Genomic DNA, 288,358 nt, shown 5'->3' on the forward strand with positions numbered 1-288,358 from the left:
ATAGTAACACAGTAAATGACAGTAAACACATATCTCCCTCTTGGCATGGCTAAAAAGAAACCATGATATGTTCCTTTCATAAACTGATGATGAGGAGACCAATTCATTGTGCCTCCTCTGTATGCTAATGTAATGATGAAGGTGAGGGTAGTCTTCCTGTATAGCAAGGGCATCTGTATTGAGATTCTATAACCTTTATAGCTGAAAGCATGACATATTTCCTTTGGCTGACAGCTGTTCCTGCGATGCTGCCAAGTAATCCCACAAATCTAGATGCAGGACAATCTTAGACAGGTGTGCTATGTCTTCAATTTAGGATGACCCATTTAAAATACCCAAATAAGGGACAAAGGGATGATTTGGCGTGACAGTGTAGCCTACATTAATACTTTTTTTGGGGCAGCACATCCTCAGTTTAATCACCTTATGCAGTACCAGTCAAAAGTTTGGACACACCTACTCATTCAAGGGTTTTTCTTTATTTTTACTATTTTCTACATTGTAGAATAATAGTGAGGACATCAAAACTATGAAATAACACATATGGAATCATGTAGTAACCAAAAAAGTGTTAAACAAATCAAAATATATTTTATTTAAGAATCTTCAAAGTAGCCACCCCTTGCCTTGAAGACAGCTTTGCACACTCTTGGAATTCTCTCAACCAGCTTCACCTGGAAGGCTTTTCCAACAGTCTGAAAGGAGTTCCCACATATGCTGAGCACTTGTTGGCTGCTTTTCCTTCACTCTGCGGTCCAACTCATCCCAAACCATCTCAAATGGGATGAGGTCGGGTGATTGTGGAGGCAAGGTCATCTGATGCAGCACTCCATCACTCTCCTTCTCCTTACACAGCCTGGAGGTGTGTTGGGTAATTGTCCTGTTGAAAAACAAATGATAGTCCCACTAAGCGCAAACCAGATGGGATGGCGTATCGCTACAGAATGCTGTGGTAGCTATGCTGGTTAAGTGTGCCTTGAATTCTAAATAAATCACTGACAGTGTCACCAGCAAAGCACCCCCACACCATCACACCTCCTCCTCCATGCTTCACGGTGGGACCCACACATGCGGAGATCATCCGTTCACCTACTCTGCGTCTCACAAAGACATGGCGGTTGGAACCAAAAATCTCAAATTTGGACTCATCAGACCAAGGGACAGATTTCCACCGGTCTAATGTCCATTGCTCGTGTTTCTTGGCCCAAGCAAGTCTCTTCTTATTATTGGTGTCCTTTAGTAGTGGTTTCTTTGCAGCAATTTGACCATGAAGGCCTGATTCACACAGTCTCCTCTGAACAGTTGATGTTGATATGTGTCTGTTACTTGAACTCTGTGAAGCATTTATTTGGGCTGCAATTTCTGAGGCTGGTAACTCTAATGAACGTATCCTCTGCAGCAGAGGTCTTCCTTTCCTGTGGCGGTCCTCATGAGAGCCAGTTTCATCATAGCGCTTGATGGTTTTTGAGACTACACTTGAAGAAACGTTCAAAATTCTTGACATTTTCCGGATTGACTGACCTCCATGTCTTAAAGTAATGATGGACTGTCATTTCTCTTTGCTTATTTGAGCTGTTCTTGCCATAATATGGACTTGGTCTTTTACCAAATAGGAATATCTTCTGTATACCAACCCTACCTTGTCACAACACAACTGATTGGCTCAAACGCATTAAGGAGGAAAGAAATTCCACAAATTAACTTTTAACAAGGCACACCTGTTCATTGAAATGCATTCCAGGTGATTACCTCATGAAGCTGGTTGAGAGAATGCCAAGAGTGCGCAAAGCTGTCATCCAGGCAAAGGGTGGCTACTTTGAAGAATCTCAAATATAACATATAGTTTGATTTGTTTAACACTTATTTGGTTACTAAATTATTCCATATGTGTTATTTCATAGTTTTGATGTCTTCACTATTATTCTACAATGTAGAAAATAGTAAAAATAATAAAAAATCCTTGAATGAGTAGGTGTGTCCAAACTTTTGACTGGTACTGTGTATATTTTTCAGTCTAATATGGCTATTTATTTACTTTTGTAGCTCTTCGTCAGAAGCATGTTTTTTTAACTGTCCTCTCCAAATTTAGCTGGAGTTTTGTGATTGGTCAACGATATGATATTGGCCTACATCTCGCCTTGCGCTCCACAGAATATCAGATCTCAACAACAATTGGAGAAGTGTTTAACATCATCAGTACCACATCCTTATGATATACAGTGGGGAGAACAAGTATTTGATACACTGCCGATTCTGCAGGTTTTCCTACTTACAAAGCATGTAGAGGTCTGTAATTTTTATCATAGGTACACTTCAACTGTGAGAGACGGAATCTAAAACAAACATCCAGAAAATCACATTGTATGATTTTTAAGTAATTAATTTGCATTTTATTGCATGACATAAGTATTTGATACATCAGAAAAGCAGAAATTAATATTTTGTACAGAAACCTTTGTTTGCAATTACAGAGATCATACGTTTCCTGTAGGTCTTGACCAGGTTTGCACACACTGCAGCAGGGATTTTGGCCCACTCCTCCATACAGACCTTCTCCAGATCCTTCAGGTTTCGGGGCTGTCGCTGGGCAATACTGACTTTCAGCTCCCTCCAAAGATTTTCAATTGGGTTCAGGTCTGGAGACTGGCTAGGCCACTCCAGGACCTTGAGATGCTTCTTACGGAGCCACTCCTTAGTTGCCCTGGCTGTGTGTTTCGGGTCGTTGTCATGCTGGAAGACCCAGCCACGATCCAACTTCAATGCTCTTACTGAGGAAGGAGGTTGTTGGCCAAGATCTCACGATACATGGCCCCATCCATCCTCCCCTCAATACAGTGCAGTCGTCCTGTCCCCTTTGCAGAAAAGCATCCCCAAAAGAATGATGTTTCCACCTCCATGCTTCACGGTTGGGATGGTGTTCTTGGGGTTGTACTCATCCTTCTTCTTCCTCCAAACACGGCGAGTGGAGTTTAGACCAGAAAGCTCTATTTTTGTCTCATCAGACCACATGACCTTCTCCCATTCCTCCTCTGGATCATCCAGATGGTCATTGGCAAACTTCAGACGGGCCTGGACATGTGCTGGCTTGAGCAGGGGGACCTTGCGTGCGCTGCAGGATTTTAATCCATGACGGTGTAGTGTGTTACTAATGGTTTTCTTTGAGACTGCGCTCCCAGCTCTCTTCAGGTCATTGACCAGGTCCTGCCGTGTAGTTCTGGGCTGATCCCTCACCTTCCTCATGATCATTGATGCCCTACGAGGTGAGATCTTGCATTGAGCCCCAAACCGAGGGTGATTGACCGTCATCTTGAACTTCTTCCATTTTCTAATAATTGTGCCAGCAGTTGTTGCCTTCTCACCAAGCTGCTTGCCTATTGTCCTGTAGCCCATCCCAACCTTGTGCAGGTCTACAATTTTATCCCTGATGTCCTTACACAGCTCTCTGGTCTTGGCCATTGTGGAGAGGTTGGAGTCTGTTTGATTGAGTGTGTGGACAGGTGTCTTTATACAGGTAACAAGTTCAAACAGGTGCAGTTAATACAGGTAATGAGTGGAGAACTATGGGCTTCTTAAAGAAAAACTAACAGGTCTGTGAGAGCCGGAATTCTTACTGGTTGGTAGGTGATCAAATACTTATGTCATGTAATAAAATGCAAATTAATTACTTAAAAATAATACAATGTGATTTTCTGGATTTTTGTTTTAGATTCCGTCTCTCACAGTTGAAGTGTACCTATGATAAAAATTACAGACCTCTACATGCTTTGTAAGTAGGAAACCCTGCAAAATCGGCAGTGTATCAAATACTTGTTCTCCCCACTGTATATCTTGTCAAACGAGCAACGTGACTGCAAACAGATATCTGTATATAATGTCTCCGCCCTAACAATGGGAGTCGTTGTCCCAAAGTCCAAAAAGCTTAGGTCCAAAATAAGCCCATAGAAACGCATTGGGTTTATTTTGGACACATTTTGGCGAGTGAAACCTCTCGCTTCGCCTCTTCCTCTCTGCTGAATGCCTAACAAATACGGAACAAATCTACCTTTTTTGTAAATTATTGGTGTTCGAATCTTTTTATATAATGCGGGACATGATTTTTTGGTTGCGGGACGTGGGACAAAGAGCCAAAATGCGGGACTGTTCCGCACAAACCGGGACATGTGGTCACCCTACTTTCATTGTCATATGAGGGTCTGGCTGGCTAGCAGAGTTGGCTAACTGTGTTGGCTAGCAGAGTTGGCTAGCTATGACATTTAGCTTTCCTGTCCCCGCTTCAATCTGGTAGGTGATGAGTAGTTGCTAAACCAGTGCACACTTTGAACACACACACACACACTCTCCAAATGTAGGAGATACATTTCTGTTAGAGAGAGGTGTATGTGCGTGTGTGTGAAAGAGAGATAGAGGGGGAAAGCGAGAGAGCGAGAGAAAGTGTGAAATACCCTCGGGAGAACATTATGTAGTCCCAGTCACCCATTAACGTTTATTTACACCAAACAAGCATTTTTTAGGAGAGTTGTGACCACATTAGGAGCATCATGTTACCTGATCTGCACTGAGGAAATGTGCTGGCGGGAGAATGCCTAACACAGTGAAGAGAGCTGCCTTCCATCCGAAACACATCTCCTGCCTGGAAAGGTGAATGGGAAATGTCCATCCCTAGTCAAATGGTTAGGAGTTGTTTCCTGACAATGTGACCTAGGCAGGAAAAATTCTGGGTCCTAGTTATTCTTCGCCAGGGACAACTCCTGAACCTATAGCCAGAGAAGGTAGTATTGAACACCTCTCTATACCTACATCTGCCCAGGGAGGAAACCTTACCCCACCTCAGCCTGTGTCAGTCCAGGTGAAGGATGGACCAGTCTCTGAAGAGAGGATCTGGAGAGGAGAGGTAGGTTTGAGTCTCAGGCTGTTCAGTACTAAGGGGATGAAGGCCAAGCCTGTTGGATAAATGACTGAGATGTTTTTAAGAGTAGTCTGCATCAGAGACTTCCTGGATATGGTTGGCTATTAGCTAACAAATTCTCAGAGGCCAACTAGATCGTGTCTATATCATCATGTGAAATCAGCAAGTCAATAAGGATACGATTACAGAGGAGGGTTTAATCCAAAGCACAGGCTTCTGTTTCTTGAACATTGCACGCAACTTGAACAGGTGAGGATATTTACAGAGATGTAAACAGTCAGTACCGACAACACTGAGAGAGAACAGTGTGACACACACACGCATTACAGCAGACACACACACACAGGTGTAGACAACATGCACACACGCATGTGCACGGGCGCACACACACACACACACACACACACACACACACACACACAGCGAAGTAGCAGTATAAACACAGATTGGCCAGTCTGAAAACACAGAGTACAACAAGCCCCTTTGGTCAGCTACTTCAGACTAGTGTCAACATGTTAATTACAAGTTAACATTCATAGTTCAAATCAAAAATAGAACACATACTGTAAGAACAGTACAGGCAAATATAAGTAGACCTACAAGGGGCTTTTTTGACCAACGACATTATTTGATCTGTCAGTGATAGACTGGTACACACTCCTGATTTAGACTTTTTTGTTGTTGTGAAGACAGTCAGTCAATGGCATGGGAAAGGAATGAGGCCAATCTTGTTTCTCTTGGTAACATTGATCATAATAACCTGTACATAAATTGATCATATTTCACTGGATTCATGTGAATTCCTTTTCATTTCATTATAAACCCAACACATAATTCAAAGCCAGTTAAAAAGCAGCTCAAAAGTATGACAAATGTCACATGCAAGACAATCAAAGCAAGATGAAAATGAAACAAACAATTCTCAAAAAACAAGTGCAAATGCTGCAACATCTTTAATGCTTTCGCCTTATTTCCCATCTCCATCAAGAATAAACAAAATGGAGGGGAAAAAAACAGAAAATGGAGGGGAAAAAAAACAGAAAATGGCGGGGAAAATCATTTACTGCACATTGTGGTGTCAAGAGGCATGCCTGATAAAAACGAAGAGAAGACATGTGCCATCAGAGGTTCCTGCACAGCAGGAGGTAACACTGAGTGGAAGACCCAAGGCATGTCTAGTAAACTGCCCTCTTCCCTCTCTCTTTATTTTAACCTTCCCCTCCCTTTGACTCTCCTCCACCCCAGGTGCAAAAGGTAATTGCTTTGACTACAGGAAAGATGTACAGTATCTCTCTACCTCCCTTTCCTCTGCCCCTACCCTGTCTCATTCACTCTCTCCTACTCCCTCCCTCTGTAGTGCTGTCTGGCACAGCGGCCGATTCCATCCACATCAACAGTGCGTTGTCAGGCCGTGAACCTGTCAACACTTCCTGCTGCACCACATTAACAGCCACCGTTGATCCCAGACCTGTCACAAGGGCAGAGCCCATGTAGCCAAACAGCTCAGAGGAGCTACTCACTCTGATCCCAGACCTGTCACAGGCCAGAGCCCATGTAGCCAAGAAGGTTAGAGGAGCTATTCACTCAGAGGCCAGGCATCAGCTATAAAATCAGCCCAACTCCCATACAATGAAGAGCGAGGCATATAGGATACATTAGACTACTGCATGTCTAATACAAACCTATTGTATCATTATTTTACACAAATAAAGATTAGCACACATTCCTTTTGTACAACCACTGTTTTCTTCAAGTGATCCCTACCAGCTTCTCTAAATATCTATTCTGAATCATTTCATCTGAAATGTTATCCCAATTTGCCTATTCATATTGTTTCGGATAGTATGTAGAAATCCCTCATATCACAACATCATACAGTATCAGGAACAATGTAGTCAATAGATCAGTAACTCAGGGCAGTTAACAGTTGAACTGCGGTAGCAGCAGCTCATCAATTTTTTGACATGGACAGTCATCAGGCCATTTCCATAAATAATCCCAAATGAAGCAAATTCAATTGGAAAATAATTGGATAAGAAATGAAGCAACATTGTTGATCCACAAATGTTAATTCCAGATAAATTTGCCAAAAACAAAGCAAATTTGATCTTTGATCAAGAGCTACTGTAGAATGTTCCCTGTATACTACTTCAATGCAGTGAATAACCAGATAGATCTTAGCCAGTAGGAAGCAAGGGCTTAGCACAGATAAAGTCCACAGTAGGTTTGATAATAGTAACATTGCAGTCCCTAATATCAAATATTCACCATGTTACACATACAGTCTAGTATAATTACAGTGACAACGAGTTATGTAGCTAAAGTACTTAAAGTATGTTGCAAAATACATACAAAGTATTTTGAGGCTGTCTGCACTCTTTTCATAAAATGTCAATGCAGGAGAAATGGCACTAGCTTTCACCGTACGGGAGATTGGATCTGGTATTCAAAACGGCAGCCCTTCTTTCTGCATCTGTGGTGAGTGACATCAGCTTCTAAAATAAGGTGTCAAACCCTCGCAAAGTCACAGTCTAAGGTCGTTGTGGGAGATCCAAGACGTGCGCCAGGTTACACAGAGCGAGCAGAATTACATCGTTAGCCTGGTTAAACCAGACTGAGCTCTGTCCTTACCATTGTCGTTCAACCAGGCTATAACATTGTAACAATCTACAGCCCAACGGCTCAAACGCGGACAGCCTGTCACCCATAGAGAAGGTCGCCACCCTGTGGATGGAGGATTGTATTACTTCTAAAAGGGAAAATAAACTAGTGGTCACTGAGGCACTTGATTGTAACCGTATACGCATAGCAACAAAATACGACGCAGCGCCATTAAAATCAGGTCAGCATGCCTTGGATCACACAGAGAAGGCAGTAACATTCAGGATCAGACCCAAAAACAAGGCTACAATTTCAGTCAGCCCCTCGAACTTCTCACTCCCCACGCATAGAAAAAGGATGCACAATTTAGCATGCACAGTTAGCATGTCACCGTTATTATACACCTTGTGATACAGAGACAAACTAGCTGTTGTACTGTGACCTCCACATATAGACTAATGCATGCGCATAGACTCGTATAGAGTCCTCTACAACGCTACTGTGACAAGATTGCCACGTGATTTCAGTGTGGTCCTATTAGAAGACAAACTGAGAAAAGCTAATCGGTTTAACCAAATCAAAAGAAAACATGAATAAATACTTCATATTACAGTGATGGCGACAGGAGTAGAAATTAGCAAACAAGAATGAGGTAGAGACATGGACTAGCCACTTGAGAAACTCAAAGTGGTATGAGAGAAAAGGAAAGAGAGAGAAAGAGAGAGGAAGACAAACAGACACAATCAGAGAGACAAACAGACAGAGAGAGACCAGTCTCTTGCTGATCTTAGTTGATCTCATTCCTGCAGATTAAAGTGAGCAGGACGTAGAGTGAATTGGTCATCTGGCTAGCTGGCCTCTCTTTCCCCTCACATCCGAATACGGTGTCGGGGGTCCGCGAGCGGGGGCTCGGAGTCGTCCATGGGCAGGACCAGGCGGGTGCCCCTCATCACCAGCTCGTGGTCACCGTACGTTAGCTCGCGGTCCAGGTCGTCAGCGGAGATGACGGCGGAGGTGGTGCCCGCGGGCCCGGCGCTGGTGTGGGCGCCGCTGGCGTCCGTGCTCACCGTGATGTCACCGTAGGTTAGGCTGATATCCCCGTCCGTCAGGATGAGGTCCGAGTCGTCGTCCTTCAGCTGGCACTCGTTCTGGTGGCAGGAAAGAGAAGGAGAGAAAGGAACATTTAGGAATAGGTCTTCACTAGTTCTAACTGATCAAATACTCCTGTTATAACTGAACTAATGCTTTAGCTTTTATGAAATCAGCAACTCTTCATTTGAGTCCATTAATTGATCCATGATCCATTGTGATACTCATTAAGACTAAGAAGAAAACAGTACCTCACTACATGTCATCACTATTACCATAATCACCCTAACAGGGTCATGTGGTTAATAGGGACACATGGTTTGTGGGGACTGACCTCATAGGCCTGTGGGCTGGTGAGACATCTGGCCAGTGGTCCACAGCAGGCAGGCATGGTGACGGTGAGTGGGGGGCCACTATGTGTCAGGATGGGCTTCAGGTAGCTGGAGAGGGGTTTGAGTCAAGGCCTCAACTGTGTCACAGATAATCAAAACAAACTGCTCAAATACATAATGGAGATTTACTATAGGTCAACCATCCTCCTCTTCCTCAATACATCAGCCTCCAATGCTGTAGGCTAGTATGTTATTGCAGCAATTGTACATACATACAGTGCATTCGGAAAGTATTCAGACCCCTTGACTTTTCCCACATTTTGTTACGTTACAGCCTTATTCTAAAATTGATTAAACAGTTTTTTCCCCTCATCAATCTACACACAATACCCCATAATGACATAGCAAAAACAGGTTTTTAGAATTTTTTGTAAATGTATTAAAAATAGAAAACGGAAATATCAAATTTACATAAGTATTCAGACCCTTTACTCAGTACTTTGTTGAAGCACCTTTGACAGCGATTACAGCCTCAAGTCTTCTTGGGTATGATGCTACAAGCTTGGCACACCTGTATTTGGGGAGTTTCTCCCATTCTTCTCTGCAGATCCTCTCAAGTTCTGTCAAGTTGGATGGGGAGCGTCGCTGCACAGCTATTTTCAGGTCTCTCCAGAGATGTTCAATCGGGTTCAAGTCCGGGCTCTGGCTGGGCCACTCAAGGACATTCAGAAACTTGTCCCGAAGCCACTCCTGCGTTGTCTTGGCTGTGTGCTTAGGGTCGTTGTCCTGTTTGAAGGTGAATCTTTGCCCCAGTCTGAGGTCCTGAGCGCTCTGGAGCAGGTTTTCATCAAGGATCTCTCTGTACTTTGCTCCGTTCTAGTCTCCCAGTTCCTGCCGCTGAAAAACATCCCCACAGCATGATGCTGCCACCACCATGCTTCAACGTAAGGATGGTGCCAGATTTCCTCCAGATGTAACGCTTGGCATTCAGGCCAAAGAGTTCAATCTTGGTTTCATCAGAACAGAGAATCTTGGTTATCATGGTCTGAGAGTCCTTTAGGTGCTTTTTGGCAAACTCCAAGCGGGCTGTCATGTGCCTTTTACTGAGGAGTGGCTTCCATCTGGCCACTCTACCATAAAGGCCTGATTGGTGGAGTGCTGCAGAGATGGTTGTCCTTCTGGAAGGTTCTCCCATCTCCACAGAGAAACTCTGCCGATTGCTCAGTTTGGCCGGGCGGCCAGCTCTAGGAAGAGTCTTGGTGGTTCTAAAATTCTTCCATTTAAGAATGATGGAGGCCACTGTGTTTTTGGGGACCTTCAATGCTGCAGAAATGTTTTGGTACCCTTCCCCAGATCTGTGCCTCGACACAATCCTGTCTCGGAGCTCTATGGACAATTCCTTCGACCTCATGGCTTGGTTTTTGTTCTGACATGCACTGTCAACTGTGGGACCTTATATAGACAGGTGTGTGCCTTTCCAATCATGTCCAATCAATTGAATTTACCACAGGTGGACTCCAATCAAGTTGTAGAAACAGCTCAAGGATGATTAGTGGAAACAGGATGCACCCGAACTCAATTTTGAGTGTCATAGCAAAGGGTCTGAATACTTATGTAAATAAGGTATCTGTTCTTTATTTTTAATACATTTGCTAAAATGTCTAAAAACCTGTTTTCGCTTTGTCATTATGGGGTATTGTGTGTAGATTGATGAGGGGAAAAATAATTTAATCAATTTTAGAATAAGGCTGTAACATAACAAAAAGTGGGAAAAGTCAAGGGGTCTGAATACTTTCCGAATGCACTGTATACATGATCATTTTGGTTATGCAGGACAAATCATGGTTTTCTACTTTATGCGTTAATATACTGGATAGAGAACATAAAAGCTTTCTCTGTGAAATGAATCTGTCACTGGAGCGCCATCTGCTGTGTGCTGATGGGAGTGACACCAAAGGATACTTGTGGTCAAAGTTGTACCAGATCCTAAAGAGCCAGGCACTCTCGTGTTTGGTGCTCCTCCGCTCTGATCCCTCTGTAATGCTCACCTGAGGAGACAGAGTCACAGAAAATACAGATACAGAGATCCACTCAAAACACCAGCACTACATTAAATCAGATGATTACAGCATTCAAGTCAAATAACTCAATTTTCATAGGCTTAATACTCACTGAGTTATCTGCGTCCGAATCTACACCCACACTGTTAGAAATGCAGAAACACATACATTAGTCTACCAGATCACAGTGGTCACAGACCATCATATTGAAACTGGACAGCCAACTTTATGTGCTGTGTGTATCCTAAATTAGAATAGACATCAGAACAACAAAAGGTTCAGTTTTAAGGCAATTTTTTTGGGGGGGGGCATACACCAACAATCCCAAACTTTGACTTTCGACCCCCACGGTGGACCTACCGTATGTGCTGGCAGGAAAGCATCTGGGTGGTGCCGCCTCCACAGACCCATACAGTGAAGAAGACGATGAGGAGGGTGGTTGTGAACATCATCTGACGGGCGTACGTAGCCGTGTCCCGGATGGAGAGGGCAAAAGTCATCGCCCCACGCAACCCTAGGGAGGACAAGGAGGGGTTATTTAAGCAATAAGGCACAAGGGGTTGTGGTATATGGCCAATATACCACAGCTAAGGGCTGTTCTTATGCACGACGCATCGCAGTGCCTGGATACAGCCCTTAGCCGTGGTATATTGGCCATATACCACAAACCCCAGAGGTGCCTTATTGCTATTATAAACTGGTTACCAACGTAATTAGAGCAGTAAAAATAAATGTTTTGTCATACCATTGGTATACGGTCTGATATACCACGGCTGTCAGCCAATCAGCATTCAGGGCTCGACCCACCCAGTTTATTATATGCTGTAAGTGTGTGCGCAAGCGACAAGCAGTGTGTGTGTGTGTCTCAACAAGTCATATCACTTAAAATAGCTTTTTGTTAGATAATGTCGCTGGTGTGGGAACTCTGTAAACATTTCCAATAAAAGTCATCACATGACAATCAGTTAGTACAGTTACATAGTGGTCAATTCAACAACAAGTTCTGGTATGACTTGTGTTTCTATATCTATAATATTTAATAATGATATATATAATCAATATAGCGTCTTGCTCTACCAACAGAGTTTCAGAAGACTAAGGATGTAATGTCAGAACAGTGACTCCTAAATCACTGGACACAAGAAATCAGACTCATAAATCAACATTTTAAAACTCTTGGCCAAAAAGTGGGAGGATATCCCAGCCTCTGCACTTTTTTAAAATTTCCCCAAAAATGTTTTAAACTAATAATAAATTAATTAATTGTGGCTGATATTTCATCATTTGAAACCCAGAAATTGGATAGAAAGTGATATATTATCATCACCTTTTCTCTTCAAGTATATACAAGGTTATTTAATCTAGTGATTAAAAAAGGAAAAGGAAAAATGGTGGCGCCAGATCTCCGCCTGTCCACATAGGCTGTGTTTACACAGGCAGCCCAATTCCAATCTTTTCTTTTCACTAATTGGTCTTTTGATGAATTAGAACAGCTCTTTTGCCAATAATTGGGCAAAAGATCAGAATTGGGCTGCCTGTGTAAATGCAGTACCTGCAAACATCATCATGTGTTGGAAGTTGGAGCTGATCTTGTTCCTGCGTCCAAGGTTGAGCAGGAAGGACAGGGGGTAGATGTTGGCTGCTCTGCCCAGGAACACTGCCAGCTGGGAGGGATTGTTGTCAAGGAGAGGTCCATAGAGGGTAAAGAAACCTAGCAGTCTCCTGAAAAAACATTTCAGTCTAGTGCCTTCCCAGCATTACAAACAACATTCTGTACATAGATGCCCGGTAATGTTACTTCCTTAATGCTACTTACTCTAAGCTGTTATGACTGCAGTGGTTAAATAACAGTTAAACAATGCCCAGTTTGTCATTACTTATGCCATTCCCACCCAGTCTTACAGTTTAACCCCTTTACACTACTCTACTCTTAGACTAGGGTTGTCATCACCTCATTGTATTAAGACTGAGGATACAAAAGCACCCACGATGAAGGTGGGGTTGAAGATGTGGTTCTGGAAGGTGAACAGGGCCAGACCCATGTAGGAGAAGATGAAATTCTCCGCCAGGAAGTTCAGCAGCTCAAACAACTACAGGACAACACAAAAACAACCTTTCAGGGACCATGATGGAATGTCAATATTTAGCAGATGACATTGCTGTCCAGAGTAGCTTGCAGTAAATAAATGCAGTGGTAAACGTTGTCCTCACCTGTTTGGTCCTGTCCTGGGATTCAGGGGACAGGTTGTTGAAGGTGTAGTGAGCCTGAGTGATTCCACAGAACAGCACTGCCACCACACCTGCAAACACCAGACACACCCACATCATGATTAACCATAATAAGCTGGGTCATGAAAAATACCCTGTGGGGGTGGGACCATGACCTATATGTAGCGGTGCAGTAAGATGAGGGTTACCTGTGAAGCCACAGGCCTCAGCCATTAAGAAGGTGCTCCAGGACATGAGGAAGAAGAGAGCCGTCTCCAGTAGCTGGAAGTCCCTCAGCTTAGTGAACTTAGTGACGTGAGGAGAACAGTCAAGGAGAAAATACATCATGAAACTACCACACTACACAACTCACCAACACTGACAGAACAGCTTAGACGCTAAAGCATTGAGGTCAACATATAGCAACTAGCAAGTTACAATAACAAAAGCATTTTGACATTTTAGTCATTTAGCAGACACTCTTATCCAGAGTGACTTACAAAAGCAATTAGTGCCTTGCTCAAGGGCACATCGATAGATATTTCCCCTAGTCGGCTCTGGGATTCAAACTAGCGACCTTTGTTACTGGCCCAACGCTCTTAACCGATAGGCTAAGAATCTACTTCATACATTCTAATACAAGAACAAAAGCATTTCCATCTGTTTGTAACCTTGCTGTTGTTGTAATATAAATATCTAGACACGCAAATCACACAAAGGAAGTGCATCATTGAGTAAAGGATATGAGTGCTGTCATGACCCCGGTGGCCACTCCTAGGGCGAAGGATCCACTGAAGACCCCCAGGAACACCCCGAAGGACTTCAACATGGCCATCACCTCAAAGGTGTGACTGTTGTCCCCCTCCGGCTGGTACGACACGATGGACCTGGTACACACACACACACACACACAGTCACACACTGTCAATCCCAGAAAAGGTGCAAAATAATAGAGTAGCTCAAGCGGTCTATGTGGATGGATGAAGTGTTACGAGGGTGGAAATGGAAATGAAATACCGGTATGTACTGTATCATTTCTGGGGCCGAGAAATGAATGTGAACCATAGATCATTAGTACAGTTAGACCTAGAGAGCTGGTTTACAATGTTCTTCCATCCTGAGAAGGTTGAACGTCGTGAAAAGTCCCAATTGATATCAGAACTAAGGTATGGTGTACCAGGTATATTCCTACAGACCAGGGGAGGCCTTTATCCGATGACTCTGATGATCCTAATGACCCAAGACCACTGTATAGTACTAACATTTACATGCCCGGTCTGTTTGAAGTGCAGATGACTCTCTTGGCAAATATATTGTGGCTCGCTGTGTCAATATCTACAATGACTATCGTAGTTTCATATGGAAACCATTAAGAAATTATCCTACAGTATGTGCACATCAGTGGTGGCTGGTGGGAGGAGCTATAGGAGGACAGGCTCATTGTAATGGCTGGAATGGAATGCTTGAAACGGAATATGGTTTCCATATGTTTGATACCGTTCCATTTATTCCATTCCAGCCATTACAATGAGCCCGTCCTCCTATAGCTCCTTCCACCAGCCTGCACTGGTGCACATATTTGTGTATAGACATCTGTTAGTAAGTACGGTACTGTATGTGAAGTGATACCATTCTCTTAGTAGCAATGTTCTACACTGGAGGGTTCTATGGGAGTTCTATCTCCCCAGTCTTCAGGTACAGTGAGGGAAAAAAGTATTTGATCCCCTGCTGATTTTGTACGTTTGCCCATTGACAAAGACATGATCAGTCTATAATTTTAAATGGTTGGTTTATTTGAACAGTGAGAGACAGAATAACAAAAATCTAGAAAAAAACGCATGTCAAAAATTTTATAAATTGATTAGCATTTTAATGAGGGAAATAAGTATTTGACCCCTCTGCAAAACATGACTTAGTACTTGGTGGCAAAACCCTTGTTGGCAATAACAGAGGTCAGATGTTTCTTGTAGTTGGCCACCAGGTTTGAACACATCTCAGGAGGGATTTTGTCCCACTCCTCTTTGCAGATCTTCTCCATGTAATTAAGGTTTCGAGGGTGACGTTTGGCAACTCGAACCTTCAGCTCCCTCCACAGATTTTCTATGGGATTAAGGTCTGGAGACTGGCTAGGCCACTCCAGGAACTTAATGTGCTTTTTCTTGAGCCACTCCTTTGTTGCCTTGGCCGTGTGTTTTGGGTCATTGTCATGCTGGAATACCCATACACGACCCATTTTCAATGCCCTGGCTGAGGGAAGGAGGTTCTCACCCAAGATTTGATGGTAGATGGCCCTGTCCATCGTCCCTTTGATGCGGTGAAGTTGTCCTGTCCCCTTAGCAGAAAAACACCCCCAAAGCATAATGTTTCCACCTCCATGTTTGACGGTGGGGATGGTGTTCTTGGGGTCATAGGCAGCATTTCTCCTCTTCCAAACACGGCGAGTTGAGTTGATGCCAAAGACCTTGATTTTGGTCTCATCTGACCACAACACTTTCACCCAGTTCTCCTCTGAATCATTCAGATGTTCATTGGCAAACTTCAGACGGGCCTGTATATGTGCTTTCTTGAGCAGGGGGACCTTGCGGGCACTGCAGGATTTCAGTCCTTCACGGCGTAGTGTGCTACCAATTGTTTTCTTGGTGACTATGGTCCCAGCTGCCTTGAGATCATTGACAAGATCCTCACGTGTAGTTCTGGGCTGATTCCTCACGATCATTGCAACTCCACAAGGTGAGATCTTGCATGGAGCCCCAGGCCGAGGGAGATTGACAGTTCTTTTGTGTTTCTTCCATTTGCAAATAATTGCACCAACTGTTGTCACCTTCTTACCACACTGCTTGGCGATGGTCTTGTAGCCCATTCCAGCCTTGTGTAGGTCTACAATCTTGTCCCTGACATCCTTGGAGAGCTCTTTGGTCTTGGCCATGGTGGAGAGTTTGGAATCTGATTGATTGATTGCTTCTGTGGACAGGTATCTTTTATACAGGTAACAAGCTGAGATTAGCACTCCCTTTAAGAGTGTGCTCCTAATCTCAGCTCGTTACCTGTATAAAAGACACCTGGGAGCCAGAAATCTTTCTGATTGAGAGGGGGTCAAATACTTAATTCCCTCATTAAAATGCAAATCAATTTTTTTACATTGTTGACATGCGTTTTTCTGGATTTTTTTGTTGTTATTCTGTCTCTCACTGTTCAAATAAACCTACCATTAAAATAATAGACTGATCATTTCTTTGTCAGTGGGCAAACGTACAAAATCAGCAGGGGATCAAATACTTTTTTCCCTCACTGTATCTCTCAGTAATGACTGTGGCAGAAATACTTCAACAGCTTTCCATTCAAGGCAGACTGGGGGGACTATTAGGCCTAGCTGTTTTAACTCAGAAATATGGGGAACCACTTGTGAAAGATTAGCTGAAGCTTGGAATTAATGATTCTAGATAACATGGTTAAATCCAAATTCCAATCAATCCAAATTCTTTATACAATTCTGGCTCATGCGAAAGCAAAATAAATCCATGTAAAAATTATCAAATAAGAGGGTTGTTACTGTTCTTACTATTTCTTTAAATTGAACAATTCTCTATGCATTACATCACTATAAGGGCATTAGTACATGGCTGAGAGAAAAGCAGTGAGTGAGAGAGCAGTTTGACCGAGAAGACATAGAGAGGAGGGGTATAGGGTTAGAGTCGAGCAGCAGGACCATGCAAATTGGGGATCTAATAAACTCCTGTCTCCCAAACAGCAAATCACCAGGATTCTACACCACAAGAACTGGCTTACATTTTGAATTGAGGCCTCAAGAGTTGACCTAATGCATACCTCAAGATCTACAAAACAGATGCCATGAAATATGGACTCAGTACTCTAACTTGTAGGTTATGCAAACATCTGACACACTTTTGATGTTGGAGTGAACTCTCCGTTTAAGGGTTGTACTTGTGCTGCATATCTGCTACCTGGGGTGTAATGGCTGGTCATTTGCCGTGCATGTTCTGACGATGCAAAAAAGAAGCCACTGCAAAAGCACTCTGAGCTAGCACACCCGTTCAGGGGAGTGTCTCGTGTCGCCGCCACGCCCTCTACCCACTGATTGGCTGATTGATTGGCTCCAGGGGCGTGCTGCACCCCCGCGCTGAGCCGACCATAATACATTAGAATTCTGAAAATAATCAGAGTTCCCGGCAGAGGGAAGGTACTGGTTAGGGTTACCAAAGGGTCAGTCTCACACATTCCACAGCATTAATAATAGTTATTGGTTTAGTACAACCAGGTCACAAACAGGACAATCAATACCAAATAACATTTGGTTGAGGGTGTGTGGGGTGTGTGTGCATGTCCATGTGCTTGTGTGTGTGTGACTAGGACAAACCTCCCTCTTATCCAGCCCAAAATATCTAAAACAGTTCCAAAGCACAGCTGTTTGAAGATGAGGTTTGTCAGCCAAAGCTTCACAACAATGGATCACAAAGACAAAAAAAGACCAAACTTCACAATGTGAGTGTGTACAGACAGACAGACGGTAGATAGGTGTCAGGTTAAGACGGAGGACTCACGAGGACAGCACCACGGCCACGGCGTCGTTGAGAACGCTCTCTCCAAACAGCAGAGCGTACAGATCCACGTCCACCTGCAGCTCGTTGAAGATGGCCAGCACCGTCACTGCAGGACATGAGACACAGTAAAGAAAAGGCTTCCACATGCTTCAGTTCGGCTGCATACTCCCTTAAAAGACCACCTGAAAAACTTGAAAAAAGCAGCAATAGTACTATTTGTCCATTTTGAGACGCCGTAGCCTAAGATAACTCAAGGAATCTGTCATTCATTTTACGTTTTTGCTCAGGAGATCTTAGTCGCGCATTTTTACATTTAAGATGTTTGGTGCAGTATTTCTCAATGAAAAAATGTGCCTGAAAACAAGTCGTCTCTCGTTGAATGACAACAAAGACTTTATTGAAGAATCACTACTGTTGACCAATCACAGACAAAGGTGCGTAGACTTCGGCTACCGACTTCGACTTGCCTACAGAATTTATTTTGTGTGCCTTTACACTGTTTTCAGAATGACATGCAGATGGACCAGCAAGACCGCATTCGAGAATGTTACCACGTCAACATAAAGTTGTCCTCTTAACATTCTACTAGAATGAACCAGCAAATAGAGCCCTATAGGTTAGAAATTGTTGGTGCTGTGTGCAGTCACTACATTTTGTACAACGTCAGCATATGCTATATTTCTCAACTGCAAGACAACTCACAGTACTCCAAATACCTAGTGGAAGTGCATGTTTTTGCAGCTTGTGAATCAGGAAAACCCCCTTTGAACAGAAATATGACTAAGCATATTCCTACTGAAGCAAGCAGTTGAACCATTACCGCGTGGTCCATTACTATGAGTGTACTAAAGAGGTGACTGATATGAACAGAGTCTGTACCGGGGTCAGTAGCAGAGACAATGGCTCCAAACAACAGACAGTCAGTGAAGAAGAAGTCCCCGTCAAGCTGTCCCACCTGCTTCATCAGCGTGACACAGCCGTACATCAGCAACCTGCACAGAGGTACAGATCACATTACTTCAGTTCAGCATTTCTCTGACCGGTCACACAAAGGACTAAAGGTGTATGAACACACAAAGATGTAAAGCATACATAATACAGTATATCTGGGTATAAACTTGCAGGTTGGCATTTGTTGTCATGAATCTTGCCCTGGAGGCAGCTCTGCAGATTTGTCACTAGCTGGCACAGCCACAAAGTCATAAAATCGGATTTTAAACCTAACCCTAACCTTAGCTCCAACTTTAACCATACTGCTAACCCTAATGCCTAACCTTAAATTAAGATCAAAAAGCTATTTTTTGTTTTCATGAATTTTGACTTTGCAGCTGGCCCATCTAGCGGAAATTGCTCAGTTCAGCCTCTAGGGCAAGAGTCATGACAATAAAAGTCCACCTGCTATAAACTCACCCAATGATGAAACATGATATGACTGTTCCCAGAAAGGCGTAGGCCAGGATGGACCCCATGTTCCTGAAGAAGTGCCTCTGGGAGATAGAGTTATGTTAAGGATTAGGCCTAAATATTACCCAAGAACAAATCAACACTGTGATATAACTACTGTTTAAACTTTCAAACAACTAACTACATGCCTTACCCTCTTCAGACTGTAGCCGGCATGGAAGATGATGGGGGGCAGGAGGATGTTGAAGAACACCTCGGGGTCAAAGGTCACCTGTGAGAAAAGAGGAAAAACTCAGAGGGGTTGTTTTACATCACTGTACAGTGTCCCACTGACTATAATAAAATGTGCTATTTTTTAGTTATAACCTAATTATAACTACCTGTAACAATAACTAACTAGGGTCCAAAATCCCATTTCAATTTCAATCATTGTGTTGGATGAAAATAGCACTAGTTGTTATTTTTGTTAAATCTAAATGTCCTACAGTTGGGCTTAGTTCTGATCAAGCATCCTCTGTGTTGGGTGGTTAAAAACCAAAGTTTAATGGTATCATGGAGTTTTCTTTTCTCTGATCAGGTGACACAGCATTGGCATAGAAGTGGTTCACACAAAGGGGTACTAGGACCCCCGGGGGTACTTGGCCTATCCACAGGGGCAAATTAAGAAGACTCATGAGACCATAGGCCTACTGGTAAAATCCACATAAGGGGGTAATCCGGGCAGCGTAAAAATCTATTGGTGGTACAGTAACCAAAAAAGGTTGGGAACCACTGGCACATAGCCGCGGGAAGTAGGGGTCCTGCAGCACCCCCTGAAAAATCATAATAAAAAAAGAGACATATACATTTTAGAACACCTACTCATTCTAGGTTGTTTCTTTATTTTTACTATTTTCTACATTGTAGAATAATAGTGAAGACATCAAAACTATGAAATAACACATGGAATCATGTAATAACCCAAAAAATTGTTCAACAAATCAAAATATATTTTATATTTGAGATTCTTCAAAATAGCCGCCCTTTGCCTTGATGACAGCTTTGCACACTCTTGGCATTCTCTCATCCATTTCAATAAACAGGCGTGCCTTAAAAGTTAATTTGTGGAATTTAATGCGTTTGAGCCAATCAGTTGTGTTGTGACAAGGTAGGGTTGGTATACAGAAGATAGCCCTATTTGGTAAAAGACAAAGTCCATATTATGGCAAGAACAGCTCGAATAAGCAAAGAGAAACGACAGTCCGTCATTACTTTAAGACATGAAGTCAGTCAATACGGAAAATGTTGCCCCCCCACCGGCCCCACCTCCCTATGAGGAAGAAGGGGCTGGAGGAGGAAGGGAAGATGAAGGTGAGGAAGAGCCAGAGGTAGAGGAGTACAGGACAAGGGCAGAGAAAGTCAGACAGGAGAGAAAAGAGAGAAAAGAGAGAGAGAGAGAAGTCCATCCCCCAGCTTTGAGCGTGAGGAAGAGGAAGATAAGGCGTGACTAGTCCTTGAGGGAGAAATAGTAGACTCTAGTGGGGGGAAGACTAAGGAACCCTTTGATCCAAATTGTGAGGTGTTTGAATTGGCTACTATTGACTTAGCACTTCAACAGGAACAGAAACCTTATTTGACATTGACAGTAATGGGTAAGAAAATGAAATTCCTTTGTGATACGGGAGCCTGCAGGACAGCAACCTGTGCAACAGACAAGCCAGATGGAGTCAGGATTGATGGGGAGAAAATCATAGTGCGATCTGCCTCTGGTCATCAATTTATTGAAAGGTTATCAGCCCCAATAACCCTAAAACATGACCAATCAGGAGGAGAGGCAACCATACCCATCCTGATATCTAAGCTGTGTCGGGTAAATTTACTAGGACATGATGTAATGACTAAATTGAATGTGGCTGTCATTTCCGCTGAGAGGGGAATGAAAGTACACATAGTCAGAGACAATATGGTGGTCTGTGGGGAAGGGGAGCCATGTTATTGGTATAGGCAAGAATTGTTAAGGGGGGGAATAACTGATATTCCCCGAACCTTGATGGAACTTGCTGATGATGTAGTACCAGGCCCCACTAAAATGTCCCCCGATGACCTACACTGTACTCTCTGGTATAACAAACACCCAGGTCCAGATGCAATATATGAGGAAGCATTATTTAAAACCACAGAAAGGACTATAGCCTTGAAATGGTTTCACTATGACAACACCCACGCAGTAGTGGAGGTGGAACTAGGGCCCCAAAGTCAGAGACTGTTCAGGGAAATATGGAGCCCACATGTGTCCCTAGCAAAGGAGCCAGCAGAGGACTGGAAAGACATGGGCCAGTGGGTATCCAAGGGTAAGAGGATCACTGATTGGGTCAATATTGTGACATCCACAGATAGTACATTTAGATGAGAATAGCAGATGCTGAGGAGAGGAATACCTGTTGACAGAACAACAGGAGTCTGACTTAAAAGAAGTTCCAGAGCATTTGTGGTCCCGGGGTCCAGCATACGTAGGATTAATAAAAGGGGTAATTCCAGTACAGGTGATACCCAAATCTAATCATAGGCCGTATCAGAAGCAATACCCTATGAAACCAGAAGCAATAAAAGGTTTGCAGTTTACCAAGAGCAGATTGTGAGGGACCTTGAGGGAGGGCCAATTCTCGGGGAGATAGTGAGGCCAGAAACAAAGGTGCAGTGTCCTGGAAATCAGTCTTTTTTTTTTTTTTTTTCAGTTCTGCTGGGAGTACATTGGATGATGGGGTTTTGTGTTGAATTAGAGACAGTGAGACTATTAGTCAATACCTAGGAGAGAAGAGAGGTTACGGTAGCAAAGACAGACAAGAAGGAAATGGTAATAGTGGAGACAGGAGTGAGTGGAAGTGTTACAATTGTGACAAAACGGACATTTTGCTAGAGAATGTGAGGAACCGTGTAGTTACTGTGCAAGGAAAGGGCACCAGTTAAGAAACTGTAGGCAGAAGGGGAAGAGAGAAATCAGGAGTCCTCATGACCTGGCTGTTTGGTTGTTGTTTTTTAATTGGGGTTTTCAAATAAAAAACAACACACCTAGTATGATGTTTATAAAGCCTTGTTGTTTCAATTTTGGGGGTTTTCAGCAGGTCAAGGGTGATAGGTCTTAGAGGAGCACACAGTGAATTTTATGGAGTTTTTAGGTTTTGGCTGAGTTTGGGGTATATATGATTTCTTATGAGAATGAATATCATGAGGATTAATGAACACTTGGGATAAGTAACATTTATTAAATATTTAGAATAATGGTAATGTTTGGTATACTATGGGATGGAATTTCAATTGCCTCTGAACTCTGTTTTAACTTTCTGGTGTTAATTAATCATCCACACTGGTAAATTCTAAAGGCATGAGAGGAGGACTTTAAGATAGTTTATTTTACCAATAAATAAAAATAAGGGATGGCAATTGGATGATTTTTTACCAATATTACCTAAGTGATTGTTAGGTAGGTGATAATATTGACACATGGGCAGTGACATGTGTCAAAAGGAGGGATGGATGGTAGAACAGATTAGACAACACTTTATTGCACATGGGATTACTAATTATAAAAAAAATAAAAATAATAACAAAAAAAACTTTTGTTCAAGATGTGTTATCTGTGCTCAAAATAATCACCAGGGCAGACAAAGGGCACCTCAGGGTGAGTATCCTCCGGCTAAGTACCCTTTCCAGCAATTGGACATTGATTTTATAGAGTTATCACGGAGTGAAGGGAAGAAATTTAGAGTAACCCCAGATAAAGATGGGTTATCCCCCTTTGAGAAAGTGTTTGGAAGACCTTACAGAATGCCACAGTTGGCAGGACCAGACAGGCAGACATAGAACTAGAGAGCACCCTAGCAGAACACGTGAGAAGGTAGTTTATTAACCACACCTGTATGTCAGAGGTTTTGTGCCCCACAGGTGAACTAAAGGAGAAGGTGACCCACTCTATCTAACCAGGAGACTGGGTGTGGATCCAGTCCCTAAAGAAGAAAAACTGGAAGCAGCCCCGTTGGGAAGGTCTATATCAGGTCCTGTTGGTGACGGCCTTCGCTGTAAGAATCACCGAAAGATCCACCTTGGTGCATGTCACTCAATGCAAAAAGGTAAACCCAGTTACACCTGACGAACAAACACAGAGTTAGGAGAAAGAACCGATCACCACTAGGGCTCGGGGGTTGGCTCCTTAACGAAGATTCCCTTACCCTGTCTGATCATCCCTGTGTGAGTTCGATAGAAGGTAAAGCAATGGGTTGGCCTCTGGCGTCTGACATGTTCTCAGGGCGAGGTGGGGGATTCACAGGTCTCCTGACGGTAGGTAGCTGTCTGATTGTGGGGGCCATATTCCTAGCACACTCAGACCCTCCTGATCAGCCAGAAGTAGTAGTTAACCTAACAACAAGTTGATAAAATAATACCTTAACACAGTCTATGAAGGCATAGGAGACAACTAGACGTAGGGAAAGGGGAAGTACTAGGGACTGTAGGGAAGGACATCACCATATGTATGTCACCATGTATATCCTGGGACTATGTAGTTGCTCATATCAAGCGGGGGGGATATGTCAATCTCCATACACAGTTTAAGGACAGGTGTAGTATTGTGAAAGTAGGGAATTACCAGAAATGGCAGTGCGACCCATATAAGGGTAGGTACTGTCTGAAAGTCTGAATTACGCTAAAACAGGTTACAGACCTGAACAAGTGAGATATCCTCTTCAACTGGGGCACCCTATAGAGTAAACCTCTCGGAGGGAGGTAGTCAGACCGGGGCTGTGGTGAAGGAGTCTTGTAGTAACTTGCACTATCTATATCCCCCGATAACAAAGTCACCCCGACCTAGGTTGCCTCCGTTTGAAGTCTCAGGGGATTCTTATTGTTTTTCTATGACTAGTAAGATAGGATACAGGGTTGGGCATCTTAGCTCCTGCTCCCACACAGAGAATGTCACAACTAAAGAGACCATGACTAATCTCTCCTCTTTGTTGCAGCCAGAGGATTTTAGGAACCAAAACCAGGCCCGTGCTGACATCTGATGGTTGTGTGGTGATAACAGATTGTGAACTCACCTACATACGCAAACAATCAAACGTGTCAGAGACTGGTGAGTTGTCACGTAGAAAGTGGGACCTCCTCCCGGGATCCTTTGATGAAAGGATATATATTGATGGGATAGGAGTACCTCGAGGGGTTCCAGAAGAATTCAAAGCTAGGAATCAAATCGCAGCTGGGTTTGAATCAACTATTTTCTGGTGGTCAACAATTAATAAAAGCGTAGGTTGGATAAATTATATGTACTATAACCAGCAAAGATTTATAAACCACACTCGTGATGCAATAAAGGGATTAGCTGAGCAGACAGCGGCAACTAGCTTAATGACATGGCAGAATAGAATAGCTTTAGATATGCTTTTGGCTGAGCGGGGCGGAGTTTGTGTTCTGTTTGGATCTATGTGCTGTACTTTCATCCCCAACAATACAGCACCGGACGGGTCCGTTCAGGGACTCACCACGCTGGCAAACGAACTGGCTGAGAACTCTGGTATTAATAGCTCCATAAACGGTTGGTTTGATAACATATTTGGTAAATGGAAAACTATTGTTGTAACTATTCTGGGTGAAGTTATAGCTTCTATGGGTATACACTTGTTCTTTGTGGATGTTGTCTTGTTTCCTGTGTCTGAGGGTTGGTGAGAAAAGGAGATGGAGAAGGTGGTTTCCCAACAGATGGTGAGATACGGCCCAATCCCGGACTCCGACCTAAGGAATTAAGGATATGACCTACCAGGCTTGGTGGAGGACGACGACGATCCAGATAATTTGAGACTGGATGTTTTCCTAGAACTATAAATCTCTAGTTTAAAAGTTATTGTAATGATCTTTTGTGTATTAATGTCTCATTTTAAGTATGATGTACTAGTTACCATTGCTAAAAAGTAACGTTATGCTTTTAATCATGGGGTAACCCTGATGAACCTGTAATGTTTTTATATGCAAACCAACTTATATACTTCAATTAATGTGTTTCATTTCTATAACAACATATATTTTGTATGTGTGTAATATTTAGTCAAAGGGTGGAATTGATAGATTAATTATTAATGACTAATTATTACACCCTGAAACTGTGTATAATGTGTTAGAAATGTGTGAGTGTAGGACCAGTAAAGGCTATGGCATTGAGCCACTATTTAGCAATGTGAGTAAGAGTTAGGCCAGACAACAAAGACAACTGAGAAACTAAGATAAAGAGGCCTCCCAATTTAGGGAGGGGAGAAACTGTTATGAAAACATGGTGCAGAATATTGTGAGAACGGCAATAACTGAGTAAAGCAGGGAGTAGGATATGTGTGTGTGTGTATGTATGTGTGTATGCATGTGTGTATATGTGTGTGTGTGTGAACTGAAGGTCAGTAGAGCAGTTTTAGAGTGGAAAACTACAGCCCGCCTACAGAGGGAAGGGATTTATTTTTGTATGACGTATGAGTATAAAAGATGGACTCTGAAATTGTAATGGCAGAATTCTCAATGAATAAATATCTCTGACTATGCAGACCGGGACTCTGGCAATTACTTAAATCCCAAAAGACTTACAACCTTTTGGGAGACGCACAGAGACACTAAAATAGTTTGTTAAATAATTCACATAACAAGGGGACTGTGTGAATCAGGCCTTCATGGTTGAATTGCTGCAAAGACACCACTACTTAAGGACACCAATAAGAAGAAGAGACCTGCTTGGGCCAAGAAACACGAGCAATGGACATTAGACCGGTGGAAATGTGTCCTTTGGTCTGGAGTCCAAATTGGAGATTGTTGGTTCCAACCACCTTGTCTTTGTGAGACGCGGTGTGGGTTAACGGATGATCTCCGCATGTGTAGTTCCCACCGTGAAGCATGGAGGAGGAGGTGTTATGTGTGGGGTTGCTTTGCTGGTGACACGGTCTATTGATTTATTTAGAATTCAAGGCACACTTAACCAGCATTGCTACCACAGCATTCTGCAGCGATACGCCATCCCATCTGGTTTGGGCTTAGTGGGACTATCATTTGTTTTTCAACAGAACAATGACCCAACACACCTCCAGGCTGGGTAAGGGCTATTTTACCAAAAAGGAGAGTGATGGAGTGCTGCATCAGATGACCTGCCCTCCACAATCCCCCAACCTCAACCCAATTGAGATGGTTTGGGATGAGTCGGATGGTAGAGTGAAGGAAAAGCAGCCAACAAGTGCTCAGCATGTGGGAACTCATTCAAGACTGTTGGAAAAGCATTCCAAGTGAAGTTGGTTGAGAGAATGCCAAGAGTGTGCAAAGCTGTCAAGGCAAAGGGTGGCTATTTGAAGAATCTCAAATATATTTTGATTTGTTTAACACTTTTTTGGTTACTACATGATTCCATGTGTTATTTCATAGTTTTGATGTCTTCACTATTATTCTACATATATAAAAAAATGTATTCACAAAAGTAGTTGCATTGAACATATACAGTGGGGGAAAAAAGTATTTAGTCAGCCACCAATTGTGCAAGTTCTCCCACTTAAAAAGATGAGAGAGGCCTGTAATTTTCATCATAGGTACACGTCAACTATGACAGACAAATTGAGAAAAAAATAATCCAGAAAATCACATTGTAGGATTTTTAATGAATTTATTTGCAAATTATGGTGGAAAATAAGTATTTGGTCACCTACAAACAAGCAAGATTTCTGGCTCTCACAGACCTGTAACTTCTTCTTTAAGAGGCTCCTCTGTCCTCCACTCGTTACCTGTATTAATGGCACCTGTTTGAACTTGTTATCAGTATAAAAGACACCTGTCCACAACCTCAAACAGTCACACTCCAAACTCCACTATGGCCAAGACCAAAGAACTGTCAAAGGACACCAGAAACAAAATGGTAGACCTGCACCAGGCTGGGAAGACTGAATCTGCAATAGGTAAGCAGCTTGGTTTGAAGAAAACAACTGTGGGAGCAATTATTAGGAAATGGAAGACATACAAGACCACTGATAATCTCCCTCGATGTGGGGCTCCACGCAAGATCTCACCCCGTGGGGTCAAAATGATCACAAGAACGGTGAGCAAAAATCCCAGAACCACACGGGGGGACCTAGTGAATGACCTGCAGAGAGCTGGGACCAAAGTAACAAAGCCTACCATCAGTAACACACTACGCTGCCAGGGACTCAAATCCTGCAGTGCAAAACGTGTCCCCCCTGCTTAAGCCAGTACATGTCCAGGCCCGTCTGAAGTTTGCTAGAGTGCATTTGGATGATCCAGAAGAGGATTGGGAGAATGTCATATGGTCAGATGAAACCAAAATAGAACTTTTTGGTAAAAACTCAACTCGTCGTGTTTGGAGGACAAAGAATGCTGAGTTGCATCCAAAGAACACCATACCTACTGTGAAGCATGGGGGTGGAAACATCATGCTTTGGGGCTGTTTTTCTGCAAAGGGACCAGGACGACTGATCCGTGTAAAGGAAAGAATGAATGGGGCCATGTATCGTGAGATTTTGAGTGAAAACCTCCTTCCATCAGCAAGGGCATTGAAGATGAAACGTGGCTGGGTCTTTCAGCATGACAATGATCCCAAACACACCACCCGGGCAACGAAGGAGTGGCTTCGTAAGAAGCATTTCAAGGTCCTGGAGTGGCCTAGCCAGTCTCCAGATCTCAACCCCATAGAAAATCTTTGGAGGGAGTTGAAAGTCTGTGTTGCCCAGCGACAGCCCCAAAACATCACTGCTCTAGAGGAGATCTGCATGGAGGAATGGGCCAAAATACCAGCAACAGTGTGTGAAAACCTTGTGAAGACTTACAGAAAACGTTTGACCTGTGTCATTGCCAACAAAGGGTATATAACAACGTATTGAGAAACTTTTGTAGGTGACCAAATACTTATTTTCCACCATAATTTGCAAATAAATTCATTAAAAATCCTACAATGTGATTTTCTGGATATTTTTTTCTCATTTTGTCTGTCATAGTTGACGTGTACCTATGATGAAAATTACAGGCCTCTCTCATCTTTTTAAGTGGGAGAACTTGCACAATTGGTGGCTGACTAAATACTTTTTTCCCCACTGTAGTAGTTGCATTGAGCTGAATAATAGTGCTCTGTAGGCTACCTCAGGACACGACTGATTACCTATGTTATGCACCGAGTTAGACAGTGTGCATATGTGTCTGTGTATTAGACAGTGATTATGTGTGGAAAATACCTAGGGAAGGATAGAAAGGAAATCTGTAAAGAAAGACAACCAATATGTCTGAGCTGTACAAACACTCCCAAACAGCAGTTTAGATTTGAAAGACCATGTTCAGACAATAACCATGACATATGTGGAAACATCAACTTATGGTCAGTCAAGCCATAATTTCACGTTTCACGTTAATAATGACCACGTGTTTGGGACTCTACCTTGCGAAGCATCTCGTTGTCTTGTACATCACTGATCTCAGAGGCGCTTATCTCGCCCTTCAGCGTGTACTCGTAGAACTTGCCGCTGACGTTGACGAGCAGTGTAGGCGGGCTGGCATTGACATGGCAACTGAGGGTGACGTTACTAATGTCACGGGGTACGTGGATACCATAGCGCAGGACCACCCCAACTAGCACACCTGGAGGGAGAAAGAGGGAACTAGGGTTAACAAATACCGAATTGCATCTATCAGTTGTACTCTCTGCCCTTCATGCCGGAACAGCACCATGTGCATTGTAAATAAATAACCAGGTAACATTCCACTGAACAATGCAAGGTGACCGCTATGGTGCTTCATGAAGTGCATGAAGTGTTCAGAGCAACTAAAGTAAAATACTGTGAAGCAAGTTGGACCTTCCTGTGTATGTGACACTGAACGGTATGGGTTTAGTGCCTGCACACAGCAGCATAACTGATAAGGCATGAATATTATTTCCCAACACCAACAACAGAGATCTTACTTAGAGATATGGTAATTGTAGGCCTCATATATGCCTGAGCCTTATGTTGTCTCTACAGCATCCCTATACGAATGACAACAATGTTACCAGATTTCCAGTAAATGTTAATACACATACAGTGCGTGACCTGTAGCTACATAAACAGTATGACGTAGCCTCTATGCAACCAAGAGACTTTTGACATTGTGTTGGACTAGTCAGACACTTTCGGGAGTCCAACATTATTGCTGTAGTCTCTTGGTTGCATCGAAGCTAAGTATGACGATGAGTAATGACGACATCATGCAGTCTCCTGACATGGGGGCCCTCTCACCCATACTCACCATAGATCATGGCCAGTCCCGTTTCATGCAAAAACCTGAAACGACGGTGCTTGAATAACCATATGGTTAAAATCGTGAGGGTTAGGAGCATGATGAAAATCAGCAGGTCGGCACTGTCTTGTCTGTGGTTATCCTCAACCTTCCTCTCTGTTACCATGTTCTCCATGGCACTATCCTCTGCCCTGCAAACACAGATGCAGAACGACAAACAGGCTAGAACGGTCAGGGCTAACGTCTTCGACATCTTCCGAGTAGCGTTGACCCTGAATCTATTGTAACCCATGTTGACAATTCAATCTTCAAGAAAGTACGTCGTCGTTATTCGTGGTTTCTAGAAAGATATTTCATGCAAGCTAGCTAAACGGAGACAGCAACAGTAGATGGATGATTCCGGAAGGAAAAGCGTTTGTTTTTATTTCAAAGTAAAAGTCCTTTAGGATTTTGGTATGATAAAAATGTATGATGATAATGCTGCTTATTGTATGTGCCCATATAACCGTATTGGTGACTAATGTGGCAAACTATATATAGATTTGGGAACGAACTCAATATACTTTAAAACGACTAAAACCAAATCTAACGTTAACATGGAACAAGACAACTCAGAACTCGGACATTTCCGATTTGGAAACTCCTTGTAGAAAGATGTGCAGCGTTCACGTCTTGACGGACATTCGGAAATTTCCGACTTGCTTACTTGTTTACGTCATTTAGCAGACGCTCTTATCCAGAGCGACTTACAAATTGGTGCATTCAACTTATACTTGTTATAGAAATATGATACCCGAGTTTCCCACTTGTATCAGAAATACGCTAATAAATTACGTTCATTTTAATTCGAATGTCACAGTTACCGACATGACGTGAACGCGGCATTCAGCTCGGACTTTCCCACTTGGAAAGTACCGAATCAACCAATAGGATGCTCTACGCAAATTCTAATCTTGAACGCACCATGAAGCTTCGTTCCAGCACAATAGGCCCTTTTCACGTGACGTCAGACAACTTCCGTTCTGCCGCGATGCAGGTTATGTTTACATCCGGTGTCGCTTAGGAACGCTTAGCTAGTAGCACATCATTATGGAGTTCACCCAGTCCCTTTCACATCTGCCACCAATACGACTTAACGACGTAGAACGACTTGCTGACAAGTGGTCCCTTACTTCAAGATCGAAGCTTGATAAAGGCTACAAGTTCTTCGTTGAAGGTTACCTGTTTGATTATGAAGGTACGTGTTTATCTTTATTTAGCTTAAATTAGCCCTATGCTAGCGAAGGTTATGAGCTGACGAGTTTCTGTTTTGCAGCCTCTTTTTAATATTACTGCTGTTTGTATCGACCGTAAGATAAGAGTCAGTAATGTATTAATGGCTAATGCTGCGCCCCCTTTCTCCCAATCACTGTATTGAAACAGTCTCAAGTGTAGTTAACGGTGAGGTGACAGTGAGAGGGCGATGTTACAGGTCCATGAAGAAAAATGAGGAGGCTCATCGGCTTCAGGTTTCTCAGATAAACAGTTCTCTAACATTATGATAAGATAGGTTAAGATAGATAAGTTTTCTTTTTGTTGTGTTTTGCTGCGGTTGCAGATTTAATAAGAATGATTCCACAAAGTTCCACTGTGGATCAGTTTGTTTCTCAGTCTGAGCTCTGATTTTGTATCATTAAACTTAATACACAACGAAATTCTTACAAACCGATGTGGGTTGTTGACGGCAATAAAGACTGGGAAAGATTCTGTGATAACTCAAAATGTTCAAATTTTCGATAAGTGTTGGCACTACTTGTCAAAGGTTTCAGAACAGCCAATTTTTCTTAATTAAAAAAAGAAATTGGGTTTTGAAAATTGTGTACAGTAGTTTATAATGAAACGCAGAAAAAATGTTTTGTAAGTACAGCACTAATTGTTATGTCTCTATGAACAGGTTACACTAGACTCTGCAGAGGTTCCTGTGGTACTCAATCACATGTCATGTTCCTGCTCTGCTGGGAAAGCACTATGTAATCACATAGTAGCACTTCTTTTTCAAAGTGCTCACTATGTTACCATGGGCTTTAAGACAGTGCCATTGCCTCTGTCATGCACCAGCGCACTGCAGACCTGGCACCGGCCTAGGACACAGGTCAGACATTATTTGTTACACTGATGCAGAACTTTGCAGTTTGTATTGACTTTTGACAATGTATTGTTCATCATTATTATATCACAGGGAATTGTACCAGAGGCCACCAATGATATGGCGGTGTGTAAACCAGCGGCTAAGAAAAAAACAAGTGTCAGAGCTGGTGTGAAGTGCACACTGTACCGAGCCTATGATGGTGAGTCTGAATGAGCCCCCGCCTGTACTAGAGCACAAAGACTTTAGTGCATTTCTAAAATAATACAAACATAAAAGTGATTATTATTTGTTACTTTTTATATAGACTTTCAGTGGATATTTTTTTATTTGTATTAGAAGCATGTACGAGACTGGATGAGTGTGGTTGTCTTTTTAGTGAAAAAGATAAGGTGGCATTTAATGAAATCTAAACTTGACATATCTCACTTTTATGCCAGGGCCTATTCCGGATCCTCACGTCATGGCCAGTGCTGAGAAACTGAAAGACATCCGTCCACAACCAGGGATTTGCAAATTGCTGCACGGGCTTGAGGGCCTTAATTTGGTGGACTCTAAATTTGGCCCTGTGCCATTTGGGTCTGTGCTTTCTTACCAGTGCCCTCTAGAATTAAGTAGAGATATTATTAAACACCCTGGTGCCAGTGAGTTTCCTCAGTTGCCTATTGAAGGTTACAACTTTAAATTTCCCATTGATTTTGAGCCCAACTACATACAACAATGTCATTTGGACAGCCTGATTGTGTCAGAGGAGATGTCTGCTGCTATTGAAGCAGAAACAAGAATGCAGTCAGAATGCCAGCTGTGGAGCCAGGTACGCAAACCCCGACTGACAGCCAGCAGATTCCGTGAAATATGCCATGTTCGTGGGGGAGTTGTCTGCCAAGGCTTTGGCAACCCGCATTCTGAGAGGAACTCCTCAGACAGCTGCTATGAGAAGAGGGTTGGATCTGGAACCTGAGATACTGAGGCAATATTCTGATTTTTGTGATGTCTCTCTGAAACAATGCGGGGTCATCATCCACCCTGATTCACCTCACCTTGCAGCCAGCCCGGATGCTAAAGTCTTCTGCCCAACAGAAGCACCACCATTTGGTCTTGCTGAGGTTAAGAGTTGCGATGTTGAAAATGTTACCCAAGTTAAACACCTGATCACAGTTAAAGGCCAGGCCTGCCTTAAGAAGAGCCACAAATACTACTATCAGGTTCAAGGCCAACTCGCCTTAAGCGGACTTCAGTGGTGTGACTTCATTACAGATACCCGCACTGACTTCACAGTTGAGAGAATCTTTAGGGATGAGGAGATTATCCACTCAATGCGACAGAAGCTTGATAATTTCTATTATAACATCTACATGGATGTCTTCTTAAGTTATAAAACATAAGGCAGAATTTTATGTGTAAATAGTGTTAAGGTAAATGTGGAAGGTGAACCTTTGACATTTTTTTTCTTTAACTGCAAATTAACTTGTCATATACTGTATATCTCCTATGTACTGAAACACACATTTTGAAAAGGATTGTGATGTAAATGTCGACATGTTTTTCTTTAACTGCAAATGAACTTAATTGTGTTATATACTGTATATCTATGTATTGAAATACAAATCTTGAAAAGGATTGCGATGTTGTAAATGCTCTTACCAAAATCAAAAGGATTGGAAGCAGTTGCTTGCAAACATATATTTAATAGTTCCATCAGTGCCATGACACATAAGCACATAACATGGTTAATAGTTGGATATTTTTACAATATATCACATTAGGTTCATTAATAGCTATGAAAAAGTTATTACCCTTAACAAAAACATACAGTATAACATTAGATCAATTAAATTACCAACAAAGTTAATTCATATTTACATTTTTTTGTACATACAATACAGTAATATAAAAGTACTTCTATTTACAGCCCATCTAGCTTACTCAGGGAAATATACAACTTCCAGTTGACAAAAACATCAGACTGGTTTGTCTCCTTTAATGTCAAGAGGTCCCTGATAGTTCGACATGAGGCAGCAGATGGCCCACAGCTGATTCACTGAACCCACTGTGGAAAGAGGAACAAGCCCATCCCAGATATGGTACTCCTTCACCCTCCGTATGGCCCTCTCGACTAAAATCCTCAGCCGGGCGATGGCCTGGGTCTTAAGAGTGTCCTCCTGCTGAGCTGAGGAGATTTTTTTAACATTCAGCTTTGACCAGGAATCAATATTTATCTAGCTATCATGCACAACAGTATTTGAATAGGTGAGTTACTATACATTCATGAATAAACTAACTGCCTAACAAAGGGTTAGATAGCTAGCTAAGTAAACTTGTTACATTACAGCCAGGCAGCAATGTAACGCTACCTTTTAACGTTATCGGTATCTGGTACTAAGTTGTTGTTAGCTAACGTTAGCCCACTTTTAAGTAACTAAGGCAGTGAACAATTATGAATTAACAATAACGTTAGCAAGTTATGCATATACGTAAACATTATTACTCTTAACTTTACTAATTTAACTTAAACGTACCTTTTGGAATTTCTTCAAGTAGCTAGCTTGCTAGTTAGTGGTCAACAGTTGTATTTTCGTTGAGAAGTCTCAGGTTACGGCGAACGGAAGTGAAGTTAACCTGCTACGCGGAAAGGCGGAAGTTAGATGACGTCATCGTGAAAATGGCCTATTAGCTGCACCTATCTTTTCCTTCCTTTGCAAAAAATAAATACATTACATTTTAGAGTCTACATAGGTTTCCACAAGTTAGGTGCTGGTTATTGCTTTTATCATATAATTTTGTAAAGATTCTACCACTTATATATTTCTGATTCGCTAAAGTACGTATGAAAGGGGCTAGGGGTCGGTTTGGAATGCTACCGTCCTGCTCCCATGCCATCCAGTAGGTGGCGGAATGCGACGTTTGAATTTTAGGTAAGACCTAATTAAAGAAGAGTTTTCCGGTTTGCTGTGTTGTTTTTAGCTGTGTGCATCGACAAGGCTATTTATTTTTCATGTCAAAGTAGTCACCATGCAGAACAAAAAGTTTTGTTGACATGGAATATTAGTACGTTCATCTTCGGTGAAGCTACGTATTGTTACTAGAAATTCTCAGACAGCTAACATAACAGAAACTAGCCAGCTAACAATACTGAAAAAAAATATAAACGCAACAATTTCAAAGATTTTACTGAGTTACAGTTCATAATAAGGAAATTAGTCAATTGAAATAAATTCGTTAGGCCCTAATCAATGGATTACATTCTCTGGCAACAGCTCTGGGAGACATTCCTGGTGTCAGCATGCCAATTGCACACTCCCTCAAAATGTGAGACATCTGTGACATTGTGTTGTTGGACAAAATGGCACATATTAGTGGCCTTTTGTCCCCAGCGCAAGGTGCACCTGTGTTCTTTTTATGCCACACCTGTCAGGAGGATGGATTATCTTGGCAAAGGATAAATGCTCACTAACAGGGATGTAAACAGTATGAAAAATGTATGCACTCACTAACTGTAAGTCACTCTGGATAAGAGTGTCTGCTAAATGACTAAAATGTAAACATTTGTGCACAAAATTTGAGATGAATAAGCTTTGTGTGTATGAAACATTTCTGGGATGTTTTATTTCAGCCCATGAAACATGGGACCAACACTTTACATGTTGCGTTTATATTTTTGTTCAGTATAGGTAGCTAACCTACCATTAAAGTTGAATATTCTTCTTATTATTATGCACTGATTTGCAGTGGGGAAAGGTCAGTTCGGGGGGGGAAAAACAAAGATGACGCACCACATGAGCTGGAGAGTCAATTTGTCCTGCGGCTGCCCACGGTAAGGAAAAGGATGGAATGGTTGTGAATAGATGGAGTACAGCAGTGGTTCCCAACTCTGGTCCTCCAGTACCCCCAACAGTACACATTTTTCTTGTAGCCCCGGACAAGCACACCTGATTCAACTTGTCAACTAATCATCAGGCCCTCAATGAGTTGATTCAGGTATGTTTGTCCTGGGTTACAACAAAAATGTGTGCTGTTGGGGGTACTACAGGATAGGAGTGACTTTTCGTAAGCGGTTAGGAGAGCATTTTAGCTAACCCTTTTCCTAACCTTAACCTAATGCTCCTAACCTGCTACATTTAATTATCCTAACCTGGGTAATGGCTAGAAGGGATCTAGCCCTTGATCATGACTCTGTTTCATTCCATTATGCATAAGTCATTGGACGAAGGCGTCTTCTGTAGGGGGGGTGGTTGTTAAGATCCCTGACGCTCAGTCTGAACATTAACATGCATCGCTTGTGGTACGGACCATATCTTTCATATCAACAATAAATCATTTGATAGAGTTGGTGTTCCCACTGGGCCATATCTCCATGTTACAGCTCCTGTTTATGGAAACAGACTGAAGACAAGAGGCGACCACCTGTGGTAATTAGCTATCTAGCTTGCTCCGAACACCTGTGTGTAAGCGTAACTCGGGAAGTGTAGCGGAAGTGTAGTTTTGTCGGATGGAGGCACACATAGCTGTATGACCTGTGCAAAACTGCTACAATAAGTGACTGTGAGCCAGGCCTAATCGCCCAACATCAGTGCCCGACCTCACTAATGCTATTGTGGCTGAATGGTGGCAAGTCCCCGCAACAATGTTCCAACATCTAGTGGAAAGCCTTCCCATAAAAGTGGATGCTGTTATAGCAGCAAAGGGGGGACCAACTCCATATTAATGCCCATGACTTTGGAATGAGATGTGTCCACATACTTTTGGTCATGTAGTGTATCTTTTTTATTTGAAGGAATCTTTAATGCTGAAGAAAGATAAGGGCCATATGTTTCGAAAGCCATAGCGCAAGCGATGATTATTGAAGTTTCTAAATGTCAAAACGCAGCGTCGGGATTGTAGTTGACATGAGGCAGTCGTGGGCGAAGCTAATGGCTGAGAACTGTAAAGGTGGAATGCTGCTACGCGGGATCCAGCTTTTGTCAAATTAACGTTTTAGCTAACCTAACCCTTTTAGCTAACCTAACCCTTTTAGCTAACCTAACCTGTTTAGCTAACCTAACCCTTTTCCTAACCTAACCCTTTTAGCTAACCTAACCCATTTAGCTAACCTAACCCTTGACATGTATGTCTTTCTTATTTGCATTATCTCTGTCAAAGGAATATGCCTCAATGGTGAGACGGATTGCCCAGTCTAGCAGCATGAACCTCAAAGACAGACTCCCCATAGAACTGCACGGTAGGTCAAGCTCTATTCAACTCATTTATGGTCTAATATGTATTGAGCCTTCATGTGTTGGTAGTTCAAGTGTACCTTGTTGTCCTAACTGTTCACTCACACTATTACCACACTTTAATGTAGAAAGTTAGGCTTTGTAATTTGCATAATTCAAACAAGGATAATATAAAGTGGCCTCATTAATCATGCTGATGAAGCCATTTGAAACGAAAGTAGGAAGAACCTTGTTTAACCCTAAAGCTTATTTAATCATTTTGGTCCATATGAAGTTATTCAATTCAATCTCCCAGCATCACATCAGAGAATGTCCATTCCTTACCAGGCATGTAGGACATAGAGCATATGCATCTATAGTATAATAGTGGATCTGTACTTCTGGTGGATCTGCCCTGCATCCTGGAGTCTCTGAAAACAGTCCTTCTAGAAGACTGCTGACGTCTGTCAGGTAGGACAGGAAGGAGGCTCTCATACAAGCGCCATATAAGAGTAGGATGGTGTATAAGGTGTCCCAGACCAGTTGTCAACTGCTGCAGTGTCTGCTCTAGGATTCAGACTGCCCTGTTCTACTATGTATTGTTAATGACCTCGCATAGTATCGTTTTTTGTAGACTTTTCAAGCATTCTAAAAGGTAGATTTTTCATTGCTCTTTGGTTTATAATGAATTGATATTCATTGACCCTGTTCTGTGTGCGGCAGATGCTGGTGTGCACTTTGGATGGAGACCTCTACCCTCCCCTGGAGGAGCCCACCGGTACTGTAGACCCCAAGAAGAAGAAGGTCAAAGACAAGGACAAAAGGTTTGTGTGGAACCACGGCAGTAAGTAGGCCTATATCGCCTCTGTATTGAACATTTGCTGAGTGTAGCACTTTGTAGCCCGGCTGCCGAGACTTAACGTCAAGCCTCAGCAGGTCTGGAAGTTTACTTTTTGATTGAGCTGTTAACTTTAAATCATAATGTTTTGGTCTCCAGTCACCTGCCCTCTAAAGAACACAAGGAAGAGAAGATTCAAGAAGATGGTACTGACATTTGTTTCCCCTTAAGCGCTCTCTCCCTTCATCTCGTGAATATTTTCTTATGATGATGCCTGGATCTCGTCCCAGGCCCTTTATTCAAACAACATAAAAAAAGCAACAGCAGCGGAAGTAAAAACTACGATTTACATATACACTGAACAAAAATATAAACACAACATGCAACAATTTCAAAGATTTTACTGAGTTACAGTTCATATAAGCAAATCAGTCAAATGAAATAAAACATTAGGCCTAATCGATGGATTTCACATGACTGGGAATACAGATATGCATCTGTTGGTCACAGATACCTTAAAAAAAAAAGTAGGGACGTGGATCGGAAAACCAGTCAGTATCTGGTGTGACCACCATTTGCCTCATGCAGCGCTACACGTCTCCTTCGCGTAGAGTTGATCAGGCTGTTGTTTGTGGCCTGTGGAATGTTGTCCCACTCCTCTTCAATGGCTGTGCGAAGTTGATGGATATTGGTGGGAACTGGAACACGCTGTTGATCCAGAGCATCCCAAACATGCTTAATGGGTGACATGTCTGGTGAGTATGAAGACCATGGAAGAACTGGGACATTTTCAGCTTCCAGGAATTGTGTACAGATCCTTACGACATGGGTCTGTGCATTATCATGCTGAAACGTGAGGTGATGGCAGCGGATGAATGGCACGACAAGGGGCCTTTAAGGTCTCGTCACGGTATCTCTGTGCATTCAAATTGCGATCGATAAAATGCAATTGTGTTTATCCATAGCTTATTTTACATTTACATTTTAGTCATTTAGCAGACGCTCTTATCCAGAGCGACTTACAGTTAGTGAGTGCATACATAACCCCACTGCCACCATGGGGCATTCTGTTCACAACGTTGACATCAGCAACCTGCCTTCCCACATGACGACATACATGTGGTCTGCGGTTGTGAGGCCGGTTGGACCTACTGCCAAATACTCTAAAAAGACGTTGGAGGTGGCTTATGGTAGGCTTGGCCCCAGTGATGTACTGGGCCGTTTGCACTACCCTCTGTAGTGCCTTGCGTTCGGAGGCCAAGCAGTTGCCATACCAGGCAGTGAAGCAACCAGTCAGCATGCTCACGATGGTGCAGCTGTATAACTTTTTGAGGATCTGAGGACCTTTTTGTTCAGTGTAAATAAAGGCCTATCTTCATTTGCCCCAAAGATATGCATGAAAGCAATCTAACTCCGCTTTGATCGAAGTGACAGAGAGCGAGTGAGAGAAAGGATTCCTACTTTGTCTTTTGAATAAATCTTTAAGGTGCAGGGCCATATCGATTTGGCACGCTATTCTATTCGAAATGTGTTTGCTGGCACGTGGCCAGCCGTTCGCTCTGAGTGCAGTGTGTGTGTGCAGTAGTGTTGTGTGCCGAGGCGGTGTGCAGTAGTCTGGAGGCCAGAAGTAAGTGTAACCTGATTTCCTCTGCAGTACATAGAGTCTCCCGGCGTGGAGAAGGTAAAGAGATTGCTACGCACCGACGCAGAGGCCGTTAGTGTCCGTATCCTTTTAGCTCACGCACTGGGGCAAACACACAGAATGACTTTGACACGTGCCTAAGACATACATTGTAAATTAAACACAACATAGCCTGTAGCTGTTGAGAGACCGGCGGGAGCCTACTTTCTGCTCGGCTGGGCCTCACCTGAACTGACTCCTGCTAATGTCTTAATGTCACCTGCACCAACACCTTCTCCTATTAGCACTGTAATGAAACGATAAAGCAGCAGGACAGAATAAGAGCACAGAACAGGGTACAGAAGGGGTAGGCAATCTTGTTCCTGGAATGCCGCAGGATTTGGTTCCAACTAGGCACCACACCTGAACAACTGAGCTAATTGATCAGTTCAGTGGTCATCTAAATTCAAGACACCTAGTCTTCCAGGTTGGTTACATCAAAAACATGAAATGCCTGCGGCACTCCAGGACCAGGGTTGCCTACCCCTGGGGTACAGCATCAACATCAGAGTGCAGCTCCCTGAGTGTTGATTTAAGTGGACACTGGTACTTTCATATATCATTGTAGGCCCATAGTGAAGCCAGTATGTTTGTAACATGACATAACTTAATGAAAGCAGTGAGGTAGTGTTTGGTGTACAACGTTTCCCTAACCTGGTGTTCAGGCTGGGAGGTGATAGCCGAGGATGAGACCAAGGAGGCAGAAAACAAAGGCTCTCTGGTCAACCTGGACTCATCACCTGGGACATCAGATGGGGCATGGCTTCTCTGGTAAGCACCATGGAAGTGGGCAAAACAAGCTCCTCTCACATAATAATACTTTAATATGGTCATATAGCAGATGCTTTGGTTCCATACAGAGTGGCTCATTATCCAGTTAATAAGAGTTTATTCAAGCAATTGCAAGGGAGATCACACTCAGGATCATCCAGAGAGGAACTCAAAGGTTACAGATTCACAGTCATTATATACTTCTACACAAAGAGCTGCTTGCCTCTCCTAAGGGGAGGCAAGGTTACACGAGAGATAGCGGGACATGGCTCCACTTCTTTAAAGCATTGTACAAACAAGAACAGGTTCTAATCAGTTCTCATGGCCTACGCGACTAAGTTAAACAACAGTGTTTTTCCACTCTAGTACATACAGTAAGTATAGTACTCAAGCATTTACATAGCATTAGACTGTAACAGAACCATTTTGCCCCAACACCCATACAGAAGTTGGAACAAACAGTATGTCACATAACCTTACACTGCCCCACTCCCAGCGCAGTACAGTAGGCCATAGTGGGTCCATAACTGTCCTACAGGGAAGACTGTGTGTTTTGTTGGTGGAGAGTAGTAACAGTAAGAACACTGAAAACAGAAAAATATATTTTCTTAACCAGATATTTGTATTTATTTGACAATGTATGTTTGGTTCCTTCCAGCCAAACGTGACGAGCTGAGGGAGATCTTCAACGACATCAGCAGCAGCAGTGACGAGGACGAGGGGGGCCTTCGCCGTGAGGATGAGGACCTGAACATCATGGACATGGAGGAAGACTTGGTTAGACAGCTCCAAGACAAACTCAATGAGTCATCAGACGGAGGCCGTGACGAGGCAGACCGGAACAACCTGATAGGTGAAATGAAAGAGGGAGAGGGGATGGGGAGAGAGTGGAGTGTATGGAGGGGAGGGGAGGGGGTAGATTGCAGTCATACATATTCAGAGGTTGGCATACTGTCTCCATGTTGGCAACTAAATGTTCCTTGGCAATAACATTTTCAATCTATTCTAACTGGAGAGTGATTGTCTTGTAATTGGTATCAACGTGGCGCCTATAAGAATGATCTGTCTACGTTATTGGAATAGCAGCCAATGTGAGAAGAGGATGGGGGGGGCTGATATGTGGGTGTAATATCAGAACAGAAGCACCGCCTAAGGACGGACAGACAAGATCGGACATCAAATCACATTAACCACTCTTTATGTCCCCTTGTCAAAACGGAGGACGGCAATACCCAACCCTACACAAATGAGCTTAAGTTAGAATAAAGCTGAGTTTTCTGGGACAGACAGACGTCTCTATCCCTTCATCTCCAGTTATCTCCCCACTCAGAAGACTGACAGGTGCTCTCTCTCTTCCTGCAGCCTGGTTCGGTCACAGCTGGGCTAGCTCTCTCGCTCTGACAGCTCGGTGCACATTCACTGGCTCACATGGAGCTATCCGTCACACAGCTAATGCTGCATCCCAGTCCTGCAGCTTTCCGTTAATCTGTTGTTAGGCTGCCTCTTTTAATGGGCCAAAGTCTGGCTGTGACTGTCCACACGCATGCCTGTGAACCTAGTGCCTTTAATGAGGAGCCCATGAAATCTGTACTACGTTTTTTTAAATCAATACTCTCACGGCTCGTGTCTGACGGTGTTTAATGAACGGCAACTAAGACTGTGGCTTTTAATGTGTACAGTGGGGGAAAAAATTATTTAGTCAGCCACCAATTGTGCAAGTTCTCCCACTTAAAAAGATGAGAGAGGCCTGTAATTTTCATCATAGGTACACGTCAACTATGACAGACAAATTGAGAATTTTTTTTCTCCAGAAAATCACATTGTAGGATTTTTTATGAATTTATTTGTAAATTATGGTGGAAAATAAGTATTTGGTCACCTACAAACAAGCAAGATTTCTGGCTCTCACAGACCTGTAACTTCTTCTTTAAGAGGCTCCTCTGTCCTCCACTCGTTACCTGTATTAATGGCACCTGTTTGAACTTGTTATCAGTATAAAAGACACCTGTCCACAACCTCAAACAGTCACACTCCAAACTCCACTATGGCCAAGACCAAAGAGCTGTCAAAGAAACCAGAAACAGAATTGTAGACCTGCACCAGGCTGGGAAGACTGAATCTGCAATAGGTAAGCAGCTTGGTTTGAAGAAATCAACTGTGGGAGCAATTATTAGGAAATGGAAGACATACAAGACCACTGATAATCTCCCTCGATCTGGGGCTCCACGCAAGATCTCACCCCGTGGGGTCAAAATGATCACAAGAACGGTGAGCAAAAATCCCAGAACCACACGGGGGGACCTAGTGAATGACCTGCAGAGAGCTGGGACCAAAGTAACAAAGCCTACCATAAGTAACACACTACGCTGCCAGGGACTCAAATCCTGCAGTGCCAGACGTGTCCCCCTGCTTAAGCCAGTACATGTCCAGGCCCGTCTGAAGTTTGCTAGAGTGCATTTGGATGATCCAGAAGAGGATTGGGAGAATGTCATATGGTCAGATGAAACCAAAATATAACTTTTTGGTAAAAACTCAACTCGTCGTGTTTGGAGGACAAAGAATGCTGAGTTGCATCCAAAGAACACCATACCTACTGTGAAGCATGGGGGTGGAAACATCATGCTTTGGGGCTGTTTTTCTGCAAAGGGACCAGGACGACTGATCCGTGTAAAGGAAAGAATGAATGGGGCCATGTATCGTGAGATTTTGAGTGAAAACCTCCTTCCATCAGCAAGGGCATTGAAGATGAAACGTGGCTGGGTCTTTCAGCATGACAATGATCCCAAACACACCGCCCGGGCAACGAAGGAGTGGCTTCGTAAGAAGCATTTCAAGGTCCTGGAGTGGCCTAGCCAGTCTCCAGATCTCAACCCCATAGAAAATCTTTGGAGGGAGTTGAAAGTCCGTGTTGCCCAGCGACAGCCCCAAAACATAACTGCTCTAGAGGAGATCTGCATGGAGGAATGGGCCAAAATATCAGCAACAGTGTGTGAACCTTGTGAAGACCTACAGAAAACGTTTGACCTGTGTCATTGCCAACAAAGTGTATATAACAACGTATTGAGAAACTTTTGTTATTGACCAAATACTTATTTTCCACCATAATTTGCAAATAAATTCATTAAAAATCCTACAATGTGATTTTCTGGAAAAATATTTATAATTTTGTCTGTCATAGTTGACGTGTACCTATGATGAAAATTACAGGCCTCTCTCATCTTTTTAAGTGGGAGAACTTGCACAATTGGTGGCTGACTAAATACTTTTTTCCCCCACTGTATGTGGTTTTGATTGAATTCAATGGATTCCACATAACGTGTTTTCAGGCCATCTCCCTACTAATGAGAGCCCATGTGGGCCTCAGTCACTCAGCCTGGTCCTGGTGTTGGATTCACTTTCAATTGGCCTATTGCTGCCTTAAAGGGGCCATCTGCGATTGATACATTCCTTTTTGTACTTTTAAATTAAGGATATACAGTGCCTTCGGAAAGTATTCAGACCCCTTGACCTTTTCCACATTTTGTTACATTACAGCCTTATTCTAAAATGGATTAAATAAATAAAAATCCTCACCAATCTACACACAATACCCCATAATGACAAAGCGAAAACAGGTTTTTAGAATTTTTGCAAATGTATTAAAAATGAAAAACAAAAATACCTAATTTACATAAGTATTCAGACCCTTTGCTATGAGACTCGAAATTGAGCTCAGGTGCATCCTGTTTCCATTGTTCATCCTTGAAATGTTTCTACAACTTGATTGGAGTCCACCTGTGGTAAATTCAATTGATTGGACATGATTTGGAAAGGCACACAACTGTCTATATAAGGTCCCACAGTTGACAGTGCATGTCAGAGCAAAAACCAAGCCATGAGGTCGAAGGAATTGTCCGTAGAGCTCCGAGACAGGATTGTGTCAAGGCACAGATCTGAGGAAGGGTACCAAAAATGTATTGAAGGTCCTCAAGAATACAGTGGCCTCCATCATTCTTAAATGAAAGTTTGGAACCATCAAGACTCTTCCTAGAGCTGGCCGCCCGGCAAAACTGAGCAATCGGGGGAGAAGGGCCTTTGTCAGGGAAGTGACCAAGAACCCGATGGTCACTCTGACAGAGCTCCAGAGTTCCTCTGTGGAGATGGGAGAACCTTCCAGAAGGAAAACCATCTCTGCAGCATTCCACAAATCAGGCCTTTATGGTAGACTGTCCAGACGGAAGCCACTTCTCAGTAAAAGGCACATGACAGCCCACTTGGAGTTTGCCAAAAGGCACCTAAAGACTCAAAGACCATGGGAAACAAGATTCTCTGGTCTGATGAAACCAAGATTGAACTCTTTGGCCTGAATGCCAAGCGCCACATCTGGAGGAAACCTGGCACCATCACTACGGTGAAGCATGGTGGTGGCAGCATCATGCTGTGGGGATGTTTTTCAGCGGCAGGGACTGGGAGACTAGTCAGGATCGAGGCAAAGATGAACGGAGCAAAGTACAGTGAGATCCTTGATGAAAACCTGCTCCATAGCGCTCAGGACCTCAGACTGGGGCAAAGATTCACCTTCAAACAGGACAACGACCCTAAGCACACAGGCAAGACAACGCAGGAGTGGCTTCGGGACAAGTCTCTGTATGTCCTTGAGTCGCTCAGCCAGAGCCCGGACTTGAACCCTATCAAACATATCTGGAGAGACCTGAAAATAGCTGTGCAGCAACGCTCCCCATCCAACCTGACAGAACTTGAAAGGATCTGCAGAGAAGAATGGGAGAAACTCACCAAATGCAGATGTGCCAAGCTTGTAGCATCATACCCAAGAAGACTCAATGCTATAATTGCTGCCAAAGGTGCTTCAACAAAGTACTGAGTAAAGGGTCTGAATAATATAATAATATAATATGCCATTTAGCAGACGCTTTTATCCAAAGCAACTTAGTCATGCGTGCATACATTTTTTTTTTTTGTGTATGGGTGGTCCCGGGGATCGAACCCACTACCTTGGCATTACAAATGCCGTGCTCTACTAGCTGAGCTACAGAGGACCATGAATACCTATGTAAATGTAATATTTCCGTAAATAAATTAGCAACAATTTCCAAAAACCTGTTTTTGCTTTGTCATTATGGGGTATTGTGTGTAGATTGATGAGGGAAACAAACAAATTAATCAATTTTAGTATAAGGCTGTAACATAACAAAATGTGAAAGAAGTCAAGGGGTCTGAATACTTTCCGAAGGCACTATATATATATATATATATATATATATATATATATATATATATATATATATATATATATATATATATATATATATCCCATTGATTCTTTAAGAATATCACTTATTAGAATATCACTTAGTTCAACTGTCGTACCCCACTGGAACCCAAAATATAAGCTTGTTTTACTCCAACGTTTGTAAACAAAGTAAATGTAAACTAACACTAAAACATGGTTAAAACTAACATTTTGATATCATGGATGGTCAGTCTTTGCATCCATAGCTCTATGAATTAGAGAGTGGTTACATTTCTCCAGCCCCATCCCTCAGCTTTTCACCGAAACGGAGAACACTTTGTTATTGTTTCTACTGCTGATTCCTGGAGGCAAACTACCTGATTGCCGCAGGTTTTGATGGAAGAAGGAAGTGTGTCCTTTGTGTGTTCTGATTAGTGCAAATCAGAGGCCCTTGTTGGTTAATTCAATTTCAGTTGGCATGTAGCAAATGGCCGTGTCTTGGTGCTGCTTTGTGTGGAAGAGTCAGTGGGTTGAATCTCCATACAAGTTGCCTCCTTTTAATGTTTCCTTTCCCTGCTTCATACACATCTTAAAGACGATCAAAAGAGGATCCAGCTTATTGCTTTCACTCAATGTAGATTTTAAGAGTGGAGACGAGGAATACACTCGATTCCATTGAGATATTGAGTAGCCTGTGTGTTCGTGAGGAAACCTACGCAGTAAATGGTTCCTCTGTGTCTCTCCTCCCGTAGTGATGGAGTACCAGGTGCAGGTAGACTGTGTGAAGGCCAAGCTGAAGAAGACGCGCGCCCGCGTGAAACAACAGGAGGACCTCATCATGAAGGTGGAGAACCAGGCACTGAAGGTGAGCTATAGACACAACTTTTAGCAGAGTGAGACGACCACAGACTGATTCATATAGGCCTTCAAAAATAAGTCTTAGTAGAAGACTCTTTCACTCAAACACACACACTGACACACACGCACACACATACAAACACACTGAGGCAACCTCGGAGGGAGAAGTATTTATGTGGAATATAACCATTCTAAACTACTGCGTGTAAAACTTCAGACCGCAGGGCAACTCGAAGATGTAATTTTTTTAGAAGGCATAAATATTACATTTCTGCCATCAGCCGTTTGTGCGTTCCTCGTGAAAAAAAAGGTATCAAAATTCATACATTTATTCCGCCAACTGCTCTTCGGGGCAGATTTAGAACGTGTGAGACACGGGCAGACTCGAGGCTTGTTTTACCATGTCGTTTCAGCTCTCTGCTCGGCTGGCTGAGTTCTCTATCTTTCACCATTATTATCCCAGCCACAGGAAAAGGTCACGGGCATCTGACTGGCATTCCAAATGGCCTTTCTGTCAGGTGAAAGATACGCTCACTACGAGCAATGGCACGACGGCAGGCTCCAATTTCAAACATCAAAACAAGCTAAGCGAACTGTCTAATGCTGAGTCAGACTAAACTCCGCTCTTATTTAGCAGAACCGCTTTCAGGCTCTGCTCAGTGAAATCATTCATCAGGAGGAGAGCGAGATGGAGCAGGTAAGGTTGGCTGAGCAAGACGGGAAGGTGCATTTAAAACCACATCAGTTTTATGCTCTTGTTGGTTATGATTGATAATGATTTTATTTGGTATTAAGCAGTATTTTCTATAAAGGAATGTAAAGGGGAAAGTATACTGTTGCTACATTACAGTGCAACTAAGACGTTTGAATTGAATAGACAAACAAGCACACTAAAACACGTTTTTTATACGAAGCATTTTATTGAATTACCATTGTCTTCATCTAGCAACTGAACATCCTTACAGATCCAATGACGAGGGTTTTCTTTATTTCCAACATCCAAGTCAATTCTTTGACTCAATCGATCTTAATTAGAATTGTCAAGAGCTCTTAACACCAATCCAAGTATCTGTATTCAAGTCTTGTCTCTGTCTTCACATCAGCTTGTTTTGCTGTTTGGATTGACAAATGAATGGTATAGGAATAATGTTGGAAGATGTGCTAATCATCATCCACTTAGCCTACTAATTACACCCGGGCATTAGGCATCAATCAACCCTCCCAATCTCTGCTCCAACAGCTGGCCTTCTTGCTTCAGGAGCAGCTGGACTCACTGATCGAGATGTGACCCAAGTGACCACCAGGGGGCAGCCAAGTGTCAAATGGGTACTGTGAGACTGACTGGGGAAGAGAGAAGAAGCATCTGCCACCATTGAAAGAGCTCTTCTCCTTGACATACAGTGTCCTTCCATTATATATTTTCCCTTTCGCCTCCAGACATCATGGACTTGTTGGAGGATTCAGTGTTTTCTGTTTTTGTATTATTGTTATTTTATTTCTGCTATCTTAAAGTGTTAATAGGTTTATAGAATGATGGTTGGTAGATCTCTATGAATTAAACCCTTTGTTAAACCATTGAATCGTGTGTCTGTGTTTGACATTTCCTAGTGACAGATCAACACTGTCTCACCTCATTTGACCTAGCAATGGAAACCACTGAGTCTGACCATACCAATTACAGAGGCAGAGTAGTTTGTCATCAACCCCTGTTGACTAGACAATGGTCTCCCACATTCTCTAGGATTACCCTCCTACCTTCTAGAAAGATTTTCTTCCACAGTGATCCCGCTCTGCCTCGCCCTCACATGTTCCCCTGGTCACCCGCCTCTTCAATTTACAGGGGATTATTCTGAGGATTTGGGGGGCAGGGGATGGATTAGCATGCCCAGATTAAAGTGGCCATCTTCAAACCCTGGTAATCCAGCCATCTGTCAGAGAGCAGGAGGACTGCACCGGGCTGCCTCAGAACGCCAACACACTCCCTCCTCCCTAGGCTAATTAGGGAGAGCAGGAGAGAGGAGAAAGAACCACACTGCTGCTTCTTCCCCAAAGCCTGCAGTGTTGCCCCAGGGTTTAAAACACACCTTTACCTACCCACAGTTTAGAGAAAAGGAAGTTTGGTCCCCAAAATGGAGGAGATGTACCTGCTGAACTACCCAGGGGTCAAGAAGAAGATTCTGTCTGGAGGGAATGGCCCAATGCCCCACTTTCCACCGGGGACCAAGGTAAGACATAACACCCTCAGACATGACAGTGTGCGTCTGTGATGGCATCCTATTCCTTCTATAGGGCAATACTTTTGACCAGGGCCTGCGTAGTGCTGTGGTCAAAAGTAGTGTCCTATATAGGGAAAAGGTTGCCATTTCAGAAACTGCTGAACTCTAGATATGCCTAGGGTTTAATGTGTGGAGGAAATTATGTAATGTATAATTAGCATTGTGTAGTAATGAATACTTCACAGAATTATGTATATTTTTAGAGAGTTGTATTTCGCTGCCCACCTCGATTAGAATAATTCATGCGAGGGGGTAAAATATTCTGTATCTGGGTGTAACACACAATGTGAACATTTGGTCAACACAATTGCTACAAGGCGTATTGGCATCTGTGGGGTTTAAACAGTCACGGATCAGTGTGTTCGTGCACAGGCTTTGTGGTACTGATCTATGGCTGATGACGTCCCCTAACTACACACACACACACACACACACACACACACACCATCTCATCATGTCCAGCCATATGGCCCCAGGCCTGGAGTCCAATGATGACTAACATTTTCCTGGACAATGAAAACCTGAATATCTGTCCCGTTCGCCAGCTGTGTTCTGTGTTGTTCCCATTCTGTCGGGAGCCTCCTACTCGCTGTCACACAGTTCAAACAAATGACTCCCGTTAAAGAGAGCAAAGGAAGGTTGGGGCCATAGCATTCAAAACACACAGAGTTGAGCAGAGGATCAGCCAGAATCCAGACACACACAAACACAGTCCAAATGACACTATGTATGTGTAGGTGCAAGTGCGTACATATGTGTGTGTGTTGACGATGGAAAGCTCTGGAACATATGACCACAGTTATCCCTCCCCTCTCTCCTCCTCTCCATCCAAGCTGGTGTTCCACTTCCAGACGCTGTTGGACAACTTTGAGCGCACAGTGATTGATGACAGTCGTAAAGCCAAAGCCAAGGTGCCAATGGAGATCTTTGTGGGGAAGATGTTCAAGATGGAGGTGTGGGAGACGCTGCTGACCTCCATGAGGATAGGAGAGGTGGCCGAGTTCTGGTGCGATGCCGTTGTGAGTCCAGGGACCATTTAAATACACACAAATAAACACACACAGACGCCTTCACCTCCCTATGCGAAACAGAGGCCACAGTCAGGAGATCCAGGGACCCCAAATTGTCTGGTAATTAGTGTTCACTGGGATGGCGGAGGAAGCTTTGCTCTCCTCATACTTATGCAGATGAACCAACCTCTGTGGCCTCCTACATACACTATTAAAAACTAAAACAGATACATCTTTTTGGCCGCAACAATTTCTCTATTTCTCTCTCCTTCTGGGAAAAGCAAAGAGTAGGAAACATTTGCAAGTCAAATGGGGGTTGTGATTCGTTAGTTTAGGGCCGCTGGTTCAGCAACCAGCAGGGCGGAGGTGAAAAAGTACCTCCAGAGTCTATTTTAGTCACATTGATGTTGTGCGTGTTTGTTTCTCAAATTGACTCTGTGTCACAACAGAGTTATTGTTTGTGTGTGTGTGTGTGTGTGTGTGTGTGCAGCCTAGTCTCATAGACTAGACATAACATAGTAAATGTAAATCCGGGACACTCAAATTAGTATGATACTGTATGTTACGTTTGGTATGGTTATATAAGATAGAAGGTTACTTAAAGCAAAAACGAAGAAGGGTGGTTGGTCGGGGTGGGCGTTTAACACGAACGTCTAGCAACCCAAAGGTTGAGTGTATGAATCTCATCACGGACAACTTTAGCATTTTAGCTAATTAGCAACTTTGCAACTACTTACTACTTTTTAGCTACTTTGCATGTTCGCTAACCCTTCCCCTAACCTTAACCCTTTTAGCTAACCCTTCTCCTAACACTAACCTTAACCCTTTTAGCTAACCCTTCCCCTAACCTTAACCCTTTAACCTAACTCCTAACCGTAACCTTAACCCCTAGAACAGGGCTCTCCAACACTGTTTCTGGAGAGCTGCCCTCCTGTAGGTTTCACTCCAACCCTAATCTAGCACACCTGATTCTAATAATTAGCTGGTTGATAAACTGAATCAGGTTAGTTACAACTGGGGTTGGAGCGAAAACCTACAGGAGGGTAACTCTCCAGGAACAGGGTTAGCGACCTAGCTAACGTTAGCCAAAACAAATTGCAATTCGTAACATATTGTCCTAATTGCAATTCGTAACATGCCATACGAAATGGATGATGGACATCCACAAATTAACACATACCATACGAAACGTAACATATCATACTAAATGGAGTGTCTCGGATTTACGTACAGAATAATATGAAATGCTCTGAGACCACGTTGGTTTGTGTTTCTGACACTATTTGAGTTACAGTGGTGTCTTTTCTCATCTCAGCACACAGGCTTGTACCCCATCGTGTCCAAAGGGATGAGGCTGATTGCCCAGGGCAAGGACCCCCTGGAGGGCCAGAGGCACACGTGTGGAATGGGGAACATGTTCCACTACAACACTACTGGCTGGCCTGAGCTGGATGAACTGATGAGGACACCTCAGGCACTGATCTTCATCATGGAGCTCATTCAGGTAACAAGCTATTACATTATCATCATTACTTTTGTTATTAACCCTTCATTTACTTGGTGAATTGACAGTGACATTTACATTAAAGACCTGGGGAGGAGTTGCAGGAAGAGGAGAGGGGTTAAATGCGTTACACACAACACACATTAAGTTAGCACAGATGGAATACCAAGCGCCAGTGGTTATACACCTACTCCATTAGAAGTACACACCCCTCAGTTTATGAAAACATCTCTCAATGTGAACAGCAACACACCTCTGCCACTCACACACATCTGTCCAAAGAAACACATCTCGGCGCCCACAAACAAACCTCCAGACAATAATTTCCACCCGTTACATTACAAGCCGACTCCAAACACAGCCTTCTCTCTCTGTCTCCAACAAACAACAGCTCATCCTACCTCAACCACTCAGTTCACAAACAAAACGGCTTATGTAACCAGCCACTAACCACCAGGGGGGCTAGCGGAGTTAAAGGCAACACATTCAATCCTCAGCCAAGTGGAGCCGGGTTGTGTTCAGTAGGTACCAAACAGAAGACAACGGGGAGGGACTAACAGGTCTTGTCCAATTTCCATTGCAAAAGATTTTGTTACCATGTGCCTGAATGAACCAGACCCTGAATTACTTTTTCCATTTGTTCTGCCTGTCGCCCCTGATCTCCCCAGGTGGGAGACCCCTTCTCGTACAAGCGGGAGTCGTGGATAATGGACAAGGATGAGAAGATGAAGGAAGTGCCCTCGCTCCACCTGCAGGGCAATGCGCTGGTCAGACAGGGATGCTTCAGAGAGGCTGCCAAGAAGTACCAGGAAGCTGTGGTGCTACTCCGGATCGTACTGTCCAAGGTGAGAGGAGGGAGGGGAGGGAGGGATAGAAAATAACAGGAGAGGTTATGACATGAAGAGTGAAAGAAAGGGGTATGGAGGGAGGGGAGGGATTGGATTGGAAAAGATAAGTGTAGGGAGCGAAGGAGGATATGATGGGAATGAAATAAAAAGAGATGGAGCGGAAAAGGAGGCAGAGCATCCATGACATACAATATGAGGAGGGAGGGAGGGATAATATCAACATGATAAAGAAACATGTTACAGACACTAATTTAACCCTTTCCCAACCTGTAGGAGATGCCAGGTGATGAGGACTACATAGCTGTGGACAGGCTCATCACCCCCCTAGTGTTGAACTACTGCCAGTGCATGTTGGAGCTGGAGGAGTACTATGAGGTTCTGGAGCATACCAGTGACCTGATACACAAACACAAAGGTAACACATACAGATACACAGACACGCACGTGTGACTCTGCCTTATATATGAGAGAGAGAGAGAGAGAGACTGCCAAGTGCCTTCCTCTCATCTCCTCTCCTTTCTGTCCTTCCCTCTCCTACTCTCTTCTCCCCTCCTTTTCCCCTTCTCCATCTCTCACTCTCTCCCCAGCCTCTTTCATTTTACATTTACATTTTAGTCATTTAGCAGACGCTCTTATCCAGAGCGACTTACAGTTAGTGAGTGCATACATTTTCATACTGGCCCCCCGTGGGAAACGAACCCACAACCCTGGCGTTGCAAGCGCCATGCTCTACCAACTGAGCTACAGGGGAGTCATGTAATTGTTACCTTGTCGTCTTTATCACTTCCAATCTGCCATTCAACCTTTCATGAGCATCCCCTCCATCCCTCCTTCCCTCCATCTGGGAGACATCTTCTTTCTGAGGGGCACTCTGAGTCGGTGAAGGCTCTCCGTGGCGCACTGGCTCTGTTATTGCTAGAGGCTATGAAAAAATCTATTTAAATATTGGCAGAATGAAAGATTTAGAGGGGAGTGGGGATGAAATAGAGAGGAGAGGAGAGGAAAGCCATCAATGGGGATCTAAACCAGGCCCTCCAGCCCACTCCTCTCCACTCCTCAGAGAGACAGGATTAGGTGGTGTGTGTGTTCTGAGACAGGGGGCCTGAGACAGGGGACCTCTCTTTTTTATGTATCTATTATTCTTTCTCTTAGACTCCCTCTGTCTCTCTCTCTCACTCACACCCTAAGTGGGTATCTTTTCTCTCTCTGACGTGTTCTCCGCTGATAAGAAATACAGTAATTGGCGATGTCATATTCAAGCATGCACAGCCCTAGATGAGTAAAAATGGCTATCTTAGCTACTGCATATTGGTTAGTGACACTACACTAGCGCATCCATTCTAATGAAGCCTTACTTTCGAAGATGGTAGTGAATATTGATGAATATCTCTCTCTCTCTCTCTGTCTCGCCACCCTTTCCATCTCCCTCCCTCCCGCTCTCCTACAGACTGTGTAAAGGCCTACTACAAGAGGGCCAAGGCCCATGCTGCAGTGTGGAACGAGAAGGAGGCCAAGAGAGACTTCAACATGGTGGCCAATCTGGACATCACTCTGGCCCCTCTGGTGCACAAAGAGCTGAGGTTCCTCGCTGATAGACTGAAGGAGAAATACTGGGAGGAGAAGGAGAAATACTGGAACTGCCTGGAGCAAGAGGAGAAACAGGGGAAGAAAGAGGAAGATGAGGAGGAGGAAGATGATGAGGGGGAAGAGGGCAAGAAAGGGATGAAGGAAGAGAAAGAGGATGGTGAGAGCACAGAGACCAAGGTGAAAGATGAGGAGGAAAGCAAAGATAACTCGGCCTCTTCCAAAGAGGAAGTGAAACATGACAAGCAGGATGAGACAGGATGGAAAAAGGCTATAGAGAAGGATGGAACAACCATTACTGCTACAGTGAAGGATAAGGCTAAAGTGAAGGATAGAACCGCCAATCAGGCTACAATGAAGGATGAAACAGCCAGTAGGAGGACAGAGAGCACCCCGGAAACCCAGCCAGAGACCAATCAGAGTGCTCTGTCCGTGATAGAGGGGATGGATTGGCAGCAGAAGTTACGACACATCATGTTCCTGGAAAAGGAGGGTAACTTCCTGCTTACAGAGCAGAAATACAGCGAGGCCACAAGAAAGTTCAAGGAGGCTCTGGAGTATGTGGACTTCATTCAGAACAAGGTTTGTGTCCATTAATTTGCAGCTTCATTCAATGGTGTGTTATTTTGTTCAGTGGTCAGTTCATTCAATGGTGTGTTCATTCAGTGATGTGTTCTTTCAATAGTGGAATGTTCATTCATTCAAATCAAATCAAGTTTTATTTGTCACATGCGCCGAATACAACAGGTGTGGACCTTACCGTTAAATGCTTACTTACAAGCCCTTAACCAACAATGCAGTTCAAGAAATATAGTTAAGAAAATATTTACTAAATAAACTAAAGTAAAAAATAAACTAAAAAGTAACACAATAAAATAACAATAACGTGGCTATATACAGGGGGTACAGGTACCAAGTCAATGTGCGGGGGTACAGGTTAGTTGAGGTAATATGTACATGTAGGTAGGGGTAAAGTGACTATGCATAGATAATAAACAGCGAGTAGCAGCAGTGTAAAAACAAGGAGGGGGGGTTAATGTAAATAGTCCGGGTGGCCATTTGATTAATTGTTCAGCAGTCTTATGGCTTGGGGGTAGAAGCTGTTAAGAAGCCTTTTGGACCTAGACTTGGTGCTCCAGTACCGCTTGCCGTGCGGTAGCAGAGAGAACAGTCTATGACTTGGGTGACTGGAGTCTTTGACAATTTTTTGGGCCTTTCTCTGACACCGCCTAAATATAGGTCCTGGATAGCAGGAAGCTTGGCCCCAGTGATGTACTGGGCTGTACGCACTACCCTCTGTAGCGCCTTACGGTCATTGGTGTGTTCATTCGGTGTTAGGTCTTCATTCAGTGTGAAACAACCAATTCATCTAGCAGTCACTGCTGTTGAACATCAGAGAACTTATAATACAGAGATAAAATAATTAGTTATTAGAATGACAGGCTGAAAAATAAAATAAAATGTTGTTATGAAATAGTTAAGAATGATGACGACAATGCATTAAGGCAATATGACATTTGTTGGGTAATGTTTGTGTTTTGGATAATCTTTTGAACATACAACTGCCAACTTTGGAATGTTGGTCATTGTTTGAACAGTGTGCAAGCGCCTCAAGAAGACTCCTCAATGATACATGTTACATAAGAGCCATTGGTTCTTGGCATCTCACAGGCTCAATTCATTTTACATTGCTGCCACTCCACTGAAGTGAGAAGAGCAAGGCTATAGGATTGAAGGTACACTGGCAGAACAGAACAGGAACAGGAAGAGGAGAGCTAAAAATAACAGAGAGACCCTTGGAGATTTTTTGAGTGACAGCGCTCACCCAAGCATCTCTTTCTCTAACTCTGTCGTTCCCCTCCATCTCACTTTCCTCTGTGTATCTCTCTTTGTCTCTTCCTATTCCTCTCTCTCCCCTCCCTCTACCGCCCTCTATCTCTCCCCCTTCGTCTCTTTCTCCCTCTCTCTGTCTCCCCCTCCCTTCCCCTATCTCTCACTTCCTCTTTCCCCTTCTCTCTCTCTATCTCCCTTACTGTCCCTTTCTCCACTCCCTCTTGCTACCCCCCCTCTCTTTCTCTCTCCTTCTCCCTCCATCTCCCTGTGCAGATGGTGTGCTATAAAGAGAGGAGGGAGGACTGGGACTCTCTGGAGAAGGTGCGTGTGCCGATCACGCTCAACCTCAGCCAGTGTCTGCTCGAGCTCAGGGACTACCAGGAAGTGGTGGCGCTCAACACCAAGCTGCTCAAGAAACACAGAGGTACTTTCTCACACACACACTACCTTTCTTTCTTTCGGTCTGCCTTTCTCTTCCTTTGTCTCTGTCTCTTTGTTTCTTACCTCTCCCTACCTCTGTCTCGGTCTCCCTCTCTCTTCCCCCGTACCTCTGTCTCCTTGTTGTCTTTTTTTCTCTCATTCACTTCCCCCTCACCCCTTTTATACATTTTTATCCCACTCTCTATCTCCCTCTTTCTCTCTCTTCCCTACTTCTCTTATTCTCATGGCTGAGAAGCAGCTGCCATTGCCCTCGAGAACCCAAGGCATTAACAAGGCATTCTGCCTTATCCCAAGGGTTCTCAGAGCACCGCTTACAGGTGGGACCATGTAATGCAATCCAGACGCTCTGTTTTAAGTTTAGAAACGTCAATAATCATTGCTTGCGATACGATTTTCGAAACATATGGAACTTATCTTTCATATCAGTGAGAAAGAATCTTTCAAATAAAAAAGATACACTTACCCCAGCTAGCACATCTGATTCATTGGAAGTTGTGGGAACATATGTTTTTGGTTTCACATTGGTTGTGGGAACGAAGCCATACGTTTCCTGACCTGTAAAACTGACCGTTTTCTAAACGTTCTGAGAACAGAAGTGACCATTTCGCCTGTTCTGGGAACGTTTACTTTTAGTTTGCAGGGAGGTTCTGAGAATGTTTTCTCTGGTTCCTTGAAAGTTTTCCAGGGAGGTTTTATTAACGCTCTGAGAACAGAAATTATAGGTTATTTGGAGGTTTTTGAATAACTTCCTTAACTTTCACTGAATGTTTCAATAAGCATGCCATGTTTTTTTATGCATACAAAACTGTTCATTTTAGTCTATTAAAACAGACCCCATTTCAATGGAATCAAGCACTCATTAAGATCAGGTGTGGCCAATTAGTGGGCACACCTGAACATACTTAACAAGATAGAGGATGGAGAGAGTTTTGTTGATGCTGAGAATGGAATGTATATGTTTTTAAATAACATTCTTAGAATATTCTCTGAACGTTACAACAATTTTATTTTGGTTTTTATGGAACGTTTTCTTAACGTTCTCGGAACAATGAAAACATTACTTTAAATAGAACCATGAGGAAACCTGTAGGAAACGTTATGCTGAAATTCTCACAGAAGAACGTTGTTTCTTAACATTCTGGAACAATTTGAGAACATGACTATAAATAGAACCATGAGGAAACGTTATGCTGAAGTACTGAAATTCCCACAGAAGAACGTTGTTTCTTAACGTTCTCTGAACTATTTGAGAACATTCACAATGTCAAACCAGTTGGATAACGTTTCTAGAACATTATCAAAATTGAAATTAAACCATGTTTGAACTTTTAGGAAATGTTCTGTTAAAGTAATGAAATACCAAGAAAATAACTATCCTGCACCATTCCCAGAAAGTTGTGGGAAGGTTGTATGCAAAATAACCATAGGATAACCACGCTCTCAGTTGGAGAACTCTAAGAAATATATGGTTCTCAGAACGTTATGTGCTAGCTGGGCTCTGTTTGGAGTTTAACGCTCTACATCTGTAGTAAAACTGCTTGGACTTGAGCAGACCTTGCCATTGTGTTGCTCCCCGACTTGATTTTTCAATCTTTCTCTCTCCCTTTTTTCTGGAAGTTGCCAAACCCACTTGCATCATTCTCCATTATTGTGTTTCTTCCTTGGTACTGTACTCTTAACACAACAGTCAGGAGTGAAATTAATTGTTTTCTGTTTTCATGACTTGCCCTCATGGGTTGAGGATCAAACATTCCTGCTAGCCAAGGTTTGAACTCCCCCTTTCCTGGGGGCCAGTTTTATGACTTAACAGCCGGTCATAAATAGTTTGCAGAAGAGGACTCCTTTTGGTCTCTAGTATGGGAAGAAAGAATGTCCCTGTGAGACAAAGGAAGTCTTCCTGCCAAGACTCCAACATCCAAAAATGGATAATGAAACAATATTCCTACTTAAAAGAATGTGGGAAATGGTCAGTGGGGATCTAAAGAATAATCATGTCATATTGTTTATTATTTTGTGATGTCATTAAGGATGGTATCAAGTAATAACTGTAACTCGGAAAGTGTACATATTCTATCTGTCAAGTTTACATCTAAATGTTGTATAAAATATTTGATTAAATATTAGCGTATTTTGGTGAAGATAGGAATGTGATTTTAGTCTTCTAATGAGATAATAGCTTTTCATATAAACTATGCACAGTGACTAGCCACGCCCCAAGTGACATCAGAGATCGTGTAAACATGACGGAACGCCCCTTTTACCCCAAGTGCATAAAAAGCCTTGTGACGAAATTCACCTCAGACCAGCAGACGTGAAGCGTGAGCTAAACGTTACAAAATGGTTTAAAACTACAACTCCATTACCAAAGGAAGACCAGCAGACGTGAAGCGTGAGCCAAACATTGCAAATGGTTGAATTTCTACCAGACCAGTAAGCCCCACGGCTTAAAATGTTTGACACTCTACAAGACCAAGAAGCGTGAAGCTGAAGCTACACGTTACAAAATGGTTAGACTAGAAAGACCAGAAAATGTGAGACGTTAGTCCACACGTTTGAAATGGAGAAACTATGAAACTCTCAACCTCTACACGAGGTGAAGAAGAAGACAATGCACTAGACCTTATCATCTCAGTCTGCAGCTGGCATGTATAGTCATCTAGAGAACTTTCACTAAAGACACGAGTTGGAAAGGACAATCCCTCTCCGACAACCGCTGGTACATCTGAAGTATCCATTCTAACCACCACTACAACCAGAAACTCTACCAAGGACATTGAGATCTCTGGTGGGCAAACCAGAGTCCTACATCATCAACTCAACTATCGAGGACAGCAACACATAAATACATGTTACATTTCTAATCCGAATGAGCGTTATTAGGGTGCATAAGTATTATGATTACCAGAGGTGGGACAAAGTCATTGTTATGCAAGTCACAAGTAAGTCTCAAGTCTTTGCCCTCGAGTCCCGAGTCAAGTCGAGTCAAAGATGAGGCAAGTCCCAAGTCGAGTCAAAAGTCAAAGCCATCAAGTCTCAAGTCGAGTCCAAAGTCCTACATTTTAGTTTCGAGTCATTTCAAGTCCTCTTAGCAAGCCTTTGCAAGTCATTACAAGTCCTCGTAGCAAGTCTTCTCGAGTCATAAGGCGCAAGTCCAAGTCAAGTCACGAGTCATTGATGTTAAAGTCCAAGTCGAGTTGCAAGTCTTTGTACATTTTGTCGAGTCGAGTCTGAAGTCATCAAATTCATGACTCGAGTCTGACTCGAGTCCAAGTCACATGACTCGAGTCCACACCTCTGATGATTACTGTGAGCATAGTCTCCAAAGTAACCACAATAGTTTGAATCTCTGTCTCTCCCTTCCACTCTGACTCTCCTTCTACCCAAGCATTTATGCTAATGTTAGTCCAGTCCACTAGGGACCTGTTTTCATTGTATTACGTTAGTAATCAATAACCTATGTGTGTGTTTGTATTGTATTGTGTTATTATTTATTTATTTAGTTAGTTAGTAAATAAATAATTAAGCCATGTATTTAGATTGTAGGTAGGTATTGTAGTTAGGTATTGTAGGTAGTTTATCTAGGTAGTTATTGTAGGTAATTCTTGTAGGTAAGTATTGTATTCGGCTGAGCCCGGTGAAGCACGAGGCTAGCTAACCCACTACCTGGATCAATAAAGCTAGCTAGCTAGCGGGTAGCTACTGGTAACTATTAGCAACTGTGGATAGTTGTTTCCAATGTTATTTCACGCTTAAGAGTACCTGTAATTATGCCAGCTAGCTACCTACCATTCAGCTGTTTTTCTAACCTCATTATCTGAAGCGTTAACGTTAGGTAGTTAGTAGCTACTGTACTCGAAATGTAGCTAGCTTGTTGCTACCTGGATAGCTAACTAAACAATAGCTGGAACGACCTTGCTGTAATGTTTGGAGACGCTTTCTCTCCGTTGGGACAGACGCGAACTGGCTGAATCGATTCAGTGGCTAGCTTTGCACTTAACTGGCTAACAGTAGCTACTAAGGGTAAGTTATAACCTACATTTATTTTAGTTTTGTTTTTACATACTGGTAACCAGAGTCGTTCAAGGGAATTTGGGACATGGGTGACTAGTTAAGGTTAGCTTGGCTCTCTCTGTGTGTTTCGTGCCATGGGAGGAGGGGTTGGTTCGTTGGCAGAGAGCAATGGCTAGCTAGTATGCTAACTATTCTAGCTAACTAACTGGATGAATAAGTTGACGACATACTCACTCAAATTGTGAGTATGTAGGTTATAACTTACCCTTAGTATGTAGGTTATAACTTACCCCCCCCCCCCAATTGTAAAGTGGTTATCCCACTGGCTATAGGGTGAACGCACCAATTTGTGAGTCGCTCTGGCTAAGAGCGTCTGCTAAATGACGTTAATGTGCCCTTGAGCAAGGCACTTAACCCTAATTGCTCCTGTAAGTCGCTCTGGATAAGAGCGTCTGCTAAATGACTAAAATGTAAATGTAAATGTAAACTGTCAAAACTAACCCAAAACTTTACACAACGTTAGACACGGACACGACTGATCTGTTTGGCGTGTTAACACACTGTTGGTTTGTTGTAACCGAGTATTGGTGCTAAACCGTGTTATTGGAGGCTGGCATGCTAGTTGGCTATGGCTTCATAGGATTCGGTGCCCTTGGCGGTTTTCACGGAAGAATACTGTACCAAGTTAGCTAGCTGAATAAACTAAGTTAGAGTCTATTCCTAGAAAACATTGAACCGCTGTAGTTTCCAACAATTATAATTTCTAAAGTGGAAGTTGGGAGAGTTATATTTAAGTGTTTCAGTGAAACGTAAGTGAGGGAGGCCCCACTCTCTCGCTTTCCCAGATGTTTAGTTCATTTCATTCCGATCTCCTTTGCATTATTGTAGCCTTTTTCTGTAGCCTGTCAACTATGTGTCTGTCTATCCCTGTTCTCTCCTCTCTGCACAGGCCATACAAATGCTTCCCACCGCGTGGCTGCTGCCACTCTAATCTGGTGGTCCCTGCGCGCACGACCCACGTGGAGTTCCAGGTCTCCGGCAGCCTCTGGAACTGCCGTTCTGTGGCCAACAAGGCAGAGTTAATCTCAGCCTATGTTACCCTCCAGTCCCTCGACTTCTTGGCGCTGACGGAAACATGGATTACCACAGAAAACACTGCTACTCCTACTGCTCTTTCCTCGTCTGACCATGTGTTCTCACATACCCCGAGGGCATCTGGTCAGCGCGGCGGTGGCACAGAAATCCTCATCTCTCCCAAGTGGACATTCTCTCTTTTTCCCCTGACCCATCTGTCTATCTCCTCATTTGAATTCCATGCTGTCACAGTCACTAGCCCATTCAAGCTTAACATCCTTGTCATTTATCGCCCTCACAGTTCATCAATGAGCTTGACGCCTTGATAAGTTCCTTTCCTGAGGATGGCTCACCCCTCACAGTTCTGGGTGACTTTAACCTCCCTACGTCTGCCTTTGACTCATTTCTCTCTGCCTCCTTCTTTCCACTCCTTTCCTCTTTTGACCTCACCCTCTCACTGTCCCCCCCTACTCACAAGGCAGGCAATACGCTTGACCTCATCTTTACTAGATGCTGTTCTTCTACTAATCTCACTGCAACTCCCCTCCAAGTCTCCGACCACTACTTTGTATCCTTTTCTCTCTCGCTCTCCTCCAACACTACTCACTCTGCCCCTACTCAGATGGTAATGTGCCGTCGCAACCTTCGCTCTCTCTCTCCCGCTACTCTCTCCTTTTCCATCCTATCATCTCTTCCCTCTGCTAAATCCTTCTCCCTCCGATCTCCTGATTCTTCCTCCTCAACCTTCCTCTCCTCCCTTTCTGCATTTTAGACTCTCTATGTCCCCTATCCTCCCGGCCGGCTCAGTCCTCCCCTCCTGCTCCGTGGCTTGACGACTCATTGCGAGCTCACAGAAGAGGGCTCCGGGCAGCCGAGCGGAAATGGAGGAAAACTAGACTCCCTGCAGACCTGTCATCTTTTCACTCCCTCCTCTCTACATTCTCTTCCTCTGTTTCCGCTGCTAAAGCCACTTTCTACCACTCTACATTTCAAGCCTCTGCCTCTAACCATAGGAAGCTCTTTGCCACCTTCTCCTCCCTGCTGAATCCCCCTCCTCCTCCCTCTCTGTGGATGACTTCGTCAACCATTTTGAAAAGAAGGTTGACGACATCCGATCCTCATTTATTAAGTCAAATGACACTGCTGGTCCTGCTCACACTGCCCTACCCTATGCTTTGACTTCTTTCTCCCCTCTCTCTCCAGATGAAATGTTGCGACTTGTGACGGCCGGCTGCCCAACAACCTTCCCGCTTGACCCTATCCCCTCCTCTCTTCTCCAGACCATTTCCGGAGACCTTCTCCCTTACCTCACCTCGCTCATCAACTCATCCTTGACCGCTGGCCATGTCCCTTCTGTCTTCAAGAGAGCGAGAGTTGCACCCCTCCTCAAAAAACCTACACTCGATCCCTCCGATGTCAACAACTACAGACCAGTATCCCTTCTTTCTTTTCTCTCCAAAACTCTTGAGCGTGCCGTCTCTAGCCAACTCTCCTGCTATCTCTCTCAGAATGACCTTCTTGATCCAAACCAGTCAGGTTTCAAGACTGGTCATTCAACTGAGACTGCTCTTCTCTGTGTCATGGAGGCTCTCCGCACTGCTAAAGCTAACTCTCTCTCCTCTGCTCTTATCCTTCTAGACCTATCCGCTGCCTTTGATACTGTGAACCATCAGATCCTCCTCTCCACCCTCTCCGAGTTGGGCATCTCCGGCGCTGCTCACTCTTGGATTGCGTCCTACCTGACAGGTCGCTCCTACCAGGTGGCATGGCGAGAATCTGTCTCCGCACCACGTGCTCTCACCACTGGTGTCCCCCAGGGCTCAGTTCTAGGCCCTCTCCTATTCTCTCTATACACCAAGTCACTTGGCTCTGTCATATCCTCACATGGTCTCTCCTATCATTGCTACAGAGACGACACACAATTCATTTTCTCCTTTCCCCCTTCTGATAACCAGGTGGTGAATCGCATGTCTGGCAGACATATCAGGAAGGACTGCCCGTTCCATGATCTCGCCATCACGGTTGACAACTCCATTGTGTCCTCCTCCCAGAGTGCAAAGAACCTTGGCGTGACCCTGGACAACACCCTGTTGTTCTCCGCTAACAACAAAGCGGTGACCCGATCCTGCAGGTTCATGCTCTACAACATTCACAGAGTATGACCCTACCTTACACAAAAAGCGGCACAGGTCCTAATCCAGGACTTGTCATCTCCCGTCTGGATTACTGCAACTCGCTGTTGGCTGGGCTCCCTGCCTGTGCCATTAAACCCCTACAATTTATCCAGAACGCTGCAGCCCGTCTGGTGTTCAACCTTCCCAAGTTCTCTCATGTCACCCCGCTCCTCCGTACACTCCACTGGCTTCCAGTTGAGGCTCGCATCTACTACAAGACCATGGTGCTTGCCTACGGAGCTGTGAGGGGAATTGCACCTCCTTACCTTCAGGCTCTGATCAGACCATACACCCAAACAAGGGCACTACGTTCATCCACCTCTGGCCTGCTAGCTCCCCTACCTCTACGGAAGCACAGTTCCCGCTCAGCCCAGTCAAAGCTATTCGCTGCTCTGGCACTCCAATGGTGGAACAAGCTCCCCCACAACGCCAGGACAGCGGAGTCACTGACCACCTTCCGGAGACACTTGAAACCCTACCTCTTTAAGGAATACCTGGAATAGTATAAAAGTAATCCTTCTTCCCCCACCCCCCATAACATTTTTAAAAAATGGTTGTCCCACTGGCGATCACAAGGTGAATGCACCAATTTGTAAGTCTCTCTGGATAAGAGCGTCTGCTAAATTATGTAAATGTAAATTTGTGTATTGCTGATTTATCAATAAGGTTAGGGTTCTTGCAGGTTCAAGGATTATGCGACGTTCAGAATGAGACTGATGAGAGGTAATTATTTAATAACTGACTTATCGATATATTTAATATATCTTCTAAGAGTTTAATTCGGAAGATGGTAACTCGTTAAACAACTTCTTCCGTGCCGCCCCAAATTCCTAATGAGTTAATTGTTACATGATTAATTTAATCGAGTGACAATTAAACATAGTTAGGTGATTCGATAAATAACAGTCATACATTAAAGTAAAGTCACGTCACGACAGCGGAGTAGATGTGATATGCATGGGTTTACTGATCGTAGTCTTTTACTTAACAATGAGTCGTCAAATTCTCTCTTTTCTCTCACTTCCTTTGTATTTTTTTTGTTCTCTCCATTTCTCGCTTACCCACTTTCTTGGTCTGTCTCCTCTTCTCTCGCTCACTGTCTAACTGCACATATTTTACTGTCTCTGTCTCCCTCTCCCTCTCCCTGTCTCTTCTAATCTCCCTCTATCTCTAATTCTCTCTTAACTCATTTCTCTCTTCCTTCTCCCTGCTTCTTCTCCTCTCTCAATGTCCGTCCTTACTTCTTTGTAATGTTTCTCTCTTCCATCTCTTTCCCGCTACAAATATCTTCCTCTACTGTACCCACTTTCTCTCCCTCCTATACCTCCCTTTCTGTGTAGATAACTTCAAGGCGGTGTACCAGCGGGCCAGGGCGCACTCGGCTCTCTGCAACGAGGAGGAGGCCAGGAATGACTTCCAGAAGGTGGAGCGTCTGGAGCCCAGGTTCAAGCCCATCGTCAATCAGGAGATGAAGAGGCTAGGCGAGAACCTCCGGAACAAACACATCAGCGACAAGAAGAACTACTGGGAAGCTACAGAGGAAAAGTGGGGCCTCAAGGGCACCAAGACCAAGGCCAGGAAAGTAAAGAAAACAGTGAAGTTTCAAGAGGAGAAAAAAGGAGAGGAGGGGAGCGTTCAGAAAGAAGGGGAGACTGTAAAAGAGGGAGGTAGTGATGGAGTGAGAGAGGAGAAGAAGCCAGAGGGAAAAGGAGAGGAGGGGAGTGCGAAGAAAGCAGCCATTGCTGAGAAAGAGGGAGGTAGTAGGGGAGTGGAGAAGGCTAGTGGGAATAGAAGAGAGAGTGTAGAGGTAGAGAGAGATGGACAGGCGGGGGTAGTTAACAGAGCAGGAGATAAAGAGACAGATATGGCACAGACCAATGCAGGAAGAGATAATGTAGCTACAGAGAGATCAGGGAAGGATACGGCTGTGGAAAGGGGCAAATGTCACTCAACTGCCGCCCAGGAAGTAACCAAGGGAAGCACAGGGAACAAAGGCACCAATGAGAGTACAAGAAGCAGAGCCATTCAATCCCAATCAACCAATAGGAGTCCATTAGCCACTGCAGACCTCCCTAACCTACAGGCCACTGAGGTACTTTCGGAGGTAGCTGAGGAGAGAGTCAGGTTAGACACACAGATGGATAGACCTAACAAAGGAGAGGCAGAGGAAAGCAAAATGGATGAAGGGAGTAAAACAGAGGGAAAGCGTTCTGACGAACAGCCGTGTCCATCGGAGGGGGCGATCCACACCAAATCTGGGGTCTCGACTGGAAATATCAATCAGTCTTTCAAGTCCAAGTCCAAGCGTAAACACAAGAAAAAGAAATAAAGGATACAGGATACACTGGCATTGATATGAGCATTAAGTATCATGTGATGATTCTCATAATTCAATTCAGGATCATCGCTTGAGGCATACACACAACACAAGCCGACGTTGTGTATAACAAATACAAATTTTATTTATCCTTTGTACACAAAGAGTAGAAAGCAGCCAGTAACCCACTCGTTATTTAAAAGCATTTCTTTCACAAAGGTTTTATACAGATTAAAAACCGGCCGGGAGGACAGCAATAGGGAGGAATGTTAGTACAGTACATAAACAAATAAACAATTAAATAAATGACACATAAACAAAGTCATAAACAAAAATAGACTTCAGATCGACATTCAAATAGAAATGATGAGTCTGTGTTTTGCGGTGGCGGGGGCATCTACCTGTGTGTTAGCATAGGCTAGTGTATGTTGTCATAGCTCTGATTCCCATAAGAGTTCAGATGATTCATGGCCCTGCCATGTTACAGAACGCTAACAACCCTCACTGTGTCTCGTAACGATGCCAGAGTGCACGGAACTCAAACATGGAAGGTCTCGCCGCTTACATGTTGGGAACAATGAGCGTGCTCGTTAACGGGTTGACCCCACTATATATAGCAGGGGGCACCCCTCGTTGGCCATGTTCCCGAAACTGTCTCTGCCTCGCTCTGTCTCTGGAGATGAGCGCTTCTCTTCAATCCCACCAAAGATGGTGGGACTGGTTTCCCGCATGCGGTCGCCCTTCTGGTAGAGCTCCACAGTAGTTCTATCTTAGAACATTAGATGCCTCAGAAAGGGATAATCACATGACTACAGAGAGACGTGGTGTGGGCAATCTAATTTAGTGTTAACACTCCCTCAGAGAAAAGCCTTTTGATGGGCTGGTCTTCAAAGGGCTACAACAGAGGGCCACTACAAAGACAGTATTGGCTTCTGGGAGTTTGAGTAAGAGGGGTACAGTGAAAAGCTACAGTTCTGCTGCATTACAAACAGACCATAGGAATATATATGCTTCTGTCTGTCTGACAAACTGCCGGCTACAGTGGTATAATCATTAATTCCACCTAGCCTCTCCTACTTCACTATTGTCTGAAACACACAACACATTTATATAGGTCTACAGGAGTTATGGGTAGTACCTTTTGGTTTCTAGGCCTAATCTCTTCCCCCAGTTATAGTTCAATAGATGCATTATTTCAGAGAGAGAGATGCTGCATATATTCAGAGCCTCAAGTACTCTATGTTCAGGGGGATCATCAATGTGTAATGAGATGTGTGTTTAACATTAAAGAGTTTCCAAAGAGTTAACATTCTTCGCGTTGGGTGTTTTTCTTCACTCGAGCACTTCTTAGTTCCTGGATCCTGACATGTTAAGAAAGGATGCCGGTGCATGTCAGCGCTTGGCAAAGGTAGAACAGATGTCAATGATAATGACTATCTACTGTATGCCAGCTAAACACTAAACAGTGGCAGGCCTCATTCAGCGGGGGTGGTTAAGGGAGGGGGGGTATGGAAATGAGGCGCTCTCTCTTCCCAATATGGTTATTAGCATTTCCATTATGAACGGCGCCCCACCTTGCCGACTCACAATCTGCAGCGCCGTGTCCTTGGGGACAGTTCCCTAGCAACGGCATCAAAACAAACAGACAGGCGCAGCAGCGCTCAACGATGTCAAATGTGAACACTGGCGCCTGGAGGAGATAAAGTCTAACGAATACCGGGATGGGATTCAAACAAATCTTGTTCTTGGCAATAAGGTCAGAACATTCTCTGAATTAATCTAAACTATTCGCATCATGCCTCCCTGCGAGTGTGGGTGTAATAACTTGATGGTTATGGAAGTGGTATGCTACATAAAAAACCCAGAGCATCTTTCCTCTTTTCCAGGAAATCGCTCGCATCCTGTCTGTCTCTTTCTGGAGATTTGCTGTGGCAAGCACATCAAAGTGGATCGCTCCTTTCCGCTCAGCCCAGGAGTGCTAAATGAACTATTTTCTTCGTCTTTCCTCGTCTCTCAGATCTCCACCCCCTCCGAGCCTCCCTTCCACCTCTCTTCCACCTTCCATCCATCCTCCCTCCATGCCGCCAAAACCCTATTTGACCCCAGCCTTTTCTAACTAGTCTCTCAGGTGCTAGGCCACTCTAGCGCTGTGAATTCCCACTGTCTTCCCTTTCCTTACTCATAAAGCCTCTCTAAATCCACCAATACAATGCAAAATGCCACAGAACCCAGACCCCGAAACAGAATCTCACCTTGTATGACATCCACATCCACCCACTGATGCAATCTTGTCCTCCGATTGTGAAAACGCTGAGTGAACACACTGAGCCAGTCCTTTCACATCTGGCCACAAGCATAAAAAGAGAAAAGAAGAGCGGGAAAGCGGGAGCCAGGGCCAACTCCATTCAATAATGTTTCAGGCAGCAGCATGAAAACACACTTATTCGTCCATGACGGGCTCTGTTTGGGTTTAAGGCAAATAGACTGTGCTCTGTCTGGAGTGTCACATGATCCTGGTGTGATGGTAGCCCAACCCCACATCAGACTATCTCCTACTATCCTAGGCATGTGTGTACCCCTGAAATGTTTATATAAGCAATATGGTGAACTTTCCACCCAGCAGAGGGAAAAGTGAAGTTATTAGCATATTGCTTATCTGATCATTTCAGATGAAGTGCCATGTGGAAGGGGCTAAGATTTGATTTGGAATTGGGCTGCTGTGTGGAGGTGGTGGTACCCCTCCCTAGCCCCCCTAGTGTCCTGGGAGGGGGGGGGGGGCAGTCTAGCAGCTCTAGAGCCTGGGGCACCCTGCCTCCCCTTCTGTGCACACAGGGGGAGTGAGGAGCCAGAGTCCACAGTGGAGGGCCCGGCGTTTAACGCTAGACGCTTTCTCAGCTAAACACACTGCGCCGCGATTCAAATTGTCCTCGACTCGAGACCCTCTTCCTGAACACTACGAGGCAAAATCACGGCCTCTCTCTCTCCACTGTTTGTGGATGTGGGTGTATCTGTTTTTTGTATGCCTGTGTGATATGAATGTGTGTATGTGTGTTAGTACAGAATGAGCGTTCATCTGAAACAATGTGTACATGTGTCTGCGTGCTGCGTGTGATGGAAGCAGTGAAACTCACTGTGCACAGAAGCAGCGCTGCCTGGCCTGGCGGGCACTTTGGCTGTCTTAAATAAATCCTGGGTTTTTCACTGATGATGTGTCAGTTCCACAGTGTCAATAAGCTTGCTGTGGGTCCCGCTGGCTCCCCGGCAATCTGCGCTGTTCTGCTCTGGGTACGCCTGCCACAGCCCCCCGAGCACTGCTGCATGAAATGCAGCCAGCCTGGCCCAAATCGAGTCAACGCTGGTGCGCATGAACACCCCGTAAAAAAATAGAAGTTTGAAACGCATTGGGGAAAAAAGGAAAACAAACATACATACCGAGATACGCAAACAGTTACTGGCACTCGGACGGGACAAAACATGTGGAAAATTCCTTTTGCATTGTGTAAAAGTCATTTTCGTGGAACGTCCTTGTGCTGTACAGATATAAAGCTTCACACCTTCGGGCGACTACAAAGACGCTGGTTAGCACAGTGTCTTGGCTGGGCTGCTAGCGTTAGCCATAGCAAACACAGTTTCTGCCTGGCTGGGCTGCTAACATTAGCTGTTAGCTTCCTTAGCTGGTTAACACAGTGTCTGGCTGCACCGCTAACATTATCCATTAGCCTTAGCTTGTTAGCATAGTGCGTGGCTGGGCCTGGACATTGGCATTAGCCATTAGCCTTTGGCTCCCACAGGGGTGATGGAGAGGGGTCAGCTCTCTGTGAGCTGCTGTATGGGTCAAGGGCCTGGTGCACTCTCTGTCCCTCTGACGGCAGCTATATGGGGCACGGGCCATCAGGAATCCCATTAGGCATCACTCTGCACTCCAGGCCCCGCCCTGGGTTAGATGAGTGATGTGGCTCCTGGAAGAGGAGAGAGGGAAAAAAAAGTATCCATTAAGGGTGAATATCATGTGTTTTAGAACACATGCAGAATAGCCAAATCTGTACTAACAGATGAGGGCTTGGCTGTGGACACACTGGATTGACCCTTACTCTGGTTGCCTTGAGGCCCAATATGTATTAAAGGCAATGAATCAGGCACCTACAGTGGGGAAAAAAAGTATTTAGTCAGCCACCAATTGTGCAAGTTCTCCCACTTAAAAAGATGAGAGAGGCCTGTAATTTTCATCATAGGTACACGTCAACTATGACAGTCAAAATGAGATTTTTTTTCTCCAGAAAATCACATTGTAGGATTTTTAATGAATTTATTTGCAAATTATGGTGGAAAATAAGTATTTGGTCAATAACAAAAGTTTCTCAATACTTTGTTATATACCCTTTCTTGGCAATGACACAGGTCAAACGTTTTCTGTAAGTCTTCACAAGGTTTTCACACACTGTTGCTGGTATTTTGGCCCATTCCTCCATGCAGATCTCCTCTAGAGCAGTGATGTTTTGGGGCTGTCGCTGGGCAACACAGACTTTCAACTCCCTCCAAAGATTTTCTATGGGGTTGAGATCTGGAGACTGGCTAGGCCACTCCAGGACCTTGAAATGCTTCTTACGAAGCCACTCCTTCGTTGCCCGGGCGGTGTGTTTGGGATCATTGTCATGCTGAAAGACCCAGCCACGTTTCATCTTCAATGCCCTTGCTGATGGAAGGAGGTTTTCACTCAAAATCTCACGATACATGGCCCCATTCATTCTTTCCTTTACACGGATCAGTCGTCCTGGTCCCTTTGCAGAAAAACAGCCCCAAAGCATGATGTTTCCACACCCATGCTTCACAGTAGGTATGGTGTTCTTTGGATGCAAGTCAGCATTCTTTGTCCTCCAAACACGACGAGTTGAGTTTTTAACAAAAAGTTATATTTTGGTTTCATCTGACCATATGACATTCTCCCAATCCTCTTCTGGATCATCCAAATGCACTCTAGCAAACTACTGATGGTAGGCTTTGTTACTTTGGTCCCAGCTCTCTGCAGGTCATTCACTAGGTCCCCCCGTGTGGTTCTGGGATTTTTGCTCACCGTTCTTGTGATAATTTTGACCCCACGGGGTGAGATCTTGCATGGAGCCCCAGATCGAGGAAGATTATCAGTGGTCTTGTGTGTCTTCCATTTCCTAATAATTGCTCCCACAGTTGATTTCTTCAAACCAAGCTGCTTACCTATTGCAGATTCAGTCTTCCCAGCCTGGTGCAGGTCTACAATTTTGTTTCTGGTGTCCTTTGACAGCTCTTTGGTCTTGGCCATAGTGGAGTTTGGAGTGTGACTGTTTGAGGTTGTGGACAGGTGTCTTTTATACTGATAACAAGTTCAAACAGGTGCCATTAATACAGGTAACGAGTGGAGGACAGAGGAGCCTCTTAAAGAAGAAGTTACAGGTCTGTGAGAGCCAGAAATCTTGCTTGTTTGTAGGTGACCAAATACTTATTTTCCACCATAATTTGCAAATAAATTCATTAAAAATCCTACAATGTGATTTTCTGGAAAGAAAATTCTCAATTTGTCTGTCATAGTTGACGTGTACCTATGATGAAAATTACAGGCCTCTCTCATCTTTTTAAGTGGGAGAACTTGCACAATTGGTGGCTGACTAAATACTTTCTTTCCCCACTGTATATTGTATTTCCCCACTGAGATAAGAACTTGTGTAGCTTATCTTTCTAGACACTCCTCAGACATTCCTTATCTTGTTTCCGCCTCTGTTCAAGGTCATTTTGTATCACTGTCTTCATAGTTAAATTAAAAGTTGTATCAGTCTCATATTATAATTATTTTAAACATTTCGGCAGACGCTCTTATCCAGAGCGACTTACAGTAGTGAATTCATACATTTTCATACTTTTTGCGTACTGAACCAAACCCACAACCCTGGCGTTGCAAGCGCCATGCTCTACCAACTGAGGCATGTATACAGTACATCATTCAGAATGACTATATAACCCTGAGACTCAGAGGAATAATTTTCCTTTGAGCCATTATTCTAGACATCTTAGCAATAGTATGAGGAGCCTGTTAGGACATTAAAAACATTTTCTGACCTTGATGTCCGCCGTCTGATTTGTCTCCTTTTACACCAAAATAACCCCCCCACTCAGTGTTTTCATCAGGTTAATGTTTCTGTTTGGTCAGAGGCTCACCAGGTTCTGAAGGGAAGACATTTCTCAGCTGCTCTATGACCTCCTGCAGCTGCTGCACTGTGTCCTGTTCCTCATCTCCATCTCCTGTCACATACAGAGAGATTTTACATTTTAGTCATTTAGCAGACGCTCTTATCCAGAGCGACTTACATGAGCAATTAGGGTTAAGTGCCTAGCTCAAGGGCACATCGACAGATTTTTCACCTAGTCGGCTCGGGGATTAGAACCAGCGACCTTTCGGTTACTGGCACAACGCTCTTAACCACTAAGCTACCTGCCGCCCCAGAGATGAGCGACAACGGAACACTCAATCATTCCATTCTGTCTGAACTAATGTTGTTGTGGCCCACAGAATGAACAAAACAATGTTTTTTCAGTCAATAATCCAGTAGGAATTTCTTGGAACTTGCACCCCACCAGTGGGACCTGACCTACTATTTGGGAATATTTGTCTTAGTAGCTCACCCGTTGCATCTGTGTCTGTGGTCTCTCTACTGGGTCCGTCCCCTTGACGGCCTCCCCCTGACACCGGAGACGACAGGGACGAAGGTTCCGATCCGTTGGCCTCCGAGTCATCTTTGGGCTGGTGGAAAATAAATAGTGTCATCAATCCCAACAGAATTCCCATTTTGACAGCTACTTCAGAAAACCACAACCGTTTCTTGGAATGTGTTGGGGTTGAAGGATACAGTAAACGTGCTGTAGATGCACTAAATAAGTCAAAGTGTTCCAGTGAAACTGAAGGCTGCGTTGGCTGGGGATTCAGACCTAGTTCTACGATGAACAAAGGAAGACAGAGGTTGACACTGAGAGTTGACTACCCACCCCCACTCCACCACTTCCCATGTTCCATCACTTCATATTGGAACTATAAACTGACTCATATAAAGAGCTTATGTGCATGATTATTTCTTAAGAAGAGATTGAAAGACTGGCATTATATGGTCGGGAGGTTCATAGAAGTGGACAGAAAGTTAAAATCTACAACTTTAGAATGTTTGGTATTCTGTCCCTCTGTTCCTATTCCCCTATTCCCACTAAATCAGTCTCTCTTTCAATCTCCGCTCTCTATTACCAATTTCCAAGTCTTTTCACATGAGGAAATGTCTTTCTGTCACTCTCTCTTTCTCTCTCTCCCCTAGTGAAGCAGTACAAATTAGCTTTCAGTCCTTCCTCTCCCCCTCTCTCTTCCCCATTCGCACATTCATATACTTCTACAGCAGTGTCATATATTCTCTCAATCCATCCATTATCTTTGTTATTCCTCTTTCTCTCTTCCTTTTAGCTTCAGTCCCGTATCATTCTGCTTCTTAATCCCTCTTGAGTCTATCCCCCTCTCGCTTTCTCTCTTTACCATAGGTATTTCCCTCTGTCTCTCATGGTATCTATCCCCCTCCCTTCCTGTCTCTGTACCTGCAGTTTAAGTCATTAGTCTTTTTCTATTTACTAAAGTTGTCCCTCCCTCCCCTCTTTTCCAACCCATCTGTTTCTTTCTTTCCCTCCTCTTTCTTACCACTTTCCATTTGTTTCTCCTTCCTCCCTCCCTACCTGCAGCAGTAACTCTCGTAGCCTCTGCAACTGGGACTCCAGCTGTTTGTTGTGGTCCTCCAGAATCTGCATTCGTGTCTCTAGGCGAGTCTTGTGCTGCCGGAGGGCCCTCGCCTCGGCCAGGAGTTCCTCGTCCTGCTGGCCCCCCGTGGGCGATCCCAGACCCTCCTCGCCCCCCTCTGTCAGTTGGGGCGCCGCCGCTGCCTCCTCATGCCTCCACTTCAGCCGCCGCCACTCCCCCTGCAGCACCCTGGGAATAGGAGAGAGGACAGAGACATCAGCAGACAGCATTTTAAAGAGCTGGGAGTTTCACTGACACACACACTGGCCACAATAAGCTTTGATAGTAAATGCTGTGAGATGTCTGCTAAAGCACCATAGTCCATACAGTGGGGGAAAAAAGTATTTAGTCAGCCACCAATTGTGCATGTTCTCCCACTTAAAAAGAAAGAGAGAGGCCTGTAATTTTCATCATAGGTACACGTCAACTATGATAGACAAAATGATAATGTTTTTCTCCAGAAAATCACATTGTAGGATTTTTTATGAATTTATTTGCAAATTATGGTGGGAAATAAGTATTTGGTCAATAACAAAAGTTTCTCAATACTTTGTTATATACCCTTTGTTGGCAAAGACACAGGTCAAACGTTTTCTGTAAGTCTTCACAAGGTTTTCACACACTGTTGCTGGTATTTTGGCCCATTCCTCCATGCAGATCTCCTCTAGAGCAGTGATGTTTTGGGGCTGTCACTGGGCAACACGGACTTTCAACTCCCTCCAAAGATTTTCTATGGGGTTGAGATCTGTAGACTGGCTAGGCCACTCCAGGACCTTGAAATGCTTCTTACGAAGCCACTCCTTCGTTGCCCGGGCGGTGTGTTTGGGATCATTGTCATGCTGAAAGACCCAGCCACATTTCATCTTCAATGCCCTTGCTGATGGAAGGAGGTTTTCACTCAAAATCTCACGATACATGGCCCCATTCATTCTTTCCTTTACCAGGATCAGTCGTCCTGGTCCCTTTGCAGAAAAACAGCCTCAAAGCATGATGTTTCCACCCCCATGCTTCACAGTAGGTATGGTGTTCTTTGGATGCAACTCAGCATTCTTTGTCCTCCAAACACGACGAGTTGAGTTTTTACCAAAAAGTTCTATTTTGGTTTCATCTGACTATATGACATTCTCCCAATCCTCTTCTGGATCATCCAAATGCACTCTAGCTAACTTCAGACGGGCCTGGACATGTACTGGCTTAAGCAGGGGGACACGTCTGGCACTGCAGGATTTGAGTCCCTGGCGGCGTAGTGTGTTACTGATGGTAGGCTTTGTTACTTTGGTCCCAGCTCTCTGCAGGTCATTCACTAGGTCCCCCCGTGTGGTTCTGGGATTTTTGCTCACCGTTCTTGTGATCATTTTGACCCCACGGGGTGAGATCTTGCGTGGAGCCCCAGATCGAGGGAGATTATCAGTGGTCTTGTATGTCTTCCATTTCCTAATAATTGTTCCCACAGTTGATTTCTTCAAACCAAGCTGCTTACCTATTGCAGATTCAGTCTTCCCAGCCTGGTGCAGGTCTACAATTTTGTTTCTGGTTTCTTTGACAGCTCTTTGGTCTTGGCCATAGTGGAGTTTGGAGTGTGACTGTTTGAGGTTGTGGACAGGTGTCTTTTATACTGATAACAAGTTCAAACAGGTGCCATTAATACAGGTAACGAGTGGAGGACAAAGGAGCCTCTTAAAGAAGAAGTTACAGGTCTGTGAGAGCCAGAAATCTTGCTTGTTTGTAGGTGACCAAATACTTATTTTCCACCATAATTTGCAAATAAATTCATTAAAAATCCTACAATGTGATTTTCTGGATTTTCTTTTCTCAATTTGTCTGTCATAGTTGACGTGTACCTATGATGAAAATTACAGGCCTCTCTCATCTTTTTAAGTGGGAGAACTTGCACAATTGGTGGCTGACTAAATACTTTTTTTCCCCACTGTATGTGTGTGTGCGCTTGTGTGTGTGTGCGTGTGTGTGTTGGCCCAAAGGTCAGGGACATGCAGAAAAGACAAAAGATAATAATTCAGATGAATCATACCTATGAAGGTTGCCTCTGGTATCAAATTAAGTGAATGGGAAAAGGCCATATTCGATCTAATTTTGACTCTGTTTACATAATACGTAATATAATACACTTATCATAATTTGGTTGTAATCCAGAGAGGTTAGAAAACATATCTAGATCCTCTATGAGGCTGTGGAGGGATCCACATTTTGGATTTAAAAGAAAACATGAATCATCAGCGTACAATTACACCTTTGTTTTTAAGCCCTGGATTTCTAGCCCCTTGATATTATTGTTGGATCTGATTTTAATAGCTAACATTTCGATGGCCATAAAAAATAGATATGCCAATAGTGGAAAACCTTGTTTTACTCCTCTTGATAGTTTAATACTTTCTGAGAAGTAACCATTGTTTACTATTTTAGACCTAGGGTTACTATACATAACTTTAACCCATTGTATAAGAGATTCTCCACAAATGAAATATTCCAGGCATTTATATATAAATTCCAGTCATACTTTGTCAAAAGGCTTTTCAAAGTCAGATATGAATACCAGGCCTGGTTTCCCAGATTTTTCGGTGTTCTATTGTTTCCAGTAATTGTCTTACATTATCTCCAATGTATCATCCATGTATAAAAAAAACTGTCTGATAATAATAATATCCGACAATACCTTTTTACAACACTGAAGTGTAAGGGGCTTCCAAATTTTTTAATGGACTGGATCTTTATATTTACCACTTGGGTCCTGTTTCAGTAATAATGAAATCAGACCTTCTGATAATCAACCTTCTGATAATCAACCATTTTTATAGGAGTGGTTAAAACATGCTAATACCGGTCCTCTGAGTACATCAAAAAAGTTTTGGTATACCTCAACTGGTATGCCATCAAGCCCTGGAGTTTTCCTGGACTTAAAGGCTTTAATTGCATCAAGAAGTTTCTCCTCTGTAATTTGGCCTTCACATGAGTCTTTCTGTACAGCTGTTAATTATACATTATTCATAGAAAAAAAATCCATACAATTAACTTCGGTTAGTGGAGATGGAGGAGACTGAAACGAAAACATATGCTTAAAGTACTTTGCTTCCTCTTTAAAAATGTTTTGGGGTGAATCATGGGTGACTCCATCATTTGTAACAAGTTTAAGTAAATCATTTTAGGTAGCATTTCTATGTTGAAGATTAAAAAATAATTTGGTGCTTTTTTCCTCATATTCCATCCAGTTCACTTTATTTTTATAATATATTACACTTGCTCTTTCTTGAATAAGTTCCTCCATTTCTTTTTGTTTTTCCTCTAACGTATTCTTTGCCTCTATGGTACAGTTTTTATTGCTATCTATCTGTACTGTTAGTCCTTCTATTTCCTTTGTTAATATGGACTCTTTTGACCTGAATTGCTTTTGTTTTAGAGATGAGTATTTAATTGCATGGCCTCTAAAGGCACATTTAAAAGTATCCCATACAATAAGGGGATCTGTTGTACCTATGTTATGTCAGAAAAAGTCAGTTATAAATTCTTCTGTCCTAGTTAAAAAAAAGTTATCATCCAATAGGCTTTGATTAAATTTGCAATATACTCGCCCACGTGGAAATTCTGTATGAGTAATGTACATGCCAATTCTTTGACGGTCCGACCGCATTCTGTCCCCTATCAACACTTTTAAAACTTTTGGTGCCAGCGAGAATGACATAAGAAAGTAGTCAAGACGACTAGCTTGATTGAGCCTCCACCATGACTTTTTCCACATTTTGTTAGGTTACAGCTTTATTTTCCCCCTCATCAATCTACACACAATACCCCATAATGACAAAGCAAAAACAGGATTTTATAAATTTTCGCTAATTTGTTACAAATACAAAACTGATCTCCTCAAGCTCTGTCAGGTTGGATGGGGAGCGTTGCTGCACAGCTATTTTCAGGTCTCTCCAGAGATGTTCGATCGGGTTCAAGTCCGGGCTCTGGCTAGGCCACTCAAGGACATTCAGAGACTTGTCCCGAAGCAACTCCTGCATTGGCTTGGCTGTGTGCTTAAGGTCGTTGTCCTGTTGGAAAGTGAACCTTCACCCCAGTCTGAGGTCCTGAGCATTCTGGAGCAGGTTTTCATCAAGGATCTCTCTTTACTTTGCTCCGTTCATCTTTCCCTCGATCCTGACTAGTCTCCCAGTCACTGCCGCTGAAAAACATCCCCACAGCATGATGCTGCCACCACCATGCTTCACCGTAGGGATGGTGCCAGGTTTCCTCCAGACGTGACGCTTGGCATTCAGGCCAAAGAGTTCAATCTTGGTTTCATCAGACCAGAGAATCTTGTTTCTCATGGTCTGAGAATCTTTAGGTGCCTTTTGGCAAACTCCAAGCGGGCTGTCATGTGCCTTTTACTGAGGAGTGGCTTCCGTCTTGCCACTCTACCATAAAGGCCTGATTGGTGGAGTGCTGCAGAGATGGTTGTCCTTCTGGAAGGTTCTCCCATCTCCACAGAGGAAGTCTAGAGCTCTGTCAGACTGACCATCGGGTTCTTGGTCACCTCCCTGACAAAGGCCTTTCTCCCCCGATTGCTCAGTTTGGCCGGGTGGCCAGCTCTAGGAAGAGTCTTGCTGGTTCCAAACTTCTTCCATTTAAGAATGATGGAGGCCACTGTGTTCTTGGGGACCTTCAATGCTGCAGAAATGTTTTGGTACCCTTTCCCAGATCTGTGCCTTGACACAATCCTGTCTCAGAGCTCTACGGATAATTCCATCGACCTCATGGCTTGGTTTTTGCTCTGACATGCACTTTCAACTGTGGGACCTCATATAGACAGTTGTGTGCCTTTCCAAATCATGTCCAATCAATTGAATTTACCACAGGTGGACTCCAATCAAGTTGTAGAAACATTTCAAGGATGAACAATGGAAGCAGGATGCACCTGAGCTCAATTTCGAGTCTCATAGCAAAGGGTCTGAATAAATATGTAAATTAGTTTTTTTTATTTTTTATTTTTTTATACATTGTCCGTCTGCTAAATGGCATATTATTATTATGATTATTATTTGCTTAAATGTAAAAAAAACATTATGAGGTATTATGTGAAGGCTACTTGCAGTAGGCCTATAAAACAGATAATGATTTCTCCTGTATGGGTCGCTCAGGTGGGTGTCTAGGGGACCGTTCGGACAATAAATAAATATACTATTTTTATTATTTATTTTCAAATGTATATCCCATATCTGCACAAAATTGTTTTTATCCCTACCATGTTGATTCCTACCTTTCAGGATTTTGAGTACTTTTGTGTTCCAGTTCCTTGTATTCGAAGATGTATTAATTCAATAATTATCCTTTCTTCTAATGCTGTATTTTATCTATTTATAAATACTATAAATAGAAAGTCAAATACTAATTATTTTACAACATTTCCTATCTTGAATGGTATAGTGTATTTGTAGTTTATTTCTTTATCAATTGTTGTATTTTATTGTTTTCTCTATGGGAACTTTGTAATATTTAGAATAGCCATGGAATAGTCTTGGAACAATTGGTTATCAATGTACAGTTTATTGACTATGAGAGCTACACGTTTCCTTTTTAATCTATTAACCTTGATGAGTGGGTACAGAACTTTGAGCCATTCTGCAATTTCCTTCGGGAACTGGTCATTCATGCCAGCGAGTCTTTTACCCAGGCTTTTAACTATTATTTTATCTTAAAGAATGCACATTTTGCAACGATTGGGCGCTCATATCTCTGTCCGAAACGGTGTACACGTTCGAGTTTGATTTTGTAGACAGTATCGCCTGGGATCTGTAGCACTGTAACAAATCATTAATTCCCCACACTTTCGGGATCTTCACCCTCTTTTTCTTTGATACCAGTAAGTACCAGATTTTCTCTCATAGACCTAGTCTGTATTTCAAGTAAGGATTCTCTCAGAAACATGTTCTCCTTTTTAAGTTCTTTCACGTCCATTTTATTTAATCGTATTGACTGTACCTTTTAGCTTGATTGTTTCTTTCTACATTGTCACAGCTTTTTCGTCACTCATCTCGAGGCTGGCCTTCAACTCCTTTATGTCTTTACTGACTAGTTCAAGTCTGCCCAGTTTATCATTTATCGACTTTAGCAAGTCAATTTCTACACTTACCATTCCCGGTGGTGAAAAGCATAAATCGTCTGTGTCTGTCGAGGAGTCTCGTTTTCTTTTGGGGATTGGTTCTCCAAGCTTACTCTCCGACATGTTTGGGTGTTGATTGTATTGGTGATATTGGTCGATACATTTCTCTAGTCTTATAATTTGTTTTGTGTTGTTATCCAGATTGAAGGTTATTTCCAGAGAGTATGTGGAGTGAAGTGCTAATATTTAGTAAAACTTACAGATATTAAATATTACATTTTATCTTGAGGCATTCTGCACCGCTGTATTCAGTCCGCCATGACACCTCTCCCCTACATTTGAACTTTTATTTAAGGACTTAAGGGTTTACTTAGTGACACACAATATACAACAATCAAATGTAATGTGTTCCAAAGCCCTTTATTTCCCATCACACTAATGTATCATACAATAGTATACTCTATTCACTAGTCACCCTATCATAGGGTCAATAGATCTTGTTTTTATCTGACACCTTTGATTTGTTTATTTCATTTGTTTATTTCATTTGACTCCCAGCAGTGTTCTGTTTGTGTTGTGATTATGTGGATGCTTTGAGGACATGAAAGAGCCGGGTCTTTTATGGGCCACTGCTTTAACAGGTGCACTTTGTAGTCTGTGTGTGGTGTGTTTATGACTTGGGAAGGCATTGTAACCTATGATCATAATAACATAGTGGTTTTAACTAGGTCTCTTAATGTTGTCTGGCGGCACTCACCTCATCCACTACCAATGTGTAGTTCTCAAATTTGGTGCCAGAAGCATAAGATGATTGATTATGATGGCCATGGTAAGGTTGTAAGACCTAACAGCTCTAAGTCCTAAAGGTTCTATGTCCTAAAGGTTATAGGTCCTAAAGGTTATAGGTCCTAAAGGTGCTAATAAGCCCTAAAGGTTCTAAGACCAAACGTTTCTACGACCGAAATGAGGCCAAAAGGTTGTAAGGCCGAAAGGTTCCAATTCTAAAGATTATAAGACCAAGGGTTCTAAAACCTAAAGGTTCTATTTTCTCACCGGTTCTCATTCTCCAGGCGGGCCAGCGTTCTCTGCAGCTCGTCCTTGTCCTGGCAGTCCAGGTGGGCCAGCAGCATCTGCTGTCCACTGGGGGAGTCCTGGTCCAGGGCGCCGGGGCTGGAGTGACGCAGGAGGTACTGATCTTCATCCCTGAGTCCCCCACATAACACATCACAGGAGACACTCAGCACACTGAGCCGCAGCAAGACAGCACAGGACAGGACAGGACAGGACAGCACAGAGCAGCACCGAGCCATTGACACACTGGTACAGAGCAGACAGACAGCACAGCCACAGAGCAGGACAGACAGCAAATCAGTAGCAAAGCGCCAAAGACACATTGGTATTGAGGAGCAGTACTGACACACTGACAGCAAAAGACACACAGGCAGCAACAGACACACGGACAGAATAGACGCACATCAGCACAAGCACACTGGCAGTCTTAAGAAATTCAAGACAGTCTTAAGAAATTCTACAAAAAAGTAGTGGCATAGACAAAGGTATGCAGCAATAAAGGACAATAATGAAGCCAGAGCACTGCCAGACATACAGCAGTACTGGGCAGCAAGCTAACAGAGTGACATAAGAAAGAGGGGACTCAGCAGTAGAGACAGAATAGTAGCCCTACTGATAAGAACAAAGCACCCAAAATAGTCTTCCAACAGCACAGAGACACACAGAGCTAAGAGCTCGCAGGCAGCAGCACACTGAACAACTATACAAACAGTCACATTAAACTAGCAGCCTCACACACCATGACATTACCCTCTCTATTTAGCAAATACACACGTGCACATACAGACATACACACGCAGACATGAACACACCCACACATATACACAGAAATGAATACACACACACTGACTTGAACAAAGAAACACAGATGAACACACACACACACGTAAATACAAACACTCTCTCTCTTTCTCTAGACATGAAAAACACACACAGTAAACCCTTTGATCAAGGCCACTACCTTTGTGGGAATTTTCATTTTTTTATAGCAGTAAGTGAGTGCTCATCATGAAAACACACACACACACACACATGCCTCACCCCCAAAACACTCTTTCTCTCTCAGCCAAAGCCTTTGATCAGGGCCAACACCTCAGCGACCAGGCCCTTTCATGAATTGAGTTGGTTTATAGCATTCCTTAGTGAGGGGTTCACCTGATTACCTCTCTCGCCCCCTTCTCCCCCCACCCTCCAGTTTTTGTTTCAGCCAGCCTCTGGCTCTTATCATGTTCTGTGGTATTTCAATGGGCCTCCCTCACTCCCTCCCTCCTCCTCCCTCCCACCATTCTTCCCTTCCTCTGGTCTCCTGTGCAGCAGCCCTTTCTATTTACTCCCACTGCCACAGTCTTTAATCACAAAGACTTTTATATGATGAAGGGGGAGTATGCATTGCCATGGGTCATTTTCATTAACTTGCTGATTTCTTTATGTGATTGCCCAGCCTCCCCTGAATGCGTGTGCACACACTCAGGGGCATACACACAGGTACACACATGCCGATACACTCCCTCTCTCACACACACACACTCATTCATAAACACACACACACATTACATATTTCAGAGCAGGGCCTTGGCTGTAATGAAAGGGTTCAGTGTGTGGGGGAGGTAGCAGTGTACTCACAGACTCTCATCAGGCGACAGACTATCCGTGAAGAAGGAACAATTCTGGTTCTCCATCTCCGCCAACCTGGACCACAAGAAAACACACACACACACACGCACAGAGCGAGAGAGAGCGAGAGAGAGAGAGAGAGAGAGAGAGAGATGAAAGGTAGGTACTCTGTAGTAAAAGACGTCAAGAGCAAAAACAACAGATTGATCTTATCTTAGAAAGAGGAGAGGTTTTCCTTCCAAGAAGAGCTATTCAGTACAGTAGCGCAGTATTTCAACACCATGGACAGCTACCACACTGCTCTTCTCCTTCAACCCTGTTACAATGTGGTTGACGATTGGCAGTGCAGCACCTTTGATAGGGACTGTACATTTTTCAGCACCATGGACAGCTACGACACTGCTACAAACTGTTATCCCCCTCCTCCCGTTTTACCAGGCAATTGAATAGGGAGAAGTTTGCTTTTAGCGACACTTCACTCTCTCAGCAGTGGGAATGGCCTTCTGAGGGCGCTGCCAGGAGGGCTGTGTTGGAACCATCAGACACATACAGACTCCGCCAGAGATACTAATGAAATGTGCTAAGTGCCTCATGCTACTCCAGCTCCCCAAACACACACACACACAGACACACACACAAACAAACCACCACCACCACCAAAACTCATCTACTAATGGACGAATGGAGGGATGAGAATGGAGGGATGAGAATGGAGGGATGAGAATGGAGTGATGAAGAGCTTGTCAGAGGGATCTATATTACATCCTTATGCCCCTCCCACCAAGAAAGAGAGCGTACAGGGCATCCACACTCACTGTGGCCAGACCTGGCCTCTATGGCTGACAGCCCTTTATTCAATCAGTCAGGTCATTAATTCGAGGGTTGTTATAGGACCAGAAGGCAGGGTAGAGAGGAGAGTGACCCGCACCCCAGTTAGGGACTACGGCAGGGGGGATGGAGACGCTCACTAACCCCCAAGGGGACTGGAGGGTGAAAGGGGGGCATGGTGGGGTCACATGGTTATAAATGTGTGAGTGTGTGTGTGTGAATCTGTATGTGAGTTGTGAGAGTGAAACTGTGAGAATGAGGCTGTGTGTCTATATGTATACATGTGTGTATTCTGTGTGAGAGCTGTAGACTTGGCCCTTGTCCTCAGGACAGTCCTGAAGATGAGGGAATTTGTGAGTGAGTCCCTCCCTCCCTTGCCCCGTCCATCTCTCCCTCAATCCCTCCCTCTCTCCATCCCTCTCTCAGAACTGGAGTCTGTACTGATGATGAAAGGAGAGCACTCCACTGGCACCTCGGTGCACGTGTGTGATGCGCCAGCAAATCTGGCCCTTAAGAGACAACCAAAACATCAAATACCCACAGTCCTCCTCTGGGACACCATATTTTTACCCTGGATTAACATGAACACCCCCTCATTTGACTGAATGGAGAGACAAACACTATTCTGTGAGGACAGCCTCAGGGACCTTTAATAAAGCTGTATGGCAGTTCTGACATCCAGGTTTTGATATTAATGAGATTTTTCATTACTTTGTGACGGGACAATGATAGAGGGGAGGGGGGTGAATAAATATATATATATATATATAGTCCCTCATTTGATGTATTTTTGAAGAGTGAGGGGAGAGAGGGCTAGAAAGAATACGAGAGAGAGAGCGGAAGAGAGAGAGAGAGTGCGAGAGAGAGAGCGAACGCAAAAGAGAGAGAGAGAGAGAAAGAGAGAGAGAACATTAATGAGTCTAATTGGCAGAAGACTAATACAGTGCATTCGGAAAGTATTCAGACCCCTTGAAATTTTCCACATTTTGTTACGTTACAGCCTTATTCTAAAATTGATTAAATAGTTTTTTCCCCCTCATCAATAGCCCATAATGACAAAGCAAAAAAAGGTTTTTAGAGATTTTAGCAAATGTATTACAAAAAAACCCCCGGAAATATCACATTTACATAAGTATTCAGACACTTTGCTCAGCACTTTGTTGAAGCACCTTTGGCAGCGATTACAGCCTCGAGTCTTCTTGGGTATGACGCTACAAGCTTGGCACACCTGTATTTGGGGAGTTTCTCCCATTCTTCACTGCAGATCCTCTCAAGCTCTGTCAGATTGGATGGGGAACGTCGCTGCACAGCTATCTTCAGATCTCTCCAGAGATATTCGATTGGGTTCAAGTCCGGGCTCTGGCTGGGCCACTCAAGGACATTCAGAGACTTGTCCCGAAGCTCCTGGTACCCTTACCCAGATCTGTGCCTCGACACAATCCTGTCTCGGAGCTCTACGGACAATTCCTTCGACCTCATTGCTTGGTTTTTGCACTGTTAACTGTGGGACCTTATATAGACAGGTGTGTGCCTTTCCAAATCATGTCCAATTGAATTTACCACAGGTGGACTCCAAACAAGTTGTAGAAACATCTCAAGGATGATCAATGGAAACAGGATGCACCTGAGCTCAATTTCGAATCCCATAGCAAAGGGTCTGAATACTTATCAAAGCAAAAGGTGGCTATTTGAAGAATCTCAAATATAAAATATATTTTGATTTGTTTAACACATTTTTGGTTACTACATTAATCCATATGTGTTATTTCATAGTTTTGATGTCTTCACTATTATTCTACAATGTAGAAAATGGTAAAAAATAAAGAAAAACCCTTGAATGAGTAGGTGTTCTAAAACTTTTGACCGGTAGTGTATGTAAATAAGGTATTTCTGCTACAATGCAGTAGTAGCTTTGGGACAAGTCTCTGAATGTGATATTTCCGTTATTTTCTTTAAATAAATTTGGTACAATTTCTAAAAACCTGTTTTCGGTTTGTCATTATGGGCTATTGTGTGTAGATTGATGAGGATTCTTTTTACTGAATACATTGTAGAATAAGGCTGTAACGTAACGAAATGTGGAAAAAATCAAGGGGTCTGAATACTTTCTGAATAAACTGTAAATGTGAGAGGACTGTGGAACAGAAGCATATCATTTCAGTCAATGGAAATAATGGATATGATTGACTGGGAGATAAGAAAGAGAGTGAATACAATGACTAAACACACACACACACAAACATATACAGTGGCTTTTGAAAGTATTCACCCCCCTTGACATTTTTCCTATTTTGTTGCCTTACAACCTGGAATTAAAATAGATTTTTGGTGGGTTTGTATCATTTCATTTACACAACATGCCTACCACTTTGAAGATGCACAATTTTTTATGTGTGAAACAAACAAGAAATAAGACAGAAAAACAGAAAACTTGAGCGTGCAAAACTATTCACCCCACCAAGCTCCTTCAAGTTGGTTGGGTTCCGCTGGTGTACAGCAATCTTTAAGTCATACCATAGATTCTCTATTGAATTGAGGTCTGGGCTTTGACTAGGCCATTCCAAGACATTTAAATGTTTCCCCTTAAACCACTCAAGTGTTGCTTTAGCAGTATGCTTAGGGTCATTGTCCTGCTGGAAGGTGAACCTCCGTCCCAGTCTCAAATCTCTGGAAGACTGAAACAGGTTTCCCTCAAGAATTTCCCTGTATTTAGCACCATCCATCATTTCCCAGTCCCTGCCGATGAAAAACATCCCAACAGCATGATGCTGCCACCACCATGCTTCACTGTGGGGATGGTGTTCTCGGGGTGATGAGAGGTGTTGGGTTTGCGCCAGACATAGCATTTTCCTTGATGGCCAAAAAGCTCAATTTTAGTCTCATCTGACCAGAGTACCTTCTTCCATATGTTTGGGGAGTCTCCCACATGGCTTTTGGCAAACACCAAACGTGTTTGCTTATTTTGTTCTTTAAGCAATGGCTTTTTTCTGGCCACTCTTCCGTAAAGCCCAGCTCTGTGGAGTGTACAGCTTAAAGTGGTCCTATGGACAGATACTCCAATCGCCACTGTGGAGCTTTGCTGCTCCTTCAGGGTTATCTTTGGTCTCTTTGTTGCCTCTCTGATTAATGCCCTCCTTGCCTGGTCCGTGAGTTTTGGTGGGCGGCCCTCTCTTGGCAGGTTTGTTGTGGTGCCATATTCTTTCAATTTTTTTATAATGGATTTAATGGTGGTCCGTGGGATGTTCACATTTGTTGATATTTTTTTATAACCCAACCCTGATCTGTACTTCTCCACAACTTTGTCCCTGACCTGTTTGGAGAGCTCCTTGGTCTTCATGGTGCCGCTTGCTTGGTGGTGCCCCTTGCTTAGTAGTGTTGCAGACTCTGGGGCCTTTCAGAACAGGTGTACAGTGGGGGGAAAAAGTATTTAGTCAGCCACCAATTGTGCAAGTTCTCCCACTTAAAAAGATGAGAGAGGCCTGTAATTTTCATCATAGGTACACGTCAACTATGACAGACAAAATGAGAAAAGAAAATCCAGAAAATCACATTATAGGATTTTTTATGAATTTATTTGCAAATTATGGTGGAAAATAAGTATTTGGTCAATAACAAAAGTTTCTCAATACTTTGTTATATACCCTTTGTTGGCAATGACACAGGTCAAACGTTTTCTGTAAGTCTTCACAAGGTTTTCACACACTGTTGCTGGTATTTTGGCCCATTCCTCCATGCAGATCTCCTCTAGAGCAGTGACATTTTGGGGCTGTCGCTGGGCAACACGGACTTTCAACTCCCTCCAAAGATTTTCTATGGGGTTGAGATCTGGAGACTGGCTAGGCCACTCCAGGACCTTGAAATGGTTCTTACGAAGCCACTCCTTCGTTGCCCGGGCGGTGTGTTTGGGATCATTGTCATGCTGAAAGACCCAGCCACATTTCATCATCAATGCCTTTGCTGATGGAAGGAGGTTTTCACTCAAAATCTCACAATACATGGCCCCATTCATTCTTTCCTTTACACGGATCAGTCGTCCTTGTCCCTTTGCAGAAAAACAGCCCCAAAGCATGATGTTTCCACCCCCATGCTTCACAGTAGGTATGGTGTTCTTTGGATGCAACTCAGCATTCTTTGTCCTCCAAACACGACGAGTTGAGTTTTTACCAAAAAGTTATATTTTGGTTTCATCTGACCATATGACATTCTCCCAATCCTCTTCTGGATCATCCAAATGCACTCTAGCTAACTTCAGACGGGCCTGGACATGTACTGGCTTAAGCAGGGGGACACGTCTGGCACTGCAGGATTTGAGTCCCTGGCGGCGTAGTGTGTTACTGATGGTAGGCTTTGTTACTTTGGTCCCAGCTCTCTGCAGGTCATTCACTAGGTCCCCCCGTGTGGTTCTGGGATTTTTGCTCACCATTCTTGTGATCATTTTGACCCCATGGGGTGAGATCTTGCATGGAGCCCCAGATCGAGGGAGATTATCAGTGGTCTTGTATGTCTTCCATTTCCTAATAATTGCTCCCACAGTTGATTTCTTCAAACCAAGCTGCTTACCTATTGCAGATTCAGTCTTCCCAGCCTGGTGCAGGTCTACAATTTTGTTTCTGGTGTCCTTTGACAGCTCTTTGGTCTTGGCCATAGTGGAGTTTGGAGTGTGACTGTTTGAGGTTGTGGACAGGTGTCTTTTATACTGATAACAAGTTCAAACAGGTGCCATTAATACAGGTAACGAGTGGAGGACAGAGGAGCCTCTTAAAGAAGAAGTTACAGGTCTGTGAGAGCCAGAAATATTGCTTGTTTGTAGGTGACCAAATACTTATTTTCCACCATAATTTGCAAATTAATTAATAAAAAATCCTACAATGTGATTTTCAGGATTTTTTTTTCTCAATTTGTCTGTCATAGTTGACGTGTACCTATGATGAAAATTACAGGCCTCTCTCATCTTTTTAAGTGGGAGAACTTGCACAATTGGTGGCTGTATATATACTGAGATCATGTGACAGATCATGTGACACTTAGATTGCACACAGGTGGACTTTATTTAACTAATTATGTGACTTCTGAAGGTAATTGGTTGCACCAGATATTATTTAGGGGCCTCATAGCAAAGGGGGTGAATACATATGCACACACCACTTTTCCATTATTTATATTTTTAGAATTTTTTGAAACAAGTTATTTTTTTCATTTCACTTCACCAATTTGGACTATTTTGTGTATGTCCATTACATGAAATCCAAATATAAATCCATTTAAATTACAGGTTGTAATGCAACAGAATAGGAAAAACGCCAAGGGGGATGAATACTTTTGCAAGGCACTGTACTGTACTGTACACACAGAGTGCAGTGATCTATGCCCTGCTCCGCTCTGCTATCGGCATGACTGCCCTGGGTGAGGGACTGCTCTGCCATGCCCTGGCTGTGCCCTCTCTGTAACCCTGTCAGACAGACGCTGATCTGCCCTGGCATCCACCAGGTGCCCAATGGACCCAGTGCCCTGTCACATTGCTATACCATGCCACCAGGCATCCACAGCCAGGTGACCCCTGCTCACCCCAGACCAAACATACTGCACCCTTCTCAGTGTGTGTGTGTGTGTGTGTGTGTGTGTGTGTGTGTGTGTGTGTGTGTGTGTGTGTGTGTGTGTGTGTGTGTGTGTGTGTGTGTGTGTGAGAGAAAGAGAAAAAGAGAGAGAGAGAAAGGATACCCGTTGGGCACAACAGTCTCCACTCAAGTCAAAGCTCAGACCAAGATGCAGCCAGATCGATATTTTCATCAGATTGTGGAGAGAGAACTGGGGACGGTGAGGAGAATGGAAGGAGGGAAGGAGACAGATGGTTCTGTACTGGAGTGAGCAGAGGAGTTAAGCAATGGGGTAGGGTAGGACGTGAGTATTTATTTTGGACTGCGGTGTGTGTGTGTGTGTGTATGTGTGTATAACACCCTACCTGCTAGCGAAGTGCTCAATTCTGCTGTGTGTGTCTGCATGGGGTAGCTTGGGAGAGGAGCACGGCCTGGTAAAACACAGAAAACCATCATCAATACCTCTAGTACTGGTACTTTCTGGTGTGTGTGTGTGTGTGTGTGTGTCTACTTCTTAAACACGTATTGAATCCCCCTCATGTACAACCAACCGCACCAAAACAGAAGTGCCCTTTTCCCCTCAACATCATAGAATATTGCAAACAAAGCTTACATCGTAATATTATTGGAAAATGTATTACTGAATGGCTGTCATATATAAGCAGTCTCCCTCTCTCTGTCAAATCATTTCCCGTCTTCTCTGTGCCAGTCTGTCTCTACAGGGTTATGACTCACGTCTCAGAGCTCTCGGCCTCCAGCACCGACTGGACAGGCAGGTAGCCCCGCTGAGGGTGCTTGCTGAAGTATTGCTTCGACCGGAACTTGTTCTTCAGCGTCTTGGCAAAGTCCCGCATCTTCTCTCCTGAGGTGGTCTGCCACATGATTTAGATGAGGGGACCGGAATGGAGGAGAGGACAGGGGGATGGGGGGGGGGAGAGGAGAGGAGAAGGGAATGGTAGTGGGAGGACAAGAAGACAAAGTGCACAACTTTAGAATTCTCTATACTACACATGCACACACACACACACACACACACACACACACACATGCACAAAGAGAAAGAGAGAGAGAGCGAGAGAGAGACTTGTCTTGAAGCAAACTGCTGCTAGTCCAGTTGTCTTTCCCCTCTATCTCCCTCTGACCTCACTGGACTACAGTCTCACAGTCTGCTACCCACCTCGACTCCATCATAGAACCCAGCACCATAGGTAAAAAACTCCAGCCTAGCTCCACTTAAACCTTCCCCTGTTTGAAATACTGCCCTGGGAGAAATCATTTGGCACATAGCTCCCTGCCATATCCCACAGCCCTGCAGTGATTGGAGCTGAAGTAGTGAGCTAGTGTGATGTCCACTTTGTGCACTCTCTTAAAGGGGCCATCTGTGATTGCTAAATCCATATTTGGATTTTTTAATTCATGAAATATACCCATTGATTCTTGAGGAATCTAACTTAAAAATGCCTCGTGGGCTTAGTTTAACTGTCGTACCCCATCAGAACACGAAATATAAGCTTGTTTTACTCCATTGTTTGTAAACAATGTAATACTTAACAAACACTGTAGGGGAGAGTGGGGTGTGTTGAGCCCTTTTTTACATTCATCATTACTACATCAAGAGAAATATAGGATTCTTTCTATCAAAGATATCTACATATATTTCAGGATGTTGTGTATCCCTGGAAATAATCAGAATTCATGTAAACATGTGTCCTGTGACAGTGGGTGATGGTGCTGGTAGGTCAAAGTTGAATTCATGGAATGGGGGTGTGGTATATTGTATATATTTAATGTATGCCTATATTCAGATATAGAGCTCTCTGTTCAATATCACTTACCCTTCCATTTCTTGACCAGTTCTCTGGGACAGGGATGTTGTTTCGATGTGCCAATTCTTAGGCAAGTTCTCTGCATTTGAGGCTACTAAGCCCATGAAACTGGTCCACAAGATTCTTGATAGCTCAGACTCCATGTCATCAGATAAGACCTTGTGTGCCTCTGCTACTCTATAATAGCCTCTCGCACAGGTACATGTTCATTTTCTTTATTGTCAATGTACCTCTTCAGTGTCATTCAAAATATTATTTCCATCCCTTGCTGCTGACTTCTTCCCTTCTCTCACTTCATTGGCTGCTCTCTCAAGAACCTCAAGGGGGGCTAGACCCCTGCTTGTTTTACATTTGTATACACAGGGCATGATGATATCTGCTCTGTAACAATACAAATTCACTATCTTGAGTTCATATGCATGACACAAATACTATTCATATTATGCATAGTGGCCATTGGCTCACCTTACCCCAAGGCAAAACTTTTGACTATATTAGCCCACACAGCTACAAGGATGCACTTTCATGCTAGGTTTAAGACCTCATATTGTAGCTTAAGAGACCCCAGCTAATGTATAAAACAATCTTAAAACGATCTACTTTGGTTTAGATACAAGCCTCATGAAACCTATAACACAATAAATTAATTTGACTTTGTGAAATTCTTTTTAAATTTTTCCTAACTTGCTTACCACTTTTTCCATGTGGTTTCTTCCTTCAGACTCCATAAAAGCTTCTTTAAGCTTTTTGAAATCATTCATTACCAGAACATTTTTTTGTCAGAATATTAAAAAGAAGAAAATTATTAGATTAAATTAATTAGTCATATCCTTGTTTTGAATGTGACCTGATAAACTGAATAAAACGCTTGAATATGAAACTGACACATACACAGAAAAGGTTACCTTCAGGTTTCTGCTTAGTTTTTGCTGCTATTAGGAAGTAAGAGATATAAAAGAAGGGTCTGAGTCCATTTGGATGAAATTCCTCAGTCCCTATAACACACACACACACACATCAACCAATCTATTATGTAAAACCATTCCAGTCAGTACAATTATGAGTTTGTTTGAGACCCTGCTTCTTGGCATCCCAGCACACTCCCTCTGTCCAACACCCTTACAGCAGAGCTATGGAGCAAGCAGGCAGGCCTATACTGGTGCACTCTGAAATGAGTTCTTGGAAAACCGTATACAGTACATGTAGCTAAGTAGCCAAACCCTGATCTATTGATTGGTGTGAATGTTCTGGCAGTGAGAACATCGGTGGTGTGCTGTTGGCCACCGTCAGCCCCGGCTAACCTCTTCCTAAATATTTGGTCACATGATACATTTTGTGTGTGTGGTTTCCTAGAAACAAGGGGTGGCTCAACTAACCCCTTGGCTCAACATACCCCACTCTCCCCTATAGCCTCAAACCATGGTTAAAACTATAATTTTTATATCATGGATGGTCAGTCCTTGCACCAATAGCTCTGTCTATGGATTTGAGAGTGGTTACATTTCCCCAACCCCATCCCTCAGCTTTTTATTTTATTTTATTTTTTTATGGGGGTAGATCAGCTTAATATTGCAGATAGATTGTAACTTCTATCAATGTAATTGTCTGCATCACTTCCAATCCCCCATGTTTTTTTATATATATACTCCCCTTTATTACTTTTCAACCCCGCCATCCTTTCCCTACTTGGGGTACATTAGTGAACAACAATGCCCAGGCCTCTACTTCCAGCCTATACTTACTATCTACACCTTATGGACACAGTCAATTTTACAATAATTAAATTTTTTTTTTTTTTTTTTTTTCTCCTGAACTTCTACTCTCAACCTCTCCGGTCATTTTCATGATGTCCATCTGGTTTGCTTCTATATGCCATATCTTTCTAACTGTGCTCTTTCCCAAAAGCTCCCAACATACAACCTATATACTTATTATGGACTCAGCTTTTTACCAAAACAGTGGAGGGGTGTCGCTTTGTTATTGTTTGAACTGCAGATCGCCCCTTTAAGATGGTAGTGTAGAGCGTAGTGTGGGCTGTGTCTGAAATGGCACCCTATTCCCTGTATAGTGCACTACTATGTAGTACTATGGGCACCCTATTCCCTACATAGTGCACTACTTTTTTATTTTAATAGGGTGCCATTCGTGAGGCAGCCTGGGTGTAGCACTCCTTCTTACTGGGGTATAGTACTCCATGATGGGGTAGTGGAGCTTCTTTCCCTTGGTGGTGCGTCCTGTGAGGAAGCACGTCTGGCAGATGTCCACATTGAATTGTTTAAGACTGCGGTACCTGTCAGGATAGATCAGCAGAACGGATGATCATGTCACAGTCAGTACATTAGAGAGGCCCTAGTAATAGCTCTATTCTCAACCCAGATGTTGTTTTTGTGTGCGTGTGCATACATCCACCTTTTTTCATATTTGATAGAGGTACAATAGACCAACCTGAATCCCTTGATGGGGCACTGTTTACAGATGTAACACTTGGCCTGGTGCTTGGCTGACTCGGACACAGCCACACGCTGCAGAACAGCCAGCCACACTACAGACTGGGGCTCCAGACTCATCCACTCCAGGAAGTGCGATACCTCGATGGCTAGCTTCCCTGGGGCCTACGGGAGGAAGAACATGGGAAACATTATACCAGAGTAACTTATGTTTGTTTTTTCTCCTGTTTGTTTGTCTGTAAAATGCTATTATCTAGTACAGGTATGCAGTACAATTTACTTACCACTTCATCAAATTGCCTGTATTTACTGTAGGCTACTTATTACAAGGTAATGGCATATTGACTTAAAGTTACCCTGGAAGAACTCGTATATAAACTGCTGCAGAAAGCACAAACAGAGAAAGAGGAAGTTGATAGCGGCCAGTGAGCGTGGTGACTTTGTCAGAGGACCTGTTGCGGTTCTAACGTTCCAAAGCCATTCCGGCATTCCAGAGACGAGCAGAAAAATAGGATGAAAGGGAGTCAGGCTAATAAAGGAGAGACTTGCCAAGCGCAGAAAATCCGTAACGTGTAAAATTCTCATTAAGTGTGCATCAGAATGCATTAAAATATTGATTTCCCTGGAGTCTCGTCCCAACTCAACCAAAGCAGCGTAATTAATGTGTGAATGTGTGTGTGTGTGTGTGTGTCTGTGTGTCATGGCCGAGGAGGAGTGCTAGAGTGAGAGTTCTCCAGGGGAATGAGGCTCCTCTCCTCACTGCTCTTTTCTCTGCCCTGCTCACCTCTCCTCGACTCTCCTCTCCTCTCTGCTCTATGTTTCAGTAGCCAGCTCTGATTGTGGGAGGATGAATATTTCAGCATATTGAGCCCACTGAGTACACTGAACACTGCAAAGTATACATTGATTAAAATAATAATCAAATCAAAGCATATATAGATTATTCTGGCCACATCAAAACTTAGCTAACACACTGACTACACAAAGCAACAACACACAGAAAACACACAACTCACACACTGCATCACCTCACAGAGCACAACAGGCTGGTCTCTCTATACACACAGACCACCGAGCGCCAAAGCACAGCATGCCTACAGTAGTGAAACTCCCTCCCTCTCTCTGATCCTCCCATCCTCCATGTAGAGCCAAACCAATCTGCCCCGCTGTCATCAATGACTCCAATACACCTCTCCGCCCTCCGCCCACAGGAGGTGCCAGCGCGTCATCCCCTCACTTTGACTTCATTACCATGCCAATGTGATAAATTGTCTATTTGGGCACTACACTGATCATTCAGGCTGCTCATAAAAGCATTGGCATAGAGCAAATAGTGATATGAAGGGGTTTAAATCACCCCTAGTTGATATCAGAAGTATGGATGGGAATAGAGTGAGATTTATTTAAGGATTGGCTGTAAAAAAAGGGAAGAATTAAGGGTTTTAGGATGGTTTTAAAAAGGCCACCTCCCAAAAACCTGGTCCCCGCTCATCCCAAATCTATAATTCGTTTCTCTCCTGAGCTAAATGCCACGAGGCGGGATTCCAAAAAGCTGAACCCCCCATGTATGAGAGTGGAAATGACAATGCCCTCAGCAGCAGCAGTGGAATGGGAAGAAAGAGTTGTTTACAGTTCTTGCATGTCTCCATCTCGCAACAGCAAAACTAACAAATTTGTTACACCCCATAGATTCCATATGGTTCCACCTACACAAGTCTTTTGAACCAAGTTCCACCTACACAAGTATTTTGAACCAGATACATTTCTCTAAAATTCTTAAAGGGCGACTGCACTAAGAAATGCTAGCGGCCAAGACTGAAGCCAAACGAGTTGTCTTGGGGTGTGGTTTGATGTGGATATGTTCACATATCGTACCCTGGCAGGCACTGTTGTTTGTCCCTCCTGAGTCACCGTAGCAACAACATAGCCACTTCCTCATAATTGTCACTTCCTTAAAATAGTCAGAATTAATTAAGATAAATTAAGAAATCTGTAACTAACCCATAAGAGTCTAAGCCATGTCTGAGCCAGGGGAAGGGGGGGAGTCATATTATATGAGGATTTTTATATTATGCTAATTAGATTTCCGCGGGGGCGCGGACATCGACTCTAGGGGGTTAACCTCTACGGGATCAGTGTCCCGTATATGGGATGGTTGAGCTAACGTGCGCTAATGTGATTAGCATGACTATTGTAAGTAACAGCAAACTTTCCAGGACACAGCCATGTCTTATATGGACAGAAAGCTAAAATTCTTGTTAATCTAACTGCACTGTCCAATGTACAGTAGCTATTACAGTGAAAAAATACCATGCTATTGTTTGAGGAGAGTGCACAGCAACAAAAAACGTATCACGGCAACTGGTTTGATACATTCACCTCTGAAGGTAAATAATGTACTTACATTCAGTAATCTTGCTCTGATTTGTCATCCTAAGGGTCCCAGAGATAAAATGTAGCATAGTTTGTTTGATAAAATCAATTTTTATATTCAAATGTAGGAACTGGGTTCTACAGTTTGAACCCCTGCTGTCTCTGGCTCCACACCCACCCCGCCCGGCCATCTAGATGTGTGAAAGTTAGTGTATAAGCTAATGATCCATCATGTATGACATTCCTGGGAGTGTGTAAACTTACATTTTGTATTACCATATCATTTTTGTATGGTCTCTATAGTTATGTACTTGAAAATGTATCAATTTACCAATTCGGCACATTTGGGCAGACTTGATACAAAATAGTCCAGTATTGCAATGCTTCACTGGATCAATCTGAAACTTTGCACACAAACTGATGCCATCTAGTGGCTAAATTCTAAATTGTGCCTAAACTGCAATATTATATTGTGGCCTTTCTCTTGCATTTCAAAGATGGAACAAAATGTTTTATAGAAAACACATTTTTTTGTTTGTATTATCTTTTACCAGATCTAATGTGTTATATTCTCCTACATCAATTTCACATTACCACAAGCTTCAAAGTGTTTCCTTTCAAATGGTATCAAGAATATGCATAACCTTGCTTCAGGCCTTGAGCTACAGGCAGTTAGATTTGGGCATGCCATTTTAGGCGAAAATTGAAAAAAAGGGTCTGATCCTTAAGGGGTTAATTTAGACACGTTTTTGCCGAGGAAGTCTTAGTCGCACAATTCTACATCTACTGTAGCTAAGGTGTTTGGTGCAGTATTTTTCAAGTAAAAAAATGTGCATAAAAACTAGATAGTGCATCGCTCAGGACTGATTTCTGAGAACAATAACATGTCTACAACTTCATCATCTGCAAGCTGTCAAACTATCGTAAATAATGCACAAGCTACACACTGCTAGCTAGCTAAGTTCCAACTGTGTTTGTCAATGAATCTAGCAAGTAGTAGCTAGCAGGCACATTGAGCAGCCAGGCCTCAATCAGCTTATCAAGTGACTGGTGAGTGGCGACGTGTGTGCTTCGGTGCTGTTTGGCAGAGTAGGGGTCTGTCTGGCAGTGTTTCATAGGGAATCGCAGGGGAACACAAGATGCTCAGGAAAGGTTTTTGGAATATTGACAAGTTGCAGTTGGGATACAAGTGCGCTCTGATCGTCTCAATTGTCATTTTGCCCCAAAAAGTGGTGGATTCAAGTGATTGACACTATCAAACACATCAGCAAGTGGCCACTCCATAAAGGGCTTAGGGCCAGTGGCGACCCGTCATTCAGTGCTAGCAAAAATATGTCACATATCAGTTCGCAAACAACATAAAAAAATATATATTCTTGAGTTAATAAAGCCGCATACCAACATGGTCTCTTTCTTGAGTAAGGCAGCTCCAAAATGCAGGTGTTTCAGCCTAGCTCAGTGCTTTCTGTGGTGGAAGGGCAGTCAGCGAAAATACAGAGTGTAGGCGTTGGTAATCTTCTCTAGTTGCGCTGTGATTGGCTCAGTGTTCTGTCACTCATGGAGACACTACGTCACCGCCGAATCTACACGGAGGCAGTATAAGCCTCCTTGGGTGCTGCCATAGATGTACAGTACATTAGAAGTGCCCATCCAAGAAGGCTCAAGGTCATTGGCCACAGATAAAATGACGTCAAATCACATTATACATACCGTAGCTTTGATTGGACTGATAATGTCAACATCATACTTTCAAAATCTTACAAGCAGTCATCATCATTACATTTGAGTCATTTAGCAGACGCTCTTATCCAGAGCGACTTACAGGAGCAATTAGGGTTAAGTGCCTTTCTCAAGGGCACATCGACAGATTTTTCACCTAGTCTGGGATTAGAACCAGCGACCTTTCGGTTACTGGCCCAACGTTCTTAACCACTAAACTACCTGCCGCCCTACGAATCATGAGTCACGTTGACAATCTACTGGCAAATCCTTTTCAATCCTTGTCATATGAAGATAAATTATAGATAAAACATATCTGTGCTCATTGGCCATTGGCCATAAACATTACACAACAAGTCGGAAATCGCAAATTCAACAATGAGTGGTTTGGAAGGAATCAAAGGATAACTGCAGCGTCCCAAAGCAATCACTGCTTCCTCTGCCTGCTATTCGGTAGAGACGGTGTGTGGTCCAAGTCTGGGTTTAAGGATTTAAAACATCTGTCTGAAAGGGTCTCTTTTCCAAGCTTAAAAGGATAAACATTTACACGCAACACCATGGGGCAGAAAAGGTTGAATACATTGGCCATGCTGTCAATCCAGCATGATTTCTGCCGCGTTCAAAACAACTGGAAACTCGGAACTGGGAAATCGCAGACTTCAGTACGTTCAAGACAACTGGGAACTCTTTCTAGAGCTCCGACCTGAAGAGCACTGATGTCATGATTCAACCTTGTTTTTTTCAGAGTTCCCAGTTGTATTGAAAGCACCATAAATCCAGAGAATGCCAGACTTTGATGACAAAGTTTGCCCACAAGAAGGACCGCCGCGCGATGTTCAAGTGAGTACAGCACAACAACGGTCCAAAAATACTGTATGTCTTGTATACTGCTGCATAAATGATGCAATATTTCTGCCAGGGAGATATGTATTCAGTAGCTAAGAAAGTAATACTAAGTGTATGTGGTGTAGTATGCTGTTAGTAGCCCATGTGTCTTACCTTAAGAATTTGGTCTCTCTCCCCCTCAGAACTTAACCTACTGTTCTGACTTGGTGGCGCACATTACATTTTCGTCATTTAGCAGACGCTCTTATCCAGAGCGACTTACAGTTAGTGCATACATTATTATTTTCATACTGGCCCCCCGTGGGAATCGAACCCACAACCCTGGCGTTGCAAACGCCATGCTCTATCAACTGAGCTACCTCCCTGCCTGCCATTCCCTCCCCTACCCTGGGCCAATTGTGCGCCGCCCCATTGGTCTCCCGGTTGCGGCCGGCTACAGCAGAGCCTGGATTCAAACCAGGATGGCACAGCTAGCACTGCGATGCAGTGCCTTAGACCACTGGGCCACTCGAGAGGCCTATGGCCTGTTTTAGAGAAATGTCATCATTGAATATCGTAAGCTTTCATTGTCTGTTTATATGTCCCCTTTATTTATCCTACGGTTCTGACTTGGTGTACTGGGAGAATACTGTAAGAACGGCCCATGTTCTGAATTCTGTCACTGTACATTTCAAAAGTACTGAACAAATAGTTATGTCGACTACTTTGTCATTTATGTCTTAATCGAAATTACGGCTTGCCTCTTATCCGCTCATCGTTCCCTTATGCCATAGTTTGTACATCTCAATTGTTATATTTCTTATATAGGCCTATATCATTAGTATCTTATTCATCATTGTAGGCAACAGTTTGTGGAAGGCCCTTTCCTGTTTCAGCATGACAATGCCCCCATGCACAAAGCGAGGTCCATACAGAAATGGTTTGTCGAAATAGGTGTGGAAGAACTTGACTGGCCTGCACAGAGCCCTGACCTCAACCCCATCGAACACATTTGGGATGAATTGGAACGCCGTCTGCAAGCCAGGCCTAATCGCCCAACATCAGTGCCGGACCTCACTAATGCTTGTGGCTGAATGGAAGCAAGTCCCCACAGCAATGTTCCAACATCTGGTGGAAAGCCTTCCCAGAAGAGTGGAGGCTGTTATAGCAGCAAAGGGGGGACCAACTCCATATTAATGCCCATGATTTTGGAATGAGATGTTCAGCACATGTCCACATACTTTTGGTCATGTAATGTATCTAATTGTGCTCTTTCCCCTGAAGGAATTAATTAAAATGTATGGAATTGAACTAAATGGAATTGAGGTAATTCATAGCCTGTGTTACCATAGTATCCTTAACCAGTGTATGGTGAGGTTATAAGGAGTGTGTGTGTGCATGCGTGCCTGCGTGTTTGTATTTGCGCGCGTGTGTCAGTCTGTGTGTGTGGTCTCACCATGCGGAAGCAGCTGCGTACACTGGGCTCCACATTGCTCCCTCCGAAGGCGGCCACCTCTCCCAGCTGTCGCGGGATCTGGATGGCTTCATAGAGCAGCATACTGAGGTGACGCTGGTCTGTCAGACCCCCTGGACCAGACACCTGCCTGAACAGGTCTGATAAAACATAGAGGGTTAATAAAACGTGTGTGTGTTTGTGAGTTCGTACACAAGATTGTTTATGCATTGTATCTGTATACCTGTGTGAATGTGTGGATGTGAATCTATTCACTTCTATATGTGTGGATGTGAATCTATTCACTTCTATATGCGTGGATGGGAATCTATTCACTTCTATAAGTGTGGATGGGAATCTATTCACTTCTATATGCGTGGATGTGAATCTATTCACTTCTATATGTGTGGATGGGAATCTATTCACTTCTATATGTGAAGATGTGTTCCAGATTATGTTTACCAGAGCTGGGGTCAATTCGATTTTGAAGGCAGTCAATTTAGGAAGTGATTTTAATTTAAAATTCAAAAATGGAAAAAGAGAGAGAGAGAGAGAGAGAGAGAGAGAGAGAGCGAGAGAGAGAGAGAGAGAGAGAGAGAGAGAGATAGAGAGAGAGAGAGAGAGAGAGAGAGAGAGATAGAGAGGAAGGGCAGCCGTGCTGATCTAATTGCAGACAAAAGGGCTGCATTAGCGCTTGCTACCTCGTCAGGCTCTGAAAGTGGCCTTCATCTGCGAGTCATGATTCCGCCTGTCACTGTGGAGATGGATACTGACAGGTGTTTGAAGGTGCTGCACAATGCCAGTATAAATAGCACCAGCCCCAGCCAGAACCCTGACAGCCAGCCTGCCTGCCTGTCCCCTGCACATGGCTCAGACTCTGGGGGGAGCAGAAGACAAGCACACACACACGCAAGCAAGCACAAAATCACACACACACACACACACACACTGTCTGCCACACCACCACGTTCACTCACTCACTGCCACCAGATGCGCCCCCTTGTTTACTAGCATAATCAGGGGTCATCTCTCCCCTGAGCTGAGGAGAAAAAATGTGTGATCAATCACTGGGACAAATTGGCATGGCTGGCATCACTGCCCCCAACCCCCACCACCACCACCACCACACCCCCTCTACCCTCACAATCCTCCAGGATCAGGCCTTCTGTGCTTCGTCTGCCATAAAAAAAGACTCAAAATCTGTTGCCATTCAATTTTTACAAGCTGTCACAGATGGTGTGCCAACTGACAGTGGGCCTGCCCTGACCCGCTGGGGCTGTCTAAAATCTCATACCGATGAGCTCATTCTCTCTCATCTCCCCCTTCTCTACATATTTACAAGGCTGTGTCGTAAAATCCGGTTAAGATGCTGTAAAATGGTTTTACTTTCCCTGAGCTGGGCACCAGTGAAATATTAGCGCATAATTGAACATCGAAAAGGGAAGCCAGAGGGGCCAGAGCCCAGAGAGAGAGAGAGCTGAGTGGTGTGTGTGTGTGTTCTCTCTACCATAGTGTATTCATCTCTGCCTAAAAGCCCGATGTACTTTGTAGAAATAAAGAGAGAGAGAGCCTTTCTCCATGATTGTGCAGCAGAGTAATTCTCTCCATTAGGCTAAGTGGTTGTCTTTATGTAATGCTTGCAATCAGGATGGTTTTGTTTTGGCCCTTTGTTAGGGGGCTGCAGGGCTGTGGTGTCTATATGAGAGGGTCTCATACTTACATTTATACTTCTCCTGAACATCCGCATTGCACAGGCTCACCAGTCCCGTCTTGAAGGAGAGGACACGCATCTTCCCATTGCGACCACTAGGGATAAAGCAGGGCAGGAGAAAGAAAGAAAGAAAGAAAGAAAGAAAGAAAGAAAGAAAGAAAGAAAGAAAGAAAGAAAGAAAGAAAGAAAGAAAGAAAGAAAGAAAGAAAGAAAGAAAGAAAGAAAGAAAGAAAGAAAGAAAGAAAGAAAGAAAGAAAGAAAGAAAGAAAGAAAGAAAGAAAGAAAGAAAGAAAGAAAGAAAGAAAGAAAAAAAAATAATAAAAAAATAAAGAGAGAGCTATATAAGCACACACTCAGGGGCACATGAAAAGTAGAATATGCCAGAACAAACACATTTACATAAGCAAACAGACACATAAACTAAGCCTTTACACTGCGAAAACAAGGGGATTAGAGGCAGGAACATATCCATAAACAGTGTTCTCTGGCCAATGGCAAGGCCACAGAGTTGGGTTGGGACTGGGAGAGCTGTGTCCTGACTTAAATGGGTCACATTATATATGTGTGTCTGGGAGGCACAGGGACACTGGCACTAGAGTCAGAGAGAGGGGAAGGACAGGGCTGCTGTTACTGGCTTTAGTAGGGAGCTTTGCTGCTTTTCTTTTCTCTGCCTTGACAGCAGAGTCAGGAGGGGATTACAGTCATTTAAAGAACATTAGAGGCAGTGGGAGTCAATGACAGTCGGATAGTTACATAGAAGCACTACCTTTAATGTGTGACAAAATAGGAGTCAGGAGACTGCAGAGTCCATTAGAGGCAGTGGGAGTACATTAGAGGTAGTGGGAGTACATTAGAGGCAGTGGGAGTACATTAGAGGCAGTGCGAGTCTATGTGAGAATATAAGAGATGTTAAAGTCACTGGGGGAACATTAGAGTCTGTGTGAGAACATTAGTCAGTGTGAGAACATTAGTCAGTGTGAGAACAATAGTCAGTGTGAGAACATTAGAGTCTGTGTGAGAACATTAGAGTCTGTGTGAGAACATTAGTCAGTGTGAGAACATTAGAGTCTGTGTGAGAACATTAGAGTCTGTGTGAGAACATTAGAGTCTGTGTGAGAACATTAGTCAGTGTGAGAACAGAGTCAGAGGCTGAACAGAGGCAGAGTTAGTGGGAGGGCAGTACTGCTATTAGAGTGGATGTGGAGCTTAGCAGCAGATCAGAGTCAGTAGGAGAACATTAGAGTCACAGAGAACATTACTGCCATTCCCTGTCATTATAGTCACTGTTACAGTGTGCCCAGGAGACCAAGGGGGAGGCAGGGGGAGACCTAGGAGGAGGCAGGGGGAGACGTAGGGGGAGGCAGGGGGAGACCGAGTGGTGCAGAACATTAGTCATGTTCTCACACTGACTAATGTTCTCACACAGCTGTGCCACTAGAGATCCTGGTTCGAATCCAGGCTCTGTCGTAGCCGGCCGCGACCGGGAGACCCTTGGGGTGGCGCACAATTGGCCCAGCGTCGTCCAGGGTAGGGGAGGGAATGGCCGGCAGGGATGTAGCTCAGTTGGTAGAGCATGGCGTTTGCAACGCCAGGGTTGTGGGTTCGATTCCCACGGGGGGCCAGTATGAAAAATTGTATGCACTAACTGTAAGTCGCTCTGGATAAGAGCGTCTGCTAAATGACTAAAATGTAAATGAAGCAGGGGGAGACCTAGGGGGAAGCAGGGGCAGACCTAGGGGGAAGCAGGGGCAGACCTAGGGAGAGGCAAGGGGAGACGCAGGGGGAGACCTGGGGAGACCTAGGGAGAGGCAGGGGGAGACCTAGGGAGAGGCAAGGGGAGACCTAGGGAGAGGCAGGGGCAGACCTAGGGAGAGGCAGGGGGAGACCTACACACACATTTATCCTGACTCAAAATCACTCCAACCGACCCACTCTCCAAAAATAACCAGAGAAAAGAGAGGGAAAAAATCTGCTTTTCTCTTTAGTAATACTGAGAACACAACACTCCCTAACAGTCTGTGGGGAGACCTCATGATGATTACAGCTCACACTTCACACACACACACACACACACACACACATACAGATCCCACTGCATGCTCAGCTCATTCGCATTCACAGCCGGCGTTTATCGGAAAACAAAAAAGCAATTACAGGGAATGCATGTAAAGGGTAAAATGCTGATTTCCACTCATTAGCAGCAGGTAGTTAAGGGCCATAAAACAAATGTATAGAGTTTAGAAAAAAAATTGGCTGTTTATTCCCCCCTCTTTTTTTTATGTTCACCGGGAATTGTGCCTCTCAGATTGTCTGCGGAGGGCTTGGCAGTTGGCAGAGAGAGACGGGGTCGGGGCAATCAGAATCAAACAGTGAAGGCTTTCTGCTGGGTCTCAATGGCCCTGATTGGACACCTGCCCGCTTGATTGAGCTACAGCCTCTCTGTGATCCTACTCACGACACAGCCTCCCAGGCACAGAGCCTACTTCACCAATGAGACGCCACTCTGAGAGGGCTCTCGGCCAATCATAGCATTGGACTAGCAGAGAGTGATGGACCTTGATCGTGGGAAGACGGTGAATTTGGCCAAGGATATGTGAGAGATTATATTGGCAGTAATGTTAACTGCAGGGGTTTCGAGTGACACACATAGAACAGTGCTGCATATGAAACCGATGACAAACACAGAGTTATTTGGTTAATTAGAACATAATAGCTCAAAGTGGCACGTACAAGTAGCTAACAACACAAGTGGAATGAACAGTCACTAATTAGATGAAGATTAAACTGTATATCTGAACACAAATTAATGCTTAACTCAAGGTCATGAAAAAGGTTCTTGACTGAAACTGTCTAAATAACCTTTGTGAAAGTAGACGTGTTGTATGCAGACGTAATCTTAATCTTACTGGCCAATTAGTGTTTATTTTATATTTCCAACCACTTAAAGGTAATATAAGACCAAGTGAAGTAATGTGGTATCAAGTACCTGTCAGACATTGATGCACTGAGCAGCCAGTTACAACACATGACCTGGCCTGGTTGATGTCATGTAAGGTTCAGGGTCAAGGGTCAAGGTTAAAGGTCAGTGGTAAGTAGTACCTGTCATAGACATTGAGCAGCCAGTTGAGACACATGTCCACACAGAGAGGGATGTTGACCACGATGGCCCTCCTCTCCTCCTCCAGTCTCTCGTACAGGCCGGTCAGGGCATGGATCATCTCCACCACATCCATCACATGTTCCCCATGCTGCAGATCCTGCTCCCTGAACACGTCCACCACACTCACCAGCGTCAGCAGGTCCACTGGATGGGTGCACACACACACACACACACACACACACACACACACACACACACACACACAGACGGACCACCAGGGACAGGAGCGTGAAGGAGAGAACACTTATTCACCTTTTCTCCCACTTAAACCCTGACAGATTATGGGAGCGTCAAACCAAATGTGATTTTGCTCCTCTAAACTAATTTGAATGGCCATCCCAGGCTGGGTAGAGGACTGGAGATATAAGGGTTGGGAAAGGAGAGGACATGGCTGGAGTGGGTTAGGGTTGGGAAAGGAGAGGACATGGCTGGAGTGGGTTAGGGTTGGGAAAGGAGAGGACATGGCTGGAGTGGGTTAGGGTTGGGAAAGGAGAGGACATGGCTGGAGTGGGTTAGGGTTGGGAAAGGAGAGGACATGGCTGGAGTGGGTTAGGGTTGGGAAAGGAGAGGACATGGCTGGAGTGGGTTAGGGTTGGGAAAGGAGAGGACATGGCTGGAGTGGGTTAGGGTTGGGAAAGGAGAGGACATGGCTGGAGTGGGTTAGGGTTGGGAAAGGAGAGGACATGGCTGGAGTGGGTTAGGGTTGGGAAAGGAGAGGACATGGCTGGAGTGGGTTAGGGTTGGGAAAGGAGAGGACATGGGTGGAGTGGGTTAGGGTTGGGAAAGGAGAGGACATGGCTGGAGTGGGTTAGGGTTGGAAGAGGAGAGGAGACACTAGAATACATTTTCGATGTGCTTTTATAGAGCCTTCCTCAATCATCCATACCGAGAGAGAGTGAGGGAGGGAGAGAGAGACAGAGACAGAGAGAGAGACGGAGAAACTCAGTAGTTACTATGGTAGCCTGGCAATTAATTATCCTAACGACACGGACTAGCAGACCAGCACACGATGAGGCAGGCTAGAGAGAGAAAAATAGAGAGAGGGAGAGAGGAAGAGAGAGCAATAGGAGGGTGAACGGATGACCATGGCGAAGCGTGGCCTCAGGGCTGACTCAGGGTCAGGTGGAGCCAGGGAAGGAGGGAGGGAGGGATGGAGGAGAGGAGGAGAGGGGGGAGGTCTGGAAAGTGGAAGATAAAGCCACTACGCTTGGTCCTGGAGGGTACACACACACATTTATGCCTCACTCATCCACATGGCCTTGGCTAATTACCTTAACTGGGCCAATTAATGAGTTTAATTAGCATGCATGGCAATGATTTAGACCTAATGAAGGAGAGAAGGGGATCTGGTTGGATGAGGAGTTGTAGCTAGCAAGTTAGCGCTAGGCTAATCAATGACTTTGATTGGTAGTGGTGACCTTGGTGGCAGATATACCCCAGGACTTAAGGAAGGGAATGGCCAACTCCTGATTTCACTAATCATGGTCTAAAATGAAATTACTTTTCTGGTTGAATTAGGTGTGTTATAGCTGGGCTGGAACAAAAGCCTGCACACACTGCTCTGGAGCTCCAGCTTCCCACCCAAGTTACGGAATATAAGAGTTGAATGAAACACAATACGTACATCTCAGAGCCTTCTGCACCCGCCGCAGCTTCATGGCCGTCCGGTACGCTGAGAACTTGATGTTGTTCAGATCAGCTAATGAGGGAGGGAGGGAGAGAGAGAAAAAAATGAAAAAGAGATGATCAGAGGGCAAGGACAAAAGAGAAAACAAACCCCCTCTCTACTACCTTTTACTCTCCCTCTCACTCTCTCCCCCTCTCTCTCCCTCTCTCCTTCTCCCTCTCTCTCTCTCCCTCTCCCCCCTCTCTACTACCTTCTACTCTGCCTCTCACTCTCCCCCTCTCTCCCTCCCTCTCTCTCCCTCTCCTACTCTCTTTCCCTCTCTCCCTCCAGATGAGACAGACCACCCTCGTCTGCCCTCATTCTCCCTGCATTTATCAGCCCATCAGTGAGTCATTAGCAGGGGCCATGTTGCTACATAATGCCGCTCCCTCCATCCCTGATAGTATCTCTACGTGTGTGTGTGGACAATCCCCTTGTCAGATCCCATTAATAAAAGGAACCCGATGCCATTTAAATCACAATTAATTTAAATGCAGGAAATAGCTAATCACAGAGCCGGCCAATCGGTCCTGCAGGTTAAGTAGACCAGTGTCGTCCATCTCGGGGGTGTCTGAAATATGGGGCCTTAATGAGGTACGGGGTGACGGTGGCGAAGGCCCTGCGGAGGTGGCCGGTAAGGGCCTAAGTGGAAAAAGCTCAGAGAGGGAACTCTTTAATTGTCTCTGTCTTACCCAGTGCCTGGTACAGCTCCGTCATTTTTGGATGATCCCAGCACGTCGTCTGGCCCTGATGGCTGAGGGAGAGGAGGAAGGGAGAGGGGGAGAGGGGGAGAGGGGGAGAGGGGGAGAGGGGAGAGCAAAGGAGGACAAATTTACAGGAGGAAAGAGTCAAGTAGTTAAAGAAGAGAAAAAAGAAACAGAGCAAAGAGAAAGAATAAAACATTTAGAGAGAGGGAGGGGGAAAGAGCAGAGGAGAGTGTAGAGAGGAGGAGGAATAGAGAGACAGGTAGAGAAATAGAGGAGAGAGCAGAGAAGGACCGTGTAACAAGGGAGAAAGTAGACAGAGTTGTTTCCAACTATGAGTTTATGAACCTGTAAAGCTCAGACACGTAGCAACAACAAGGCAGTAGGACCAATGTTCCACTACGATCACTCCTCACCCTTCACTGTGTACCAGCTGCTACTACTGCTTCACCCTACTGCTCTGACGGAGCTACGGCAACCGTGTAAGTGGCTTCACACAGAGAGCTGCTACTGTCTCTAGACTTCATTAAACAGACAACCTATCCTAGCACTCAACCCCAATCCCTGCCAGCAACTGCTAAAAGGGGCAGCGCAGGAAAAGGAAAATATATCAGGGGGAAAAAGATAGGCAATAAATAAATGACGAGCACAGTTAAATAAATGAGCAAGCCCCGAGCAGAAAGTTTGCCAGGACCCCGGGGCCACTTCACTCCAACGCTCGTTATTACCTGTGTGAGACTGTTGGATCGATTAGGTGCCCGACAGAGGGCCCGTCAGATATTCCCCTCCAGTGGCACAGTTACACAGCCCATAACTAATTATCAGGCAGCAGGGGGAGCTACGGGGGGGCAAACGGGGGCAGCAGAGGGGCCAAACAGGGCCCATTCACCCATTTGTAAAAGAGATACGCTGATTAAACACACTTACACGCACAGGACACACACACACACACACTGTACACACACACACACACACACACACACACACACACACACACACACACACACACACACACACACACACACACACACACACCGACAACACCCCACACACCTCAGAGCTGAAAGCTAAACACAGCCCAACCAGGGAGGATGGAGTATTGATGAAGTAAATAAGTGGTTAGGGAAGGGGCTTAGCTCGATACTGTTCTCCTAGGGATACCTTAGTATGAATGTGTTCTCTCCAGGTAACTCAATACTGCCATCTCAAGCAAAGTGAATGTCTTTTTTCAACAACCTTTTTTCCCTCACACACTTTTAGACTGTCTGCACTCATGTCCCCCAGTTGGACTTTATGTACTACACACACACACACACACCCTCTCCCCCCTCACACACACCCAGTTGGACTTACTTGATGTAGTAGGGTACTTTGTTTGGAGAGATGGCGCGTTCCCAGGGTATTTGCACTGAACCTGTAAGTGAGGGGAAAATCAATTGCTAAGGCACATCAAGCATGAAAAGCCATTTGCACATAACCACTGACCATGGTCACATCCCGAATGGCACCATATTCCCTATTTAGTGCATTTAGTGGACTACTTTTGACCAGGGCCCTATGGGTATAGTGCACTAAATAAGGAATAGGGTGCCATTTAGGACATGAACCACGTCAATCCAGACCATCTGTGAACATTCAGGCACCACAGAGGGGGAGCTGCATCACATAATAGGTGTGCTAAAGCTGAATGAAGGGAAAAGCAGCCTTTTGTGTCCAGTCTAAAAGAGGATTAGGTTGTTTGCAAAGGCTAATGGAATATGGGTGATGGAGGAGGCATATTGACAAGACCCGTTCAACGTAGCATTTTAGCAGTAAGCTACAGGGGCTAAGCTACCTGGGACTGGAATAGGCTAGACTGGAAAGGCTGGGAGGTGAAGGGAGACACGCACACAAGGACTCTGTCACAATGAACACAGTGAGACAGCAAAACACCACAGACAGACACACACAAACACACATATTCCTGGCGGGGAGAAAGAGATCAGCCCCAGAAGCATGACAGTGCTGACACAGCAGAGCTGGATGGGGGGACTGAGGACAGTAGGGGTTCCCTTTTACTACCACCATCATCACAGAGCAGCAAACACACACACGTGAATGAGCACAGACACACACTACTGCTGCTGTGACTCAGTGGGGGATCAAGGTACAAAGCCTGCCCCCTCTTCCCTCTTCCCTCGACCCAGACACCACAGTCACACACACAGCCTCACACTGTGACCAACCATGTTCTAATCCCCTTCCCCCATATAAAACACCCCGCCACCCATCCACATTTTCAACATCCCACCCCCTCCTCCCCCCAGCCCCTATACAGGCATAGCACAACGTGGCACAGCATTGCACAGAGCGTCACGGCACTCGGCGCCAACTTCTAATGAATGTGGAGGAGCCCTTACTGGAGAGGAAGTGCTGGGATCCAGGGCCAAAGTCTCTGTGGGCATCCTGCAGCTGCTTCAGACGCTCTTCAATGGAGCCCTGCGAGGAGACACACATACATTTACATTACATTACACACACACATACACACATTTACATGACATTGAATTATACACACAAACGCACACACATTTACATTTACATTACATTATACACACACACAAACACAGCACGGGCGAAATTTGATTTGATCAAAAGAATCACGGAACTGTCTTTATCTCATCTCATTCCTGCTACGAACACACACAAACACCTCCCTCCCTCCTCTTCTCCTCATCCTTCATTTGGCAATTAGATAGTGCTATGGATTTTTTTTTTTTACATTGACGCACCTCCCCTGCCACCTTGCCATAGCCCTTTGAAGAGCGTTGAGTAGGGAAAGAAGACACTGAATCTACTCTGCTCTGTTCGGCTCTTTTCAAATGAGGACAGTCATTTCACAGTAAGCTATGTGTATCGGAATAGAGGTTTGGGGGTGGAAGTGTGTGTCAACAAGCGAGAGGGATTTGAGTTCATGAAAATAAGTTGTGCCATTTATTGTCTCTGTACGGTGTGTTTTTCTCGATGTGGCTGTCCCAAAACGGATTTGTTGAGGACTAATCCTGGTTTATTTACAAGGTGTTCGATTCAGCGTGTAAATCATTGTCAGAGGATGTCGAAACAGCGCCACAAACAAAGGGTGCTAAATCCACTCACTAGGGCCAGCCCAGGCCTTTTGGGGGCCCTAAGCGAGATTTGGTTGGGGGGGCTCCCCTACCTCGCAGGCAAAACATTTTAGTGGTCCCCCTCTTGACGGCGGAGAGAAAAATTAACATTTTAAAGCTACAATTCTACACATTTTGCCAAGACTTGTCATGTTAATCTGTATCTGAGTGAGAGTGACTAACAAAATCAATGGGGGCCCCCTGGACACCTGCCCTGCGTGGCAAATTTAGATAGCTGGCTAGACTAACTTACCAATCTAAAAATTGTTAGCTGACATGCTAAGTGAGTGACTATCTGTGACAGACATAACAAGAGAAAAACTGCTGATGCACCGTCAAATAAAAAAATTGCACCTTGTGTATTCTACTATTCTAACTCTCAACAGTAAGTTGAGACCCCGACTGAGTTCCTAAAAAATGTTTTATATACACGGAATGTACAAAACATTAGGATCACCTTCCTAATAATGAATTGCATCCCCTTTTGCCATCAGAACAGCCTCAATTTGTCGGAATTCGGAAAGCGTTCCACAGGGATGCTGGCCCATGTTGTGTCAAGATGGCTGGATGTCCTTTGGGTGGTGGACATTTTGATACACATGGGAAACTGTTGAGCGTGAAAAACCCAGCAGCGTTGTATTTCTTGACACACTCAAACCGGTGAGCCTGGCACCTACTACCATACCCCATTCAAAGGCACTTTAATCTTTTGTCTTGCCCATTCACCCTCTGAATGGCACACATACACAATCCATGTCTAAATTGTCTCAAGGCTTAAAAATCCTTCTTTAACCAGTCTCTTCAATAAGGGATCATAGCTTTCACCTGGATTCACCTGGTCAGTCTATGTCATGGAAAGAGCAGGTGTTCCTAAGGTTTTGTACACTCAGTGTATTTATACACTACATGACCAAAAGTATGTGGACACCTGCTCGTCAAACATCTCATTCCAAAATCATGGGCATTTATATGGAGTTGGTCCCCCCTTTGCTGCTATAACAGCCTCCACTCTTCTCGGTATGCTTTCCACTAGATGTTGGAACATTGCTGCGGGGATGAATTGCAGTCGCCGTTGCAACTCATCCCAAAGGTGATTGATGGGGTTGAGGTCAGGGCTCTGTGCAGGCCAATCAAGTTCTTCCACACTGATCTCGACAAAACATTTCTGTATGGACCTCGCTTTGTGCATGGGGGCATTGTCATGCCGAAACAGCAAAGGGCCTTCCCCAAATTGTTGCTACAAAGTTGGAAGCACAGAATAGTCTAGAATGCCATTGTATGCTGTTGCGTAAATATTTCCCTTCACTGGAACTAAGGGGCCTAGCCCGAACCATAAAAAACAACCCCAGACCACTATTCCTCCTCCACCAAACTTTACAGTTGGCACTATGCATTCGGGCAGGTAGCGTACTCCTGAAATCAAGAACTTTGAAAGTTTCTTCAAGTGCAGTCGCAAAAACCATCGAGCGCTATGATGAAACTGGCTTTCATGAGGACCGCCACAGGAAAGGAAGACCCAGAATTACCTCTGCTGCAGAGGATACGTTCATTAGAGTTAACTGCACCTCAGATTGCAGCCCAAATAAATGCTTCACATCTCAACATCAACTGTTCATAGAAGACTGAGTGAATCAGGCCTTCATGGTCGAATTGCTGCAAAGAAACCACTACTAAAGGACACCAATAAGAAGAAGAGACTTGCTTGGGCCAAGAAACACGAGCAATGGACATTAGACCGGTGGAAATCTGTCCTTTGGTCTGATGAGTCCAAATGTGAGATTTTTGGTTCCAACCGCCATGTCTTTGTGAGACGCAGAGTAGGTGAACGGATGATCTCCACATGTATGGTTCCCACCGTGAAGCATGGAGGAGGAGGTGGTGGTGTGATGGTGCTTTGCTGGTGACACTGTTGGTGATTTATTTAGAATTCAAGGCACACTTAACCAGCATGGCTACCACAGCATTCTGCAGCGATACGCCATCCCATCTGGTTTGCGCTTAGTTGGGACTATCATTTGTTTTTCAACAGGGCAATGACCCAACACATCTCCAGGCTGTGTAAGGGCTATTTGACCAAGAAGGAGAGTGATGGAGTGCTGCATCAGATGACCTGGCCTCCACAATCCCCTGACCCCAACCCAATTGAGATGGTTTGGGATGAGTGAAGGAAAAGCAGCCAACAAGTGCTCAGCATATGTGGGAACTCCTTCAAGACTGTTGGAAAAGCATTCCAGGTGAATCTGGTTCAGAGAATGCCAAGAGTGTGCAAAGCTGTCACCAAGGCAAAGGGTGGCTACTTTGAAGAATCTAAAATATATTTTGATTTGTTTAACACATTTTTGGTTACTATATGATTCCATATGTGTTATTTCATAGTTTTGATGTCTTCACTATTATTCTACAATGTAGAAAATAGTAGAAATAAAGAAAAACCCTTGAATGAGTAGGTGTGTCCTAACTTTTGACTGGTACTGCATACAGTGCCTTGCAAAAGTATTCATCCCCCTTGGCGTTTTTCCTATTTTGTTGCATTACAACCTGTAATTTAAATGGATTTTTATTTGGATTTCATGTAATGGACATACACAAAATAGTCCAAATTGGTGAATTGAAATGAAAAAATAACTTGTTTCAAAAAATTCAAAATAATAAATAACGGAAAAGTGGTGCGTGCGTATGCATTCACCCCCTTTGCTATGACACCCCTAAATAAGATCTGGTGCAACCAATTACCTTCAGAAGTTACATAATTAGTTAAATAAAGTCCACCTGTGTGCAATCTAAGTGTCACATGATCTGTCACATGATCTCAGTATATATACACACCGGTTCTGAAAGGCCCCAGAGTCTGCAACACCACTAAGCAAGGGGCAACACCAAGCAAGCGGCACCATGAAGATCAAGGAGCTCTCCAAACAGGTCAGGGACAAAGTTGTGGAGAAGTACAGATCAGGGTTGGGTTATAAAAAAATATCAGAAAATTTGAACATCCCACGGAGCACCATTAAATCCATTATTAAAAAATGGAAAGAATATGGCACCACAACAAACCTGCCAAGAGAGGGCCGCCCACCAAAACTCACAGACCAGGCAAGGAGGGCATTAATCAGAGAGGCAACAAAGAGACCAAAGATAAATAATAATAATATAATAATATGCCATTTAGCAGACGCTTTTATCCAAAGCGACTTACAGTCATGTGCGCATACATTTTACATATGGGTGGTCCCGGGGATCGAACCCACTACCCTGGCGTTACAAGCGCCATGCTCTACCAATTCAGCTACAGAGGACCACAAATAACCCTGAAGGAGCTGCAAAGCTCCACAGCGGAGATTGGAGTATCTGTCCATAGGACCACTTTAAGCCATACACTCCACAGAGCTGGGCTTTACGGAAGAGTGGCCAGAAAAAAGCCATTGCTTAAAGAACAAAATAAGCTAGACACATTTAGTGTTCGCCAAAAGGCATGTGGGAGACTCCCCAAACATATGGAAGAAGGTACTCTGGTCAGATGAGACTCAAATTTAGCTTTTTGGACATCAAGGAAAACGCTATGTCTGGCGCAAACCCAACACCTCTCAACACCCCGAGAACACCATCTCCACAGTGAAGAATGGTGGTGGCAGCATCATGCTGTGGGGATGTTTTTAATCGTCAGGGACTGGGAAACTGGTCAGAATTGAAGGAATGATGGATGGCGCTAAATACAGGGAAATTCTTGAGGGAAACCTGTTTCAGTCTTCCAGAGATTTGAGACTGGGACAGAGGTTCACCTTCCAGCAGGACAATGACCCTAAGCATACTGCTAAAGCAACACACAAGTGGTTTAAGGGGAAACATTTAAATGTCTTGGAATGGCCTAGTCAAAGCCCAGACCTCAATCCAATTGAGAATCTGTGGTACAGTGGGGAAAAAAAGTATTTAGTCAGCCACCAATTGTGCAAGTTCTCCCACTTAAAAAGATGAGAGAGGCCTGTAATTTTCATCATAGGTACACGTCAACTATGACAGACAAAATGAGAAAAAAAATCCAGAAAATCACATTGTAGGATTTTTAATGAATTTATTTGCAAATTATGGTGGAAAAATAAGTATTTGGTCAATAACAAAAGTTTCTCAATACTTTGTTATATACCCTTTGTTGGCAATGACACAGGTCAAACGTTTTCTGTAAGTCTTCACAATGTTTTAACACACTGCTGCTGGTATTTTGGCCCATTCCTCCATGCAGATCTCCTCTAGAGCAGTGATGTTTTGGGGCTGTCGCTGGGCAACACGGAATTTCAACTCCCTCCAAAGATTTTCTATGGGGTTGAGATCTGGAGACTGGCTAGGCCACTCCAGGACCTTGAAATGCTTCTTTTTACGAAGCCACTCCTTCGTTGCCTGGGCGGTGTGTTTGGGATCATTGTCATGCTGAAAGACCCAGCCACGTTTCATCTTCAATGCCTTTGCTGATGGAAGGAGGTTTTCACTCAAAATCTCACGATACATGGCCCCATTCATTCTTTCCTTTACACGGATCAGTCGTCCTGGTCCCTTTGCAGAAAAACAGCCCCAAAGCATGTTTCCACCCCCATGCTTCACAGTAGGTATGGTGTTCTTTGGATGCAACTCAGCATTCTTTGTCCTCCAAACACGACGAGTTGAGTTTTTACCAAAAAGTTATATTTTGGTTTCATCTGACCATATGACATTCTCCCAATCCTCTTCTGGATCATCCAAATGCACTAGCAAACTTCAGACGGGCCTGGACATGTACTGGCTTAAGCTGGGGGACACGTCTGGCACTGCAGGATTTGAGTCCCTGGCGGCGTAGTGTGTTACTGATTGTAGGCGTTGTTACTTTGGTCCCAGCTCTCTGCAGGTCATTCACTAGGTCCCCCCGTGTGGTTCTGGGATTTTTGCTCACCGTTCTTGTGATCATTTTGACCCCACGGGGTGAGATCTTGCGTGGAGCCCCAGATCGAGGGAGATTATCAGTGGTCTTGTATGTCTTCCATTTCCTAATAATTGCTCCCACAGTTGATTTCTTCAAACCAAGCTGCTTACCTATTGCAGATTCAGTCTTCCCAGCCTGGTGCAGGTCTACAATTTTGTTTCTGGTGTCCTTTGACAGCTCTTTGGTCTTGGCCATAGTGGAGTTTGGAGTGTGACTGTTTGAGGTTGTGGACAGGTGTCTTTTATACTGATAACAAGTTCAAACAGGTGCCATTAATACAGGTAACGAGTGGAGGACAGAGGAGCCTCTTAAAGAAGAAGTTACAGGTCTGTGAGAGCCAGAAATCTTGCTTGTTTGTAGGTGACCAAATACTTATTTTCCACCATAATTTGCAAATAAATTCATTAAAAATCCTACAATGTGATTTTCTGGATTTTTCTTTCTCATTTTGTCTGTCATAGTTGACGTGTACCTATGATGAAAATTACAGGCCTCTCTCATCTTTTTAAGTGGGAGAACTTGCACAATTGGTGGCTGACTAAATACTTTTTTTCCCCACTGTATGACTTAAAGATTTCTGTACACCAGCGGAACCCATCCAACTTGAAGGAGCTGGCGCAGTTTTGCCTTGAAGAATGGGCAAAAATCCCAGTGGCTAGATGTGCCAAGCTTATAGAGACATACCCCAAGAGACTTTCAGCTGTAATTGCTGCAAACGGTGGCTCTACAAAGTATTGACTTTGAGGGGGTGAATAGTTATGCACGCTCAAGTTTTCTGTTTTTTTGTCTTATTTCTTGTTTGTTTCACATGAAAAAATATTTTGCATCTTCAAAGTGGTAGGCATGTTGTGTAAATCAAATTATACAACCCCCCCAAAAAATCTATTTTAATTCCAGGTTGTAAGGCAACAAAATAGGAAAAGTACCAAGGGGGGTGAATACTTTCGCAAGCCACTGTATATATCGTTTTTTTTTGTCGGGGGCCCCTTAGTGCTGGGGGCCCTAAGCAACCGCTTATGTCTCTTATGCCTGGAGCCGGCCCTGCCAATCACACTGAGAAAGAGAGTGAGAGAGAGTAAGAGAACAAGGCACAGTTATCCCGAGGCACTTCAAGGACAAGCAAGCCCAACGAGCTGAGATGAGAAGTTAGCGTTATGGAGAGGAAAACATTACCATTGCTCAACGTACACACGGCTGTGCACACTGACTCGCCCAAACGAATATACAGGATGCACTCAAGCCTACACAGATTGCTTCAGACTAATTTGGAGCAGTTTGAATGCTGCACAGAGATGTCAGTGCCAACTCTGCAGCGTACTACTAGACTAACGGAGGTTCTCTCACCCACAGCAGAATTACTAAATTATTCAAGACCAAAAATATTAGAGAATCAGCCTTAAAAAAAATGCATTACATCTGTGTCACAGTAGAGAGAGCAGCAGCAGCATACAATGTTATTCAAATGACAGGGATTTAGCATTTAGCATCACATTAGTCAACAGGAGAATGAGGGGAGGAGGAGAGAGAGAGGGAGAGAGAGAGAGGGGGAGCATTCAATGTGTTGCTGTGTTTTTACTTTGGCAATGGAAGACAGACTAATCACTGAATGTAATTATTGAATTGAGAGAGAGAGAGAGTAAGAGAAAGGAGAAAGAGAGAGCGAGAGAGATGGGGAGAGAGAGAGAGAGAGAGATGGAGAGAGAGCGAGATAGAGAGAGAGAGAGAGAGAGAGAGAGAGAGAGAGAGAGAGAGAGAGAGAGAGAGAGAGAGAGAGAGAGAGAGAGAGAGAGAGAGAGAGAGAGAGAGAGAGAGAAAAGCCTTCTTTTCTTATCAGAGCCCTTGCCTTATTTGCTGATTCCTGGCATCCTCACCACTTTCCCCTCAGAACAATCCAATAGGTTTCACTCTGGAGACAAAAGGCATCATTTGTTGCAGCCTGTCTAAAATGATGCACTCACAAGAGAGGCCAAGGCAAAGCTCCAGCTAAGCCTAAACCACACACTGTTGTAGCCTCACACTATACTACTGAGCCATACTGGAAGAAACTCGGTCAGAAACTCGGTCAGATGGTATTTGATTTTTGATGATTTTGATATTGATATTTGTACTGCACTGTTGAGGAGAGCTTGCTAGTAAGCATTTCTTTTTTTGTAAGACTGTATTTTTCTTCCAATACAAAAGCATACATAGACAAAGACAATAGACAACTTAACATTTACGTACATTAATTTCTACAAACATTAATGACATCCCACTTGCTCAGACCCACATGTTCCCATTTGAGATGTCCACAGATGAAGAGAGCCATGGAAGATCAGGTTATTAAAGGAGGAGTGGTTGTGTGGAGGTTGAAGAGATGTTGTGGGAAGGTTGAGGTTGTGCAATGACCACAGATGTGAAGTGAAGTCAATCATATAACACGTTACGAGCGACGGAAGATGGTTGTATGGACGGTTGTGTTGTATGGACGGAAAGTGGTGGTGGGAAGGTTATGGGGAGGTTGAGGGAGGTGGTTGTGGGGAGTTTGTGGCAAGGTTATGGGGAGGTTGAGGGAGGTGGTTGTGGAGAGGTTGTGCGGAGGTTCAGGTCCAGTTACCAGCAGTAGTTTCCAGCGGCTGTTGAGGTGCTCCAGGGAGCGGCCGTTGTCCATGGACAAATGGACGTCAGAAATGGCCAGCTCATGAGCCAGGTCATTGATGTGCTTCATGCCTTCCTTCACCTGAGTTAGCTCCTCCTTAAACAACTGGAGGAGAGAGGGAGGGAGAGAGGGAGGGGGGAGGGAAGGAGAGAGATGTAGAAGGAGAAAAGAGAAGGAAGGGGAAATGAGAGAAAGGAAGATGAGGGAGAAAGAGAGCAAATAAGAAAGCGGGAAAGGGAGGAAATAGAGAGAGAATTAGAGAGGGAGAGGCACATAGACAGACACACACATGGTACATGGTAGTGGCAGGGTTCAGGCCAACTCCATTTCAACTCAGTCAATTATAGAAATCAATTGAAACTTGGTTCATAACATTCATCAAATAATAAAAAATTAACAATGCATGCCCAATCCCTTTCCTCCATTGACTGAGTTTAATGGCATTAGACTCACTCTGTTGTATGGCTGTGTGGACTGTGGACCTGTACTGGAGCTGCTGCCCGCACAAACACCATCACCATGGGAGAGATACAACAGGGACCCTTCATGGCTTACGCAACTTAAGAGTCAGATCAACCCAGCCCAAACAGCACTAATGATCTAAGGGGTGTGTGTGTGCGCACAGTGCTGCAGATTTATCTAGCTAATGGAGTCTGTGATGCAGCCTCATGACAAAAACATGAGATAAGAGAGCGAGAGAGCGAGAGCGCGAGAGAGAGCGTGTGTGTGTATGTGTGTGTACTGCCCTGGAGACATAGAAAAATTAGGAACATGTGCTGGCACTGACAGCAAGGCAAACATTGGCATGATCATAGTGACTAAACAACTAAACAAATGACTGGCTGGGGATTCAACGTCAGCCAATCAACTGAGGGAACTCTGTCATATCAACATGTCACTGGCTATTGACTTAATGCACTGGTTGCTGTTGTTGGCTCAATTGGCTGTCCGTTTGGGATAATTAATGTAGCAGAAGGATAGAAACTAACACTTTCTCTGAAACAAATGAATTGTGCACATAAATACACAGAAACACACTGAGTGTGACATTTATGTTGGCAAAGGAGCACAGATTTGTGGGTGGGAAAGGCTACCATAAACCTCATTACAATCAGGCAAGGTCATTCAATGTGAAACTTTTCTTGTGAAATGTGTTATAAGGAGGTTAATATTTAACGACAGTTTATTAAACTAAACGATGCACAGTTAACTCCTTACAACACACATCGTTGGGAAGAAAAGTTTCTAATTAAGTTTCATACTGCTAAATTCTAATGAGGTTTACAGTATATTTTGCACAGGTCTATGCCCTTTCAAATTTATTTAAAGTGCATTTAACAAAACAGTAAAACATTATATATATATTATAATTTAATTTTGCTACTGCAAAATACAGTGTCTTATAAGCCCATGTGGCACACACATCCTGAAGACGCAAGACATAGACACTAATAAGATCAGAATAAAATCATGCAAAATCAAATCATGTTGCCCAGAAACACTTAAACCACACTGAGTCAATAATAACAGAAACAAAGCTAAGAGAGCAGAGAGATAGAGAGACAGATCTTCCATAATTACTGTGAAATAACAGCCATCTAGCCAGCAGAGTGGAGGAGCCTCTTCACAGCTAACAGATTGGTGAGTGTAGCTAGAGGGAATCTTCTAGGCAGTTTTCTTATAAATAACTTCACAGCATTGTCTCCATATCTAATCAATAAAGCTGGATGTATTCATGTTTCAGGCACTATTTAATCTGTGTCGATTCCACAGGTATTTTATATTTGAAATCATTTCTGGGGGCTAAATGAAATCTGATATCCACACACACACACAAACACAGCTTTGTATTTGAAGCAGACAGCTTGCTTAATATTTGAGACACACACATACATACTTACCTTGGTGGCATCGATGTGGTCCTGCAGTGAGTCAATGAAGAGGTCCCCTACAGGCTCCCATGCGTCCCGGACCCCCTCAGCCTGCTCTAGGGCCACCGCCAGCTCCTCCATGGCTGCCTGGGTCTGCAGCAGGCGCTCCAGGGTCCGCTCCATGTGCCTTGGACACAGACTATACTTTAACTTCTACAGTTGTTTTATACAATGTCATATCCAGTTTTACCACTAACCCAATACATCACCCTAATACCTGAGCAATACACCAACCCTGACCTTATTTCGGCCATAGCATTTTCCTTGAACTTACAGGTGGTGCATGTTGCTGACAAAATAAAGACCCAATGAAATTTGAGTACAGGCAGGGTAAAAACATCTCTAGCCAATCAAAAACCCAGAATCATGGGTGTGTTGTGGAGTGGGCCTGTGCCGCATATCTGACCTGTGTCGGTCCACGCAGCGGGCAGTCAGCTTCTCCCACAGGTCACTGGCCACGTTGGCCTGCTTCCACACTGAGCGACTCACGTTCAGGATCCGCTTCCTCGGAGACACTTCTGGAGGGGGAGGAGGGAATGAAGAGGGGGGAGAAGGAGAACAGGGTGAGGGTTTGGGCAGGCAGGCAGAGAGAGTGTTAACCCCAATGTGTGCAAACATCAGTAGAAAGAAACTGTGGGATGGGGGAAACTGTGAGAAATATATTGTTGGGAGCAGAGAAACAGGGAGAGTTCGCCCCCATCTTTTCCCCATGCGTGCCACCAGTGGTGGAGAGCAAGAGGATGCTGGATGGGGGAGGGAAAGAGAGAGGGGGGCAGAAACAGCCTAGCATGCTGCATTATTGATTTGACCAGATGGTGTGAACTGGGCTAATTGGTCCCGACCCAACTGCTCTCCCCAAACATACATTATCTGATCCACTCTGATACAGCAAGACAGGTAGCTGCTAATCAGACCTAATGGTGGATACACACCTGCTGGAGATCAACTTACTGAACTCCCTATCTCTCTCTGTTCTCAATGCTCAGGTCTGGTTTTGGTGTGTGTAGCAGGGTGGGGTGGTATGGGGCAGATTGGCATTTACAGATGTAGGATCTTAATTTGATCGCTCTTTTGTTGGTGACTCTTTTGTTGCAAACTTGTAGTGTATTCAGGTTTAAAAAGGCTTCTAAAGTTTGTACTTTCCACTTTAAAATGTCAGACTTGATTTGCCCTAACAAAAATTGTATCAATCCCTACAAAACATTTCCATTAATTATAATCCACATAATAATTTACATTTCCTGTTGCTGCAGGATTATTTTCCTGGTGTAGCAAACTGGCTCAAATTAAGATCCTACATATGTATGTTGGCGTTTGGCATAGGGTTGGGGTGGGTGGGCAGACCTTTTCCGTCGGGCAGCGTCTCCTCGGGCTCCTGGAATGGGTGCTGTGCCAAGAAGACCTGAGCAGACTCCAGCACAGAGTAGATGAAGGGCCCCCGAGACTTGACATCCTCCATGAAGACCTGGAGACAGACAGGACAGGAGCCCACAGAGAGATGAAAGCATGGTTCAATCACATACATACAACATGCATGGGCTCATTATAACACATACTGTACATGATACACACACACACACACACACACATTAATTTGCATACATGAACACACACAGTGAGGAGCCACTGGCAGGGCCACATAGGACTGCCTAGCTGTCTGTCTGTACTATACCGTCTCTGTACTGAACTGCCTGGGTGCCATTTAGGACCCTCACAGAGAATCCTGTGGGCACTATGGACCGCTAGTGTCAACCAGCCTCTCTCGTCCTCAATAGCTAATCTCCATTCACTACTCAATTTACGTTAGGTAAAAACTTTAGCCTATATATTAGTACGTTCTTCTAAAATAGACTACATTTTCTTCATCTCATGTTTCTTTAGACCTGTCTAAAATAAATAATGGATTTATTGTGATGGGGTAGGCTATATTAAATGTTATTAGACTTTTTAAAATGTAAATGTTCCAAAGGTCTGCATCAGTGACTTGTAGGCTATGCTTAGAAGCCAGGAGATGCTAAACGTGTTTATGTTAATAAACGGTCAATTATGGTGAGACCGCAGTTATTTGCTTGACAATCACCAGCTGACAACATCTCATGACCGCCACCCCTAGTTATGACTCCTTTTGGTTTCCATAAAAAGCAGGAAAAATGCTTCCCATCTGTGTTAGGCTAAGTGAATAACGTGATGTGCCTCCACCTGTAATATTTGATTTTGATTTATAAGGGCGGGGTCAAGTTTACAGTTGAAGCGGCTTCACTCAACTCTGCCGCACGCACCACCACTACTTAGTTTAGTTAGCTTCTTAGCTAGCTGTAAAAAGCGTTAGTGTTATTTAACCTTAGCCTATTTAGCTAGCTCGAACCAGCTAATCTGCCACTGCCATGATGGATATCAGAAATTGGCTTCACCAAGGTAGTTCTCCAGTGTAAGGTGCTGGTCGATTCAGGCGCAGCTGGGAACTTTATGGACAGGTCATTTGCACATAGTCTAGGCATTACATTGGTTCCCCTATCCATTCCACTCCCCATCAGAGCACTTGACAGTCGACCATTAGGGTCCGGTTTCGTTAGGGAAGTTACAGCACCAGTCACTATGGTTATACACGAGACTCATCGAGAGCAAGTCACTTTTTTTATTATTGAGTCTCCTGATTTCCCTATTGTGTTAGGTCTTCCCTGGTTAGCACCACACAACCCCACCATTTCATGGCCGCAAAGGGTTCTCACGGGGTGGTCGTGAGAAGTCAGGGTAGGTGTCTAGGTGTTTCCGTTGGTGCAACCACGGTGAAAAGTCCAGACACTACCTCCACCGTGTGCATTCCCCTCAAATACCTCGATTTGGCGCACGCGTTTTCCAAAATGCAGGCGACCAAATTACCACCTCATTGGGCGGGGGATTGCGTGATAAACCTCTGGTTAAACGCTGTGCCTCCCAGGAGTCATGTGTATCCCCTGTCGCAGGCTGAAACGGAGGCTATGGAGACATACGTCTCCGGGTCCCTGCGCCAGGGGTTCATATGTCCCTCCACTTCGCCCAACTCCTCAAGTTTATTTTTTGTGAAGAAGAAAGACTGAGGTCTGCGCCCTTGCATTGATTACCGAGCACTGAACAAGGGGACAATACGTTATAGTTATCCTCTACCCCTCATTCCATCTGTGATCGAGTCAATGCATTGGGCGCGCTTCTTCACAAAATTAGATCTCCGGAGTGCGTACAACCTGGTGCGTGTCCGAGAGGGGACGAGTGGAAGACAGCATTCAGCACAACCACAGGGCATTATGCATACCTGGTGATGCCTTACGGTTTGATGAATGCTCCATCCGTCTTCCAGTCCTTTGTGAACGAGGTGTTTCAGGACATGCTTGGTCGCGGTGTAGTGGTCTACATGGATGACATTCTGGTGTATTCCGCTACGTGCGCCGAGCATGTGTCCCTGGTTCGCAAAGTGCTGGCCCAACTGTTGGAACATGACCTTTATGCCAAAGCAGAAAAGTGTCTGTTTTTCCAGCAGTCCGTGTCCTTCCTCGAATACCACATTACCACCTCAGGTGTGGAGATGGAGGGAGATCGCATTTCAGCCGTGCGTAATTGGCCGACTCCAACCACAGTTAAGGAGGTGCAGTGCTTTATTGGCTTTGCCAACTACTATCGGAGGTTTATCCGGAGCTTTGGCAAGGTCGCAGCTCCCATCGCATCTCTGTTGAAGGGTGGGCCGTCCCAGCTCCGCTGGTCTGCTGAGGCTGACACGGCCTTCAGTAACCTGAGGGTTCTGTTCACCTCAGCCCCGGTACTGGCCCATCCTGATCCATCACTACCGTTCGTAGTGGAGGTGGATGCGTCCGAGGTAGGGATAGGCGCTGTCCTATCTCAACGCTCGGGCACGCCACCCAAGCTCCGCCCCTGTGCCTTCTTCTCCAAGAAGCTCAGCCCGGCGGAGCAGAACTACGACGTTGGTGATTGGGAACTGTTGGCTGTTGTCCGAGCCCTGACCGTGTGGAGGCACTGGCTCGAGGGGGCGAAACACCCTTTCCTCGTCTGGACAGACCACCGTAACCTGGAGTACATCTGGGCAGTGAGGAGGCTGAACCCTCGCCAGGCCAGGTGGGCCCTATTCTTCACCCAGTTTGATTTTACACTATCTTACATCCCGGGTACGAAGAACGTGAAGGCAGACGCACTGTCTGTATGACACAGAGGAGAGGCCCATAGACAACACCCCCATACTCCCGGCCTCCTGCATTGTGGCGCCGGTAGTATGGGCGATGGACGCGGACATAGAGTGGGTGTTACGCACAGAGCCATCTCCACCTCAGTGTCAAGCTGGGCTGCAGTAGGTGCCTTCTCTTGTCTGCTTTTCCAAAGCCTGCCGCCTCCTTCCTCTGCCCGGTCTTCCCACGGCCCTGCAGACTGCGGAGGCCCTGTTTACACATGTCTTCCGGCACAACGGGGTGCCAGAGGACATAGTGTCTGACCGGGGTCCCCAGTTCACATCTAGGGTCTGGAAGGCGTTCATGGAACGTCTGGGAGTCTCGGTCAGCCTGACCTCTGGTTTTCACCCCAAGTCTAATGGGCAGGTGGAACGGGTGAATCAAGATGTGGGTAGGTTCCTGCGGTCCTACTGCCAGGACCGGCCAGGGGAGTGGTCGGTGTTCTTGCCATGGGCCGAATATGCCCAGAACTTTCTCCGCCACTCCTCCACTAACCTAACGCCATTTCAATGTGTTTTAGGTTATCAGCCGGTTCTGGCACCATGGCATCAGAGCCAGACCGAGGCTCCTGCGGTGGATGACTGGTTTCGGCGCACGGAGGAGACGTGGAACGATGCTCATGTCCACCTCCAACGTGCTGTGCATCGCCACAAGGCCAACGCTGACCGCCACCGCAGTGAGGATCCGGTCTTTGTACCGGGTGATCGGGTCTGGCTCTTGGCCCGGAATCTGCCCCTCCGCCTGCCCTGCCGGAAGCTGAGCCTGCAGTTTGTGGGGCCGTTCAAAGTTCAAGGCCCCTCGTTCCATGTGTCTGTCCTCAGGCCGGTGGTGGTTGGTCCGCTCCAGGAGTCTGAGGTGCGGGAGGTCCCTCCGCCCCCTCTGGACATCGAGGGGGCCCCGGTGTACACCCTGTCCGTTCCATCCTGGATTTGAGGTGTCGAGCGGGGGGCCTTCAGTACCTCGTGGAGTGGGAGGGGTACGGTCCGGAGGAGTGGTGCTGGGTCCCGGTGAGGGATATCCTCGATCCCTCCCTGTTGCGGGATTTCCACTGTCGCCATCCGGCTCGCCCTGCTCCGCGTCCTCCTGGTCGTCCCTGAGGCCGGTGTCGGTGCGCTGCTGGAGCTGTGCGTCAAGGGGGGGGTACTGTCACAACTTCCTCTGAGGCTGCCTCCTCTCCTTGTTCGGGCAGGCTTCGGCGTTCGTCGTCACCGGCCTTCTAGCCACTGCCGCTCCTCATCTCTTCATTCCATTTGTTTTGTCTTGTTTATTACACACACCTGGTTCATATCCCCTCATCAGTACCTGTTTAAGTGTTCCCTCTCCCCCCTTGTCTTTGTGTGTGATTGTTTATTGTGGAGGAAAGAGAAGCTTGGTGGAGCTCCGTGTATTTTGTATCGCCGGGAATATTCCCTGTGTGCCTTGTATTTTCCAGTGCGCCTGATTTGCGCACTAGAGTGTTTTTATGCATTACTGCGTAACTCTGTGGTTCAGAATAAATCCTGTTATTCTGTGATTTACCCTCCTGTGCCTGACTCCTTCAAAATCACCTCATCACACATATACTAAATAATATGTGTGAAATTACTTTTGATTTAGAATGGACCATTATCATGCACCTGTCTCAGAACAAGGGCATTGGAAGAAAATACAGGTCATCTTTGCACTTAAATAGCGAATGGAGGACGCCTTTCACGTCGATCATTTTCATGCCAGCCAGGTAGGCTATAATCCTGTTGTAAAGCGAAGCAATTTGCTTAATATTAGGAAAGCTGATAAATAAATACAGTAGGCCTAGTCTATAGAAATCTGATGGGATCCTCCTCTTTTTAATAGAAGCCATCAAAACTTCTCATGCAATTGCATAGCCTATAGAACTGTTGCGCTCATGGGCTCTCATGAAGTGTTTGATTTTGGAGAAAAAAAATCTTTGATGTCAGAGTGATGAGTACCAGGCAGTTAGCAAGTTTGGTAGGCTACTAATGACCATGAGCAGCATCAGATCTTGGAGAAGCCTAGTTACCGTGACTAAACGGTCACATGGAATTTGAATGTGGTCATGACCCGTGACTGCCGGTGTGGTGGTAATATGGTCACCATTTTTTATTTAACTAGGCAAGTCAGTTAAGAACAAATTCTTATTTACAATGACGGCCTACGCTGGCCAAACCCAGATGACGCTGGGCCAATTGTGCGCGCCACCCTATGGGACTCCCAATCACGGCCGGTTGTGATACAGCCTGGAATCGAACCAGCGGGTCTGTAGTGACGCATCAAGCACTGAGATGCAGTGCCTTAGACCACTGCGCCACTCGGGAGCCCTAGTAATACCTAACCACTTCAGTGGCTTTCCATAGCTCCCCTACACACACCACAGCGAGCACTGTCCATTGTGCTGACACAGCGCAGAGAAGATACAGATTTTGCGCCAACCTGTCACTCAATCATTTGAACTTTTTTGCTATTTTTATATAGGGACATAAAACTAAAACCGAGGAGGCACAAGTTTCAACTGAGCCCCCTTTTGCCCCCTCGTGGAGCCGGGCCCGGGTTTCCCCCGTGGTGAGTGACGCAGTGGCAACTGTCTTTCAGTGGCTATTAAACCCCATGACTACAGCCAGTCACTCCCTGATAACACCAGCCTCCCTCCTCACTGTCTGAATTAAATATGGAGCCCCACTGAACTGGCATATACCACTGATGCTAAGCAAACATGCAGAAATGTGTTCTGTGCAGGAGCTGCGGTTTCTGATAAGATTTCCTGGTGAGGTTACTAAGAAACTCAGACTTTAACCCACTTGTTTCTTTTTCTGAGGGAACAGTTGGTACCCGGAGTGGGATTGCGGGTTTGCATCCCTCCCTTAGGCCTCCGCTGCGTTAAAACTTTAATTCCAGCTAAATTTCACACTGAGGGGCTCCGTCTTTGGCTAAAGGAACATTAAATATAAAGACTTCAGCTCCAATTAGGCTACATTATGCAGGATGGAGGAGGAAGAGTCAGAGAAGGAAATGGTTTCATTGCTCCTTCCAAACATGTTGACGGCCGCTCATTTATGTCTGGGGCCCCCAGAGACCCCATTACACTGAGCTTTCTCAAAACGCATGGCGCTTGTAACGCCAGGGTAGGGGGTTTGACTCCAGGGACCACCCATATGTAAAATGTATGTACGCATGACTGTAAGTCGCTTTGGATAAAATCGTCTGCTAAATGACATATATTATAATAATTATAGTTATTTCATCCTCCTCTCTTTTCTCTGGATGAATAGATTCTGCACTACACTCATATGTATAGACCGCTACACACACACATACTTATAGAGTGATGCCCACGCACGCACACACACACATGCATGCGCACACACACAAACTGAAAGGGACACATCCCCACGCACTGAACCACTGCAGAATAAATCCACGTAAGATCAATAACTCACATTTCTTAAAACCCTGTAATTCTCCACAGAAAACTCCATACGATTTCCCTCTCCACTTTGTCTGAAAAGTTTTAGAGCAACGTCACGCTTGGGGAGTGGGAGCTCCTTAGATAGATTATAAAGGAAGACTGCATTAAAAATGGGGACGTAGAGAAAATAAAAGGGATGGTGGGAGGAAAGGGGTGAGGAAGGAGGAGGGTGGAGAGTAGAGGAGGGGAGGGGAGCTATAGTGATTTTAGCAGGTACATGCTAAGTAACAAAATCTGTAGTATGGGAGGGAGGGAGGGAGGGAGGGAGGAAACAGCACAGTGGGCTATAATCTCTTAGCAGGAGAGAGAGAGAGAGAGAGAGAGAGAGAGAGAGAGAGAGAGAGAGAGAGAGAGAGAGAGAGAGAGAGAGAGAGAGAGAGAGAGAGAGAGAGAGAGAGAGAGAGAGAGAGAGATGGTGTGTGACTGTATGGTTTTTGTCCTGTTATTTGGTAAGCTGATTTCACAGCGGCAGTCAGTGGCGGTGGAGGGGGGAGGAGGGGGAGGTGCGGACCACTCTCACTGTCAATACGGCTCTCTCCCCTCAGAGACACACTGCACAAACTGACAGCACAGAAAATTGGAACGTAGGTGGAAAGAGCATTCTGCTGTAGTACAGGACCAATTATGGTCCGTGTGCATGTGCGTGTGCGTATCTGCCTTCCTGCCTGCCTGTTTGTGTTTGTGGAACATATCATACCAAATGGAGTTGTGTTTACTGGGAAATTTATAAAAAACCCAGGAACCATTGCAAGGAAGGATTTTCTCAATGTTCTACCACAGAAGAAGGAGGAGTGCAGAACAAGACCCTGAATTTGAGAGACTCTATCTCTCCCCCTCTTATATTCTACACCCGGCATCTGCTTGCATGGCTCCACTACTCTCAGCTTTCAACCAGTTGAATTCCCCTCTCCATCAACACAGATCAGCCGGGGCTTTTTAACATGTCAAATAAAAATATTTCAGCTGAACCACTCCTCTTACTCAACGACAGTTCAGGGTATCTTTATAGATTCTCCACTGGGTGGTTTTAACACACACCATGGCGATCTTGTTGCCTCAGATCTCTCCTGCAGATAACAGCCAGAGTCGTTATTTTGATAGATGGCCAAATTAAGAGAGCCTCAAATCGAAGTGGTTACTAATTGAAAGTAGATAAATCCCTGTGGAGGGATTAAGTATGTACTACTCTCAAAGTGCTTTCTTCCCTCTATCCTTAATGTTACCAATGGGCTAACCTTAAACTAAGATTAGTGTCAAAGCACTGAAACATAACCTAGTGGCCCTATTCATTCCAAACAGGTAACTAAGGAGTTTCTAGGGAGAGACAAAGTGATCCTGGTTTGTGCTGTGAAGGTGCCTTTGGATTTGTTTGATCAATACAAGTCAACTGGAAGGTAACACAAACACACATTCCTGCAGCTCGGCATGAATGATGGGCTCCACTCAAGCAATTTATAACTATAGTTCACTGTAATTACTGTGTATCTGCCTATAGTAAATTCATTCAATCCCACTTTCTATAGAAGCCATTGAGAATGGAACCAAAGGACCATAGTTGAATGTTCCTTAGTGCCACAGAAAAAACTTGGAATAAAATACAGTTTTGTTGCCTACAGGAGGGTAGCTCTCCAGGAACAGAGATGGAGAGCCCTGCTTTACAAGAACATCCTAATTATTACCTACCAGTTTGGCTTGTTTGAGTGTTTGTGTGATGTAGCTTTTGAAAGGGGCCCAACACAGTACCTGGTGGAACTCCCTCTGGTGTTGGACAGCCCCCACGTCGCCCCCTATGGGCAGCTGCTCCGACAGTTCCTCGTCCTTGGCTGTCAGCCATTCTATGATCTCCTGTAGGGAGAGCTGCAGCTTCCCACTGTTGTCTGAGAACGCCTCAAGCCGCACCCTGCGGACACACAGACAGACAGACAGACACACAGACAGACAGACAGACACAGACATATAATAACCACAGTTAGGCGATGGCTGCTCATGATACCCAATACATCTACCAACATTTGTGACATTTGGTGACATTTGTAAACTGCCGTCACACAACCCCCAGTATCAACTGAGTATCACTTGATGTAACAGATGCACCTTTAAAAACATGACAACAGACAAACTGTATAAGATGGTGAAGGAACGTATGGGATATTCAATCAGTATAAGTAAAAAGTATGTGTCGTTGCTGGATGAGTTTCTTTGACATTAATCGATATGATGCAATTCAATATCCTTTCCGGTGCTGCGGCGTTTACATACAATTTTTCTAAATTCCGCATACATCAACACATATGCAAGCTAAAACATTAAATCAATCATACCCGGCATATATTACCATACACGCAAGACAATGTGAGACATTACCCCGAATAGCTACCTCTTGCAGAGGGGGTTGGGAGGAATAAACTCGGAATAAATAGAGCCCAGAATGTATCTCTTTGCCACCTGCCAGAAGTGTGAGGGATTGTCTGGCTGAATCAGGGGAGCTCCATCAGGAGCACAGCTGGGTATGGGGAGGAGGCAGAGTGTGAAAGTGCCCCAGTGTTTCAATTACACACTAGATCCCCAGCTTGCAGCTACCACTCAAAATATCATTATTTCTGCAGAATGTCATTCCCCACCAGTGTCAAAACATGGACGGAGAGTGGGAGATAGAGGGGGGAGGGAGGAGGGAGAATGTGTGCCAGCCGCCACAGCTCTGACTGCAACAAAGATGGTGGTATGTGAGAGGAGGGAGGCACATTGCAGAAATGCTAGTCAAGGTGATGTGGTAGTGAGCACTCTGGAGCAAGCCATGGGTACTAATAGAATGCTACTGTCACTGTTACTGCCAATACGTCGACCAGGTCAACAAGTGTACCAGAGGTAAGTGCTATAGCAGAACACACAGGTACAAAATAAAAGGAGACAAATACCCAGCTGTCTGAAGCAATCACAGTACTTGTATATTGGGTTTGTCGTTTCCTGCGGAGACAATGGCACTCTGGCTTTTTATTTCCTGTGACATCTCCTAGACACTGATTAGTTGACAAAGAAGAGAGTTGGAGTGTCACTTAAAAGCCGTCAAGGAAGGAAGTTTGTGATTGTGTGTAGATTAATTGGGCGGGATAGCGTGCGTGCGTGTGTGCGTGTGTGTGTGCTTGAAAGAAAGAGACAGATAGAATCTGCGTCTGTATGCGTATGTGTACAGTACCATATGTCCCAAGTCAAATCTGTGTGTATTTGAGCGTACTGTCCCCAAACCCCTCTGCCTAACCTCCATCTCAGTGGTAATTGAATCAGAGCGAAGGTTATGGTGTCATGTGTGGCCCCAGCAGAACAGGCTCCAGATCAGATCCATTGGTTCAGAGGGACACGTGGCCTATACCCCCTTGGGATCCTCTGTCCTCTGGCCAGAACATAACCACTGACCCGCAGCCAGCACAGGGCAGTAGCACACACCTGTGTGTGTGTGTTCACTGAGCAGTAGAACAAACAGCTGTAGAACAAACAGCTCCCTCTCACACTGAAACACACACGCTGAGTTTCTATTCACACACACAAATGCACACACACATAAGTGCATACTAACTGTCTCCGCACACACACACACACACACACTTTGAGTACTTCCACACACCGAGACACAGCACTCAGCTTGGATGGAAGCGTGGCTGATTCACATCAGAGAGAGCCGGCCCTCTAATACCTCTTTGTAAGGTCGTCCATCACCAGGTAGCTTTACTGGGGAGCTTCAAACGGCCACAAATCAAGCCTCAGCGCCCGGCCTCTTCTCTCATAGACACCCATCACATCACATCCCCAACTTCCATTACACAGTGAAGGCGAGAAAAATAGACAGCCGTGCTGCTGCAATGGAATCATTGCCACGCGCCAGGAGCTTCCTGCTACAGCTACAGACCAGCTAGACCCAGGCTAGGCTGAGCTAGGCTGCCAGTATAGAGGCCTGGAGGTATTTCATCCCCGTTGAACACACCAGGATTAATTATGGACACTTTCTGCTGCATTAAGATGGGAGATGCCAAGGAGGGAGAGAAGTAGAGGGGGAGGAAGAGAGAGAGAAGAGAGGAAATGTGACCCTCAGTGACCCCCTACTGAGGTGATGTCAGTGTGGCGTGGGTGTTGCCACGGTGACAGTAGTCGGGTGACATCACAATCAAACAGTGCATTGGAGTTACACACAAGAGTGTGTGTGTGTGTGTACCTGTGGGCGCGTATCGGCCCATCGGCTCAATATGAGCCATCAGGTTTCATGACAGGGCTAAAGGTAATCAATAACAATGGCCTAATGGGATATGTAGCTACTTGGCCATGAGGTAGACAGGCAGGCTTGTTTCCTCCACACAGGATAATAGAACCCACTCCAGGCCAATCCATCAGGATCAAAAACAACAAATGATCACAAAAAGAGACCAAAGAAAGTGACTTGCCTGTGCAACATGGGCTACAGAGGCAGACACTAAACGTAACATTTCTTCATTGCTTCAGTGTCACCTCCAAAGGACATAAAGGACTAATATAAATATAAATCAGGTTGGGGGATTATGGTGAGGAGGTTGCTTTGTGGTTCAGTGATTCATTAACGCATAAGATATTCTTTAGGAAGGAGGGAGAGGGAGAGGGAGAGGGAGAGGGAGAGGGAGAGATTGGGGCAGAGACAGAGACAGAGATTGGGGCAGAGACATAGAGATTTGGGCAGAGGCAGAGACAGAGACAGAGATTGGGGCAGAGGCAGAGGCAGAGACTGGGGCAGAGACTGGGGCATAGACAGAGACAGAGACAGAGACAGAGACAGAGACAGAGACAGAGACAGAGACAGAGACAGAGACAGAGACAGAGACAGAGACAGAGACAGAGACAGAGACAGAGACAGAGACAGAGACAGAGACAGAGACAGAGACAGAGACAGAGACAGAGACAGAGACAGAGACTAAGGGACTAGAGACTATGGGGAGCTGGGCTGGGGAGCCCAAAGTCTTAAGATATATAGACAGCCTCTCTCTCCCTCATAGTGCTCCAGTGACTCACCTCCCTCATTAACCTGCATTCACTGGCTCTCTGTGTGAATCACACTCTTGTTGAGTACAAACTGGCACACACCCACACACACTGGCACAAACACTGATGTGTGCACACACACACGCATGCACACATGCACACACACACGTGTAGGTTATGCAAAAATGCACATTGAAACATGCTATTATATACAGTATGTGCTATTATATGACATGCTCGTTGAGTGTAGCTCAGGTGCACACGTATGGAGCACGCACACACAGACGTGGAGGATCTCAAGGACAAATTGTAGACAATAGATGAAAAGGCTGTGCAGGGTCTTCTGGGAATGAGGGACACTTGAAGGTAACACAGTCTGGCAGGTAGATGTGAGGGCTCTATTGCTGGTCAAACTGACACAGAGACAAGCTGAGACTAGCACCCTCTCTCAACACACATGGGGGCTGTGTGTGTGCTTGCCTGTGTGTGTGTGCAAGTGGGCTTTTCCATACAGAGCAAGCCTCAGATCTGCCATATCTCATTGTTGAAGCGCTCCAATCCTGTATGTCTTCTCTCTCTGAGGGACTCAGGGGCTTTTTAAAGCCCTGCTTCCTGGTACAGATGTACGATCTTAATTTGATCACCCTGTTGCAGGAGAAAGTTCCTGCAATGCAGGACAATTTTTACTTGTAGTGTAGTTTGTAATTTCCACTTGATTTTCCCTAACGAAATCAACCCGTACAAAAATATAAATGAATGGTATGATTCCGAAACGTATGCTCTGTTGCACTTTCACTTTTTGTATTATTTTGAGCATGGTTTAAATTAATTGTACTATTTTTGCATCTCGGCCTCCTTGGGTTATTCCTTTTCATGGTTTTGAGTGCACATACTTTTTGAACTCTACAGATAGTTTCTCTCCCACACACCGGCCGCCTTTCATTCTAGCCTCTACCCTCATACTGTCTTTCTAATTAATTATAATCCACATAATAATTAACATTCCCTGTTGCTGCAGGACTCTTTTCCTGCTGTAGCAAACTGGCTCAAATTAAGATCCTACATCTCTGTGCACATCAGTGAATGTGATTATCTCTTCCTGGCAATTCAAAGAGACACTGCGGTAGTCCAAAACCTTACTGCCTCCACATTGTTTCTAATCTCACCAAGAGTGTGTGATTTGTTCTGCACCACCTGACGGAGACACACAGTTCAGCGCTTCTACACAGCTTTGTGCAGTTTAATTCCTAGCTCTACACGGCGAACAACGAGTAGGCTGGTATTTTTAAGCAATAAGGCCCATGGGGGTGTAGTATATGGCCAATATACCACAGCTAAGGGCTGTTGTTAAGTACCACACAACGTGGAGTGCCTGGATACAGCCGTTAGCCATGGTATATTGGCCATATACCACAAACCCCCGAGGTGCCTTATTTCTACTATAAACAGGTTACCAACATAATTAGAACAGTAAACAATTAGTTTTGTGTCATACCCATGGTATATTTTCTCATTTACCATGGCTTTCAGCCAAATCAGCATCCAGGGATCGAACGACCCGGTATATAATATTAAATAATTCAAGGCTCCCTAATTCCCTGTTGAGTGTTCCATCATTAGTGTGTCTGAAAGTTAGTTTGTCTGCCAGCCCTGTCAAAAACAAAACATCATCCCGCTACGAGCCTGCATGGCGCCGTTCCCAAAAGATGCTGGAGCCGTGTCCCCTCCGTTTTTTAAATCTTCATCTCCCGTCCCCTCCACCGCCCATATGACGCCAATTATACTCTCCCAAGCAGTAACAGGAATGATGTACAGTTACACGTTCTTGGGGAATCAACAAACGTGGTTAAGTGAGGCATCTCATTAGGGAATCAATAAGAAAATCTGAAACACAACCACCTGAGGCTACCAAAACCTCATTCTGACCCTAAAGAAACTATATCTACTGACAATGACATCCCACCCACACAAACTGACTGGATGATTGATGTCTGAATGATCCAATAATGTTTGAGTTCTTCCCACCTCTATTATCCCATTGGCCTGAGGGCTCTTTTCACCCTTAACCCTTAACTAATGTTGGATAGTGGGTCTATTCAGGCATCATTAACATGTAATTGGAGCACAACAGAGCCTGTCTGGGCTAGGCCTAGCCAGGAGGTGCTGCAGGGAAGAGCTGGTGGAGGATAAAGTGGGGCGCAACACTGACTGTAGTTAACACTGACGGACTATGGGGGGGGGGCACTGCCAGGATAGGAGAGAGGAGGGAGGGAGGGACATACAGAGAGAGAGAGAGAGAGAGAGAGAGAGAGCGAGAACTACACAAAGAGAGAGAGTGAGTGAGTGAGTGATTGAGTGAGTGTGAGAGAATGAGAGAGAGCAAGAGAGAGAGAGAGAGAGAGAGAGTGAGAGGGGGGGACAAGAGTGAGAGAAAACTACTGAGAGCAAGAGAAATAAAGAGAGCCAGAGAGCCAGACAGAGCCCTGCTATAACCCAGACAGAGCCCTGCTATAACCCAGACAGAACCCTGCTATAACCCAGACAGAGCCCTGCTATAACCCAGACAGAACCCTGCTATAACCCAGACAGAGCCCTGCTATAACCCAGACAGAACCCTGCTATAACCCAGACAGAACCCTGCTATAACCCAGACAGAACCCTGCTATAACTCAGACAGAGCCCTGCTATAACCCAGACAGAACCCTGCTATAACCCAGACAGAGCCCTGCTATAACCCAGACAGAACCCTGCTATAACCCAGACAGAGCCCTGCTATAACTCAGACAGAGCCCTGCTATAACCCAGACAGAACCCTGCTATAACCCAGACAGAACCCTGCTATAACCCAGACAGAGCCCTGCTATAACTCAGACAGAGCCCTGCTATAACCCAGACAGAACCCTGCTATAACCCAGACAGAGCCCTGCTATAACCCAGACAGAGCCCTGCTATAACCCAGACAGAGCCCTGCTATAACCCAGACAGAACCCTGCTATAACTCAGACAGAACCCTGCTATAACCCAGACAGAGCCCTGCTATAACCCAGACAGAGCCCTGCTATAACCCAGACAGAACCCTGCTATAACTCAGACAGAACCCTGCTATAACCCAGACAGAACCCTGCTATAACCCAGACAGAACCCTGCTATAACTCAGACAGAGCCCTGCTATAACCCAGACAGAACCCTGCTATAACCCAGACAGAACCCTGCTATAACCCAGACAGAGCCCTGCTATAACCCAGACAGAGCCCTGCTATAACCCAGACAGAACCCTGCTATAACCCAGACAGAACCCTGCTATAACCCAGACAGAACCCTGCTATAACCCAGACAGAACTCTGCCATGACCCAGACAGAACCCTGCCATAACCCAGACAGAGCCCTGCTATAACCCAGACAGAACTCTGCCATGACCCAGACAGAACCCTGCCATAACCCAGACAGAACCCTGTGGTCCTCTGTAGCTCAGCTGGTAGAGCACGGCGCTTGTAACGCCAAGGTAGTGGGTTCGATCCCCGGGACCACCCATACACAAAAAAATGTATGCACGCACGACCGTAAGTCACTTTGGATAAAAGCGTCTGCTAAATGGCATATTATTATTATAACCCAGACAGAGCCCTGCACAGTGGATCAGAGCACAGGCGGTTGGCACTCTGAAACCATGCCACGTGTCCCTCCCTCCACACATTCCCAGCGTGCCAGTCTGCCACCCACGTCACCCCCAGAGGGCATTCTCCACAGCACGGTGGTGTTACACACACCACCAGAACAATAGCCCACTGTTGCAAGGGCATAACAAAGACTACCTCTATAAACTCTTGTATCATGGGCGGCAGGTAGCTTAGTGGTTAAGACTGTTGTGCCAGTAACCGAAAGGTCGCTGGTTCTAATCCCCGAGCCGACTAGGTGAAAAATGTGTCGATGTGCCCTTGAGCAAGGCACTTAACCCTAATTGCTCATGTAAGTCGCTCTGGATAAGAGCGTCTGCTAAATGACTAAAATGTAAATATGATGATGATGCTCAATAAGGTGGGCCTAACTGAAAGGCTTGGGACCATTCAGCCATCAATTCAGTTAGTAATTCGAATTGTATTGTTCACACGCATTAAAATGGTCTTGTTCAACCAAGTAGCACTTTCCTAAAGCTCTAGGCACTTTACATTGTAAGAAGGGTTAATGTGTTGCCTCCACCTGCAGTAATAATAAATAATATGCAATTTAGCAGACGCTTTTATCCAAAGCGACTTACAGTCATGCGTGCATACATTATTATTATTTTTTGTGTATGGGTGGTCCCGGGGATCGAACCCACTACCTTGGCGTTACAAGCGCCGTGCTCTACCAGCTGAGCTACAGAGGACTACAGTGGTCAGTCTATAATTTTAATGCAGTAGTAGTTCATCTGATGTATACAGTGAGGGAAAAAAGTATTTGATCCCCTGCTGATTTTGTACGTTTGCCCACTGACAAAGAAATGATCAGTCTATAATTTTAATGGTAGGTTTATTTGAACAGTGAGAGACAGAATAACAACAAAAAAATCCAGAAAAACGCATATAAAAAATGTTATAAATTGATTAGCATTTTAATGAGGGAAATAAGTATTTGACCCTCTCTCAATCAGAAAGATTTCTGGCTCCCAGGTGTCTTTTATACAGGTAACGAGCTGAGATTAGGAGCACACTCTCAGCTTGTTACCTGTATAAAAGATACCTGTCCACAGAAGCAATCAATCAATCAGATTCCAAACTCTCCACCATGGCCAAGACCAAAGAGCTCTCCAAGGATGTCAGGGACAAGATTGTAGACCTACACAAGGCTGGAATGGGCTACAAGACCATCGCCAAGCAGCTTGGTGAGAAGGTGACAACAGTTGGTGCGATTATTCACAAATGGAAGAAACACAAAAGTCTGTCAATCTCCCTCGGCCTGGGGCTCCATGCAAGATCTCACCTCGTGGAGCTGCAATGATCATGAGAACGGTGAGGAATCAGCCCAGAACTACACGTGAGGATCTTGTCAATGATCTCAAGGCAGCTGGGACCATAGTCACCAAGAAAACAATTGGTAACACACTACGCCGTGAAGGACTGAAATCCTGCAGCGCCCGCAAGTCCCCCTGCTCAAGAAAGCACATACACATGCCCGTCTGAAGTTTGCCAATTAACATCTGAATGATTCAGATGAGAACTGGGTGAAAGTGTTGTGGTCAGATGAGACCAAAATGGAGCTCTTTGGCATCAACTCAACTCGCCATGTTTGGAGGAGGAGGAATGCTGCCTATGACCCCAAGAACACCATCCCCACCGTCAAACATGGAGGTGGAAACATTATGCTTTGGGGGTGTTTTTCTGCTAAGGGGACAGGACAACTTCACCGCATCAAAGGGACGATGGACGTCAAATCTTGGGTGAGAACCTCCTTCCCTCAGCCAGGGCATTGAAAATGGGTCATGGATGGGTATTCCAGCATGACAATGACCCAAAACACACGGCCAAGGCAACAAAGGAGTGGCTCAAGAAGAAGCACATTAAGGTCCTGGAGTAGCCTAGCCAGTCTCCAGACCTTAATCTCATAGAAAATCTGTGGAGGGAGCTGAAGGTTCGAGTTGCCAAACGTCAGCCTCGAAACCTTAGTGGAACAAAATCCCTCCTGAGATGTGTGCAAACCTGGTGGCCAACTACAAGAAACGTCTGACCTCTGTGATTGCCAACAAGGGTTTTGCCACCAAGTACTAAGTCATGTTTTGCAGCGGGGTCAAATACTTATTTCCCTCATTAAAATGCAAATCAATTTATAACATTTTTTACATGCGTTTTTCTGGATTTTTGTTGTTGTTATTCTGTCTCTCACTGTTCAAATAAACCTACCATTACAATTATAGACTGATCATTTCTTTGTCAGTGGGCAAACGTACAAAATCAGCAGGGGATCAAATACTTTTTTCCCTCACTGTACCTGTTTTATCAACATGCCTGAGGAAATGAAATGTTTTCCCATTCACATCCATAATCATCTAGAGTTCATTATGACATATGTGTATACAGTATATATATCATATGGAGCTGTGGCTTCATTGATTGGAGTCTTAATCATAACACAGCTCAAGCAATCAACCATCGCCTCGGCAACTGTATAATAAACACAACATAAATTACAGACTGTACACCATCTAGTCCTTAGACTCTTTTTTGTTGTTGAAAATATAATTACCTCTACTGGTGTGACTCACTGAGAGAAGAAGAAACCATTCTTAATGTCGACCTTCAGATTCTATGAATTACCAAACGTGGGACTAAAGCTTCTCAACATATTTCAATGCATTGAGCATTCAAAAGCAGGTGAGTAATAATCATTCAGCATTATGCCTTACAGATACTCTCAATGCCTACACACACAATGAATGCTGATCACCACAAAGAAGCTAGTCTACACAGGACCATGGTGGTAGACAGTAGCAGTAGACTACGGGTTGCAGTATGGTTTCTATGGTGAGAGGCAGGAGCAGGAGACGCAGGAGAGGCCTTGTGCAGTTAGTCAGGAGGAGGACTTTAACTCCATGATTTCTCCTCCTCCTCTTTCTAAATCTGCCATTGGAACAGAGGCTCCACACAACATATCCATCAAACCCTGACAAGCCATTATAAAAACCAACCTCCACTTGTCCAGGAGTTGGCACTCAGTCCTGTACACATCTCTCAGGGACATCTCTTGGCTTTCACGCTCCAATCGCTCTCCACTCATGACTGTGTTGTAGCGATCTGTCTCTCTCTCTCGCTGTGGGCCAAATGATGTCAGAAGGGGTTGAGTGTGCGTGTGTGAGTGTGTGTGTCTGTGTCTAGGTGTGTGTGTGTGTGTGTCTGAGTGTCTGTGTCTGGATGTGTGTGTGTGTGTGGCTGTGTCTGGGTGTGTGTGTGTGTGTGTCTGAGTGTGTGTGTGTGTGTGTGTGTGTGTGTGTGTGTGTGTGTGTGTGTGTGTGTGTGTGTGTGTGTGTGTGTGTGTGTGTGTGTGTGTGTGTGTGTGTGTGTGTGTGTGTGTGTGTGTGTGTGTGTGTGTGTGTGTGTGTGTATGCATGCGTACGTGTGTGCTACCACTGCAGGACATCCATAGAGATCTCATTACAATACGCTGCAGGGAGAACTGTCTTAACGAATATCCCCACTAATATATTCCTGCCTATGTCCCCTCTGGATGAATTGGGATGTTCGGGTCAAGCTAGTAATTAAGGGATGCCAGCTGAATTGAAGACATACCAATGATATGCCAGGCTTGGGCGCCTTCCAATTAAGCATCAAAGCAGTACTACAGTTGTTCCTAATTGTTTTGCCTATGCAAACCTCTCAAGTGTAACTGGGAGGGGGGGGCGAATCAGTATTCACCCACATATTATCGATAATGGATAGGCCCACTCGGAGTTGTCAGAGAATATTTCATTTTGTGACAGCACATTATAGAGACAATGGTTTTTTAATTGTGGGAACAGCAGTGAACAAATTGGATTAACAGGTTGGAAACGCTAGTACAGAGAGAATATTAGAAATATCAACACTGCAAAAACATTGGCGCATGAAAGACTCACTGGAAGACGCATGTTTGCACAGCATGTTTTAAAGCCCTACATTGTGATAGCATGTTTTAGAAATATGTTTTCTTGAAGTTATTCTGTTGATTCTCCCCACTGCCTAAAGTAAATGGCATTTTATTTGCATTGAAACCCAATGTATAACACATCCTACACCCATTGAAAGCACAATGTAAAACATATCCTACACCAATTGAAACCCAATGTAAAACACATCCTACACCCACTGAAACCCAATGTAAAACACATTCTTCACCCATTGAAACCCATTGTATAACACACTCCCATTAAAACCCATGTATACCACTCCCATTGAAACCCAATGTAAAACAGAATCCTAACCCCATTGAACCCCATTGTAAGCAGCGTCTTACCGGATGTTGTGGGACTTGCGTTTGATCTCGTTCCAGCAGAGGTTCATGTCTCCAGACGGGTGGTGCCCTCCCAGCCTGCTACACTCCGTCCCCACCACTCCGTCCTCCTGCCCTTCAGGATCCACCATGGACTGGCAGGGCACACAGTGGCATCCCGGCCACCCAGGCCGTCCCGCAGCTACACACACACACACAACACAGAATACACACACATTAGCACACACGCCTATATCATTGTAATGTATGGTATCATATCATGTCATATCATACATGCACTCATGAATAGGGTACTGCGTTTTACCAGAACATTATAACTTAACCAGGAAAAAGTCAAAGCCCTACTCTTAGACATGTCCACACTTGAATGTGTGGGCAAATTCACGTGCATACAGCCAAACCTATGATGCATGAAAGAATGATAACAACAATTCCATTCCTTTCATTATTCCATTGCATTAAGCTGCAGGCAACAGCAGCACAGCCGGAAACCTTTCTCTCAGACTTGAGAGGGCACATGAGGAGAGGCTCTGAGAGGGACTAGGCCTTGCTGCTGGAAGTGGAGGGCATCAGGGATTCAGTTCACACTACACCCACTCACACACAGACATGCACACACACAGCTACCTCTCTAGCACTATAGACTGCTGCAACCGGGATGCTTTCCCAAAAACTACTTTCGCCTGAAATGTGTCATGGGAGAACTTTGGTTGCAGTGTCAACATTTGAAGTGAAACACACTCCCACCTGAGAGAGGGGAGAGAGAGAGAGAGAGAGAGAGAGAGAGAGAGAGAGAGAGAGAGAGAGAGAGAGAGAGAGAGAGAGAGCATTAGACTCGCAGGAGGCTCATCACCTATCCACAGGTATACTGTATATTATCGCCCTCTCTCTCCCTCTCTCTGTCTCTCCTCTCTCTCTCCCTTTCTGTCTGCCTCTCATTGTTGAGACAGCCCTCTGTTTGTTCAAGGCTAATTTCTCAATCTTGTACTAATCACCATCTCTTCCTCTGTATAATCCACTGGCTGGATGATTAATCCTCTCTGTTCATGGTTCATCAGATATGTGGATAGGATCTCAGATACTGTTAATACCTAGAAAACACACAGGCTCACTGGAACTCCAGCTATTGAACCTTATTAAAATCACCAGCAGCATGAGCAGCCAACAGGACCTTTTCCCCGGCTTAGCCAAATATCGCTGAGCAATTATGACTGTACACAGACGGACCATAATAACACACCACACGGCGATACAGAGTGATATGGAGCGGGATGACCATGTTTTGTTTGTTTACTTGATGGCAAATTGAGCTGAATCAACAGAAAGACCATCAACAACAGCAGTAGCGGCGGAACTGCGCCCCTGGTTATGGCTTACAGAAAGGCGTTTTTCCAGCCAATGCCAAGTGCAGCCTTGTGTTAGTCATGCCAGAACACCCCTCCTTCCTCTCCTTTCTCTGTGTCCAGACTGGAGGCCAAAGAACGGAGACGGAGACAGGCACTGGCATGGTCACTGGCAACTGAGTCAGGCAGGAGCACCAGCACCAGATCAACATACGCATGCATAAATGCCCAGCACACACGCACACACACACACACACAACTAACACACAACTAACTAATTTGATTTGATTTGACACACACACACAAACCACTGAAAATCATGGACAAAATATCTCCCTTTCACACACACACACACACACACACACACATACACACACTATATTCTCCAAAACAATGACATACAGTGGGGAAAAAAAGTATTTAGTCAGCCACCAATTGTGCAAGTTCTCCCACTTAAAAAGATGAGAGAGGCCTGTAATTTTCATCATAGGTACACGTCAACTATGACAGACAAAATGAGGAAAAGAAATCCAGAAAATCACATTGTAGGATTTTTTATGAATTTATTTGCAAATTATGGTGGAAAATAAGTATTTGGTCAATAACAAAAGTTTCTCAATACTTTGTTAAATACCCTTTGTTGGCAATGGCACAGGTCAAACGTTTTCTGTAAGTCTTCACAAGGTTTTCACACACTGTTGCTGGTATTTTGGCCCATTCCTCCATGCAGATCTCCTCTAGAGCAGTGATGTTTTGGGGCTGTCGCTGGGCAACACAGACTTTCAACTCCCTCCAAAGATTTTCTATGGGGTTGAGATCTGGAGACTGGCTAGGCCACTTCAGGACCTTGAAATGGTTCTTATGAAGCCACTCTGTTGCCCGGGCGGTGTGTTTGGGATCATTGTCATGCTGAAAGACCCAGCCACGTTTCATCTTCAATGCCCTTGCTGATGGAAGGAGGTTTTCACTCAAAATCTCACGATACATGGCCCCATTCATTCTTTCCTTTACACGGATCAGTCGTCCTGGTCCCTTTGCAGAAAAACAGCCCCAAAGCATGATGTTTCCACCCCCATGCTTCACAGTAGGTATGGTGTTCTTTGGATGCAACTCAGCATTCTTTGTCCTCCAAACACGACGAGTTGAGTTTTTACCAAAAAGTTCTATTTTGGTTTCATCTGACCATATGACATTCTCCCAATCCTCTTCTGGATCATCCAAATGCACTCTAGCAAACTTCAGACGGGCCTGGACATGTACTGGCTTAAGCAGGGGGACACGTCTTGCACTGCAGGATTTGAGTCCCTGGCGGCGTAGTGTGTTACTGATGGTAGGCTTTGTTACTTTGGTCCCAGCTCTCTGCAGGTCATTCACTAGGTCCCCCCGTGTGGTTCTGGGATTTTTGCTCACCGTTCTTGTGATCATTTTGACCCCACGGGGTGAGATCTTGCGTGGAGCCCCAGATCGAGGGAGATTATCAGTGGTCTTGTATGTCTTCCATTTCCTAATAATTGCTCCCACAGTTGATTTCTTCAAACCAAGCTGCTTACCTATTGCAGATTCAGTCTTCCCAGCCTGGTGCAGGTCTACAATTTTGTTTCTGGTGTCCATTGACAGCTCTTTGGTCTTGGCCATAGTGGAGTTTGGAGTGTGACTGTTTGAGGTTGTGGACAGGTGTCTTTTATACTGATAACAAGTTCAAACAGGTGCCATTAATACAGGTAACGAGTGGAGGACAGAGGAGCCTCTTAAAGAAGAAGTTATAGGTCTGTGAGAGACAGAAATCTTGCTTGTTTGTAGGTGACCAAATACTTATTTTCCACCATAATTTGCAAATAAATTCATTAAAAATCCTACAATGTGATTTTCTGGATTTTTTTTCTCAATTTGTCTGTCATAGTTGACGTGTACCTATGATGAACATTACAGGCCTCTCTCATCTTTTTAAGTGGGAGAACTTGCACAATTGGTGGCTGACTAAATACTTTTTTTCCCCACTGTACTATTAATTCAGTAAGGTCATATACCATGAACTCATGTTGCTCAAATGGACACATGGATATGACTTGCTGTATGCTTCAAAACACAGGTATATCTCTGGACATATATTATTGACTGCCATGACTGAGTGTTGAATCTGATGATCACTGAAGCACTCTTCTGTTTTCCCAAGAGGGCTGAGCCTGTGTGGGGAGCACTGAGGTTTACCGGTAAGCTCTTCACTTCATGCTGCAGCACTATGCTGTATCCATTTTGTTGCTTTGGCAAGGATTCTCACCTAGACTGTACTGAATAAAAACAGTTTAACACTGACTCCTAAAATCACCACTATTTCAAAACCTAGCTGAATCAATGTACTTCAATATCTTTGCATCCATTGGCCATGTTTATCCAAAATGTACTCAAAAGCTTTTGAGTATTTTCCCAAGATGAGAAATAAACCAGATCAAATACATTCCAAGATGATACACAGCTTTTCCTCATCTCCCAGACAGAAGACAACTAACTGTTCAACTATGCAGATAAAACTGCCAGCTGATCAAAGGACTGACAGTAGCTCTAACTCTTGTCTACACACGTATGTACAACACCTTGATAATAAACTCAAGGTATCTCTCAGATCTGTTTCTCTGAGAAGCAGCAATGCAATATCTCCAGACGCTAGTGCAACAATAGTGTTCCTCTCCCATTGATTATAATACTATTACTATATACATTTACAATTTACATTTTAGTCATTTAGCAGACACTCTTATCCAGAGCGACTTACAGTTAGTGAGTGCATACATTTTTCATACTGGCCCCCCGTGGGAAACGAACCCACAACCCTGGCGTTGCAAGCGCCATGCTCTACCAACTGAGCTACACGGGGCCTGTACATTGATTTTTTGTTACACTGTTTATACACACCACCTGTATTTATATACTGGGTTCTTGACATATCTCACTGTAATATATCTACTGCTGTACATATCATTCTTAATATATACTTTTGATGTACAGTGGGGGAAAAAAGTATTTAGTCAGCCACCAATTGTGCAAGTTCTCCCACTTAAAAAGATGAGAGAGGCCTGTAATTTTCATCATAGGTACACATCAACTATGACAGACAAAATGAGAAAAAATTATCCAGAAAATCACATTGTAGGATTTTTAATGAATTTATTTGCAAATTATGGTGGAAAATAAGTATTTGGTCAATAACAAAAGTTTCTCAATACTTTGTTATATACCCTTTGTTGGCAATGACACAGGTCAAATGTTTTCTGTAAGTCTTCACAAGGTTTTCACACACTGTTGCTGGTATTTTGGCCCATTCCTCCATGCAGATCTCCTCTAGAGCAGTGATGTTTTGGGGCTGTCGCTGGGCAACACGGACTTTCAACTCCCTTCAAAGATTTTCTATGGGGTTGAGATCTGGAGACTGGCTAGGCCACTCCAGGACCTTGAAATGCTTCTTACGAAGTCACTCCTTCGTTGCCCGGGCGGTGTGTTTGGGATCATTGTCATGCTGAAAGACCCAGCCACGTTTCATCTTCAATGCCCTTGCCGATGGAAGGAGGTTTTCACTCAAAATCTCATGATACATGGCCCCATTCACTCTTTCCTTTACACGGATCAGTCGTCCTGGTCCCTTTGCAGAAACACAGCCCCAAAGCATGATGTTTCCACCCCCATGCTTCACAGTAGGTATGGTGTTCTTTGGATGCAACTCAGCATTCTTTGTCCTCCAAACACGACGAGTTGAGTTTTTACCAAAAAGTTCTATTTTGGTTTCATCTGACCATATGACATTCTCCCCAATCCTCTTCTGGATCATCCAAATGCACTCTAGCAAACTTCAGACGGGCCTGGACATGTACTGGCTTAAGCAGGGGGACACGTCTGGCACTGCAGGATTTGAGTCCCTGGCGGCGTAGTGTGTTACTGATGGTAGGCGTTGTTACTTTGGTCCCAGCTCTCTGCAGGTCATTCACTAGGTCCCCCCGTGTGGTTCTGGGATTTTTGCTCACCGTTCTTGTGATCATTTTGACCCCACAGAGTGAGATCTTGCGTGGAGCCCCAGATCGAGGGAGATTATCAGTGGTCTTGTATGTCTTCCATTTCCTAATAATTGCTCCCACAGTTGATTTCTTCAAACCAAGCTGCTTACCTATTGCAGATTCAGTCTTCCCAGCCTGGTGCAGATCTACAATTTTGTTTCTGGTGTCCTTTGACAGCTCTTTGGTCTTGGCCATAGTGGAGTTTGGAGTGTGACTGTTTGAGGTTGTGGACAGGTGTCTTTTATACTGATAACAAGTTCAAACAGGTGCTATTAATACAGGTAACGAGTGTAGGACAGAGGAGCCTTTTAAAGAAGAAGTTACAGGTCTGTGAGAGCCAGAAATATTGCTTGTTTGTAGGTGACCAAATACTTATTTTCCACCATAATTTGCAAATAAATTCATTAAAAATCCTACAATGTGATTTTCTGGATTTTTTTTCTCAATTTGTCTGTCATAGTTGACGTGTACCTATGATGAAAATTACAGGCCTCTCTCATCTTTTTAAGTGGGAGAACTTGCACAATTGGTGGATGACTAAATACTTTTTTCCCCCACTGTATATACGCATAGATTGCATTTGGATTACTGATACAGTGTTATTTGGGTTGTTAACTGGATTCGTTCTGACATTCTTGATTTCTTGTTTCTAGTTTTTTTCTATTCATGGGTGTCATATCATCATTTTAATGGTAAAAGGGGAAATGCCCAAGTCATTATGTTATCTACCATCGAGCACATACACATCTTCCTCATGCAGCAAAGCTATGGTCATAAAGTTACCTGCACTTGTATTTCCCTCCTAGCACTGAATTTGCTGATAACTCCTTTATTGAGGTAAAATGTACCTACTACAACTGTGGTATATGTAAGTTGATCTGGATAAGAGCGTCTGCTAAATGACTAAAATGTCAATCTCATGTTGAACCCAAGTGTACATATTTTTTTATATAAGCCTACCAGTCCTTTTCTGATTCCAAATGTGTTATAACAGGAACACATGCAGTGCTGTTGTGTATACACAATCAGATTATTAGGGGCGTGCTCCAAGTTGATTTGGAGCAGGAGCAAGGAAGAGGCTGGCTCCAGCTGTTGGGGGTTTAGTTTGGGAGTCCATCATTCAGCTACGGAATATCCAGGCTGGGGGCTGGCCTGGCGGAGGTCCAGGGGCCTTCTCGGTGCTCTGACATAAAAAGATGTTCCAGGGAAAGCTGCTTCGCATTCTTCTTCCTGGCAGTATAGTAGTTAGGTCATTTCCAGCAAGCCGGCCCGGGATTTTTTATTTTTTTTAGCATTTGGGAAGAGAGTGGAAAAAGCCAAGAGGACAGGATTGAAAACACATGCTGCTCTGCTGTGCTCACACACAAACGCGCGCACACACACAAACACACACACACACATATTGCAGTGGCTTAGCATTGTCGTCCTCATGGTCCTCTGTAGCTCAGTTGGTAGAGCATGGCGCTTGTAAAGCCAGGGTAGTGGGTTTGATTTCAGGGACCACCCATATGTAAAATGTATACATGCATGATTGTAAGTCGCTTTAGATAAAAGCGTCTGTTAAATGGCATATGTTATTATATTTGTTTTTGATTATTATGTGTGTACTTGTTTGACATTTATACTGGAGCTAGTAACACAAGCATTTTGCTGCACCCGCTATAACAACTGTGTATGCGGCCAATAGACTTTGATTTGATTTTAAGAGGGGTTCCACACTATTCCCACAGTGACATGTGTCCTGTCTGTAGCCTGCAGAAAATTGAGGAAATGCAATAATGGCTTTGGTGAGGAGAGTGTGAGGAGGGTGTGGTGGGGACACAGAGAGACAGAGGCTCCCTCTCCGGTCAATTAACTTATTGTCATTTTGGACATTCCTCATCCCACAAACCTGGTCCCCTACTCCTACAAACTAGGACTGGAAAAGGCCATCTGCCATGTGTCTTCAGTCACCCACCTTCAGTGACATGCAGGCAACAGTTTTGTGCTGTGGTCTATCGAAAGAATTTAGGAATTTTCCTATGGTCCCTCAAGATTAACAGGGAAGGAAGCCTTGTGACATCACTGCCGAAACAACACACTCCTCTTTGGAGAAGAAATTATGTGTTGGAGCTCTCACATGGGTTAAACTGCATAGCTGCTTGAGATTGGGTATTTACTCTCCTCCTTCCTCTCCTTCCAGACCAGAGAAAGGTAGTGGCAAAATCTCTATCAGAAGACTAATGCCATTGTCCAGTTTTAAGCCAGTAGAAATTGGCTGCGAACCACCAATGATGGGTCCTGATCCCCCATCTAGGAATCACTGTAATGAAGAAGTGACCACCATGCAACGGTACACAGTGCTGAGCAACACACACAGTGACACCCAGAATAGATCTGCCTCGCTCTACAGACAGTTTCCACTGGGACACGGATTAAGACTCTGTGGCTGTGAATTTGTTCTGCCTAACACAGCCTTATAACACAACTTTGGATAGGACAACTAAATGCCAGGCCAACACAGACTTCGATAGAGAATGGGCATCCAGTTTGTGTGGGGGGTCCAGTTTGTGTGTGTGTGTGTGTGCGTGTATGTGTACTTGTCTGTGTGTGTGTGTGCCACATGTCTATCTATCCACAGAGAGCTGTGTTGGAGCCTCCTCCTGTAGCAGCTGCCTGATGGGGGTTAGTGGTGGCGCTACCTCCCTGCTCCACTGCCCCATATCCCATATCCCCCCAATGGCCAGCAGTTTGAGCTGACTGAGCCGCCAGGAAAAACCCAGCAGCCCTCGAGTTTACTGTATGCACTGCTGCTCATACAGGACTGAGGAGAGAGGGAAGAGAGAGCATAGGAGAAAGGGAGTGTGAGATAGAAAGGGAAGAGAGAGAAATAGTAGAGATGAGAGTCAAGCCCCCACCTCACAGCTGCAACTGTCACACACTACTGGAGTGAGTGGAGAAGCTCCCGTGACAGGCTCGCAAAGGCTGACACACACACACACACACACACACACACACACACACACACACACACACACACACAAATGCACACACACACGCCCCCTGCATGTCCATGTGCACACACACACACACAGTAGGCGCCACAAACTAGCTCTCACAGTCAGAATTAAACATTCATCCATGTTTCTAAAACGTCAAATTTGGAAGTTGTTCCAAACATCAGATTGCGAAGTGTTAAAGGTTACGTTAACTCTGAATTGTTAAGGTTAGGGTTAAGGTTAGGCATTAACTCTGAATGTTTAAGGTAAGGTTTAAGGTTTGGGATAGGCTTAAAACAAAAATATAAAAAAACATGGATGGACGTCGAATACTGACTTGTATCACAGGTGACCTGGCTGGGGCAACAAGCTGTCAAAGTGGCAGCAGCCCTCCCAGCTCTGACTGGTCCTTCTCTCCAGAGGAACACTGACGTGATTTGTGATGCGGACCACTGAGAAAAGCAGCCAGGAGAGAGGAAGCGTTTAAATTCACCGACCCCACTTCCCCCCCTCCCCCTCTTCCACCGAATTATTTTGGCCTCCATCATTATCCTATTATACTTTCAATGACAAACAGTCATTTGTAACTTTCCCCGTTGCGCAAACATACCACGCAACATACTAGTTTATGGGCGCTCTGCCCTTGCTGCGTTGGATTCTGAAGAGCTCAGCGTTTTGAAATTAGACCCCCATTAGCATTAGCAGTCATTATCCTTTCGGCACAGGAGGAGATACAGTATGTTATTGGAGCACTCTCGCCCTGCACTCTTCTCGATGCGTCGTTCACATCAGGTGAACAATTGCCCATGTTTTATTCATGTATCTGTGAGCTAAGCTCCGTGAAATGCTTGAGGGGCAGCAGTCAAACTTCCACTGACTACGTGATGACTGTGTGTGTGTGTGTGTGTGTGTGTGTGTGTGTGTGTGTGTGTGTGTGTGTGTGTGTGTGTGTGTGTGTGTGTGTGTGTGTGTGTGTGTGAGTGTGTGTGTGAGTGTATGTGTGTGTGTGTGTGTGTGTATGCGTGTTTGTGTGCCCTTTGCCTGGCCCCTGCCCTCTCCCCACAGGTGCTGACTTCAGAGGTGACAATTAAATGCTGAGTCTCAAATAGCTGCCTGTCCCTTTTAATAGCCGGGCAACAGCACACATTTCAACAAATAAATGCCTGTTTCAAATAAATGGCAGGTCTAAATGAATTGTTTATTAAGTTGAATGAATGGAGTTTTTGTAGGGTTTTTGGATAAAGGACAAAAATAAGGTCTGTGGTAAACACAGGCTTAGGAGATCTTATACGTTTTGTTCTATGAGATAATGTTCATCAGCTAATGTCATTTTTTGTGAATTTTGAAGCATTTATGTAATCAGAAAAATCACATAAAGCACACAAAGGCTTCATAATTCATAAAGTTAATGTTAACTAACTGATATTATCTCATAGAACAAAACGTATAAGAACTCCTAAGCCTGTGTTAACCGCAACCTTTATTGTCGGCGTTTATCCCAAAACCCTATTCTTTTCCCATTCATTTTCCCCATAGGAATGGCTGAACGAAGGTTACGTACTGTATGTAACCACGGTTATGTGAGCTATTGGATCACTCCAATATGGTATCCTTCCGCTCAGCAGGATGCATTCCGAGTAAGAATTTCAGAATAGTCCCGTGTACCGGCTAGTGCTGCGGCTGACCCCCTTAAATAGCTGCCGCCGCACTACTCCCACCTCGTGTCCTATTCGAGGCGCTGTAGATCACCGACAAGAGGATAGGAGTGATCCAATAGCTCACATAACCGTGGTTACATACTTAACCTTTGTTATGTAGTACTACATTGGATCACTCCAATATGGTATCACAATACCAGATTAATCTGTGAACTAGGCATGGCCAGACAAGAGCAAAATCCCGTAGGACTGAGCTCAGGGCATTTACATTTACATTTTTAGTCACTTAGCAGACGCTCTTATCCAGAGCGACTTACAGTTAGTGAATACATTTTTTTTTTTACTGGCCCCCCGTGGGATACGAACCCACAACCCTGGCGTTGCAAACGCCATGCTCTATCAACTGAGCTACATCCCTGCCGGCCATTCCCTCCCCTACCCTGGACGACGCTGGGCCAATTGTGCGCCGCCCATAGGCAGTCATGGTTGCTGTGTCCCTCCATCCTCCTCCAGGGAAGTGGAGGCAACACCCAACACGGCCGCCCGACCTGGTTGGCGACAACAACATTGACTCGATAGTACCTAGCAAAAGTGATAGACGATGCCCAACTGGCCGAGGCGCAAATTTCATCAAGGGGAACTCCTCGGAGCGGGGCCCACGATGTAGGTACTCCTCTAGTAGAATGCGCCACCACAGCAGACGGCAATGGCCGGCCGGCCAGCTGATATGCTGTAGTAAGTGTCCACAATCCAATGTGAGAGTCTCTGTTTCAATAGGCTCTTCCCCAGAACTACTGTTGTATTGCCTTAGTCCGTGTAACGTAAGTGTCTAGTGCCCTCACCGGGCACAGCACACTTGGGGAAAAACCCAGCCCACTCGCAGCCATGGGAGGTGTGTATGTGGACAAATGTAAGGGCCGGTTGACATGTGTGTCAGACAGGACCTTCGGCAAGAAAGAGGGGATAGGCCGGAGGATAACACTCCAATTGTCTGCACCTATTCGGAAACATTCAGCGCTCACTGAAAGAGCATGAAGTTCACTAACCCTCTTAGTAAAGGTAATAGCCAACAGGAATGCCACCTTCATGGATAGGTGCTTCAAAGACGCTAACCCCAGGGGCTCCAAGGGTGGCCTAGCAAGTGCTGACGGCACCAAGTCAAGGTCCCAGTTTGGCACCGAACGGGCCTTCGCTGGACGCAGACGTCTAACTCCCTTTATAAACTTGGAGAGCAATGGGTGGCCACCCATGGGTCCTTCCGGGCCATCGTCATGGCACGCCGAAATTGCGGCCAAATAGACTCTCAAAGTAGATGCCGCTCGGCCCACATCAAGCAGTGACTGTAAAAAGTGTAAAACCGTTTGTACATCACACGACTCGGGGGCAACATTATGACCCTCACACCAAGTACAGAATATGCCCCACCGCATTTGATATGACGCATTGGTGGAGGACGCCCTGGCATTCTGCAACGTGTTCACCACATTGTCCTGAATGCCTAGACTTGACCATTTACGCCTCTCAGAGCCAAGCCCAAAGCTGGAGGCGGCATGGGTCCGGATGCTACGGTGTCCCACGAGCCTGAGAAAGCAGGTCGGGTCTCAACACCAGCTGCCATGGGGTCCCAGAGAGGAGGGACAACAGGAGGCTGAAACATGGTCTTCTCGGCCAGTATGGGGCTATCAGGAGCAGCCGGTGGCCCTTCAAACTGACCCTGTTTAGCATAGCTGTGATCAGGGGAAATGGTGGGAACGAATAAAGTGTTGTTGCCGGCCAATCGTGAGCGAGGGCGTCCAAACCCAGAGGGCTTGGAGGGTCCGACATCGAGAACCAGCTGGGACAATGAGTCCCCCCTGGTGATTGATATACGCCACTACCGTGGTGTTGTCTGATCTGACCAGGACATGCTTCGCCTCCAAGTAGGGCAGGAACTGTTGGAATGCCAGGTGAACCGACCTGAGCTCCAGCACATTGATGTGCTTGCCATTCCATGGGGGGCTCCAGCGTCTGCTCGCTGCCATGCCTCTGAACACTGCCCACCAACCCGCTAGTGAGGCATCGGTGCACACTAGCTCCCTGCGGTGGACTCTGTTCAGTGTCACTCCCTCCAACAGGAAGGAGTGAGAGTGCCATTTCAACAGAGTCCTCACACTTTCATTTGTCACGATAGCTGACGATGTCTGTGTCGTCTTTGGTGTAGATGGTTAGAGTTGAACCATCGCTGGAGTGGCCTGAGGTGAAGAAGGCACAGCGGAATCAACAGAGAAGCCGACGTGAGTAGGCCGAGTAACTTCTGGCACTCTAATACGGACACAGCTCGTCCAAGCCGGAAACGATAGGCCTGTATCTTCTCCAATCTCTCATAAGAGTTGAGTCGATCAACATCCTCAGGAAGACCACAGTCTGTTAATATGCGTATGTGAATATCTCACATCGGAGAGTTTGGTAAAATGCAGGCATAATCCTTTACTCAGGTATTACATGTTACAGGTCACGACATCCTAATCAGACACTCATAATGCACCTGTTTATTTATCCTAGATAGGTGCCCCACTAGCGCCATCTCTGGGTTGACATTATGCCCATTATCTCAACATCTTCCTTTTCATATAGAATTAGCTCGAGCACTTCATACCATTTTAATACCACAGTGAAAATACCTAATTACATTATCAATATGTTTTAGTTTTTTATATGCTAAGAAAAATTAATTGTCCATCTCTTAAGGGACATAGTCCCCCGTACCGCAGGGGCGGTCTTATCTTAGCCCTTGTCCTAGTGTGTCGCACTGGTAGGATATTGGGCACCTCTGTGACGTTGGGCATCTCTGGGATGTTGGGCACCTCTGGGAGCCTCAGGGCCTCTCCTTATTCTTCCACATCCTCCTGAAATTGTGGAGGCACGGCCAACAGAGATAACTGCCCTGGTGAGGTCTTCCCCGTCTCCTCATTAAGTGTGATGCCCACACCATCCAGAGGATATTCACAGTCTTCCCATGTGGCCCTCCTGTGCCCGATGCTCTCCTGAACTGAATGTATGTCCCTCCGGTCCCTTCGATACTTTCAGCCCTTTACTTCCACTTCATATGACCTTGCGCTGATGTGCCCTATGCATGTGCCAAGACTCCATGTGGCATCCCTGGTGTGAGGTGACAGAAGCACTCTGACAGCTTGGCCTTGTTTTATTACAGGCAGATTTTTTGCATGCTGGTCATAGTAATGTTTTGACTTGTCCTGACGTGCACGCTTGTGTGCCTGAACATCCCTAATGACCTTTGGTGCAAGGAGCTTGGTAGTTGTTGGCAACAGAGAGTGAGTGCGTTTAGACATTAAGAGCTGTACAGGACTGCTGCCGAAGCCCTCTGTGGGAGTATTTCTCCACACCCAAATGGCTTGCAACACATCTGTGCCTTCCTGCATAGCCTTTGTGATGAGAGTCTTTGCTAATTTCACTGCTGACCCTGCCTTACCAGTACTCTGACTGTGGTAGGGTGAGGAGGTCACATGATGGAACTCCCAGGCTTTTGCAAACAAAGCAAAGTCTTGACTCGTGAACTGGAGCCCATTATCCGTAACTACACCACTGTTAGGTATGCCATATCTGCTAAACTGCTGCTTACAACAGTCAATGATGCAAGCGGCTGTTGTGTCAATCACTTTCTCCACCTCCCAGAAATCTGAATAGTAGTCCACTATAATCAGAAAAGGAACGTTCTTGACTGTGAACAGATCCATTCCCACTATAGACAATGATGTGCTGGTATGTCATGTGGCTGCAGCGTTTCCTTTTGCTGCTTAGGTAGATTAGCATTACATATGATCCACACAGCCACAAAATGTTCATTTCTTGGGTCTTGTTGGCCAGAATACTGAGTCTCTGGCTTTCCTGAGACTGGCTTCGACCCCTGAGTGCCCTGCATGGATACGAGAGAGAATCATTGAGTGTAGAGTTTCTGGCACTACCACCCTGTCACCTTTGTAGACGACCTCTTCCTGCATTGTGAATTTGTCTCTGTATGTCCAGTAGTCCCTCACCAAGATGGGGGTACTCTTTCTTGTGTCCGGCCAGCCTCTTAGGATAAAAGACTGAAGCATTCGAAAAGTATTGTCCTCTGCTGAATGAGCTTTGATAGCATCCCGTGTCTGTGGGGAGATGTTTTGATCAGTAGCATGGTTCACATCATCAAACTCAGCCTGTAGAGCATATACAGTCTCATTTGTCCGATATTGCGGGTGACTAGTTGTTGGTAGCTGCCCTAGACAAGAAATCTGTAATGTGAAGCTCTATTCCTTTCTGAGGTGGATGCGTCCGAGGTAGGGATAGGAGCTGTCTTATCCCAACGCTCGGGCACGCCACCCAAGCTCCGCCCCTGTGCCTTCTTTTCTAAGAAGCTCAGCTCGGCGGAGCAGAACTACGGTGTTGGTGATCGGGAGCTGCTGGCTGTTGTCCGAGCTTTGACGGTGTGGAGACATTGGCTCGAAGGGGCGAAACACCCTTTCCTCGTCTGGACAGACCACCGTAACCTGGAGTACATTCAGGCAGTGAGGAGGCTGAATCCTCGCCAGGCCAGGTGGGCCCTCTTCTTCACCCGATTTGATTTCACACTCTCATACATTCCGGGTACGAAGAACGTGAAGGCAGACGCACTGTCTCGGCTGTATGACACAGAGGAGAGGCCCAGAGACAACACCCCCATACTCCCGGCCTCATGCATTGTGGCGCCGGTAGTATGGGCGATGGACGCAGATATAGCGCAGGCATTACGCACAGATCCATCTCCACCGCAGTGTCCAGCTGGGCTGCAGTACGTGCCTGCGCTTATCCGTGATCGTCTGATCTACTGGGCACACACGTCACCCTCCTCTGGTCATCCAGGTATCGGTCGTACAATCCATCGCCTGATCTTCCCCCCTCCCAAGGTAACACCACTATCCTGGTCGTTGTGGACCGCTTTTTAAAGTCCTGCCACCTCCTTCCTCTGCCCGGTCTCCCCACGGCCCTACAAACTGCGGAGGCTCTGTTTACTCACGTCTTCCGGCACTACGGGGTACCAGAGGATATAGTGTCCAACCGAGGTCCCCAGTTCACGTCTAGAGTCTGGAAGGCGTTCATGGAACGTCTGGGGGTCTCGGTCAGCCTGACCTCTGGATTTCACCCCGAGAGTAATGGGCAGGTGGAAAGGGTGAATCAAGATGTGTGTAGGTTCCTGCGGACCTACTGTCAGGACCGGTCGGGGGAGTGGTCGGTGTTCCTGCCATTGGCAGAATATGCTCAGAACTCTCTCCGCCACTCCTCCACTAACCTAACACCCTTCCAATGTGTTTTAGGTTACCAACCGGTCCTGGCACCGTGGCACCAGAGCCAGACCGAGGCTCCTGCGGTGGATGACTGGTTTCGTCGCACGGAGGAGTCTTGGGACGCTGCCCACGTTCGCCTCCAGTGCGCCGTGCGTCGTCAGAAGGCCAACACTGACCGCCACCGCAGGGAGGCCCCGGTGTTCGTACCGGGGGATCAGGTCTGGCTCTCGACCCGGAATCTGCCCCTCCGCCTGCCCTGCCGGAAGCTGAGCCCGCGGTTTGTGGGGCCGTTTAAAGTCCTGAGGAGAATAAACGAGGTGACATACAGGTTGTTACTCCCCCCTGATTACCGTTTTAACCCCTCGTTTCATGTGTCTCTCCTCAGGCCGGTGGTAGCTGGTCCGCTCCAGGAGTCTGAGGTGTGGGAGGTTCCTCCACCTCCTCTGGACATTGAGGGGGCCCCGGCATACTCGGTCCATCCCATCCTGGATTCGAGGCATCAGTATCTCGTGGAGTGGGAGGGGTACGGTCCAGAGGAACGGTGCTGGGTCCCAAGGCGGGACATCCTCGATCCCTCCCTGTTGAGGGATTTCCACCGTCGCCATCTGACTCCCCCTCCTGGTTCGGGCAGGCTTCGGCGTTCGTCGTCACTGGAGTACTAGCTACTGCCAATCCCATTCTCATCACTCCACTTGTCATGTCTTGTCAATCACACACACCTGGTGCTCATTCCCCTAATTAGTATGTGTATAAGTGTTCCCTCTGTTCCCCTTGTCTTTGTGAGTGATTGTTTGTTGTGAGAGTGTGTAGCTCGGTTGAGCTACTATTCACTGTGTTTATGCCAATGTGGATGTTTTCCCTTGTATAGTTTTGTTTGACACTTTGGGCGTTTGATTTATGTAAACGGGATCAACTCTGGACTTTGGTATTTTACCTCCTGTGCCTGATTCCTTCATTCACACCTCGTCACACTATGGCTAGCCACTCCTTTTCGTTTTGGGCATATCCTTGCTCCGTGGGTGTCAATGTCCTTGAAGCAAATGCAATGGGCTGACCCTTCTGCAGGAGCGCTGCCCCTAGGCCTTTGTCACTTGCATTACATTGTAGGGTCACTTCCTCAGAGAGGTCATAGTACCTCAGTATTGGTTGGCTGCTTACCAATTTCTTGATTTGCTCCAATGCAGCATCATATTGAGGAAGCCATGCCCACAGCACATCTTTATTTGTCAGCCGATGCAATGGCTCACATACGTCAGACAGATGAGGTAAGAATTTGGCTAAGTCATTTCCAAAATCTGTAGATGGCAGAATTTGTTGTACTGCCTCCACCTTCTTGGGGTCTGGCTTCAGGCCTTCAGCTGTCAAAAGATGTCCCAAGTATGTAATACCTGTGAGCCTGAGCTTAACTTTGTCTTTATTCAGCTTTAGATTAATCTCCCTTGCTCTTTGTAGGAGCTGAGTCTGGTTGTGGTCATGGTCCTGCACTGCTTCTTCCATTGTAGCACCACAGCCGTATACCAGGATGTCATCAGCTATGACGCTTATTCCTGGCAGTCCCTGAAGCGCATCATGTTGCCTTCGCTGATATTTCTCTGCAGCTGGTTTCACTCCAAAAGGTAAACTTGTCCACCGGTATCTACCATTGGGGGTCCAAAATGTGGTGAGGTAACTACTCTCTTCATCCAAACGTAACTGCCAATACCCATTTTTTGCATCCATAATCGAAAAGATTTCCGCTTTTGCCAGGCTTGGCAGTACCTCTTCAATGGTAGGCATTTGGTAATGTGCCCTACATAAGGCTTTGTTCAGGGCACTTGGATCGAGGCAGACTCTTATTTTGCTTATTTTCCTTCAGTGGAATGGGGATTCGGCGGGGAAAATGTTGAACTGGTCTGACAGACTCATCTACCACCAGGTGGAGCTCACCTGGCAGAGCTCCACCTTGACTGAGAGACATTGCAGGCTCTTCGTCCTCGCTCATTTGTTCCAATTGTTTGTGTTTATCCGACAGTGATTACATTGTCCACATACCTTATCCTCTTTTCCGTAGCGCTTAGCTTTGGGTTCATCCCACTTCTGACACCATGTTAATATGCTTTTGGTAAAATGCAAGCATAATCCTTTACTCAGGTATTACATGTTACAGGTCATGACATCCTAATCAGACACTCTAATGCAACTGTTTATCTATCCTAGATAGGTGCCCCACTAGCACCATCTCTGGGTTGACATTATGCCCATTATCTCAACACCATCTGTGAGGGAGTCAAGTTGCTCTTCTCCCTGTTTAGGTTGACGCCCAGGTCTTGAATGTGCTTAAAGATTATCCTTGTGTCTGCTGTAGCTTGCCCTCTTGATTGAGCACACACCAGCCAGTCGTCCAGGTAGTTCAGCACTAGAACGCCCTGGGACAAGATAGGCGCTAGGACTGCGTCCATACACTTTGTGAATGTACGCGGGGCCAGTGAAAAGCCGAACGAGAGGACTTGGAATTTGTAAGCCACTCCTTCGAAGGCAAACCGGAGGTACTTCCAGTGATCTCGATGAACAGGAACGTGGAAGTACGCATCCTTCAGGTCGAGCGTGGTGAACCATTGGCTGCTCGAGACTGCCTGCAACACCCGGCGAGAGCATCTTGAACTTGAGCTCCTTTAAACATTTGTTGAGGCCGCGCAGGTCCAGGATTGGCCGAAATCTGCCATCCTTTTTCGGAACTATGAAATATGTGGAGTAGAACACACTTAGCCATTCTAGCGGCTCTATCTTCCTGATTGCGTCCTTGCTCAGGCTCCAACCAGAATGCTTCCTTCCTCACCACATCTGCCACAGATCCCCCTGTAGGACGGCGGTCAGCATCGGAACTGGAGTTTGTATCCCCCCAGGACTGTGCCCAGTACCAAAGGCCAAAGCCTTTCCGTTGGCACGTGCCATTTCCTTCTGGAGCATAGTGAGCAGCCTTGACACCTCTGTGCCTCATTAAGAAGCTTGTCACCACCCCCTGGGAGGCAAGGGATCAGCAGAGCGAAGTAGGATTGCAGCATCGCACCATGATGGAGAGGGTCCTGAAAGTGCTTTGCAGCCATTCATCGCTTACTCTTTCAGGTTCTGGGTTGAGGAGAGGCACCTTGCCAACAATCTCCTTGTCAGGGAGGATCATAGCAGCCACCATGTCATCCATCACCGGATAGTGGTCTAGCTCCAAGGACTCTGCATCCATTAGGAGAGTTCACGGCCTGATCTGGTTGTCGCAACAGAAGCGACCCTCCATCTTGCTCCAGTATTCACGGAGAGCCAAAGTGAACTTGGGGCTGATGGGGTTAAGGAGCTGCTCAGATGGTGCTTCTTCCAGCTTGATATCAAGGGCTGTAGCCACTCTCGCTAAAAGCTCCCGTGTTGCCTCCATCACCACCTGGGGTGCCTCCGTAGCGGTGCTCCCAGCTACAGATGGCGCTATGGACTGGGTCGATCCCTGATGTGCTCGGAACCCTGAAGCACTGTCACCCAACTCGTCTCCAACGTGGAGAGAGAGTGCGTCGTCACCGTCATCATCCCCCCATAAAGTGTCCACTTCCTCCCGTAGGCTTTCCGCCTGACGTTCGAGGCAGATCAACTCCTCAGCCGTACTGAGGAGTAGGGCTGAGGAGAGGGGAATACGGTCATCAGATGGGGAGGACTGTACTGTGGCCCTCATCCCCTCCAGATGTGCTAAGCGCATGCGTTTTCCAAAGGCGGCGCCGGCCAAACAACTATTGGGTTCTCTAACCGCTCTCCGTGCGTGATCTAACCCAAGACAGATCATGCAGGCAGAGTGTGCATCCCCCGTAGGCAGGAATACCCCGCATCTCTCACAATGAATCACCATAATAGTTATGTAGTTTCTCTGTGAAAGTGAAGCCAACAGTGTGATATTACTAAGTGTCTGTAGTATACACTGCACAATACTGTAATAGTCAAATACTACAGACCTACAGTACCAGCCTTAGTCTCATACACTATCTAAAGGAGAGGAGACATGAAGGGGGTGTGAATTGCCTGGTCATGGGGGGAGGGGCAGAGCACACAAATTCAGATTGTTAGCTCAATCTTAGCTTATATAGTTGAAGTCAGATGTTTACATACACCTTAGCCAAATACATTTAAACTCAGTTTTTCACAATTCCTGACATTTAATCCTAGTTAAAATTCCCTGTTTTAGGTCAGTTAGGATCACCACTTTATTTTAAGAATGTGAAATGTCAGAATAATTGTAGAGAGAATGATTTATTTCTGCTTTTATTTCATCACATTCCCAGTGGGTCAGAAGTTTACATACACTCAATTAGTATTTGTTAGCTTTGCCTTTAAATTCTTTAACTTGGGTCAAATGTTTCAAGTAGCCTTCCACAAGCTTCCCACAATAAGTTGGGTGAATTTTGGCCCCTTCCTCCTGACAGAGCTGGTGTAACGGAGTCAGGTTTGTAGGCCTCTTTGCTCGCACATGCTTTTTCAGTTCTGCCCACACATTTCCTATATGATTGAGGTCAGGGCTTTGTGATGGCCACTCCAATACCTTGACTTTGTTATCCTTAAGCCATTTTGCCACAACTTTGGAAGTATGCTTGGGGTCATTGTCCATTTGGAAGACCCATTTGCGACCAAGCTTTAACTTCATGACTGATGTCTTGAGATGATGCCATCTATTTTGTGAAGTGCACCAGTCCCTCCTGCAGCAAAGCACCCCCACAGCATGATGCTGCCACCCCCGTGCTTCACGGTTGGGATGGTGTTCTTCGGCTTGCAAGCTCCCCCCTTTTTCCTCCAAACAAAACAATGGTCATTATGGCCAAACAGTTCTATTTTTGTTTAATCAGACCAGATGACATTTCTCAAAAAAGTACGATCTTTGTCCCCATGTGCAGTTGCAAACCGTAGTCTGGCTTTTTTATGGCGGTTTTGGAGCAGTGGCTTCTTCCTTGCTGAGCGGCCTTTCAGGTTATGTCGATATAGGACTCGTTTTCCTGTGGATATAGATACTTTTGTACCAGTTTCCTCCAGCATCTTCACAAGGTCCTTTGCTATTGTTCTGGGATTGATTTGCACTTTTCACACCAAAGTATGTTCATCTCTAGGAGACAGAACGCGTCTCCGTCCTGAGCGGTATGACGGCTGCGTGGTCCCATGGTGTTTATACTTGCGTATTATTGTTTGTACAGATGAACGTGGTATTTCAGGCATTTGGAAATTGCTCCCAAGGATGAACCAGACTTGTGGATGTCTACAATTTTTTTTCTGAGGTCTTGGCTGATTTCATTTGATTTTCCCATGATGTCAAACAAAGAGGTACTGAGTTTGAAGGTAGGTCTTGAAATACATCCACAGGTACACCTCCAATTGACTCAAATGATGTCAATTAGCCTATCAGAAATTTCTAAAGCCATGACATCATTTTTTGGAATTGTCCAAGCTGTTTAAAGGCACAGTCAACTTAGTGTATGTAAACTTCTGACCCACTGGAATTGTGATACAGTGAATTATAAGTGAAATAATCTGTCTGTAAACAATTGTTGGAAAAATTACTATAGTTTGTTAACAAGAAATTTGTGGAGTGGTTGAAAAACAAGTTTTAATGACTCCAACCTAAGTGTATGTATTCTTCCGACTTCAACTGTACATGTGGGTCGGCTGTAAGTCACGCCACGTTATAGTTTATTCCACCATATGTGGGGGTGTTGTCAGGATGTAAGGAGTGTGCTTAGTCCTGCAGTGGTCTGCTCTCGTTAAGATAGCTACTGCATAGCTCATTCACTGTGGAACACAGATGAGTCTAGGCAAGATGGCTGCGCCCTGTGAGAGATAACGTGGTGCGCCTAGCGGGATGTGACTCACTCTCCGGGGAGTACTGCAAGCCCGCCAGAGCGAAACATACACAGACTCCCGATCTTGCGGGGAAGATCGGGGCAGGCAGACAGTCGGAACCGTGCACATTGGCTGTATCTTGGAAATCTGTATCTCGTAATGTCTCGTAAATTCACCAAAAGTATATTAGGTTATCAATGAGTATGGCTAAGCTATTCTTCATAGTGCCAGTGAATTGAAGTTGAACATCACCAAATGCATCAGTTTAAGTAGGCCTAAATGTGCAATAAAAAGTATTGTGTCTATAGCTTATTTTACAAAACTCTGGCTGGCTGTTGATGTCCTAGGTCAGGACTCTCCAAGCCTGTTCCTGGAAAACGACCTTCCTGTAGGTTTTCGCTCCAACCCCAGTTGTAACTAACCTGATTCAGCTTATCAACCAGCTAATTATTGAATCAGATGCACTAGATTAGGGTTGGAGCTAAAGCCTATAGGATGGTAGCTCTCCACAAACAAAGCAGGGCATCCCTGTTAAACTTTTTGGAAATGGCAAGTTCACTTTCTCATCCATAAATGCATCTCAAGTGCAAATACGGTTCAGCAGCTCAAATCAGCATGATGGGGGGCATTGTTATTAGGAAGGACGTAAACCATGGATCGCTAAAATAATTATTATGATCACACTTCATCAATTTAAATATTATGGGGACATCTATACATTTGGCAGCCAAGCACGAGTTATCAGTGTAGCCTATAGACATGATGTTGAAATATCTTCAGGTCTAGAATGAAAACCTCCAGGCGTCCGTCATAAGAGTCAATTACATTTGAAAAAATAAAGAATTACAGTTTGGAAGTTTGGAAAAAATTATCCTGTGTGAATCGTCCTCCGTAATAAAGCACATGCTTGGGCAATAATTTCATAACTAACATCTCTAGTAATAGAGTGGGCCTCATCATTCCATGGGATCCGTCAAGGCTGTGCACAGCAGAAATATCACAGAAATATTCTAGTTCTTACACATCACCTTCTATATTCAAACAAAATAGGCCTTTTATAGGCTAAGTTGATGAGCAAATGGGCAGCATCATGCTCATGTCAGTCCTCTAGAATGCAAATGTAGTCTTCCTAGTAGAATTCTGCAATAATGAGGTGGTGTGTATGTGTGTGCGCATCTGTTTCAGCGTACTTTGGGAGTCGAGCAAGAGTCGCAGGAGTCGGAGTCGGAGTCGGAGTCGACTCCAAAAATCCTGGAGTCGTGCACCACTACTATCGACATGTCTGTAGACAGTTTTCGCAGTGACATCATGAACATTCTATTGTCGTCTGACATCAAACTTATCGTTGTCGTTATGAAAAAGTATAAACACAAAACAACAGCCTCTGCATGACATCAGCATCCCAGAGCTCCCAATAGCATACTTGCTCTATTTGAACACCAATAAACCCATCTGTTAAAAAATTACTTCAGTAAATGTCAACCTAGCGAGATACTCTTTGAAGAGGTAGAGTTTCAGATGTTTTCAGAAGATGGGGAGGGACTCTGTTGTCCTAGCTTCAGGGGGAAGCTGGTTCAACCATTGGGGTGTCAGGACAGAGAAGAGCTTGGACTGGGTTGAGCAGGAGCTGCACTCCCGTAGGGGGCCAAGAGACCAGAGGTGGCAGAACGGAGTGCTCGGGTTGGGGTGTCTCTCCTTCTCGGAGTGCTCGGGTTGGGGTGTCTTTCCCTCTCTCCCTCCCCTCCCAGAGGATCTGAGCCCTAGGACCATGCCTCAGGACTACCTGGCCTGATGACTCCTGGCTGTCCCCAGTCCACCTGGTCATGCTGCTGCTCCAGTTTCAACTGTTCTGCCTGCGGCTATGGAACCCTGACCTGTTCACCGGACGTGCTACCTTGTCCTGGCTCAAATAGAAGCATGTACAGTTGAAGTCGGAAGTTTATATACACTTAGGTTGGAGTCATTAAAACGCGTTTTTCAACCACTCCACAAATTTCTTGTTTACAAACTATAGTTTTGGCAAGTCGGTTAGGACATCTACTTTGTGTATGACACATGTAAATTTTCCAACAATTGTTTACAGACAGATTATTTCACTTATAATTCACTGTATCACAATTCCAGTGGGTCAGAAGTTTACATACACTAAGTTGACTGTGCCTTTAAACAGCTTGGGAAATTCCGGAAAATGATGTCATGGCTTTAGAAGCTTCTGATAGGCTAATTGACATCATAAGCGTCAATTGGAGGTGTACCTGTGGATGTATTTCAAGGCCTACCTTCAAACTCAGTGCCTCTTTGCTTGACATCATGGGAAAATCAAAAGAAATCAGCCAAGACCTCAGAATAAAAATGGTAGACCTCCACAAGTCTGGTTCATCCTTGGGAACAATTTCCAAACGCCTGAAGGTACCACGTTCATCTGTACAAACAATAGTACGCAAGTATAAACACCATGGGACCACGCAGCCGTCATACCGCTCAGGAAGGACACGCGTTCTGTCTCCTAGAGATGAACGTACTTTGGTGCGAAAAGTGCAAATCAACCCCAGAACAACAGCAAATGACCTTGTGAAGATGCTGGATGAAACAGGTACAAAATTATTTATATCCACAGTAAAACAAGTCCTATATCGACATAACCTGAAAGGCCGCTCAGCAAGGAAGAAGCCACTGCTCCAAAACCGCCATAAAAAAGCCAGACTACGGTTTGCAACTGCACATGGGGACAAAGATCGTACTTTTTGGAGAAATGTCCTCTGGTCTGATGAAACAAAAATAGAACTGTTTGGCCATAATGACCATCGTTATGTTTGGAGGAAAAAGGGGGATGCTTGCAAGCCGAAGAACACCATCCCAACCGTGAAGCAGGGGGGTTGTAGCATCATGCTGTGGGGGTGCTTTGCTGCAGGAGGGACTGGTGCACTTCACAAAATAGATGGCATCATGAGGAAGGAAAATTATGTGGATATATTGAAGCAACATCTCAAGACATCAGTCAGGAAGTTAAAGCTTGGTCGCAAATGGGTCTTCCAAATGGACAATGACCCCAAGCATACTTCCAAAGTTGTGGCAAAATGGCTTAAGGACAACAAAGTCAATGTATTGGAGTGGCCATCACAAAGCCCTGACCTCAATCCTATATAAAATGTGTGGGCAGAACTGAAAAAGCATGTGCGAGCAAGGAGGCCAACAAACCTGACTCAGTTACACCAGCTCTGTCAGGAGGAAGGGGACAAAATTCACCCAACTTATTGTGGGAAGCTTGTGGAATGCTACCCGAAACGTTTGACCCAAGTTAAACAATTTAAAGGCAATGCTACCAAATACTAATTGAGTGTATGTAAACTTCTGACCCACTGGGAATGTGATGAAAGAAATAAAAGCTGAAATAAATCATTCTCTCTACTATTATTCTGACATTTCATTAAAATAAAGTGGTGATCCTAACTGACCTAAGACAGGGAATTTTTACTAGGATTAAATGTCAGGAATTGTGAAAAACAGAGTTTAAATGTATTTGGCTAAGGTGTATGTAAACTTCCAACTTCAACTGTATCTAATAAGCGCCTGTTGTGTTAAGCATATACACTGAACAAAAATATAAATGCAACATGTAAAGTGTTGGTCCCATGTTTCAAGAGCTGAAATAAAAGATCCCAGAAATTTCCAGATGCACAAAAAGCTTATTTGTCTCAAAATGTGTGCACACATTTGTTTACATCCCTGTTAGTGAGCATTTCTCCTTTGCCAAGATAATCCATCCACCTGACAGGTGTGACATATCAAGAAGCTGATTAAACAGCATGATCATTAAACAGGAGCACCTTGTGCTGGGGACATTAAAAGGCCACTCTAAAATGTGCAGTTTTGTAACACAACACAATGCCACAGATGTCTCAAGTTTTGAGGGAGTGTGCAATTGACATGCTGACTGCAGGAATGTCAACCAGAGCTGTTGCCAGAGAATGTAATATTCATTTCTCTACCATAAGCCGCCTTTAACGTCGTTTTAGAGAATTTGGCAGTACGTCCAACCGGCTTCACAACCGTAGACCACGTATAAACACGCCAGCCCAGGACCTCCACATCCGGCTTCTTCACCTGCGAGATCGTCTGAGACCAGCCACCCAGACAGCTGATGAAACTGTGGGGTTGCACAACCAAATAATTTCTGCACAAACTGTCAGAAACCACCTCAGGGAAGCTCATCTGCGTGCTCACCAGGGTCTTGACCTGACTGCAGTTCGGCATCGTAACTGACTTCAGTGGGCAAATGCTCACCTTCGATGGCCACTGGCATGCTGGAGATGTATGCTCTCCCGGTTTTAACTGTACCGGGCAAATGGGACAGCGTGTATGGCGTCGTGTGGGCGAGTGGTTTGTGAACAGAGTGCCCCATGGTGGCGGTGGGGTAATGGTATGGGCAGGCATAAGCTACGGACAATGAACACAATTGCATTTTATTGATGGCAATTTGAATGTACAGAGATACCGGGACGAGATCCTGAGGTCCATTGTCGTACCATTCATCTGCCGCCATCACCTTATGTTTCAGCATGATAATCATGGCCCCATGTCGCAAGAATTTGTACACAATCCCTGGAAGTTGAAAATGTCCCAGTTCTTCCATGGCCTGCATACTCACCAGACATCTCACCCATTGAGCATGTTTGGGATGCTCTGGATCGACGTGTATGACAGCATGTTGCAGTTCCAGTTATATTTTTGTTCAGTGTAAATGCCTGAGCTATTAATTTAAGTTTTATGGTACAGGCACCGGGAGGTGCTGGATGGCCCTTGATTTTGACCGAGCTCCACAAAGACCCACAGTGTGGATAGTCTCTCCATTGAAGAGCCCCTCTGGCCTCCCTCCTCCTCCACTCTAGGCACCCTGGCAGAGGGTAGATTAAAAAAAGCCATGTTAGCTTTAGAAGGCTGAGCTAATACTGTAACTCTCACTGGTATAGGCTAAGTCCCAATGGACTCCAATAAGAGATTCATCACTCACTCTGTAAAGATATTGAGGTCTATCCCAATGGAGATGAAATATGTGATCTATGCATTCACTCTGTAAAGATATCGAGGTCTATCTTATAACGACTCAACATCACCATATTAACTAAATGGAGAAGAGCCTCAGTAAGCTCAACGACACATGATAGCGATCATCACAATATCCCCATTACATAATTTACCACGAGGGCTCACATGCATATGACACAGTGAAGAACCACCGCATAATACACAGCTTAATGACGTTGCTATTGATTTGGAATGCAGTGTGTGAGAGAGAGAGTCAGTGAGTGCGTGTGTGTGCGTGTGTGTCATTGCCCATTACATTATAGTCCATGTGACTACATGATGGTATGCTCCTTTTCTACTTGGAGATTTAGATTTATGGTGATGCCATACACTAGGCAGTATAACACTGGGTGCTTATGCAACTGTCAGTGTGTGGGCCTGGGGAGATTCATGTAGTCTTCCGTTCAATTATATTTATGACTAATGAAGTGAGCTGTCGTGAGTCTCACTGCTGTCAAGCTGTGGAGATCTAAGCTACAAAGGCTTCTTAATAAGGTTGAGGAGGTTGAGGCGGAGCTGCAATAAATGCACCAGTCTGATATAACTTTGTCTGTTAGGGATTTAGATGGCAGCTAAAGTTTTATGTTATATCAAAGAGGAAAGGTAGTTCCTCCTCCAGGATTCTTGCACGATTAAAATGCACTTCCTGGATATCAAACTGAAATGCAGTGGAGGAAATCACAAAACAAATCATATTTGTTAGTTTGGGATATTATTATGTGCTGCTCAAGTACAACTGGAAAAGTAATTAATTTGGTGGATTAAAGTGCCTTTCTTAATTAAAATGCAGATTGGTTCCTGAGTAAACGAGTTACAGTGCACTGGCATGTGCACATTCAAATGAGCATTGAGTGAAACACCGACGTGGTGGAACTGAGTGATGGAATCTGGGAGCTACGGAATGCAGAAAAGCAATCCAATTCTAATGAGGGTTCAATGTTTCACACAGAGTGCAATATCTAATCTGCTATGACTGAGAATTATGTGCCCCATACCCACGGGAAGTAGGGGTGAAGCACCTCCTGAAAAATCTGAATTAAAAAAATATATCATAAACAACAAGTAGTGCACTGGGACTTTACTAGTCTTGTGTTAGCGGACCGATATAGCCGTCGGTAGCGCCGGCAAAAAATAATAATCTCATTGGAGTTGATATTGTGGGCTTAAATCTCATTGTTGAATTGTACATATTCACATTACATGCCGTACTCTTTTAAACATTACAATGCACCAGACGAAAATAAGCTTTGAAGTGAGAACAACGGGTTCTCTGGGAATGTAGAAACTACTCAAAAGTCACCCAGTAAATTAATGCACTCACTCTCATCTGAAATAACTGTTTTCCCACAACAAGAGTGCACTCTATGTTTAGACTTAATTAAAATAAAATTAATATAAAGAAATACATGCATCTCGGCTGCGTGTAAGCAAGTCTGATTAAAAAACTCTACCCTGCTGCTGCTTTCTAAGAGCCAACCACGTGTGGAGAGATAACACTTGTTTCAGAAAAGAGCTCATTTGCCAAACCCCAATTGAGATGCCAGCTAATTATGATGAGTTTCTCAACAAAGGCTGCGAAGTGAAATGTTCCATCAACACTGTACAATGCAAGCACTGCACATCACAAAGAATTCCATTTCACAGCCTACCAACACTGACCTAGCACTCCTGCTTTTCTATAGAAGGTCCCTGCGGTGTTTAGGCAAACGGCATATGGCGGTAATGCACCTAAAGAGCATGTTTGCACACCGCCATTAATCTCAGACGAAGAAGAAGAAGGCTTCAAGTTGAGGCTGTTGTAGCACACCATAGAGTGACTCCATTCACAGGTACACACGTGCTAATGATGGACACCGTCACCCACAGAAATAAAAGTCACGCCTGCCAACAGCCCTAATCAGAGAGGAAGTGCTTTTAATGGCTCACACACGCACAAGTTAGGCTAATTTAAAAGCTGGGAATCTCATTAAAGGGGAGAGAAAGGGATTGTGACAGGGTCTGGTGTAACATTTGGCTCTCCCCTCGCCCGTCCACACTGGCAGGCCTGTCAGCCTTGTCACTTCCTATTTGCTGAGCCGGCCACAGAGATTGTGAGAGACGGGAGTCCGGGTGACAGCTTGTTGTTAAGTAAAAAGCCAGCCAAGAATTATGAAATGGCCGAGAATATCTAACTGCCCAGTCCACCGTTAACTAACAAACAGTTACGGACGGTAGGATAAGTGGCACAGTATGTGCAGCACATCTGCAATGTACTGCACCTTGTACTGTAATGTACTGCACCTTGTACTGCAATGTACTACACCTTGTACAGCAATGTACTGCACCTTGTAGTGTAATGTACTGCACCTTGTGCTGTAATGCACTACACCTTACTGAGCAATCTTACTGTATGTTCTGTTCCTAATGAGGATACATGAACCAGAGATGCAGTCACAGCAGAAACATGAGTGAAGGACCCAGAGTTTTCCTAGTTAGGTAAAATGGAGAAAAACAACTTCAGGCCTTAATCATGATAGAAGCTAACTACAATTGGAAAAGAAGACATGAAGAAGACAAATGTGTTTTGTTGGTAGCATAAGACAAGACATAACAGACTCATTGCCTTACAAACTCAATCTAATTAAGACTCATACTAATCTGATGTGTGAACAGCTGTTCAAGAAAACAGGGTCATGTCTGTTTTCCTCTCATTACAAGAAACGAGTGCAGTGACACAGAAAAAACAGTTACTGTAATTATTTATGTAAATCATGACAGGACAAACAAAATCGGAAAGAAAACAAGATGCAGACTGAATGTAATTCAACGCACAAACCAAAGGAGTCACATGAGAATAACTAAGTACCAATCACTTGAAACCTTCAGTAACCCCAATGAAAAATCATACTCCAGCATAATCGTCAAGGCCCTGCATGGTGTGGAAAAGGGTGAGAGAGAATAAAGGAAAAGGGTGGGAAAGAGAAAGAAAGGGTAATTTGTTTCTATCACATGAATCTAGGTCTGTGTTTCAATACACTAATGATGTGCTAATGATGGAGGAGAGATTGAAATATTCAGACAATGTTTAATGTTACGCGGAGTGGAACAGGGGAACCCAAAGAGCAGACTCAGACGAGGAGACTGGGATGAAGTAACCAAGGTATTTATTGAAACACAGGTCAGGGGAAACTGCTGGAAACCAGGTGCGGAGGCTGAGGCTGGAGCGAGGGGGGTTGAGACAGGGTGAGGAGGTCCGGAGGGGAATCCAAGGGAGTAGTAGAGTGGGGAATCCAGGACAGAGTAGCAGGATGACGAGACGTGGGACTGGAGACAGGGACCAGAGTCAGAGCGGGCAGAACTGTAGCGGAGAGGAAAACAGCGTCAGGCAAGGAAAACAGGCACAACAGGATAACAGGATTTGAATAGTAACAAACGGCTAGAACCGTAGACTGACTGAGCAGAGATTACTGGGGGAGTGGCGATAGGTCAAGGAGACACAGGATGAGCAGTAGAGGGCGTTGCAGGAGCAGATGTGACAGTACCCCCCCACCTGGCGCCCGACCAGGCTTATCTGGGTGTGAGGTATAGAAATCCCATAAGAGGGAGGGGTCCAGAATGTGACGGCGGGGCACACAGCAGTGTTCCTCAGACCTGTATCCTTCCCAGTCCACCAGGTACTGCCAGCCACGACCCCGACGGCGCACGTCCAGAAGCCGCCGGACGGTATGGGCAGGATGGTCATCGATGAGCCGAGGGGGTGGAGGAGCAGCTGCAGGAGGAGACAGGGGACTGGAGCAGACAGGTTTAATCAGGGATACGTGGAAGGTAGGATGGATCCTTCAATGGCAGGTCCTTCGATGAGAGCCATACCTTTTGACCCGGGGTGTAGACTGGAGCTGAGGCCCAGCGACGGTTGGCTTGGGACTGGGTCCGTCGGAGGCACGAAGAAGGGCAGCCCGGGCCATCCTCCAGGTACGGTGACAACGGCGCAGATGGTCCTGGACAGAGGGAACCGCAACCTCAACCTCTTGGGCGGGGAACAAGGGGGGTTGGTATCCCAGAGCACACTCGAAGGGTGACATACCTGATGAGGCGTTGGTGAGGGTGTTGTGGGCATATTCAACCCAGGGTAGCTGAGCACTCCAGGAGGAAGGGTTAGTAGAAGTCATGCAGCGTAGGGCAGTCTCCATATCTTGGTTGGCCCGTTCGGTCTGGCCGTTGGTCTGGGGGTGATATCCAGAAGAAAGACTGACATTGATACCAAGAGCTGAACAGAAGGATCTCCATACCTGGGAGGTAAACTGGGGTCCTCTGTCGGAAACAATGTCAGTGGGGATGCAATGCAGACAAAACACATGGGATACTAACAGGTCCGCAGTCTCCCTGGAGGACGGGAGCTTGGAAAGGGGTATGAAATGAGCCATTTTGGAAAACCTGTCAATAATGGTGAGGATGACAGAGTTACCGTTAGATGGGGGAAGGCCATTGACTAAGTCCAGAGCTATGTGTGACCAGGGGCGACTGGGTATGGGAAGAGGGCGGAGCAGACCGGAAGTGGGTTTAGTGGAGGTTTTGTTCCGGGCACAAACGGAACAGGCTGAGACAAACTCCCGGACATCTCTCTCCATAGTGGGCCACCAAAAGCACTGACACAGGAAGGCTAGGGTCCGGTTCATACCTGTGTGACAGGTGAGGTGGGTAGAATGGTCCCACTGAAGAACATCAGAGCGAACACAATCTGGGACAAACAGAGCATTACTAGGACCATTACCTGGGTCTGGCTGGTTCTGCTGAGCCTGGCAGATACGGGACTCAATCTCCCAGGTGACGGCGGCAACGATGCAGGTGGATGGCACAATGGCTTCTGGCTCAGTAACCGTGTTGTCGGTGGTGAACTGGCGAGAGAGGGCATCAGGCTTGGTATTCTTTGAACCGGGGCGATAAGTGAGTGTGAAATTTAATCTACCGAAGAACAAGGCCCACCTGGCTTGCCGGGAGTTCAGACGTTTGGCGGTATGGATATAGGACAGGTTTTTATGGTCAGTCCACACAATGAAGGGGGTTACAGAGCCCTCCAGCCAGTGACGCCATTCCTCCAGAGCCAGCTTAACTGCCAGGAGTTCCCGGTTTCCGATGTCAAAATTCCTCTCTGCAGGTGAGAGCATACGGGGAAAAAATGCACGTGTGGACATTCTGATCAGAGGGGGAACGTTGAGACAGAACAGCACCTACCCCGGTGTCAGAGGCGTCCACCTCCACGATGAACTGGAGTTCTGGGTCGGGCTGTGTAAGGACCGGAGCGGAGGTGAAGCGACGCTTGAATTCCAGGAATGCTGCCTCTGCCTCAGGAGTCCAGTGGAATGGAGTGGAGGTGGATGTGAGAGTGGTGAGAGGTGCTGCCAGACGGCTGTAGTTGCAGATGAAACATCTATAAAAATTTGCAAACCCCAGGAAATGCTGTAGCTGCTTCAGGTTGGAAGGTGTAGGCCACTCTGTGACTGCCATGACCTTGGCGGGGTCCATAAGTAACTGTCCCTGTGCAATAATATAACCCAGGAAAGACACTGTGGCAGCATGGAACTCACATTTTTCAGCTTTAACAAAAAGCTTATTCCCCAACAGCTGTTGAAGAACTTGGTGAACATTTTGCTGGTGAGCCTCAAGGTCCTTGGAAAAAAATCAGGATGTCATCTAAATAGACAAAGACGAAGCATCCAATCAGATCCCTCAGCATGTCATTGACTAGGTTCTGTAAAACAGCAGGGGCGTTAGTAAGACCAAAAGGCATGACCAAATACTCAAAGTGACCAAGTGGTGTGTTGAACGCAGTCTTCCACTTGTCCCCCTCTCTAATGTGGACAAGGTGGTAGGCATTCTGGAGGTCGAGTTTGGTAAACACTGTGGCACCATGGAGGGGGGCAAAAGCAGAGCTGATGAGTGGCAAGGGGTACTTGTTCTTAACAGTGATATTATTCAGCCCTTGGAAGTCTATGCACAGCCTCAGTGACCCATCCTTCTTCTTCACAAAGAAAGACCCAGCACCCACCGGGGAGGAAGATGGCTTGATAAGTCCTGCCGCCAGAGAATCCTGGATGTACCTCTCCATAGCCTCTTGCTCGGAACGAGAGAGGTTAAACAACCGGCTACTGGGGAGAGGAGCTCCAGGCTGGAGGTCAATGGCACAGTCGTATGGCCGATGAGGCGGCAGTGACAGGGCGTGGTGCTTGCTGAACATAGGAGCTAGATCGTGATACTCGGGAGGAACTGATGACAGGTCCGGAGGTTCTGGAATGAACTGGTGCACAGACAAGGCAGGGGGAAGGACAGAATGTAAACAATTAGCTTGACAAAATGAACTTCAAGTGTTTACCTTTCTGGCGGTCCAGTCAATCTGTGGGTTGTGTAGCTTTAACCATGGATGGCCACGAACCAGGGGAGAGTAAGGACAGTCGATTATGTGGAAACTGATATTTTCCTGGTGATTTCCAGAGAGACACAGGATGACAGGGATGGTTCTCTCACAGATGCGGGTGAGGAGCTGTCCATTGAGAGCGTTGGCAACAAGGGGTGAATCAAGTGGGACAGTGTCCAGGCCCAACTGGGTAATGACACCTCGGTCCAGGAAGCTCTCGTCGGCGCCCAAATCGATGAGAGCAGACAGAGGAAAAGCCTGGCTCTGCCACACAAGGTTGCCTTCAAGCAGGGGTCTGGGGGAAGATGGGCAGGCGATTTGGCTCAACAGTATATCCCCCTCTACTGCCGAGCCCCCTCTTTTGCTGGACGCAGGGAACAAGTGGAAACAAAGTGACAAACCTGGCCACAGTACAGGCAGCTACTAGCACCAATTCGTTGTTGCCTCTCCTCTGGAGAGAGACGGGCCCGGCCGAGCTGCATGAGTTCAGGATCTGGACGAGCCTGGGGATGGGGTGCAGTCGGAGAAGGAGGACAAGGCACTGAAGCAGATGTTATGGGACATGCAACCCTACCTACCCTCTCCCTCCGACGCTCACGGAGATGGTTGTTGATGCGGATAGCGAGAAAGATGAGTTCATCAAGTCCATCAGGCTCATCCCTGGACACCAACTCATCCTTGAGGGTCTCAGTGGGCGCGTTCCGGAATGCTCCCTGAAGGAACTCCTCATTCCAGCCGCTCTCAGCGGCGAGGGTGCAGAACTCACATGCCATCTCAGAGGGACAGGAGTCTTTTAGCGGCATCCTTACCGCAGACCGGGTGGTCAAAGACTTTCTTCATCTCCTCCGTGAATCTGGAGTTGGAGAAGCAGATGGGGGACTGTCTCTCCCACACCGCCGTGGCCCAGGAAAGCGCTGCTCCACGGAGGCAGCCAATCAGAAAGGAAATCTTGGCCCGTTTGCTAGCATAAGAGTAGGGCTGTTGCTCAAATACTAGTGAACATTGTACCAAAAAGGCTCTGCAAGCTCCGAGGTTGCCAACGTAACGCTCGGGAGTCGGAACAAATGGCTCCCGGAACGGAGGAGAAGGACTTGGAACTGGTTGTGAGCTCTGGGCGAAGGGTCGGCCCTGTAGGTCAGACAGGCTCTGTGAAAACTCCTTGATGTGCTCCAGAAGGGTCTTCAGGGCTTGGTCTTGTTGCTTGAGCAGGGCACCTTGGCCAACGAGGGTTTGGTGGAGAGTAGCAGAGTCTGCTGGGTTCATCTCTTTGGCCAGATCGTACTGTTACGCGGACTGGAACCGGGGAATCCAAGAGCAGACGAGGAGACTGGGATGAAGTAACCAATGTATTTACTGAAACACAGGGGTAGATGGAGTGCAGGTCAGGGGAAACTGCTGGAAACCAGGTGTGGAGGCTGAGGGTGGAGCAAGGGGTGTTGAGACAGGGTGAGTAGGTCCGGAGGGGAATCCAAGGGAGTAGTAGAGTGGGGAATCCAGGACAGAGTAGCAGGATGACGAAACGTGGGACTGGAGACAGGGACCAGAGTCGGACCGGGCAGAACTGTAGCGGAGAGGAAAACAGCATCAGGCAAGGAAAACAGGCACAACAGGATAACAGGATCTGAATAGTAACAAACGGCTAGAACCGTAGACTGACTGAGCAGAGATTACTGGGGGAGTGGCGATAGGTCAAGGAGACACAGGATGAGCAGTAGAGGGCGTTGCAGGAGCAGATGTGACAGTTCATTCTCAGCACGTCTCTGATACCACATTAACATGCTCTGACTTTCTGTTACCCTCAGTTCAATGTCTGGTAATTTGGAGACTCTTGATTATTTCTGGAATTTTTCACAAAAGGGGTAAGGACCCCCAGACCCCCCTATGCCCCCTCCCTCTACTGGGCATGGGGCAACAAGTTTGGATGGTGGAGAGATGTGTAGGCCTCCTCAACACATTCCCCAAAACACTGCCCTTTAGCACAGGGAGAGTAGGCAGTAAGAATGGACAGAAAGTTATATTTAAGAAAAGCAATTCGACATAGCATCAAACCAGTCCTTTCGAAATGACATTCATTGTTTCCAGGGTTGAAAACACAGCTGTTTTTGCTCTTTGCAACATAGAGGACTGTATTCAGGCCAGCCTATTGTTAGGCAGAAGGAAGGACAACACAATAAACACCAAAGCAACACCAAAGCCTCTGTATATAAACCGTTAAGAGTACATGAGAGAAGGGGTAGACCAGTGCTTATCATTATGCATATACACCATGGAAGAGTTTAGTGGAAAGAGCCCACAGCCTGAACACTATGCCGTTACAACAAAGGTAGTCAGATGAACGATGGCTGTATTTTGTCTGGTAAAAATAGCTTTATGTAACCTCAAAGAAAGAAGAAGTGGCAGAGAAAAAGAACAAAAAGAACTGAAGAAGTGAGAAACTGTATTCTAGCTCATTAGAATGTGAGAACTACAGGACAGTTACTATGGCTACAGTGTCATTATCTCATCATCTCCCTGTCATTGTCCAACTCTGTATCGGCCTGTATGAAAATGACACAGCTTATCCGCATCATTTGATGCACTGCACATTATAATATAAAGCTCATTGAGACATTACTAATGGTTATTGTATGAGGCTAACATTTACCTCCCACCAGTCTATGGTGCTCTCGCAACGGGGGGCCTTTGGATCTGCTTTCTAACAATGGGAATACAGTGGCCTATCAAGCTTTTTCTGGGTGCATTTACTGGTTTCCTCTGAGCGGCCTATACTGCTCTGCTCTTTCTGTCCCGCTTAATGCCAACTCATCCTGAAGTCAGAACACACACAGAGCACTGGGGTTAACGTGACCGGAGAGATCATAGAATAATTATGGCCTGCTTTTCCACCAAAACCTACCAAGGAAACCAAGGGACATGTTATTCACCCAGCTACTTTAATATTCATACATTCAAGCCTATTATGTAATACAACACTATAATAAATTCCTGCTAGGAAGGTTAGTTCAGCAGCACTTGATCTCTCTGATGGCCTGAAAACAGAGATTTTGGAATAAAGTGTTTGGTAAAGCTTTGTTGTTGTGAATTAAAGGCAATTGGAGCTAAAGTTGGTTAAAGTTGCTGTTGCTGCTTGGGCTCCTGGCTCCTGGCTCCTGGATCCTGGCTCCTGGCTCCAGGGGAGTCAGGTCTTTGTGGGAGAGATAAAGAGGAGCTGATGAGTTTGATTAATGGCTCTTTGGCTATGGAATGCAACATGCAATGCCCTTCACTGCAGATCTTTCATTTGGAAAACCAGAAAGTGTTCCTGTCAGTTTGGCTCCCTGTTGTTGATTGCTACAGAGAAACAACAAATTACTCCTTTTCATTGGCCGAACATTGGCCGATCCTTTTCATTGGCCGATAGAGCTCTTTGGCCACGCACACCAGCGGTGGGTTCCACGTCAAAAGAAAGATGCATAGGCAGAAAATAACCCCATACCTACTGTAAAATATGGTGGTGGATCTTTGATCTTATGGGGCTATTTTGCTTCCACTGGTCCTGGAGCCCTTGTTAAGGTCAACGGCATCATAAACATTACCCAGTACCAGGACATTTTAGCCCAAAACCTGGTTGCCTCTGCCAGGAGGCTGAAACTTGGCAGCAAGTGGACAATAACCCACGGCATACATCAACATCCACAAAGAAATGGTTAATTGACCACAAAATCAACATTTTGCAATGGCCATCTTAGTCTCCGGACTTGAACCCCCTTGAAAACCTGTGGTTTAAAGAGGGCAGTCCATAAGTGCAGACAAAGGATATCAAGGATCTGGAAAGATTCTATATGTGTTCTACAATCTCATAAAACATTTTAGAAAAAGACTCAGTGCCTTTCTCCTCGCAAGGTGAGGTATTGAAAGGTATTGGAAACACGGGTGCCAATAATTCTTATCCCTATCCTTTTGAGAAAAAGTATTATTATTTATCTGGGCAATTGTATTAGTATAACAATATAGCTCAGTATTTGTATTATGTATTTTATACAGTCTTTTTTGCGCATCTTTATCAAGGGTTACAATCATTTAGGACCTGATCAATAAAAAGCTGAATCTTATAACACTATGCGCAAGCACAGCTCAAAACGTTTGTGCAAATCTTCCATTGACATCCATGGCATCCGTGTGTGATTTAAGCCAAACCCTGGGTTCCATTGTGTGTTTCTAGGCCTAAATGCGCTGAGCCTTGGGAGAAAAAGTCCTTAATCACGTCTCTAAGCAGACTCATAAAGCATGGCGCAGACCTCCCCAAGGAGCCGCGCTGGGTAAACAACACCCTCGCTCTGTCATGCTGTTGAATTAGGGGATTGCTACACGCATGTAATTAACATTTGTATTCGAGAGAGGACAATAATTCATCTTGAGTAAATGGAAAACCAGCAAACCGCTGAGAAATTGAGAAATGGAGAGAAACGCTGAGTCATTTCACCCAATATGGAGTTAGTTCAAAAATAATATCACTAACAAAAATAAGCCAACAATAGACAGCTAGTGTTTCACATTCGGTACTAGTGCTTCTTTAGGAGCAGGCTGGCACTGGCAGTGTCTCTGTGTCCCTGGGAAAAGGCAGGAGGAGAGATGTCTACTGTTGGAGAGAGAGAGAGCTGGCTGGTTGTGATCAGTCCTTCCTTCTCTTTCCAGGGAAAGTGCTGCAGAAGACGAGGGTGAGCTGGTGTAAAAGTGACAGAGTGATGTATTGTGACTGCAGCGGTGGAAATTTTAATTATCTGTCCTAACCTTTTGGGGAGGTGTCAGCGCCATGCATCCATCCATTCCACCCTTAAACAAAGCAATGCACGTCTGAATGTTTCCTGGCTAAACTAAATACAAGAGACAAAGTCATTTAAATACAGGGGAAATAGGTAGAGAGTGGGAGAGGCAGAGGGGAAGAGAGAGACAGATTTGATTTATTTATGAGGTTTATTTGGCAGGCACAAGAAAAACATAAGTCTCAGAGCACTGAGAAAACATGTTGCACCAGATTTAGTTTCTATCTGTAGTCCCTAAAATAACTAGACATACAGTGGGGTCCGAAATTATTGACACCCTTGATAAAGATCAATAAGCAATAAAGACTGTATAAAATAAATCATTCAAATACTGAGCTATATTGTATGCGCCAAGAAATTGGGGAATTATTTTATTTTGTACTAATCCAATTGCTCAGAGAAAGAGATTTTGTTTAACAAGTAATACTTTTTTCTCTCAAAAAGGTAGGGGTCAAAATTATTGACATCCCTAAAGATTCTTATAAATAAAGTATTCAAAAGTTTGTATTTGGTCCCATATTCCTAGCACGCAATGATTACATCAAGCTTGTGACTCTACAAACATGTTGCATGCATATGCAGTTCGTTTAGGTTGTGTTTCAGATTATTTTGTGCCCAATAGAAATTAATGCTAAATAATGTATTGTGTCATTTTGGAGTAACTTTTATTATAAATAATAATAGAATATGTTTCTAAACACTTATACATTAATGTGGACGCTACCATGATTACAGATAATCCTGAAGGAATTGTGAATGATGAGAAAGTTACAGAGGGTCAAAAATCATACCTTCAATACATGCTAACCTCTCACCATTACAATAAAGGGAGGTTAGCATGTCTTGGGGGTATGATATTTGACCCTCTGTAACTTTCTCACACATTATACACAATTCATTCAGGATTATCTGTAATCATGGTAGCATCCACATGAAGGTAGAAATGTTTAGAAACATATTTTATTCTTGTTCACAATAAAAGTGACTCCAAAATAACACAACATCTAGACATGGAAACATTATATACAAAACAGAAAAACAGAAATACAGTAGGAATTGTAATATATAAAGTACCAGTCAAAAGTTTGAACACACCTACTCATTCAAGGGTTTTTCTTTATTTTTACAATTTTTTACATTGTAGAATAATAGTGAAGACATCCAAACTATGAAATAACACATATGGAATCATTTAGTAACCAAAAAAGTGTTAAACAAATCAAAATATATTTTATATTTGAGATTCTTCAAAGTAGCCACCCTTTGCCTTGATGACAGCTTTGCACAATCTTGGCATTCTCTCAACCAGCTTCATGAGGTAGTCACCTGGAATGCATTTCAATTAACAGGTGTGCCTTGTTGAAAGTTAATTTCTGGAATTTCTTTCCTTCTTAATGCGTCTGAGCCAATCAGTTGTGTTGTGACAAGGTAGGGGTGGTATACAGAAGATAGCCCTAGTTGGTAAAAGACCAAGTCCATATTATGGCAAGAACAGCTCAAATAAGCAAAGAGAAACGACAGTCCATCATTACTTTAAGAAATGAAGGTCAGTCAATACGGAACATTTCAAGCACTTTGAATGTTTCTTCAAGTGGCAGTCGCAAAAACCATCAAGCGCTATGATGAAACTGGCTCTCATGAGGACCGCCACAGGAAAGGAAGACCCAGTTACCTCTGCTGCAGAGGATAAGTTCAATAGAGTTACCAGCCTCAGAAATCGCAGGCCAAATAAATGCTTCACAGAGTTCAAGTAACAGACACATCTCAACATCAACTGTTCAGAAGAGACTGCGTGAATCAGGCCTTCATGGTTGAATTGCTGAAAAGAAACCACTACTAAAGGACACCAATAATAAGAAGAGACTTGCTTGGGACAAGAAACACGAGCAATGGACATTAGACCAGTGGAAATCTGTCCATTGGTCTGATGAGTCCAAATTTGAGATTTTGGGTTCCAACCGCCGTGTCTTTGTGAGACGCAGAGCAGGTGAACGGATGATCTCCGCATGTGTAGTTCCCACCGTGAAGCATGGAGAAGGAGGTGTGATGGTGTTGGGGTGCTTTGCTGGTGACATTGTCAGTGATTTATTTAGAATTCAAGGCACACTTAACCAGCATGGCTACCACAGCATTCTGCAGCGATACGCCATCCTATCTGGTTTGCGCTTAGTGGGACTATAATTTGTTTTCCAACAGGACAATGACCCAACACACCTCCAGGCTGTGTAAGGGCTATTTGACCAAGAAGGAGAGTGATTTAGTGCTGCATCAGAGGACCTGGCCTCCACAATCACCCGACCTCAACCCAATTCAGATGGTTTGGGATGAGATGGACCGCAGAGTGAAGGAAAAGCAGCCAACAAGTGCTCAGCATATGTGGGAACTCCTTCAAGACTGTTGGAAAAGCATTCCAGGTGAAGCTGGTTGAGAGAATGCCAAGAGTGTGGAAAGCCATCATCAAGGCAAAGGGTGGCTACTTTGAAGAATCTAAAATCTAAAATATATTTTGATTTGTTTAACACTTTTTTGGTTACTACATGATTCCATATGTGTTATTTCATAGTTTTGAAGTCTTCACTATTATTCTACAATGTAGAAAATAGTACAAATAAAGAAAAACCCTTGAATGAGTAGGTGTGTCAACTTTCTACTGGTACTGTATATACACTGAACAAAAATATAAACACAACATGTAAAGTGTGGGTCCCATGTTTCATGAGCTGAAATAAAAAATCCCAGAAATGTTCCATACGCACAAAAAAGCTTGTCTCTCAAATGTTGTATACAAATTGGTTTACATCCCTGTTAGTGAGCATTTCTCCTTTGCCAAGATAATCCATCCACCTGACAGGTGTGGCATATCAAGAAGCTGATTAAACAGCATGATCATTACACAGGTGCACCTTGTGCTGGGGACAATAAAAGGCCACTCTAAAATGTGCAGTTTTGTCACACAACACAATGCCACAGATGTCTCAAGTTTTGAGAGAGCATGCAATTAACATGCTGACTGCAGGAATGTCCTCCAGAGCTGTTGCCAGATAATTTAATCATTTCTTTACCATAAGCCGCATCCAACGTCGTTTTAGAGAATTTGGCAGTACGTCCAACTGGCCTCAAACCACAAACCATGTATAACCATGCCAGCTCAGGACCTCCACACCCGGCTTCTTCACCTGCGGGATCGTCTGAGACCAGCCACCCGGATAGCTCATGAAACTGAGGAGTATTTCTGTCTGTAATAAATCCCTTTTGTGGGGAAAAACGAATTCTGATTGGCTGGGCCTAGCTCCCCAGTGGGTGGACCTGGTGGCCAAGTGGGTGGGCCTATGCCGTCCCAGGCCCATCCATGGCTGCGCTCATGCCCACCATTTGAAATCCATAGATTAGTGCCTAATGAATTTATTTCAATTGTGTCATTTCCTTATATGAACTGTAACTCAGTAAAATTGTTGAAATTATTGCATGTTGCGTTTATATATTTGTTCAATATATATAAAAAGTGAGCTTGAGAAAGCGAGAGGAGGGGGCTAAAAACTTTGAAGCAGCAATGTCTTCCTGCCTGAAGGCAGCCAGTGCACCAACTCTCCCGTTCGCCGTCTCTCCTGAGCGAGGGGCTGAGTTTGAGAGGCTTTGAAGATCACAGTGCTGTCAAGGCAGTCTGCATTCACCACCCCACCAGTGGCCCAGAACAAGACACAATCTCTCTCTCTCCTACTCTCTCTCTATCTGTTTCTCTATCTTTCTCTCAGTGGCACTTTCTTTCTCCTCTCTCATATCTTCATGCTCTCTTTATCCCTCCCCCCTCCCCATCTCTTTATAGCCCTCAACCCTGGGGAAGGAAGAGAAGCGGGAGTTTGGTTCATCTCCCTCATATCATCTCTCTATCTCCCTGAGACTATGGTGTCTGCCAGCAGCATACCACCCTGCATCCCACTGCTGGCTTGCCTCTGAAGCTAAGCACGGTCAGTCCTGGATGGGAGACCAGATGCTGCTGGAAGTCGTGTTGGAGGGCCAGTAGGAGGCACTCTTTCCTCTGGTCAAAAAAAATATCCCAATGCCCCAGGGCAGTGAAGGGGACATTGCGCTGTATAGGGTGCCGTCTTTCGGATGGGATGTTAAACTGGTGTCCTGACTATCTGTGGTCACTAAAGATCCCATGGCACTTATTATAAGAGTAGGGGTGTTAACCCCAATGTCCTGACTAAATTCACAATCTGGCCCTCATACCATCATGGCCACCTAATCATCCCCAGCTTCCAATTGGCTCATTCATCGCCCCTCCTCTCCCCTGTAACTATTCCCCAGGTCATTGCTGTAAATGAGATTGTGTTCTCAGTCAACTTACCTGGTAAAATAATAATAATACAAATAAAAAAAGACTGCCCATCACCACCATTACGATGCACTCAAAGACAAAGGAGAGAGGCAGAACAGAGTGCATAGCCCTAATCAGGCAGACCAAACCCCACAGGAGGGTGCACAACAAGGGTACCCTGGATAAAGCAATCATTAGTTCCTGGAAACATCATGCTCTAAGTGAGAGAGAGAGAGCGAGGGCGAGAGAGGTCGAGAGAGAGACGCCCCCACTCTGAAGGCTTGGCATGAGAGCCTGAGTGATGCTCATGACCGAGACCTATTTCTGAATGCACCATGAATCTTTCACAATTAGACAGCCTATTTGCCAGATTCCTCTGGTGCTACATGATGACAACCTGCGAGAGTGCATGCCTACCTTCACAACCCATCCATTGATCTGTTTCTCAACGGCTCTCTTTAACAACGCACACAGAAACTTAACACTTCACTTTTGCAACAGATTTTGTCTAAAGTGAAGAAACCAAATAAACAGTTCAACAGCAAATTGACAATTTGGTGCTTTAATTACTTTAAATTGTCAGTTTCGTGCTACGGAGGATATTTCATTGATCTAAACTGCGAGCTCTACGTGACTTTACCGACAAGCCAGCCTCACCTTTATCTGAGCCATGTCTGAATCCCACTACTGTATGTAGAGCTTTGAGATAACTCTCAAGCGCTAAACAAAGTGCTATACAAATTAAATGTATTATTATTATGATGACTGTACACATCTCCCATGAAGCCTACAGTTCCTTCCATAACACTCAAACTGAACTCAGCGCTTCACTCTTGCAGGCAGTGGTGTGACCACTGGATCAGGTCGTTACATCTCCACCCTACAGTATGTGCATGGTTGAGACTCCCGTCCGTTCGTCTGTAGTCCGGGGCACTGGTCACGCCATGCTGCCTGGCACCATTACAGCAGCCATCACTCAGGCACAGAGCGAGCATTAGTCATGGCCCTGGAGGAGTTTGTCAGGAGCTGTGCCCGCAGGTGCTGTGACAGTGTTCTCAACCACCAACTCTCCAGCAGCTCCCCGCCAGCCCGCCAGCCCGCTCCCGCTAACCCCACCAAGATGGCAACCAACGTCCCAGCAGTCCTCCCTGCCTCCCAGCCCCAGTCGAGTGGGAATCGACATCCTTCCATGAGCTACTTCCATACATAAATACGGCGGTGAATACCTTCATTTGGAATCTATGTGTTTCTGATGAAAGCCGGCGGGCGTCTGGCGTCTGTCCGCATCACAAATAACGGCCAGTGACACACATTTCAGCACCTATCCTGTTAACATCGACACGCTACCGGGTAAAATATTGTATTAACTTGTTTGTTCAATTTCACAGAGCCACATAACTCCTAGCGCCATCAGGAGATCTCCCCTCAAACACATCGCCACCAGGGCGCAAGCCATTACTTTCTCCCGGTGCTGCCTAGCTAGCGTACAATACACTACACCAGGTGGGCCCGGGAACATAATTTATACACAACCATTCAGGTGTGTCATCCTTCACCAGCAGACAGGAAATATCCCGTCGCCTGCCGCCTTCTTCTTTCTGCTGACAAAGTGAGGAGGGATACGTGGGGCATATTTACCTAATATTCCTGCACTTGATACATTTACATGGAATCTATCACGGCTGTCCTCGCGCCTCGCTTCTCAGCTCAATCACAGACATTAGAGAGACTGAAAGTGAGTTGTCGGCTCGGGTGTTATTTACGACTCCCTCCCTCCGACAATGTGCATAAGTTCAGTCGCATTACGGGAGCTATATTCCAACACTCGACTCCTGCTCAAATCCATGATTAACTCTCCCTAAGGAATGTGGATTTATATTTATTACTCTGCAGTCCTGTAATTATGTTTTACCACGGCGACGAACATCCCAGGTTCTTTGAAGGATGAATAAGACTTGGTTCTGTGGCTTTAGCGAGATAACAGAATGCTATATGTAGCCTTTCCAGACAGTCAGATGATAGGGAAGGGAGGGTGGATAGAACAGTTGAGCGCTTCTTCAAGCTCATTTCTAATTTATCATTTATCCAGGCAATATAGAATAACATTGAGTCGTATCTGTGTTCGAGACCCTCACTAAACACTAAGTAAATACAATACATGACCAAAAATATGTGGACACCTGCTCGTCGAACATCTCATTCCAAAAACATGGGCATTAATATGGAGTTGGTCCCCCCTTTGATGCTATAACAGCCTCCACTCTTCTGGGAATGCTTTCCACTAGATGTTGGAACATTGCTGCAAGGACTTGCTTCCATTCAGCCACAAGAGCATTAGTGAGGTCGGCCACTGATGTTGGGCGATTAGGCCTGGCTCACAGTCGCCGTTCCAATTCATCCCAAAGGTGTTCGATGGGGTTGAGGTCAGAGCTCTGTGCAGGCCAGTCAAGTTCTTTCACACCAATCTCGACAAACCATTTCTGTAAAGAACTCGCTTTGTGCAGGGGGCATTGTCATGCTGAAACAGAAAAGGGCATTCCCCAAACTGTTGCCACAAAGTTGGAAGCACATAATCGTCTAGAATGTCATTGTATGCTGTAGCGTTAAGATTTCCCTTCACTGGAACAAAGGGGCCTAGTCCGAACGATGAAAAACAGCCCCAGACCATTATTCCTCCTCCACCAAACGTTACAGTTGGCACTATGCATTTGGGCAGGTAGCATTCTCCTGGCATCCGCGAAACCCAGATTAATCCGTCGGACTGCCAGATGGTGAAGCGTGATTAATCACTTCAGAGAACGTGTTTCCACTGCTCCAGTGTCCAATGTCAGTGAGCTTTACACCACTCCAGCCAGCGATTGGCATTTTGCATGTTAATCTTAGGCTTGTGTGCGGCTGCTCGGCCATGGAAACCCATTTCATGAAGCTCCCGAAGAACAGTTATTGTGCTGACGTTGCTTCCAGAGGCAGTTTGGAACGTGGTAGTGAGTGTTGCATCCAAGGACAGATGATTTTTACGCGCTTCAGCACTCGGCGGTCCCATTCTGTGAGCTTGTGTGGCCTAACACTTTACGGCTGAGCCGTTGTTGCTCCTAGACATTTCCACTTCACAATAACAGCACTTACTGTGGAATGCTGAAAGGTGCGCCCGTTTCTATCTCAGGCTGATACAGAGACTCATCCATGCTTTTTTTTACAAGCAGGATTGACTACTGTAATGCTCTCCTGTCTGGTCTACCCAAGTAAGCCATTGGTCAACTGCAAAACATACAGAATGCTGCAGCACGGGTATTGACCAAGACCAGATGGAGAGCACACATTACACCAGTTTTAATGTCTCTGCACTGGCTGCCTGTGAGTTTTAGAATACATTTTAAGATTCTTCTTTTGGTTTTTAAATCAATCCACGATTGTGCACCCCAATACATATCAGACATGCTTTTGAGATGTGTACCCAGTAGGTCCCTCCGGTCCTCTGGCACAAAGGCCTAGGACCAAGAGGCATGGAGAGGCAGCATTTAGTTATTATGCCCCCAGCCTCTGGAATAGCCTGCCAGAGAACCTGAGGGGGGCCGAAACTGTGGACATACAGTGCTGCGTGAAAGTATGTGAACCCTACAGGGCAGGTCATTATTTTGCTATAAAATATTAAAATAAACATAAAATCCTTATCTAAACCCCAATTCATAAAATACATTCCAAGTAAATGACAGAAACAAAAAAATATGATATATTTTCATTGTTTATTTAACAAAAGTGGTTTATTTAACAGAAACTCAGATTTGATGTGTGCAAAAATATGTGAACCCCTTCAGTCAATAGCTTATGGCACCTCCATTAGCAGCGATAACTTGGACTAAAAGTCTCCTATAGCCAGCAATCAGTCTCTGACATCTGTTTTGAGGGATTTTTGCCCACTCCTCCTTATAGAACTCAGCCAATTGAGTGAGGTTTGAAGGGTGTCTGGCATGAACTGCCCGCTTCAGGTCCTGCCACAGCATCTCGATTGGATTTAGGTCAGGACTTTGACTTGGCCAATCCAAAACACAAATCTTCTTTCTCCTGAGCCATTATTCGGTAGATTTGCTTGAATGCTTTGGGTTGTTGTCTTGTTGGAAGACCCGTTTTCGGCCCAGCTTTAGCTCCTTGACTGATGGCCTGACGTGCTGTTCAAGAATCTCCTGGTATCCCTCAGAATTCATGGTTCCCTTAATGATGTGGAGTCATCCAGGTCCAGAGGAGGAAAAGCAGCCCCAGATCTTGACATTCCCACCACCATGCTTGACTGTTGGGATAAGGTTATTTTGGTGGTAGGCAGTGTTGGGTTTTCGCCAAACATAGCATTGTTGATTGTGACCATAAAAGTACATTTTTGACACATCGGTCCAGAGAATGGACTTCCAGAAACCTTCAGGTTTGTCCAGGTGGTCTCTGGCAAAGTAAAGACGGGCAGTTTGGTTCTTTTTTGACAGCAGAGGCTTCTTCCTAGCAACCCTCCCATGAATGGCATTTCGATTCAGTGTTCTTCTTATTGTTGAAGCATGCACAGTTACCTGAGATGCAGCAAGGGAGGTCTGCAAATCTCTAGATGATATGTTTGGGTTGGCTTTTACCTGATTTATTATTGTTCTTGTGGCTCTTGGGGATATTTTGGAAGGGCGTCCACTTCTAGGCCGAGTTGCTGTCATGTTAAATGCTCTCCATTTGTAAATGATTTGCCTCACAGTGGACTGATGGAGCTCAAATCATTTTGAGATGATTTTATAGCCTTCCCCAGACTGATGTGCTCTCACTACCCTCGTCCTGATTTTATTTAATTTTAATTTTATTTCACCTTTATTTAACCAGGTAAGCCAGTTGAGAACAAGTTCTCATTTACAACTGCGACTTTGACAGCATGAGTGAAGTTGGCTTTGTTGCGAAATAGGAAGCCGATTCTAGATCTAACTTTTGATTGGAGATGCTTAATGTGAGTCTGGAAGGAGAGTTTACAGTCTAACAAGACACCTAGGTAATTGTAGTTGTCCACATACTCTAGGTCAGACCCGCCGAGAGTAGTGATTCTAGTCGGGTGGGCGGGTGCAAGCAGCGTTCGGTTTGAAGAGCATGCATTTAGTTTGACTAGTGTTTAAGAGCAGTTGGAGGCTACGGAAGGAGTGTTGTATGGCGTTGAAGCTCGTTTGGAGGTTTGTTAACACAGTGTCCAATGAAGGGCCAGATGTATACAAAATGGTGTCATCCGCATAGAGGTGGATCCGAGCGTCACCAGCAGCAAGAGTGACATCATTGATATACACAGAGAATAGAGTCGGCCCGAGAATTGAACCCTGTGGCAGCCCCATAGACACTGCCAGAGGTCCAGACAACAGGCCCTCCGAATTGACACATTGAACTCTATCTGAGAAGTAGTTGGTGAACCAGGCGAGGCAGTCATTTGAGAAACCAAGGCTATTTAGTCTGCCAATAAGAATGCGGTGGTTGACAGAGTCGAAAGCCTTGGCCAGGTTGATGAAGACGGCTGCGCAGTACTGTCTTTTATCGATCGCGGTTATAATATTGTTTAGGACCTTGAGCGTGGCTGAGGTGCACCCATGACCAGCTCGGAAACCGGATTGCATAGCGGAGAAGGTATGGTGGGATTCGAAATGGTCGGTGATCTGTTTGTTAACTTGGCTTTCAAATACTTTCGAAGGGCAGGATGGATATAGGTCTGTAACAGTTTGGATCTAGAGTGTCACCCCCTTTGAAGAGGGGGATGACCGCGGCAGCTTTCCAATCTCTGGGGATCTCAGACGTTACGAAAGAGAGGTTGAACAGGCTAGTAATAGGGGTTGCGACAATTTCGGCGGCTAATTTTAGAAAGAAAGGGTCCAGATTGTCTAGCCCAGCTGATTTGTAGGAGTCCAGATTTTTCAGCTCTTTCAGAACATCAGCTGTCTGAATTTGTGTGAAGGAGAAGCGGTTGGGGCATGGGCAAGTTGCAGCGGAGTGTGCAGAGCTGGTGGCCGGGGTAGTGGTAGCCAGGTGGAAAGCATGGCCAGCCGTAGCAAAATGCTTGTTGAAATTCTCCATTATTGTAGATTTATCGGTGGTGACAGTGTTTCCTAGCCTCAGTGCAGTGGGCAGTTGGGAGGAGGTGCTCTTATTCTCTATGGACTTTACAGTGTCCCAAAACTTTTTGGAGTTAGTGCTACCATCTGATGTCCTATGAGATCGCCTTTCCTCTCGGCATGGTGTGCTTTGCATTCACCTGGATGGGTAACACCAAACTGACCAGGTTTCTTATCTCTATTTATCAGAGTCCCGCACAAACTCTTTCCTAACAACCTCTCCTTTGATTGGTTCATTTGGTAGCTAATTATTTACCTACCTGCTTACCTACTTGATTTAACCAACGCAACTTGGGGTTCACTTATTTTTGCACCTGCACTAATTTATTTTTAATGTTGTTTTTCTACTACACGCATGATTTCCTCTACACCAACATATGGTATTGGTAAATATAAACCTGTTATGTCAGATCAAAAAGACTGGTTCTGATTAAATGAAGATTTCGGTAAAAACAGAAAAAATCTGTAATTGCACATACTTTCAAGCAGCACTGTATTTAAAAGAGATCTTAAAACACACCTTTGTAGCTTTGCTTTTCCTTTATTCTTTCAGTTATTGTTATTCTTTTGTTATCCTCTTACGTTTTTTGTGAAGTAAATATTTCATTGTTTTTTATTTGTTTTTTCCTGCGAAGCGCATTGCGTTGCATTCTTGTCTGAAAAGTGCTATTTAAATAAAGTTTGATTTGATTTGAATAAACTCCCCTGCTTTCGGCTGTGACATACAGCAACACTCTGAACAAACACACACATGAACGCAAACACACGCAATGTGAATCACAAAGATAAAGACACACACGCAAATACACATACACTCTCACAATACACACACCACTGATCAATGGGTTCACCCTTCCCCTAATCTCCGTCACACACACACACACTCCACAGCAACCCTACGATGTGTCAGTGTGGCACCAAAGTCAGGCACAAAACACTGAACAACACAGAACAATTTTACACTTCCCCTACTGCCCCACCCCACCCCACCCCACCCAACAAACTCTCTCCTTCACACAACACACACACAGAACGGTTCGCCCGCCACAATGCCGCCAGTGTTTCACATGAAAGCTCCTCACACATCATACAAAGCTGCTGAGAAAGCATCATTCATCCTGGCTAGTCGAGCTCTAATGATGATGGGCCTCCCAATGTGGTTCAGCCACATCAACTTACATTAACCAACACCGCCTCACTCACATAGATGCACGTTTGAAGGTTGCCCGAGCCCGTTTCAGGGCCAGCGTTTCATTTGAAACGTCAAACAGCTCTAGCCGCCTCAGCAGGCAGAATAGAAAGCCTTATTACTTTTCAGTGATGTCACACTACACTACATCCACTGTACTTATTCATAAATTATCATCACATTTCTTTTAATGCTATTCAAGGTTCTTCTCCATTTTCTTGATGCTCTATTTCAAAATAACCTTTTCGCTCTATAATGATCAATTTACTCTGATTATACAAGACAAGGTTGGGCCCAGAGCAGTATAAAATATAATCTGTGCTTTCATTGACAACCCCGCGCGCTATCACGCAGGCCATCCTCGCTCGTAAGCAATAAAGATGTCTTGCTGCTCCCAGCTTCCATACAACAGGACACTTAAGGAGTCCATTGTTCAGTACGACATCCATATTCTCATTGATATGATCAGTGTAAATGAGCTAGCGACTCCCCGGGGGTTTGAGTTGAACAAGTTGCAGTAGGGAGAGGAGGGAAGAGACCCAGAATCACAATGAGGCTAATATCCCTGGTTTATGGGCCGTCTGCTGAGGTAAATTGATATAGATAATCTACCTTCAGATTGGATAAAACAACTGAATTGATCTAACCCAAGCCTCCCTGATCATGGCTCTGTGTCAGAACACAGTTTCGACGTTATTTAACGGTGCAAAATGGCTACTTTTGATTACTGTATTGGCTCAGTGAGAGAGATATCCTCAGTATGAAATGAAGTAAGGTGGAATTTTTCCGATGGAGGAATTGAAGCAAGCATCTGTCTCTAGCATACAAAATGTCAAGTCCTGTTAGCCTTAACTGAATGCCTGCCTGCTGACGTAGATTTAATTTCACACAGGCGTACGCAGGCTGATGTGCGTGAAGGAACACGAGAGCGCCCATATGCACACGGGAAACGTTTCTCAGCTCAAACAAAAGTTGTGTGGTTGTTAACTTAACTTAACAGACACACATACACCTATCAACCCCCCACACATACACACACTTCCACCTCCATGCTTTGACCCCCATAACAAACACACACACACAATCTCAATCTCTATCTCTCTCTCTCTCTCTCTCTCACACACACACACACAGACACAGACACAAACAGACACACACAAACAATGAACACGCCATTGAGAGCTCAACATACAAAGACAGCTCCCTGCCAGCCCATCCCCATCCCCATCCCCTGCATTAGCCACAGCCTCTGGAGCGGAGGACACAATAGAGATAGTGCTGGATGCTAACTGGAAGAAGAGGAAGGAGGGGTGGGCCAGTAGGAACCAGAGAGAGCACTGGCGGGGAGAGGATGCCACATTAGCTCATCCTTAGACTCCACTAGCCGTCCAGAGGAGAACCAATACACTGGGGCCGCTGGCTCCTCCAAGAGGGAGAGAGAGGGGGGGAGAGGAGGGGCGAGGAGGAGTAGATGGGAGAGGATTGTGAAGCAGAAAGACATTCTGGTGTAGGGTCGTAGTGTGTGACATAGGGGACATAGAGAGTGGGTGACTGGCCGTTTAAGTTGGTGGGTGTGATTTACAGATCATTGGTGGTGAGTGTGTGGGGTCTATAAAAGGATGCGTTATGGACAATCAGAGACTATTTGGCCTGCAGTTTTCTATGTTCTCAGCAAAGTGAATTTGTATGATCTCCTTTGATTATCCTGTGTATAACCATAGATAGCTGTCCTCTTAGCCATGTCTCCCTCAGAAAAGAGAATTGTACATCAATGTAAATGGACTTCCTGGTTTGAATATATGGCTAAATAAAAAAGAACATAATGTCAAATCAGTATGTCTAGAATACTCTAAATGTCCCAAGAAAATACTACTTTACGTAATTCCACAGTTAGACATGGATTATTATGGTAAGAGTATTAGTTTTAGAAAAAGCTGTGATTAAAAGGTCTTGGTTGTAGCTTGGAGGCGACAGGAAAGGCTTGATAAAGTTAAGCAGCATTATGTATTTTAAGAGATGAGCTTGGGAATACTTAGAGGGAGGTTTGCCATATTAGCTCCCTCTAAAGTAAACAGTTGGCTCTGAATGTCCTGTGACACACACAGGAGCATAGTGACATTAAGAGAGGGTAATTTCAGTTGTCGGCTATGTGAAGGAATTAAGCCGTTGCCTTATGGCACACATCTGAGGATAATTTTTGTTAGTTTTTTTAACGTTTTTTTACACCAATTTGTATCAACAAAATGGAAGCGCAGGAAACTAAACTTCCAACTTCCAACCTAAAAAGAAAATCATCCATCTCCAGTCCAGAGTTCTAATGCATAGATAAGGGAGAGGAGAGAAAACAGGAGATGCAATCTCACTGTTGTGTACTTCCTGGTAAAGTAGAGCAAGCTTTCCTCAAATGTCTCAGAGCAAGATAGGATTCTAAAAGTCTCCAGAGACGGATCTGTTATTGCAGCTGGAGCATCGAGGTAGCATCCCTGCGCACGGCCAGTCCGACAAAGCGTGCCAGAGCCAGAGTCTGTGAAGCTAAGACTGCACTGTGCTGCCAGCCCCAGACATAGGGGCATGGGCTGCTACCTCAGCCACGTAGCTGTGGCAAAGTCCCCACCAGCTTATTGTCTCTTACACAATACCACACAACCTAGCTAACACCCTTTATTTACCATTCTCCCTACCTCTGCAAACAGTTATTATTCCCTGCTCAACACGCTGGGGCTGGTGCTCTCTAATTTAGAGCCAGAGATAAGGGCAGGCGGGAGGATATTACTTGTGGGGAGACACTAATTGAATTGGCTCCAGCGGGTCAAACACACCTAAATGACAGCTCACCCAGGACCCAGCAGGCATTTATCTACCTCGGCGGAGAAGCCATGGCTTGTCTGATGGGGCCGGGAAGTATAGGGAAGACTGACTGACTACTGGCTGGGTGTGTGTGGGGGCGGATGAAAATGATTAAATGCAATGTGTGTTGCAGGGCTAGGGGCGGGAGGGGGGTTGGAAGACAAGGCATGCTCTCACATTTCGCCGCCGCGATCATGTGAGCCCATACAATGTGTGGGAAGGGGAGTAAATAAATCAACACAGATATGACCCTCTGCTGGGGCATTCAGAGGGCCAGCGATGGAAGGAAGGAAGAGGCGGAGAGAGAGAGCAAAAAAGAGAGAAGGAGAGAGAGAGAGAGAGAGAGAGAGAGAGAGAGAGAGAGGTACACAGAGTGGTCTTCTTACATCTTATTTTCATCAAACATTTTAAGCCTCACTTTTTCCATTTCAGTCTCAGCTCTGGAGAAACAACATAGGGTCATCAGTGCTACTGCCTGGTTAATAGCCATAAGCAAACCATTGGCACACAAAGAACACACTAAAAACACTGCAGACCTGAAAATACGACCTAGGAATGGCTGTCATAAGCCCTGCAGTCAACCCCTACTTTGACTGGCACTTGTGTGCTGCAGTTGTTGCTATTCTTCTCAGTCGAGGCCAGCATTTCATACAGAAAATTGGTTTAGCCTCTATCTCAAAGGGGCCAGCCTTTGAAATGTTATTGGTGAGTTTGTCACCCTGCTCAGATGACACCTGGAGACTGAATGAAATGTATTTCTAGTCGGTTGACTTTGAAAAAAGACAACATCACCGCTTTCATCAGGCCTGAAAAATGACCTCCTGCTCCCTCTCCCTCCCCCTCTCCTCCGCTCTTCCTCTCTCTCCCTCTTTCTCCCTCAACATTGCATGTTGTGAGAGGTTAGGACTTCAGATAAACATGGATAAAATCACTATGGAGGGGAAAACAACACAGAACTTCCTCATCTTTGAAGCTAGATCTGCAATCTCTCCACACACCAAAAAACTGAAATCGGTCACTAGTGATTAATTACCCAGCGGTGAAGACGTGATTGACGTGGATGCAGATTCGGCGTCTCTGTGGAATCGGGCCAACGCGTCTCTTCCCAGGTGCGGGCCAGTCACTGGCACGCGGGGGTCCAATGGCGCTCTCCTTCTCTTCTCAGAGGGTGGATCTATGAGGGGAAGTAAGGAGGGTCAGAGACGCACATCAAACAGCTGTCATTTTGGCATTTTTTAATCCCTTATTATTGGCTTTGGGCAGCGTGCCAATGGAGCAGCCCTCCTATCAAACCCAATGACATACAGCCGTATAAAAGCATGCTTTACTATGGGTTCAGTTCTGAATCATATGAGAGAGAGAGAGAGAGACCGGATAGGTGCAGTGGAATATGTTGTTTTACAGGGTCAGCTATAGTAGTACGGTGCCCCTGGAGTAAACGATGGTTAAGTGCCTTGCTCAAGGGAGAGAGAGAGACTGGCTCCACCAGTTTCATCATCCCGTTATAGGGCATTTCTTATCAGCAGCAAGCACGCGCCCCCTCCTCACACTGGCTGCTGGGGAGCTGAACACTGAGCCCTGGCTGCCAGTAGGAAACAGAGAAACAGAGAGGCAGACAGGGGAAGAATGCCAATGAGCGTGGTCCCCTGGCCGAGCCAGACCTGAGATTTCATTAATCCCCAGACAAGGATATAGCACTGGCCTGTGGAGCACTTCGACCCGGCCCCAGGTCTGATAGCGATGTTAACATGCAACAGGAGCCCTCTCCTTATTCGCCTTAACACCCGCCCATCGCCCCAGACGATCGACCTATATAAACATCGATAACCGCACAAATCCCATTTGATTTGGCCCCTACTTGAAGGTTTGGGGGTAAAATGCCTGGAAAAGACGGCTAAGAGGGAGATAAGAGATCCTTTTGGGGAGGTTAGGCAGTTACCAGGTCTGTGTAAAGGTGTGTCAAGCTCTCTAATAAATCTGTGTGGGGATGAAAGGTTAGAGGTGACCGAAAAAATTGAGTGCACTCCCAAAGAGTTCAAAACAGAGCCATAAAAGTTTAATGCACAGCTGGCAGCTAGCAGCTAGCAGCCCGGCAGAGAAAGGGGAGTGAGATGAGCTATTTTCAATGCTGTATTAAAGTTTTAGGCAGAAGAAAAAAGGTGTTTCGGTTCAGACTCGTTGTCTTCCTCTCCAACTTCTCACATTCTATCTTCTATTATCTGCCGTGTTTGGAGACCACACTGGTGTTACGTCTTAATGTTTCATACCTCAGACATCAGCCAAAATGCTAACTGGCAGAAGAGACCCTGTCAAGAGTCAGAGAGAAAAAATCAAGACGATAGCTACAGCACACTGGTTGTCACTTAACTCTGAGTGACAAGCAGTAAGGAAGCTTTCATTTTCCAATCTCCCCCGAAGAATCGCCCCAGGAACATCATTTTTTTTTACATTTCATTTGAACAAATTAAATCTCTCTTTAATAACACTGGTATTATACATATTTAATCAAGGAATGTGATCCAATTATGAATATAAAAAAGAATCCAACGGCTGACATTGATTAACTGCTACACACGCCTACAGTAATAAGGACCAGAGGTAGGAAGTGAAGGAGACAGGGAATGACAGGGAGAGAAAAAGACAGGGAGGGAAAATGAGAGAGAGAAGCAGGAGTAGAGTTAGGCAATACACTTCAAACGTCCCTCTACATATTCTCTCCCCAGTCCCCTACATGACTGGATGTCAATTTTCTCTTTACCCTCATATCTCCACTCCCCCACCGCTCACCATCCATCCATCACCCAGTGCCCTTGAGCGTTTAGCTGACTAGAAACGGCGTCAAATGTTTTCAAAGATCCCATTTGGGCACCCTTTCAAAAAGCAGGAGGAGGAGGGCCGGTGATGTCAACGCATCCATCAACTAGTTGGACCAAAGAACATGTGGCTGAGAGAGCCTGGAGAGAGAAGCAACAGTAAAAACCACTCAGGCAGCCCAACGGATGCCCTATTCCCTCCACCAGGAAGAGGCCTCAGAGTTTAGTCATGAACCGAGGAGACAGAGTCGCCAGTCACTTTGGATAGGACACCACGCTGAAGTGGCTTCCACAACAACACAACGTCAATTCATCATTCACACTGTTAACCCCTCTGTCACTTCCCCTCCGCCTGAATAATGAAGCATTTTGTCACTGGAAATTGGTGTACGTTCATTCAGATAAGCTTCAACAATGTTCCGGGAGCATGAAATAGCTTGTGATGGGGGTCGGGTGACATGGAGGGCTGACTTGATTGAATCAGTCCTTTTGGTAGTGTCTGTATGGGACAAATTCATTGGAATTCAATCACTTTTTGACAGCATCCTTTTTGATTTAAACAAAACTTTCCATTCATGTTTGCCCATGGAAGAAGGGTGAAGTGACTTTTTGGACCTGAATACCAAAACATTCAGGGGATAAAGGTGCTTAAAGTTCACTCATTTTACATACCATACCATGTCTTTACCACTGGAAAATATAGCATTTAAAAGATTACAAACAGTGTTGTCAAACTGTTTGATTATATCTTGAAAAAACGATTTTTTATAAACAAGTATGTCATTTTGAAACCTTTAACTTCAATTGTCAAAACACTTGTAAACTCTGAATGTTTTTATATTCGCACACAGTATGTTGTAGTTTAGACAATTTCACATCATCTGAGGTTTTGTGTTGTGCCCGCCATCGGTTGAATAGATGTTGTAAAATAAGGACGAAGTTACAACATATGTGAATATGAAAACAAGTAAAGTTGATGCACTTTTAGATAATTGAGGTTTAAAAAAATAATAATGATTTGTAAAAAAATTTTTTTTAAACTTTTCAATAATATCAATCTCAACCGTTTATCTTTTCCAGTGATGACGACATGGATGTCTCATGGTATGGTGGGGTGTGTACAATAGGTAAACCTAGAGCACCTTTATCTCTTGAATGTTTTGGCATTCAGGAGAAAAAAGTCACTCTCTGAGCACTTCTACCACGGGCAAATATGTATGGAAGATTTCATTCAAATCAAAAGGTGTGCTGTCAAAAAGTGATTGAATTCAAATGGATTTAGCGGGCTATTACGCAGAGGCAACAACAATAACAACAATAACAACAACAAACACAACAACCACCCCACAGACAGCAGGGAGACATGAGCACCTGGCCTGTTGTTGGAGAAGGATCACACACACACACAAACCAACCAACCAACATGCACACACACACACCGAGTGTGCTCCAATGCTCTTCTTGACAGTGAGAGAGCCTGGGATTTCAGATCAGACAGCAGAATTTAGGTAGACAGAGCAGCCTTGATTCAGAGAAAAAGAGAGAAAAAGATAGAAAGGAGAAACAAAGGAACAGAGAGAGAAAGAAGCAGCAGGCTGTCAAACAGCAGCAGCTCTGGCCCAGCACTTCCCATTAAGACTGGCTGTGTGAAATGAGAGCTGAAGCACCGGGAGAGCCTGCTGTCAGTCTCACTTAGTCCAGCCCACGTCAGTGGTCCCATGGCAGGCCCCAGCCTCACGACAGTGGTCCCATCACAGGCCCCAGCCTCACAGCAGTGTTCCCATGGCAGGCCCCAGCCTCACAGCAGTGTTCCCATGGCAGGCCCCAGCCTCACAGCAGTGTTCCCATGGCAGGCCCCAGCCTCACAGCAGTGTTCCCATGGCATGCCCCAGCCTCACAGCAGTGTTCCCATGGCAGGCCCCAGCCTCACAGCAGTGTTCCCATGGCAGGCCCCAGCCTCACAGCAGTGTTCCCATGGCAGGCCCCAGCCTCACGACAGTGGTCCCATCACAGGCCCCAGCCTCACAGCAGTGTTCCCATGGCAGGCCCCAGCCTCACAGCAGTGTTCCCATGGCAGGCCCCAGCCTCACAGCAGTGTTCCCATGGCAGGCCCCAGCCTCACAGCAGTGGTCCCATGGCAGGCCCCAGCCTCACAGCAGTGTGCTAACAGAATAATACATATCTTAGCCACAGCTACTGTACACTAGCTAGGCCTGGATGAGCCATAAATATACACACACTAGTGTTACAGCACTAGTGACAACTATTTATTTTAAAATCACTTTATCAGAACATTGTTCGATTGATTTGGTTAATATTAGAACAAGGAAGCAATACTTCATCCAACATTTAAGATGGCAGAGTCTATCTTTACCTAATTGCAGGTATACTCCGGGCAATTTAGGTTATAAAGGAATGGGGTCCTTATTGTAGGGTCAAGTAGCAGAGCGTAATGAAATAATTTATATTTGGTTGTGGTCTGTATACATGGGTGATGCTTAGTTCCCTATCTTTATCTACTTACTTCGTTAGCCAACTTGTTGTCATGCCAAACAACTATTGGGCCTTGATAAATGTACAGTCGTGGTCAAAAGTTTTGAGAATGACACAAATATTAATTTTCACAAAGTCTGCTGCCTCAGTTTTGATGATGGCAATTTGCATATACTCCAGAATGTCATGAAGAGTAATCAGATCCCTCTTTGCCATGAAAATGAACTTAATCCCAAAAAAACATTTCCACTGCATTTCAGCCCTGCCACAAAAGGACCAGCTGCCATCATGTCAGTGATTCTCTTGTTAACACAGGTGAGAGTGTTGACAAGGACAAGGCTGGAGATCCCTCTGTCATGCTGATTGAGTTAGAATAACAGACTGGAAGCTTTAAAAGGAGGGTGGTGCTTGAAATCATTGTTCTTCCTCTGTTAACCATGGTTACCTGCAAGGAAACACGTGCCGTCATCATTGCTTTGCACAAAAAGGGCTTCACAGGCAAGGATATTGCTGCTAGTAAGATTGCACCTAAATCAACCATTTATCGGATCATCAAGAACTTCAAGGAGAGAGGTTCAATTGTTGTGAAGAAGGTGTCAGGGCGCCCAAGAAAGTCCAGCAAGCGCCAGGACCGTCTCCTAAAGTTGATTCAGCTGCGGGATCGGGGCACCACCAGTGCAGAGCTTGCTCAGGAATGGCAGCAGGCAGGTGCGAGTGCATCTGCACGCACAGTGAGGCGAAGACTTTTGGAGGATGGCCTGGTGTCAAGAAGGGCAGCAAAGAAGCCACTTCTCTCCAGGAAAAACATCAGGGACAGACTGATATTCTGCAAAAGGTACAGGGATTGGACTGCTGAGGACTGGGGTAAAGTCATTTTTTCTGATGAATCCCCTTTCCGATTGTTTGGGGCATCCTTCTCCGGAGAAGAAAAGGTGAGCGCTACCATCAGTCCTGTGTCATGCCAACAGTAAAGCATCCTGAGCATTCATGTGTGGGGTTGCTTCTCAGCCAAGGGAGTGGGCTCACTCACAATTTTGCCTAAGAACACAGCCATGAATAAAGAATAGTACCAACACATCCTCCGAGAGCAACTTCTCCCAACCATCCAAGAACAGTTTGGTGACGACCAATGCCTTTTCCAGCATGATGGAGCACCTTGCCATAAGGCAAAAGTGATAACTAAGTGGCTCGGGGAACAAAAACATCGACATTTTGGGTCCATGGCCAGGAAACTCCCCAGACCTTAATCCCATTGAGAACTTGTGGTCAATCCTCAAGAGGCGGGTGGACAAACAAAAACCCACAATTTCTGACAAACTCCAAGCATTGATTATGCAAGAATGGGCTTCCATCAGTCAGAATGTGGCTCAGAAGTTAATTGACAGCATGCCAGGGTGGATTGCAGAGTTCATTAAAAAGAAGGGTCAACACTGCAAATATTGACTCTTTGCATAAACTTAATGTAATTGTCAATAAAAAGCCTTTGACACTTATGGAATGCTTGTAATTATACTTCAGTATACCTTAGTAACATCTGACAAAAATATCTCATAACACTGAAGCAGCAAACTTTGTGAAGACCAATACTTGTGTCATTCTCAAAGCTTTTGACCACGACTGTACTTTATAAACACTCAGGCTACAATTTCTCCACCCACACAATTATATATCTAACACATAATTCAAAAACATACGCTCTAAACAAAAAGCGACTACAACTATTTACACCAGTATTAAGCCCATAGAGAACCAGAGGGAGCATCTGACCCTGTGTCTTAACCTTTCTTATCCACAGTAGTCAGAGAAGAGAGGGAGATAATGCCAAAGAAAGAAATGGCACCTCTATCGTAACGGACAGTAAAGTGCCCAGCAAGGTGGCATCTCAGGAAGCCATCTTCATTCCTGTGTCCTTGCTTCCCTCCTGCCACCCTCATCGCCACGGTTACATTATTCATGCTCACACATGGCAGGGACCCTGCCCAAGGAGGTTAAGTGAGGATTTTTCAGCCTCTCAGTGGGTAGGTGTGTGTGTGTGTGTGTGTGTGTGTGTGTGTGTGTGTGTGTGTGTGTGTGTGTGTGTGTGTGTGTGTGTGTGTGTGTGTGTGTGTGTGTGTGTGTGTGTGTGTGTGTGTGTGTGTGTGTGTGTAGGTGTAGGTGTAAGTGTAAGTGTAGGTGTGTGTGTGTGTGTGTGTTTGTGTGTGTGTGTGTGTGTGTGCATGCATGCGTGTGTCTGCTCTAGTCCTTATGCGTGCTGCGTTGCATCTTTCTTCGCCACATGCCTCCAGGTTCACCTTGTCGGGTGCGTCAGGGTCTGCTGCTGAAGCTACTGCCACACAGCATAGCAAGCCAGCAGGACACTTTGCCTGAACCCTGGGCAGTTCAACTTCCAAATGGGAGGGAGACATTTTGAATGCTGTACATGTACCCAGTCAAACATGAAGGCTTTGGCCTCACACGTCCAAGAGCTGGGGGGGTCAAAGGGGGGTTAAGTGTTTTGATGGCATGTAGGTCATCTTATCTGGCAATGAACCCAGGCTGTAGTGTATATGCACACCCAGGGTGATGCAGAGAGATACTGGCAGCGTCCCAAACGGAACCCTATTCCCATAGTGCATGTAGGGATTAGGGTGGCATTTGGGACACATTGACTGTATCTAGCAGCATGTACTCAGCAACTCCTGCTGATATCTCATCTTTAAGCTCCAGAAGCCACAAAACGTTATTGCTATTCATGAATAATTATGATGACACCCTGTGTCATTTCTCCTTAAGATCGTCCATCTTTGATTCCAATGCCCATAAACACCACCATTAAATCTACTTTAAACTACTTTTAAAGTGCCTCCATGACACAGCAGGAGATTGAGCACCGTTTTAACTGTGCATCAGCAACCCATTTAGCTTGCAAGCCATGCGCCGCACTGCCTACGATTTGGTCAACCCTTGTCGCTTCGTTTTATTTCCCTGGCCCATTGATTCCTCAAAGAGGCTGTGGTGCATATGTGTTTACTTCAGAGCAGGTTTGGGAGGTGTGGGAAGAAATAAACACTCTTACTTCCCTCTCTGTGCAAAGCATCCTTACGTTTCCTTTAAAGTATTCAGACCCCTTCCCTTTTTCCACATTTTGTTACGTTACAGCCTTATTCTAAAATGGATTAAATAAATAAAACATCCTCATCAATCTACACACAATACCCCATAATGACAAAGTGAAAACAGGTTTTTAGACATTTTTGCAAAGGTATATAAAAACAAAAACAGAAATACCTTATTTACATAAGTATTCAGACCCTTTGCTATGAGATTCGAAATTGAGCTCAGGTGCATCCTGTTTTCATTGATCATCCTTGAGATGTTTCTACAACTTGATTGGAGTCCACCTGTGGTAAATAAAATAGATAGGACATGATTTGGAAAGACACACACCTGTCTATATAAGGTTCCACAGTTGACAGTGCATGTCAGAACAAAAACCAAGCCATGAGGTCGAAGGAATTGTCCATAGAGCTTCGAGACAGGATTGTCTCGAGGCACAGATCTGGGGAAGAGTACTAAAACATTTCTGCAGCATTGAAGGTCCCCACAGTGGCCTCCATCATTCTTAAATGGAAGAAGTTTAGAACCACCAAGACTCTTCCTAGAGCTGGCCGCCCAGCCAAACTGAACAATCGGGGAAGAAGGGCCTTGGTCAGGGAGGTGACCAAGAACAAGATGGTCACTCTGACAGGGCTCCAGAGTTCCTCTGTGGAGATGGGAGAACCTTCCAGAAGGATAACCATCTCTGCAGCACTCCACTAATCTGTCCTTTATGGTAGACTGGCCAGACTGAAGCAACTCCTCAGTAAAAGGCACATGACAGCCCGCTTGGAGTTTGCCAAAAGGCACCTAAAGGAATCTCAGACCATGAGAAACAAGATTCTCTGGTCTGATGAAACCAAGATTTAACTCTTTGGCCTGAATGCCAAGTGTCACGTCTGGAGGAAACCTGGCACCATCCCTACAGTGAAGCATGGTGGTGGCAGCATCATGCTGTAGGGATGTTTTTCAGCGGCAGGGACTGGGAGACTAGTCAGGATCGAGGGAAAGATGAACGGAGCAAAGTACAGAGAGATCCTTGATGAAAACCTGCTCCAGAGCACACAGGATCTCAGACTGGGCTGAAGGTTCACCTTCCAACAGGACAACCCCAAGCACACAGCCAAGACAACGCAGGAGTGGCTTTGGGACAAGTCTCGATCCTGACTAGTCTCCCAGTCCCTGCCGCTGAAAAACATCCCCACAGCATGATGCTGCCACCACCATGCTTCACTGTAGGGATGGTGCCAGGTTTCCTCCAGACGTGACACTTGGCGTTCAGGCCAAAGAGTTAAATCTTGGTTTCATCAGACCAGAGAATCTTGTTTCTCATGGTCTGAGAGTCCTTTAGGTGCCTTTTGGCAAACTCCAAGCGGGCTGTCATGTGCCTTTTACTGAGGAGTTGCTTCAGAGCCCAAACTTGAACCCGATCGAACATCTCTGGAGAGACCTGAAAATAGCTGTGCAGCGACGCTCCCCATCCAACCTGACAGAGTTTGAGAGGATCTGCAGAGAAGAATGGGAGAAACTCCCCAAATACAGGAGTGCCAAGCTTACCCAAGAAGACTTGAGGCTATAATCGCTGCCAAAGGTGCGTCAACAAAGTACTGAGTAAAGGGTCAGACTACTTAAGTAAATGTATTTTTCAGTTTTTATTTTTAATAAATTTGCAAAAAAAATCTAGAAACCTGTTTTTGCTTTGTCATTATTACATTTACATTTTAGTCATTTAGCAGACGCTCTTATCCAGAGCGACTTACAGTTAGTGAGTGCATACATTTTTTTTTTCATACTGGTCCCCCAAGGGAAACAAACCAACAACTCTGGCGTTGAAAACGCCATGCTCTACCAACTGAGCTACACGGGACTATATGAGGTATTGTGTGTAGATTGATGAGAAAAAACAACAACAATTTAATCCATTTTAGAATGAGGCTGTAACGTAACAAAATGTGGAAAAAGTCAAGGGGTCTGAATACTTTCCAAATGCACTACCAGCTTCAACATGATTTCAAATGGTTGCTGTATTATTTAATCGTTCTTAGAAACGCACTGCACATTTCCAAACCCATGACGTTGGCAAAGTCTCCACTCGTCAGGTATATTTACACATACTCCAAAGCCGTGAGATGGAATTGCATTTTTTATGACTGCTGAATCAAATGAACGGAAGGCCTCTCTTTATCACCAGTGTTGATCTAGTGTTGAAGAAGTCATCAGGTTGAGATTATCTTAAAGCAGACATACAGGTAAATTACACTGTGTCACATCATTCCACACAGCGATGGACAGATTAGAAAAGGAGAAGAGTGAGAATCCAGTCTATAAGACCCTCTATCTGACCTCATAATCACACTCCACACTGGCCCCGATGGGTTCTCTGTTGACTCTTGTAGAGCAGCATCACATTAGTGGAAACCAAGACTGTTCTCAGGGCAGGCTTATGGATTTGACTAGCAGAAGTTACTTTTTGTAGCAGGTTAGGAGAATTTACACAGCAGGTTAGGAGAATGAACGTGGCAGGTTAGGAGAATTTGGATAAGGTTAGGAAAAGGGTTAGGGTTAGCTAAAATGCTACAATTGTCCCTGACGCGACTCAATCATATCTAGCTACAACCAGGCTTGCCCTGAGAACGGTCTTGGTTTCCACTAATGCGATGCTGCTCTGGTAGATTGTTGTCTCGCAAAAAGTCATCAGCCAGGGCCTTAAAATGCTTTTGGGAAACCAGGCCCAGGTTGATTTCTTCTTTCAAATCCAATGTATTTTCCACGTAGATTCCACGTCCCAATACGTTGACAAATTACGTTGGAACAATGTTGATTCAACAAGTATGTGCCCAGTGGGTACATGGCTTGTTCTCTTAGCGATATATAGAACTAAGAGGACTGAGGAAGTCGATAGTGCAGGTTGAGGTTGGGGAGGAGACAGAGCAAAAATGCATACCAATCAGGGTTGGGGTCAATTCCACAAATTCAATTATAATTCAATTCTCTCTCTCCCTGTCAATTCCATTTAATTCAATTCAATTTCCAGAACAGTATTTGAATTCAGAGATAATTAAATTCCTCTGAATTCCAATGTTAGGTAAATTCCAAAAATTCAATTCCCAATTCAATATTATCACCAACAATTCCAAAAATTTGAATATAATAATAATATGCCATTTAGCAGACGCTTTTATCCAAAGCGACTTACAGTCATGTGCGCATAAATTTTTACGTACGGGTGGTCCCGGCGTTCGAACCCACTACCCTGGCGTTACAAGCGCCATGCTCTACCAATTGAGCTACAGAGGACCACAATAATTCAATTCCCTTAGGCTTTCAGGCTGATCATGTCACTGTTCAGACAGCCTAGCTATACTGAACATATAGGAATACAGGTTGAAATTATTTTTTACAAATCCTACAGTTTTTTCCCGCGCTACAGACAGCTATATCGGTCTGCTAATACAGGACTAGTAAAGTACCAGTGCGCTACTTTTGTGAAAAAATATTTTTTTCCAAAATATACAGTACCAGTCAAAAGTTTGGACACACCTACTTAGCAGGGCTGGCACAATGAACCAGTGATACTAGTGGTCTGAAAGAGACTTACTGTAGCTCACTGCTGGGCTGCCTCATATCCATGTGGTCCTAATGCTATGATGGAACAGCCCTTTCCTTCCAAATTGACTGATATTGTATGGAGAAAATCTAAATGGCAGGCCTATATTATCTTTAGGCTGAAATCCAAATCCACAATCTCCATTAAGTTAATATCAGTGTTTCTTTTCATATAACTAGCACCAGTACTTTTTCATTTGTTGTCTTCTGCTTAGTATAAAACAGCACAATTATATTTTTATCATATAATAGCAATACGAGACTTCAATATTGGACTGTGTTGGTGTGGAGACTATGACATTAGGCTGAAAATAGCAGTAGTCATGAGAAACGTCTGCAAACATTTTTCTTCTTCCTTGGCTGGCGAAACGTGTGAAAAATGGTCTGTCAGCCCCACATCTATCAAGCAGAATAGTATCCCTTCACAAGAGAGGCTATTACCACCATTGAAAGACTGTCTTAATACAAGTTTCACACACACGCTCACATTTACAGTCTCTTTCTTCTGTTTCCTTTCATGAGTGCGAAAAAAAATAATCTCCAAAATATACAGTACCAGTCAAAAGTTTGGACACACCTACTCATCAAGGGTTTTTCTTTATTTGTACTATTTTCTACATTGTAGAATAATAGTGAAGACATAAAAACTATGAAATAACTCATATGGAATCATGTAGTAACCAAAAAAGTATTAAACAAATCAAAATATATTTTATATTTTATATTCTTCAAATAGCCACCCTTTGCCTTGATGACAGCTTTGCACACTCTTGGCATTCTCTCAACCAGCTTTATGAGGAATGCTTTTCCAACAGTCTCGAAGGAGTTCCCACATATGCTGAGAACTTGTTGGCTGCTTTTCCTTCAATCTGCAGTCCAACTCATCCCAAACCATCTCAATTGGGTTGAGGTTGGGTGATTGTGGAGGCCAGGTCATCTGATGCAGCACTCCATCCCTCTCCTTCTTGGTCAAATAGCCCTTACACAGCCTGGAGGTGTGTTTTGGGTCATTGTCCTGTTGAAAAACAAATGATAGTCCCACTAAGCGCAAACCAGATGGGATGGCGTATCGCTGCAGAATGCTGTGGTAGCCATGCTGGTTAAGTGTGCCTTGAATTCTAAATGAATCACTGACAGTGTCACCAGCAAAGCACCCCCACACCATCACACCTCCTCCTCCATGCTTCACGGTGGGAACTACACATGCGGAGATCATCCGTTCACCTACTCTGCGTCTCTCACAAAGACACAGCGGAACCAAAAATCTCAAATTTGGACTCATCAGACCAAATTACAGATTTCCACTGGTCTAATGTCCATTGCTCGTGTTTCTTGGCCCAAGCAAGTCTCTTCTTCTTATTGGTGTCCTTTAGTAGTGGTTTCTTTGCAGCAATTCGACCATGAAGGCCTGATTCATGAAGTCTCCTCTAAACAGTTGATGTTGAGATGTGTCTGTTACTTGAACTCTGTGAAGCATTTATTTGGGCTGCAATCTGAGGTGCAGTTAAGTCTAATGAACTTATCCTCTGCAGCAGAGGTAACTCTGGGTCTTCCTTTCCTGTGGCGGTACTCATGAGAGCCAGTTTCATCATAGCGCTAGATGGTTTTTGCGACTGCACTTGAAGAAACTTTCAAAGTTCTTGAAATTTTCTGTATTGACGGACATTCATTTCTTAAAGTAATGATGGACTGTCGTTTCTCTTTGCTTATTTGAGCTGTTCTTGCCATAATATGGACTCGGTCTTTTACCAAATAGGGCTATCTTCTGTATACCACCCCTACCTTGTCACAACACAACTGATTGGCTCAAACGCATTAAGAAGGAAAGAAATTCCACAAATTAATTTTTAACAAGGCACACCTGTTAATTGAAATGCATTCCAGGTGACTACCTCATGAAGTTGGTTGAGAGAATGCCAAGAGCGTGCAAAGCTGTCATCAAGGCAAAGGGTGGCTACTTTGAAGAATCTTAAATATTAAATATATTTTGATTTGTTTAACACTTTTTTGGTTACTACATGATTCCATGTGTATTATTTCATAGTTTTGTTGTCTTCAGTATTATTCTAGTAAAAATATAGAAAAACCCTGGAATGAGTAGGTGTGTCCAAACTTTTGACTGGTACTGTATATATATTTTTTAAAGAGCTGCAGCACCCTCAGCACCCCTTCTTCCCGCGGCTATGCCTAGAGTACATTTTTGATACTACACATGGGGAGCTGAGGTGGCGAGTTTGGAGTTCAAAAGTTAAATTCAAGACAGGGATCTCTATATCCAGACTAGCGCTTGGCTAGTGCATCGATGCATGGACATTGGCCATGACCATGCATCGATGAACCAGTGATACTAGTGGTCTGAAAGAGACTTACTGTAGCTCACTGCTGGGCTGCCTCATATCCATGTGGTCCTAATGCTATGATGGAACAGCCCTTTCCTTCCAAATTGACTGATATTGTATGGAGAAAAACTAAATGGCAGGCCTATATTATCTTTGGTCTGAAATCCAAATCCACAATCTCCATTAAGTTAATATCACCATGGAGAAGTGTTTCTTTTCATATAACTAGCACCACTTTTTCATTTGTTGTCCTCTGCTTAGTATAAAACAGCACAATTATATTTTTTCATATAATAGCAATACGAGACTTCAATATTGGACTGTGTTAGTGTGGAGACTATGACATTAGGCTGAAAATAGCAGTAGTCATGAGAAATGTCTGCAAACATTTTTCTTCTTCCTTGGCTGGAGAAACGTGTGAAAAATGGTCTGTCAGCCCCACATCTATCAAGCAGAATAGTATCCCTTCACAAGAGAGGCTATTACTACCATTGAAAGACTGTCTTAATACACGTTTCACACACACGCTCACATTTACAGTCTCTTTCTTCTGTTTCCTTTCATGAGTCTTTTATCCAATCATGGCTGCCAGGTTAAATTTGAATAGAGCCCGGCTCAGTTACCATGAGAGCCCACCAACGCTGCTGGATTAGCTGTGGACAAGAGGAGACAGAGAGGAGGACCTTGTCCTTGCTGTGAAGTATATGGCATTGTGCTGGGTGCCACTAAAGGCTTGATGTTCACAAATATCATGGCCACTATTCTCTCCACAAATCACAGGTTATCTGTCCCTTCCTCCTCTCCTCCCCTCCTACCCCTCGTATGTTCCCTGCTCGGAACCTTCTGCTTTTACATTGAGGTCCTTGAGGTGCCGGTGTTAAATGTTCGGCGGCCGTAGCAGAAGGTGCGCTAAGTTATGTTGACAGAAACATTGCTTCACGGGAGCCACCACTGCCTGCCAGCTCCTTCCTCCTGCACCACCCCCATCCCTTTCATTGTGACATTTCGGGAATGAATGATACTGTATTTGGAGCCAGATGGAATTTCATTTGAGCAATGAAATTACCCAATGTTAAAGGAAAGAAAAACGAATGCAATCAAGCCATTGATTTTCAGACAGAAAATGTCTATGCGGTGATCCATTGGAGGCAATAGATTCAGTGTATAAATAAGAAGGCTCTGCCTTTGTGGTAGGCCTATAACTACAGAGAAACAGATGTTGTACTCCTTTGAATGGTTATACACTATTGTTTATTGGGGGAATGTTATATTGGAATATTGTTCATCAGAAATATAGTACACATGAGAGTGGAATTTGCCCTCATATTACACAAGTATTTCCCCTAACTTATTTTTACCTAAGCGGGCGCAAGGCCCATGAAGCAAAATACAGGTCTACGTACACAAACATTTTCAATGGAAACCAATTAAATGTATTTATATCTATTTAGACGGGTGACAACACTGTTTCATGAAGGGGCCTGACCTGCTACAGCAATTGTAGGGGAAACACTGTTTAATACTGCAGGTTTTGTCTTGCGTATTTCCTATTCGTCGCAGATAAGAAATGAAAGAGGCATTTTCCACATGGGTTATTCATACCCAAACTATTGGTGACTCAGGTACTTTTCAGACATTTCCTCTAGTGCTTAAGTAAGAAGATAGTTTTCTTTTCTAGTCTTTTGATAGCCCTATACTATGGTATGCAACCTAGTTGTTTCTATGTAGCCTACATAAACCAGTTTAATGCAGACAGAGAACATAATAGTAGAAGTCACATCCGCTCTGAACTTCTGTTTATGAAAATCCCATCAAAGTCAATGAAAGGAGGTAAGGCGTTGCATTATACATGGGATACCTGTACTTACAGTACACAATACCGGAAAGAGTTTAACTTCAAAGTCTCCTCATATCAGTAGGACGTTAAATAGACGGAGCCATAAAATACCCCTTCCAGGACTGAAGCCCCAAAAGATCAACATCAATAGGCTTCTTTCATTTAAATAAGAAATACATAGCAAGCAAGTACAATATTTTTTTTTTATCCTACGACCGAGCCAGACATCTTGAGAAGAATGACGTTTTTCCCATGTCAATTCCATAAAGCATGCACAGCAAATTTAATACAACCATTTTGCGCTCTGCTGATCAAACACATTGAAAGCCCAATGACACAGACAATGCCTTCAGATTGGGGAAGAGCGACGTTCCTTTTCTCACGCTCCTTTTTCATCAATGTCCCAAAAAACCTAGGGAACTGTAGTATTGGAATAGAAAAACGTCATAAAAACGGACTCTGGCATTCACAGACACACTACAAAAGAGCAGGACAAATCATTTGGCTGAAGATGAAGCCATCAAACAAAACATGTTCATTTGCAAAAACGCAGCAGCTGATAGCACACCTGCCACAAATGATTAAAGCATATCTTTCTCTGGCATGGATGCCATTGTTTCAAGTGCTATTTGTGATAAGATTTATTAGAGCCAATCGGTAGGGTCCAACACAATGACACTAGAATTGTGCACCTGCCAGCCACTCTCTCTCCCAGCCAGTGTTTTCAGCTCACCTCATCTGCATACTGGAACTCACAGCTCTTTATTGACAAATAAAAGGACATGGCTGGAGAGGGGGCCGGCTTTAAAAGCTTCATGTGAGGGAAAATGAAATGGATTATGGATTCAGGTCCCTGTAAATCAAGTCCCCACTTCCTGCTCAATGCCTTTTACTCATCTCCAGAGGAAACTGCATTGCCTAATGAAGATTTTACATCTGGACCTCTCCTGGAAGCACTCATATTTTACCTTGGCTCTTCACCAGTGGAGCGTGCAATAAACATCTATTTGAAGGTGGCCAAACCTTTTCCCCCTGCGGTCCGTCTGGGGAGTTTTTGGAAGAGGACGTTCAATTACAGAGCGCTTAAAGAAGTCATATCTCTCCCCTGACCGGCTCTCAGATCACCATGGTGCTTCATCAACTTGCTATCCATTGGCTCATGAACAGTTGCTGGCGAATAAAAGGAAATAAAAAGGCACTGAGACCGTCTCTCTTCTTCGCAGGTGTCCTGCTGTTCACTTATCTAATCCATTTGGCACAGTCACAGCTGATGATGTCATGTGTTATTAACTGAGTATGGGGAGACATGGGTTTGAATCCCAGGACTATGCTAGGAAGCCATTGTAGTTTCCCAGCATGCCCACAATCGAGTACTTCAAATGGCTCTAGCTGGAGCACAGCCTCCCACAGCGAAGGAGAATGGGGTGCTGGGCAGTGGCGGGCGGACCACATGCATGTGCTCACCGCGGTCAGCCTCCATCCCTCTTAATCCATCCGAGGCGTCTCCCCATGTCCCCTTTTCACAAGTTCAGCGCTAGCGCTTTGCCCATTACCCCCTCAGGCTGAGGCTGCCCTTCTCTGGACAAACCTGACATTCAGACGCTATTTAGAGCCATTAGGCCACCAAGGTCAGAAATTAACTTACATTTTCACAGCTTCGGGCTGCACTGTTCTTTTTCTGTGTCTAGTTGTTTTTTCAGCAGACTCCAAACAGAGCATTCAATTGCTTATTAGCCTGCGCTTGTGGTCCATTATAAAGCTGGAAAGGGAAGGTAGGGACGAAAGCAGGGACATTCATGCCGGCATTTCAGTTATCGTTTGTGCAGCAGCTTTAAATTAGGAATTTTCTGGTAAACCTTCGGGAAACGAATGGAGGCCAATCTGTTTTCCTGAGGTAGAGATGGGTGAAAGAGCCTAAAGATGCCATTTTAATCTAAGGTCGATTTTTATAGGATAACAACTTGGGATAGCCAATGACAACTGACAGCAGACTATTAACCAGCAGTGAGAATCTCAGAGGTGTTAACTTGATAGAAGTGTCCAGGCTCATACATTTCCTGATGGAGTTGAAGTGGAGGAAATCAAGAATGAGCGGAGCGGTGGACGCGTCAGCCATGCTCTGAGAGAAAGGGCAAAGACAGGCAGGAGAGCAGAGAGGCCAAACTGCTCTAAACAAGCCTTCAAAACATGAAAGGAAAATCACACATCTTCAACTTCAACAACACTTAGAAGCAGCATCGCTCTGAAAAACCAAGTGTAATTTTCAAGAGATTATATGTGTGAAAATGCATTACTGAAAGGTGGAAAAGACAAATTGAAGACGATAACTAAGCATCTTGGGGTTAAAGCTGGAATCCATAGCGGTGAAACTGCCATGTCCGTTTGCGATATTACAACAACAACAAAGACGTTACTTCAAACAACGAACACTGTTTTTCTCCCTCTGAGATTGCACATCATTGCACGTGCGATAGAACAGCAGAGTAGGTACTACGATTTTTTTGTACCACGATGCTGGATGCTCATTTCCTCAAAACAAAAACAATAACAGATGTGCCTGGGGGCGGTCAATAACTCAATACCACTTTCTTCAACAGCAGCTTGCTGTGTCCAAGTAATGTTTTTAAATGGTTATTCGTCTTTTGTCCATTGATTGAATTTATAAAGCACTTTTTCTAGATGCTTTACATTGTATGGGGGAATCTGCCATGGGGCATTGCCACATTGGGATTTGCCTCAACCAGAGGAAAGAGTGCCCCTGCTGGCCATCCAACACCACTTTCAGAAGTATCTGGTCTTTCATCCAGGTGAGTACCAACCAGGATCAAACCTGCTTAGCTGCAGAGGCAAGCCAGCAGTGGAACATGCATTTCTGTTAGGCAAGCCTGTTTTATCCTTTTCTTCTTATCTTTTTTGTACCATCTTGAGACAACATTATGTACTTAATACAACAGGCGGTGTAGTACATGGGATACATGGTGGGTCTTCAATGGGGGATAGAGAGATACAAGACACGTCTGATAAAGACAGAGAAGAAGACACTCAAAGACAGCCTTCACCAAAAATATAATAGCTCTGGTCTGATTTCTCAAGAGCAAATCAGAGCAGTGTTTTATAGTCTTTTACTGTGGAACCTTTCTTACATAATGTGATAAAATTTTAGCCTCACAGTCTGTTTCATGTGGGGTTCATTATGCTGTTTTTTTTTGGTTCATTAACAATAATGCCTGAAAATGAACTGTAATTGAACTGTACTCGAAATGAACTCCTGGCACAAGTGTTGCTCCTACAGAGAGCCCTTAGAGTAGAACACTCAGACAGAGTAGAACACATAGTCCCTCACAATTAATTTTACAGTAAAACCATTGTCCTTCGAGCAATACCCGTGGAACTAAGTCTGAGTGTCACTTTCCAGGGAGGTAGGTTCCGGCTGTAAATTAACTTCAATTTTCCACTCACAAATCAAATTATAGAGTAGGCTATAGCTCAAATCAAAGCCCCCCAAAAAAGCCAGAAATCTTTTATTAATAAATGTTTTTGACCAACTTTTTATTTGTGTCATTTTTTGTTGTTGGGGGGTTTACAGGTGTATTATGCATTTCAAATTCCACGTTTATGAAACATGTACCCGTAAGCTGCCACACCAAAGAAGAAGAAAAAACAGTAAATAAAATACATACAGAGTTGAAGTAATAATACATTCAGTGTAAACAGGAAAAGAAAACAAAAAGAAGTAGTTCCCCAACCCCACCCTGCCAACATGTCTTCAATGTGCTGTAGCCACACAAGAAGGCAGTCCCAGTACGTATGACACCGCCGTACATTTTCCATTGTTCATTAATTGCTGTGGTGTCGTCACTGTGTAAATGTCCTGGACCATAGGCAATATAATTATAACAACGTCAACGCTCAGCAATAATAGTAATATTGTTGCTGGTAACCAAACATGAGGGGATGTCTTCATCATTGTCTTATGCTGAAGGCAGGATCATACCCATAGGCTAGGCTGCATGATTGTGCATGGATAGCATACCTGAATAATGAGCCAGTCATGGGGTTCCATCTGCTTGGCTTGTCCCCTTGTGTGTTGGGTTTGATGTGCTTCTCGAAGAAGTCTTGAGCTTCCTTGGCAGTGGAAAACGTGTATGTTCTGTTCTGGAAAGTCAAGATGAGTTTTGCCAGGTGGACAAAGCCTCATCTCAGGTGTAGCTTGCATAGCTGGGATCTCACCTCGTTGTAGGTCTCCCTCTGTTTTAGCAGTTCAGCACTCAGGTCTGGGTAGATGCTGATCCTCTTCCCTGCATAGGTCAGACCCCCGGATTCCGCTGCAAAGCGAACAATTTGCCGCTTGAGTTCAAAGCTGTGGATCTGTACAATCATACAGCGAGAGCCGTAAGCCAGCCAGCTTTTCTGTGACTATAGGTCATAGCAATGAGCAGTAGAGAGGCTGCGGCCCCTTAGTGTATAGCCAGCTCCCTAGCCCCTACTCCTCATTCACATACCCGTGAAATGTCAGCCTTTTCAGCACGCTCGTGAAAATTGAGCTGTAAACTCGCCTTGACCTCAGGCGGAAAAATTACAAAAATGCCTTGTCATTTCCATGCTGTGAAAAACAAACTAATCTGTGGAGTGTGGCTGCACCACAAGCCCCTGCCTCAGCCACAACCTAGAGAGAGAGAGAGGGAAACACAGAGAGAGGGGGAAACACAGAGAGAGGGAGAAACACAGAGAGAGGGAGAAACACAGAGAGAGGGAGAGAAAGGAGAGAAAGACAGAAAGAGGGAGAAGGAGAGAAAGAGGCAGAGAAAGGGGTTGAAAGAGAGGGAGAGAGGATGAAAGAGAGAGAGAAAGAGAGAAAGAGAAAGAGGGAGAGAGGATGAAAGAGAGAGGGAGTGTGACTGTCCTTATTAAATTCGACCAACATTTATACCAAATGTTAATTTCATTGCGCTATCAGGGCAGTTCCAGGGGTGAGAAATAAAAGCAGGAACAAATTGCTTTCATGTTACAGAGAGCATTCCCCCTGAATGGCAGCATGCAGGACGCGTCTCCTCTAATTAAATTCCCCCAGTTGTATTTAAAACCATAAGATGTAATTAGAACATTTAGTTCCATTTAATACACCCACATTTCTTCCCTTCCCCTCCTCAATGCCAAAATGAAATTACATTTGGGTTTGATGCGGTGTCCCTGAGTCCTTGTCAGGAGAGTTGCTATAGAGATGACCATCAGGATAGAGCCTGTGCCAGGCAATCCTTCAATGTTGCACACACACACCCACGCTCTCCCTCGCTAACTGTTTTTAATGCCCTCACCTGCACACACACACACTTTCTATCTGTCTCTACCACAATATCTGCACAAATGCAGACATACACCCACTATTTTCAATCAGGCACTGGCCAATAGGGTCTGAGCTTAGACGGCCACCTTTATCCTCATCATGAGCAGTATGGACCTGAATAAAGGCAACCTCCCTCTGCACATGACTAAAGGCATCAGCACGCTTCGGTTCAGCTGGCGCCTAGCCGAGTGTGCTTGCATATTCCCTTAAAAGAAATTCCCCTGAAAAACGAGAAAAAAGTGGCAATAGTACTGTTTGTCTATTTTGAGACTCCAAAGCCAGTATACACTTCCTCAAAATAGTCAGAATTAATCTAGCTCACTAAATCTGTCATTCATTTTGGCGTTGTTGCCGAGGACATCTTGCATGAAACGTGCATGAAAACGAGTCGTCTCTCGTTAAATGACAACAAGGACTTTATTGAAGAATCCCTACTGTTAACCAATCACCGACTACGGCTTCTCTCGAGAAAAAATGTTGTGTGCCTGAACAGCCGAAAAAACCCTTACCGAAGTCCAAAACGATCAAAAACGTCACAAAATGTCGTCATAAAATATGCACGAACTGCATGCGGACGCCTTACCACTTCCCTTTCTACAACTCCCTACCTCCCTCTCCCTCCCCTCTTCCCTCCACCTCCCTACTTACCTCCCTCTCCACCTCCCTCCACAACTCCCTCTCCATCTCCCTACCTCCCTCTCCACCTCCCTCCCTCCCCTCCACCTCCCTACCTCCCACTCCGCCTCTCTCAACACCTCTAGCTGAGCTGCATAGGTGCCATCTTGACCTGTCTCCTCTATAGGGCTTTTTGAGGACATGCCAGCAGAAATCAATGGCAATGTGATGGCCTCTACTGTATCACCGTCGTTAAGTCTCTTTTCTCTCTGGCTGAATGGAGTGCATCCCACCTTAGTCAATTACCTTGACCTGGGCAAAGGACAACGACATTAGAAGACCTCATTCCCCGGTACCCATTGCAATACTAATGTTAACCCCAAACCACACCCATGTCAACAATAACCACCCACAGCAAATACAATACAACAATACAACCCTTCATTTACGGTAGCAAATTCGGTTTTATATCTGGTACAGGCAACCTAAAGCTGAAATGTGTGGGGATTTTAAATATTTCAGATAATTTCACAATTCCAATTATTTATTTTGTAATATTATTATAAATTTTTTAAGGGGGTAGATCAGCTTTAATATTGCAGATATATTGTAACTTCCATCAATGTAATTGTCTGCATCACTTCCAATCCCCCATATGTTTTTTTCCTCCCAAATATATATATATATATATATATATATATATATATATATATATATATATATATATATATATATATATATATATATATATATATATACACACACATACATACATACATACATACATACATACATACATACATACATACATACATACATACATACATACATACATATACATACATACATACATATATACACATACAAATACTTTTAAAAAATATATTTCCCTTTATTACTTTCCAACCCCACCACCCCTTCCCTAATTGGAGTAAACTAGTGAACAACAATACTTAGGCCTCTACTTCCAGCTTATACATACTATATACATTTTATTTTTGTACTGTTCTTTATTCATGCTTTCCCAATCAATAACCAAGATGATCCCTGGATTCACTGACAGTCTGTGTGGTATCGAGGTCACAGATCTTAGCTAGGATGGTCTTTGTATCATGCCAAGTGTATGCATTGGTTTTATATAATATATAAAGGCCTCCTGTAGCTCAGTTGGTAGAGCATGGCGCTTGCAACGCCAGGGTTGTGGGTTCGATTCCCACGGGGGGCCAGTATGAAAAATGTATGAACTCACTAACTGTAAGTAGCTCTGGATAAGAGCGTCTGCTAAATGACTTAAATGTAAAAATATAATGCTGGGATAAGCCATTGGTTCTCAGTGTGTGTGAGTACACCGCTGTCTCACTCTAAGCATGACCTCCCAATGCATCCAAGCTCTATTCCAATTCACAGCGTGTTGCTAGCAAAATACAATAACAAAGACCATTACAAGCATCACTATAACGACGCGCCACTGGTGCCTTCAGAATGCCTTATTTGCTTGTGAGTAAAGCAAAGAAGTCAAAGGTTTATGCGGCCGCACTTCAAAATCTTCCAGTTGATCTAATATTCATAAATCCTAAAGAGGCCTTGGGTTGAAACAATTGCCTTTTTCACTCGGGCATGTTACATTTACGAATAAAGAAATAGCATTAAGGAAGCCTTGCAAATGTAATGGGCTTGGAGATTGCTGCTAATAAAAGGCATGTTAATAAAGCCGTTGACGCTGGGCCTACTGACTAGCCTGTGCCGTTCTGTGTTCCTGTGAAGGAAGGCTGTATACAGTGGGGGAAAAAAAGTATTTAGTCAGCCACCAATTGTGCAAGTTCTCCCACTTAAAAAGATGAGCGAGGCCTGTAATTTTCATCATAGGTACACATCAACTATGACAGACAAAATGAGAAAGAAAAATCCAGAAAATCACATTGTAGGATTTTTTATGAATTTATTTGCAAATTATGGTGGAAAATAAGTATTTGGTCAATAACAAAAGTTTCTCAATACTTTGTTATATACCCTTTGTTGGCAATGACACAGGTCAAACGTTTTCTGTAAGTCTTCACAAGGTTTTCACACACTGTTGCTGGTATTTTGGCCCATTCCTCCATGCAGATCTCCTCTAGAGCAGTGATGTTTTGGGGCTGTCGCTGGGCAACACTGACTTTCAACTCCCTCCAAAGATTTTCTATGGGGTTGAGATCTGGAGACTGGCTAGGCCACTCCAGGACCTTGAAATGCTTCTTACGAACCACTCCTTCGTTGCCCGGGCGGTGTGTTTGGGATCATTGTCATGCTGAAAGACCCAGCCACGTTTCATCTTCAATGCCCTTGCTGATGGAAGGAGGTTTTCACTCAAAATCTCACGATACATGGCCCCATTCATTCTTTCCTTTACACGGATCAGTCGTCCTGGTCCCTTTGCAGAAAAACAGCCCCAAAGCATGATGTTTCCACCCCCATGCTTCACAGTAGGTATGGTGTTCTTTGGATGCAACTCAGCATTCTTTGTCCTCCAAACACGACGAGTTGAGTTTTTACCAAAAAGTTCTATTTTGGTTTCATCTGACCATATGACATTCTCCCAATCCTCTTCTGGATCATCCAAATGCACTCTAGCAAACTTCAGACGGGCCTGGACATGTACTGGCTTAAGCAGGGGGACACGTCTGGCACTGCAGGATTTGAGTCCCTGGCGGCGTAGTGTGTTACTGATGGTAGGCTTTGTTACTTTGGTCCCAGCTCTCTGCAGGTCATTCACTAGGTCCCCCCCGTGTGGTTCTGGGATTTTTTCTCACCGTTCTTGTGATCATTTTGACCCCACGGGGTGAGATCTTGCGTGGAGCCCCAGATCGAGGGGAGATTATCAGTGGTCTTGTATGTCTTCCATTTCCTAATAATTGCTCCCACAGTTGATTTCTTCAAACCAAGCTGCTTACCTATTGCAGATTCAGTCTTCCCAGCCTGGTGCAGGTCTACAATTTAGTTTCTGGTGTCCTTTGACAGCTCTTTGGTCTTGGCCATAGTGGAGTTTGGAGTGTGACTGTTTGAGGTTGTGGACAGGTGTCTTTTATACTGATAACAAGTTCAAACAGGTGCCATTATTACAGGTAACGAGTGGAGGACAGAGGAGCCTCTTAAAGAAGAAGTTACAGGTCCGTGAGAGCCAGAAATCTTGCTTGTTTGTAGGTGACCAAATACTTATTTTCCACCATAATTTGCAAATAAATTCATTAAAAATCCTACAATGTGATTTTCTGGAGAAAAAAAATCTCAATTTGTCTGTCATAGTTGACGTGTACCTATGATGAAAATTACAGGCCTCTCTCATCTTTTTAAGTGGGAGAACTTGCACAATTGGTGGCTGACTAAATACTTTTTTCCCCCACTGTACCTGTGAACTTTATGAGACAGCGCCAGAGCTCTTTCTCACTCAATCTGTGTGCTATGCAGGCTAACAACAGGGAGTGTGACATGTCAATGTGAGCCTGACGACGCAACTCATTAGTGGGCCACATTGTACAGGTGTGTGGGGGGTGTGAGGTGTTGTGTGTGTGTGTGTGTGTATTTGTGTAGAATGTTAATAATCTGTCATGTGTGGGCAATGTTCTACCTTCTAACAGATTACTTATGGTGATCCTCCTCTATGCTGTCAAGACTGACCCAGAAATGTACATTTAAAGTCTTTATTTTCTCCCCCCTCAACTATCAGCCCACAGACATGACAAGCCATGGGAAGGCTGCACTGGCATGGCTGACATGAAAGGCCTCATTCCCTCAAGAGACCGTTCAACACAACAGCCCTCTCTCTGACTGAATGCACCTATTCCCTGACCCTGCAGGACGCTAAACTTATAAAGCGCCACGCGCCAAGGACAGCGGGGCACGCACGGCTTGTTGCAGCCAGGTGGCGATGCCGATGAACGCCTCACACGCTTTCATTTTGACACACAAAGCTGACTCTTTTCTGTCACCAAAGGGGCCTTTCCAAATCACGCCAGAGCCCCCAAAGTCAGCCTATTCCAATTCTGAGCAGAGGCGAGCGCCCAACTACACTTCCTGCTGTTGGCCCATTTAAATTGTGGCAGTCACAACACGCACACACAATGGCACTTCTGTGGAAACAGTCCCAGGGAAATTACACCTCCACTGTTAACACTCTTATTTTCCTCCTGAAACCCCTCCGTGTTGTGGTTCCACAAGCAGGCCAGCAAAGGCACATCACAGTATACCAGGGGAAGGTCACAATTCAAATTGGGAGAGCATTCTCCATTGGATGAGCAGGCATGTGGCCATTCTCATAGGCAAGGAAGGAAGGAAGGAAGGAAGGAAGGAAGGAAGGAAGGAAGGAAGGAAGGAAGGAAGGAAGGAAGGAAGGAAGGAAGGAAGGAAGGAAGGAAGGAAGGAAGGAAGGAAGGAAGGAAGGAAGGAAGGAAGGAAGGAAGGAAGGAAGGAAGGAAGGAAGGGCGTGGGCGTGTTTAAAATCAGGCCAGTTATGGGAGTTGATGAGATTGACTGCTGTAATCTGGGCAGAGAAAATGGCTGACATTTCAATTTCTTGGCTGACATTTCAAAGGTGTACATGAGTATTGGGTTTGGTATTTTAATCCACCAGGACACACGCAGGCTCACTATCATCTTGATGGCTCTCAGGTATCTACCTACAAAGATCAAAAGATCTATTACAAATGGTAGAAAAATATAAAAGGTTCACATCATTACAAAGGATGTGCTTTCCATAGTCTTTCTAGACATCTGGTTTGCCTCCCACAATGTTCCAATGTTCCGGCTTAACAACTCTGTACGTAATAAAACGTCAGTTTGGCATAGAAGAACTACGTCACTCACTGCCTTATGGAGCAGGATGGAGATCACTGAGGTACTTTTTGCATCAACTACCTTCACTAAAACGAGCGCAAAGATTTTGCCTGCAAACTTTGGTTTTGAATCGCGACTCTCTGGTATGTCTGCCACGTGATTTGTCGGGGGGGTTCTGCCTGAGGAGAACCCTATTTACTATTTTGTTTCCCTTTTCGAAGTTACCAAGAGAGTCCGTCATTGATCCCAGACCCTAGTCACTGTTACTTGGGTCGGGTTTCCGAGACTATGCTCCCCATAGACCATATATCAATAAAACATACAGTGCATTCGGAAAGTATTCAGACCCAATGACTTTATCCACATTTTGTAACGTTACAGCCTTAATCTAAAATGGATTAAATTGTTTTTTTCCCCTCATCAATCTACACACAATACCCCATAATGACAAAGCAAAAACAGGTTTTTAGAAATTTCTGCAAATCTATAAAATAAAATAAACTGAAATATCACATTTACAATTCCTTCGACCTCATAGCTTGGTTTTTGCTCTGACATGCACTGTCAACTGTGAGACCTTATATAGACAGGTGTGTACCTTTCCAAATCATGTCTAATCAATTGAATTTACCACAGGTGGACTGCAATCAAGTTGTAGAAACATCTCAAGGATGATCAATGGAAACAGGATGCACCTGAGCCCAATTTCGCGTCTCATAGCAAAGGGTCTGAATACTTATTTAAATAAGGTATTTCTGTTTTTTATTTGTAATACATTTGCAATAAATTCTAAAAAACAGTTTTTGCTTTGTCATTATGGGGTATTGTGTGTAGATTGATGTGGTGGGAAAACTATTTAATCAATTTTAGATTAAGGCTGTAACGTAACAAAATGTGAATACTTTCCAAATGCACTGTATATGCTTTCTGTGTGAGCACACATTGCTCCGAGCCTCCATGCCCTCCCTCTGTCTAAGAGGATCTGGAAGGGTGTGTGCGTTCGTGACCCCACCACTGTCTCTAGTCCTTTCTGCAGTCCAGACCCATTGTGTCACACCTCTCCAGCATCCCCATTCAGTCACTACTGTCGTTACTCCTCACCTCTCCTGTCCCTCCGCACCCAAAGCACTGGAGTCTCCACCTGGACAGCCTAAGGGTCGGGCATGATGCAGATGAGCTTTCTCATGCTAGAATGGGCGTCACACACACATACTGTATGGCTACTGTATAACCCCAGCCAAACCTGACTCACACTGTTAAATATCTTTCTCAGACACAAATGCGCGCACAAGCAAGCAAGCAGTGGTGTAAAGTACTTAAGTAAAAATAATTTTAAGTACTACTTAAGTAGTTTTTTGGGGTATCTGTACTTTACTATTGATATTTTTGCCAACTTTTACTTTTACTTCACTACATTCCTAAAGAATATAATGTTACATTTTCCCTGACACCCAAAAGTACTCGTTACATTTTTACAGGAAAATGGTCCAATTCACACACTTATCAAGAGAACATCCCTGGTCATCCCTCCTGCCTCTCTCGGCAGACTCACTAAACACAAATGCTTAGTTTGTAAATGATGTCTGAGTGTTGGAGTGTGCCCCTTGCTATCCGTCAATAAAAAAAATATTTTAGAAATTGTGCCGTCTGGTTTGCTTAATATAAGGAATTTGAAATGCTTTATACTTTTAACTTTTGATACTTAAGTAGATTTTAGCAATTCCATTAACTTTTGATACTTAAGTATATTTAAAACCAAATACCTTTAGACTTTCACTCAAGTAGTATTTTACTGGGTGACTTTCACTTTTACTTGAGTCATTTTCTATTAAGGTATCTTTACTTTTACTCAAGTATGTATTTTTTCCATCAATTTAGTACTTTTTCCACCACTGCACGCAAGCACACATACACACTTATAACAACCTCAGTCCAACCTGAAGTACACACAACTCCCTTCTATGATTTATATATCTGGACCACATTAGAGTGGTAGTGTGAAACAAGTCCTGCCACATCTCTGTTTTCTGGACCACATTAGAGTGGTAGTGTGAAACAAGCCCTGCCATATCTCTGTTCTGTATTAGTGCATGCAAGACAATGGATAAGGGCTGCTAGTCTGAATTTGTGAGATACGTTTTGATGTTAAGGCTACTAGCTCTGGCAGACGTGATCAGAGTAGAGGAGAAGGGAATGAAAACAAGATACTGGCAGCCATGACAGAGTTAGATAAACACTCAGGTGCTATTGAGGTCACTGTTCTCCCTACCTGTGTCTGGGCCATCAATTTCAGTTCAGCTCTGTGGTCCTCTACTGATTAAACAGATGTGATTGGGGCCACGGATCAATACCAAGTTTGGGCTATTGTTAGAGGAAGTTATTTCCATTAAGGCAACAGACGAGATCTAAGGATGCCAGAGCTGTTTGAAGCTTTGCCCACTCCATAGGAGATCTAAGATGAACTCATGAATAAAGATAGCCTAACAAAATTTTAACAAGGCATGGTTTGTTGACCCATAAATGCAAGTTATTCTCTGTGTGTTATTCAACCAAAAGGTTAACCAAGCTAATTCACGTTGGCTATGTTAGTCACTGTTGTTGCTGGAGGACAGTTCCATGTGGTTGGAATTCCCTAGAGATAAGCACTCAATTAGCAGTTCCTCCAAACAACTGCTTCTAATTCCCGTTAATAACGATAAGCAGGCAGCCTACCGGACGGGAATTAATAAATTCATCATCACAATCTGATTGAAAGGAGTCCTTGTGGGTGTTATGCTTAGACAGAGCAGAGTGGGCTCCTGAGTGGTGCAGTGGTCTAAGGCACTGCACCTCAGTGCTTGGGGTGTCACTACCGATCCCCTGGTTCGATTCCAGGCTGTATCACAACTGGCCGTGATTGGGAGTCCCATAGGGCGGCGCACAATTAGGCCGTCATTGTAAATAAGAATTTGTTCTTAGCTGACTTGCCTAGTTAAATAAATGTAAAATCCTAAATATTCACCACAGTACATTTTAGAAACCTTCCCATATTGGTTACAGTTTTTAAAGAGTCGTATCTGTCAGATGAACACAATTATTACCCAATGATATGTTCAAAGGCTTCTTCAAAATATGATTTGAATAAATTCCATTAAAATATTTGATTTCACTTTTAAATGTATTCCAAAAGAACACCTTCAGTTGCAGGGATTTTCATGCCATTTAAATCCTTAGGCGAGCCGCCTAAGCGTTTTTTCGGGACACCTACAGTGGGGAAAAAAAGTATTTAGTCAGCCACCAATTGTGCAAGTTCTCCCACTTAAAAAGATGAGAGAGGCCTGTAATTTTCATCATAGGTACACGTCAACTATGACAGACAAATTGAGAGAGAAAAAAATCTAGAAAATCACATTGTAGGATTTGTAATGAATTTATTTGCAAATTATGGTGGAAAATAAGTATTTGGTCACCTACAAACAAGCAAGATTTCTGGCTCTCACAGACCTGTAACAACTTCTTTAAGAGGCTCCTCTGTTCTCCACTCGTTACCTGTATTAATGGCACCTGTTTGAATTTGTTATCAGTATAAAAGACACCTGTCCACAACCTCAAACAGTCACACTCCAAACTCCACTATGGCCAAGACCAAAGAGCTGTCAAAGGACACCAGAAACAAAATTGTAGACCTGCACCAGGCTGGGAAGACTGAATCTGCAATAGGTAAGCAGCTTGGTTTGAAGAAATCAACTGTGGGAGCAATTATTAGGAAATGGAAGACATACAAGACCACTGATAATCTCCCCTCGATCTGGGGCTCCACGCAAGATCTCACCCCGTGGGGTCAAAATGATCACAAGAACGGTGAGCAAAAATCCCAGAACCACACGGGGGGACCTAGTGAATGACCTGCAGAGAGCTGTGACCAAAGTAACAAAGCCTACCATCAGTAACACACTACGCCGCCAGGGACACAAATCCTGCAGTGCCAGACGTGTCCCCCTGCTTAAGCCAGTACATGTCCAGGCCCGTCTGAAGTTTGCTAGAGTGCATTTGGATGATCCAGAAGAGGATTGGGAGAATGTCATATGGTCAGATGAAACCAAAATAGAACTTTTTGGTAAAAACTCAACTCGTCGTGTTTGGAGGACAAAGAATGCTGAGTTGCATCCAAAGAACACCATACCTACTGTGAAGCATGGGGGTGGAAACATCATGCTTTGGGGCTGTTTTTCTGCAAAGGGACCAGGACGACTGATCCGTGTAAAGGAAAGAATGAATGGGGCCATGTATCGTGAGATTTTGAGTGAAAACCTCCTTCCATCAGCAAGGGCATTGAAGATGAAACGTAGCTGGGTCTTTCAGCATGACAATGATCCCAAACACACCGCCCGGGCAACGAAGGAGTGGCTTCGTAAAAAGAAGCATTTCAAGGTCCTGGAGTGGCCTAGCCAGTCTCCAGATCTCAACCCCATAGAAAATCTTTGGAGGGAGTTGAAAGTCTGTGTTGCCCAGCGACAGCCCCAAAACATCACTGCTCTAGAGGAGATCTGCATGGAGGAATGGGCCAAAATACCAGCAACAGTGTGTGAAAACCTTGTGAAGACTTACAGAAAACGTTTGACCTGTGTCATTGCCAACAAAGGGTATATAACAAGTATTGAGAAACTTTTGTTATTGACCAAATACTTATTTTCCACCATAATTTGCAAATAAATTCATTAAAAATCCTACAATGTGATTTTCTGGAGAAAAAAAATCTCAATTTGTCTGTCATAGTTGACGTGTACCTATGATGAAAATTACAGGCCTCTCTCATCTTTTTAAGTGGGAGAACTTGCACAATTGGTGGCTGACTAAATACTTTTTTCCCACACTGTAAGTCCAAACAATATCAACTTTGAGAACTAACCATCATCAAAACAAAAGATAGACAGTCAGTGAGAATTGAAAATTCCAAAAACATTTAATTTAGCAGTATTGATTTTTGTATTATGCTTGAGAAAAAAACAAAAACAGCATTAGCCAAGGCACGATGCATAGAATTGCAGGAAATTAGCTTTTAAACTGCAAAAACTTTCTCAGATCCATGGCAGAATATATAGAATCGCATGAAATGTGCTTTAAAAATGTTCTCTCAAATTCAGCTGCGCCGACTGGCCGACCGCCCCATTGCCACGCACCCCTTTTTTAAATCCAGAAAAAACCCTGAGTTGCATTTACATGGTTGCATCACAAACAATTAAAAACATATTCTTCTTAGAGACAAACTAGCTAACACGATTATGTTTTTTGATGGCTGAGTAGGTGGATGGTGAAGTCAGCTATAGATTTGTTTCCCTCAGACAATTTAGCCATGATACATAAGATGGCTGGATACCAGTAAATGTAATCCTGCAGTACACCAGCACAAAATAAACTGATATACTGCAACAAATACTCCTAATTGACATGTTTGCCAGAGTCAATGTCTATTTTAGTGAAGAGAGAATGGTTGTTTTAATACAAAATATACCCAGAGGCCCTAGCAGAATGAGGATGGAGAGGTTCCTTCTACTGTGGGCTTTGTCAAGTTCATATTCATTGGTTTAAACATGACTCACTGCCTCCACACTGAGACAGATAGAGAGGGAGAGAGAGAGAGAGAGAGAGAGAGAGAGAGAGAGAGAGAGAGAGAGAGAGAGAGAGAGAGAGAGAGAGAGAGAGAGAGAGAGAGCACTCGGAGGAGATGGGTTCTAAAAATAAAGACCAGGCATGATTAGCATTCCCTCACATACTGTACATCTACATGGCTGCCTGCTACTGACGCAGCCAGCCACAGACACAGCATCAAGTAGAATTAGGCAGATTGTTCCATATTAGCCCCTCTCAGGAGGGAGCTTTTCTGCACACAACACAGACGCCCATTAGGCGGATCACATCCCCAATGTCACTCGCGTAGGATTTTTAGGTGTGAAACTCTGTGACAGGGAAAAAGGATTTGTTCTGTGTTTTACAAAGACTGATTTTGTTGGGAGCCGAGGCCTAGCATCCGCTTCCTTTCTCAAAGGTCAAAGTGATTGTGACGATCTCGCAAAGGTCAGGCCCTTGCAATAATCGTCCAGCTGAATCGTTGGGATTTGCTCCAGCACATTTCTCCCAGGCCTGCGATGCCCAATTCCGATCGAAAGCCCCAAACTGAAACGGTTGGCAGAAGCACACAGAAGGTCAGAGCCCTACCAAAAAAAGAGGGTTTAACATCAAGAGGGCAAAACTTTATTTGAAAGGCCTGAATGAAGATCAGCTTGAACTCTCTCACTTCACTGTTTCCATAGGAACAATAACTAAGAAGGCAGCCGTCTCTCTCTCAAGCTAAATTGATTAGGAGGTAGTTAGAAGTAAACACTGGAAAAGTGCATCTATGCCGACAAAGTGATTTAGAGAGAAACTACGACGACACATGCCTGGGTGCTAGAATCTCGCTCTAATAAACTTGTAAATATGACTTCAAGTGTTCCATTATTTTAGTAGTTGCCTAAACAAAAGCAGGGTAGTAAATGTAGTATTGCCCTGGGCACTCGGCCAAGTTTGAAATGTAACAAATGACCTACATCTTAATCATAAAAAAAACTTATCTAAATCTAACGATAAGATTTGCGAGTATAATCCTGGATTTGCTGGGTTTAACTCTATGTAAATGTATTGACTTACATTTATGCAAATTTGCTTGATTCAAGTATTCTCCAGAAAGGCTTTACTAAATATATAATAAGAAGACACTTCCATTTAACTTTACATGCTATGGCAATTAGGATGTTCTGTCATGAGCAGCAGAAGCGAGTGCACTCAACAAGTCCTATACAAACACTTACTACTCAGCAGGCCCTCATTGGTCCCCAGGAACTGAACTAGACCTAGTCTACCTACCCTAGACACACTACCCAGGAGTCAGGCATATCACCTCTCTCCTGCTATGTGAGTCACAACCACCTTCCACTCTGCCCCTGATAAGAGAGCATCATGATTTAAATGAAAGCTGCCCCTTTCCTGCGCCGCTGTCCCCGAGACAAACCATGTAATGAGATATGCCACTAATGGAGAAAGCGCTCCCATGCAGCACCAAATAAAAGCAGACAGATTTAATTACAGCCCGCCAGACTGACCTTTTCCCTTTGATAAATCATACAGCCGGGGAGGCTAGGGAGGCTGCCATTAGGGCCCATGGATGTGGGACGCCCAGGCTTGAAAAACGATCTCTGCCTGGGATCTGGGGCGGTTTTGTCGACCAACCGGCCCGGTCTCCGGCACACAGGCAGAGTCTGGCAGCGCCACAGAACAGGCACATTACAACCCCACCTGTTTAACTAAAAAATTTATAAATAAATACAAAACAATTCGTTGTTTTTTTGTTGTTGCCTGTTTTGCATGTTATTTTGGCATTAATACGTGTCACATATCAGTTTGCAAACAATGTAAAAAATATACATATATGTTAAGTTAATAAAGCCGCATACAAACACAGTCTATTTTTTGCTTTCTTGAGTAAGGTAGCTCCAAAATGAAGGTGTTTCAGCCTAGCTCAGTGCTTTCTGTGGTGGTGGGGCAGCCAGCGGAAAATACGGAGCATAGGGGTTGGTAATGTTCTCTAGTTGTGCCGTGATTGACTTAGTGTTCTGTCACTCATGGGGACACCACGTCACCGCAAAATCTACGGGTAGTACCAAAGAATTCAAGCCCCTTGGGTGCTGCCATAGACTTATACAGTGAGGGAAAAAAGTATTTGATCCCCTGCTGATATTGTACGTTTGCCCACTGACAAAGAAATCATCAGTCTATAATTTTAATGGTAGGTTTATTTGAACAGTGGGAGACAGAATAACAACAAAAAAATCCAGAAAAACACATGTCAAAAATGTTATAAATTGATTTGCATTTTAATGAGGGAAATAAGTATTTGACCCCCTCTCAATCAGAAAGATTTCTGGCTCCCAGGTGTCTTTTATACAGGTAACGAGCTGAGATTAGGAGCACACTCTTAAAGGGAGTGCTCCTAATCTCAGATTGTTACCTGTATAAAAGACACCTGTTCACAGAAGCAATCAATCAATCAGATTCCAAACTCTCCACCATGGCCAAGACCAAAGAGCTCTCCAAGGATGTCAGGGACAAGATTGTAGACCTACACAAGGCTGGAATGGGCTACAAGACCATCGCCAAGCAGCTTGGTGAGAAGGTGACAACAGTTGGTGCGATTATTCTCAAATGGAAAAAACACAAAATAACTGTCAATCTCCCTCGGCCTGGGGCTCCATGCAAGATCTCACCTCGTGGAGCTGCAATGATCATGAGAACGGTGAGGAATCAGCCCAGAACTACACGGGAGGATCTTGTCAATGATCTCAAGGCAGCTGGGACCATAGTCACCAAGAAAACAATTGGTAACACTACGCCGTGAAGGACTGAAATCCTGCAGCGCCCGCAAGGTCCCCCTGCTCAAGAAAGCACATATACAGGCCCGTCTGAAGTTTGCCAATGAACATCTGAATGATTCAGAGGAGAACTGGGTGAAAGTGTTGTGGTCAGATGAGACCAAAATCGAGCTCTTTGGCATCAACTCAACTCGCCGTGTTTGGAGGAGGAGGAATGCTGCCTATGACCCCAAGAACACCATCCCCACCGTCAAACATGGAGGTGGAAACATTATGCTTTGGGGGTGTTTTTCTGCTAAGGGGACAGGACAACTTCACCGCATCAAAGAGACGATGGACGGGGCCATGTACCGTCAAATCTTGGGTGAGAACCTCCTTCCCTCAGCCAGGGCATTGAAAATGGGTCGTGGATGGGTATTCCAGCATGACAATGACCCAAAACACACGGCCAAGGCAACAAAGTAGTGGCTCAAGAAGAAGCATATTAAGGTCCTGGAGTAGCCTAGCCAGTCCAGACCTTATTCCCATAGAAAATCTGTGGAGGGAGCTGAAGGTTCGAGTTGCCAAACGTCAGCCTCGATACCTTAATGACTTGGAGAATATCTGCAAAGAGGAGTGGGACAAAATCCCTCCTGAGATGTGTGCAAACCTGGTGGCCAACTACAAGAAACGTCTGACCTCTGTGATTGCCAACAAAGGTTTTGCCACCAAGTACTTAGTCATGTTTTGCAGAGGGGTCAAATACTTATTTCCCTCATTAAAATGCAAATCAATTTATAACATTTTTGACATGCGTTTTTCTGGATTTGTTGTTGTTGTTATTCTGTCTCTCACTGTTCAAATAAACCTACCATAAAAATTATAGACTGATCATGTCTTTTTCAGTGGGCAAACGTACAAAATCAGCAGGGAATCAAATACTTTTTTCCCTCACTGTATTAGAAGTGCTCATCCACGAAGGCTCAAGGTCATTGGCCACAGTTAAAATGACGTCAAATCACGTTATATCTACTGTAGCTTTTATTAGACAGATCATGTCAACATAATACTTTCAAAATCTTAGCTAGCAAGCTAGACAAGGAGTCATCATTATGCATCAAGTCGGCAATCTACTGGCAAATGCTTTTCAAACCTTGTCATATGAAGGGAAATTATAGATAAAACGTATCAGTGCTCATTGGCCATTGGACATAAACATTACACAACAAGTTGGAAATTACATATTTAACCATCAGTGCTAAGGCGCCACTGCAGCCCTGGGTTCAATCCCAGGCTGTGTCACAGCCGGCTGTGACCGGGAGACCCATGAGGCGGCACACAATTGGCCCACGTTGTCCGGGTTAGGGTAGGGTTTGGCCGGCCAGGATGTCCTTGTCTAATCGTGCTTTAGCGACTCCTTGTGGCGGGCCGGGCAACCGCAACAATGTGTTTCCTCCGACACATTGGTGCGACTGGCTTCCAGGTTAAGCGAGCAGTGTGTCAAGAAGCAGTGCGGCTTGGCTCTCAACCTTTGCCGAGTCCGTAGGGGAGTTGCAGCGATGAGACAAGATCGTAACTACCAATTGGTTATCACGAAAAAGGGGGTAACGCCATGGGCCAGAAAAGTTTGATTACATTGGCCATGCTGTCAATCCAGCATGACTTCTGCTGCGTTCAAAACAACTGGAAACTCGGAACTGGGACATCTCAGACTTCAGTGAGTTCAAGACAACTGGGAACTCGGGTAAAACTAGTTCCGACTGGGAAAATACGGAAAATAATTTTGAACAGTCATCCAACTCGGAATTCCAAGTTGGAATTTCCGTCCTCTTTCTAGAACTCACAAGAAGGACTGCCGCGCCACATTCCTGTTCAAGTGAGCACAGCACAACAAGGTGAGTCCAAAAATATATTTTGTATGCTGCTGCATAAATGATGTAATATGCCAGGGAGATATGTATACTGTAGCTAAGAAAGTAATAGTAAGTGTATGTTGTACAGTAAGCTGTTAGTAGCCCATGGGCCTCACCCTAATCATTTGGTCCCTTTCCTCCCTCATATTGTTCTGACTTGGTGGTGCACATGTAGCCTTTAGCCTGTTTTAGAAAAATGTAATAATTGAATATCGTAAGAGCTTTCATTGTCTGCTTATATGCCCTGTTTATTTATCCTATGGTTCTGACTTGGTGTACAGGGAGAACACTGTAAGAACGGCCCATGTTCTGAATTCTGTCGCTGTACATTTAAAAAGTGCTGAACAAAGTTATATTGACTACGTCCGTCCTAGCACGCTCATTAATGTCTTAATCGAAATTACGCATTTCCTCTTATCCGCTTGTCGTCCCCTTATGCCATAGTTTGTACATCTCATTTGTCAGTAGAAACCACATTTGTTTCAGCAAGTCAGACGTACCAGCTATGTTTTTTTTTTAAGGCAGTAAATGAGGCTGAATGAACTGTTTTGCTGCCAGACAAGACTCCGCTGATAGCCAGGTGTAGCGTTGGTAAGGATTCATTCTATGGTGCTGAAAAGAATGCTCTGCTGTTGGGACAGCTTTATGTAGGCCCAAACAGTTTGTGGGCACCGTTTGTCACTGTTATAGTACAATTCATATATTGTTTAGTGTTGTGTTGTGTTGTATAGTGGCTTTGCTGGCATGCATCCATTTTTATTTTTTTGCCCCAACAAGATTTACATGCTAAAATTGCCACTGATTACAACAAAAATAATTCAGATGGAAAACTCGCACAGTATCCATTTCAAACTTGCAGTGGAAGAGTGGGAGAGTGGGACACAGGCACGTTCCCTCTCTTTAGGGAGGTTAAACATTATCATTTAGCACACAGGATCGGTCCCTTGAGACTCGAACCATGGCTCCTTCAGTAACTACTAAGAAGAGTCTGGAGTCTGTCTGGTAGGAGCTAATGTAGTCATAATGTTCTTTTTTGGGACTATACCTTTCATAGGCTCTCTAAGAGGCCGTCAAAAGTAGGCTTTTTCAAGGGCTGGTAAGCCTTTCATTCTCACATCATTATCTTCCGTCTTTGAATGGTGAGGTTCAATTCGGAACCGATTCACTGAGCATATGAAAGGCTGAAGTATCCTGGGAATCCCACACACTTATCCCTTCAACAACCAGAAGCCCAACAATAAAACTTCCACTCCTAACTGCACTCATCAGGATTAATTCTTATGCTAGATCTAGACTCATACAAAGACTGTGGTGACGAAATTGGTCAATTCCGCCAATTCAAATCTTGAAGATTTCAATCAGATTAACTCATTTCTATAGGCAGATCTCGCCAATCATGCATGTAGATTGGGAGAGCATTGCATTGCCTTCTGTATCTTCTGCCAGAGAACAATGGATGAAACTGCTTCATCAATTTCTGGAGAGACAGTAGCTCCTTTGAAGACATGTCAGAGATGGTTTCCTATAGCTCTCGCTCTCTCTCCCCCTCAAAACGCACACACGTGACATACAGACACACAGAGAGACAGACAGAGACCAGCACACTCAGTGTTTCACCTTCAAATCCTGAGTTATTTCAGATTTCTGATGAGGTCATCACCTTGTATGTGGAAAAGCACACATTTCAAATAGCCATAAACACTCCATCATGTCTCTAAAATGAAATGAAACCATAGGACTCAAGGCAATTATCCAAATCAGTTCCTCCCACCTTCCGATCGCAAATGTTCAAAACAGTGCATGTAGGCCTCAATTTCCCTCATGAAAACAAATCAAGCAACAAAATTGCCCTCATGAAGACAATGCATATTCAGTTGTTCACACACACATCTCTTCGACTCGGTGCATAGCCTACCATCTGCATATTACCAATAGAATGCTCCATGAATATTAAGAAGCGGAGAGGAGAGAGGCGAGCCTCTACATAATAAGGCGAGAGAGAGAGGGGGGAGAGCAAAACAGAGCAGTGGACCAAACCCAGCTTCAGGTCACGCCGCTAACCGTCAGACAAGATGAGCCACTTTGAAAAGGCAGATCACAACGCGGCTGCTTTAATTAGACCATATTAGCACATTACAAGATGTATAGTGACCAATGCAGACACTAGTACTGACTGCCAAGACACAAGAAAGACTGCTAGTCGCAGATTAAACAAAGCTGATAGAAACAGTCAGAAGGTTTAAATATTCAGCAGAGTTTTGCCGACTAATAGGTCCCGGGGAACAAACGCATAGAGAGACTATTAGGGCCTGGATAGACGTTGCTAGATGCAGAACTGGAGCTATTAAGGCAAATTACAGGGGGGGCACTGCAGTAGCCTAGCCTGGTAAAACCAGACTGCACTCACTTGTTTCACTTGATTTAAACAGAGCACAATGTTCAGTCTGGTTTAACTAGGCTAGCCGTAGTCTACTCTAATGTTATTGACCATAGGTCTTGGGACTGCACACTGAATAGCGAAAACAAGAGGATTCATTATACAGCCCTTCTTTACACATACAGTGGGGGAAAAAAGTATTTAGTCAGCCACCAATTGTGCAAGTTCTCCCACTTAAAAAGATGATAGAGGCCTGTAATTTTCATCATAGGTACACGTCAACTATGACAGACAAATTGAGATTTTTTTTCTCCAAAAAATCACATTGTAGGATTTTTTATGAATTTATTTGCAAATTATGGTGGAAAATAAGTATTTGGTCACCTACAAACAAGCAAGATTTCTGGCTCTCACAGACCTGTAAAGTCTTATTTAAGAGGCTCCTCTGTCCTCCACTCATTACCTGTATTAATGGCACCTGTTTGAACTTGTTATCAGTATAAAAGACACCTGTCCACAACCTCAAACAGTCACACTCCAAACTCCACTATGGCCAAGACCAAAGAGCTGTCAAAGGACACCAGAAACAAAATTGTAGACCTGCACCAGGCTGGGAAGACTGAATCTGCAATAGGTAAGCAGCTTGGTTTGAAGAAATCAACTGTGGGAGCAATTATTAGGAAATGGAAGACATACAAGACCACTGATAATCTCCCTCGATCTGGGGCTCCACGCAAGATCTCACCCCGTGGGGTCAAAATGATCACAAGAACGGTGAGCAAAAATCCCAGAACCACACAGGGGGACCTAGTGAATGACCTGCAGAGAGCTGGGACCAAAGTAACAAAGCCTACCATCAGTAACACACTACGCCGCCAGGGACACAAATCCTGCAGTGCCAGATGTGTCCCCCTGCTTAAGCCAGTACATGTCCAGGCCCGTCTGAAGTTTGCTAGAGTGCATTTGGATGATCCAGAAGAGGATTGGGAGAATGTCATATGGTCAGATGAAACCAAAATAGAACTTTTGGTAAAAACTCAACTCGTCGTGTTTGGAGGACAAAGAATGCTGAGTTGCATCCAAAGAACACCATACCTACTGTGAAGCATGGGGGGTGGAAACATCATGCTTTGGGGCTGTTTTTTCTGCAAAGGGACCAGGACGACTGATCCGTGTAAAGGAAAGAATGAATGGGGCCATGTATCGTGAGATTTTGAGTGAAAACCTCCTTCCATCAGCAAGGGCATTGATGATGAAACGTGGCTGGGTCTTTCAGCATGACAATGATCCCAAACACACCGCCCGGGCAACGAAGGAGTGGCTTCGTAAGAAGCATTTCAAGGTCCTGGAGTGGCCTAGCCAGTCTCCAGATCTCAACCCCAAAGAAAATCTTTGGAGGGAGTTGAAAGTCCGTGTTGCCCAGCGACAGCCCCGAAACATCACTGCTCTAGAGGAGATCTGCATGGAGGAATGGGCCAAAATACCAGCAACAGTGTGTGAAAACCTTGTGAAGACTTACAGAAAACGTTTGACCTGTGTCATTGCCAACAAAGGGTATATAACAAAGTATTGAGAAACTTTTGTTATTGACCAAATACTTATTCTCCACCATATTTTGCAAATAAATTCATAAAAAATCCTACAATGTGATTTTCTGAATTTTTTTTTCTAATTTTGTCTGTCATAGTTGACGTGTACCTATGATGAAAATTACACGCCTCTCTCATCTTTTTAAGTGGGAGAACTTGCACAATTGGTGGCTGACTAAATACTTGTTTTCCCCACTGTAGATTCGCATTAGATGCACTTCTCTAAACCGGAGGCAAAAAATGCAGCATTAAATGAGTTTAAGCATTACCGTGTTTGCTGATTAACAACTAATTATACAACTTCTGTAGTGGAAGCGATAAGGCCCAAGGACAAACATGGATTGGAGATAATAAATCATTAATAACTGATAAAAGCCTAAATAACCATGCATTTATTTGAACATTTACTCAACACTTATTTGTTTGTGTTATTTTTGTAAGCAGAATGAAAGAGAAACATTTATCCAGGAAGGGAAGACATACGTTCACCCCCCTCTGTGTGTTTACACCGAGGTCGAGACAAAAGGAAGGAAACAATCTGGCACCACCCACAAACACCCTGTTCCTCCATAATAAGTAGGAGTGGTAGCCACCACATTCTGAGCTTGGCTCTGTCAGCGGCTCAGAGAGCAAGGCCTGCAGTGCCAGGCAATAAATAACAGGCATAAAGGTGTCGCCGGAGACAACCGGCAGACGCCAAGCCATTCAATGTTAATAGGAGAGCATCGGTTACCAGATTCAAAATAATAGCTTCCAGTCACCATGGTCGGGGTTAGGTACCCAAGGTGCCTTTGATTTATAGAGTTAGCAAACTACTTTTACATCCCCTCTATCCCCTCCCTTCATCTCCTTTCAGACTTGGGTGAGTATGATGAAGAAGTGATGGCTGATGGGGCTTCTCTGTACTGCTTGAGTGCATACACCTGTCTGGAGGCTAAGGGAGCGTGCTCCGAGCTACAACACCCCCATCCCCTACAATCTGTGATTCTACTGGGGGACTCACTTGACACAGGGCTGGGAGCGGTTGGTATGGCTGTCTGGTGGCTCTTCTGTTGGATAGAATGATTGTGATGACAGAAGACGTGACTCGGTGCCTTTGTCTCCAGTCCGCAGGCACTGTAGGGTTTCCTATTAACTACTATGTGTAGTCTACATGCTGAGCCAGAGCCACAAACATGAATTACTGGTATATCACAGCCAACCTATAGGAGAGCAGCAGTGGGACTTCAATAGGTCGAGGCTGGTGTCATTTGTAATTACATCACAATGACACTTTGACCTCTTGACTCCACCAGACACTTCTTAGTCATGACTGCTGTAGCCTATAAATGGCATTTGGACAGGAAAGAGAAAATGACAGAGGAAAATGTCTGGGAAGATGATTATTCCCAGAAGCACTACATTATTTGACTCAGGTAGAACAGAGACATCAAGCAAGAATATGTAATGTCAGAGAGTAACAGTTGGTAGATTGCTCGTTCTTAACGCTCGGCTAGAGTTCCTGAAGACCCTGGCGATACTAACGGGGACTGACATTTTCAGATCACTCTCCTGAATGAAAAGAGGAGAAAAGAAAGCCTGGCGCCTCAGACACTCGTTGGCTCAGGCTGTGCCTCTACTACTACGCCGCCATATAAATAATGCAATACAAAAATGCATGTTTAGGATCCGTGCGTCTGAGGGATCGACAGTAACCAAAACCGTGAAAAGAAAGCAGCCATACCTCAGGAGCACTGTGCAATATGTGGTTGACTTGAACATTACACACACTCTTACGCTTGTCAAAATGCACAATAATCTACATAAAGGCACCATCACCAGCGATAAGGCTGACAAGTTTGTGTTTTATAAAGACAAATAGGAGCCATTAGAGGAATGATCAGGGTAATTCAGGGATATGCTGTAGAGCAATCTAAACACAGATACCCTAGTAGTGTGGAGAAAATACATAGCATGTAAGTGAGAGGCAGTGACAATGAAACATGCTTCTAATCCCTTTAACATGTTTCACATGAATACTGAGCCCTTTCGCCAACATGCAAGTCTTTGCTACACTGAATGCAGATAAATGAACTATAGCATCAGAAAACCAGTTGTATTCTGTTGATCACACATTATTCACACCCATTCCCTCCCAGGCAGGATATATCATGTTTATTTATGGACATTATTCTGTTCTTTCTAAAGCAGCACATGGAGCTCCCAGACACTTTTATATGTTCATCTCACTGACTGAACTAACCTGCCTTAAGCAGTGAGAGCTGTCGGGCAGTAGAGAAGATCAAAGAATTCTTCATAATGAAGCTTTAAGAACCTTCAAGTTCCTATTTAAGTACTGTCATCTCTAGTGGTGTAAAAATCGTTCAATACAAACTGAGACAATACTAGATTTTCCCTTTCAAAGTCACTGTCAACTTCTGTTTCTTCACACCAGAGTAAGACAGACTTCTTTACCTGTATCTTGAAACAAATGATGTGGCTTTATATCTGGCTTAACCGGTGTCACTCAGCATCGAGAAGCCAATAGCCCGATGCCCAAGTAATAATTCATACTCCATTTAGACTACAAATAACGAAAATGCAACATGCCATGCAACTCTGCAATTTTAAATGACATGACAAGACTGATCTTTGCATGAGCAACAGCTAAAAATTTTGTTACGGTGTTTACACATTTTGGCTTCTGGATGAGTCGTCTGCTGCGCCCGTTGCCAAAATCTTGAGTTGCGCACATAAAACCTTTTGTATTCTCTCACGTAGAACCATGCCGAACAGAGAGCACGGTAAGTGTATTTAATATTATTTCAATCTATGCAACATGGTAGCCTACAATATCCCAATACATCGACTATATTCTAGCGTTTTATTCTGAGTCTGTTGAAAGCCTGGCAGCTCATCTAACCCGGACATCATCGCAAAACATCGGGCATTACAGCATTCTCGCCCCATTAAAACATTGATTTGTTTTCCACAAAAATACATAACACAAGGTGCGAATATGTGGTATTATGTCAGTGACTCAGAGAGAATATAATGCAAAACACATTACTTGCGTTCATGGTCTAATTAAACACACATTACAGAAATTCATACTTAGGATGCATTTACTCTTACCTTTTTCTTGTCAGGAGATTTGGCACAAGTCGTGTCTGAAAGTGCCATGCAACAGCCTAATAGATTGTATTACAGACTGAAATACCCATCAATAGGGGAAAGACGAAAAGTGCAGAGACTGGTGCGAAGATGAACATTTCAAACGCCAAACCATACTCCGGTCAGAGTAGCGCTGTAAAGCTGGAGAGTCTCGCTCTCATTGGCGTTGACATCAGAGACCTGCTTAAGGTGGTCCTCTCGGCTATTCAAATCAGTTAGGCACATCAAAAATCTGCCACTTTTTCTATAAACGATGTAGCAGAATGTAATATGTTGAAAATCCATATCCACAAAGTCATCATCCATGAAAGGCTACTGTAGTTGGAGTTTCCTTGTCCTGTGATATAGCTTGTCTAATTAGGATACTGTAGTAAGGATCCTATGCATTCAGGCAATGTTTTCAACCACTCAAAACAAGGAGCCAAACAAAACAGGCCAGATCCAGACCTCATGGAGACTGAGGTGACAAGGGTCTCTTTAAATTAGCCCATTAATACTGCATTCATTTTGAAATATTCATCCCCTCTGTGAGTTGCCATCACTGCATGAGAATAACTTTATTTGTAGAAGGGAATTATAATATTAAAAGCACACAAAAACAGGCTACAGGAGCTAATGCAAACTTTCACCTTTGAAATTGAGGTACTTAGTTTAAACAGCAGAAAATGGGGACTAGACACAGCAATGGTCCAATTATGATGGATTGGTGGACAGTCAGCAATTTATGTGAAATTGACCATTACATTGACATTGCTATACCACTACGTTGAAAAATAAAAGGAACCATGGGCTGAAGAATTTACTCAATATATTTACATGAACACAGCCATAATACATGCAGTGTAAACACAGCACACCTGTTAACCCCATTGTCAGTAATGGTTGTGCTCAGAGGGAAAGTCTGTGGTGGCACAGTGAGAATGGTGCGTTTCCCTGCACCCAGCATGTTCCAAGGTACTGTAGCTGGAGAGCCTATTAACTATTCAGATGGATCCTTCAATTAAGGGAACATTTTGTTTTCCAGATGGTTGAGCCAGTAACTGCAATAGATACTGATGATTTCTCCCTTAATGAATTCTACCAATGGTTTTTAATAGAAAGGATATTCACATTTTCATTAGTACACAAGTGTGCATGTTCCCGCATGTTGAATGTTTGTTTTTAGGAGCATTGGTGTAATTTAGTAAAAGACCAGGGGGATGCTTTAGTAAAAAAAATAGAAAAAATAAGATGAAATGTATTCTTATTAATGTGCAAGTTCCACATAAATAATAGATGGATGGATAAGCTATACAAGAGAACAGATAACACCAAGCGGAATTAAAATATGGACAAAACTAAATAAAAATACAGTCAGGATTAAAAATTGTGGATTAAAAATAGTGGCTATTTACAGAGAAAAAGACAAGTCTCTTGTGAATCTTTCCTTGGAGAATATGGCGAGATAAAATATGTACACGTATTTTACAACACAGAGAAGTTTCAGAGTCTTTTGTGTTTTCTGTTTTCTCCTCCCGTTAGGCCTGTCGTTTACCTGCTTGTGGGCTGGCTGCCTCTTTGGCCATTGATTCCAGCCACAGAGCGCCGGTTGATGCTACTTTGGACAAACTGTTGGAGGCCATGAAAGCCCTGAGAGAAGAGGAACTCCAGGTACCAGTCCCACTGCTTCCCAGCCTACAGACAGAAAGAAAGAGCGCTTTACAGACCATCAAATACATACAGGCCATCCAGGACTCCCATCCCTGATACTATGGCTCACTGATCAATAGAAATTATCATGAAAAATGAATGGCATACTTCAAACGCACATCAGTGCACGTATATAAAAAAAACCTGGAAGAAGTAATAGGACTGTGGTACCTTGATGGAATTGAGGTCCATGTCCTTCCTCTCTGGCCAACACTGATAAAGAGAGAATTATTAATATTCAACAGTTTCCCCCTCAGTAGAACAGTGTACTGGGTGTTAAGGCGGTTTCGGACCAAAAGAAGGTACTTGGATTATTTAACATGATGAAAACGCAAGTCTCATGCAATGTCATGAATAATAAACTGATTCTGATCTTCTATAAAATTTACATTAATACCACATTCATCTCCTTGTCCGACCTTAAACTTTATTAACTCAACTGGAGAGGATGGCTGCTCTCTTGAAGTTTGGAAATTAGACTTCATATATAAACTGAGCATAAACAGTTACGTGGACATTTATGGAAATTATATACAGTATATAAATTGGTTTCACAGACCTGAACATTATAAAATGCCTGGCAAATTGCAATATGTAAATCACAATATAAATTAAATGATCACAAAAATTAATTGAATCTAAATTCTAATCTAAACTCACCTTGTGGTGAAAGTCGAGGGCGTAGCCCAGGAAGGCAGGGTGGTGGATGAGGTCAAAGCTGGTCCGGGGCTCGGGGACTTTGCTGAGAGCCAGGAGCTCCTGGTCCACCTCGATGGCCATGCCTGGCAGGAACATCTTGGAGTTCCACAGGCAGCTCACCATGAAAAGCATGTAGTGGTTAAACTCCTTGTACGTCTGCCTGCTGATGTGAAACGCCTGCTGTGATGGGGAGATGACAAGAAAGAAGAGAGGAAAAAGAGAGCGATGGAGACGTAGTTTAAACACTCAATCAGCGCGTCGCTAAATAAATAGCCCATCTCGTGGAATTTCACAGGGTCGGGTGTCTCTGGGTCCATTATCTCCAATGTTTGCACGCGCTGAAATTTGCATGCCGTTTACCGGACCCATTTTTCTTGTTAAGTCTGATATTTGGGGTAAACATATTGGCGTGTCTGAACCCAGAGCTATATACAGTGGGGAGAACAAGTATTTGATACACTGCCGATTTTGCAGGTTTTCCTACTTACAAAGCATGTAGAGGTCTGTAATTTTTATCATAGGTACACTTCAACTGTGAGAGACGGAATCTAAAAAAAACAACAACAAAAATCCAGAATATCACATTGTATGATTTTTAAGTAATTAATTTGCATTTTATTGCATGACATAAGTATTTGATACATCAGAAAAGCAGAACTTAATATTTGGTACAGAAACCTTTGTTTGCAATTACAGAGATCATACGTTTCCTGTAGGTCTTGACCAGGTTTGCACACACTGCAGCAGGGTTTTTGGCCCACTCCTCCATACAGACCTTCTCCAGATCCTTCAGGTTTCGGGGCTGTCGCTGGGCAATACGGACTTTCAGCTCCCTCCAAAGATTTTCTATTGGGTTCAGGTCTGGAGACTGGCTAGGCCACTCCAGGACCTTGAGATGCTTCTTACGGAGCCACTCCTTAGTTGCCCTGGCTGTGTGTTTCGGGTCGTTGTCATGCTGGAAGACCCAGCCACGACCCCATCTTCAATGCTCTTACTGAGGGAAGGAGGTTGTTGGCCAAGATCTCGCGATACATGGCCCCATCCATCCTCCCCTCAATACGGTGCAGTCGTCCTGTCCCCTTTGCAGAAAAGCATCCCCAAAGAATGATGTTTCCACCTCCATGCTTCATGGTTGGGATGGTGTTCTTGGGGTTGTACTCATCCTTCTTCTTCTTCCTCCAAACACGGCGAGTGGAGTTTAGACCAAAACACTCTATTTTTGTCTCATCAGACCACATGACCTTCTCCCATTCCTCCTCTGGATCCTCCAGATGGTCATTGGCAAACTTCAGACGGGCCTGGACATGCGCTGGCTTGAGCAGTGGGACCTTGCGTGCGCTGCAGGGTTTTAAGCCATGACGGCGTAGTGTGTTACTAATGGTTTTCTTTGAGACTGTGGTCCCAGCTCTCTTCAGGTCATTGACCAGGTCCTGCCGTGTAGTTCTGGGCTGATCCCTCACCTTCCTCATGATCATTGATGCCCCACAAGGTGAGATCTTGCATGGAGCCCCAGACCGAGGGTGATTGACCGTCATCTTGAACTTCTTCCATTTTCTAATAATTGCGCCAACAGTTGTTGCCTTCTCACCAAGCTGCTTGCCTATTGTCCTGTAGCCCATCCCAGCCTTGTGCAGGTCTACAATTTTATCCCTGATGTCCTTACACAGCTCTCTGGTCTTGGCCATTGTGGAGAGGTTGGAGTCTGTTTGATTGAGTGTGTGGACAGGTGTGTTTTATACAGGTAACGAGTTCAAACAGGTGCAGTTAATACAGGTAATGAGTGGAGAACAGGAGGGCTTCTTAAAGAAAAACTAACAGGTCTGTGAGAGCTGGAATTCTTACTGGTTGGTAGGTGATCAAATACTTATGTCATGCAATAAAATGCAAATTAATTACTTAAAAATCATACAATGTGATTTTCTGGATTTTTGTTTTAGATTCCGTCTCTCACAGTTGAAGTGTACCTATGATAAAAATTACAGACCTCTACATGCTTTGTAAGTAGGAAAACCTGCAAAATCGGCAGTGTATCAAATACTTGTTCTCCCCACTGTATATATACACACACGGAACAAAAAAATTAATGCAACATACAATTATTTCAAAGGTTTTTCTGAGTTACAGTTCATATAAGGAAATCAGTTAATTGAAATTCATTAGGCCCTAATTTATGGATTTCACATGACTAGGAATACAGATATGCATCTGTTGGTCACAGATACATACAAGAAAAGGTAGGGGAGTGGATCAGAAAAGCAGTCAGTATCTGGTGTGACCACCATTTGCCTCATGAATGTTGTCGCACTCCTCTTCAAAGGCTATGCAAAGATGCTGGATATTGACGGGAACTGGAACACGCCGTCATACACGTCGATCCAGAGCATCCCAAAACATGCTCAATGGGTGACATGTTTGGTGACTATGCAGGCCATGGAAGAACTGGGACACAATTGTGTTCGTTGCCCGTAGCTTATGCCTGCCCATACCATAACCCCACACTTCTCCAGCGTGCCAGTGGCCATCGAAGGTGAGCATTTGCCCACTTAAGTCGATTACGACGACGAACTGCAGTCAGGTCAAGACCCTGGTGAGGATGACAAGCATGCAGACGAGCTTCTATGAGACGGTTTCTGACAGTTTGTGCAGAGATTCTTCAGTTGTGCAAACCTACAGTTTCATCAGCTGTTCGGGTGGCTGGTTTCAGACGATCCCGTAGGTGAAGAAGCCGGATGTGGAGGTCCTGTGCTGGCGTGGTTACATGTGATCTGCGGTTGTGAAGACGGTCGGACGTACTGCCAAATTCTCTAAAACGACTTTGGAGGCGGCTTTGGTAGAGAAATGAACATTCAATTCTCTGGCAACAGCTCTGGTGGACATTCCTGCAATCAGCATGCCAATTGCACGCTCCCTCAAAACTTGAGACATCTGTGGCATTGTGTTGTGTGATAAAACTGCAAATTTTAGAGTGGCCTTTTGTCCCCAGCACAAGGTGCACCTGTGTAATGATGATGCTGTTAATCAGCTTCTTGATATGCCAAACCTGTCAGGTGTATGGATCATCTTGGCAAAGGAGAAATGCTCACTAAAAGGGATGTAAACAAATTTGTGCACAACATTTTAGAGAAATAAGCTTTTTGTGTGTATGGAAAGATTTTCGAATCTTTTATTTCAGCTCATGAAACATGGGACCAACACTTTACATGTTGCATTTACAGTGCATTGGGAAAGTATTCAGACCCCTTGACTTTTTCCACATTTTGTTACATTACAGCCTTATTATAAAATGGATTAAATAGTTTTTTTCCCCTCATCAATCTACACACAATACCCCATAATGACAAAGCAAAAAAATGTTTTTAGAAATGTTTGCAAATGTATTCAAAATAAAAAAACGGAAATATGACATTTACATACTGTATATTTTGTTCAGTGTAATTGCCAGCACCTACTTGAAAATTCAATTTCCTTCATACACTAGAACTGGCATACAAAATAAAAAAAGTAATTGGTGTGTTTTTTGTTTGAACAAGTAACAACCTAAATTGCCATTTTCTGTAATCAGCACTTAATTCTAATAGTTTTGTTCATTATGTGGAGGGGTAGAATTGGCCACGCGAGGAGCCTTGAATGGCTTGATTATGCAAAAACTATGTTAAATATGCAAAGCAGAAAACGTATCTTAAAGGGAGCGCTTTCATTACCTTGGTCTCCTGTTGTTGACACTTAGCAGAGGTCAGGTTCTTCTTGTACCTGAAAAAATTGCAATAACCTTAGTCGTCTGTTTAAGGGTAGAAAAACAACCACATTGCTTTCCATGTTATGTAAACAACATATTTCCATTTGTTGCGAGCAGAATATTTTACGATAAATAAAACAACAACCATAGTAGCATTAGTCGCAGTAAATGTATATCAGACCAGATCTTTGGCCTGTTTTAATAAAAGCTCTTTTGTCACGCTATAGAGGTATGTTCACTTGTTTGAATTGTTATACTCAGTATACAGAGGCCCATGTAGGATACAAGCAATTTGTGCGACAAGATATTTGTGCTTGAGTAATGCATGCCTTTTGCATTCTTCATGGCCTCGAAACATTTTCTCTCTTAGTGCAATTCTGCATCCTGGACCCTTCATTATCATGAATCATAAATGCAGTGTTCTGGTTGGCGTGCTGCACCAAGACTGCTTACCATTCACTTGCGTCATCAAATATATATATAGGAGAAAGTTTGACATACATGTAGATGCTTTGCACACGACATGGCAGTGATGGTTTGTGTGTGAAAGATGACACGCTGACGTGACGGTGTTGAGTCACAGTGTCAACACTGTCAGACCCGGTGTTGACATGATAGTAACGGGGTTGACATCACCACTCCTCCCTCCCCACCTGTACATGATGTAGCCGAGGCGGTCAACGCTGACGGGGTCGGTGGCGAACAGGGCTGGGTAGAACACTCCCACGGGGGGCATGACCACAAGGGGGAGCCCGTACTTCAGGAACATGTCACACACCTGCACGGCACGCACAGGGACACACAGGTCAACACCACAGAACGAATATCGTAATGTCATTTTTTTTTATGGAGCATGAATATGGAAAAACTGACAGTGCATTCTGCTTATAATGAATGTGATTACGATGATCAACTGCTTATAAAGATCAAACATTTTCCTGTGTGATCACTAGAAGAGTGCACTGTATTTTATTTTATTTATGTATTAAATGAAATGTATTGGCTTAATCTGGATTGATTACCGTCTCATAGAAGTCCAGGATGAAGCTGAGGAGCAGGGAGTGGCAGCCCTCTAGCTGCAGCCCCACGGTGGCCAGGCGGCCCACGAAACGCACCAGCTCCATGACAGAGTCCATGAAGCCAGAGAGAGTCATGTTCCTGGGGAGGGGAGGCAGGGTATTCACATACTGTAAACCCTTACACAACACAAAAAAACAGCCATAATAGGAGAGAAGCGCATGAATCCTAATGATGCATGGGACTACTGAGACGGTCAAAAAGGGGGCTTTGCCCTTGGATCATATTAATTTCTCCTTCAGCAGACCCGCCCATCTCGGTTAATGCAATAAAAGACAATAACCAAATCAGCGCTGAGTGTGAAGCAATGCGGCCGGGCGGAGAGAGATGAGGAGAAACCGAGGAGGTTGAGAGGAGGTGGCCAACCACACACCACAGCCATTGATTTCAGCACTGCGTTTCATTGAGTTTCCCTCCAGAGATGAAGTTGAAAATGGAAGGGAATAAAAATGTATTGGAGACCACATTAACCTTGATGGGTTCAGATTGGGCGTTTGTGAAGAGTTAGAATACTGGAGAGGAAGACAATGAAATACAGCGCATTCGGAAAGTATTCAGATCCCTTGACTTTTTCCACATTTTGTTACGTTACAGCCTTATTCTAAAATTGATTTAATAGTTTTTTCATCAATGTACACACAGTACCCCATAATGACAAAGCAAAAAGGTTTTTATACATTTTTGCAAATTTATTAAAAATAAAACATAGAAATATCACATTTACATAAGTATTCAGAACCTTTACTCAGTACTTTGTCTTTTTGGGTATGACGCTACAAGCTTGGCACAGTTTCTCCCATTCTTCTCTGCAGATCCTCTCTAGCTCTGTCAGGTTGGATGGGGAGTGTCGCTAAACAGCTAGATGTTCGATCGAGCTCAAGTCCGGGCTCTGGCTGGGCCACTCAAGGACATTCAGAGACTTGTCCCGAAGCCACTCCTGCATTGTCTTGGCTGTGTGCTTAGGGTCGTTGTCGTGTTGGAAGGTGAACCTTCGCCCCAGTCTGAGGTCCTCAGCGCTCTGGAGCAGGTTTTCATCAAGGATCTCTCTGTACTTTGCTCGGTTAATCTTTGCCTCGATCCTGACTAGTCTCCCAGGCCCTGCCGCTGAAAAACATCCCCACAGCATGATCCTGCCACCACGCTTCACCGTAGGGATGGTGCCAGGTTTCCTCCAGACGTAACACTTGGAATTCAGGCCAAAGAGTTCAATCTTGGTTTCATCAGACCAGAGAATCTTGGTTCTCATGGTCTGAGCGTCCTTTAGGTGCCTTTTGGCAAACTCCAAGTGGGCTGTCATGTGCCTTTTACTGAGGAGTGGCTTCCGTCTGGCCACTCTACCATAAAGGCCTGATTGTTGGAGGGCTGCAGTGATGCTTGTCTTTCTGGAAGGTTCTCCCATCTCCACAGAGGAACTCTGGAGCTCTGTCAGAGTGACCATCGGGTTCTTGGTCACCTCCCTGACCAAGGTCCTTCTCCCCCGATTGCTCAGTTTGGCCAGGCAGCCAGCTCTTGGTGGTTCCAAACTTCTTCCATTTAAGAATGATGGAGGCCACTGTGTTTTTGGGAACCTTCAATGCTGCAGAAATGTTTTGGTACCCTATCCCAGATCTGTGCATCGACACAATCCTGTCTCGGAGTTCTACAGACAATTCCTTCGACCTCATGGCTTGGTTTTTGCTCTGACATGCACTGTCAACTGTGGGACCTTATATAGACAGTGTTCCTTTCCAAATCATGTCCAATCAATTGAATTTACCACTGGTGGACTCCAATCAAGTTGCAGAATGATCTGCTAAAATATCTAAAAATCTGTTTTCGCTTTGTCATTATGGGGTATTGTGTGTAGATTGATGAGGAATTATTTTTATTTAATCCATTTGAGAATAAGGCTGTAACGTAACAAAATGTGGAAAAGGGGAAGGGATCTGAATACTTTCCGAATACACTGTATGTCTTTAACTCAAGGAAGTTACGGAGCTGAGGTTCTGGAAGTGTGAGTGAGTGACAGTGAGTGAGGGGGTGACAGTGAGTGGGACAGGGACGTGTCTGAGTGAGTGAGTGGGACAGGGACGTGTCTGAGTGAGTGAGTGGGACAGGGACGTGTCTGAGTGAGTGAGTGGGTCAGGGACGTGTCTGAGTGAGTGAGTGGGACAGGGACGTGTCTGAGTGAGTGGGTGGGACGTGTCTGAGTGAGTGGGTGGGACAGGGACGTGTCTGAGTGAGTGGGTGGGACAGGGACGTGTCTGAGTGAGTGGGTGGGACAGGGACGTGTCTGAGTGAGTGGGTGGGACAGGGACGTGTCTGAGTGAGTGGGTGGGACAGGGACGTGTCTGAGTGAGTGGGTGGGACGTGTCTGAGTGAGTGGGTGGGACGTGTCTGAGTGAGTGGGTGGGACAGGGACGTGTCTGAGTGAGTGAGTGGGACAGGGACGTGTCTGAGTGAGTGGGACAGGGACGTGTCTGAGTGAGTGGGACAGGGACGTGTCTGAGTGAGTGGGACAGGGACGTGTCTGAGTGAGTGAGTGGGACAGGGACGTGTCTGAGTGAGTGAGTGGGACAGGGACGTGTCTGAGTGAGTGGGTGGGACAGGGACGTGTCTGAGTGAGTGGGTGGGACATGTCTGAGTGAGTGGGTGGAACAGGGACGTGTCTGAGTGAGTGGGTGGGACAGGGACGTGTCTGAGTGAGTGGGTGGGATGTGTCTGAGTGAGTGGGTGGGACAGGGACGTGTCTGAGTGAGTGGGTGGGACAGGGACGTGTCTGAGTGAGTGGGTGGGACAGGGACGTGTCTGAGTGAGTGGGTGGGACGTGTCTGAGTGAGTGGGTGGGACGTGTCTGAGTGAGTGGATGGGACAGGGACGTGTCTGAGTGAGTGAGTGGGACAGGGACGTGTCTGAGTGAGTGGGTGGGACGTGTCTGAGTGAGTGGGTGGGACGTGTCTGAGTGAGTGGGTGGGACATGTCTGAGTGAGTGGGTGGGACAGGGACGTGTCTGAGTGAGTGAGTGGGACAGGGACGTGTCTGAGTGAGTGGGTGGGACGTGTCTGAGTGAGTGAGTGGGACAGGGACGTGTCTGAGTGAGTGGGTGGGACAGGGACGTGTCTGAGTGAGTGGGTGGGACAGGGACGTGTCTGAGTGAGTGAGTGGGACAGGGACGTGTCTGAGTGAGTGGGACAGGGACGTGTCTGAGTGAGTGGGACAGGGACGTGTCTGAGTGAGTGAGTGGGACAGGGACGTGTCTGAGTGAGTGAGTGGGACAGGGACGTGTCTGAGTGAGTGGGTGGGACGTGTCTGAGTGAGTGGGTGGGACAGGGACGTGTCTGAGTGAGTGGGTGGGACAGGGACGTGTCTGAGTGAGTGGGACAGGGACGTGTCTGAGTGAGTGGGTGGGACAGGGATGTGTCTGAGTGAGTGGGTGGGACAGGGACGTGTCTGAGTGAGTGGGACAGGGACGTGTCTGAGTGAGTGGGTGGGACAGGGACGTGTCTGAGTGAGTGAGTGGGACAGGGACGTGTCTGAGTGAGTGGGTGGGACAGGGACGTGTCTGAGTGAGTGGGACAGGGACGTGTCTGAGTGAGTGGGTGGGACGTGTCTGAGTGAGTGGGTGGGACAGGGACGTGTCTGAGTGAGTGAGTGGGACAGGGACGTGTCTGAGTGAGTGAGTGGGACAGGGACGTGTCTGAGTGAGTGGGTGGGACGTGTCTGAGTGAGTGGGTGGGACAGGGACGTGTCTGAGTGAGTGAGTGGGACAGGGACAGTGAGACTCACATGGGTGTGTGGCTGTTGAGACTGATGTCCAGGCCGTCCTCCAGGGCGTACACAGAGTGCCAGGTCAGCCACTTCAACAGCATGTTGTTCAGACAGTCAATCACGCTGCACTAGAGAGGACAGACAACAGAGGGGTGTTAGAGTTGAAACATATTAAAAGTGGGGAAAAACGAGGGATATTTAGAACTACAACGGGGTCGTGTTCATTAAGGCACACCGTAGCAAACATTTGTAAAACGTTTTTCCATGAGAAAAAGAAAGCACACGGTTCTCATTGGACAAGTCCAGGTAGTTGGTCCCTGTTTCAGTATGTTTTCTTCTGTTTGGTGCCAAATGAATACGACCCAGGATTTAAAAGACTGCGGATAGCTGGACTGTACATGGATACAGTGGTGTGATGCAAGCTTCTTATGTTTGATTCGAAGCGGGATCTATTTTGAGGGATTCTGTTGACTATTACCTTGAAAAACAGCGTGGAGGTGAAGAACAGCTGCATGAGGGGCTCAAACAGAAGCTGGCTGATACCTGGGAGAGATGGGGAGAGCAATGAATTCAACATTCCTAACCATGCAATCCCCAGCACATGGCAGGCTGGCAGCATATGCCAGGGAGCCTGGGAAACGTAGTCACGTGCCCCCCCCCCGTTACAGTTCAGCTGTTTAATTAGGGAAGAGAGACTGGAGGAGAGGAGCGTGAGGCAGCCAAGCGAACAGGGCCTACTCACAGGAACTGGGGACCACGGGGATGTCACTCAGCAAGCCTAGGATCTGGGGGCGGAGGAGCGAACCGTCCCAAACGTTCAGGAACTTGTAGAGGAAGCCCTCTGTGCTGGAGAAGCCCTCCTGAGGAAGAGGGGGGAGACAAAACATACGCATCTCAAATTAGCGTTTGACTGTGGCATAATTTATTAATGAGCAGCGGGGGAGAAGCGTGGGAGCAGAGAAGAGAGAGTTTAACCCGCTCTGACAGATACAGATCTGGCAAAGAGGGGAAGGCAGGGAGGGGAACGGGACGCGAGAGGGGCCTGGATGGCGGCGATGAAGGGGCAGAGGCTCACCTGGAGGAAGTGCTGTGTGGAGAGCAACCTGTTGAGGAAGTGGAGCGCCTCGGACGAACTCCCAGAGCCCCCGTCCCCGCTGCAGAACAGAAACTCTGAAACCCAAAATAAAAAAGGTTTCACTGGTGAAACGTTCAGGGGATAGAACAGAACAAAAAAGGGAGGATGAAACAGATTTGTTAGTTCTACAGTCGTGGTCAAAAGTTTTGAGAATGACACAAATATTAATTTTCACAAAGTCTGCTGCCTCAGTTTTGATGATGGCAATTTGCATATACTCCAGAATGTCATGAAGAGTGATCAGATGAATTGCAATTAATTGCAAAGTCCCTCTTTGCCATGAAAATGAACTTAATCCCCCAAAAACATTTCCACTGCATTTCAGCCCTGCCACAAAAGGACCAGCTGCCATCATGTCAGTAATTATCTCGTTAACACAGGTGAGAGTGTTGACGAGGACAAGGCTGGAGATCACTCTGTCATGCTGATTGAGTTAGAATAACAGACTGGAAGCTTTAAAAGGAGGGTGATGCTTGAAATCATTGTTCTTCCTCTGTTAACCATGGTTACCTGAAAGGAAACATGTGCCATCATCATTGCTTTGCACAAAAAAGGCTTCACAGGCAAGGATATTGCTGCTAGTAAGATTGCACCTAAATCAACCATTTCTCGGATCATCAAGAACTTCAAGGAGAGAGGTTCAATTGTTGTGAAGAAGGCTTCAGAAAGCCCAAGAAAGTCCAGCAAGTGCCAGGACCGTCTCCTAAAGTTGATTCATCTGCGGGATCGGGGCACCACCAGTGCAGAGCTTGCTCAGGAATGGCAGCAGGCAGGTGTGAGTGTATCTGCACGCACAGTGAAGCGAAGACTTTTGGAGGATGGCCTAGTGTCAAGAAGGACAGCGAGGAAGCCACTTCTCTCCAGGAAAAACATCAGGGACAGACTGATATTCTGCAAAAGGTACAGGGATTGGACTGCTGAGGACTGGGGTAAAGTCATTTTTTCTGATGAATCCCCTTTCCGATTGTTTGGGGCATCCGGAAAAAAGCTTGTCCGGAGAAGAAAAGGTGAGCGCTACCATCAGTCCTGTGTCATGCCAACAGTAAAGCATCCTGAGACCATTCATGTGTGGGGTTGCTTCTCAGCCAAGGGAGTGGGCTCACTCACAATTTTGCCTAAGAACACAGCCATGAATAAAGAATGGTACCAACACATCCTCCGAGAGCAACTTCTCCCAACCATCCAATAACAGTTTGGTGACGAACAATGCCTTTTCCAGCATGATGGAGCACCTTGCCATAAGGCAAAAGTGATAACTAAGTGGCTCGGGGAACAAAACATCTCAATTCTGGGTCCATGGCCAGGAAACTCCCCAGACCTTAATCCCATTGAGAACTTGTGATCAATCCTCAAGAGGCGGGTGGACAAACAAAACCCCACAATTTCTGACAAACTCCAAGCATTGATTATGCAAGAATGGGCTTCCATCAGTCAGGATGTGGCCCAGAAGTTAATTGACAGCATGCCAGGGTGGATTGCAGAGGTCTTGAAAAAGAAGGGTCAACACTGCAAATATTGATTGTTTGCATAAACTTAATGTAATTGTCAATAAAAGCCTTTGACACTTATGGAATGCTTGTAATTATACTTCAGTATAGCATAGTAACATCTGACAAAAATATCTAAAAACACTGAAGCAGCAAACTTTGTGAAAACCAATACTTGTGTCATTCTCAAAACTTTTGACCATGACTGTACAACCTTGACACCCAAACTCTTTATTTTCATAAAAGCTGTTCGTCAGACGGTTGCTTTGAAATGCCTACTGTGAATTGATGAGGGTCAATTTGGAGGGTACGGAGATTTGAGTGTTTTGGGCTTTTTTCTTTCTACTTCCCTCTTTCACAATGTAAGAGAGACAATGGAGGGAAGTCGTAGTGGTTGGTGAATGGTAAGTTCCTGGTTTTACCCTCATGGAGGGCGTGGCCCAGCCAGAAGTTGAGTCGGAGGAAGGCGGAGTCATCCTGTACGTAGTCCAGGTAACAGAGTGCCAGACTGGAGCCCAGCAGAGAACCCATCTGGGATGGGAGCTGTGGAAGAGGGGGAGATTATTATTAAAACAGTCAACACACACACACACTTACAGTATGAACCCCATCAAAACCCACCACTCACTCACCCTTAAAAACACACATACATACACACACACACACACTTATATTCATGAACCCCACCACCTAACCACACCCACACACAAACTGAGAGGCCATCAAACTCCAAAGCTCCATCATGTTCTGAATAGCTTCATGTCAGGAAATTAGCATTATATTATTGAAGCGTCTTCATATTATTGAATAAGAGGATCTCTGTTGCCGGTGTCCTTGTTTTCATTGAGTGAGCAACCTTTCTGTCACTGACTGGACTAAATCTGTCACATCTACTAATCCTCATACTACGGCCATCATGGATATGTCTGTTGCAGGCAGCATTCAGACATTTCTCCACACGGAGTGGTCTGTCTGTCTATTGTGTGAACAGCTGCCTGGTAATATGGGAACTTAAGCATAATAATTAAATAAAGAGAAAATAGATTGTCAACAGACATGGCTGAGTCTTCCCATAATTAAGGAGCAAACGCATCGTTCATCTGAGAAACGACTGCTTTTAATGACGGGGGGAGCGAGCATAAGGAATCAGTGATCCCTCAACGATGCCGCCGCTGATTTGTTTGCGCTGCATGATCGACAGTACTAGCTCATCTGTATTTTCCAACGTCCTGCCCAGCCGTAGTAGTCCTGCGCCCATAAAAAGTAGCAAATGCTGTCACAACAGCTTGTTGCACACGTTGGCTCCTTGAGGTAGAGCTGGGACGATAAACAGAAAATTATCGACACTGACCATTCATCGCTGGCATTTTGCTGATATCATTCATTATGATAAGTAGCCTATACTAGAGAAATGTGAAGTTTGAAATTAAATAAGTTTGCTTATTTGGCGCTCCAGGCCCAGCAAATCAGAATTAGTTTTTCCCACAAAAGGGCTTTATTACAGACAGAAATACTCCTCCGTTTCATCAGCTGTCCGGGTGGCTGGTCTCAGACGATCCCACAGATGAAGAAGCCGGATGTGGAGGTCCTAGGCTTACACGTGGTCTGCGGTTGTGAGGCTGGTTGGACGTACTGCCAAATTCTCTAAAACAAAGCTGGAAGTGGCTTATGGTAGAGAAATTAACATACAATTCTCTGGCAACAGCTCTGGTGGACATTCCTGCAGTCAGCATGCCTATTGCACACTCCCTCAAAACTTGAGACATCTGTGGCATTGTGTTGTGTGATAAAACTGCACATTTTAGAGTGGCCTTTTATTGTCCCCAGCACAAGTTGCACCTGTGTAATGATCCTGTTGTTTAATCAGCTTCTTGATATGCCACACCTGTCAGGTGGATGGATTATCTTGGAAAATGAGAAATGCTCAGTAACAGGGATGTAAACAAATGTGTGCACAAAATTTGAGAGAAATAAACTTTTTGTGCGTACTTTGGCATCAACTCAATGTGTTTGGAGGAGGAGCAATGCTGCCTATGACCCCAAGAACACCATCCCCACCATCAAATATGGAGGTGGAAACATTATGCTTTGGGGGTGTTTTTCTGCTAAGGGGACAGGACAATTTCACCGCATCAAAGGGACGATGGACGGGACCATGTACCGTCAAATCTTGGGTGAGAACCTCCTTCCCTCAGCCAGGGCATTGAAAATGGGTCGTGGATGGGTATTCCAGCATGACAATGACCCAAAATACCCGGCAAAGGCAACAAAGGAGTGGCTCAAGAAGAAGCACATTAAGGTCCTGGACTGGCCTAGCCAGTCTCCAGACCTTAATCCCATAGAAAATATGTGGAGGGAGCTGAAGGTTCGAGTTGCCAAACGTCAGCCTCGAAACCTTAATGACTTGGAGAAGATCTGAAAAGAGGAGTGGGACAAAATCCCTCCTGAGACGTGTGCAAACCTGGTGGCCAACTACAAGAAACGTCTGACCTCTATGATTGCCAACAAGCGTTTTGCCTCCAAGTACTAAGTCATGTTTTGCAGAGGGGTCAAATACTTATTTCCCTCATTAAAATGCAAATTTTTACATTACATTTACATTTTAGTCATTTAGCAGACGCTCTTATCCAGAGCGACTTACAGATACATTTATAAATTTATAACATTTTTGACATGCATTTTTCTGGATTTTTTTGTTGTTATTCTGTCTCTCACTGTTCAAATAAACCTACCATTAAAATTATAGACTGATCATGTCTTTGTCAGTGGGCAAACGTACAAAATCAGCAGGGGATCAAATACTTTTTTCCCTCACTGTATATATAGCGAATCGCCCATAGGTTTGAAAAACATCTAGATAAGATTTTAAGGCCATATCACCCAGCTCTAGTTTAAAGGATTTAAAAATTAAATGTGGTACACATCAAATGTTATTTACCACATGCGCCGAATACAACAGGTGTAGACCTTACAGTGAAATGCTTACTTACAAGCCCTTAACCAACAATGCAAAAACATGTTGGTATTACAGACTCAGTCATTAAATGTTAAACTTATCGTTCCATTTATCGTTATCGCATCAATTTAGGCAATTTATTGCGATATGGATTTGTCCTTATTGCCCAGCTCAACTGTGAGGGGAATTTATGTATCGTGAACCGTAAATGTCCTTAAAGAGCGACTGCCTTTAAAAAGCAACCAATCCCTATGTGGCATCGATATGAGTCAGAAACAGTTATTCTAGTGTCAAAATTGACTACGAAGTGACAAAGTCAGTCTTGTCTAAACTGAGATTGGAACATCCGTGCATCACAATGGGTACATGAAGGTTGGGTTTTAATTTGACTATGTACATTTGCACACTAACAGCTGCGGTGATTGCTCTCTATCCTAAGTAAGAACCTTATACCAACTGTCAAGCATGGTGGTGGTTGTGTGATAGTTTGGGGATGCTTTGCTGCATCAGGACCTGGACGACTTGCGTTAATAGAAGAAACCATTAATTCTGCTCTGTACAAGAGAATTCTACAGGAGAATGTCAGGCCATCCGTCTGTGAGCTGAAGCTGAAACGCAGCTGGATCATGCAGCAAGACAATGATCAAAAAACACAATCAAGTCTACGTGAAAATGGCTAAAAAGCAACAAATTAGAAGTTTTGGAATGGCCTAGTCAAAGTCCAGACCTAATCCCAACTGGTGTGGCAGGACTTGAAACGAACAGTTCATGCTTGAAAAACCCCAAATGTCGCTGAGTTAAAGCAGTTCTGCATGGAAGAGTGGGACAAAATTCCTCCACAGCGATGTGAGACTGATCAACAACTGCAGGAAGCATTTGGTTGGAGTCATTGCAGCTAAAGGCGGTACAACCAGTTATTTAGTGTAAGGGGGCAATTCCTTTTTCACACAGGGGCATTGGGTGTTACATAACTTTGTTTATGAAATAAGTATGTAACTGTTGTGTTATTTGTTCACTCAGGTTTATTTGATCTAATTTAGGTTTTGGTTGAAGATCAGATTACATTTGCATATTTGATACAGAATGTTAAGAAATTTAGAAAGGGGGCAAATACTTTCACAGCACTGTATCTGTTTTGATCTGACAAGCAAACAGTATTGTGAGCGGCCATTTTGTAATTGTCAACACTTTATAACATTTTCAATGTGGCTCCCGGTGATACATCTCTGTTGGCCAGTTAATTAATAACTTGTCAGGACAAACGAACCATGATAAAGTATTTTAACAGAGCAATGACAAATTTAGAAAACAAACGACATGGAGAGAGCTCATGAATCTGTTTTATGGCTCTGGGTAATAACAAACAAATTACACTGACAATGCTAGCCAACATATTGAGCGGGAGACAAGGTTGAGCAGTTGTTCTGTTTTGATACAACCAAAATTGTGCTGGTGACATAGCTCCCTCATGTGGCCCCAAAAAGACATTACAAGTGAAACGGGCAGTGCTGGGCACCTTCAAGAACTGATTTTTACGGCTTGGAAAAACAGTAGGGTGGGGCGATATTACGATAGTGTCGTCCATCAACAATGATTGACAACCATTGCCGATGGTGACGACATTGTGATGTGACAGATGATGGTTTAGCCTATTTGAACTTGACTGGCGCTGCGCAGTAAAGAACGGAGTCGGGTAATTAGCCTATTCCTATTTGCTATAGCCTATTTCAATAAATATGTTATATACAGAATACAAGAGAGGAATGTAGGCTAGACAGAGCGGAGAATTCCACCAAAGCGGCTCAAAATGTCCAGTCAGAATATTGTTTCTCGCTTGCTCTCCCCGTTGGATGCATGGGCCTTATAGCCTAAACCTATAAAAAAAAGTTATATACAGTGCCTTCAGAAAGTATTCACACCCCTTGACTTTTTCCACATTTTGTTGTGTTACAAAGTATAATTAAAATTGATTTAATTGCCATGTTTTGACAACGATCTACACAAAATACTCTGACAAATTGAAGAAAAATTATTTTTTTCTTATTAATGGAAAATAAAACACTAATATATTTTGATTAGATAAGCATTCAACCCCCTGAATCTATACATGTTAGTCTCTAAGAGCTTTGCAAACCTGGAATGGGCAACATTTGCCTATTAATCTTTTCAAAATTCTTCATACTCTGTCAAGTTGGTTGTTGATCATTGCTAGACAGACATTTTCAAGTCTTGCCAGAGATTTCCAAGCTGATTGAAGTCAAAACGTTAAGTAGGCCACTAAGGAACATTCAATGGCGTCTTGGTAAGTAACTCCAGTGTAGAATTGGCATTGCGTTTTAGGTTATTGTCCTGCTTAAAAGGTGGATTTGTCTCCCAGTGTCTGTTGGAGAAAAAGACTGAACCAGGTTTTCTTCTAGGACTTTGCCTGTGCTTAGCTCTATTCCTTTTCTTATTATCCCAACAAAAAAAACTCCCTTGCCGATGACAAGCATACCCATAACATGATGCAGCCACCACCATGCTTGAAAATATTTAGAGTGGTACTCAGTGATGTGTTGTGTTGGATTTGCCCCAAACATAACGCTTTGTAGTATGAAAAATGTATGCACTCACTAACTGTAAGTCGCTCTGGATAAGAGCGTCTGCTAAATGACTAAAATTTAAAAATGTAGTTCCCTGTAGCTCAGTTGGTAGAGCATGGCGCTTGCAACGCCAAGGTTGTGGGTTCGTTTCCCACGGGGGGCCAGTATGAAAATGTATGCACTCACTAACTGTAAGTCACTCTGGATAAGAGCGTCTGCAAAATGACTAAAATGTAAATGTATTCAGGACAAAACGTTAATTTCTTTGCCACATTGTTTGCAGTATTACTGTAGTGCCTTATTGCAAACAGGATGCATGTTTTGGAATATTTTTTATTCTGTCATTTAGGTTAGTATTGTGGAGTAACTACAATGTTGTTGATCCATCCTCAGTTTTGTCCTATCACAGCCATTAAACTCTAACTGTTTTAAAGTCACCATTGGCCTCATGGTTAAATCCTTGAGTGGTTTCCTTCCTCTCGGTCAACTGAGTTAGGAAGGACACCTGTATCTTTGTAGTGACTGGGTGTATTAATACACCATCTAATTAATAACCTCACAATGCTCAAAAGGATATTCAATATCTGCTTTTTTGTTTGTTTTACCCATCTACCAATAGGTGCCCGTCTTTGCGAGGCATTGGAAAACCTCCCTGGTCTTTGTCATTGAATCTGTGCTTGGTAGAGATGGGGTAGTCATAAAAACAAAATCATGTTAATAAACACCATAGTCCATGCAATTTATTATCTGACTTGTTAAGCAAATGTTTACTCCTGAAGTTATTTAGGCTTGTCATAACAAAGGGGTTGAATACTTATTGACACAAGACATTTCAGGTTAAATTTTTTTATTTAAATAAATGTCTAAAAACAGAATTCCACTTTGATATTATGGGGTAGTGTGTGTAGATCAGTGACTAAATCAAAATGTAATCCATTTTAAATTCAGGCTGTAAGAACAAAATATGGAAAAAGTCAAAGGGTGTGAATACTTTCTGAAGGCACTGTATATAACGGACACTACTTAACTACATTGTGTCTAGCTGTTTAAAAAAAATGAGGCTATATTCCCTTCTCTCTCCATTCGATATGAATATGACTTTGGGCTACTGGTAGGCTAACCTTTCATCGTTTTATGCATGCATGGCTTTCTCCTGATCAAACAATAAATCAATCTAATGGACTTCCATCTAAGAAAGTTGTTTGAATAGCCTAAAAACCTAAGGTAGCCAGGGGACTAATAATGAGAGAAGAAACCATATCAATAGCCTATCTTTTTTTAAATGACACGTTTAATCAAGTTTAAGCTTATTAAGAAATAGATCATCTGTGCAGGGAGTAAAAATCACTCCATGCGAGGTTGAAAACCAAATGGCCAATTTCCTACTAGGCCTATCATAAAAGCTTTAAGACAAGTTAAAGTTATATTCCAATAACCTAAGGCATCGTAAAGTCGCCCCTTTCAAAAAGAACAAGAACGAGTCGAAGTCTATAGGCCTAGGCTGTTCTCAATCACAGCTTTATGAGAGACTGAACATACAATATTAAGAGAGGAGGATGAGGCAAATAAAGCAATTATTATCCAGTTCTGAAGACAGTAGGCTTTGCTTCTATCCAGCCCATGATTTATAACCTAACTCACTACGAAAAGACAGCCCCGTTCCTCATCAGTTGACTGTCACTTTGCTCCATCATGTGCTTGCCACACACAAACCAGTTTCATGCTGAAGCTCCACTAGAAAGGAATATTAGAAGAAAGAAAAAATGTGCACTCAGCCTCTCCAGGGTTTCAACAACATTATATTTTGTCCAGCTGTAGCATGCGATTACGCACTATAGCTAGGCCTGGGAATTGCCAGGGACCTCACGATACTTAGGTGCCGACATGCATGTACTGCGATTTTCACGATTATATATGTATTGCGATTCGATATTGCGTTTTTATTTGCGATTTTATTTTCCAAACACACTATACAGAGAGACAAGAGAGAGCATGAGAAAACAAGTTTTGACCAGTCAGGGAAATAAAAGTGCTGAAAACATGTTGGTTCACTATTTAAAAAGCGTGAGAACAGGTTATAGGATGAAAAATTATGAAGTTTAGGCGCAGGTACAGCCAACTAGTGCTAGCTAACGCTACCTACAATAGCAAAAACTAATATATATATATTTTTTTTTACAAATCGATACTTGGAGTCGAATATCGATATAATATCATCCAAAAATAATACTGCCATATTTAACTGTAGCAAAAACAAGGTACCTCATGGCCATATCACTGTGTGACTAATCAGGCTTGTGTGTGTGTGTGTGTGTGTGTGTGTGTGATAAAAAGAGATCGAAGAGAGGGACAGGGAGACCGACTTAGATAGAAAGACAGTGAGAAAGAGAGACAGACAGAGAGAGACCGAGAGAAGGAGAGAGTTACCTCTATGCAGTGGAGGTTGTCCAGCAGCTGTGGAAAGGAGTGGAGCTGCTCCAGGGGGAAGACCTTCCTGCTTCTGCTGGAGGAGGAGTTACTCTGGACAGACGAGCTCAGCGATGGTAACTCCAGGTGATGAAATTTCTGATAGGAATGTCAGTATATTGAAAACAGTTCATTAGGTTATGACAGTGCCACATAAAGTGTCTATTTCCAGATAGATCCAAAAAGCAAGGAGGGCCTTTGACTAAATGAATCTCATGGTCTATGGAGGGCAAAATGTCCTGACCCCTAATGATTTAAAAAATGTAAAGGCAAAAAAAAGGTACCGCTATACATTAGCACTAGGACACTTTATAAAGACGGTGTTTAAGGTCAACTGTCAATGGTGTGCCATAGCTCATGGCCTTACCCTCTTTCTGGAGTTGGTCTTGTCTTTGAGCCCGAGGGTCAGGCTGATGTCAGAGGACACCTGGCCGTTGTTCCTCTTCTGGACAGCACTGAGCGCCGCCTTCCACGTGGAGTTGTGGTTCTTAAACCCACTCTGAACGACAGCCGAAAAGATACACGTTGACATTACGTATGTTTTTCAGGGTTTCAATGAAGAGAGTTGGATTGGAATTTCAATTTACATCCAGATCGGATATGGATGAAATCGACCCCAACACTGATGTTTGGTGAACGACAAAGTGTGTTTTTTGCAATGGAAAGAGATCACTAGTTGTGATCCGTGTACTAACCCTCATTCGTGATGGAAGAGCAAGCGTCACCAACTCGGGGCAAAACACCTTGTACAATGACAGCAAGTGCAACAGGAACGGCTGCCTTCCCTGGGGAGACAGAAGATGAGAGGAAATTAATGAAACTCTCAGTGCAACATGCTCACCACAGGGACTGCACTCTCAGTTTGATGGATGTAGCAATCATTCAGAGTGCAACTACTGATAATGGTACTGAGGATTAACTATTTTTGAGAATTATGTAGAGAGAGGTACAAACAATATGCAAGTATTTTCTCCCCCTGCCATTTATCACAAAGTATTTCATAATGGTAATACAATTGTTAGAAGTCTCCCATGCATTCACTTGTATTAAGTTGACAACATCTTAAAAAACAACAAAAAACATTTGTTGTACCATTTTTGTTTGGAGGTCCAACAGTTTTCTGACTCTGAATGGCCGAACTATGACAGAAGAAAAACACAAGAAAAAACTAAGAGTGATGTGCTGCAGGAACAATTTGTACCTTATGGTAATGGTTCATTGAGTAACAAGATGTCACATACCACTTTCCCTCCTTGTCAAAAGGTAGAGCAAATGGCAGATGTAAGGAGACTGAAACACAAAACAAATCCATCATTATTTAAATAGCAATGCAATCTAATGCCAATGTAAAAACTCAAGACATTCATTGATATCATCGGAGCAAGGGGGAATACGACTCCTGCACATACCAAATTCTCTTCAGTCACAAAGCTGAAGATGAAGCCATAGATGGCTCGAAGATGGTCCTTGGAGTCAATCATGTCAAAAACAGTTAGCACCCACCGAAGGAAAATAACCTGGAAAACACCCATAACACCAGTTTCAAGCTCGTAAAGGGAAAGAGGACACAGAGCAATTCTGATGACACTAGTATTGTAATGTTATGGTCAGTCTTCAGTGTCAACCTTTAAATCTGTGAGTGTGACTTACAGACCTTTGAGACAGAGGAGCTCTTTACCTGTGTGCTGATGGCTATCTTGCCGACACATAACCACGCCACTGCTTGAACAACGGCCTCCTGTGGCACCACGGTTGCTGGGATTAGAAACTTCAGGACCCGAACACACGTCACACCTCCTGTTCAGGGCAAGAGAAAGAGCAAAGCGCTGAAATGTTATGTATGGTCAAATTAATTCATCAGTGTAAATCTATATTTCAGGTCAGTCTGTAGCTGCAGTGGCTGCTGGTTGTTCGTACCCATACGTAAGCTCATAGCATAGTCCAGCATGACAGAGATGGCTTCAGGAGGGAGTCCTCGACTGAGCCCCACTCTCTCCACCAGCACCAGGTTCCTCTCCAACACATCGTTCCCGAAGCATTGTGTACCTGCCTCCACTAGGAAAAAAATAAACAACTCATCTGAAATCATGGACATTCTGTGACTGGATGCACTTTAGTTACTGTAGCTAGCTAGCTATTCAATTCCAATGCACTTAATTCATAACAAACAATGTTAGTAGCTAACATCCAGCTGTAAAATTTCCAATCACGATTATATATATTTTGTACGTTACATGTAACCTTAGCTAGCTAGCTAGCTATCCTCTTAATGTTTATGTGTGATTAACGTTAGCATTAAATACATATGTTGAATAATAAATTAGTTATATGCAATTGTTGTACTTGTAACGAAATGATGACTAGCAAATTGTGCATACTCCATACCTTCCTTTCCTTGTTCAGTCTAGCTATACCCCACCCACACTGGTTATGCATTAGCTAACTAACGTTAGCTAAATAAGTTACAGTAAAAGGTAACTTTGGAACACAACATCGGCAGTCTATGTACTGGTTGTTCCTATGTTATGTCCCAAAGATAAGTAAACGGGTGTTTCCAAAACAAGAAGACTTGGCGGGGTCTGGCAAGTTGACATAGCAAGAAGCTGGGCTGCCATACGGTCAGATAACTAGTTCACTTTGGTTAAAAGGTAACGTCAGCTACAACATTAACGTTAGCTACGCTTGCCTTCTGCAAGCAATAGTATACTCGCTGGCTAGCTAACGTTAGCTCCCCTAGCTACCTTCTGAGAAGTACTTCAGCGCAAGTACAAATGGATCCCCAGTCTGGTTCTTTCTTCTTTCTTTCTCTGCCACTCGCAAACTTCTGTTAGAAGTTCGGCTAGAAACTGACAAATTGCTTTCAAATGATGAGTCCAACTCTGTCCTCGTCAGGTTGGAAGCTTTTGCCATTGCTAGCTACATAGCTAAAAATCCACTTATTGTCTTTTCCTCAGGCTCGAAGTCATTCAAACAAAACTGAAATCTTGCGCGCGACCGTTTGTTCTACGCAGGCGCACTAACTACTTCTGCAAAGCGTCTTGCGCATTAGTTCACTGGGCATTGTAGTCCAGCGCACTCTCAGCAGGACTACATAAACGGATCTTCTTCTTCGGTGAGGTTTAACGGCGGTTGGCATCCAATATGTTGCATTACCGCCACCAACTGAACTATAGTATAGATTCATTACACTTCGTGATACAAAATGGGAAAGGGGAACCGTGAAAAAGTAAAACATTAAAATATACATATACTTGAATTACCCTACCAACGAACCCTATACTCATTATAACCCATCACCTTATTCCACTACTTTAACCCTATCTGATCCTACCCCAGGCCAACACATGAGAGGACAGGACACAACCACTCTACATACGCTGTAACTCTTCTGAAGTCAAATCTCGTACCCCCAAGTACTTCTCTGCAGCTGCCACCACAACATCTATTTTCTGTGATTTACTTTCCATTTCTGCGGTGCAGTTGATAACCATTGCTATGAACGCTAAGAAGCCAACCTTACTGAAGTACAGTACATATCACTCATTGGCCTATCCCTCTGAGCTGGCACAGATCTACTATTCACAGGGATTCTCTCAGAATACCTCACCCTTGACCCATCCTCCTCTACTTTCTTCACTGCCTCAGTATACGACACCTTCTGCACTACTCTGACTCTAGCCACCTCAACCTGCATCTCTTTCACCGGACAGTTCCGATCCTCAGAAACATGTGCACCCCTACAGTTGACACACACAACTTTATCCACCAAAACTACACAATCCTCTATCCCATGCGATCCTGCACACTTTCCACATCTTGGAATCTCCCTCGTACACACTTCTGCGACATGAACATAAACATTGCACCTGAAATAGCGCAGTGGATTCGCCACAAACGCTCTAACAAGATAACTGATATATCCTAACATGACCTTGTCAGGTAAAGACTCTGACTCAAAGCTCAGAAGGACTGATAGTGACTCCTCTGTTTCCCTACGCTCACTGCTTGGTCTGCGTCGCACCAAATGGCGGGCGTCACAAACACCAGGAATCTTCAACTTCAATTGCTCCACCTCCACACTTAACGCTGCCACAGAAATCACTCCTTTCAATGGTGCCCTGTCCTAAGAGCAAAGCAAGAAACAGATCTTGACCCAAGTTGCGTGACACGGAGCACCCGCTCCCTCTGGTCAGAAGAAACACAAACAAGTATCACAAGTCCACTACAGGTTACCGTCACTGATTCAACTGCACCCAACTCCTTTCCCACCCACCCTGAAACCACAAATGGATCCGCCAAAAGGCAAGGATCCACTTTCTCCAAAAATGTCACTCCTACTGGACCAAACTTATCTTTATCATAACCATGTCCATCAATGCAAGGCTCGGGCTCTGAGTTCCTCACAACACGTTCTACCCCTTCCATTTCACCTCCAGAACTCGAACTGGCGACCGGCTCACTCTGTTTGAACTTGACACCAATCTTCCTCGACATACCCTCTCCTTTGTTATTGCTAGCTTCAACAGATTCAAACCCATCCTCTGCCTCCCTCAGTCTTTTCAACTTCCTCTCTCTTTCGCTTCAATCCTCCTCCCTTAACCAATTACCCGTCTCCTTCTGAAAATATTAAACTTTTCCAAGCCAGAATCTATTTTTTGCCTCCTCCAGAGAAGGAGCCCTATACTCCCTCCACTTCAAACTCGAGCCATTGCCAGTTTGCCTTCCTTCCTAAATGCATAAATTGATGATGTGTAGGTAATGATTTATATACATCATTGTGTGTAGTAGGCTCATTCACCTGAAGGATCCAAGTTCAGGTAGGCTACTCTAAATTTGCAATAAACTGAATGTAAATCCAAGCGTTCATTCTTCTTTTTACACACTTTATGTTTGGAATGTTTTGTAAATAACTGCTGATTTGAATTGAATAAAAAGATACACAATGAACACATAGCTTGGAGATCTCGCTTGTACATTTCTTTATTTAGCTCATTTTGTTTTACAGAAGCATTGTGAATGTTAACGATCAACTGAACAACTGCTCATCTGACTGAAACTTTCCCATTATCTACTCATCATTACTGAAGATAGCATCACTTATATATTAATCAAATTGATTTATATTACAAGAAGAATCCAGTGGTAATGGTAATGGTAATACTCATACAAATACTTATCTAACATAGTAATTCAACAGAATACTGTTAAAAATCCCAGAGCAAAATAGATTCACAGATAAACATAAGCCTTTGTTGTCATTGGATGTAAAGAGAGACATAACTTTATTAAGAGACAAATATCAAGTCCTTTATTGGATATGTCATTTGACAAAGCATTTGACAAAGCAGCTGGACTATTGATTGTGTTCCAGAGACATAGAGACAGCACTAGGCTAGCAACCATAGACATATTATGTACAGTGGTTTGTGAAAGTATTCACCCCCCTTGGCATTTTTCCTATTTTGTTGCCTTACAACCTAGAATTAAAATTGATTTTCACAACATGCCTACCACTTTGAAGATGCAAAATATGTTTTATTGTAAAACAAACAAGAAATAAGACAAAAAAACAGAACACTTGAGCATGCATAACTATTCACGCCCCAAAGTCAATACTTTGTAGAGCCACCTTTTGCAGCAATTACAGCTGCAAGTCTCTTGGGGTATGTCTCTATTAGCTTGGCACATCTAGCTACTGGGATTTTTGCCCATTCTTCAAGGCAAAACTGCTCCAGCTCCTTCAAGTTGGATGGGTTCCACTGGTGTACAGCAATCTTTAAGTCATACCACAGATTCTCAATTGGATTGAGGTCTGGGCTTTGACTAGGCCATTCCAAGACATTTAAATGTTTCCCCTTAAACCACTCAAGTGTTGCTTTAGCAGTATGCTTAGGGTTATTGTCCTGCTGGAAGGTGAACCTCCGTCCCAGTCTCAAATCTCTGGAAGACTGAAACAGGTTTCCCTCAAGAATTTCCCTGTATTTAGCGCCATCCATCATTCCTTCAATTCTGACCAGTTTCCCAGTCCCTGCCGATGAAAAACATCCCCACAGCATGATGCCACCACCATGCTTCACTGTGGGGATGGTGTTCTCGGGGTGATGAGAGGTGTTGGGTTTGCGCCAAACATAGCGTTTTCCTTGATGGCCAAAAAGCTCAATTTTAGTCTCATCTGACCAGAGTACCTTCTTCCATATGTTTGGGGAGTCTCCCACATGCCTTTTGGCGAACACCAAACTTGTTTGCTTATTTTTTTCATTAAGCAATGGCTTTTTTCTGGCCACTCTTCCGTAAAGCCCAGCTCTGTGGATTGTATGGCTTAAAGGGGTCCTATGGACAGATACTCCAAACTCCGCTGTGGAGCTTTGCAGCTCCTTCAAGGTTATCTTTGGTCTCTTTGTTGCCTCTCTGATTAATGCCCTCCTTGCCTGGTCCGTGAGTTTTGGTGGGCGGCCCTCTCTTGGCAGGTTTGTTGTTGTGCATATTTTCTTTCCATTTTTTAATAATGGATTTAATGGTGCTCCGTGGGATGTTCAAAGTTTCAGATATGTTTTTATAACCCAACCCTAATCTGTACTTCTTTTTACTTTTATTTTGTATAATTTTTTGAAACAAGTTATTTTTTTCATTTCACTTCACCAATTTGGACTATTTTGTGTATGTCCATTACATGAAATCCAAATAAAAATCCATTTAAATTACAGGTTGTAATGCAACAAAATAGGAAAAACGCCAAGGGGGATGAATACTTTTGCAAGGCACTGTATGTACATAATTGCTAGCAAAATGGCTTCCTAAAGGTCTCTCCTCCATATGAGTCCTTGAACAACAGTGTTGGGTCCAACAAAGTGATTAATCCATTTGAGATGAGCGAAAGACTTGTCATTTGACCGTTCCGTTTTTCTTTGGGGAAAAGGGGTACATTTTCATGCATAGGAATAGTTACAAGAAAATCGAGTCAACAGGAAAAAGCTTGAACAAAACTAATCTGAATTCACAAAAAATATTCTTATTTTACTAATAACAATGGAAATATGTGATACTTATATTTAAATAAATGTGAGTCAATGTTCAACAACAATATATATTTGAACAGTGTTGATAGGATATTAGTTTGTTTTAAACCATTTAATATGAACCATGCTTAATTGTTGTAAAATAACAATTGAATTCAAGGGATATCATTAGCTTCCCACCTAAAATGTAAAAAATTGAAAAGTACCAATCTTCAATAGCGGAAAACAACAGCATTCTCAAAGCCAACAAAGTCAATCAAATTAGTATTTGTGTCAAAAACAAACATAAAAAACATTGAACTTTTGGCATCTTATGGTTTGATAGATGCAACATAAGAATGGGGGGGAAACAAGGAAAAGGACAGAGGTCAAAGGTCCTATACAGTATATTTTTCAAAAGAGCTGAGCTCATTACTGTTGCCACAAGTATGATTGTCCACTGTCAAGGTTGGGATACAGGACAAGCGGATTTCAGTTTTAGGATGAGTGCAGGGGAGCGGATGAAACCAATAACCAGTCAACCAAAAGAGTGGGGGAAGGGATAGGTGGGTGACTGGGTGGGTATATCACTCATTGTGGCGACTGTGTTTCTTTTTAATCAGAATTGCTACAATCCAAAGAAACGCACAAGGTTCCATTTTGCTGTCGCTCTGCCCAGACCAGAGTTGCTGTCGCTCTGCCCAGACCAGACGATCAGGCTGGATTAGGACTTTTTGACTTTGTTCTTTTCCTGGACATTTATGTGTTCTTCCCTGCTCTCCTCCCTCTCGGGCCGGTCCTCACTCTGCCGGGCAATGAGCAGTCGGCAGGTGAGCAGAATGCCAAAAACCAGAGCATGAGCGTATCGTTTCAGGGGGTCTCCTACTAGCTGGTGGAAGAAGAGGACCGCCAGCATGACCAGCAAGAGCAGGAAGTTAGCCACATCCTTGGGTCTCCCTGGCACCAACGTCAGAACCACACCACAGCCCACCTCCAGTGAGCCAATGATCTTACGGAGCAGCACCGAACTGATGCCCATCTTCTTTAGACCTGGCAAGGCCTTTGCGTAGCTTTTGTATGCCCTTTTCTAAAAAAACATGAGAGAGAACATTTCAGCATTAATTTGCATTGATATCAAAGAGAGAACTTATTCATTATTAGTGGTATACTACAGGCTACAGTATATCATTTCTCAGATTTGTAGAACCTTTAAGGAAGTTTCAATTCTACATCAAAAGTTGGAGTGAGACGATACATTTGGAGCCAATAGCGCCATGTCTAGGCCTACCAGTTTATCTACAATCATGACACTGACCAGTGGCGACCCGTCATTCAGGGTAGGTGAGGCAGAGCTGTTTAACTAACAAATATATGTTTTGCATGTTATTTTGGCATCTTTGAATTAATAAAGCCGCATACAAACATGGTCTCTTTTTTTATTTATTGAGTAAGCAGCTCCAAAATGTAGGTGTTTCAGCCTAGCTCAGTGCTTTCTGTGGTGGTGGGGCAGCCAGCGGAAACTACAGAGCGTAGGGGTTGGTAATGTTCTCTAGTTGCGCCGTGATTGGCTCAGTGTTCTGTCACTCATGTGGACACTACGTCCCCGCAAAGTCTATGGGTAGAGCTAGAAAATTCAAGCCCCTTGGGTGCTGCCATAGAGTTACATTAGAAGTGCCCATCCAAGAAGGCTCAAGGTCATTGGCCACAGATAAAATGACATCAAATCACGTTATATCTACCATAGCTTTGATTGGACTGATCATGTCAACATCATACTTTAAAAATCTTAGCTAGCAAGCTAGCAGTCATCATCATGAATCAAGTCGGCAATCTACTGGCAAATCCTTTTCAATCCTTGTCATATGAAGATAAATTATGAAAATAAATTATAGATTAAACTCATCGGCCATTGGACATTAACATTACACAATAAGTTTGAAATCGCAAATTCAACAATGAGTGGTTTGGAAGGAATCAGTGGCTAACTGCAAGCGTTGCAAAGCAATCACTAGCCTGCTATTCAGTGGAGTGGGTGTGTGGTCCAAGTCTGGGTTTAAGGGTCTCTTTTCCAAGTTTAAAAGGATAAATATTCAACACCATGGGCCATAAAAGGTTGGATAAATTGGCCATGTTGTCAATCCAGCATGACTTCTGCCGTGTTCAAAACAACTGGAAACTCGGAACTGGGAAATCTCAGACTTCAGTGAGCTCCGACTGGGAAAATACATTTTGAACGGTCATCCAACTCGGAATTCCAAGTCGGGAACTCAGGCCTCTTTCTAGAGCGCCGACCTGAAGATCACTGACGTCATGATTCAACCTTGTTTTTTCAGAGTTTCCAGTTGTCTTGAAAGCACCATAAATCCAGAGAATGGCAGACTTTGATGACAAAGTTTGATGACAAAATTTGCCCACGAAGGACCGCTGCTCCACCTTCCTGTTCAAGGTTCAAGTGAGTGCAGCATACAAACATTTATTGTATGCTGCTGCATAAATGATGCAATATGCCAGGGAGATATGTATACTGTAGCTAAGAAAGTAATACTAAATGTATGTTGTGTAGTAAGCTGTTAGTAGCCCATGTGCCTCACCCTAATCATTTGGTTCCTTTGCCCCTCATAATTTAGCCTACTGTTCTGACTTGGTGGTGCACATGTAGCCTATAGCCTGTTTTAGATAAATGTAATCATTGAATATTGTAAGAGCTTTCATTGTCTGCTTATATGCCCCCTTTATTTATTTATCCTACGGTTCTGACTTGGTGTCCAGGGAGAATACTGTAAGAACGGCCCATGTTCTGAATTCTGTCGCTGTACATTTCAAAAGTGCTGAACAAATAGTTATATTGACTACGTCCGTCCTAGCTCACTCATTAATGTCTTAATCGAAATTACGGATTGCCTCTTATCCGCTCGTGGTCCACTTATGCCATAGTTTGTACATCTCAATTGTCAGTAGAAACCACATTTGTTTAAGCAAGTCAACCATGTTTTTTTTAAAGGCAGTAAATGAGGCTGAATTAACTGTTTCGCTGCAGGACAAGGCTCCGCTGATAAGGAATAAAAATTACATTAGAACATACATGAATGACGAGCAGAGCACAGATGAGCATTAACTTCACTGGTAAGGAGAGGCTCAACATCAGCCCCATACCCGCAGGTCCACCCCTAGCTGATTAAACTCAACTCCACGATTTGCAATGGAGATGAGTGGGGGCTAGGGTGGGCGGACTGGAGCTCCGACATCACATAAAAGGCAGTTTTTAACAAAAATCTACTGATTTCAGCACTCAAAGAATAGCTTGCAATTTCACAGAAAAATGTATTGATGTCGGAGCTCCAGACCGCCCACACTAGTCGCTGCTCAACTCCATCATAAAGAGTTTAATCGACTAGTCCGCTAGTGCACACCAGAATTTGTTCGCATGCGCTGCCATTGCCTAGGCTAAAATGTACCTTCAAATACCGTTTTAAGGCATATTAGGCTAATAATAACAAATAATTTGCCATAAAACACTACTGAACAAATGTGTGGGCTACTGTTAGCCTATATCAATTTTCTCTTATTTCAAACAAACAGGCCTATTTACTTTGGCCTGTAGCCAATGCATTCGATTTCTATTATGTGGGCTTATCTGAAATGCCTAGAGGTAATATTTTATTTTCTGTCACAAAAGTCATGTTTTTCTATCGTCAGACTTCAATAAATAATTTAGCCTATTATAGGCTATATAAAAATGCAGCAGGTACCATCATGTTCTTGCTTGCTTAAATAAATTCCCACGATTGAAACAAAACCTACAATCAAATCGTATGTATCAGTTAGATATTATTGGCTATTTTATTTAATGATCCGAATGGGGGTCAGCCGCGCACAGCACATTAGAGCCTGAGTGCGTCCATAGCCAGAACAATGGCTTTCGCTTCCAGCTGCAGATGCGGTTTGTCGCTAAAGGTTTACTTACCATCTCACTGTAAGCATCTTTGCTCAATCTTGGTGTGAGCTTTATGGTGCCCATGAAGACGAAAAAAATGCCAAGAGCGAACGAGAGGGCCACAATTGTTATCGTCCTCGGTGAAGCCATCTTCGGTGTTGTGTGTCCCAGTACCGCCACCAAACTGTGTGTCTCGGCGCGGCGGCTATTTAATGTAGGCCTATTCACTGAAACAACTGGCTGTATTCTCTCCTGTAAAGATGCTGAGGGGGGTGGGCTTCTAGAAGCGCGACAAAAAATGGCGAAAGGAAATTTGTATACAGGGTCCAGGGTGCAAATGCCCAATTATATAATAATAATAATAATATGCCATTTAGCAGACGCTTTTATCCAAAGCGACTTACAGTCATTTATGGGGCCCATACCAAATACTATTATCATCTTATATGTAATATCATTACAAAAATATAGGCGAATATTTTACGAATGGATATTATTTGAACATAGTCCAACAATAAAAAATTTTTTATCAGAGTTTCTTTTCCAGCATGCATAAATAAATAATAGCTAATAGCCGAATTAAATAGGAAACATGGTTACATATGGCTGACCATTAGTTTGGCGCTTGACATATTGTTTGAACTGCAGGGGGCAATCTGGGTGAAGCAACATAGCATTATCATCTTCAAGGTGAAGCACAGTTAGAACACTTCAAGGCATATGGTAAATTGTAAAGGAAGCACGTGATTGTTTATTGTACAGTTCAGTTTTGTATTTGTTCTTTCTTCAAATTGACCTGGTGGTGGTGTTCTCTTAAAATTCTATTTTCCTTTCACTGACCATTTTATGTTGTTGAAAAATTGGTTCTGTGAGTCATGTAAAAAGCAAACAAACATTACAAAAGCATGTCTCCCTTTCCATCGAAATTACAATATAAACAGATAAATTCTATTCATATTTAGGAGTTGGGATTCAAATATTTTGGCAGAGTAAGTGCATTGATCATGTTTATAAACAATTGTTTACTTTTACTGCAGATAATTAAATAACCACTAATAAATAAATATTGTCAATCTTTCATATAACATATTTTGGTAAGATAAAATAAAAACACATTTCTCTGGGGGTGCATTGGCTTTGCAGTTCCTACACAGTGGCAGCTAAGAAAAACGTCCATCAAGTCTTTCGAAATTGTCCTTCAAATGCCGTTGAAAACTCCAGTTGTAATCCGTAAATTTGAAATGTGTGGTAATAGAATGGAAAAGGAGGTTGTGGAGGGGTTGCAGGCAGGGCAGGTCTCCCTCTGTCAATCAGTCTGTCAGTCCGGTAGCTGTCTGGGTGGGTGGGTGGCAGGGAAGAGGCTGAGGGTGAGTCACTAAGGTGTCTCAACGTGTTCATAAATCACTGGAGTGCTGCCCTTGCCAGGATAGCAGACTGCGTTGTCACACACTGGACCCAGGACTCTCTCTCTCTCTCTCTCCCCCTCTCAGCCCTCTCCTCTCACTGGCCCTGATCCTGCCGCTCTTTCAGAGCCAAAATGGCTTTTCGGTAAAGATCTATCAAGAAACAGGGAAATCACATATCTTGTTTAAAATGGGCTTTGAGCCTCAGACCGTCTCATTTTGCCGTTGCATTTCAGTGCGAGTTATGAAGGAGAGACTGGGGGCTCACCAAAGGTCGCGGAGAGGTCAACTGTCTGGGAGTATGCTCCTGGCACCTCCTCAGAGTTTATCCTGTTCTTTTTCACTTTCACCACTTTTTTCTTCTTCTTCTTGTCCCCTTTATCAACAGATGAGGAAATGTGAATGTTATCAACTCAGATACACATTTCAATATTCAAAAGTACTAATAACATGTTGTAACCTGTTAATAAATCATAAAGCATACGCCAAGACATTGGAGACAGAGTGTTGTATTGTTTGAGGAGCATAGCTACCTTTATTTGATTTGTCTTTGTCTTCATTGTCAACTGATTCTGGGAGATCTTGGGTCTCTTCCTTCACTTTGGCTTTACGTTTCAGCTTCCTTCGTTTCGGAGGTATTAGGGGACTGTTGGACTTCTCTTTCTGCACACTGTGTTCCGGGTCCGCCTCTGTGCTACCTTCCTCCCCCTCCTCCTCCTCCGCATTCTCTCTTCCTTCACTTTTCTCTTCTGTGTCCTTAATCTTCACCTGTTTTTTCTTCTTTTTATTTAGCCTCTTTTTCAGAGTGCTCTCCTACAATACATAAGGCTTTTCAGTTCACATATTCCAGCAATGAAAATGAATGTACATCTCCAGATGTACTAAAACTAGTAGACTGCTTTACTACAAATAATCAATTGGAATCTTATCAAGATCAAATGGATCTACAACTAACGATTATCAGTGGATTTGTAAATGTCAATTTCTTTACCTTTTTCAAGATGTTTCGAATGGGTTGTAGTGAGGGAGTTTTGGGTCTTTGGTCCTTTTCTTGAGGGCGTTGTACTTTACGAAGGTCATTTTTGCTGGCACGGATTCTACACAGAGACATTTCACATGAGAAACGGTCCATGCCATGATGCTTTAGCTAACATAGTTAGGCCATGTCTTTGAAATAGTTCATGGATACATATTCTGTGAATGCAATATCAACACATTGGCCAAGACAGATTATATTCTGGGAGTCTAACTGAAGGCACATCCCACTGGGCACACCATGTCATTTCAACGTGGAAATGTGGGTAATAATTGGTTGAGAAGTTGATCAATGAGAGTTCAACCTTCATTCACCGACTAAAATAGACATCCAGAAGTTTGTTGAATTCCCAATGTATGCCTTCAACCATCTAAAAGCACATTCTCATTTTTGGTTTAGTTGTCATCTAAATGTATTATCACTGTGCTTTCAACCATTTGAAAGCACAACAAAGTTCAAATGGGAATACAATGTCAGACATTTTGTATTTATACAACAACTTAATGGGTTATCACTGTGCTTGATCTAATAGCAGAACCAAATGACCTGGATTGCAGTTGAGATTACATTAAAAGTACATAGTGCAAGTGATCAATGCTGTTCAAGATTCTGCGCAGATTTTTACAGCAATTGTGAAGATCTCCACAGACCTGCTACCTTTGCATGCTATCTTGAACATGCACGCTTTCTATGATTACATAAGAAGACATTTATAGTTACAGTAACCTCAAAATGTGGCCATGGATGTGTTACTCATTTTAAGGTTGAATAAATACTGTTACATTAGTTTCTAAGATAGCCAATACTTTAGGCTATTTACTGTATTACAAAAATATTATTGAATTATGTTTGGTTGACAACGCAACCAAATATCAACATTTAAAGAATATGCCTGGATAGTTTCATCTGAGCCACTGACTTAATCCTATTCTTTAACTTTTATTTTTGGTTTATTTGGAGACGTGAATTCAACATATCATTTGTTAACTTGTCTGGAACTCTACCAATCCTCCATCGTTAACAAAATGGAAAGGTCAAATGCTTTATTATCTAAATGTTGAAAGTGTGTGGGCGACAGAGAGAAAGAAAATGGTGCAGTCTGAGGCCATGTGGCGGAGAGTGATACGGGCACTGGAGATGGGGGTGTGAGCAGGTGGGTCTGGGCAGGGGTGATGTTGTGGATGTTTGTGTGAGTCTGTATGTTATCGTTTGTATGTGTATGTTTTGTATTGTAAAACAAAAGATCATGAATAAAATCTTTGCTCTATTGTTTAATAATAAATTCAACAATAGCTGTTGATGACATTGCAAATGCTATATAGGCCTAAATAGTATCATTGAAGATATATGAGTGATAAAGTGTTGACATGTTTCATTTGCTCTGTTAAACCTACCCTTTGGAATGACTTCAATAGCAACAGTGAATATATTTAGTTATTAAGAGATCTCTCAATAATCATTCTCACGAGATCTGTCATTGTTTCAAAGGTACAAATTCAACATATTATATACAAGGTGTGTCTATCTGAAACTTCACCCTCAAAACAACAGTTTCCGTTGATGACTTTAAAAAAATCCAATGTATTTTCCACGTAGATTCCACATCACAATACATTGACAAATTACGTTGAAACAACGTTGATTCAACCAATTTGTGCCCATTGGGATAGTTATGGTCTCTCTTACCTTTCCTCTTTGGGCTTGCTGCGGCTCCTCTCTATATTCCCACTCCTGTCCCTCCCATCTGGTGCTAGAGGTCTCCTGTCCCTGATGTCCCTGATTATGCGAGAACAGAGTTCTGGGTAATCCAGATTGACAGCACGCAGAAGCCAGCGAAGACCCCTCAGCGTCTTCCTGTCTGTCCACCTACGCAGGTCCATTAAGGCTGAGCAAGGCTCCTAGAGTGAAAAAGCACAACATAATCAAATCTATGTAGCCTACATGGATTTCTGTCTGTCTATGTATCTATCTGTCTCTTGTACATAATAAACATAATCTGTCTGTCTGTCTGTCTGTCTGTCTGTCTGTCTGTCTGTCTGTCTGTCTGGCTGGCTGGCTGGCTGGCTGTCTAGTTGTGTGGAGAGTGATGTGTATGAGAACTAGACTCACAATGTGGCACAGAGAGCGGCTCTGGTTCACCAGTCTCTCCAGAGACAGGAGCTCAATTATCTCACTTCCCAGCAGGGCGTTCATCTTGTCCTGCTTGTTGGCCAGCCTAAAACACAACAACAAAGCACAACGTTTCTTCAGTGGATTCAAAAAAGGAAAACACTACACTGAAAGCACTAATCAATTTTGCTACTGTCCTTCCTTGCCCACTGTAAATGGCAACACTAAGGTTTTAAATGGGTATAGGTAGTATAGATCATCTGCCACTTTGTCCTGTACACCTCATAGAACCTTGTATAAAATAGTTATAAACTATAAATAGAACAAATAGAACTTTACTTTTTTACTTTTTTTATTGATCAAGTATTATATTCACATTAATTCAAACTTGATATAAGGAGTAGTCCTTACACCAGTAGTGGTTTTCCCGCCACTCTAGGCTGCTTCAGCAGGTCCGTCAGAAGCTCCTTGACCTCTTTAATCCTCTGCCGGTCACTGGAGTCCACCACAAAGATGAACCCATGGACCTCCCCATAGAGATCCTTCCAGGACCCCCGCACCTCCGAGGCCCCACCGATGTCCAGCAGGGTGACCAGGAAGTTTTCCACTCTCAGCTCTGTGCGGACACACCCATGTGTTGGACCCACGTCCACTGGGGGCACTGCAGACGGCGAGGATAGTTATAAGATGACTTCAGTCAGCCATACGCAGATTTCTGTGTTACGTCTGCTGCATGGTTACTGTTAATTGCTTTGTATTGACGTCACTGTTACATTACCTCTTAACATCCCCCTGACAGTGGATGTTTTTCCTGCTTTGTCAAGACCGACCACCAGTACATTGACTTTCCTGTGTGAAAATACAAGATATGGGGCTGGAATTAGCATATGGAGCAATTTAAGTCACAGTATTTGTAATCGCAAGTGACTGGGGGACTGAGTTAATCCATTTGAGAGAAAGTCGTTCTTACCTGATTGGTTGCTGGAGCTTGGAGATCCAGCTGCAGCAGTTGGTTATCAAGTTGAACATGTTCAGTTGTGGTGAAACAGAGCAAGGTGAGCACTGCGGCCACCATCTTCTCCTCAGTTCCCACCTGAAAGAAGAGCTCATTATGACACAGGGCCGACGTGCAAACCATAGACTTATATAAGTCAGCTGAGGTAACAGAGGCTACTGTCAGGTGATCAGGGTCAGGGCCAATAAAGTCCAGAAGACTCCAGAGCCATGTAGATCTTAATGTAAAAGTTGATCATTTCTTTACTGTTTGAAATCTGTTTGACAAAGGTTAGTATTATTTGTGTGATTACATAAACTGCACTCTTAGAAAAAAATATGCTGTCTAGAACGTAAAATGGTTATTCGGCTGTTCCCATAGGATAACCCTTTGAAGAACCCTTTTTGGTTCCAGGTAGAACCATTTTAGTTCCAGGTAGAACACTTTTGGGTTCCATGTAGTACCCTTTCCACAGAGGGTTCTACATGGAACCCAAAGGGGTTCTTCATGGAACCAAAAAGGGTTCTCCCTGGGGGGGGGAAAGGGTTATTCTGTGGGGACAGCCGAATAACCCTTTTGGAACCCTTTTTTCTAAGAGTGTGGGTTATAGTACCTGGTTCAACTAGGTAACATTGTTTGTACCCATAGTGCATTCCTATCCCTTTCGGGATACACTATTCATTGGGTCTGTGCATTACCTGCTTACTGTATATCCCTTTTGCTATCCCCATAAACTATCCATAAACTAGTCCATCGGTTTCCACAATGGGGTTTGTTTTATTGTTTTAAAATGCACAGCATAACTGCATATTCTCATCTACATGTTATGGAACTATGTGGCTGACCTGGCTGGCACAGTCTGATTGTCTGATCACATTCAGACACGGTAGCCTACCAGCTGTCTGACACATCTTTGGACCTGTGTAGTCTGCCACAGTCTGGTTCTACACAAACAGCAGGTGTGTGAGTGTCTGTCTGTCTGAGGTGTGCTAAATAAATCCAGCAGGTCTCAGCTCTCTGCCCTCTGCATCTGCTCAATCTCCATAAGCTGCATAAACCCAGACTAGTCAGTAGAGCATGAGCTAGCAACAAGACTTCAACCTACAGCAGGGTCCCCCAACTGGCGGCACGCAGGCCGAATTTGAAAATAATATATATATATACACACTACCAGTCAAAAGTTTGGACACACCTACTCATTCAAGGGTTTTTCTTTATTTTTACAATATTTTACATTGTAGAATAATAGTGAAGACATCAAAACTATGAAATAACACATATGGAATCATGTAGTAACCAAAAAAGTGTTAAACAAATCCAAATATATTTTATATTTGAGATTCTTCAAATAGCCACCCTTTGCCTTGATGACAGCTTTGCACACTCTTGGCATTCTCTCAACCAGCATCATGAGGTAGTCACCTGGAATGCATTTCAATTAACAGGTGTGCCTTGTTAAAAGTTAATTTGTGGAATTTCTTTCCTTCTTAATGCGTTTGAGCCAATCAATTGTGTTGTGACAAGGTAGGGGTGGTATACAGAAGATAGCCCTAGTTGGTAAAAGACCAAGTCCATATTATGTTAAGAACAGCTCAAATTAAGCAAAGTGAAACTACAGTCCATCATTACTTAAAGACATGAAGGACAGTCAATACTGAATATTTCAAGAACTTTTAAAGTTTCTTCAAGTGCAGTCGCAAAAACCATCAAGCGCTATGATGAAACTGGCTCTCATGAGGACCGCCACAGGAATGGAAGACCCAGAGTTACCTCTGCTGCAGAGGATAAGTTAATTAGAGTTACCAGCCTCAGAAATTGAAGCCCAAATAAATGCTTTACAGAGTTCAAGTAACAGACACATCTCAACATCAACTGTTTAGAGGGGACTGTGTGAATTAGGCCTTCATGGTCGAATTGCTGCAAAGAAATCACTACTAACGGACACCAATAAGAAGAAGAGACCTGCTTGGGCCAAGAAACATGAGCAATGGACATTAGACCGGTGGAAATTTGTCCTTTCGAATGGAGTCCAAATTTGAGATTTTGGGTTCAAACCGCAGTTTCTTTGTGAGACGCGGTGTAGGTGAATGGATGATCTCTGCATGTGTAGTTCCCCATGTAAAGCATGGAAGAGGAGGTGTTATGGTGTGGGGGTGCATTGCTGTCTGTGATTTATTTAGAATTCAAGGCACACTTAACCAGCATGGCTACCACAGCATTCTGCAGCGATAAGCCATCCCATCTGGTTTGGGCTTAGTGAGACTATCATTTGTTTTTCAACAGGACACTGACCCAACACACCTCCAGGCTGTGTAAGGGCTATTTGACCAAGAAGGAGAGTGATGGAGTGCTGCATCAGATGACCTGGCCTCCACAATCCCCCGACCTCAACCCAATTGAGATGGTTTGGGATGAGTCGGACGGCAGAGTGAAGGAAAAGCAGCCAACAAGTGCTCAGCATGTGTGGGAACTCCTTCAAGACTGTTGGAAAAGCATTCCAGGTGAAGCTGGTTGAGAGAATGCCAAGAGAGTGCAAAGCTGTCATCAAGGCAAAGGGTGGCTATTTCAAGAATCTCAAATATAAAATATATTTTGATTTGTTTAATACTTTTCTGGTTACTACATGATTCCATATGTGTTATTTCATAGTTTTGATGTCTTCACTATTATTCTACAATGTAAAAATAAAATAAAATAAAAATAAAAAACCTTTGAATGAGTAGGTGTGTCCAAACTTTTGATTGGTACTGTATATATATATATATATGTATGTATGTATTTTTATTTATTTTTGTAATTATTTTATTTATTTTGAATGTTCGTTGTTGGACATAAAAGACTAAAAACACAAGGAAATCAGCTCCAATTGATTTTATTTTTGAAAATCTGTTCCCAAGTATTCCCATGCATAATAGAGAGATATGATTGTATACAAGGTTTGAATTTACTATTTTTTAGTCAAATATTATATCTGTGGTCAATCTGAAGTCTGCTAATGATTTGTAATTATGGGTGTGTTCATAAATTCACTCTGGAGTGCACTCAGAGGGCACTCAGGGCGTTCGTAGATTGAATGCGCTGTCAGATTGTCCGTTCGTAAATTCAGAGCGTTTCACTCTCGGAGCGTTCAGAGCCACAGTAGGGTTGATCCAAGCGTTCTGTCACAACGGCAGTCAAGCACCCAAGCTAACTGGCTAAAGTTGGCTAGCTTGCAAACTACTTACAGACACAAATGAGAGAACACCACATTCTGACCATTTTACTCGCCCTAGCAGATCTGGTTAGGCTGCTTTCATGATATCTAGAGCGTTGTGGTGACTGCAACTGTGCTGCTGGCAACAAATGAAATAGTTTTTTTTTTGCCGACGTTTACTGACACCGGTCATATTCAACAGGTGTTGCACATTCGTTAATTCATCAGTTATTCTGCGTTCTGGCACAGTCAGACAGAGTGCTCTGAAATCGGAGTAGATTGCCAGAGTGAATATATGTTCCAGCCCCTCCACCATCCGCTCAAGAAAAAAATCGGTCAGCGGCTGAATCTAGTTGATGATCCCTGACCTACAGTATATATTTTCAATATTCATATTTCTTATTGTTACGGTTTCAGGTGTCAGGTGAATTACTTATAAAATAAAATAGTTATTTTTTGTCTCTATACAAATTCCAATGTAGCAAAAAAGGCTATTTAAGTTCAGACATTTAGACCATAAAAGTGCAAATTAAGCACTTTGTCAGATTAAAGTAAAAATAAAACACTGACTGCAATAAGACACGTCACTGACTGCAATGATAAATATTGATATGGTTGAATCTGAAGACAACAGAGTGTGGTTTATCAGTTAACAGTGATAACCATGTGTACAACCGTTTAATGTAAACAATGTGCAACAGCCTAAATGCATTGCCCATCATAGAAATTATGCAAAACTGTATTAGTCCATGACAAAATATCCAATCACACAGCATTGTTCACTGAAAAAGTCGTGTTTTCGCTCTGGATAAGAGCGTCTGCTAAATGACGTAAATGTAAATGTAATAAGAAATTCCATTCATATTACTTGTTTAATCCCACAAGTAGAACATTTTCAACACTGTTCTCAGGGGAAAGTCTATGACAATAGAAGCCACATGAAATGCTAGATAGAATATAAATTAAATAAAATCTCAGCATACTTACAATAGGATGTCAGTGTCCATACGTTTGTTTGAGTGTGTTTTTCTTTTGGCATCTTGTATGTACCAGACAACTAATCAGGGCTCAATTATTCCACTAATCCTGTGGTCACCTCATGTGGGTGGTGCAACCTGGGAAACACAATGTTAACCTGTCCACCAATCATTCTGGTGTTTGTTAGATCTGCCTTCAACCATTGGATAGGGTGCTCTACTTTAAAGGTCCAATGCAGCCGTTTTTATCTGAATATCAAATAATTTCTGGGTAACAATTAAGTACCTTACTGTGATTGTTTTAAATTAAAATAGTTAAAAAGAAACAAAAATAGATTCTTAGCAAAGAGACATTTCTCAAGCAAGAATTTTGCTAGGACTTTCTGGGATTGTTCTGAGTGGGTAGGGGAAAAGTGAGAACTAGCTGTTATTGGCAGAGAGTTTTGGAATGCTCTTCTTTATTGGTCTATTAACAAATGTAGGGCATGGTGATGTCACCAGTCTTTTTTCAAACAGCTCTTACCCTAAAAGGGTATTATGATAATTTTCACACTTTCACAATATTATTCCAACCACATAGTGTGGAAATATATATATAAAACTCAAGAAAATCACGTTTTTGACTGCATTGTGCTTTAACTGGGCCAGATTAGGACACTTGCCCATGGCCAATTTTGACAAAGATGTCTCATTATGTGATTTTTGTGACATCTAGTAGTGATACATGCCCCTCCTTTAAGTGTCTAAAATGGGGAACAAGCATGATGTTAGAGGAACTAATGGGTAGATGTTGTGCATTTGGCAATCACACAGCTCATAATGACATCATACTTTACTGTAGCTTTGTTTGTTTGTTTGCTTGTTTGTTTACAAGGCTGGTGGGCATGTGGTGTGGCCCCACTTTCTGAGTTCACCAGTTAACAATGGAAGAGAGCAATCCAGATTACTGGTACTACCGGAATCACCTCACATTTAATTGAGTTCAATTTGACCTATGATCTCTTGTGACGTCCATAGTGAGTAGATTAGAGAGGTGGTATTTTTACACTGATGGAAATCAAACAGGATAAACATGCAGTATGAGGCAAATGTAACTACGTTTCATTGTTTGTAAGGCTATCATTGCTGCCTTATAACATTGTAACATCTTTACAAGTTGATACATTATTACAATGGCCACTAGATGGCCTCAATTTCTATGGAACCATTCACATGACGGCTGTGATTACGTCACTGTGTGTGGTTTTGCTAAACAAGAGCTGACATAGGGAGGAAAGAATTTGCCCTGCAGTCTGTCTACTCATGACAAAAGATTATAATTCCCAAGTGAACCTTCTTAACGACCCACAACAATACCAACGTATAAAAGAAAATTGTAATTTTATTAAAAGTTAGTCCCAGTACAGTCAGTATGGCAAATACAAGGTAAAATGTGACAGATTTTTTGTACATGCTTCATCTCGTTAAGTCATTACCCCAGTGTCCAATCAGGCATGGGCTTCATCTGCTGACTAGACTCATCCGAGGCTCTGACCACAGTGTCAGCTGGCAATGACACACACACACGTACACACACACAAACACACACACACATACACACACACACAACAAACACACACATACACAGCAGCAGAAGCAGAAGCAAAGGCTTAGCACAACGTCCTTACGCCCTGCCTCATATACCCATGCCCTCCACGTACCGAACACATCTCTGAGAGACCTGACAGCTGAATTTATGTCTGAGGGTTATGTTCCCTCTGAAGTCTCTCTGCTTTAGTTTAGAATGTTCTATTAAATAAGGCTACTGAAAGTTACTACTGAATAGTACACAATTGAACATCTACATGCATCTGATGACTGTAGGATTTACTGTTTCAAACTGATTTAATTCATTTGAATCCGGGCCAAAAATGTGTTCAGCTTTTTGTTCAAAGACGTAATAAGGAGTATGTGTGTACATACTGTGGGGTATACACTACACTAGGGTGGGGTCCTAAAGGCCTGCTAGGCCTCTAATGACAGGGCCTTAGTCCTACACTGCCGCCTTGCTTTCAGAAAGTAAACAACCACTACAGTTTGCAACCACTGACCCACAGCGCTGTCTCACCACTCACGTTAATTAATAATAGGAGGAGGACCTCCAGCAGACTTTGAAAGCCCCATTCACAATGCAGCGCCCACATCACTGCCTGCCTGGGACCCATCTGGTTACACTGGGGGAGTGATTTTCATTTTGGGGTGAGCTATGGGTAACACTGTGCTGCTCTGGAAAAACATGAATGTTTAATCTGGGTTAAGGCTTTCATATGGAAAACAGTGCACTGTGATCATAATATGAATACAAAAATGCAATAGATTTATCATCCAAACTAACGTTATTAAAACAATCTACATAACAGTCTGCATTTGAAGTACTCTGTTGATGAGCACATCATCTTACTTCAAGCTTAGAGACAATTTGAAATGACTGGCCAGATTGAAGTCAACATTATACTAAAGGAACCACATTCGCACTGAGCAAAAGCCAAAGGTCAAAAGAAGCAGATGGGATCGCTCTCATAGGCCCAGCACCAATTCTGATAATCCCTGTTTGCACAGTAGCCTGAGCAAACAAAAAGCTATTTCACTAGGTTCCATTAATTCTAAAGGATGTGATTTAGTTCGTAATTTGTTTACTAAAATGTAGACCAAATGCAACACTGTGTCAAGTCATGTCAATACAACCCCTCAATGTTGGGGTATGAGCTAGCCTGGCCTTCCCACTGCACATGTTCACATAGCAGCGTTCAACATAACTCTGGTGCTGTAACAGGGCCAAGTCTGTCCTAGTGGTGGTATGAAAATGTATGCACTCACTAACTGTAAGTCGCTCTGGATAAGAGCGTCTACTACATTACTAAAATGTAAAATGTAAATAGCCTAAAAAGGGAAACAGGACAACTGATTTCTCTGTGCTCCTGCCCTGCACAACACACAGGCACTGAGATAGAAGGTTGAGAGGTACTGTATATAACTGACTGTAGTATTGTTTCTAAGCTGTTAGGATTTGTAGTAGCCCCACCTGCTTCAATAACCTTCTGAAAGTATTTGGCCAAGATTTCTACTTTTTTCTGTTCTGTGCTTTTGTGATATTCCCTCATTACCATTGGGGCTTTCGTTAGAGTTTTTTAGGATCCAAAACAGAGGGCACTCTTATTGAAAATAGTCAAGTATAAATAGGTTACAAGCATGCACTCTCGATGACATGCACACAGCTGCACGCAGTAGGCGGTCGATAAAGGCCCTAGGACCCAGGGGTGGTGGGAGGTAGCGCCCCCCCTCCAAGACCTATGTGAAGCTGGCCACAATAACGATTAGCCACAATAGTAGAATTTGCGGTTCGCCTTCAAAATAAAAGTTCCACCTTGAAAGTGATGCCATTTGTACTAGATAATGCTAAACAAGGTTGGGATGTTGTTATATAAATTCAACAAAATACAATAATGAGTTAATTTCTTACAACAACAAATGTGTTAGACTTCAGAATTGCTTTGTGGGCATACTTATATTTCACTGTACAGCCTTACCTATGGATTGTGTCTCCATGAAATGGTGTATCAGCCTACTCAGTGACACCCACAGAACATAACTGTGAAGAGTTTACCCAAATATGAGTGTCGTAAGACTAGCTGTCGCAATTGGCGTCGGCTAATGGGGATTCCAATAAAATCTATTAGGGGACTTTGTGGTAAATCACCTCCCCAGTCAGCCTATTGTGGGTATTGACATTCATATTTCACTGTACAGCCTTACATATGGATTGTGTATCCATGGAATTGGGTATCAGTCTACTCAACACAACTGTGAAGAGTTGACACAAATATTAGCATCATAGCTCTTATTGCAGGTCTTTGACAAAAGTGTGAACTGAGCCACATTAGTTCACCAGTCAACCTACAATGTGTATTGAACATTCATATTGGAATGTTCAGCTTTACCTATGGATTGTGGATCCATGGAATTGGGGTATCAGTCTACTCAGTGACACCCACAGAACACATCTGTGAAGGGTTTACACAAATATTAGCATTGTAGCTCTTATAAGGGAACTTTAACTGTGGCAATTCCCCCCACTATTCAGCCTATTACATGTATTGACATTCATATTTCATACCCCATTTCATGGATCCACAATCCATACGTAAGGCTGTACAGTGAAATATGAATATCAATACGCACAATAGGGTGACTGGGGAGGTGATTTACCACAAAGTCCCCTAATAAGAGTTAAGACGCTAATATTTGTGTAAACTCTTCACAGGTGTGTTCTGTGGGTGTCACTGAGTAGGCTGATACACCACTTCATTGATCCACAATCCATAGGTAAGATTGTACAGTGAAATATAAGTATGCCCAAACGCAATTCTGAAGTCTAACACATCCACAGTGCGATTTCAACTGACTTTTTTTGTTGTTGGTCAAATTAACTAATTATTGTATTTTGTTGAATTTACATAACAACATTCCAACCTTGTTTACCATTATCTAGTCCAAATATGGCATAATTCCACAATTTCTGTCCGTTTGCATCACTTTCAATGGGGAATTTTTATTTTGAAGGCAAATTCCACTAGTGTAGCTAATCGTTATTGTTGCTAGCTTCACATAGGTCCCTCCAAGCATGTTCAGCCACACCTGTTTCTTGATCACTGGAGGAGCTAACAAAAACATTCACGTTTGCATTTACTCAAGTTTTCAATGGGACTCTACAGCGGATGGATCGTTTCAGTTTTTATTGAGATAGAACAGTCGACGTTGCTTTCCAACAAGTAAATATGGGCACTGAGCCCATCATTTGCAGGCAGACATCAGCGGCATGACATTGCGCTGGAAAATGTATTTGCCGATCTTTGAGATTGTGGGAGTATGACTGGTGTTTACACGTATGTTACACCCACTGGTTTCCATTTGGAAGACTACCCTAGAGATACTAAATGGGTGGTGGTTTATTTTCTTTTTTTATTGTGGCCACGGGTGGTAATGCCACGTAATATAGCCTATTGATACACAAAGGAGTTCTTCTTGTGTGTGGACAGTACCTACCGAAGCAAACGTATCACAAGGAAACATTGAAGACGATGTCTAACAAACTTCATATATTCACGAATGATAACAAACTGAACTGCTTAGTTTGAAGAAATCTATATGGATAAGGATACAATCTGACACTTGGCAAACACTTGGAAACTACACTTTTCTGCGTAAAACTATGAGCCATCCGTCAGCTCTATAGGTCTCCATTGTCTGACATTGTTTTAGTCATTGAGCCATGGAAGAAGAGGGCGACCCAGTCGAAAAGATCTCGGACGTCGATCAATTCCACCACGAATCCCCCTCTGAAAACGGAGTCATGTTGGTTGTGAACCACAGTAACATTCAACCCCCTTTCAGCGTGGTGTTGGCTACTTTGTTGTATTGTGCTGAGTTTGTCTGTGCAGCTGTGCTTTGCAACATGTACCACAAGAGCGATGACGACATCTGGATGGGGTTGACCATCACCTTCATGTTGGTGCCCGCTGTATTGACTCAATTGGCGCTGACATTCATTCATAGAGACTTGGGAAGAGACCGCCCCCTGGTCCTCTTCTTGCATCTACTACTCCTGGGCCCACTCATTAGGTAGGTATGGCGCAAAGTCATCACAGTACTGAGTAGTAAGTAGCCTACTGTAATGAGTGTTCTACTGCCTCTACCAGTTCTGAAAGAGCTGCAAAATATGGACCCCTACAAATCAGCTGGGCTAGACAATCTGGACCCTTTCTTTCTAAAATTAGCCGCCGAAATTGTCGCAACCCCTATTACTAGCCTGTTCAACCTCTCTTTCGTATCGTCACTAACTGTAAGAAATGTAAATGTCTGAGATCCCCAGAGATTGGAAAGCTGCCGTGGTCATCCCCCTCTTCAAAGGGGGTGACACTCTAGATTCAAACTGTTACAGACCTATATCCATCCTGCCCTGCCTTTTGAAATTATTTGAAAGCCAAGTTAACAAACAGATCACCGACCATTTTCGAATCCCACCGTACCTTCTCCACTATGCAATCTGGTTTCCGAGCTGGTCATGGGTGCACCTCAGCCACGCTCAAGGTCCTAAACGATATTATAACCGCGATCGATAAAAGACAGTACTGTGCAGCCGTCTTCATCGACCTGGCCAAGGCTTTCGACTGTCAATCCCTGCATTCTTATTGGCAGACTAAATGGCATTGGTTTCTCAAATGACTGCCTCGCCTGGTTCACCAACTACTTCTCAGATAGAGTTCAATGTGTCAAATCGGAGGGCCTGTTGTCTGGACCTCTGGCAGTCTCTGTGGGGGTGCCACAGGGTTCAATTCTCGGGCAGACTCTATTTTCTCTGTATATCAATGATGTCGCTCTTGCTGCTGGTAACTCTCAGATCCACCTCTACGCAGACGACACCATTTTGTATACATCTGGCCCTTCATTGGACACTGTTAACAAACCTCCAAACGAGCTTCAATGCCATACAACACTCCTTCCGTAGCCTCCAACTGCGCTTAAACGCTAGTAAAACTAAATGCATGCTCTTCAATCGAACGCTGCTTGCACCCGCCCGCCCGACTAGAATCACTACTCTCGGCGGGTCTGACTTAGAATATGTGGACAACTACAAATACCTAGGTGTCTGGTTAGACTGTAAACTCTCCTTCCAGACTCACATTAAGCATCTCCAATCCAAAGTTACATCTAGAATCGGCTTCCTATTTCGCAACAAAGCCTCCTTCACTCATGCTGCCAAACATGCCCTCGTAAAACTGACTATCCTACCGATCCTTGACTTCGGCGATGTCATTTACAAAATAGCCTCCAACATTCTACTCAGCAAATTGGATGTAGTCTATCACAGTGCCATCCGTTTTGTCACCAATGCCCCATATACTACCCACCATTGTGACCTGTACGCTCTCGTTGGCTGGCCCTCACTACATATTCGTCGCCAAACCCACTGGCTCCAGGTCATCTATAAATCACTGCTTGGCAAATCCCCGCCTTATCTTAGCTCATTGGTCACCATAGCAACACCCACCCGTAGTATGCGCTCCAGTAGGTATATCTCACTGGTCATCCCCAAAGCCAACACCTCCTTTGGCCGCCATTCCTTCCAGTTCTCTGCTGCCAATGACTGGAACGAACTGCAAAAATCTCTGAAGCTGGAGACTCTTATCTCCCTCACTAACTTTTAGCATCAGTTGTCAGAGCAGCTTACTGATCACTGCACCTGTACACAGCCCATCTGTAATTAGCCCACCCAACTACCTCATCCCCATATTGTTATTTATTTTACTCATTTGCACCCCAGTATCTCTATTTGCACATCATCTTTTGCACATCTACAGTGGGAAAAAAAAAGTATTTAGTCAGCCACCAATTGTGCAAGTTCTCCCACTTAAAAAGACGAGAGGCCTGTAATTTTCATCATAGGTACACGTCAACTATGACAGACGAATTGAGAATTTTTTTTCTCCAGAAAATCACATTGTAGGATTTCTAATGCATTTATTTGCAAATTATGGTGGAAAATAAGTATTTGGTCAATAACAAACAGGCAAGATTTCTGGCTCTCACAGACCTGTAACTTCTTCTTTAAGAGGCTCCTCTGTCCTCCACTCGTTACCTGTATTAATGGCACCTGTTTGAACTTGTTATCAGTATAAAAGACACCTGTCCACAACCTCAAACAGTCACACTCCAAACTCCACTATGGCCAAGACCAAAGAGCTGTCAAAGGACACCAGAAACAAAATTGTAGACCTGCACCAGGCTGGGAAGACTGAATCTGCAATAGGTAAGCAGCTTGGTTTGAATATTTTTTTATATTTTTTAATCAACTGTGGGAGCAATTATTAGGAAATGGAAGACATACAAGACCATTGATAATCTCCCTCGATCTGGGGCTCCACGCAAGATCTCACCCCGTGGGGTCAAAATGATCACAAGAACGGTGAGCAAAAATCCCAGAACCACACGGGGGGACCTAGTGAATGACCTGCAGAGAGCTGGGACCAAAGTAACAAAGCCTACCATCAGTAACACACTACGCCGCCAGGGACTCAAATCCTGCAGTGCCAGACGTGTCCCCCTACTTAAGCCAGTACATGTCCAGGCCCGTCTGAAGTTTGCTAGAGTGCATTTGGATGATCCAGAAGAGGATTGGGAGAATGTCATATGGTCAGATGAAACCAAAATAGAACTTTTGGTAAAAACTCAACTCGTCGTGTTTGGAGGACAAAGAATGCTGAGTTGCATCCAAAGAACACCATACCTACTGTGAAGCATGGGGGTGGAAACATCATGCTTTGGGGTTGTTTTTCTGCAAAGGGACCAGGACGACTGATCCGTGTAAAGGAAAGAATGAATGGGGCCATGTATCGTGAGATTTTGAGTGAAAACCTCCTTCCATCAGCAAGGGCATTGAAGATGAAAAGTGGCTGGGTCTTTCAGCATGACAATGATCCCAAACACACCGCCCGGGCAACGAAGGAGTGGCTTCGTAAGAAGCATTTCAAGGTCCTGGAGTGGCCTAGCCAGTCTCCAGATCTCAACCCCATAGAAAATCTTTGGAGGGAGTTGAAAGTCCGTGTTGCCCAGCGACAGCCCCAAAACATCACTGCTCTAGAGGAGATCTGCATGGAGGAATGGGCCAAAATACCAGCAACCGTGTGTGAACCTTGTGAAGACTTACAGAAAACGTTTGACCTGTGTCATTGCCAACAAAGGGTATATAACAAAGTATTGAGAAACTTTTGTTATTGACCAAATACTTATTTTCCACCATAATTTGCAAATAAATTCATAAAAAATCCTACAATGTGATTTTCTGGATTTTTTTTTCTCATTTTGTCTGTCATAGTTGACGTGTACCTATGATGAAAATTACAGGCCTCATCTTTTTAAGTGGGAGAACTTGCACAATTGGTGGCTAACTAAATACTTTTTTTCCCCACTGTATCTCCAGTGTTAATACTAAATTGTAATTATTTTGCACTATGGCCTATTTATTGCCCTACCTCCATAACTTACTACATTTGCACACACTGTATATAGATTTTCTATTGTGTTATTGACTGTACGTTTTGTTTATCCCATATGTAACTGTGTTGTTGTTTTTATCGCACTGTTTTGCTTTATCTTGGCCAGGTCGCAGTTGTAAATGAGGACTTGTTCTCAACTGGCTTACCTGGTTAAATAAAGAAAAATACCCAAGGCCCAGGCTTTCGTGGTGCAGGGAGTAGAGCACTCACCTCTGCACAACAGGATCTAGTCTCAATCAGCTGTGGGGAAGCGTACCAGTTGGCAGGTGGAACTGTGCGCGAGGAGGCTTCTCGAAGTAGAGAGTGTAATACGTAAAATGGCTTATATAGGACTGTTCTACTGCCTCACAGGGACTAGAACACTTGACTGCACCGCAGGTTCATATAATTTAGCCCCCTCTTTCCCGCTACAGCGCTGTAGGCCTACTAAGAAACGTCTCTGTGGAGAGAAAATGCTCTACAATGTTTACTCACTTATCCTAGAATCAGGGCAGTATTTTCCGGTCTCTTCAAACCTGTTTGGCCAGTTGTGAAATGGGTCAAGATTCAGATAGACCCTCTCATTTACAACTCTGTCAGACATGTGACTCATGCAACCTACTGTAGATACAGCTGCTTCTTTGTCAACCCACTTTTAATTGGGTTTGAACTGCCACTGCCAGAGGTGTATTCATTACGCATATTCTGTTGCAAACGGAACAAAACAGGGAGGGACCTACCTGAATTTGTCCAATAGAAACTCTAATTTGCTCTGTTTGCTTTTGTTTGGTTCTTAAACGGTTTTCTGTAATGAGTACACCCCAGGCACACGTGACAAGTAACAATGAGATCAACCTCAATTTTGAGGTAATTGGTATTCAGAAATTAATCTTAGTTTTGATCAGACACATTCTTTCATTAGTTTCACATATCTAATTGGCTGAAATAACACCCATCATAGCTCTCATTTTGTTTTGGTGTGAAATGCACACACTTTGAAGGCTCTAATACTGACATTTCTGTAAAGCACTCTTTTACCCCATGACCGTGGTTAAGGTTCCTCTTTGTCTAGACCTGTTGAACATACCATGAGTCATTTGTCACTGGTGAATTAAGGTTAAGGTGGAGTCTTTGGTTGCTGTATCAAATCTGAGCATATCTGAGTGATACTGTTGGCGAGCTTTGGTTTGTCAACAGGACCTTGGATTTTACAATTTGATCACTGTAGACCTAGTATTTGGCTGAGGGTGTGGCCCTTAACACTGTAAGAAGTAGGCCTTCAGCATGTTGACTTTACCTCTGCATGGTTTACCATTCCATAGTACAGATTAATAAAAGAGCCAGAAAAGCACAGTAACGGTGTTTCCTATTTTGTTATAGATATTCTGCATTCAATCTTTTCAATACCGCAACAAGGACTGCCTTGATTCTGCGAGGTGAATGTGCTCCTTTAGAAGTGAAGCGTGATTATCAGCCATGTGTGTCAAGTATTC

The 288,358-nt window shown here is 44.1% G+C and overlaps 7 protein-coding genes and 1 pseudogene across 8 annotated transcripts in view; 3 read left to right on the forward strand and 5 right to left on the reverse strand.

Annotated features, from left to right (window-relative positions):
• Positions 1 to 5,083: 5,083 nt before the first annotated feature.
• On the reverse strand, positions 5,084 to 29,828 carry LOC121543267 (sodium/hydrogen exchanger 6). Its single transcript, XM_041853026.2, has 16 exons — positions 29,432 to 29,828; positions 28,587 to 28,786; positions 19,353 to 19,430; positions 19,166 to 19,242; positions 18,635 to 18,747; positions 17,756 to 17,861; positions 13,942 to 14,083; positions 13,406 to 13,511; positions 13,200 to 13,288; positions 12,965 to 13,078; positions 12,541 to 12,652; positions 11,349 to 11,502; positions 11,101 to 11,131; positions 10,891 to 10,976; positions 8,931 to 9,036; positions 5,084 to 8,655 (listed from the first exon to the last, which is right to left on the reverse strand). The coding sequence occupies exons 1-16, from the start codon at positions 29,712 to 29,714 to the stop codon at positions 8,377 to 8,379; spliced, it is 2,076 nt and encodes a 691-aa protein (XP_041708960.1). The 5' UTR covers positions 29,715 to 29,828; the 3' UTR covers positions 5,084 to 8,376.
• Positions 29,829 to 35,220: 5,392 nt separating this feature from the next.
• On the forward strand, positions 35,221 to 47,672 carry LOC121543296 (annotated as a pseudogene).
• A 401-nt stretch (positions 47,673 to 48,073) lies between these two features.
• On the forward strand, positions 48,074 to 68,565 carry LOC121543288 (myosin-2 heavy chain). Its single transcript, XM_041853047.2, has 8 exons — positions 48,074 to 48,342; positions 49,227 to 49,412; positions 50,719 to 50,907; positions 51,576 to 51,752; positions 52,029 to 52,170; positions 53,203 to 53,921; positions 55,446 to 55,596; positions 64,213 to 68,565. Exons 1-8 carry the CDS (start codon positions 48,247 to 48,249, stop codon positions 65,199 to 65,201), a joined length of 2,649 nt encoding a protein of 882 aa, XP_041708981.1. The 5' UTR covers positions 48,074 to 48,246; the 3' UTR covers positions 65,202 to 68,565.
• Positions 68,566 to 68,644: 79 nt separating this feature from the next.
• drp2 (dystrophin related protein 2) lies at positions 68,645 to 192,393 on the reverse strand. The gene is made up of 24 exons (XM_041853035.2): positions 192,287 to 192,393; positions 139,361 to 139,538; positions 128,144 to 128,300; positions 120,071 to 120,191; positions 119,133 to 119,244; positions 118,697 to 118,853; positions 116,754 to 116,900; positions 108,469 to 108,547; positions 107,423 to 107,483; positions 106,058 to 106,119; positions 105,324 to 105,398; positions 103,639 to 103,843; positions 100,549 to 100,634; positions 98,832 to 98,989; positions 92,457 to 92,623; positions 92,190 to 92,301; positions 88,921 to 89,057; positions 88,551 to 88,616; positions 81,773 to 81,838; positions 80,132 to 80,281; positions 72,924 to 73,173; positions 71,841 to 71,958; positions 71,376 to 71,459; positions 68,645 to 69,148 (listed from the first exon to the last, which is right to left on the reverse strand). The coding sequence occupies exons 2-24, from the start codon at positions 139,486 to 139,488 to the stop codon at positions 69,129 to 69,131; spliced, it is 2,718 nt and encodes a 905-aa protein (XP_041708969.1). The 5' UTR covers positions 139,489 to 139,538; positions 192,287 to 192,393; the 3' UTR covers positions 68,645 to 69,128.
• Positions 192,394 to 236,370: 43,977 nt separating this feature from the next.
• cenpi (centromere protein I) lies at positions 236,371 to 260,155 on the reverse strand. Of its 2 annotated transcripts, none has more exons than XM_041853083.2 (20): positions 259,895 to 260,155; positions 259,071 to 259,208; positions 258,832 to 258,950; positions 258,563 to 258,670; positions 258,395 to 258,443; positions 258,246 to 258,292; positions 257,849 to 257,938; positions 257,521 to 257,652; positions 257,115 to 257,252; positions 249,572 to 249,692; positions 247,603 to 247,697; positions 247,270 to 247,387; positions 247,006 to 247,070; positions 246,546 to 246,655; positions 242,726 to 242,861; positions 242,357 to 242,481; positions 241,669 to 241,717; positions 237,929 to 238,144; positions 237,440 to 237,481; positions 236,371 to 237,253 (listed from the first exon to the last, which is right to left on the reverse strand). In XM_041853083.2, the coding sequence occupies exons 1-20, from the start codon at positions 260,061 to 260,063 to the stop codon at positions 237,110 to 237,112; spliced, it is 2,211 nt and encodes a 736-aa protein (XP_041709017.2). In that variant the 5' UTR covers positions 260,064 to 260,155; the 3' UTR covers positions 236,371 to 237,109. The 2 variants fall into 2 exon arrangements, with proteins under 2 accessions (XP_041709017.2, XP_041709008.2); XM_041853074.2 differs by having other exon boundaries at positions 237,929 to 238,147.
• Positions 260,156 to 264,251: 4,096 nt separating this feature from the next.
• On the reverse strand, positions 264,252 to 268,367 carry LOC121546627 (novel acetylcholine receptor chaperone-like). Its single transcript, XM_041857864.2, has 2 exons — positions 268,113 to 268,367; positions 264,252 to 265,235 (listed from the first exon to the last, which is right to left on the reverse strand). The coding sequence occupies exons 1-2, from the start codon at positions 268,230 to 268,232 to the stop codon at positions 264,873 to 264,875; spliced, it is 483 nt and encodes a 160-aa protein (XP_041713798.2). The 5' UTR covers positions 268,233 to 268,367; the 3' UTR covers positions 264,252 to 264,872.
• A 460-nt stretch (positions 268,368 to 268,827) lies between these two features.
• On the reverse strand, positions 268,828 to 277,869 carry arl13a (ADP-ribosylation factor-like 13A). The gene is made up of 10 exons (XM_041857869.1): positions 277,805 to 277,869; positions 273,601 to 273,723; positions 273,409 to 273,479; positions 273,042 to 273,291; positions 272,631 to 272,736; positions 272,208 to 272,419; positions 270,477 to 270,582; positions 270,019 to 270,298; positions 269,754 to 269,861; positions 268,828 to 269,638 (listed from the first exon to the last, which is right to left on the reverse strand). Exons 1-10 carry the CDS (start codon positions 277,822 to 277,824, stop codon positions 269,583 to 269,585), a joined length of 1,332 nt encoding a protein of 443 aa, XP_041713803.1. The 5' UTR covers positions 277,825 to 277,869; the 3' UTR covers positions 268,828 to 269,582.
• A 4,583-nt stretch (positions 277,870 to 282,452) lies between these two features.
• The window catches only part of xkrx (XK related X-linked), a 14,262-nt gene continuing 8,356 nt past the window's right edge, over positions 282,453 to 288,358 (forward strand). The window contains exon 1 of the mRNA XM_041853096.2: positions 282,453 to 283,452. Coding sequence (XP_041709030.1) covers positions 283,103 to 283,452 — 350 coding nt within the window. The 5' untranslated portion in view covers positions 282,453 to 283,102. The remainder of the gene's footprint in view (positions 283,453 to 288,358) is intronic.

This window comes from Coregonus clupeaformis, chromosome 3, assembly GCF_020615455.1.
Source record: "Coregonus clupeaformis isolate EN_2021a chromosome 3, ASM2061545v1, whole genome shotgun sequence".
Taxonomy (NCBI): Eukaryota; Metazoa; Chordata; class Actinopteri; order Salmoniformes; family Salmonidae; genus Coregonus; species Coregonus clupeaformis.

Coding starts and splice junctions, on each gene's coding strand:
- arl13a (XM_041857869.1), bottom strand. CDS start 277,824: ATGGACACTGACATCCTATT. Junction 273,292..273,408: donor TGTCAGGGGGATGTTAAGAG/GTAATGTAACAG, acceptor CGCCGTCTGCAG/TGCCCCCAGTGGACGTGGGT. Junction 272,737..273,041: donor GCGGGAAAACCACTACTGGT/GTAAGGACTACT, acceptor GTTGTGTTTTAG/GCTGGCCAACAAGCAGGACA.
- LOC121543267 (XM_041853026.2), bottom strand. CDS start 29,714: ATGGGTTACAATAGATTCAGGGTCAACGCTACTCGGAAGATGTCGAAG. Junction 18,748..19,165: donor ATATCATGTTTCATCATTGG/GTGAGTTTATAG, acceptor ACCTCTGTGCAG/GTTGCTGATGTACGGCTGTG. Junction 13,079..13,199: donor CCCAGGACAGGACCAAACAG/GTGAGGACAACG, acceptor GTTGTCCTGTAG/TTGTTTGAGCTGCTGAACTT.
- LOC121543288 (XM_041853047.2), top strand. CDS start 48,247: ATGGAGGAGATGTACCTGCTGAACTACCCAGGGGTCAAGAAGAAGATT. Junction 49,413..50,718: donor AGTTCTGGTGCGATGCCGTT/GTGAGTCCAGGG, acceptor TTCTCATCTCAG/CACACAGGCTTGTACCCCAT. Junction 55,597..64,212: donor GCTGCTCAAGAAACACAGAG/GTACTTTCTCAC, acceptor CTTTCTGTGTAG/ATAACTTCAAGGCGGTGTAC.
- drp2 (XM_041853035.2), bottom strand. CDS start 139,488: ATGGTGGATCCTGAAGGGCAGGAGGACGGAGTGGTGGGGACGGAGTGT. Junction 107,484..108,468: donor ATCCCAGCACTTCCTCTCCA/GTAAGGGCTCCT, acceptor CCTCACTTACAG/GTTCAGTGCAAATACCCTGG. Junction 105,399..106,057: donor GGAGCTGTACCAGGCACTGG/GTAAGACAGAGA, acceptor CTCCCTCATTAG/CTGATCTGAACAACATCAAG.
- LOC121546627 (XM_041857864.2), bottom strand. CDS start 268,232: ATGGCTTCACCGAGGACGATAACAATTGTGGCCCTCTCGTTCGCTCTT. Junction 265,236..268,112: donor AAGATGCTTACAGTGAGATG/GTAAGTAAACCT, acceptor ATGTTTTTTTAG/AAAAGGGCATACAAAAGCTA.
- cenpi (XM_041853074.2), bottom strand. CDS start 260,063: ATGGCAAAAGCTTCCAACCTGACGAGGACAGAGTTGGACTCATCATTT. Junction 247,071..247,269: donor CCCCGTGGTCCCCAGTTCCT/GTGAGTAGGCCC, acceptor CATCTCTCCCAG/GTATCAGCCAGCTTCTGTTT. Junction 242,862..246,545: donor CTCAACAGCCACACACCCAT/GTGAGTCTCACT, acceptor TCCCCTCCCCAG/GAACATGACTCTCTCTGGCT.